This window comes from Plecotus auritus (assembly GCF_963455305.1).
Source record: "Plecotus auritus genome assembly, chromosome: 6".
Lineage (NCBI taxonomy): Eukaryota > Metazoa > Chordata > Mammalia > Chiroptera > Vespertilionidae > Plecotus > Plecotus auritus.
In genome coordinates, this window is record NC_137773.1 from 169097284 (window position 1) to 169332863 (window position 235580).

Sequence of the window (235580 nt, forward strand, 5' to 3'; positions counted from 1 at the left end):
CAGGAAGGGGGGAGGGGACAGGGGAGGGGACAGGTCGGGCCAGATCGAGCTCCCGCGGCGCAGGGCGGAACCCCGGCTAGCCCGCCTGCGCACAGGTGAGAGAGCCCAGGCGGGGCGGAGCGCAGCGCGGCCCGTGCCAGGCTCTTGCGCCCGCGGCACCGCCTCGAACCCCGAGCCACAGACGTTTTCCCCGCCGCAGCCGAGGCGCCCCGGAGCCATGGCCGGCCTGAGCTGCGGGGTCACACTCACACTGCTGGGGGTCCTGCTGCTGGGAGCGGCGCGCCCGCCGGGTGGAGCGGGTGAGTGCGGCGCACCCAGCGCCGAGGTGTCGGGCGAGCGGGCGCCAGGCGGGGAGGGAACGGAGGAGCGCCGAGGACCGAGGGTACAGAGTTGGGGCTGGGGCAGACCGTCGGTGTGTACGGACGGCGCGGACTCCCTGGGACCGCCCGACTCCGGGGCGCGCCGCGTCGGCCGCTAGGGCCGTGCCCTCCTGGGTTCGGGGCGATCTGACCCTGACGCCGGCCGCGGCACGTGGGAGTGTCCCCGAGCCGCGAGCCCGCGGTCAGGGGCGTGAGCTCGACGCCGATCGAGAAAGGAAAGATGAGTGCGTGGCAGCCGAGCCCGGGACCGCCGAGGTGGCGAGCCGCGCGCGCTCCGCTCGGGGTTCTACCTGGGTTATGGGGTGCGCCAGGGACGGCAGGGCGTGAGGGCAGGGAACTTCCTTCTCTGCCCCGTCTGCCCCCTCGCCCGGACCTGGGAGAGGTGCAAGGGAACAGGGTCTTGGTGCTCGGGTACCCACCGATCACCCTTTCCCCTGTTCGTAGGCTACATTCTCGCTTCCCTGAAGTTCAGGAACATTAAGAAAATGAGAGCGCTCGGTAGAAGGTGGAAGGCCGCGGAGGCTCCGGGTTCCCCGCCCCCCACACCCCCTCCCGTTCCCCCCGCTACCTCCCGGTTCCCTCTCCCCGTGCCCCCTCCTCCACATCCCCATCCCCGTCCCCGTCCCCCCAACCTCCGCTCCTGATGTGGTGGACTTTGGCCGCGGTAGGGGGTCCGCAGGGCCGGGCGTTCCCGCTGCGCGCGTGAGTTTCGTGCTGTTCGGGTTGGGGGAGGGACCGCCGCTTGCGAGCCGCTGGGCCTTGGACGAGGTGCCCCGCGGGCGCTGGACCTATTAAACCTGTAAAATAACCTGGTTTCTCGGAAGAACTTGCTTTGAGGCCTTTCCTGAGATTAGCACAGGTTTTGTGTTTTGTGAAGAGCTGTCCGGAAGCGATTGGGGTCTTTGATTACCCCCTTTGCTGCACCTAAGTGGGTGTCTGTATTTGCCCGTGGGTAAATGAGGGTAAATTAAATTCAGGAGTAAAACTGAACTTGGGCATTTCGGTAACTGCCGTCCTTGTCAGTCCGAGACAGGAAAGCTTCCTGGTTCCTTTCTGCCCAGTACATAGAGCATGTTAAGACCGCATTTAAAGTATTGTGGGCATAGTCACTGTAATTTAACACGGAGCTTTCAAGATTTCCTTTGAAGAAAAAAGTCAGTTTAAGAATAAAGAATAATATAAATGTATGAATGCTCCTGAATACACTGATTGCAAAGCAAAAGTCATCAACAAAACGATCAAGAGTCATTTAGCGAATGAAAACGTGTGTGAATGTGTGTGTGAGAAAAATGTGTGCCCACCACTTCCTACAAACTTAGGGCACACATTAGCCCGTCCTTCTCCTGGGCAGCTGGCAACAGACTATCAGGTAAGGAGAGCCAGGTCCCCCCTCCCCCCCTCCCCCTCCCCCTCCCCCCTTCCCCCTCCCCCCTCCCCCTCCCCCCTTCCCCCTCCCCCCTCCCCCCTCCCCCCTCCCGGTTGCTGCATGGAAACTGGGAATTGGTGGAGATATTTGCAGTTGGCTGTGCTAACCGTTGAGAACTACTCCAGCAAGACTATGGTGTTAATCAAGGCTTCACTAATGACATTGGCAGCCTGTCCTGAACCCACTTCTGTTCCCGTCTGATTTCCCCCTGTGGCCTGGGAGGCTGCCATTTGGGCTCCAATGGAGTCTTCCTTCGAGGAAGTTCTAGCCGGTGGCTTGGTGTGTAAACTTGAGGACGTGTAGGAACTTTCCCATTTTGCTTTCTCTTTTGTTTTTAAATAAATATTTTTTTTATTGATTTTTAGAGAGAGAGAAAAGGAGAGGGATAGAGAGATAGAAACTCAGTGAGAGAGAAACATCATTCATTGGCTCCCTCCTGCATGCCCCCCACTGGGGATGGAGCCAGAAACCTGGGCACATGCCCTAACTGGGAATTGAACCCATGACCTCTTGGTTCCTGGGTGGCTGCTCAACCATTGAGCCAGGATGGCCCGGGCCCATTTCACATTCTTAAATCCTCTCTGTGGTCTCAGGAGCTGGCCGGGTGAGGCCACATCACAGACTCAACCGAGGGCTCTGCCTCTGGTTGGAGCAGCCGCCTCGTACATCTGCTTTGCCTGAAAGTGAAGTTGTACTTGCGGTGGAGCTGAAGGGTGAAGGAAAGTTGGCTTCTTGGTGTGGTGTGTTTGCGCGAGTTTGGTATCCCACCAGCGCCCCCACTTCCAAGGGTGAAGGACTGGTTAAGTAGGAGTCGTGGCCTTGTTAAAACTCAACTTAGTGGCTTTCCAAGAACTACCCAGATACCAGAGTCCGGGTCCGTGGCTTCATTCCTGCCACCGTGGGCAGACATCAGATGAGGTGTTCCCCACCCTGGGAGTGTGCTCATCATTCTTCTGTTCAAATGCGGAGCTGCTGGCTGTGGTCTGTAACTGGCAGGCCTGATGAGTTGCTCCCCCACCCCCACAGGTTTGCGTGACTTGGAGGCAGATGCTGCCATTTCATCTGTGATGACTGTACCACGCCCCACCCCTCACTCTGCTAGGGGCTCTTTCAGGCTTCAGTGTGGAGGAAGGAAGTTGAAAACAATATTTAAAATGTTTATATAATAGTTATTGTAGCCCTGACTGGTGTGGCTCAGTGGATAGAGCGTCGGCCTGCAGACTGAGGGCTCCCGGGTTCGATTCCAGTCAAGGGCATGTGCCTTGGTTGCAGGCATATCCCCAGTGGGAGGCGTGCAGGATGCAGCTGATGGGTTTCTAACTCTCTATCCCTCTCTCTTCCTCTCTGTGAAAAGTCAATAAAATATATTTTAAAAAATAGTTATTGTAGAAAAATTGGCCATAAATATAACCAAAATGGGAAGAAAAAAGTCATCTGTGAGCAAACCACCGGCTCATATTGGTGCACAGTGTGTGTGTGTGTGTGTGTGTGTGTGTATGTGTGTGTAAAACCAAATATAGGACCATCCCATTATATGGCTTCAACCATCCCCCTACTGTTGGGCATTTAGGTTGCTTTTCGTTTTTCCTACTAAAAAATAGAACATGTCCAACAATAGGGAACTGCGTGTGTCAATTTTGATAGGTCCGTTCAGTGAAAACATAGCACAGATTCTGTAAAGACAGGAAATGTCATTTTTGTGTCAAGGTTATAATAGAGGCTAAGCCAGATCATCCCGTTTTGATATATCTGAAAATGTGTTTTTGTGGCTGTATTGTTCTGCACATTGTTGACGGTTTTGTCCGGCTGAAATTCTGGAAACAGAATTGCTGGGATGAAGAGTGGAGAGCACATTAGGGCTCTGGCTGCAGGTTTCCACCATGCTGCCATGGAGAGCTTATCTTGTTGTCCTGGTGCACATCCGGGCCAGCAGTGAGTGAATGGGCTTCCCACACTCACCCAGGCTGCCATCCTTGCCTCACTAGCATCTATGAAAGAAGCTTTTTCCTCCCTCTCAGTCCGTGAGCAGGGTCTGGACAGTGTTAGTGGACATTAGACATCTCAGGAGCATCCCAGTAGCAGGTACATGGTCCAGCCCCGCCTGCGATTTGGATGCGGGAAGGAGGAAGTGTGGAGAGTTTGCTGGTCAGAAGGATCCATGATTGAGGTCAAGGTGGATGGTGCAGTAAGGGATGACACAACACTCCTGGTATGGGAGACCCCTAGCTAAAGCTTTCCACTGGGTGATCAAGAAATGTTCACACCCTCTGATTCTCATTCTAAATTATAAAAATTATCCCACAATCAAATTATTTCAAACCACTTCCTACAACCTTGTAATTAGCCCATCATCTTCTCCTGGGCAGCTGGGGGCAGCATTCTGGACAACCAGGCAAGGAGAGCCAGGTTCCCTCCCTCACTGCTGTCCTGTAGCCTTGGGTTTGTATTCAGTACATCAGTTTTTTCAAATTACTATCTATTGCTTGTCAGCGCTAACACATGTGAGCATCCGCTCTGTGCCAGGCACTGCAGATGGTTCCGATGGCCAACCACTCACGGGCTTCTTCACCAACCGTGGCTTTGTGTGCAGTAACTTACTAAACCCCCTTTGTTGGCACTCGGGGCACCTCCACTTCATCCCAACGCTCTATCTGTTGTATTTGCAGTGTAAGTCGCAACTTCTTGGCGTTATTTTGTTTAAAATGTTGTGTTGTGTTTGGAGATGTAAACATATGTTTCCTAAACAGACATTGGCCAAAAATAACTTTGGAGGATGAATCATAAGGTCGACAGTGTTTGAGTAATAAAAACGAAGCTTTCTCCTGAGAAAAAGTAAATCGAGGACATGACCTTGGGTAGATCTGCTCATCATTTAGCAGTGCTCTCAGTAACCTCCCTGTGTGAAGAGGCACAGAGAGGTGAAGTAACTTGCCCGGGGTTACCCAGCTGGTATGTAGTGATGTTGAGGTGGCAGCCCAGGGAGACTGGCTCCAGTGCTGGTGGCCCTTCGCACAGTGGGACTCCTGAAGAAGCATTTGCTAGCTTGTGAGGCAGTGTCTACACTCCGGGCATTTGTTTTTTATTTAAAAGAAATATCAACATTTACTGAGTGCTGTGATCATATTTTTCCTAGGAATGTGTATGTGTGTGTTTTTTTAATATTCAGGTGATTTAAAAACTGTGTTTAGAAAAAGAATTACCTGTCCACGGTAACAAAAATTCAAATTGTACAAAACGGCGTGTGCGATAAAAGTATGTCCCCTTCCGCCTCTGACCCCAGGCCTCCTCCCAGAGGGAGCGAGCCATGGCTTCTTGGGCATTGTGTCGGAGCTGGTCTAGACATGTTATTGTTTATAAATACCTCTCTTCTTTATACAAACAATGGAAGCTTAATTATAGCGCACAGTATGCATCCCATACGCTTCTGGATTTTTTTTCACCCCACACCACGGTTCACTGCTTCCTTTCGCCTTTTTAGTTGGAACTCACCGTAAGCTTAAGGTGAGGGAAACATTTTGAGTTTCCTTTCAAATACTTACTTTGGTTAAGTGATCAGAAGGCCAGGAACACAATGTATTGAGAAGACTGAGGGCAGGCGTGGGCTCTGGTTGCTCCTCATGTTGTCATTGATGAGTGATTAGCTCTTGCTGACTTTGTACACTGATGAGTCTAATAGTTAAGGTGTAACCCACTTTAAGCTGCTGTGACACACAAACCCAGATGTGTATGGTGACTTAAACACAATAGATGTTTACTTCTTGCTCATGTAAGGTTGCAAACAGGAGATCTCCTCCAAGCAGAGATCTGGGCTCCTTCCACTTTCTGGTTTCACCGTCTTCAACATGTGGCTTCCATGTCCGTCAACATCTCATTCATTCTGTGTTCCCCTCTGCCTCACCCCAGAACCTGGGGCTTCACTGCATAGCGCATGCCTGTAACTTTCTACTGGTTCCTTTATTTTTACTTTTTAAACATGTTTTTATTGATTTTAGAGAGAGGAAATGAGAGGGAGAGAGCGATAGAAGCATCAACGATGAGAGAAAATCATCAATTGGCCGCCACCTGCACACCCCCTATTGGGGATCGAGCCCACAACCCGGGCTTGTGCCCTGACCGGGAATCACCTCCTGGTTCATCACTCGACACTCAACCACTGAGCCACACTAGCCAGGCTCTGCTGGTCCCTTTAAATGGGTGTCCAGGAGAGAGAGGAGTGGGGGGTGTGGATGAGTTTGCAGGAATGCAGCCCCACTCCCCGCAGTTTTTCAAGGGAATAACCAGAAAAGGGTGGAGAAGGGTTTGAGAGACAGTGAAAGCAGCAGGGAGTGGAGTGTGTGTGTGTGTGGCATGACTCTCGTCATGTTATCTTGCTGTCTTTCTGTCTAGATCTCACATGAGCTTAGGAAAAAGGCTGGAAGGACCAGGTTACACCGGGTGTCTGGCCTCACGGTGTGGCTCAGCAGAGGCCTCCTGTGTACGGGAAGTTTGTTAGTGGCACTAATGACAAGGACTCTGTGTTGTCCTGCATGTTCTCTCATTGTAACCACATCACTCCACACCTTCCCAACTCGGTTGGTTTGGTTTTCTCTAAACAGTAACACTGAATTGGTGATAGAATGCAGCGCAAAATCCCAATTTGCTTTTCTGCAAAAATTTTTCTCAGCCTAGAACAAGCTTTTAAACATTTGCAAGTCTACCCTGAAACTAATATAGTATTGTATGTCAACTGTAATAGAAAAAATAATAAATTGTTTTCCAATGAGCTTCTACACACACACACGCGCGCGCGCACACACACACACACACACACACACACACTTCCTGTTACCAAAGAACTGATCAGACCAGTTTTGTATAACTTACATGTCATAGCCAATTACATGTGAGAAATGAATGAAACGCCCCAGTGGGCTTCTGCGGATCACAGTTCCACTTGAGAGCAGGTGTCATGAACTGACACGGGGCTGGCGCTATGATAAGGGGCTGGCGAGCGCCAGGCCTGGAAACCTGAGCTGGCTCTTCTGTGGAGCCTGGCAGGGCTGGCCTTTAATCCCAGGCCTGCTGAGAGCTGAAGGATTGCCTAACCGGCCTGGAAGTTGCTGACAATCTTATCAGGCACTTCAACCCTGGGCTAAATCTGTAGGAGAAAGTTCATTTTTCAAATGGTAACTAGTGCTGGGATCTTCCATCACCCACCATCACCCACCTCGACCCAGTGAGCCCTGGGACTAACACTTCCAGCCTCTGTGGTCTCTGCCGCTGGGAATGCAGTCCCAGTTCCAGCCAGGGACCTGGGTGCTGGGGAAGGCATGTCCCACGGGCACTTTGAAGGCCGAGATAAGCATCTCCTGCTCTTGCCCTGGTAGCTGGAGAGCGGAAACAGCCCACATGCTGTTAGAGGCCTGGGTCATGGTAGCGCATCCAAACCCTGTATGCTATGCAGCCACTTGGAAGAATGGCAGATTCTCCGAGGACCGATGTGGTTGATCTTATTGATGTCACCCCTCCTGGGGGCTGTCCAGGTCCCACTGGGCGAGGGAAGCATGTGTCTGCCTGCCCCGGAGATTTCCTCAAGTGTGCAGCCCTCCTCTGCCGACCTGCTTCATTCAAAGACTTATTCTCCATGTCAGGTTGTGTGGCTGGACCTGCCCCACCCGCCTCTAAGATAGCTGGAAACAGTCCGATTGGGGTGGCTCAGGGGTTGAGTGTCGACCTCTGAACCAGGAGGTCACGGTTCAATTCCTGGTCGGGGCACATGCTTGGGTTGTGAGCTTGATCCCCAATAGCAGGCATGCAGGAGGCAGCGGATCAGTGATTCGCTCTCATCATTGATGTTTCTATCTCTCTCTCCCTCTTCCTTCCTCTCTGAAATCAATAAAAAATATATATATTTTTAAAAAGATAGATGCAAACAAAGTAACAACAAAAGGTCCTGATTCCTCTTGGGCTGCCCTGGCTCCTGGAATGGTGATACACCCACACTCCCCAGTGGCGCTCCCCTAAGTGACCAAGAGGCTGGGCCTTCACCGTGAAGAAACGGGTAGACCTAAGCACCCTCTCCCCAAAGACCAGTTTCACTCCTCTCAGCTGCCATGTGGTGAAGGCTGAGGTCACAGGCGGCCACTGCCTCTCGCACCCTGGCTGCAGGGGGTGGAGGCGGCAGTGCGTCCAGTTGTCCTTGTCCTGTTGCTCCAAGGACGGAGCTGGGGCTGGTTCAGCTCAGGGCCACCCTCCAGGCGAGGTCAAGGCAGCGTGCAGATTGCTACCGATGCAGCGGGAGTGAAGGTGGGGGAGGAGGTGGTGATGTCCGAGAGTTTGACCAGATGCCAACCCCGGTTGCCCAGGACCTGTCATTTATGAGGAAGAATTCAAGTGGGGGTTCTGAGGGGCAAGACTGCAGACCAAGGGAGGGGCCCGTGCTAGGTAGAGAGCCTTGTTTGGATGACTAGCCTTCATGCTACCTGCATTTTCACTGATCGCAGGAGCGTCTGTACTGGGGCGAAGGGCAGGGGGGAGGTACAGAGTGGGTGCTGGCAGTGGTGTGGGCTGAGTGCTGTGGGCTGAAACAAGTCTCTCTGGCACGTGCCCCTCCCTCGCCGGGGTAGGAGTGCATACTGTGGGCATGGTCACAGGTTGGCCGTCCCAGCCCATGCTCTCTGCTTTGCACATGTGGTCTCATTGCAGTACTTGTAGGAGCCCCCTGCACAGTTCATGTCTCTGACCAAATGTTATAGATGAGACACCTGTGGTTTAGAGCGGTCAGGTGCTTGTCCAAGGTGGCCCAGCGAACGACCCAAGTCACTGTTTAAGAGGCAGGGAGTGGCAGTCCCAGCAGATTGAGTGATGGAAGTCAATAATCAAATGGCCCCAGAACAGGTCTCTGTCTTCCGAGAACCTGCTCTCCTGTGCCACCTCCCCGCTCCCTTACGCATGGATTTTCAAAGCCAAAGCTGAACTTAAGTCCAAGGCGGAGGTCTTAATAGTGACCGTTTTCCTGCCCCCCTCCTGACCTTGGACTCTCACACTATCCTTTGAGGGACAATGAATAATAAGGAAGACACTGGCTGTCGTCCGCTTCTGGGAAAGCCCATTTTAGACTAAACGTACATTGAGTTTAGCCAGCTCACGGCTTCTGTGCAGACAAGTAAGAACGTTTTCTCTCCTCTTGCCCCTGATCGCCAAAGAATGCAGTTCTGTCCGAACGTTCCCCCGTAGCTGTGCGTGCCTGTCCCCAAGGCGGACCGTGCATCTGTAGCCAAGGGCCCAAAGGGAAGGTCCCGGGTGCCAGCAGCCAGCAAGCTGTGACACTCTTCATAATCTGCTAATTGTTTTTTTTTTTTTTTTTTATTGATATTTTACAGAGAGGAAGGGAGAGGGAGAGAGAGTTAGAAACATCGATGAGAGAGAGACATCGATCAGCTGCCTCCTGCACACCCCCCACTGGGGATGTGCCCGCAACCAAGGCACATGCCCTTGACCGGAATCGAACCCGGGACCCTTCAGTCCGCAGGCCGACGCTCTATCCACTGAGCCAAACCAGTTTCGGCATAATCTGCTAATTGTTCATAACCTTTTGCCATCTTTTGAGTTTTCGAGTTACTGTCATCATTTTGATTATGTTTAAGTGTAAATTTGAGTCTGTGTAGTTTTGCTCCATTTGGGGTTATTATTCAATGACTAGCCATTAATTCTCAGGTTTGAAAGCAGAGCACACCTACCTGTGCTACGTGAAATAAACAAGACACGAAAGGACAAATACGGAATGATTGCTCTTACGTGAGGCTCCTGGAGGCGTCAGATTCATGGCGGCCAGGGGCTGGGGTCGGGGAACGGGGAGCTACTGTTTCCTGGGGCAGAGCTTCCGTTTGGGAAGAGGAAAAATTTCTGGCGATGGATGGTGGTGATCGTTGTACAACAGTGTGAATGTACTCAGTGAACCTCTGTCGTCCTCTTGGAAGCCATCCCTCCAACCAGTGCAGTTCGGTGCAATATGGGGTGCGATATGGAGTTCAAGTCCGCGTCTTGGGTTGGCCCCAGTCCCAGAGAGATGTATTCATATGTCACCACGGTATACAAGTAGGTGTGTCCATTTGCCGCAGGCGGGCCCCCAGCCTAGTGGTGGGTCTCTGACCCGGTGTGTGTGGGTGATCGTAGCAGGGAAGTTACCCCCGGAGGGCGTGGGTGGTTCCCAGCAAACCCTTACTTTCGAAAATAAAGAACTTGCATCGTTGCCCATACATTTCATTTCTAAATAGTTTGGGGATTGACGGTAGGGAGTGAATGGGTGGACATAACAGTCGCCTGTTCCGACAAGTCAGGTCGACTAGGAGTCCCTTTTAATGTTGCTCTTTGAACTTTATTTTACTGCCCTCTGGGATCGCTCTAGAGCGGTGGGAGTAGTAGCAAACGGTTTTAAAGGAAACTGCAGGCCTCTCACCCCAACTCATGGAAGAGGAAATTCAGTAGATGGGGATTGGAGAGTTCTCCGAAACTTGGGTCAGATTTGGCCCGTGCGTTTCAGGGACGGGAGACGGGAGCCCCGCCTTCTGCAGGATGCTGTTCTGCCAAGCCGTGGCACTAGCCCTTACACCCAGCGCTTTGTGCCACCAACTTGGGCCACCTGCCTCCCGTGGCCACACCCGCAGCTAACGTGCCAGTTTCTCTTTCTCAGTTCCCTGCACTGAGTGAGACACAGCCAAAAATAGGCACAAAAGGAGAACCGCACCCCAAACAGTTCAAATTCCAGGGAGCTTTATGTTAAAATTCAAACTACACTTTCCAGTTATTTTGAAATGAAGGGTTTGTCTTAACGTAGTTTGCCCAGCTAACCATTTCAAACAAACATCTGTCCCTTTGGATCCTCTGGAGATCTCCCAGAGAGCCGGCTGCTGAGAAATGTTTTATTCTGGCTTGATTGACATTGTTGATGGGAACAACCCGTTCTCACCCCAAAATTCCTGGCTGTGTGTGGAGTTCCTTGGGCAGGGCCGGCCCTACCTTTATTAATCATTGAGGCCTGGACAAGTTACTTAGCCTCCGTGTCTTCATCTGTGAAATGGGGATTAATATTAGATGTTAATATTGATAACTGTGGGGATTTAGAAATACTCACCCAATGCCTGCACATATAAAGCACTCATTGCGTGTTCATAGTATGGAAGCAGGCCTGGTGTCTCGATTTCAAAGGCTCCTCACCCAAGAGAGACCCCCGAGTCCTTGAAACAGCGACTTGGTTGTGGTTCTCTTTTATGGATGCGGGAAATGAACTACTTCCAGGCGGGCAGATGGGCGGGCCTCCTCCCTTCCTGTCTGCTGGTTGATTGGAGCAGCCTCCGCAGCTGCCATGAGGGCAGCGCAGTGTGGTTCCCTGGGGAGTGGAGAGGGCAGGGCGCTGAAGTCAGACCAGAATATCCCAGCTGCCTCCTGAGCTCAACAAGTGGGAAGTGAGGTCACTTCTGTGAGCCTCCAAGAGGTGCTAATGTCACACAAGTCACCTAGTCACCGAGTCCCTGCATATGTGAGCAGGGTCGGGGCTGGGAAGGTGGAGAAAATTTAAGGAGGCACCCAAACTTGCACAACCCAGACCGTGAGTGCCTCCTTAAAGCTTGCCCCTGGGTGCCTTCCCTGCCTCACTGTCCTCCCCCCCAGCCAGCCAGGACTCTGGGCTTTAGACTGAGAGCCAAGCTGTGCTACAGTTGTTTCCCTGCTTCACACCCTGGAACGCTGCCCATCACTAGTGTCAGTGGTTGTAATAGGCTCTCATTCATAATATCAACAGCAATCACGCTGACCCACCCACCCCCACGCCCCCCCGCGGCGCGACCGCTCCCCCCCTCCCGCCCCCGCCCCCGCCCCCGCCCCCGCCCCCCGTGCGCCCCAGGCGAGTCCCGGCGTCAGGCCCCAGGGCGAGCGGAGCGAAGCGGGCCAACGGGCAGAGGCGATGTCAGCCGCGATTGGCCCCTGGTACTGCTCTAAGCACTCTATGTGTATTAATTCTAAGTCCTTACAACAATTCCTTTTTATTCCCAGTTGCTGATAAGGAAATTGAGGCTAGAGAAGCTAAGGAACTTGCCCTAGGGGACACAGCTGGTATGTGGTCCAGCCAGGAATTGACCCCAGGCAGTCAGATTCTGGAATCCAAACTCTTAACCACTCCCCCAGCTGCTGAGATATGCTGGTTCCACTGGGTGAAGCCCAACAACCACGCCCCTCCGCAGCCTGGCCCCTACCTCCTCCACCCACATTTTCCTTGACTTCCGGCCCCAACAAACTCCCTGAAGGGGCTCCCAGGAAGCCATGTTCTTCATACCCCTGTGCCTTTAAAAATTTTTTTTTTTTTTTTTTTATTTCAGAGTGGAAGGGAAAGGAAGAGAGATAGATACATCAATGATGAGAGAGAATCATCGATAGGCTGCCTCCTGCACGCCCCACAGTGGGCATCGAGCCTGCAAGCTGGGCATATGCCCTGACCGGGAATCGAACCATGACCTCCTCCTGGTTCAGAGGTCGATGCTCAGCCACTGAGCCACGCCTCCTTTGTGAAGCCTTCCTTGACCACCGTCCCCAGAGTGTTAATAGCTGACCCTCAGTGCCTTCAGAAAACCTTGATCTTCCTTGGTGCCTTCAAGTTGCTCTCAGGGTGGTCTGGTGGGGACAGACAGACAGGCAAATGAACGTTCAACTGACATGAAGTCGGCAGTTGCTCCTGCCAGGGATAAAGGCAGGAGAAATTATGTCAATGGCCTAAGGGTGGAAGGGTGAGTCACCATCCCTTCTGTTGGTCTGTTAGTGTCACTTCCTTGAAGGGAACATCCACAGTTTAGTCATTTTACCTGGTGCTCAATCCGAGAAGCAGAGGTCTGCTCCACGGATGGGCCAACCCAGCCGCAGCTGGTGAACTTGTAGAGGGGGGTGTTGGTCTGCAATGTGCCATCTTCCCAAGAGAGGTCAGGGCTGTGTTGGCCAAAATGAATTTCCCGGTAGGGGCTTGCTTTGGAATCTGACTCCCGTGCAGGCTGTGACTGATCAGCCGGCTGATTCATGATTATGCTGCGTCTACGTCCCGCACCTTCCTGGGCACGCCTGCAGGGCACCCAGCGCCTTAGTGTGCATCTGTCTCCTGCCGCCTGGGCTGGTGCCAGTCCCTGGTGGACAGCTGCACGGCTCACCTTCATTGGACAGGGGATGAGACCCGAGCCTCCCAGGAAAGCACACCCGGATCTGAAGCAGCTGGTTCCGCCCCATCGAAGAAACTTTAAACCACATTTGTTAGTTTTTCAAACTGCATTTAACAAGTGTGGGAGCAAGTAATGTCCCTGGTTGGTGTTTGTCTGGTGGGACCGATCCTCTTTCTTGTATTTGTTTCCCTTGCAAAGAAATAGTGGCCGGGGGAAGAAATAACGGGGCGTTTGTATACTGCCCTGTGATACAGGGATGAATGAATGGTGATGAATGAGTGGTGATCAAAGTGATTGGAAATTCCCCCGGAAAAGCTGCTGGGGAGGCAGACGCCAGCGAAGGTGTCCTAATAAGGGGAGGTCGGGAGGCAGGAGAGGGAAGAGCTGTGACTCAGGGGCCGAGTGAGGCGCCTGCTCATGTCCCGGATGCTCTGAGCGCGGCTGCCGTGAGGCTCCGCTGAGACCTCAGAACCACCCCGGAATGGAGCTTTGTCTGGGTTTCTGGGAACCTGGGAAATAGATCTTCTGAAATAGTATAGCAATGAAATGCCACGTTCCCGGGGACACCAAAGAAAGAGGTTGAAGAAGAGGATTCCCATCGGTTTTCTTTTCTTTTATTTTTCTTTTTTAACATTTTTTATTGATTTCAGAGAGGAAGGGAAAGGGAGAGAAATAGAAATATCATTGATGAGAAAGAATCATTGATGGGCTGCCTCCTGCATGCCCCGCACTGGGGATCGAGCCCGCAACCTGGGCATGTGCCCTTGATGGGAATCGAACCTCGACCTCCTGGTTCATAGGTCAACGCTCAACCACTGACAGCTACGTCAGCCGGGCGCCCATCTGTTTTCTTTAAGTGCCTGTGCACTCATCAAGCACTCAGATGTACTGCCCAACTGAGGGTGGTGGGGTTGGGGGTGCTGACCATCCCTTTGCCGCCGAACATGGTGGGACAGAGGCAGCGGCCGCAGCCCTGTGAGCCCCTGCATTCCCACCACGGGACCCACCTCTGGACAATCATCCCTTCATGTGCTGCTCCCAGGCCGTCGGGCTCATCGGCCACCCAGAACCCACACAGTCAGGACCTGTCAGGGAAGGGGTGGCGGCTACCAAGGAGAAAGTGGCTCTTCCCTGTTCGTCCGAGAAGACTTGGTCAACAGAGCAAAGGGAATGGGAAAGAGACTGTGCTTGGTCAGAATCAGGGCCCCATCCTAACCAGAGTGCGCACCTCTGTTTAATAACCAACGCCTCTCACTGGCCTGGTCTTTTTCGTTCAGATGATTGGCTGAACCCCAGCCTGAGGTATTATCATTATTTTGCTCTAATTTCCAAATTTGCTGACATAATATGTTTATATCTAATTTCTGTGAAAGTTTTCCTTCCCTCCAGTACTGCATGAATGTATGTATGTATGTATGTATGTACCTATGACTCTGTGTATATGTGTATATACTGGGCCTATGAAGCACCCAGGGCAGGAGACAGCAGCTCTTTGCAGATAAACATGTCCCTCTACAAACAGTTTCTGGGTGTGGACTTTACTCTGCGGTCATATTGAGAAGAAATGTGGCAGTTTCTCTGGTTAATGGCTATTGATACAGACGGGGTATCTGAAAACATACAGCCCAAGCCATGTAGAATGTGGTTTACTATTTTTGACTTTTAGAAAAATGAATAATTCAAACCAGAGACACATGTCAGTGTCCAGCCCACAAGGGCCCGATTCTTTCCCACTGGTAAGGAAAGCAGTCATTTTATATCATCCCCTCTAGGCCCTGAGTTGGGGGTAGAGGTGGGGGTTGAGGGGGGGGGTTGGGAAGGGACAAGGAACAAAGGTGTCAAAGAGGGCATCCTCCCTGGACCACCCGAGGGGAGACAGCAGGTCTGCAGACCTGAATTGTCCTGCTCACTCCCTTTCTCTTCCTTCAGAAGCTTACATGCTTGGTCTGTCCCATACAACCAACCTCACGATCCTTATAAAGCCGGGGCTCCTCCCTCTGGCAGCGAAGGCCTGTTACCTGCTCGTGTCTGGAAAACGCATGGACATGCTGCTCATCAAACCCGGAGACAGAAAGGAATTTCTCTTTTCCTGCCAGAATCCAGAGACTCGCTTTGTCATTGAAGTCCAGAGGAACATTAGTAAGTACACCCTTGGGGACTGCTGCCCGCCTAGCCAGCCCCTAGCGCTGGGGAGCTGAGGTCTATTTTGAAACTGCACTTCATTCCGTTCTATGCGTGCCGGTACGGGTTAAGTTGTTTAATCCTCCAGTTGGCCCTCAGAGAAGTTCTCAAAGGGACTTGCCTGAGAATGCACAGCCAGTGAGTGCGTAGCAGCAAGACCAGAGCCCAGGCTCTCGGGCTCCAGAGTCCTGGCTTGTGACCACTGAGCCACACTGTCTCTGAACAGAGCTGTGGGTCTTCGGGTCTGGGATGCTCAGTCGGATGTGCTGAGAACACCTGGCTGATGACGGGTGCGAGTCAAGGGATTGGAGGACAGAAGAGACGGAAGGTTGAGGAGGTGGGTGGAGAAATGGGTCCACAAGGCTCAAGGGAAAAGGTAGCAGCTGTGGAGGCTGAGGGGGCTGGGTTTCATGGGACTTCATCTAAGTTGCTTAACTCCTTTTTTACTTCGTTTTCTAGTCTTCTATAAATTAAGAGTCCTTTACCAACCAAGAGGGTTGTTATGAACATGAAATAAAACAATGGCTTGAGAGAGTGTGATACACAAGAATGCAACAAACTATAGGTATTTGGTATTGTTATTACTCAGAACTTGAGCTTGGGGGAGGAGATTGACCCAAAGAACAATCAGGCAGAAACAAAAACAAACAAGTGTGTAATTTCCCCATCGTTTTAAGGTGGGTATTCACAACACTGTTTGTGATCTGCTCAAAGCCTGCTCAGAACATTTCTTCGCCTTTCACGGAAAATAAGTGAATGGGGCAATAGATCATAAAGGGGGGAAAAGGATGAAATAAACCTTAGGAAGAAGGCATTCAGAAAAATAAAAGGAGAAATTAAAATCCTTAAAGTTACGTTTGATAACTCAAAACCAAGACCTGGTTTTCAATAAAGACCAATTACGTAGACAAATCTCTGCCTGGTCTCCTAAAAAGGAAAGAGAAAATACAAATATACGGCACGAAAGTGTGAATGTGGATTTAATGACATATACAAAGGCGATTTCTAAAATTGTAAGAGACAATGTGCAACATTGTGATATTCAGTGTGAAAATCCGAATGGACATGGTGATTTTCAGGAAAAACTTAATGGGCTCCTAAAAAGGTAGGAAACCGGAATAAATAAATAACAATGGAGGAGATGGGGTTTGGCTTAGTTAGAGGTGGTTTCAGCCCTAGCCGGTTTGGCTCAGTTAATAGAGCGTTCAGCCCACGGAATGAAGGGTCCACGGTTCGATTCTGGTCAAGGGCACGTACCTTGGTTGCAGGCTTGACCCTGGTTGGGGCACGTGCAGGAGGCAACCAATTGATGTGTCTTTCTTACATTGATGCTTCTCACTCTGTGTCTCTCCCCCTCCCTTCCACTATCTCTAAAAAATCAATGGAAAAGTAACCTTGGGTGAGGATTAACAACAACAAAAAAAAGCGATGGTTTCATTAAGGAGCTTATAACACTGTAAGGAGTAGGTAATTTCTGGTATTTAAGCCATTCTAGAGAAAGGTAGGCATGCTTGTTCTGTAAACATCCCAGGCCCCGTGGGCCAGATGGTCTCTGTCACATCACAGCTGCTCAGCTGTGCTATCTCAGCATAAAGTCACCCATAGAGCCCTAGCCGGTGTTGCTCAGTGAATAGAGCCTCGGCCTGTGGACTGAAGGGTCCGGGGTTCGATTCCCATCAAGGGCACATGCCCAGGTTGCAGGGCTCGATCCCCAGTAGGGGGCATGTAGGAGGCAGATGATCAATGATTCTCTCTCATCATTGATGTTTCTCTTTCTCCCTCCCTTTCCCTTCCTCTCTGAAATCAATAAAAAATATATATATTTTTTTAAAAAATCAGCCATAGATAATAGGTGAATTCTTAGGCATGGAACGTTCCAGTGAAACTTTATTTACAGTTCGGCTGGATTGACCTCATGGGCAATAGTTGGCCGACTTCCATTCTGAGCATAGAAAGAGAAGTTTCATACTCATTTCATAAGCCCTTACAACCCTGATGTCAACATCTACCAAAAGCATAAAAAGAGAAAACCATCGACCAGTCTGTTATGACTATACATGCAAAAAAAAAAAAAAAAAATCTTAGATAAAATATAAAACATGTAGTAAAAGAATAAAGCAACAAGAACAGGGAGGGTTCGCTGGAAGACTGTAGGGTAGTTCACCATTAGCAAGTCAGCTAATGGAATGCTTTGCTCTATCAGGTGAGAGAAAAAACTGTACGTGATCAGCTTAAGAGATTGTTTTTCATGTTTTTAATACAACATTCTCAGTAAACCAGACATAGAAGGGTGTTTGCTTAATGCAATGAAGTGTATCTATCAGAACCTGGTAGCAAATATCATATGCAACAGTTATTACCCGTAACCTGGGAAACAACATAAGAGTTTCCACAATGCATGCTGTTGGTCACCGTTATTCAGAAGTTCTAGTTAAATATTTAGGGATCGTCTTAATAAATACGTAGGATACCTATGAAGCAAAATATGTAAAGTTTTACTGAGAGACAAAAGAAGACACAAATAAATGGAGAGATGTACTGTATTCCTTGAAAATCCCAGTACTTTGTAAATGTCAATTCTCCTCCAAATTAATTGACCAGTTTAAGTCGATTACAATTAACATGTCAGTGCAGCTTTCATGGAGCTGAGGAGAATATTGATATGCTTAAGGGTTCCCTGGAGCCCTGGCCGGTGTGGCTCAGTTGGTTGGGGGTGGTCCCGTCTGGTCATTGTGACCACTCTTCCCTGTGTGGCCATCCTCAAAGCCACAGCTCTTAGCAACCAACTGACAAGTGCTTACACGACCTGACTCTCCCAGTGTCGCGTGGCTGGTACTGAGTTGTGGCTGAGAGATGGAGCTTTGTGGCTCCAGGTTCTTGGTATAGAATTAAATCACAATCTCTCAGGTGGCCCAGGCATGTGTATTTTTATATATATATATATATATATATATATATATATATATATATATATATATATATATATATATATATTTCTGAGAATAAGGGAGAGGGAGAGACAGAAACATCAATGATGAGAGAGAATCATTGGTTGGCTGCCTCCTGCATGCGCCCTGCTAGGGATTGAGCCCACAACCTGGGCATGTGTCCTGACCAGGAATCGAACTGGCAGTCTTTCAGTGCCCTAGCCAACACCCAGCCAACTGAACCACACCAGCCAGGGCATGTGTTTTTTTGTTTTGTTTTGTTTTTCGTTTTTTGTTTTTAATATATCTTCATTGATTTCAGAGAGGAAGGGAGAAGATGACAGGGATAGAAACATCAATGATGAGAGAGAATCACTGATGGGCTGCCTTCTGCACACCCCACACTGGGGATTGAGCCCGCAATCTGGGCACATGCCCCGACCGGGAATCGAACCGTGACCTCCTGACTCACAGGTTGATGCTCAACCACTGAGCCATGCCGGCTGGGCGGACATGTGTATTTTTTAAACTTCCTCCAAGTGCATCTGGGCTGAGAATCGCCCCTTCACAGGTTCAGTGATCCCACAAGAGCACGGAACCCAGCAGGAGCCGCTCCATGAGGCCCTGGGCACATTGGAGGTAGAGATGCGAAGTGACAAGGCCAGATGTTAAAGGAGAGAAGTGACTTGATATAAACAATGAAGTTTGCAATAGCTCCTAAAAATAGGTGCTGTCTTTACTGACACACAAGCTCTAATTTTAGCCACATTCGTCACCTTGATATCTAACCCTGTTTTGTGGGTTAGGTGGTGCCGTGTGTTGGCAGGGACCCAGGTTGAGCAAACACAGCCCAGGCTTCTGTCCTGGGATTGTGTGTGTACTGTAAGCGGCATGCCCATCCCCCGGGCTCAGGGCTGAAAAAGGAGAGGTTTGGCATGGATGACCTCAGAGGTCCAGCTCTAAAATTCTCCCATTATTTCATTTCGAGTGGGCAGTACTTTCAAATACCCAACCGGAACAGCAGTGAAGATGTACAGATCGTGCCCTGGCCGATTTGGCACAGTGGATAGAGCGTCGGCCTGCGGACTGAGGGGTCCTGGGTTCGATTCCGGTCAAGGGCATATACCTTGGTTACGGGCACATCCCCAGTGGGGAGTGTGCAGGAGGCAGCTGATCGATGTTTCTCTCTCATCGATGTTTCTAACTCTCTATCCCTCTCCTTTCCTCTCTGTAAAAAAATCAATAAAATATATTAAAAAAAAAAATGTACAGATCGTTAGCCAGAATTGCCCGGCCGGCGTGCCCCTCAGTGGTTAAGCGTGCAGGAGACAGCTGATCCATGATTCTCTCTCATCATGGATGTTTCTATCTCTCCCTCCCTCTTCCTTCCTCTCTGAAATCAATAACAGTATATTTAAGAACATAAACAATGAAGTGGCCAGAATCCATCTCCCCTCTCACATCCCCATGCCCAGGACAACAGCCTGTTGGGTTGCCTGCATGCTGTTACTTCTCCAACGTGCTTTCTCCATTCCTCCCCGACAGCAGCGTTTCTCCCTTTGTTTTAGAAGCTTAGGAAACAACGTATGTCAAAGGATGTCATTCGTTGTTAGCGTTAAGAAAATCCAACCGGGTAATAAAATGTGAGCATTAAAGCCACGAGGCAGAAAGAAACTGTGCTTCGGGTTCCAGCCATTAAGGGGCTTGTACGGTCTGAGTGTACTCAGTGAGTTGATGAGCCTGTGGATGGGAAAACCAGTTTTAGAAGGCAGAGCTTGACACTGTGCCCAAGGTTGGGAAACGGTGGCTCCGGGTCCAGGGCAAAGGGCCTCCCACCGACTGGACTCCACCAGCTTCATGTGAAAACACAAGAGTTAGGAAGTGTCTTGGGTGTGGTTCCCTGGAAAACAGCCTGAATGGGAACTTTCGCTTAAGACACTTGTCAAGCGAGTACCCATGGGAGCACCCTGTGAAGAAAAAGAAGGAGCGAGCAAGGGAAGGAGTAAGCAAAGATGTTCTTGTTTTGTTTTAAATATGTCTGTATTTTTAGAGAGAGTAGAAGGGCGAGGGAGAGAGAGAGAAACATTGATCGGCTGCCTCCTGCACAACCCTGACAGGGAATCGAACCGGTGACCTCTTGGTGCAACTGAGCCACACCGGCTGGGCAAGGATGTGGTTTTAGCTAAAGTGTAGCCTCAGGCTGATGCCAGCATAGGAGCAGCTTGACCAGGTTGAAGTCAGGCCTTTTCACTCCTGTGATGAGCGGTGGTTGGCTGTGGGCTGCTGCTCCCTGTTGGGGTAGGCAGCCAAACCCTCAGGTGTCTCTGGCCCCAGGAGGCACCCCCAGTGGAGGCACTTCAGCAAAGAAAGGGGGTTCTGTGAGCCATTGGCCATCAACACTATATAACCTGGAGATGGGCGTGTCCACCTCGGGGTGCTCCCAGTGGGTCTACTGAAGAGATAAGAAGGAGCAGGGAGTGGCCTGGCAGCATTTATGACCAATATTGTTTTGTGACTGTTTCAGACTGTACATCAGACCCATGTCCTTTCGGGGAGTTCGAGCTGTGGCCCCTAATATCGCTGTTGCCCCCCCTCAACCGAACTTTCATCTGGGACATCCAAGCTGGCAAGAGCACCAGTCTGGAGCTGGGGTTCTCCAGGCCTCGCCTCAGGCAGATCGGGCAAGGGGAGAGCTGCCCAGACGGAGTCACTTACTCCATCAGCGGCCACATCGGTGCCACCGAGGTCCGGATCGGAACCTTCTGCAGCAACGGCACCGTGTCCCGGATCAAGATGCAGGAGAGCATCAAAATAACCTTACACCTGCCATGGTTCCACAACAGAGACTACTCCCGCTTCAGCATGTCAAGCCAGCCATCCATAAAACGTGAGCATGCCATGCCCTCCCGCTATTTGCTGAGGATGAAACATACAAAATCTCGCCCTGGCCGATTTGGCTCAATGGATAGAGCATCGGCCTGAGGATTGAAGGGTCCCGGGTTCAATTCTGGTCAAGGGCATATATCTCGGTTGCAGACTCGATCCTTAGCCCTGGTGGGGGCATATGTAGGAGGCAACCAGTCAGTGTGTTTCATATCGATGTTTCTCTCTGTCTCTCCCCCTCCCTTCCACTCTAAAAATTAATGGAAAAATATCCTTGGGTCAGGATTAACAACAACAAAAACCATACAAAATCTCTATTGCTCTAGGTCAGAAAGGACCAGGTGTTGGGAATTTTGTATGCTTTGACCTGAATACCTTATAGGGACATCCCACTCTTCTGTAAGTGACACAGACCAGGCCACTCATGACTGGTGTGGATCCAACCCTTGTCTAGTATCCTCGGCAGTGACTCTCTTTTCTTTGCTCTTTGTACATGTTTGTTTTCAAGAAATGAAGTGGGATTGGTTCTTCAGACCTATCATGATCGCTCCATTTCTTTGTCCTGTCTTCTATCTATTTCACATTTTCTCTAACGGTGTCAGTGGTGTGCTAGGGCTGGCTCACAAGAGCTCATTGTTCAGTGTGCAGGAAGTTTGTGAGCTGGTGTTAAACAGAGCCATTCATTAAAACAGAATTATATAAACTTATTAAAATGATGAGTGTAGAAACAAAGGCCATAAACACTTCAAACTCATTGCCTCCTAGTGATTTCTCTGCATTTTCCTGTTGTCTGTGCTCTTGAGGTTATTTATGTTGATTCTCTCTGCAAGTGGAAATCCTTTATGATAATGAGCTGCTGTCCACCTCTTCCCAAGTCCACATTCGGTCATCTCACATTGGTAGCTTGAAATCAGCTATGGTGGGAATATTTACACCAAGGAAATTGGCAGGACCCACATATCAGAATTCCCCCACTGAGTCAGTTGTTAAACATTGACTTGCATACCACTGATGTCTCCTCCTCATACCGTATCCTGACCCATGGCTCAGGACCTGAGAACTTCCTTCCCCTGCCCTAAGCTGTGGGCAATCAGGGCAGGGTCTAATCACCTTGTTTGGGTTTTCCCTCCCAATAGGACTGTGCTTCATCGAATCTGTGTTTGAGGGTGAAGGCTCAGCAACCTTGATGTCTGCCAACTACCCGTTTAGCTTCCCTGAGGACGAGCTCATGACATGGCAGTTTGTCATCCCTGCGCACCTGCGGGCCAGCGTCTCCTTCCTCCAGTTCAATAACTCCAACTGTGCGAAGAAGGAGGAACGTGTTGAGTACTACATCCCAGGCTCCACCACCAACCCCGAGGTGTTCAAGCTGGCGGACAAGCAGCCCGGGAACATGGCTGGGAACTTCAACCTCTCTCTGCAAGGCTGTGACCAAGATGCCCAAAATCCAGGGACCCTCCGGCTGAAGTTTCAAGTTTTGGTCCAATGTCCACAAAATGAAAGCAGTGAGTGAGCCCACCTTCCTTTCCCCTCTTCCTCGAGCACCTTCTTTCCTTCGTGTTTCTCAGCTGTGGCTTCTGGACCATTTGGACCCTGGACCCTGGGAGAGTTGCAGGAAGTATGTTGCTAGGCAGCGAGGCAGGCTTATTGGTGAAGGCATGGCATGGCCAGCCATTGAAACACAATAAGAATCCAGAATGCAAACTTACATTCAGGGTGCTAGGTTGTTGTTTTTGTTTTGTTAATCCTTACTCAATATTTTTTTTATTGCTTTGTTTTTAGAAAGAGTGGGAGGGAGGGAGGAACGGTGCTTCGGGGGGAGAGAAACATTGATGTGAGATAGACACATTGAATGGTTGCCTCCTGCATGCACCCCAACTGGGGCTGGAAATCAAACCCCAGACCCCGCGGTACACGGGCCAGTGCTCTAACCAGTGAGCACACCAGCCAGGGCTGCTGAGTTGCTTTTAATGAAGGCATTGGAAGGTTACCCTCTAGACAGCATGTCTTGACCCTATACTGGGAAACTCGATGTCCCCACACCATCAGCAATAATAATGATCGCTAACACTGTTGAGCGCTCCACACTGCACTAAGCTGCATTAAGCATGCTGCTTATATGTCCCAGCTAATCCTTATTACAACCCAGTAGGGGTGGCAGGAATTATCTTCATTTACTGGTGAGGAACCAGAAGGTTCAGACAGGTTGTGGAATGAGGCTCACATCACACAGCTGGTCGGGAGCCGAGCGAGCTCAGCACCCAGAGCCTGTGCTGTGAGCCACACTGAGCCCCCGGTAAGTGCGGGAGCATGAGGTTATGCTTCATCCCACACATGATTACTCAGATGCCTTGAAACTAAAGAAGGGAAGTCGGGGCCAGAACGAGGGTGAGGCGAAGTGCTCAGGATGCAGCATTAAGGAGGCGCCCACTCCAAGGGGCTCCCTGTTATAGAGGCGTAAGTACAGGTCAGCCCCCAAGAGCGAGTGCCTCCTTAAATGGTGCATCCTGAGCCCTGGGCCCCTCGCCTGCCTTGCCTGAGTCCTGGTCCGGAGGGTTGTGGTGTGGACTTTGAGATAACGTACAAGATGAGGTCAGCGTGGTGGGGGCTCATCAGTGAACTAGAATCGGTGAAGGAGTGAGTTGTGGCAGGTGGACTGGGCTTTCCTACCTGCTGAGGAGAGGGCTGACTCACAGCTTTGTTTCTCTTATTTACTCTGGGAAGTAGGCAGAGCCAGGCAGAAAAATTAAGTGGGAGTGGGGCGTGGCATGCTGTTTCTGTTTGTGAGGGAGACACATCGATTGGTTGCCTCTCCAAACGGGCCGGGGATCCAGCCTGCAACCCAGGTGCATGTCCTTGAATGGAATCGAAACCATGACCCTTCAGTCCGTGGGCCGACACTCTAATCACTGAGACAAACTGGCTAGGGCGCTGTTTGTTTTCACAGGGCCGATAAACATCTGAAAAGTAACCCTGTAGGATCCACTCCTTAGGAATGCCCCCTTGGCACCCACTTGGGGCCTGACTCTGCCCATATCTTGACCCAAGATTCCTTCTAATTCATAACAATTATGTAGAAGACGTAACTTTATGTATTTGAGTGTGTGAGTGTGAGTGTGTGTGTGTGTGTGTGTGTGTGTGTGTTCATTGACACACTTTGGAGTTCCACTGTCACATTTAATGCTGGAACAGCCACGAAAGGATTTGGAATGGAGTGGGTTTGAGTTTCAGAAGACGGACAGATTTATCATCTTAGGGTGAAGTGCTGCTGATTAATTCCGTTTCCTGCAAAATCAGCTGGGCTGACTTCTAAAACTAACCAAACGGTAAACATGCTACAACCAGCATAAAGAGTGTTTAGCTGCCGTGTGGAGGTGTTTCGCCTTAAAGTGGGGTTTTCATTTTCCTAGAGGAGTGCGTGACCTTGACCAGCAGGAATATCTCTGGGGATAAAATTAGGCTGGGCTGGACTCATGAAGATCTCCAGTTTCTAGATGGTTCCATCTGGATCCTTTTCATCCTGATGTGGGCCCTACATTTTAAGAGGTTGCCTGCGGCAGCCAGTCCTGGGCACCCACACGTGTGTCTGATCCCTTCTTAATATGTGTGAGCAGCTGCTTGCAGGCAGCATAGCCCAGTGGTTAAGACTGACTGCCGCCTCCAAATCTGGCCTGTGTGGATTTGAACCTGGTTCCCCTACTTACTGTGTGACCGTGGATGGGCAAGTGTCTCTTTTTTAAAAATATATTTTTATTTATTTCAGAGAGGGAGGGAGGGAGGGAGGGAGAGAGAGAGAGAGAGAGAAAGAGAGAGAGAGAGAGAGAAAGAGAAATACCAGTGATGAGAGAGGACCATTGATCAGCCAGCTATCTCTTGCAAGTCCCGCACTGGGGATCAAGCCTGAAACCTGGGAATTGAACCGTGAACTCCTGGTTCATAGGTCAATGCTCAACCACTGAAGCCACGCCAGCTGGGCAAGTCTCTTAACCTCCGTGTGACTCCATCTCTCATTTTGAAATGCAGCTCAGAGGCCTCCCCCGCAGGGGTCTGAGGACGGAGGGAGGCGGCACGGCGCATCTTCAGCTTGTGCTCGGGGAGTCTGGATTGATCCTGGCAGAGCCGGCACATCCTGGGGCCTCAGGCTTGCTCCCATGGGGCCCATTTTCATTTTAAAGAAAGAAATCTTTGTAGATGCCACAGAAATGATGAGGGGCCTTTATGTAACTTCAGTCAATAACCCAACCCCCTCAGAGGTTCCCGGAGTCAATAAGTATCCAGTAGTGAGATGCTGTCTTTTTGTGTGTGGGGTTGTCTTTCAAACTGCGGGCTCTGATGTTTTTTTGCATGCGGGAAACACCCACAGTGTTGAAGAAAGATGACGAGAGTCTTCTGTGGTGGGAAAACGATTCTATGACTCCCTGGGGCCTCCCCTTTCGGCTGTCAGTTGACAGCCACACCTCCCCTCCCGGCCCTCCCTTTTGTGAGGGTGGGACAAGGCCACTTGTCAAAATACACAGAAGATACAGTCACAATACATCTTGTCTTTCCTTAGATTGGTGTTAAAATGTGACATTTCCATTTAAAACGCCCCGTCTCTGCACATTTCCATCCCGCTCTGCCTGCTGACGCCACGCGTGAGAACAGCAGCGTGGCAGTGTGCTGTGTCTGCCCCGCCCCTCCAGTTACCTGGAGATCCAACCAGAATCAGTGTGGAAAGAGGACACGTTAAGTGACTAATGAATGCGATGCATCTGCAAATGAGCAAGGGGGAAGCAGTGCATTACTGACACGCCTGCCGTGGAAGGCCTGTCTTGCCCCAGAATCAGGATGCTTTTTTCTCAACAAACCACTGTTTCAGCTCAACTGCTAGGAGTCTCATTGCTGCCCACCTGGTTATGATATAGTAATGTTCGAAGGAAGTGTAACTGTTAACACCACAGTACCGTTTCCCACCCACCACCCACCGGAATGGCTGAACTAACAAAGGCTGGGGCACCAACCGAGGGTAGGAGTGCTGTCGGGAGTGTCATACGGTGCAGCCACCTAGCCATCTGGTCGTTTCTTACAGAGTTAAGCCTGTGCCTTCCTACTTCTGACCCAGATATTTCGCTCCTCAATGTTCACCCAAGAAGTGGCACGATACATCCACTCCCAGACTTGCAGAGGCATAGGTCCAGTGGTCTCAGAAAAATCAAAAACGGGAAACAACCTACATCTCCATCAATAGGAGAATGGGTAAAGGAATGTGGTAAAATGCGGTCCACGCTCTTTCTTTTTAAATTTCTTTTCGACTTCTGGTGATGCTGCCTGACTAATAACGTTTCCCACATTCCCCAGGCATGAGAGGTTTTGTGCGAATCTTTGCCCATTTCAGGGGTGGCCGCTGACGGGTTTTTCACGCCTGTCTTGTGTGTGTGGTTCCAGATGTAACCTACGAGGTTGACTTGAGTAACGAGCGAGCCATGTCGATCACCATCGAGCCGAGGCCCGTGAAGCAGAGCCGCCGGTTTGTCCCCGGCTGCTTTGTGTGTCTGGAGTCTCGGACCTGCAGCACCAACCTCACCCTGGCACATGGCTCCAAGCACAGGATCTCCTTCCTCTGTGACGACCTGACGCGCCTGTGGATGAACGTCGAGAAAACCATAAGTACGCCCGTGGGTGGTCGGTGCGCTCCCCCCGGGCCGCGGGCACCTCTCCACTTCCTGCCCTGTCTTCTTGGCGGGGTCCACGGGGTAGGGTGTAAATAGTATGACCAGTAAATGTCCCCCACGGTGCCGGGCAAGCAAGGGCCACCGGGAAGCAAACCAGGAGGTGGAGACCTGCCTCCCCTGGGACCAGCCGCCTCCGCTGGAATGTGCATCCTTCAGAAGGGCCGTGAGTGACCCGTGTCCCTGCTCACGTCTCCTCAGACTCCCTCTGTGAAACCCCCTCCTCCTGGCCGTGGCCTTCCCCGTCCTCTCCCCCTGCACGCCCCCTGCTTCCATGCTCACTGCCCGCTTGTGGTCTCCCACATGAGACTCTGAGTCTTGAGGTCAAGAACTTGGGTTTGTCTCTTTTTTGTTGTTGTTATTAATCCTCACCCGAGGATATTTTTTCCGGGATTTTTAGAGAGAGTGGAAGGAAAGGGTAGAGACAAAGAGAAACATCCATGTGAGAGAGAGACACATCTGTTGGTTGCCTCCCACACGTGCCCCACAACTGAGGCTGGGGATGGAGCCTGCAACTGGACCGGAATCGAACCTGTGACCCTTCAGACGCTCTTCCTCTGAGCCAAACCGGCTAGGGCTATTGCATTTTATCCCTTTAGCCCCTAGCAGGGCTGGCCATGTGCTAGTCACGTAGTAAATGTGTGATGAAGGTGGGGCAGCCAGACCCATAGTCACCTCCCTGAGGGGCCCCCGTGATCTCTGGCGTGGATGCTCTCAGAGTCTCTGCAGGTGCAGGAGCCGGGGCCACCCCGTAGGAAGTGGCAGAGCTGGAATGTCAGCTGAGACCCCCAGCTCCACGCCCTGCTGTCACCACTGCACAGAGCTGCCTCCCATAGACGGGGACACTGGGCAACAGGCCTGGGCGAGGAGACCTGTGCCCCGCCCACCTGGCACTTAGCATCTGAGACACAGAGGTGACAACCTGACAAACAAGAAGAGAAAGTTCAACCCTAAAAACTCCCAGAGCCCTAACTGGTTTGGCTCAGTGGATAGAGCGTCGGCCTGGGGACCCAAGGGTCCCGGGTTCGATTCCGGCCAAGGGCATGTGCCTTGGTTGTGGGCACATCCCCAGTAGGGGGTGTGTAGGAGGCAGCTGATTGATGTTTCTCTCTCATCGATGTTTCTAACTCTCTTTCCCTCTCCCTTCCTCTCTGTAAAAAGTCAATATATTTAAAAAAAAAAAAAAAAAAAAAAAAACTCCCAGAAAGTTGGTCTGCCAGGTTAGGAAGAATGTGAGAGAGCAGGGCGGGGAGCTAGAAAGCGAGCATCAGGAGCCGGAGTGGGGGACAGCGCGGGAAGAAGGACCAAAGGGAAAAGCCAGGAAGCCTGGGGCTGACTTGAAAGCTGGGAGGATGCTCTTCCTGTCTCCTCCCGGCCTGGGTACCATGAGCCCCTCTTTTCCAGGCTGCATGGACCACCGGTACTGCCACAGGAGGTCCTACTCCCTCCAGGTGCCCAGGGACATCCTCCAGCTGCCCGTGCAGCTGCACGACTTCTCCTGGAAGCTGCTGGTGCCCAAGGACAGGCTCAGCCTGGCACTGGTGCCGGCCCAGAAGCTGCAGCAGCACACGCAGGAGCGGTTCTGCAACACCAGCTTCAGCTACCTGGTGGCTGGCGCTGACCCGGGCCAGGACCTCTACTTCGGCTCCTTCTGCGCCGGAGGCTCCATCGAGCAGATCCAGGTGAAGCAGAACGTCTTGGTGACCCTGCGCACCTTCGCCCCCAGCTTCCAGCAGGAGCTCTCCAGGCAGGCCCTGACCGTGACCTTCATACCCTACTTCAAAGGTGAGGGCGTCTTTCACCTTCTTCCGTCTCCAGGCCTTTCTCGTGCGGGCATTCCTCTTATTTTGCTTTTGTGATCGTCTTACTCCAGTTGTCAAATTGAAGAGGACAAATAGCTGAGTGGGCTGGTCCTCACACCAGACATTGGAGTCCTGATCCTGACTCCACCATTAACCTGGAGTGGAAAATTCCAAGGCCCTGTGACAGGGGAGGTGAGGGTTGATGGCAGCAAAACGTATAATCAGATCCCAATCTTTGTTGGAAGCGGGCAGAGCATAAGTTAGAACTAACCACATATTCCCGAGTCCTAGATTTTTAAGGTGGTAACCTAAAAATCCTTTTGCAGGCATTTTTATGATTCTAATTTGAGAATTTGGAATGCAGCATGGAGAGTGCTGAAAAGGAATGCTGGGAGAGAGAACGATCTAGAACTCCAGGATCCCGTTTTCCTGGAAGAGTACAGTGAGCTTCAGTGTCCCAGGCAGGAAATGAGGTCGAAATCCCTCATGAAGGTGACTCTAGGACTCTGCATGGATGATTTTAAAAGTCACAGTCACCATCACAAATTGCCCAACGTGAGAGGCAATTGAAATATTGACCACGGGCTTTCTCTGAGGTTTACTTCACACTTTTGTTCTCAGGCATGAGTGTGAGGAAGAGGAACCTGTGGCCATAAGATTAAGGTCAATCTAGGTTGCTGGAGATCTTTAAGATTATCAGAGAAACGCCTTCCGGGGAGTTTGTGAAAGTAACACACTCATCAGTGTGGAGCATGTGGGTTTGTCTCCCCTGGGGGTCAGGAGTAGATTAGTTGATGTATCAGAGGCACTTTCTGCTTTGCAATTCCAGAAATCTTCTGAGGACCTGATGGGTTTTTTGTTTTGTTTTGTTATTGATTTTTAGAGGGAGGGGAAGGGAGAGAGAAACATTGATTTGAGAGAGAAACATCGACCGGTTGCCTCCCACACAAGCCCCCATTGGGGATCGAACCCGCAACCTAGGCATGTGCCCTGACAGGGAATGGAACCCACAGCCTTTTTGGTATACGGGATGGCGCTCCAACCAACTGAGCCATCTAGCCAGGGCCCGGACTTGAGGTTTTAATCTCAGAAACAGAAATCGGTATATACCCATCCCACCGTGGGGCACAGGTGAATGTTAGCGATGTTGAGGGCATTCCTGAAAGGAAGCTGAGATAACCACCAGTTTGGCAAACTGGCCTGTTTCTTGCTTGTTGGTTTTGTTCTTTTTTTTCCCCAAAAAAAAACCTGAGCACCTGATTTGACTGAGACTCTAATCTTGTGCTGACCAATGGGTCACCTGTGGCAACTTAAATGTAAATTAATAGTAAAGGAAGTTTGAAATGTGGTTCCTCTGTCACACCGAGCACGTGTCAGGTCTTCAGCAGACACATGTGGCGTGACTACTCCATTGGATGGTGCAGATGAAGAACAGAAAGCTCTGTTGGACAGCTCTGGTCGTGACACTTGACCATCTTCTCCTCCGCCGCGACTTCTCTCCCTTCCGATGGAAATGTCTGTGTTCCTTCTCTTCCCTTTCCTGCAGAGGAAGGTATTTTCACGGTGACCCCGGATATGAAAAGCAAGGTCTACCTGATGACCCCTAACTGGGAGCGGGGCCTGCCGTCCCTGGCCTCGGTGTCCTGGAACATCAGCGTGCCCAGCGACCAGGTGGCCTACCTGACCTTCCTGAAGGAGCGGACTGGCCTGGTGTGCCAGACGGGGCGCGCGTTCATGATCATCCAAGAGCAGCGGACCAAGGCCGAGCAGATCTTCAGCCTGGAGGAGGTGCTCCCCAAGTCCAGCTCCCGCCATCACAACTTCTGGGTCAACATCTCCAACTGCAGCCCTGTGAGTGGCAAGCAGCTGGACCTGCTCTTCCAGGTGTCGCTTACCTGGAGAACGCTAGGTGAGGGCCTTTGAGGTTTTTCGGGGATGCTAATGGAAAGCAAATTGGTGGCTGAGGGGGAAGGAGCAAGCCTGGGAGGTGAGTCAGAAAACATAGCTTTGAGCCCTGGCTGTCCATGTATCCGTCAGCTATTGCGTCAGTAATGCTGCATAACAAAACACCCCGGGACTCAGTGGCTTAAAAACAGCCATTATTATTGCTCAGATGGTGGCTGGGCAATTCTGATCCGAGCTGGACTTATGCACCCGTGGGCAGCATGTGGGTACAGGGGGCGAAGGAATGGGTGGCGGTCATCTTTGGAGGCTATGTACTCAAGTCCTTCACAGACCTAACCCCACACGTCTCTCCTCTCTCCCCTGTGTCTCTGCTCACAGACATGACTGTCATCCTCATCGCCGTGGTAGGAGGGAGCGCCTTGCTGCTGTTTGCCCTCGGACTCATCATTTGCCTTGTGAAAAAGAAGTAGGTGGAATTTCTCCGTCTTCAGCTGATCTGACGGCCCCTTAGATCACAGTGACCTATCACTAATTATGGACCTTTTTGCTTGCTTCCCATTTCCTTCCCAAAGATCAATGTTAAATTACATTGCCAGATAGGAAGTATACTTAGAGGGGAAAAATATCGCATACCTAGTGGGGAGAGGGGGATAGGACAAAAAGCCAAAATACAGGTGTGATGACATATGAGCCTACAGTTTTTTGTTTGTTTGTTTGTTTGATTTGTTTTGTTTTTTAATATATTTTATTGATTTTTTACAGAGAGGAAGGGAGAGGGATAGAGAGTTAGAAACATCCATGAGAGAGAAACATCGATCAGCTGCCTCCTGCACACCCCCTACTGGGGATGTGCCCGCAACCAAGGTACATGCCCTTGACCGAAATCGAACCTGGGACCCTTCAGTCCGCAGGCCGATGCTCTATCCACTGAGCCAAACCAGTTAGGGCGAGCGTGCAGTTTTTATGCAGCCACCTTAGCACAAGTCCCCTGGGCTCATTAGACTGTGAGCATCGCAGGGGTTATCTCGGCGGGGTAATGGCCACGTGGGCCCCGCCAGTCTATCCCTGCAAACCCCCTCCCTCTATCACCTGAGCTAGAGACAGAAGCTGGTCCTTTTAAATATTCACTGAGAACAGTGTTCTTAGGTTCAAATACTAAGCAATTTGTAGGACGTGGGGGAGACACAGTCTCTTCTCCAGCAGCCCAGGGGGTGCAGGAATCTGAGTTCCAGCAGGGATGGGCAATGGTGCACATCTAAGACCGCTGTCTTCCTGACTTCTGTCTTGGTCCCTCTCTCAGTAGGAAAAAGAAGATGAAGGGCCCAGCCGTAGGTATTTACAATGGCAACATCAATACCCAGATACCGATGCAGCCAAAGAAGTTTCCGAACCTACAAAAGGACAATGATGCCCACGTGTACGCCGTCATCGACGACACCATGGTGTACGGGCATCTGCTGCAGGATTCCAATGGGTCCTTCATCCAGCCCGAGGTGGACACCTACCGGCCCTTCCAGGGCCCCACAGAGGACTGTCCTCCCTCCTTCCTCATCCCATATTCCAAGGTCCCAACTGTAAAGTTGACCACAAAGGAGTCATCCCCTGGCTTCAATCCTGAGTCTGACAGTGAACCGTACACCTTCTCCCATCCCAGCAAGCGGAACGGAAGTGACGGGAACACAGACATTCCCTTGCTGGATGCCCACGAGCCAGCGGAGACTGGGGAATAACTTGGACCCATCCCAAAGACTTTGCATAAAGCAGGGCACTGAGACACCCTGTAGGGTGCTCACCAAAAATCCTAAAGAAGAGGAATTGTATGAAAGGAACAGCAGGAGGTTTTCCTGGACACCACCAACTTCTGATTTCCAAGTGGACTCATTCCGATGATGAAGACGTTAAAAATGATGAATTCTGGTCTGGATACAGTCATCACGGCTCATGTCCTTCTAAACTCAGGTTGTGTTAGAAACCAGCCCGTAATGAGAGAGAAGTGTGAGCCACCCCGGTACAGGGTTGCAACTAGCCCCGGATTGGGGGTTGGACCTCTTTGTGAGGCGGGGGCCTTCTTCTGCCTACACACCATGTCAACGGCGGGAGAGACTACAAAACGATCCAGCTTTGTTTAGCCAACAGAGTCTTTTTTCAGAATTGATTATTAACATTTAAAATGATACAGTGTTTACATAACAATCCAGATCCTTAGACCTGGCCATGCTGGGGCTCACAGTCTCACCCAGCAATGGCTGCATTGAGAAACAGCTCCACTTTAGCTGGGGCATCTGGTCTACCAGCTCACCACGGTTCCCACCACTCCCTGTCGCCTCCCACACTGAGGCTCATTGTTTCCATCGATCCGCTTCCCCACAGAGTTGCTTCCCTCATAATGAAACGTTTGGGACCTGTATCTTGTATCAAATGAGAAGACAGGCCTCGAGGCTTGGCGTGTGTTTCAGGAACGTTTTCTTACTCACAGGCCACACCCCTCATTTACTGTAATTGCCAGCCCGGCTCCTGTGGGTGTCTGTCTTTGCGGGCCCCTGCCCTCTCCTGGGAGGACACAGAGTGTGCTACGGCTTGTCAGCACAGTCCCAGGTTCAGTACTCCTGGGGCAGAACCTCCTTTGAAAAGTGAGTGCACTTTGTCGAGTTCAGTGAATTCACCTTGGACTTGTTCAAGCGGCAGCTGGACTTGTTCATGTGCTACTTTGCCTCATGAAAAGGAGTTCTGCGATCTCCTCTGCGGTGTGTATTCTGCGGCCTCTTGAACTCTTTCCAAAAGGAAGAGTTTGGTGTGGTTGTGTGTGTGTGTGTGTGTGTGTGTGTGTGTGTGTGTGTGTGTGTGTTTCATTGTGCCCTCAGCGCTACTCAGCCTATGGCACCTTTCTCTTCTGAAAGGCTGGCTCCTGCGCAGTCCCCCGTCCCTCATGTCCTCCCGCCGAACCTCCCGGCCCAGGCCTCCCAACCTGAGATGCTGACAGAGCAAAGCTGTGGTGTCCTTCCCTCCATTGAAATCGCATCATTGTTTAAAATCACCGGTGGAGCCCTGGCCCTCCATTCCCTACCTTCCCTTCCCTCCTGGTTCGCTGGGTTGGTGCTCGGCCTTCTGTCCCAAAGTGTGGCTGTCTGTCTTTGGTGTGGCTGTCATCACACACATCACCTTGAATGACAAGGGTCCCACGTGGCCATTTTCTTCTCACGGAGAGCTCCACACTGCAGGCCGACTCGCTGTCTTCTGAGACCTCGGGTGGATCTCACGTGTTCTGAAGATACACCTCCTGGAAGGTGCCCGCCCGACGTACTCTTGGCTCCTTAAACCCCAATGCTTAACTGGGAATAATTTATTTGTTATGGATACTTTTTAAGTAGCATTTTATTTCCTATACTTTTTTAAATAAACAAATGAACAACGAAAAGGACGTCAGGTTGTTTAAATGCTTTGGCTCTTTGTCCCTGGTTCAGCGGAGGCCTTGAATTTCCCTGGTTCCCTGGGGCAGGCTCGCATGGGCTCAGCAGGTGCCGGTACAGGAAGCTGGGCTGTGGCTGCCTGTGGGTCACTCAGAGGCCAGAGCTTGTCCCGTCCTGTTCTTGTTGAGGCCACTGTGAGCCGCTCTGTGTGGCCACTCCCCATACCTGACCCCCCATAGAGGCCTGGGGCCACCCTCAGCACTGACTGCACTTGAGCTATAAGCCCAGTGCAGGTCACCAGCCACCAGAGCAGAAGTAAAGGGAGGGTGATGGGAGAGGGGGGCTCCAGCTGAGCCCCCACCACCCACCATGCCCTGGGAGAGGAGAATGGATGTTGCTGTATGACCACCCCAAACCTTAGCTCACAAATGGGATGTGAGCTAAGGTTCCTCATCCTTGGACCGCGTAAAGGGGCTTCACAGCGTGGTGGCTGGCTTCTAAGAGTGAGTGTTCCCAGCTTTAGGGAGTCGGAGCTGCAGGTATTTAGTCTATGGGGTCTTTAGTCTGTGGGCGCATCCATAGGCCCGCCCAGACTTAATGGAAGGAAGCAAAGCCACCACGTCTCGGTGAGAGAAGGGTGAAAGAATTTGCAGCTGCCTTTCTTTAAAATTTATTTTTAAGTATTTTTATTGATTTTGGAGAGGGAGAGAGAGAGAGAAACATCAACGATGAGAGAGAATCATTGATCGGCTGCCTCTGCACGCCCCACCCACACTGGGGATCGAGCCCACAACCCAGGCATGTGCCCTGACCAGGAATCAAACCATGACCTCCTGGTTCATAGATCGACCCTCAACCACTGGGCCACGCTGCTGGGCTGCAGCCACCTTTAATACACTATAGCGGGGCTGGGAAGATCAGAGCCCCGTGTCCAAGGCCTTGGGCAGCACTGACCGTGTTCACGTCTGGGCCACATCCCCCCCTCTTATTGTCCCCTTGTCCCGGATCCTGTACTTGATCCCCAAGCTTCAGTCTTTGGGCTTCTTGCCCCATGGGGTTCCACTAACGCTACACGTCCTGGCTGATAGCTACCTGGCGCCAGCCACACATTTTCACTGCCTAGAGGGTTTCCCACTCACATCCCCCATGTACCCCCACCTGTGCCACCTCTGTGCCCTCTCTGGGCTTTGTGGAGGCAGCTCCTCCCCAGCCTCTCCTGCCTTCAGACCATGCCTCTGAGGGACTCCTGCTCCCAAGAAGAGGGGGTCGTATTTTACACCTGCGAGGTTTCCTTTCTGTCCAAACGGGTCACATCAAAGTACACGCAGCCAAGCACACAGTTCCCCGCCCCAGGGCCAGCTGCTGTCTGTTTGGGGGTCCCCCGGGCTGTTTGGGGGCTTCAGAGGTACTGATGAAGAAATGAGAAGGTGTGAGGCTCCATCTCAGCCCTGCTGGCCCCCTCCTTGCCTCTGGCCGATCCCGTGAGTTACAAGGTGGAGCCCCTACAGCCTCTTCCCCAGCCTGGGAGTGTTCACCAAAACTGAGCAATAAGGAACCAAGTGCGTTTATTGGAGTCAAGGTCTGTGCTCTGAAGAGAACAAAAAGAGGTTTTATAAAGGCAAACCCCACGGTCTGGTTTCCAAGCTCGTGCCTTTCCCTCCCCCTCATCTTTCCCCACAGGCGGCCTCTCCTAAACGCTGAGGGTCCCCGGGAGACTGGCAACCAGGGAGCAGTGGGCAGCAGCAGCTCGTCCCAGGCTAAACCCATGAACCTGACCCCAAGGCCCCTTTTCTCTGGCTTCCCATGAGCCAAAGCAGCCTGGTCTCGCTCCTGTTGCTGCTTCTATTGTTGTGGAGCGAACGCGAGTAAAGACCACTGGAGTCCAGACCAAATTAAAATTTAGGGAGCCTTTATTGCCAGCCGGCGACTGTCCCCTCTCCACTCGGAGATCAGAGAGCAGCCCCGACCCTTTGTGTCCGACCGTATTTAAACCCATTCACTACATCTTGTTTTTGCAGAGTAAACAGTTAAAACAATTTAGAACAAAGTAGTTTTCCTTAATTAAAGAGCCAGCCCTGTGTGTGCTCAGTGGTTATCTCGCTGCTGGCCTTGAAAACAACACAGTTCTATCCAATTAAAAATATGCACCTGCCATGGCATTGAGAGTATGGGCATATCTAGTCTCTGGCCTACAAGGTCAGACAGCTAAGTTTATCTTCCTCATTATTCAAGCAGGCTGGAAAGCAAAGTTATTTTTTAGAATAAGAGTTCGTCTAAAAAGCAGCAGAGAATTCCAAACAGTGGTTTTATAAAATAGGGGTTAGCCTTCTCACTAGGAGGAAGCATGCTCAAAAATTCCCACTCTTTAACACTATCCTAAGCCCTTCCTTGCTTCACTGTCCCCAGCTTTAATGAACTTACTCTCACAGTCACCTGGATTTGAGTTGTGAGCCCTCTCCTGGGCAAGGTCAGGAACCCACACACCACCTGCCAGCCATAAGCAGGCCTGTTGCGCACGCACCGGTCCCCTTGCCAGTAATGAAGGGACCGGACTCTGCTCAGACCTTAATCCTAGGGACTAGGGTGGTGAGGGTCCAGCTGCTCCCTGGAGCTCAGGGAGAAATGCCCGCCAGTGGGAAGGGTTACTCAGAAAATCATTTTATGGTTGTTATGTAATTTGAGGGGGAAATATATTTTTAGCCGTAATCCCATGTCTACAGCCCCATGGGGGTGAGTGGAGGAGCCACTCTGCCTCGGACTTGGACTCAGCGGGGATTTTGGACCTAGGCTGGCTCCCTGGGTCTCAGGAGACCAGCAGGGGCCAATCCTATTAAATCCTTTCTTTTCACTCGGCACTAATTGCTTGGCTGCCAGCCACCCGCAGGGCCACCCGTAGCCGTTGGGAGCTGGCTTGCAGGCTGAGCACCGGAGGCGGAATCCTTTGTTATTTCTGGGTTAAGTCTCTTTCCCCACCTTCCACCTCAGGACAGGCCTTCAACCCTCTACCAGCGCTGCTCCCCCATCCCACCCACACCCCTGGGGGCTGCAGCCACCCAGGGCCAGCCTGCAGGCTAATTGCCATGAGTCTTTGATCTTAATAATTGTCACCTAATATACCTTCTTTATTTTATTTTTTAAATATATTTTTATTGATTTCAGAGAGGAAGGGAGAGGGAGAGACAGAAACATCAATGATGAGAATCATTGATCGGCTGCCTCCTGCACGCCTCACACTGGGGATCCAGCCTGCAACTTGGGCATGTGCTCTGACCTGGAATTGAACTGTGACCTCCTGGTTCATAGGTCGACACTCAACCCCTGAGCCACACCTGCCGGCTGGGCTATACCTTTTCCTTTGAGTTGCAAGACAAATATCTCGGTCCCACAGGGAGCATTGGCCTGGCATGTATCAACTCAACAAATTCTAAATTGAGCTGGTCCTTATAACCGCCCCCTAGAAATAGTACAGCAGGATGTATCTTTCTTCTTTTCATTTAAATCATGAAACACAAAGAATGTGTGACTTCTGCCTAAGGCCCTGCAGCAAGAACCCGGCAGGCTGATGGGGCCGACTCCAGCCTCCTGCTTCCCAAAGTGAGTTGATGAGACGTTGCTGTGGCTGCTGATCTTTCACTCGGGTGTTTCGTGCTTCCGATGGCACAGGCCCCCAGAGCTTTAGGGCACCCTTCTCTGGGACCTTTGTGTAGGGATTACTAGGACTCAGGATCAGGCCTGTTCCCGCTCTTTTGCTTAGAACAGGGGTGGGCAAACTTTTTGACTCGAGGGCCACAATGGGTTCTTAAACTGGACCGGAGGGCCGGAACAAAAGCATGGATGGAGTGTTTGTGTGAACTAATATAAATTCAAAGTAAACATCATTACATAAAAGGGTACGGTCTTTTTTTTTTTTATTTCAATAGTTTTATTCATTTCAAACATTTTAACAAGAAGAATGTAAACACTAATTATTATAATTTGAAACTTCAAAAAGTGGAGGAATCATAGCACAATAACATACCTTATATTGAAGATGGCAAAGGCAAAATAAAATTGCCTAACAAAGGAAAGGTACAAAAGCCTTTCAAATTAAACTTAAATAAAATAATTTAAAACTAAAACAAATAGAAAAGAACAAAATGTGTAAACAGTAAATTAAACATTTTCTTTAGTGCAACTTCCAAATTATGCCCGGGACATAGATGTAGATGGCAATGTAGACTAGGTTGAAAGGTTTTTGGTCTTTAAAACATCAACTTCAGTGGGAACAGTGTTGTTGGTCTCCTTTTTAGCTAATGCTCTGATCCTGTGCTCTCCAGGGGCGTGTCTCCCTACATCACCACTATAACGTGTCTACGCATTCCCAGGGTGATGTCGGGGGACGTCCGCGGGCATTACAAGGAGCCTCTGGAAGATTGAGAGGTTGTTCCTTCTACTGAATGGGGGGATATAAATCCGCCCACTCAGAAGAAGGAGCTGCGGCCGTGTTTCCCGACGTTGCCATGTTAACACTGCTGCTGGTGAAGGAGCGGAGGGGAGAGCAAGAGAACCCTCCGCTCTTTCGGCTCCGCGGGCCAGATAGAACAGCCGAACGGGCCGTAGTTTGCCCACAGCTGGCTTAGAAGCTTCTTCTATAAGAAAAATCACCAATGAGTCAAAAAAGCTCAATCTAAAGTTGCCAAAGGAGAATGAATCAGTCTTTTGATTCTGAGAGCCCCAATTTCCCGGAAAGCTGAACATTCTTGAGCAATGGGCCTTTCCTTTTCATAAGGACACTTATTGGGTCCCACAAAAGGGAGGCCCCCCTTGTGGCCCGGCCCACATCACAAATCTAAACCTAAGCCAGCCTGCACTTAGGAAACGCCTCATTGTTGAGGAAACCTTGTATACCCCTGTCATAATCCTCCAACTCAGCGTTAGCTAGCTCACCTTACCCCAGAAAACAGGACCTGCTGGCCCTATAAGGAAATCCCCACCTCCTAGCCAACATGCCGTTTCCACAGGGCCTCTCCAGCACACTGGAAAACTCGTTCCTGCCCGAATCCCTCGGGAAGAGTCCTCTACTGCTAGTGAGCCGCTATACTCCCCAGCCCATGGATTGTTTTCCCTTGAGTGAAGGACAGCAAACTCGATACTAAATTGTACTAATTTTGTCATTTGATAACACCAAAGAGGGAGCTGCAAGAAATAACTCGTCCATCAGACTGGACTGAGGAGAAACCTGGGGGGAGAGAGGATTCCTATGACAACAGTGCCATCAGCTGCAACAGCTCGACCGGCCCCTGTCCCTTTCGTCTGATCAGGCTTCGTTAGTATTTTGCAGGAGTACGATCAATCCCGTTAAGAGAAATGATCCAAAACCTCAAAGTTAGGCAAAAAGACAGACGATGTCCTTTCCGAGTCTCCCAGAGCATCGTCTAACAAGCTCCCTTCCAGCCGTGACAGAGCTGGAGGGAAATGGGACCTTTGGTGGACTTACCATTGATGGGGACCTAGACGCGGTCAGGGTAGATGTTCTTCTGTAGAAAATTGACAAGTTGCAAATGATTTTGTCAGGTAGAGATGCAAATGAGCTCTGTCCCACAGGAAAGAGAATATGGTTTTACTGCTCGGAGGACATGAGCCAGTTTTGTGTCTTAACTTTGCCCTCTTATTCTACCATCATTTTCCCCTCTGGGTATACTTTTACTATAGATTATGATCTTCAGAAAAATAAGTCTTGCGGGCTAAGTGTTTTTTTTCTAAAACAAGCTACCGCCTTCAAGAGAAAGAACAACATGATTCTGAAGCGCTCAGTAATTCTGCTCCCCACGGTCACCCACTCAGAGCTCCGGGGGAGCTCCCTGCATTGTTGCCAGGAAGCAGTGGAACAGAAGATGTCATCGGTGGTCGGCTGCAGGAGACACGGCAGGAACTTCCCCCTCCTGTTGGAAGGACAATCTGACCCAAAGAAAGGATTGGCCAAAACCAGTTTGGCTCAGTGGATAGAGCGTCAGCCTGCGGACTGAAAGGTCCCAGGTTCGATTCCGGTCAAGGGCATGTAACTTGGTTGCGGGCACATCCCCAGTGGGAGGTGTGCAGGAGGCAGCTGGTCGATGTTTCTCTCTCATCGATGTTTCTGACTATCTATCACTCTTCCTTCCTCTCTGTAAAAAATCAATAAAATATATATATATATAAAAAAATAGAAAGGATTGGAGGGGAGAAAACCAAGACCGGCTCAGGGAGGGACTGGGGACACCGAGGGACGAAGGACGCCCCCATGTGGGGCATCCCCCAAAGGTTTAAACAGGGTCTTGTCTCCTCATCCGGCAGCAGAGGCCGAGTTCGTTAAACTGGGGCGGTGCTAGCTGAAGACCTGCTTACCCTCCAGCACTAGCGTGTCAGCCCTCCGAATGCAGGGACCTGGCCTTTGTGTCCTCTGTGTCCCCAGCACAGTCAGACACTAGGATGCTAAGAGGAGATGCCTACACTGAACACCCAGTCTGTTGAGGACTGGCCACGTAAGGACGTGAGGGAACTTTCTGGGTGATGGAAATGTTCTGTGTCGTGATGGAGGTGGTAGGTTCTATTGGGGGGTAAACCTTTGTCAAAACTGATCAACTGTACACTGAGAATGGGTGCGTTTTCTTGTATGTAAATTACACCTCAATAAAACTGATAGAAGAAGAAAAAAACACTAATCAGGATTTCCTGTATTTTTTAAATAGTCTGATTCATTCTAAGCAGTGACTGGTTTGCAGAGACTAGACTTTGATCCCCTGCCATTTTCAGTTTCCATTTGAAATGCAAACACTGATAAAGCAAACACTCCAGGATACCGGTGGAGGCAGAAGCCATTCCTCACATAATCACCTTTAAGAACAAAAAGTAACATGGATTCATAATTTGGTATTAGCTGACCAACTGCCCCCTTCATTTCAACTGGCAAAAAGCAAAGGCTTTTGACAATTTAGATGTAGAAAGAATGTTAAAGGTTATCTAGTGACCATTTTACAGATGAGGAAACTGAGGCCCAGCTGAAGAAAGGATGGTGGGGAAATGTGTACGTCAGAGGTGATCCTTACGGTCAGGGGTTAGAACTTTCCAGAAATCTTCCTCGCCACCTCTTGAAAGGCAACCCAGTGAAATTTCTGCCAATAATCTCTTTGAGAATCACTGGCAACAGAGATAACTTCCAATAAGTGAAGATAAAAATGGCTCATACCTTTTAAATAATGTCTAGTGTCAAGTCACTCTGGTATGCCCGGGATGCAGTTGTGTTTTCAATTATGTTTCCTATAAATAACATGGATAACAAGCTCCTTTAATAAAGTCTTTGTCTTTGGTGTTTAAAAAACAGTCATTCTAATTTATTTCCTCCAGGCCGGGGACATTGATTTTTAAGACAAAAATTTACACTTGCTGCAGATGCTACAAGCACAGACTTCATGCACAGATAGATCAAGATGTTTGTCTTCAGCCCTAGCTGGTTTGGCTCAGTGGATAGAGCGTTGGCCTGTGGACTGAAGGGTCCCAGGTTCGATTCCGGTCAAGGGCATGTACCTTGGTTGCGGGCACATCCCCAGTGGGGAGTGTGCAGGAGGCAGCTGATCGATGTTTCTCTCTCATCGATGTTTCTAACTCTCTATCCCTTTCCCTTCCTCTCTGTAAAAAAATCAATAAAATATATTTAAAAAAAAAAGATGTTTGTCTTCAGATCCTTGCCAAGGGTTGAGCAATAATTGAACATGGCGTCACATCTGCTTTGGTCTGCGAGTGTGGGCAGCACTAAACAGTGTGGTCTTTGTTCTGCAGGATATCCAATTCATTTCCGTTATTTCAATTCACTGTTCTTGAATACCTACTGGGTGCAAGACATTGTGCTAAGGCTAATTGGAGAAGTTGCCATGGAAAGTGCTATGAGGGAGGGTTCATTCATGGGTGGGAGGGGAGGAGGGCAGAGATTGCAGACCTTAGGTGGTGGCAGCCACTCATTTATTCAGCGAGCCTGGCATGCTTTCTCGAGCTGCTAAACATGTAGAAGCATGAATGTGGGGCTGTGCCTGGAGGAACAGTAATAAAATGTGATGAAGGCTCTTTGCCAATTGGTATTCAGTTTTCCCAATTCTGAGCTTTTGTTCCTAGCCCTGTTACCTAGGAAACAGACTACATTGCAAGTTATTTAGCAAACAAGCTACATTAATCTCTAAACCAATTAAAACATATTGCAATGATTTATCACTATTATTCTTTAACTAATAACTTTCATTTTGGATACTGGGAAAGAAAGCCACCCACTCTATCACATCAGCAGCTAGAAGGTTAGAGATTGTGAGCTGGTAAGAGACAGGCTCACCTCAAGGTTTAATCTGGATTCCAAACCTCTGCAGAGAGAACTACTGTTTCTTTAAGAATAGCAACCTCATGTTCTCTCACCTGAAGGGGAGAGGGAACCATCCAGGAATACAAAGAAGCAAACAGGCTCAACTGGGTTGGGTGACACTCTGAGATATTCTTTTTTTTTCTTTTTGGTTAATCCTCACTGGAGATTTTTTTCCATTGCTTTTTTTTTTTTTTTTGTAAGATAGGGTGGAAGGGAGGGAAAGGAGGGGGACGAGAACGAAAGATGTCCGAGAGACACATCTATTGTTTGCCTCCTGCACATGCCCCAATCAGGTGCGTGCCCTTGACCAGGAATGGAACCCACGACCCCGCGGTGCGCAGGCTGGCACTCTAACCACTGAGCAACACCAGCCAGGGCCACTCTGGGACGTCCGTGATCCCTCTCCTCATACCCAGTGTTTGGGGCAGAGAGGGCAGGCACACCTAGGACGCTTTAGTTCATCTCACGTTTCTGAATCAACTTTTTCCAGGTCCCCTTCCCCAAGTTCTTTGAGGACCCACAGAACCAGGAAGAGGGTTTTAAAGATAATGGCTGTGCCAGGGATGAGCTTCTGCAGAACACACACTGTCCCTGACCCTGGAGTGAGCCACCCTAGGGTGTGGGGTTCGTGATAACAAGAGGAAAGGAAAAGGGGGTCAAATGAGCTGTACCCCCTTGGTCCGTCCAATTCTTCCAGCAAATTCCCATGAAAGGGCTCTTACCACAGGGACCATTAAATAAAGGACGTCTCCTTCCCAGACATCTCGGGGGGCTGCCCCCTGAAATGACAACAGCAGAAATCCCCACCTGAGGGTCCTGGGTTACCTCAACCCCAGTCCTTCCAGACCTTTCTCGTTTACAAGGTCCAGCTCTTATCCTGGCGCCTGTGAAGCAAGAGCCAGAGTCCCCCGGCCTCCCCTCCCGCTCAGCGCATGCTTTTAACCCACTGTCCCCGCTCCCCTGCCTGTCCCCCACTTCCAAGCCACAAGGTTTCAAATGGTCCAAGGGGAGGACGGCCGAGAAGACCAGAGGGTGAGAAAGCCTTGAGGCTTGGAGAAGGGGGAGCCCCGCCCCCCAGGGCCAAGGGCCAAGGGCCAGGGCGCGGGGGGAGGGGCCCACCGCAGAGGCAGGGATCTGGAGGGGCGGTTGGGGCGGTTGGGGCGGTTGGTCTCGCGCTGTGAGCCAGGACCCCTCCGCCGGGGCGGGCCCCACACCCTGCACAGGAGCGGAGAAACAGGGGCCAGTGCTGGGCTCAGGGTGCAGCCTGCAGAGGCGGCTGCGGGGCTCCGCTTCGCCCGCGCCCGGAGAAGCCTCCCACACAGGCCTGGGGGTAGAAGTGCAGAATCTCGGGCCCTCATCGGGGCGCAAAATAAACGCCATTAAAACCAGTTCGGAGGCCCCCAGCGTGAGAGAAAAGAATCTGCTGGGACCCGATGGAGCGCAGCCCGTTTACCCTGGGAGAGCCCGCCCAGGGCTGGTCAGGCGAGCGCCTGGCGGACACCGCACCGCTGAGGGCAGGAGGTTTGTTCTCAGACACCCCGAGTCCCGGCTTTGGCCTACGTTTTCCTTTGAAGCATCATTTCCCCTGCGGGGGCCCCCTGAGAGCAGACAGCTAAACATGTCAGCAGTGTGACCGGGCGACAGCATGGCTTAAAGGCCACCCAGCTAAGGGCATTCAACACGCCTCCCCGCTGCTCCAGCCCACCTGGCCCAGGTACGTATAGGAGCCCTTCCAGCCCGCTTTTTGCATCTTTGTGTTCCTGGGTGGCTTCGGTATGGGTTTCCTCTCCTCTTCAGGCGAGAAAATATTAGGTTGCTATTTTTTTCCTTTTTAAAAATATATATATTTTTTATTGATTTCAGAGAGGAAGGGAAAGGGAGAGATAGAAACATCAGTGATGAGAGAGAATCATTGATTGGCTGCCTCCTGCACCACCCCCCCTCCCACTGTGGATCAAACCGTGACCTCCTGGTTCATAGGTCCACACTCAACCACTGAGCCACCCCAGCGGGCTAGGTTGCTATTCTTCTTCTTTTTAATATATTTTTATTGATTTCGGAGAGGAAGGGAGAGGGGGGAGGAGAGAGAGAGAGAGAGAGAGAAAGAGAGAGAGAGAGAGAGAGAGAAACATCTTCGATTAGCAAATCCTGGATGGGCCGCCTCCTGCACGCCCCCTAGTGGGGATCGAGCTCAAGACCCAGGCATGTGCCCTTGACCAGAATGGAACCAGGGACCCTTCCGTCTGCAGGCCTAAGCTCTATCCACTGAGCCAAACCGGCCAGGGCTAGGTTGCTATTCTTAAAGCATCATAGAGGTGCCTGCCCTCTCTGTCTTTCCCTCCACCTGCCTGGTCCTCCCACCCCCAGCAAGTGCCTTTGCATGCCGGTTAGCACTTCGGTGGCAGCCCTGTGAAGGTTAAGTGTATTTCCCCTTTGCAAGCATGGTTCAAGGTCATAGAGCCACCAGAGTCAGCATTAGAGCTCGAGACTCAGCTGTGCATACTTGTCATCATCTCGCCTTTCCTTTCTTTTCTTTTGCTTCCATAGGTTATATCCAGCGCCTCAGAGACAGAGGGAGAAGCTGGACTCAGACAGCCCCTGTCTATGCCCTGTAGCCAGAGACCACCAGGGACCAAGCTGGAGTGGCCGCTTGTGGCGAGGAGGAAGCTGCTCTGCGTGCATGCATGAGGAGCCCTGAGCATCTCAGGGCAGCGTGTCCCGAGGACTCCTCACAGGACTCGACCTGTGTTAAGGGCCATGGGGGGACGTCACAGAAAGCAGGGCTTTGCTCTGGATTGGATGCTCTTAGGGTCGATTCCACGATTGGGTTTCTATATACAAGGGGGCCAGACGAAAGCAACAGAGCTAGAGCCGTGGTTGGTGGAGACAGCCGTCACTCACTCCGTAGCTGGGGGTGGGCGATGATGGATGTGGTGTGCGCAGTGGCCTCGTTTTGGTCTGTGCTCAGACGTGATTGCAGAACGGTCTCGTTTTGCCCGCCCTCGTCTGATGTTGGTGGATCGGGATCGGTGAGATGGGCTTCTGTTCAGCAGGAGAACGTAGCGACCAGCTGCGAGCACCTGGCCAGGGCTGCTTTTCTCGTTCTCACTACAAAGGCAAAGCCTCACCCTCACCCCGGCCTCTCTGCGTCCCAGTCTCATATCTTCGTGGTGGAGTGATGAGGGCTCTCACATCGGGAGAGGAAGAGGAGGAGGAGGGATGGACCAGAATGAGGGGGATTTGTTTTGGGGGTGCAATAGCATCTTAGCTCAGAGGATTCGTTTTTGTCACTGAGTGGATCCAGTGGAATCCCAAAGCCATACTGGGGTGGGGGTGGGGGGGTTTGGGGGAGAGGAGTTAGGATAACATTGGTGTGCAGGTCGCTTCTGAATTATTGGAGGAAGTTCCAGGGACTGGGGTGGGGAAAGCAATAGGTGGCCGTTCTTAATATAGCCACTCTCTTGGGAAACATAGGTAGTGTGAGCGTACATTGCAATTTTCTGGTACGCCCTGATTTTAAGTAATACGACTATCTTATTACCTTGGATGTAATGTTGCTATAGATAGTTTTATATAATTTTATTTTTTTGTGAAGGGAATCCATTTCTTCTCTGAGCCTCTGAGAAGCAGGCAGCAAAATGGGACTTAAAGTGCAAGAGATTTATTGGGGGAAGAATTGGGAGAAGAATCAATGGCAGGGAGCATCTGAGTGAAGAGACAGGGGGAGAGGGACTGGGCAGAAGGAACCAGAGGGCAGTGCGATTCTGAGAAAATCTTGTCCTGGCCACTGGGGAGGCACCTAGTCTGGGCGGGCGGGCGGGCGGGCATGGTGCAGCTCGGATGCCCCTGCCTTGCTCAGTCATTGCCCAGGCGCCAACAGGGAAAGGCTGGTCTTGTGTCCCCCGGGGTGGCCGCCGAGCTGTCAGTCAACTCTGCTCCTTGCAGCAGGTTTGCTCAGAGCATCTGAGCACCACCCTCCCAGCCCTGTTTCAACTGCTGGTACCACTTGCTGAGTCTTCGAACCAGCTCAAGATTTCCTAGAAGCAGAGCCAAGAGGGGATTAGACATGCAAGAATTTTATTAAGGGAAGTGCCTGTGGAGGATACAAGGAGGAAGAGAGCCCTGGCCGGGGGTGCTCATTGGTTAGAGCATCTCTCAGACCAAAGGGCCCGGTTCCTGAGTTGCAGGTTCGATCCCTGGCCTTGCTTGGGGTGCACGCGGGAGGCAACCAAACGATGTTTCTCTCTTATTGATGTTTCCCTCCCTCCTCCCCTCCCTCCCTTCCTCTCTCTCTAAAAATCATTGATGGTTCCCTCCCTCCTCCCAGTCTCCCTTAAAATCAATGAAAAATAATATCCTCAGGTGAGGATTAACCCCCAAAAAAGGGCGGGGGAAGGAAAACCCTATACAAATGTGATGGGAGATGTATACTGCTGAATAAATCAATTCATAGAGATTTAAAAAATCAAACTTTGTTAAGTCACGTGTCCTGAATGTTGGCTTGGGAAATATGGTTTCTTTGTAAGGCATGTGAAGTGGTGGATTTGGAATTTGAAACATCAAATAAAGTCTATGTGCCGAGCCGGCATGGCCATAGGTGAGCCTGAGAGGGGGTGGTGAAGGATTGAGAAAAGACAGACAAGAGAATAAAGCTGAGGCTGGGTGGGACGCTGCTCTCTGATGGAGACACAGGGCCCTGGCCTATAAGCCGAGTCTTTATTTTACAGCCAGATTCCACGAGGCAAAGTAAGGGCGTGGATACATTCTTGTGGGTTTCGAATCAATTACGTGCACCTGAACTCTTATCAAACCCACATCACTCAGCCACGTGGGACCACAGGTTCAAGCTTACAACTATAGCCTTTGGCTATCATTGTGCTGGGACTTGCACATGGCTTTGCCATGAGAGGGTTGTGCCCTCTCATTAGTCCCAGGCTTGAACCTGTCCAAACGCTGTAGCCACTCTCCATATGTCTCAGCTAATGCTTTTTGCCCTTCTTGTTCCGGCTTCACAGGCCCCTGGCCCTAGCTGTTCCTCACCTTCTCAACACGGGGGGTAGAGTGGGGGTCGGTTTTGCTTCACCAGGGAACGTTTGGTAATTTCTGCAGACATTTTTTTTAAAATGTTAAAAGTATTTTTTTTAATTGAGAGAAACATTGGTAGGTTGCCTCCATGTGTGCCCTGACCAGGGATCGAACCCGTCACCTTTTGGTGTACAGGACGATGCTCCACCAACTGAGCCACGTGGCCGGGGCTGTCTGCAGACATTTTAGCTGGCACAGCTGGCCCCTATGGGTAGAGGCCGAGGTGCTGCTAAACCTCTTACAAAGCACAGAAGAGCCCCCGGGGCAGAGAATGATCCTGCCCAGGTCGTAAGTAGTGCTGAGGGCGAGAAGCTGCCCGAATGATCCTCTTCATCCTCTTGCCAGGGATCAGGCAGCATGGCTGACTTAAATGGGCTTAGAGGGGAGACCCCAGGGACAGGAACCGTTACATGTACAAGGTTCGAGTGCCTAATGCTTCAAAAGAAAGGCCAATAATCAATACGTCAGAGTATAGAATTAGGAAAGGTTTATTGATTGGGAAGGCGCCAAATGAAAAGATGGGAGAACTAATCCTCAGATCCCTCTTAAGAAAGCCCCGAATTCAGGCGTCTTTTATGTCAAGGGAAGGGAGGAGGATGTAGTCGGCAGACAGTGAGACAGCTAGGCGCCGACAGGGATCCAAGACGGCAACGTCTGGACCTGCTGCGAGCTGCCTTCCAGCTGGGCTCACCCAGTGGGAGCACCTGCAGGCTCTGGAGGCTGGGCATAGACAGCTCTGGGCTCCAAGGCACACTCTCTGTGTGTGGCTGTGTCCTCCATGCAGAGATGGCTTTCCTGGCCCTTCTGCCCCTCGGTGCTCCTGGCTGGCCTTGGAATACCCTGACAGACCCTTGCTGGTTTGCTGATCATTCCCATATCTCTGTCAATACAGGAGTCACATGTGCCGAGCCGGCACAGCCAGGTTCGGTGAGCCTGAGAGGGGGTGGTAAAGGATTGAGAAAAGACAGGCCAGAGAAGAAAGCTGGATCTGGGTGGGACTCTGCCCTCTCTGATGGAGAGACAGCGCCACGGGCTACAAGCCAAGTCTTTATTTTATAGCCAGTTTGCATGAGGCAAAGTAAGGGCGTGGTCAAGATGTTTACAACATTCTCGTGGGTTTCGAACCTACTCAATTACATGCACCTGAACTCTATCAAGCCTTCATCACAGCCACGTGGGGATACAGGTTCGGACCATAAGGTCAAGCTTACAGCCATAGCCTTTGGCTATAATTGTGCTGGGAGGGCTTTGCCCTCCAAGCTAGGACTTGCCACGAGAGGACCGGCACCCTCTGATTAGTCCGAGGCTTGAACCTGTGCAAACACTGTAGCTGCTCTCCACAGTCACAGTCGTTTGGGGACTTTAAAAACAACTGTGCACGCTGAAACCTTGCAGGACAAACTTAATAATGGGGAAAGTTTGTTACATATGTATGTAGGTGAGTTCCCTAAGAATATGGGGCTCCAGGACAAATGGGGCAGTTGAGGCTTATATATAAAATTCTGGGCTAAGGAGAGGGAGGCCAGGGTCTGGGACTTCAGAGGGAAGGTAGGCAGTTCACAGGTAGATGAGCAAGAGCAAGCATCTGGTAAACAAGTGGGACACAGAGGGGAGCCCTTCTAGATTCTTCCCCATCTGCTACACTTAGGTCATATTTTGATGCTAAGGTGATGCTCCCTTTCTTTAAGCAGGTTTTTCTAGATGAATTCCCTTAAGCATGGGGAGAGTCTTAACAAGCAGCTTAAAATAATCCGTGTTCCCAAGAGGCATATTTTGGCAAACTCTGCTTCCCCTCACGGGCCACTCAACCTCCCTGGGTGCCTCAGTTCTTTCACCTGAAGAGGCATTGACCTTGGAGACGGTTCTCACTGTCTGAGTCCTCACATTGCACGACACACCAGTGCATTCTAGTGGGGAAAATGGTTAGTTGTTTTGTAGGCTGTGCCATGATATTAAACCATGCTCATAAATGAGTCACCCATGAAAAGCGGGCAACACAGAACCTAGCATCAGGCTTCAGAAATAGCCCTAGAAAACCTGGAAGGAAAAATGTGTTTTTACAGGAGCCCCTGCCACCAGTCACAAGTACACACCAATACGCACCACTGTCAACTCCCTTTTACAAACCTTTCACACATCAGGAAGCATCTGGAAACTTTCAAGCTTCAAGGATTTAATGTATATAACAGATGGGATATGGGCTTTGGAACTCAACAGACCTGTGATGGAATTCCAGCCCCATCGATGGGTGTTCTTTGAAAAATTAACCTCTCTCTACCTCATTGTCCTCAATTATAAACTCGGTTTAGTAATCCCTGTCTCCTAGGTCATTATGAGTATTACTGAGACAATTTCTGGGTTATTGCCAGGACCTGCCAAGGGGCTTCTGAGCCTGGCCCAGTACACATTAGGAGCATACACATTGCTCATTTTATTAATATCTCTATGTTCTCTTAGCAGAGCCAAAATCAAAGGAAGAAAGTGCCTAGAGGTTTAAGGCAGGGGTCCTCAAACTTTTTAAACAGGAGGCCAGTTCACTGTCCCTCAGACCGTTGGAAAGCCGGACTATAGTTTAAAAAAAAAAAACTATGAACAAATTCCTATGTGCACTGCGGGCCCGGGACGAGTCGGCTGCTAAGCAGGACAGGCAGCGGCACCCGGCGGGCCGGATAAATGTCCTCAGCGGGCCGCATGTGGCCCGCGGGCCGTAGTTTGAGGAACCCTGGTTTAAGGCATCAAGGACACATCAGTGGAGGGACATTTTCTTTCTTTGTGTGTGACTTTATTTTTATTGATGAGAGAGAGAGAGATCTGTTGCTCTACTTATTTTATGCATTCATTGGTTGATTCTTGTATGTGCCCTGATTGGAGATCGAACTCACAACTTTGGTGTATCAGGACGATGCTCCAATCAACTGAGCTACCAGGCCGGGCGAGAGTCACTCACCTTTCAAATACATTGTTCTCAGAGAAAGGATTTAGGTCAGTGTTCTTCATTTTTCTAACATCCTCTCAACCCATTTACTGTTAGCACACAATGCAGCAAAACATCACAGGTCTAGTGTATATTTTTATAAACATGGATTTTTCTTTTTTAATTGGTTCATACATCATAAAATGAAGCAGAGTTCTATATCAATAATTCAAGTATTCATTTTTAGAGCTGTAAATGTTGAGCAACATTGATCAGATAAGTTGGTGGGACTGAAGACATCTCTTAATACCTGACCTCCTCAGGTACAGGTCAAAGTGCTCTCTATTAGAATCCTTGCAAAAGGACTGTTCACCCAGTCTTTGCTTCTTGGACACCTACACCAATATTTCAAATGGTTGCAAAGGGCACACACCAAGGCAAAGCGGGATTGTGAAAGAGGCCTCAACCTAGTAGAGCAACACAGAAGTTGATGATCTAGAAACTGATTGTTTATCATGGTTCATATACACCTGGAAAATGCTCCTAATTTTGTACCTCTGAGCCAGGGCTGGGACTATACACCTGGGGTACAAAATAGAAGGAAACACCAAATAAAAAAAAAACTTCAGTAATCATGATACATAATGCTTGAATGAGATATTTTTTAAAATAAAAATTAATGCAAAAAAATCCGTGGTGAGCCCTGACCGGTTTGGCTCAGTGGATAGAGCATTGGCCTGCGGATTGAAGGGTCCCAGTTTCTATTCCAGTCAAGGTCATGTACCTTGGTTGCAGGCACATCCCCAGTAGGAGGTGTGCAAGAGGCAGCTGATCGATGTTTCTCTCCCATCGATGTTTCTAACTCTCTATCCCTCTCCCTTCCTCTCTGTAAAAAATCAATAAAATATTTTAAACAAATCCATGGTGAACAAAACATCGAAATTTAAAATAAAAATCCCAGGACAGTTGCACCCCAGCTCCAAGTCCACAGGTGTCCCAAATGTAAGAGCTGGCGGCTGATCCAACATGGGTAACAATTCTCTCGCCCATACTGCCACCTGCTGCTGGAAGTGAGTAATTCTCGCTGTCTGGCCAACCGGGTGTCCCAGGGCCGCTTCCCCAGGCGCTCTTGCCTGCAGCCACCCACGTCAGGAACCTTGGCAACCTCTGGCCACCTACTTCCTGCTAGATGGCTGAGTGGACTAAAAAGAGCCCAAGGCTCAGCTTTAAGACCTAGATCGGAGTGTCAGCGTTGCCTCTTCGCTGGGCCTTCTTGAACAAGTCACATCACCCTTCTGAGCCCGAGGTTCTGCACCTAAAATGGACCTCATTACCTCTTCCCATAATGGAGCAATTACGTGAGACTCTTTCTGTGACGATGCCAAGCAGACTGGCCAGAAGTATGCTGCCTCAGCCAGCCCATCCACGACCATAGATCAAATCAAACTGTCATCAATTTATTACCGAAGGCGAGACACTCCAAAAGACAACCATGCTGAACACGGTGCTAGAGAAGTCCAGACAGTGGCCAGTGCCATGGCCAGTGGGATAAGGAAGGTTTCCTGTAGGAGGTGTCATTCGAGCTGAGCCTACAGGACCAGAAGGGCCAGGTCAGGCCAAGAGCTGGCCAATAGCCTCTAGGGATCTCTAGGCCACTTCTGTTTTATCTCAGGAAAATTCCAGTACATGAAGCAAGCATTAGAGTGATGGTAGCAAGGCCAAGGCCCTTGTGATCAGCCCTGGGTTCAATTCTGGCTCTGCTACTTACGAGCTGTGTGACCAAAGGAAATCACTTAACTTCCTTGAGCCTCAACTTCCTTCTCTAGGGAATGGGGATAATAAGACAGCTTATCCTGGCGGGTAAGATTAAATAAGATGACATACTTACATCTCCTGCACTATGGTGGCTCAATGAGTGGCAGCTGCTTTTGTTAACATGGGGACTTCTGTGAGGAGTGGGAAGAACAGGGACACACCAGTCAGGCAACCCTGGCAATTGTCATATTTGGCTTCTGGAACCCTCCCCGCCCCAGTGTGTTGGGCAAGGAGGGGGGTGCTGATCCCACTGTGGGCAGCCTCTGCTCCCGCCCACCCCCAGCAGGACTCAGCATATAATTACACCCCAGAAAGGGAGTGGGGGGGGGGTCTCCCCGCCCTAAGGTTGGGGAGGGGATGCTGGAGTCCAGCAGCGGGAAGCAGAGTTTAGAGAGAGGCCTGGAGATGGGAACGCTGGCTGCGACTTAGATGACAACATGGAGCAGAGCTCATTCCCCACCTTGACAACAGATGCAAGAAAATGTCCTTGCTTTCAGGAAGCACACTCAAATATTTGGGGGTAGGGAGCATCATGCCTGCAATTTACTGCCCAATGGTTCAGAAAAAAATAAAAGGGCAAAGCAAATAAGGGGAAATGTTAATGTCCGGAGAGCCGAATTGAAGGGCACACAGGAATTGTTGCAACTTTTCTGTATGTAGGACATGATAAGAAAAATAAAAGTTATTTTTTTTAAAAGGCAGCAGCCGTCAGGGTTCTCTTCCTCCTCCTTCCCTGAAGCCCTCCGCTCCGGAATCCACTCGCAGTGTGAAACGCGCGTGTCCAGCCGCCTTCACACGCCCCAGCACCCCGCACCCCGCACCCCGCACGGAGGCAGCCACTCTCCAAAAGCTGCACCGACTTTATTTGCAAAAGGAGGCTCCAAGCACTGCAGGGCATCTACGAGCAGGGGTCCGAGGCTGGAAGGCCCCCACAGCCCCCTGTGGCCCCCACGACCCCGCCCCCCCCCTCGGGGTGCCCAGGCTACACGATGGCGAACTGGCAGATGTAGGGCAGCTTGTCGCGGCATCGCTTGTCGAACCACTTGCCGTTGGCCGCGCCGGCCAGGGTGGCGCAGTTCTCGGCCTTGCCGCCGTCCGGCTGCGCCGTGATCTCCGTCTCCCAGTTCTTGTAGGCGATGTGGCCGCCGGTCATGTCCACCCAGTCGCCCTCCGCTGCCATGTCGTTGAGGCCCAGCCAGATCTCGGCCTCGCTGCCCACGCTCTGCCGCAGGTACTCGAACATCGCGTCGTTCTCCGAGCCCGTCTGCGGGGTGCCCAGCGTGCCCCCGCGCGAGATGCAGTCCTCGCTCGCCTCGTGGAAGGTCTTGGCCTGGGCGAAGGCCAGAAAGCACTTCATGTGCACCTTGGTGCCCTTCAGGCAGACTGGGAGGGGAGAGAGGGCCGTCACCAAGGTCCGGGGTCCCGGAGCCAGAGCCCACTGACCGTCACTGCTAATGTTCTGTTTCTGGGCCCTGGTCATGACCCCCTGGATTCAGGCAGAAAACTAGACTCAGACAAAGGCTGAGAACGTGCTGGGCTTGCCCCTGCCGCGCCCTCTGCTGGCAGCCCCTGTGTCTCCCTCCTCCTCCTTTAAGGGATCCAGGGAGTACACTGCATGGATGTATGGAGGCTTCTGGGAGCAGGGCCCTGGCAAGGTCACCTCGGCCTCCCTGTGTCTGGCAGAGGCTCGCTGGATGGGGACCTCACATGTGGTTGCTGATTGGGAAAGAAAAGGGGCAGATGCCAGGAGGAGGGTTGCTCCCCTGACCCCTCAACTCTGGCTAGGTCAACAGAGCTCCGGTATGCTTTGGGTGGGCTACGGACAAGGTGATCTGCAGGTGGTGGTGATGGAAAGGAAGATGAGAGGGAGAAGGTCCCCAAGGAGGCCCAGAGACTGTGACCTCCTGGGACTCAGCTGAGAAGAGGGGCTCTTGGGATCTCCATATGCCATGGACTTTGTGCAGGGAGGTCCCCACCACATGCCCTCACCTCAGGGGAAGACGGCACCTGGGTTATCAGGACTTGGCACAAGCACAAAGCTTAGACATGAGAGAGACCTTCGAGCTTTCCTGCCCCTCTATCCCCACTCCGTCCACTTTACAGATCAGGAAACTGAGGCCGAGAGTGGCACTGTGCTCATTCAGACACTGTGGCTGATCCAGCCAGCACCCCTTCCCCCTCCCCCTCCTTGTCTGTCTCCAATGCAGGAACGAGCTACTTCCAGATTCTCTTGTTGTTTAAGCTACTCTTAGGTTTTCTATTACTTGAAGCCAAACATGGCAGACATTTCCTTCCTAGAGCCCCTTTCCCCCACCGGCCAGGTGAAGCACGTTAGCCAGAGTCCTGTGTGTGTCCTCCCTTAACAGAGATTTACAGAGTGTTGATATGTGGCAGGCGCTGTGCTGGGCAGGGTGGTGGGAGAGACAAGGGCAACCAGAAGCAAACTTGGCTGCTGTGTTCCTGGGGCTCATACTGTAGTGGGAGAGGCAGACATAAATCAACACATGAATATAGCATTGCAAATTGCCATAAATGAGATAAAAGAAAGAACGACATTCTGTGAGAGTTTTTAACTGAGGAGCCTGATTGAGGAGAGGGATTAGAGACTTTGAGATGGTGATGCTGGAGGTATTTATTACGTGGCTCTTGGTGGGGCAGTTCAGGCCACCAGAACAGCATGTGCAAAGGCCCTGTGGCAGAGGGACAGAAGGATGGCAGTGTGGATGCTGAAAGAAAAGATCTGAGAGCGGGAGGATGTGTGAAAACTGCCCAGTGAAAAGGATTTGGAGGTTTCTGCGGAGGCAGCAGGGGAGGGGACTCGGCTGCTGGGTAGAGAATGGAGGCGGGGTTATAACAATAGGCCCACTGCATGGGTTTTCTGTGAAGAATGAGTCTATGGCCCGGCCGGTGTGGTTCAGTGGTTGAGTGTCAACCTATGAACCAGGAGGTCACTGGTTCAATTCCCGGTCAGGGCACATGCCCGGGTTGCAGGCTCAATCTCCAGTGTGGGGCATGTAGGAGGCAACCAATCAATGATTCTGATCACTGATGTTTCTATCTTTCTCTTCCCTCTCCCTTCCTCTCCGAAATGAATAAAAACATAAAAAAAAAAAAAAAAAAGAGTGACAGTGTCAGCAAAGCTGCTGACACACAGGGGGTGAAGCCGACGCCCCCTACGGCTGCAGAGCCTGGCTGAGCAGAAGGTCTCCCGGAATAGTTAGGGTGGTGCCATTTCTGCTCCACAGAGCGCTTCAGGGGTCCCGCTTCCAGTGGGGGGTGATGGATTCTGTGGGAGAACTTTTGTCCTTTGGGACATTCCCACTCCCACATACCAGGGGGCCTCCGAGTACCGGATGCCCTGGCCTGTGGGGCTGGCCCAATGGAGCCAGCGGGGTGCTGGCCAAAGGCCTCGGGCACACTGCTGCCTGCCTGCCTGAGCCCTTCTCCCCGGCTCACTGCTGCCCAGGAAGGCCGCCACCACACTCACCCGTCTGCAGGGCCTGCTGCTCCTTCAGCAGGGCCACCTCCTGGGCCAGGCTCTCCACCTGGCTCTTGAGCTCCTCAAGCATCTTCGGGTTCACAACATCTAGGATGGAGTCAGGAGGACGTGGAGATGGTGGTGAACATGGGAGGAAGGCAGTAGGGATCGGCAGGGCAGGGGGAGGGGGAGACCCCGTCTATCAACCATCAGGAACAAGGGGAAAGGACTCCTCTCAACCTTGACCTCTTGGGGTATGCTTTGTCTCTCTGTCTGCTGGTGTCAGTGTAAGTATTCGCTCAGGATTTGCCTCTGCCAGGGGGACCTGTCACTTGCTCTTGCTGAGGTGAGACCTGTGGGGCATTGGCTCAGGGACATTGCTGGGGTTCCTGAGGTGTTGGGATTGGCAGGGGCTGGGCTGGGGATGCAGGCAGAGTCTTCCGTGGCCACCAACCATTCAGCCACCCTTCCAGCTCCGAAGAGATCGGAGCACAGGAAGCAGGGCCGGGGCCCTTGAGACCTCCCTGGTTCCCCTCTCCAGGTAAGAGGAATAAGACACAGATCCAGCCCGGCACCGAGTGTGGTGGCACAGGTAAGGGTGCGCGTGTCCTCGGAGGTCACACGGATGCCCGTGACCGTGAGCATGAATTCAGTGCTCGGCCTCTCTGAATTCAGTGTCCTCATCTGTAAAGTGGGAAGTAGCAGCCCCACCTGAGAGGACTCCGCAGAGAACTGGAGACTACGAGAAATAAAGCTGGTGAACAGTGCTGGGCTTGCAACCAGCCCTGTGAGCTGCAATGTTTCTACACCACCGCTTCACCGACAGAAACCGAGGCCAGACTGAAGCAGCTCGCCCAAGATCGCAGGGCCAGCAGCTGGCAGGGCTGGCCTGAACCCAGGCCACAGGGCTCCGAACTTGACCACCTCCGCCTCTGACAGCACAGACTCCTAATGTGAGCCCCAGGCCCTGCAGGGAGCTGGCGAGCGAGAGGTCTTTCTACGTGTGTGTAAGTTGAGAGCTCTGTGGGTGGACCCGTCTTCCTGAAATCCCAGGGACTTTAAGAAAGCTGCGCTCAGTTCGGGGCGGGGTGGTGGGGGGGGTGGTGGAGGGTGGCAAAGGTCTTCCATAGTCCATTTGGCTGGGCCTGCATGAAGTCCACAGTCATGAGAGGTGAGGTCAGAGCCTCTGTCCATCCATAGATGTCTTGGCAGGGGAATGGCAGGAAACAAATGCAAGCAAAACCACACTTGTGTGCACAGAAATTCGTGTTGCAACTTATCAGATATGAGGAAAATGACACCCAGATGGCAGGGCCAGAAAGGGCGGGGCTGGGGCTGGGAAAGTAGCCTGGCGGGGTATGTGCCTCACCCGGGCCGCGGCCTCAGCCAGTCCGCAGTCTGTCCCCACCACATGGCGCACCAGCACAGGGTGCCACGTGAGGTGGCACAAGTTGGGCACTACACAAGGGCACTCAGCTAAGGGGGCACCCAGGGCCGTGAATCCAGGCCTAAGCCTTGCCCTTGGCTGTGCTGGGTCAGACCACAGACGGGGTGGGTGCCTTTCTATAATGTGTGTGTGTGCAAGGCACCCTCCAGGGACTGGCCGAGGAGGAGGTGCTAACAGTGCTCCACCCGAGGAAGGTGTGGGAGGAGGGCGTCCCTACAGCTCGGGGTGAGGAGTCAGGAGGGCCTCGCCCCAACGCTCTCTGTCTCTGAGGCTCAGATTCCTGATGTGCGATTGAAATGAACGTCCTCCAGCTTCTGCGCTAAGGACCTGTGACCCCTGTGAGGCCATCCTGCGACCTGAGCTCCTGGCCCAGATGTGGCCACGTGGCCCCTGGAGTTCCCGCTGCCTGGGCCTCCCTGTGAGCCTCGCCTCTGGCTGACCGGCTTTTCTCCCCAGAGGTAATCACTGTTACTAACGCTAATAAAGGCTTCCAGAAAAATTCTACACATGCACAAGTAAATGGGATTTTTCCTATAAATTCCTTTTTCAAAACAAAGGCCAGCACACTATCCATTCCGTTTTGAACTTTTCTTTGCTCGCTTTGTAAACGGAACCTTGGAATTATTTTCCATCAGCTCGGCCTGTTCTTAGTCACCCCCCGCGGGTCTCTCTAATCCTGATGTACCTTTACGTACATACTCCACTATCCATGGCCATTGGCCACTGTCCACGGCCAGAGGCGGCTCCGAGGGGCCTGAGGGCGCCCACGCGCCCCTCCCTGCGCTCTCGTGTTTCTGCGCTCGGACTGGACCTGGCGCGCCTGGAACGCGCCCCGCCTGAGCCCTGTGGGGGTGACAGCCCCGTCCATTGCCATGGCGCTTCACTGGTGTTGTCTCAACACAGCTCGAGGTGACTTCACTGCAGGCAAGGCTCCCAGGGCAGGCCTTGCCGCAGCCAAGGTGACCCAAGGACACCCCAAACCCCAGGGGCGACAGAGGGAGAAAAAGCTGCTTCCGGTGTCCTAGTTTGAGTTTCAAGGCTGGGATACGCTGTGGAACCAAGAATTAACTTATTCCTGCCCCCGTTCTGCATCAAGTCTATCCTATGTGCCAGGTACTTTATAAGTTTTGTATCATCAGCTCCTCATGACAACCCTTGGGGCCAAGGCCAGGACTCCCACTTTACAGCTGAGAAACCTGAGGTTCGGACCTTGCAAAGCAGAGCCATTGGCTCTCTCCGGTGAGGGTTGAGCATCTCCAGACGGCTGAGCAAAAGGTTTGATTTCTTTAAAACATCGAGGGGGAGAGGAATGGATGTCAGTTCTGATGATCTGGAAGGTTCTTTCAGACTGTGAGAGTCAGTTCTTTCTGGCAGCTGCCCCTGCTACAGAGAACACTCCCAGGCCCCAGGGGGACTTTACTAATGCTCTCCGGACTCATCCAGACGGAAAATGAGCCCCAGGACCCAGCGAAGGAGAGCGCGACCAGCTCCCTGGAAGATGGAGAGGTGCCCTGTCCCCCTCCTTACCTTTCTTGGCATTTGCAGCCTTCTTGACCTTGGGGGACGGTGGCTCGGCGGTGACCTGGGGCAGGAGGGAGAAGAGGCAGAGGAGCAGGTAGGCCCCCCAAAGCTCCATGTTGCTGCCGCCTGCAGTGCGCCTGGGTCGGAGAGCAGTGGCGCTGTGACCAGGGCTGCACGGCTTCAGCAGCTGCCGCAAGGACCTCTGTCCAGGAAACCCTCCCAGACTTGGCTGTGGGCGCACCCAAGCAAAACAAAACAGAACGCCTGCAAAGGGGGAAGGCTGGGAGCTGCAGAGCCTCGCCTCCCAGGGAACAGCCCCCAGTGCCCTGGCCCTGCCTCTAAAATATTTTCTAGGATTCTGAAAAACACGACAGTGTTCACAGCTCACACCCAAGGCAGGTGTGGAGTCACGCCCTTCCCTGGAATTAGCTCAGAGAGGCTTCCCAACAGCAACATGAGGGAAGTCCTGTCATCTCCCCATTTTACAGCTGCAGAAACTGAGGATCAGTGATGTTAAAGGACTTCCCCAAGCTGCTCACATGTTGGGAGCAGCACCAGTATTTAAACTAAGCAGGGCGGTTCCAGAACAGTGACGCTGCATTAGGGATGTTTGTTAGGAAGAAGTGCTTAAGGAAGAGGGGGAACATGCCGGTATGACACAGAACCAGCTTGAATTTGGGTCCAAGAGCTAAAGGCAGGGGTTTGAGCATCAAAATGGCAGCTCGCAGTGGCCGCCTGCACTGGACTCACCAACAACCCCGGAGAGTCTGTGGATTTCATCCTCCCAGTGTGAAAGATCGCTTGTGCTGGCACCATCCCCCAGGCCTCTGCCAGCCGAGGGGCAGCAAGCAGGGGTAGCTTCAGCCAGAAGATGACCTGGGGCTAACGTTCATGAGGAACCCACCCTCAAGGAAATGTCCCTTCACTGGCGCAACCAATCTACGCAGCCTTTTTATACCCATTTCCCCGCCCTACCCCCCCCCCACCCGCAAAGAATGATCTTCCTAACAAAGCCCAGAGGCAGAAAAATCAGGAGAGAGCTCTAAAAGGCCCATTTTAGCTTTCCAGTTCCTGTTGTTTTTTTCCTCCAAACTGTTGGAAGTCTGAGTTATAGAAAACACCCTCTGGCCACCCTACCCATGTCAGCCCAAACAGCAGGAAAACTTCTGGCCCAACATCACCCCCACCCCCACCCCCACTCCTGCCTGCACAGATGTTTCCTCTCAGCTCCACTGGCCCGAGTCAGAGAGCTGCGGCCGCCTCCCGGGAGGCACAGAACTTCCCACGCTCTCCTCACAACTAAGTATCCAGGGTGCGAATCTCCAAGAGCATTGCAAGGGCGGACTCAGCCTGAGTCAGAACCACTGACAGGGCCTGCAGCTTTGGCCTCATGACCCTGCTGAGGGAAGTGCTCTGTGCCAGGCCTCATTGGCCTGGTGGTCAGCCCTTCACTCAACAAGGGTTGCCTCTGCTCTGTCCCTGGCCTTGCGATGAGGTCTTCTAGTGAGGCTGTGCCTCTGGCGGTGAACTTCACTGCTTCTCAGTCCAATCGCCCTGCTGCCCACCTCCAGCCCTTGGGTGGGACATTTCCTTTCCTCCAGGGCAGCCCGGTCCCGGACGAGGCTCCCGTTAGTGTCTCCTGAAGGGACCTTGTTAAAAACAACGGTGCTCTGATGTATTTCAAACTGGCCCCTTTGTCCCTCCTCTTGCACGAGGGGAGTATTTCTCCAAAATTCACTGTGGGAACCAGGTCAAACTCCTGGAGATAAAACACACTGAAGTGTGGGGCCCGATGCCCAGGTTCCCCTGGAGCTTTGAACTCCTGGAGCTGCGTGCTGAGCCTCCAGCAGCTCACAGGGGCGGCTCAGGTTTCCCTTCCTGGTTCTGGCCCCAGAGGTTTCAGTCCCAGTAAGTGTGAGTCTCTGATTTGCCTGTTGGTCTCTCCAATTTGGGGAGCAGAGGTTTGTCCTGTGACCCCACTTCTCTCACAGATTTAAGAAGAGTTGTTGCCTTTTCTGTGGCTCCGAGTGACTGCCAGGTCCACGTGTCAGCGGGCTACCAGCAGCGAATTAGGAACAACTTCAGATCTCTTTGTGGGGACACTGACCCCCTTTCCAGACATGGCGCTGGCCCAACACCCTCAGGACCCGCTCCCCCTCTAATCCCCTGGCACATGCCAAGCCAGGTCTTGCCATTGTTTTGATGAGTAACCTAGTTCTTCCCACAGCAGGAACCGTATCTCCTGGAGGCAGTGAGGGAAGGGGGGCGGGGGCAGAGGTTAACAGGTGTCATCTCGCGAGGCCTCTGACTCGGGTATGGCCTTTGCAAGGCAAGTGGCATAGTTTCTTTCAGGAGATGCTGCTCTCCTTTAGCTGGGGGTGGGGCTTAGGCCTGCAAGGGCCGGACATTTCTAATGAACACCTTGCCTGGAGAGACCTTGCCCATTGCTGTTTTGTTGCATTTGCAATGTACACTGCTTACCGTGGTCATATAAGTAAATAACAATTAGGAAGTAATAACACAAGAATAAACTGTTTCTCACACTCATACTGCAAACCTACTTTTGCTCACCCCGCATTTCTCTCCTTCCTTTATTCTCACTGTAACTGCTTAGCCAGGCAGCGCAGTGGGAAGCGGTTATATGAGTGGCCTGGCAAAGCCTCACCCGTCTGTCTCATCTGCCTGATGCCTTTAATCATCAAGACCAAAGGCTTCTACACTTGACTCGATTCTAGCTGGCCCCTGACCACTGCCATGCTCTGTCACAGTCCACCAGGAGCAGGGAGGAGGGACGGCTGGTCTCGCATCTTCGCGAGCACTGTCATGGCACCAGGAGGGACAATCCCTGGAAAAACGCTAAAAAATAATGACACCCAGGCTGCGTTCTCAACAGGGCAGCTGCTTCTCTCTGCAGGGACAGGCCTGGCCATGCAGAGGAGGTGCCCATGCCAGGCCCCCTGGAGCGGCCTGCATGGCTCCCACGTGCTCTTCCTGTTGGGCAATCCATGCCTAGCTCCTTACCCTACTTGTCTAATTGAAATGCAGAGCGAATGCCATGGCTGAACTTCCCTTCATGAAGCAGCGCCTTCTCCTGGTCCTTTAAGATTGACTGGGAGGATCTGACCCCCTGGAGAGAAACAGACTGCTCAGCCCAAGAACAGACTTGATTCCAACACGCGGGAGGTACTCGGAGCAGTGCCCGGCTTACGGGAGCCTGCTGGGGCTATGGAGAACGGCCTTCCCGTCCCAGAGTATGAAGGCAGGCTGAGTAATCAAATGACAACATCTCTGAAGCAGCCTCCTTGTTGCTGACAAAACAAGAAAATCTTACAAAACACCAGGGAGTGGTTATAAAACACTAAGCAATTTCACAACGAGGCTGATAAGAAAGGCTGGCTAAGGACCAAAGTGGCCACCAAGACCCTCGCTGGGGGGGGGGGGGGGGGGCGGGCGGGGCAGGAAGCAAGAACTGGGCTTCCCCAGGCCTCGGGAGGCTCACCAGCCAGGCGGAAGCCCTGGGTGGACACCTGGCCAGAGTGCCTCTCTCTTCTCCTCCCTGGAAGCACCAAATGCACAAGGCAAATTAACCTTTTTGTGTGATTCTTTTTTTTTAAGTATTTAATTTTATTTTTTTAATATATTTTATTGATTTTTTTTACAGAGAGGAAGGGAGAGGGATAGAGAGTTAGAAACATCGATCAGCTGCCTCCTGCACACCCCCTACTGAGGATGTTCCCACAACCAAGGTACATGCCCTTGACCGGAATCGAACCTGGGACCCTTCAGTCCGCAGGCCAAAGCTCTATCCACTGAGCCAAACCAGTTAGGGCTTGTGTGATTCTTATACTAAAGGCTCTTCAAGGGGGGGGGGGGGAATTTCACAAAATACACATCATATGCATTTCCTTTAAGCCATTTTTCTCAGGGGCCCTTATTCCAGTGTGTTCGTTGTTTTGAGCTCCTGCAGCAAGAGACGAATGAGCCCCCTTGGGGAGGCCATGACCAGAGCTCTCTCTCTTCCTGGGAGCACTTCTTGGGACCTGAGGAGACGACCCCAGACTCTTGCAGGCGTCACCAAAAGGCGTCTGGCTCAGCGCTAAAGAATCCCAGCCATAACAAACCAGACCAGAAAATAGACTTTAATTTTACACGTACAAATGTCGCTTTAAATTCATAATAGTTAAGAAAAGTATATACAAACTTGGGCTTAAACAAAAAGTGAAAACCAGCACCGGAGTTGGGGGCTGATGTGCAGCTCACCCCAGGAATCCAACCTTCTGTCTCTTGGGCCCCAGGCTCTCCTCCTTGTGCAGGATGCTGTGCAGCGAGGCGTGCAGCACCTTGCCCACGCGCTTGCTGGTCTGCAGGGCAAGGAGGGAAGAGAGCACCCGTGAGGCAGGCATGCTGACCCGGAGAAGCCCCCCTCTGCCAGCCTGCAGTTCCAGCCCCTAAACACTCCATCTGCCTCCCAGGCCTTTATGTAATTTAATAATTAAATCAATACAAAGCAAACTCCAAACCTCAACAATATAACAGTTCCTTCTGAGAAAACCTCCATCCTAATAATAAGAAAAAAAAAAGACACCAACCCCCAGGCACCAAGCAGCAAAGGCTGCCTTGGCCATTAGTTCACACTTAGCATTCCTGCTGCCGTCACAACAGCAGCAAAATTGTCAACCAAGTCTGGACGTGGTCACGGCCAAGTCCCACAGTCCTGTAGTAAGAAGGCACAGAGACCCCAGGACGTGCAGTGTGTCTGATGAAGAACAGATGGTGCTGAGGACTCGTCCTGACAAGCATTTCTTTTCTTTTTCTTTTTTTATTGTCTAAAGTTTTACATATGAAGCAGTTTCTAATGTACCTGCCAGCAGATCTCTAAGCAGAACCGCTCAGATGAGACCAAAGTCAATACCTGGATAGGGTCTTTGGTGTCTCTGACACTACATACACCACCCATTTGTGCTTTCAAATAAGAAAATAAAAGGAGAAAACAGACACCAAGGGCTCAGGGTCTCCCGTGAAAAGCCACTGTTTCTAGGAATGAAGGAAGCGTTATATGGCAACCTTGCCTTCTGGGAAGCAATGACCTATGGACACGTGTTGCGATGTGGCTGCTTAAAAACCACCTGCTCTGGCTAACTGCGTTCCTGCAGGTCAGTCAGTCAGTCAGTGTTCAAGTCCTCAAAGACTTGTACAAAGTCGAGGTGGACTGGGAGGGTGAGCAGGACCAGCAACCTACCCTGCAGGCTGCCAGGAGGACTTCCCCACTCCCACTCATCTCCCCTGAAACACTTCTAAACCAGGAAGAAAGGGGAGGCTGCCACCCTTCAGCCCCTGGTTCCACCTTTGCTGACTCCAACTCCCTCATCAAATCACAAAAGCTTGGGATTTTGGAATCATAAGTTCACATTATCAGTTCAACACTCTCCTTTAGAAACGTGAACTTGGTATCGGGGCGGGGAAGATAAGCAACTGTTACCAGCAGGTTCCTTACCTCCCCCCCTCTCCCACCCCCCCATTCTTGGCTAAGTCAGCAGACATCCAGCTCCCACCAGCGGTCCTCGAAGCTCCAAGTCTGGGTCCAGGGTGTAAACTGGAGAATCGATGGTGTTACTGAAGTGGCAGGAAGCAGCAGGCACTCCCAGCCAGGCCCAGCACCTGCCTCAGAACCAGAACCTCACCTCCATCATCTCGAAGATGCTCTCTGGGTCCAGGCTGCCCTTCCCCACTTTCCTCATACACGTCACGACTCCCTGGCTGGTCACGGACACCAGCACGCTGGCCAAGGAGCAGGCTTCCTCCTGAAGAGTAGCGTCCACCACGTGCCGACAGCCAATCTGCAGGCAGGCAGCAGAGCACACGTGGGTGACACAGCCCTGATCCCGGCCCGACCATTCCTGGAGGGTACACCCAGAGCAGCAAAGAGCCTGCACTGCCCATTCAGGATTGAGATGTTTAGATTCTGATCACGTGGAAAATATTTGAAGCAATGTTCACCAACGTACTGCCGGCCACAGTGTGAGCTGTGTAGCAGAAGCATGAAATGGAAATGTGGGGGGACGGGGCGGGGGAGGGATAGAACTATGATTCAGTGACCATCCAAGTCATAAGCCACCAACTGTTTCTGATAGCGGGGCACGGGGAGAAATTCACATGGGAGGCCACATGGATGTTTCACTGGTGACAAAGATGAGAGCAAGAGAGGACATGCTGAGGGACACGCTCAAGAATGAGTCAGGCCCTAGCCAGTTTGGCTCCGTAAATAGAGGGTTGGCCTGTGGACTGAAGGGTCCCGGATTCGACTATGGTAAGGGCACATGCCCGGGCTGCAGGAGGCAGCTGATCAATGATTCTCTCTCATCACTGATGTTTCTATCTCTCTCTCCCCCTTCCTCTGAAATCAATAAAAATATATTAAAAAATAAAATAACATATTTTAAAAAATGAGTCTGGTGCAGGTGGCTTGGGTCAATCCCAACACTTTACCATACTCCAGGTTTATGAAGTGATTTTCGTAGAATTAAACCCAACCCATTAGGTCTTAATTTGAAACAATGAATCCTGCGTGGAATCAGGGATAGTCTCAGCCAATACAGGCCTCTGTGCACATCAGCATCAGCCAGATGTTGGCTCCACAGGCCTCTGTGCTCATGTAGAAACCACACCAGGAGCTGCTGCAACCCACTCATTTGGCAGATGTGGACAGTATTTGCCTTTCAACCACCTTTTACTGTCACCCAGCCTGGACCCCACAGAGTTGAGAAAATAAAAGGAAACAGGCCTAAGGGTGTCTGGGTGAAATGCCTGGTATAGAAGGAGCTTAACAAACTGGCTGCTCTCACTCTGAACCCACTCGCGTGCTCCCAGCACTCTACCACCTCTTCTCATTAAGAAGAAAAGAAAGACGGCTCATGGCAGTGATCTCTACTATAACCTACTACTGGATTCGGGTCAAAGCTACCTCTATACAGTTTGTGAAACTATAACTTTTCAACTTATTAAGTAACCTTAATGGGTGGGGGTTGAAAAAGACCCTCAGGGAAGCTCATACTTTGCACAGGGTGACGATGCAGGGGACATTCTCCACACTTAGACGGATGCAGTCATAGGGGTCATCAGACAGTTCAATATCCTTCGACCCCTCTTCATCCTCCAGGACACTAACTCTTGGTATCCTGGAAGCAGAAGCACAATTAAAATCCCCACTTCCTGAAAGATCATTTCTTTTTCTTGAGATTTGAGAACAGGAGTTGGAATCCCGGCATCTCACAGGACAGTGTCATGCTAGGCCTGTACTCCCCATCGTTCCTGTCAAAAGCACACAGGCGACATGGCAGTGCAGAGAGAAAGGAGGTCTTTTTAAAAATAATGCTTGACCAATCCCATGCCCAGAATGAACTGTGATCCCTACCTCACACCAAAGGAACTGCAGATGTAAAGATGAAAGATAAGACAATAATGCTTTCAGAAGAAAAACTACGAACATTTGAATGACCTTGGAGTGGACAAAGATTTCATAAACAGGACACAAAGTGCCTATCATAAAGGGAAAATATGATAAATTCAACTATGTTATAATTAAAACACATACACATACATATATAATATATATTAAGATTATGAACTTTGTTCATCAATAGACATCATTTAAAAACTAAAAGCTAATGCAGAGTGGAAAAATATTTGCAAATGTGCATGTGTGTATGGATAAACTGACATATTACATAAAGAATTCCTTCTAAATATGAGACAACCCAATTGAAAAATGGGTAAAATACTTGATCAGAGACTTCATAAAAGAGGCTGTCAGTTTGAAGTTTTATATGTTAAAAAATAAACGTAAGTGTGTGGGCACACACACACCCCTGCCCAACGCTTTGGCCACATGTGGTTCAGTAGAAGAATACCATCGAGGGACTGGCCTCTACCCTTCTAAAGGCCCTGACTGTACAAAAGGTCTCTCCACATGCCAGGGGGTCCAGTGCTTGTAGGGTCCCCATTCCTTGCTGCCTGCAGGGCTGTTCTTGTTCTGAAGATGACTGTGGCTATGCCCACGACAGGTGGCCTCCCAACCTGAGCAGCTGGGTTTATCATCCTGCTCACAGTTTGCCTGACACCGCCCCCCTCGCCCAACAGCCTCGGCTGGTTCGACTCTCTTTTTGCCCTGGTGCCCATGGAAACCAGCTGGCTGATGGGGAGTAATTTTTTAGGCTTGAGGTGCAACAGATGGCAACTTCCTTTCTCCTCCAGTGGAGCCAAGCCCAGGCTGCTGCTGCTGGCAGCTGGTACTCGAGCCCCACAGTGGCCACCAGTGCCAGACCCTCGACTGTCTCAGCCAGGAAGAGTCAGCAGCACAGCACTGCATGAGGACCCCACAATTTCTGACCTAAATTTATTTAACTTTGTTTTTGTTTTGTTTTAAATTATGCAGGTGGTCTGAATTCATCAAAGAAAAACTCTAAAACAGACATAAATGTTAAATCATCCATAATATGAGCACTGGAAAACTGTCACAATGACAATTTTAGGACACATAGGTATTTCCAGACATACTAAATGTAAGAATTAGCCAAAGTAAAATAAAACAAGACAAAGCAAAAACAGGATTACAGGACTGCTTTTCCATATTAACAAACCTGTACATAGGTTTCTGTGCCGATCTTAATGCCCATGTTGAGACATTAGGTTGTTTTCAATTTCTCACCACTACAAAGCTGCAATGAACATTTCTCAGATAATATCTTTGCTCACTTATCCAATCACTTCCACAGGCTATTTCCCTACAAGCTTCCAATCCTCATTCCCTAATACCCCAGAATCCCATTACCAGAATATAAGCTCTCTGTGGAATGAACACCTCACCCACATGTCTATTTTCAAATGCTGCAAACTTTCCTCAAAGAACCTGGTGCATAGAGTGGGAGAAATGCTATATAATCAAACAGTCTATGGGAATGTCAACTCCAAAAGAGCTTAGTGCCTCGTCCCTTGCTATGCACGCAGCCTATCGGGGAAGCGGAACGTGCTTTTAATGAAAACCAAGGAACAGGTTGCTACCCTGCTTTTAGAACATGCGTGTGTCCAGTGAAGGGCTCCGTGAGCACCTGCTGTGTCAGGCACTGTTCATGGTGCTGGGGGGATAGCAGACCAAACGCACAAACTGCCCACATGGAGCTTTGTCCAGTAACAGTATTTGGACAGCTGACCTGGAGTTGGTTTCTTTCTTTTTAAAAAATATGTTCTTATTGATTTGAGAGAGGAAGAGAGGAGAGTGAGACAGAAACATCAGTGATCGGCTGCTTCCTGTACGCCCCCTACTGGGGATCGAGCCTGTAATCCAGGCATGTGTCTTGACTGGGAAGCGAACCGGCTTCCTCTTGGTTCATGGGTCAATGTTCAACCACTGAGCAACACCAGCTGGGCCAGTAGTTGGTTTCAACTTTTTTTGCTTCTCTGTAGTTTTCTAATATTTTTCTACATGGTACATGTTTACTTATGAAAATAAAAATACAAAAAATAAATACAGAGATAGATGCACAGGTTTAGTTTTAATTGCTGAAATCTCTGTTTTCTGGAGCTTGACATTAAATATCGTGGTTAATGCTAACACCCCTCGTTATCTTCACCTATGAGCTGCAGTAGAAATTTCCTCAGTGTCCGTCTGGGTTTTCCACTGGCCCCGGGGATGTTTCCCGGAAGACTCACCTTGTATTGAACAGAGCGGCCTTTACAGCAATGGAGATGGCATCAAACAAATTTCCACCACATTCCAGCAACTAGGGGAGACAAAGGTGAGCGGGGAAGAAAAGCAATTGTCACGTCTTACTTAAGTATTATCCCAATGAAAGGATACTGACTCCTAGGAGATGGTGACCACTGATGCCCCAAAGAGCTCCCAAATGCACCACACACGCTACTCTCATCGTTGCTAACGTATGTCGGCTTCCAAACAAGTTAAAAATGATGACCACTAATGCTTCACCTGCTACCAGGTTCACATTCATTAGTGTAGTTACCTACTGCCTGTCATTATCAACATACACCTGATGCTCAAACAGGTAACACTTCATGCTTTACATGTAACATAATAAAAACAAAGGTCCCCCATACCATTTTTTGCCCATGAGCAAAAGTGCCGATTGCACTTATGTAAGCTCATGCAGCAGGGAAGTTTATAGCACATTCTTTTATTTATTTATTTTTAATATATATTTTTTATTGATTTCAGAGAGGAAGGGAGAGGGAGAGAGAGATGGAAACATCAATGATGAGAGAGAGCCATTGATTGGCTGCTTCCTGTACGCCCCCTACTGGGGATCAAGCCTGCAACCCAGCCTGGGCATGTGCCCTTGAGCAGGATTGAACCTGGGACCTTTCAGTCCATAGGCCAACACTCTATCCACTGAGCCAAACCAGCTAGGGCTAGAGCACATCCTTAAGTGGAAGGTGAGACACCTTCTGCCCTCATTTAAAAGAAGCCTTTGCCCGAGTTTATGGAATAAACTGGGCTACAGCAAGGAAGAATGGAGAGGAAGTCCCGTGTAGGAAGGAAAGTCGTGTAGCCCCATGGTTTTATTCAGTCTGTCTCCTTTCCGTCTGAACTGTGAGCTCCCAAGGGCTGCACCCTGCGGGTGTGCTCATTCCTTTACTCTCAGAGTCCAGCAGAAGGGCTGCCATGCAAAAGGAGCCTGGAGATTACATGCGGGAGACAGGCAGGCCCTGAGCCTGGGCCTTCCACCATGCCCAGTGCAAGCCTCCGATTCCCACCTTAAGCTTTCTGAGCAAACTTCACCTGCAGACCCACCTTTCCTGTATCATTACTGCTTATTAAATATGGCCCCCTGGCCTATGTGACCACCTGGCTAGTGACTGCAGCTCATTGGTTTAGCAGCTGGACTAACTCTTCCCCACTCTGGCTCAGCATTAACTGCCGCTCAGCAAAGAGCTGTAGCAAGACTCCTGCGTCAGACTGCCTGCATCTGACTCCTTTCCTCCCCAGGAAGCCGCATGGCCATGGGCAACACTAAACCTCTCTGCCTCAGAGGGTAAAAATGCCAGCTACCTCACAGAGCTGTTATCAAGGTCGAATGAGTTAGCATTGGTAAAGCCCTTAGAAGTGTGCCTAGCGCACAGTAGGTGTTAGCTAAGTGCATTTAAATAAAGAGTGTTTGGGGGTGAGGGAGGAAGGGTTACATAGACACAGGGTGCAACTGCAGAGTTCACCTCCCTGGGCAGCTATGAAGCCTGCCTCTTATCCGTAAGGACAGCCAGTGGCCAGCGCCCGCCTCCTCAAAACCAGGACCTGCAAAAGTACCTGTCTGGTGGTAGGAATCACACTACAAGGCACATCTTATTGGAAACGAGTAAAAGCAAATGGGCTTGTAACTGTATCACTTTTACCCATTAGCACCAGCATTCAGAACAGCGCTAACCAGCTAGTCCACTATTAATTCTATTCCAGCCACGTTCCAGCCATTATCGAATTAAAAGTGTCCAGAAAGCCCTGCCCTGTTTCACGCAGGGCCAGCACTGGAGACAGCAGGCTGTTCCTCCTCAGAAGGTCGCCATCATCCACAAGATCTGCTGTGCCTCAGGTTCGCTCAAGTACGTGTTTGGCCAATGGCTTAGCCTTGTGTCCTTGAGCTGGTGGGAGATGTGGTCACTAATCTCAAGGTTCATGACATTTAATAAGAACAAAAGAGACCCATCAAGAGCCTGTACCTGAACAAGCAACTGGCAAAATTAAAAGAATTACAGCTCTAAGAGAAGTTACTGCCAACTGCCAAAAACTGGGCAGATGAGTATTTGGAGGGAGACACCAGGAAGGAAATGAGGGGTGGCTAGAAAGACTCCTGCAGGAGCTGACTATGGAGGAGGGAGGGGGCAGGGGGCAGGAGGCAGGAGGTAGGGGGCAAGGGGCAGGGCCTCAGGGGCTGCTCCTGGGAAGCAAGGGCCTCAAAGCAGGTGGGCTTCAGGATGTTTCCAAGGGAAGATGGCTCAGTGAGGTCAAGAGCAGACCCCAGCACCTTTGGGCCCGATCCCTGGCTTGGAGGCCTAGCCTAGTACCACTATCCTCAAGCTGAGACCTCCTGGGCGAGTTACTTTACCTCTCTGTGTCTTAGTCCCCGCACTTGTACATGGGGAAAAGAATCGTGCCCACTTGCAAAACATCTGCAAGGGTTAAATGAAAACGCATGTAGACAGCTCCTCAGTCCATGCAGAATGTGCCAGCTTGTCTAAATTCTGCCCATCGACTCTGTCTGGCACCATCTAGAGAGCATTTCTTATTTTTTTCTTCCCTGACAACCTCTGTGGATAATTTTAGATGCTACCATGATATGACTGCTTGTAACTTTATTGTAGGATGGCATTATATGTAGGCTACTTTACATATATTACTACACGTGTAATGTTTAATAATAATAATAATAAAAAACTATTACAGGAGACTAATCTTCCCCCAACTAATCTTACCTTGGAAGTTGAAAGTACCCACGTGGAGAGGGAAAAAGCACTAGGAGGAAAGTAGGCCAACTGGTCTCCAGCCGGCACAGCAATGTGATATTTACCAGCACGTCCACATAGAGAACCCAGCAGTGCTCCCGAGGACTAATGCAGAGGGACTTCAGGTCCACGCTGCTCTTGTTGTTGAATATCCGGTAGAGGGTGTTAGCAATCTCTGTGCCAAGGTCATCACCTCCTCGACCTTCAAATTCAGGGGTAGCATTGGCTGAACTGCGCAGAAGGGAACAGAAAAGCTGGTGAGTCTTTTCACATGTAAAGAGCAAAGGGACAAAGCTTTACTCTAGTTGCCCTACGGAATGATGGGAAGTCACTACGGAAATGAGGGAAGGATGGCACCTGCCACTTTTCCAGCCTCCGGACAGACACACACACTGAGCCAGACCAGCACCGGGCCCTGGATTTGTCAATGTGTGTGATGGGCGTTTCCCCTGACTTCTGACAGAAGACATCTTTATCCAAGGGAAACAAGAGAGCAATGGTAAAGTGAACCTCGGCCAGTAATAATTAACTCTCTTATCTTGAAAGTATAACAAATACCTTCTCTGGCAGGCCGAGGACGCCGGAAAGCCCAGAGAATCAAACAGTCTGGCTTACAGAAGGGTTATGTTATATACACCATCCCTCGTTTTCACAGCTTTAGCTGTGCGATGTACTCTCAAAACAAAAGCCACACAACGTTAAGTACAATAACCTTCCTGGATTTTTTTTTTCTGTTTTGTTTTGTGTTCTTTTGTTGTTAATCCCCACCCGAGAATATTTTTCCCATTGTTTTTTAGAAAGAGTGGAAAGGAGAGAGAGGGGAGAAGAGAGAGGGGGGGGGGGGAGAGAGAGAGAGAGAGAGAGAGAGAGAGAGAGAGAGAGAGAGAGAGAGAGAGATGTGAGAGAAACACAGTGATTGGTTGCCTCCCACATGCTTCCCAACCAGGCCAGGGATCAAACCTACAACCCAAGTATGTGCCCTTGACTGAGAAGCCAACCCTCAACCCTTCGGTGCGCAGGCTGACACTCTAACCATTGATTAACACCGGCTAGAGCTGGAATCTTTCAGAAGATACGTAAGATAGTATGCCAGAGCTATGTCATGAACTCTAGGTTATCACTGTACTGAACAGCAGGAGATGAAATAAGACAGACAGATTACTGGCAGATTAAATATTAGGTTATCTCTTTTACTTTATTTGCTATTTTTCAAAGAGAAAACATTTCCCATTCAGGCCTAGGCCTCTTGAATTTTGCGCCCAATTACCTCAACCCAGGTTGCTATAATTTTAGCCTCCAGTGTTTGAGAGTTAGATTAATAAAGTTTATCCCTTCAAAAAAAAATCAACAAAGAATGAAGACACATTAACATTTGCCACCCTAAGCACTACACAAGTGTTTAACAGGAAACTGTGGAGAGTTTTGGCTTAACGAAAACAAACCCTTAATACATCAGTGAGGTGAGTAAACGTTCCAGTGAACACTTCCCTTAATGAGCAGGACCCAGGGAGGGAGGAAACCAGTTGTTTCAGTGTGGTTTCCACAAAATCCTAGTGAGAGCTGTGTTCCCCAGCCCGTCTGTGCATCCACACCTCCACTGGAAGGCACCCAGCCAGACGCCAGGCACTGCAGACCCAGAGACCGTGCAAGGAGAAGGCCACCCTAAGTCGGAATTCCAATGAAGTCTGGGGGCAGTTTCATTGATAGGGGAGGGAGCAAGCAGCAGGAGTCGGGGTCAGGGAGAGCCTCAATCAGTGTTGAGGGTTATTGGAGACCTCAAACCTAAAGATGAGTAGAAGTTGGTCAGGCCACAGGCAGGGAGGGCGTGTGTGCGTGTCTGTGTGTGTGTGTAAAATGTCCCTTCTGTCTAGCCCATTCTAATATAGGCATAAAAATGAATCCTAAGATGACCAGAGTGTGCTGTTGTATAATAACTCCGCCTTTCTAATCAGACAGTCCTCCCTGACCACTACGAGCCAGCAGAACCCCAATTTAAAATCCCTGAGAAACTTCATTGCTGCCATAGCAACCTCGCTGGTCTCTCCCCGCCTCTGCTGGACTCAGGCACTGAGCCACGAAAAAAAGCTCATTTATGGCGAATAATCAAGTCACCAGGGACCAAGTTTATTTTGCACAGCCAGCAAAACACAACCTGTTCCTAATTCAAACACTAAGCAATCAATATTGAGTCCCATCTTTTAAGTATTTAAAACACACCTACATAGATTTCTGTGTAGACAAATCCAGTCCCAGATGCTTACACTTCAAATGTTTTCCTTTCCCTGATTATAGTGGGTCATATCCTCCTGGGTGTGACTGATTACCCAGAGAGGAGGCAGTGACTCCTCCACAGCCCCGAGGGGTGGTTTACAGAACTTCCAGGTCCAACTGGCTAAATTAATCGACCTACAAAATCACGCCCCATTGTTTTTTTAGCAATGGGCTAAATTAAAGTGGAAAATTTCCCATTTTTAAAGTGGTGTTTTTTTTTTCCTTTTTTTAAACATATCCTTTCAGCATAGCTGGTAAACAGGCAGGAAAGAAAGCTTCGAGGCGGATGAGACCTTAGAAAGCTCCTGCGTCTGGATGGTGCCCTGGCCATGGAGTTATTCTGGGGAAGAGGCTGGGAAGAAGGAAACTGTTCAGGGTGGGGATGGGGTGTAGTGCTTTGGGTACAATGAGAAAAGCCAGAGACCCTGTATTCTGACAAAGGATGAAGAGAAGAGGTGCAGCAGAAAAATTAGAATCCCTCCTCACCACTAGGGGCGCCCATAGCACAAGGACCCTTTCTGATAGAACAGTCAGAAACGCAGACCTGGCAAAGCCTTAGAGGCCATCTCCAGAAGACCACAAACCGAACGCCTGCAGGGCCAGCCTGGTCACTACAAGCATCTGAACAAAGAGAAGCCACATGTATAATTAACAGGGAGTGATGGAGACTGGCAAACTTTCAGGCCCCGTCATCTTTAATAAAAGCCTCCATTAGTGAGCCAAAAATCTTGCAGGTGGGTTGTGGGTGGCCTCAGATGGTCAGACTCTCTCGATTTACAAGGAAGGAAACTTAACTTTTTTGGAATGTTCACCACATGCTAGACACCATTCTGAGCACTTTAGATGTATTAACTCATTGAATTCTCACAACCCTAGAGGTTGGCACTGTTATTGCCCCATTTTAGAGACAATAAAACCGAGTCACAGAAAGGTTGTGTAACTTGCCCAAGGTCACACACCCAGTGACTGGGGATTCTAAACCCAGGCAGCCTGGCCTTGTCTGCTGGGCTTCACTGGACTTTCCCTGAATGTGCTACTTGGCACATCCGCCTTGTGGCCTAACATTAGTCAGGTTAGCCTCCCTCCGGCCTGCCTTAGGCCTCAAAGTAATGAATGGATACTCTGGTCTTGGGAATTACTACTAGAGCACAAATGTTGGGAGTCAAGGAATGTAGACCAAGGGAGTCCTAAATAAAAAGCTTCTCTATGGAGTATAAAATTTAAAGAGAGAGCAACACAGGCTGGCAATCCTAGCCCCCTGCTCATAGGCATCATAATACATTCTTTCAGTGGGGAGAGTATACACTAAGGTCTTTTTTAGCATAAAACCAAGTGCTTTTTATTTTTATAGTTACCCAGACCAATTCAGATCCTTCATAAAGAACCAGCCCTCCAGGGCTGTTGGGAAATCGCTTACTGAGCAGAATAAACTAATAAAAATCTTGGGAACGCTGCCCCTCCCAGTTCTCCACCCCTCCTGACTCATCACCTCTACCCTGCTCCTCTGCTCAGCACTTCTCTGCTGGTTTAACTGGGGTAGGCTGAGATCAAGGCCACGGCTACCTGCAATGGGACTCAGACACTAGGCCCATTGTTGCTTCCCTTACAACTGACCTAGCCTGCAAACATGGAGTCTGACAGCCAGGCCAGGCCCGGCCCATGGCAGCTGGGTGATTTAGTGGGTACCAGGCCAAGACTGACTCAGGACTCCTCCAGTCATCTAGCCCCAAGGCAGGTCCTGAGCCTCTGACTCATGTGCTCATTTCTGAGCCTACTGAAGCATCCCAGTAAATGGGCTGGGCAGAGCAGCGCATTCAGAGCTTGTCACCTAAGCCCTTGTTTAAAGTCCCTGGGAGACTTTCAAAGTATACAGCTAGCCTCGAATGGCTTCTGCAGGTTCCGCTCTGCCTGGCCTCACACCTGGCCTTCAGCCAACAGTGCCCCCTTCGGGCAGCACTAAGCAGGTAAGGAATAGATCAAGTGGGTCCACCCACCAATTCAGGCACAAAACTTGTGGTTCAACACTAGTGTAAAGCACAAGTGATCACACTGAAAAGTAGTTAAGTCCCAAAGGCAAGTGACAAGTGCTGGGCATACTGAAATGCCTATGAATGAAACGTGTGCTCCTCAATAATTAAACACTAAACCCTCTCTAAGAGGCTAACCACGGTCCCTAAACCCATCAACAGGGTGGTCGGACAGCTGAGAAGCGGCTTGACGGATTGCCACCTAGTGGTAACCCAGAGTGACAATTCATTCAATTCTTACCTTTCGCTAGGCTTTATTTTTTATTTTTATTTTTTAAAATATATTTTATTGATTTTTCACAGAGAGGAAGGGAGAGGGATAGAGAGTTAGAAACATCGATGAGAGAGAAACATGGATCAGCTGCCTCCTGCACACCTCCTACTGGGGATGTGCCTGCAACCAAGGTACATGCCCTTGACCAGAATTGAACCTGGGACCTTTCAGTCCGCAGGCCGACGCTCTATCCACTGAGCCAAACCGGTCAGGGCTCTTTCTCTAGGCTTTAGATGGAAACCATCTAAAGTCTCCAAGTTCTTATTTAAAATGGCCTATTTTCAGGCAATGTCTAACAAAGACCTGAGCAGGAAGTGAGAAGGCCTGGTCGGCTCCGGGTCCAGTGAGAGTGCTGCCAGGCTTCCCTGGCACAGAGCTCGTAACCCAGCTCTTGCTCCACTGGCACGTGGTCAGGGTCAGAGCAGCGGTGGGAGGCAGTGTCCTCTACCCCAGACTCCTGCATTCCAAGTACACCAACCGAAGTGGAATGAGTTAGCAGAAAAGCACTTCGTCTTCTGAGACCCCTCTAGCTCTGGGAATTAATAATTAAAACCTGGAAGTAGCTGATAAGTACTTGTCAAACCGGGCTCAGATGGGCAGGAAGGGACCCTCCCCGCTTCCGTACCAGATATTTCTTCACGCTGGGTAAGAATTCAGTTTCAGCCTTGAGCCTCCGGCAGAGGCCCCATCCCCGGGGCCTGGGGAAGAGGAGGACAGCACCCCTATTGCTGGGCACTATTCGCTGGCTCAGAATGAAGGGGTTTGTCTGTTATGTAATTTAGAGTTGCTCCCTGCAGACCCAAATGAGGTTCTGAGAGAGGTGGCAGCCAGTGGCGCTTGGTAATCTCTTCCCTTCTCTGGAAATGGGGTTTTATGAATCTCTCATGGTACTCCTACCTGCTGGGCTGATCGCACTAACTGAGCCACTTAAAGATCTACAGTGTGCCACCTGAGACTATCACTCTTGAGAAAGAGATTCAGAGATTGGGAACTGGAGCTTCTAGGCCTTTTGGGGTTCTTCTGAGATTTACAAAGGTGGAAAGAGACCAGCAGGCAGCCACTCAGCCAGGACAGAGGCTCAGTCCTAGAAGCCAGGTCTTGGGAAAGGCAGCTCAAAGGCTTCTGTCAACCTAGAGCCACCCTCCCTTTAAAGCTGGGACAAGAAAGGGACAAAAGCAGCAGGCTAATGTAAGTCACCTTCAGACACAGAGCCACAGTGGAAGTTCTGGGACTTCCAAGCACAATACCCCTCCAAAGCTGGGCTCCACAGGCTGCATGAAGTGGAAAGAGCAAAGACTCAGAGTCGGACAGACCTAGGTATGTGACCCACAGGAAGCTCACTCGCCCTCTCTGAACACGTCCCTCATGAACAGTTTGTGAGAGGTGGACTTCTGTTTGGAAATGAAGACTGGAAGTCTGTAACTTACTATACAAATGGGGTTAGCATCCGCGCAGCCAAGTGTTCTGGCTCTCAGAGTGTTCCCAGGAATCTGTGTCCACTGGTGTAGACTGTTTCTGCAAAAACATGGTTTATGCTGAACACTTGCTTGCTTCCTAGGAGCCTGGTATTGTGGTGTGTGTTAAGCAGAGGGTGCTTACATGACCAGCAGCCAAAACTATCTTGGGTGCTGAGTCTCTAATGGGTTTTCTTTCAGAATCATCTGGGGCACACATGTTGCTGCATTTTGTTGCTGTAATAAATCTTAGTCGTGAGTAAAATTATATGCTAGTCCAGTGGTCAGCAAACTGCGGCTCGCGAGCCACATGCGGCTCGTGAGCCGCGGTTTGCCACTCTGTTGACTGAGTTTGCCGACCACTGACCTAGACTCTCGATTCCAATAATTACAGGCTGTTGTTCCTTGTGATTAAGTCCCTATCCCAGTGGTCGGCAAACTCATTAATCAACAGAGCGGCAAACCGCGGCTCGCAAGCCACATGTGGCTCACGAGCCGCAGTTTGCCAACCACTGTGCTAGTCCTTCCAGCAAGTCTCTGAATGTGGGGTCGTCTTGGGGACCCAACACTGTGTCAGTAGTATATACCTGCACCTAACATGAGCCAATAGCCTTACTCATCCAAGAAGGCCTGCTGTCACCACCTGGCTAGAAGTGAAGTTACAGATAGAAGATGACACTGGGTCAGCAACCCGATAAAACGCCCCAACCTCTAGAAGAGGGAGGTCACCAGAGGGAGAGAAATGTCATTTATTGAAAGCCCACTGGGAGCCAGTCGTCATCCCAGGTGCTCTATCTTCATGATCTCATTTCCTTATCATCACAACAGTATTATTATCCCCATTTTTTATTTTTTATTTTTTATTTTTTTTTAATATATATTTTATTGATTTTTTTACAGAGAGGAAGGGAGAGGGATAGAGAGTTAGAAACATCGATGAGAGAGAAACATCGATCAGCTGCCTCCTGCACACCCCCTACTGGGGACGTGCCTGCAACCAAGGTACATGCCCTTGACTGGAATCGAACCCGGGACCCTTCAGTCCACAGGCCGACGCTCTAGCCACTGAGCCAAACCAGTTTCGGCTATTATCCCCATTTTTTAGATAAAGAAGCATAAGCACAGAGAGACTGAGTAACCAGCCTGAGGTCACACAGGTAAGAAGACTGCGGAGTCTGCCCTTCCCAGCACCCACACTGCCTGCCTCGCTGCCACAACCTCGGCCTGTCAGGCTGCTTGGCTGGCCCCAGTCCTTGCTCTGCCAAGCAAGTCATGAGAGGTTTCTGGAAAGCTAAAGCAGAGAGGGAAACAGGGCATTTTAGACCAAATGATTCTTATCATCTGCGTCTGATAATTTTCAAAACATCCATCATCTCATGTGACTCTCATAACCACCATGAGCTGGGCTGCCTGGCAGACACCCTCCTTTCAGACAGGGAAAATGAGGCCCAGCGAGGGCCAGGTGGCCAGGGCAAGGGCACAACTTGACCCAGCGTCTCCTTCCACTATCTCAGTGCCTGGCATGTAGGAGGAACTCAATAAATACCCGCTGGCTGGATGAATGACAAGTCAATACAAAACAAAAGTGGATTAACAGGAAAACAGAGGTCCATCCTCTGAATCCTCGTCTTTCAAACTGGTTTTCTTTAAAAAAATCTGCGTTATACTGACCAGTCAACAAAGAACTCCAAGTAACCTTCATTTGGCTTCTCCAGCTTCGGCGTCCCCATCTCTGCTTTCACTCCCACCAAGATGTCCGTGTGACCCTGCAGACACATGTAAGAAGGGTCCTCACTCCGGGCAGGCAGCCAGGCACCCAACCACCTCCCTCCTCTTCCAGACGTACACCCCTGGGGACTCTCTTAAGAGCAGTGCTGGGGCTTGGAAAGTGACCCTTTGAGAAGATGAGGAGTCCTTCAGATCTAGACAGACCCCACCGAGAGTTTGGCTTGGGTGTTGGATTTTCCCTGAACAATCTGTGTGGCAAAAGCCTGGAGGGGCCTGCTGCTGGCCCCCTAGGGCCTCCCCATTCCTCCAGCTAGGCATGGGTGGACCGTGGCCACAGCACTCACCAGCTTGACCCTGGCAGACCCACTGGTGTTGGACACCACGTCGGTTTCCACTTCGACACATCGGTAGTCCTCACATCCACGGCCATCCACGCGGAGGTCTTCCTACGTGCAACAACCACAATCCGCAGGCTGTGATCCCAAACCAACAACAGACCCCTGAGGCAATTCACCCGTTTTTATTCCCCTAGAGAAATGTGCAGTGCATCTTTCTTTCTTAGTGAATCAGCCGTTTGCCAGCCCCTGATGCCGAAGATGGGTTTCAGAGTGGACCAGGTGGCGCTTGACCCTTATGCTCTTTACTTCTTCAATCACTTACTAGGTCAGTGTTAGCTCACGGGTGTCTTCTATAGCTATATCCAATACTACCATTATTCAAATTGTAGCTCCAGATTTGGCCCCTGGGAGCTCCTTTGGGTGGGTTCCTGCGTTCTTTCAACATGCCTCCAATCGTTTCTGAGCACTTCTTTATTTTCCAACAACATAAGACGTCCCAGGCTCTTGTATTTTCCCTGCCCCTGCCCCTGTCTGGGAATCAGCCCTTTCTCCAAGGAGCCCTGTTACTTTTATTGGAGAAAAACCAGGACCTGAGTGCTAAGTCGGTTCATTGCTGCAGGGGTATCACTGCTTCTAGAGCTTCCCAGCAGACAGAGCTAGAAAACATGTATGTACACGAACTCATGCACACACAAACACACATACCTGTATTTATTTCGGTCTATCCACATATCTATTAAAAAGCCACGTTCTCACACTGATAATTGTTTCTAAACTTCCTCCTTGTCCTAGGTCAGTGGTCGGCAAACTCATTAATCAACGGAGCGGCAAACCGCGGCTCGCGAACCGCATGTGGCTCGCGAGCCGCAGTTTGCCGACCACTGTCCTAGGTGTAACTTCCCTCTCAGACAGGGAGAAACCTGGCTTTCACAATCTACAATGCATTTAGGTATTTGTTAAATCTTAGTATACACATAGTTTCAGAACTGCTAACCCATAACCCTGTGAGAAACAAATGTACTAATAGAGAACAGTATTGTACAGAGTTCTTTTTTGTCTTTAGCCCATGGTACCCACTCAAAACACTGTTTTCCAATTGTCTTCCCATCCTTCCTTCCATGCAGCCCTATTACTCATTTGTAGCAGTCTGTGTTCCAGCCTGGGTCCCCCAGATCCTGGTTACTTTTAATTACTTATTACTTTTTGGGTATGTGGACTATCGCCATGGCTCTGGGAGTCAAAGCTATCAGAAAAGGTGTGCTCAGAGAAATGTCACTCCCAACTCATCCCTTTCCCCTTTCCCACCACACCAGGCAGGTAACCAATCTCTTTACTTCCCTTCCTGAAGGCAATCCGTATCTGAGTCTGGGGATAAGTGGACTTAGAAAGTAACAGAATTTCAAGTCTGGGAAAATGAGCCTCTGGGGAGAACTCAAAACTATGTAACTTGCCGAAACCGGTTTGGCTCAGTGGATAGAGCGTCGGCCTGCGGACTCAAGGGTCCCGGGTTCGATTCCGGTCAAGGGCATGTACCTTGGTTGCGGGCACATCCCCAGTGGGAGGTGTGCAGGAGGCAGCTGATCGATGTTTCTCTCTCATCGATGTTTCTAGCTTCTCTATCCCTCTCCCTTCCTCTCTGTAAAATATCAATAAAATATATTTAAAAAAAAAAAAAAAAAAAAAAAAAAAACTATGTAACTTTCTCTTCACCACCCAGCCACAGAACACAAAGGCTTTCTAGGTCAATCTCTGACTCCCCTGTTTGCCACATCCCCCCGATGTGCCCAGCGAGGGAAGTGAAAACCTGGCCCAGAAACATCACTTACAAGGGAGGGATCCTTCCCAAGCTGCAGGCCTGGTTCAAGTGTGAGCAATCACTAGGAGCATTACTCCCGAGTTCCAGGCCTGGGCCTGCCACTAACTAGCTGCTTGACCTCTAGGTAGGACAAGTCCCTTCCCCCATAGACTAGTTTCCTCATTTACAAAAGAGGACATTGAAGTAAATGGCCTCAAAGGTGCTTCTCTAATTCTACAGATCTATAAATCAAAATAGCCACAATTATTTACAAAAACTAATAGTAACTATTTTTTTTATAATCCTCATCCGAGGCTATTTTCCCATTGATTTTTAGAGAGAGTGGAAGAGAGAGGGAAGGACAGAGAGAAGCATCGATGTGAAAGAAACACATCAATTGGTTGCCTCCTGTGGGAGCCCCGACCAGGGCCTGGGCCTGGGCTGGGGAGGAACCTGCAACCAAGGTACGTATTCTTGACCAGAATTGAACCCGGGACCCTTCGGTCCACAGGCTGATGCTCTGTCCACTAAGCCAAACCGGCTAGGGCAGTGGTCGGCAAACTGCGGCTCGCGAGCCACATGTGGCTCTTTGGCCCCGTGAGTGTGGCTCTTCCACAAGATACCACGGCCTGGGCGAGTCTATTTTGAAGAAGTGGCGTTAGAAGAAGTTTAAAAAATTTGGCTCTCAAAAGAAATTTCAATCGTTGTACTGTTGATATTTGGCTCTGTTGACTAATGAGTTTGCCGACCACTGGGCTAGGGCAATAGTAACTACTATTTAATGTGCACTTACTATATATGAGCTAATGCTCTAGAAACACTCCACAGTTAACACATTGAATCCATTATGCAAACAGAAAAATGGCTGAAAGATGCTAAATGGCTGGCCCGGGGTCTCACAGCCAGTAAGTAGCACTTTAATTCCGAGCCAGAGCTCTTCACCACAACTCCACACCACCGCCTGCATTCTAAAGGGTCTCTTCACGGTGCAACAGGACCCCACAGGCCTCCCTCACAGGATCAACTGGCTAGCTCTACCAGTTGGTCTCGATGACAGTGATAACAGCTCTGAAAGTAAGGAGACCTCAAGGCTACAGGGCTTCCAACTACTGCTTTAAAATACCACTCACTCAGGGAAGATCTAGCCACACCCCTTTGTAGTAACAACCCACACACTTGTTCCAGGATGGGGTGGGGAATGGGGTGGGGGGTGGTAAAACACTTGGGCCTGGCCAAATCTTGCCTTTGCAGCCTTCGAATCACATCTGCCCCAGGGAAATGCTCAGTGGTAAAGGTTCAAGTGACAAGAGGCAAACAAAAAGCTACAAATTTTCCTTTCAAAGGATACATCAACTACAATTTTTTTTTTTCATAGAAAAAAGCACTCAGAAGAATAGAACAAGATCAAACCCAAAACACCAAACAAACTAGTCCATGAATCACTGCATCCAGGGCAACTTTTTTAAAAAGTCCTTTTCCTCCTAAAAGACAGGAAATCACCCAAACCTGCACGGCCCGGCTCATGGCCTGACACCCTACCACGATTTTTATTCACCTGCAGTCCTCAGGAGCAAGGGAAGGCATCCATGCGTGAACACGTAAGAACAGGAGCTGCCCTGAAGTGAGGCTTCATGGAAAAACCAATAGAGATGTCAACAAATGATGGGCCGCACCTTGGGAAGCCCTGTCCTTCTCAGCAAGGGACAAAACACCTTTTCAGATAAAGGGCTTCTGGATGCTGGGATGGCTCCGGTGACTTTTAGATTGTTATCTATGTGATCACGACAAATCTGCTGGTTGGGTGTGGTGTGGGAGTCACCTCCAATCTGTATTTAATTCTCTGCTGTCACATACCAGCTTTGTGACCTTGAGCAAGTTCCTCAACAGCTCTGAGCCTGTCTCTTCACCTAGAAAGCAGGACTAACCCTGACCTTACAGAGTTATAGGAGAACCTGAAAACCCTAAATCATTTACGGGGACCTTTCGGCACAGGCCATCAGCAGTTCCCTTCTCCCGCTTCTGGGGGAAGGTATCAGCTCACCGAATCCTCAAAACCAGCCCTGAAGAGAGGTTACAGATAAGGATATTGAGTTGAGGCACCACAATCTCCTGTTTGTGACCAAGTGGAAGGACATGTGACTCAGCCCTGAGCTGCGTTACCCAGGTCACCCAGTCCTGTTTCTCCTTAATAGAAGCGGACAAGCCAGCTCTACTAATCCAGCACACTTGGGAAGGTTTCAGACTCCAGAGGTCCTCTGAGGTGATGGTGCCCCGAATGACCTTGCTTTGACTTGTCCAATACCTCGGAGCTTGCTAGAGAACTGAGACTAGAACGCTTCCCTTATTAGAACACAACGCACTTAGGAAAGGGACCGTGACTGGGCCTGCAACGCCCAAGACACAGTGGGCAAAACTAGATATTGATCTTCTTTTCACTTTCCAAGCCTGCTGAGTAGCCCCCCCCTCCATCCTTTGAAAGGACGTGATTCCCTTCACCTTGCAGAGTGCCTGGGTGCAGCCTTTTTGTGCCATGGGTCTGTAAATGGAAACGGCACAGGGCTCAAAATCAAGTGCCCTGCACGGCCGCCTGAGCAGCCGAGTTCCGACTGCTCAGTCTCACAGGTGAAGATCAGGCCCTGTTCTCCTTCTTCTGTGCTGCAACTCGCCCCCTCACACTCCCCCCAAAACCCACAATGCTTCCAGTTAAAGCTGGATCCACAGAAAAGAAACTGAAACTATCAGTTGAGCTACACTTACTTTCAACTGCCGAGAAAAATTGAAAGAAATGGCTTTGACGGGACCCCAAGAGGCATACTTCTTGGTGGGGCTAATCATTGGCCGTGGCCTGCTCTGAATCTCTGATATAATATGTACCTAACAAAAGTGGGACATCTCGGCCTTCAAAGGCTGAGAGGGGACTTAACAGAAATCAATCAAATCATATGTTAAAATATTGATATATCAACCTTTCCATTTGCCCTGCCTCACCTCCTCAGATCCATTCTCCATCCTTTCCTGCCCTAATCCGTGCTCCAGGTTGACTCCCTCAAAACTGCATCACCTGGACTCCCTTTGCTGATTTCTGGTTGAGTTTGGCCAATGGAAGCTACCAAAGGAAAACAGAGTCCCCCCCACCTCCACTCCTGGGGCCAGCCTTTTTGTGACAGTGCTTGCATCTGCCCAGAGCTGTTGGCAGCTCTTCCTGGTATCACTGGGATCTGATAACACTATTTCCTTCTTGGGCCCCTTTGACCTAGAGGTGGTCACTATGTCCCATGGTCACTGGTCTTTGGGCTCTTCAACATCTCTTGTTGGTTTCCTGAAATACACCCACATTGTCATAAAAGTCTCCTGAATTACCCGAATTAAACTCCATTTTCTGCCAGAGCCTAAAATGATTCATCTTCCTGTCCACAAATTGCTCTCTCCCTCCCCCCCCCCCCCTCTCTCTCTCTCTCTCTCTCTCTCTCTCTCTCTCTCTCTCTCGTGCCTCGTCCCGCAGTGGCCATGTCTGAGCCTAATGATTCTGTCCAGCAATGAGTCTGGAACTAAACTAGAAAGGCTTATTTCTTTTCTTTTTTTTTTTTTTAAATATATTTTATTGATTTTTTTACAGAGAGGAAGGGAGAGGGATAGAGAGCTAGAAACATCGATGAGAGAGAAACATCGATCAGCTGCCCCCTGCACGCCCCCCACTGGGGATGTGCCCGCAACCAAGGCACATGCCCTTGACCGGAATTGAACCTGGGACCTTTCAGTCTGCAGGCCGACGCTCTATCCACTGAGCCAAACCAGCCAGGGCGAAAGGCTTATTTCTTATAGAGGGAACTGTAACCCCAGGAGCTGGGAGGTAACCAATCTTTCTACCACAAGGCCTGAGAAACAGAATACAAAGACTGTAAGGGAACTCAGAGATGCAATATGGCTCTAGCAGCAAAGGCATCTGGGAAATGTTGGGCTCTTAACTCTGTAGCCTCAGGCTTGGCTGACTACCCAGAAAACTGGAATGCTGCCCAAAGGTAAAGGTCATGCCCCCAGGAAGGAGGTTAATGAATGTATACAGTGTGATAACTGCCTGATGTTATGTTACCTTTGCAATACATTGTTTTTTCTGGTGGTCTACATGACTAACCACAATATGGTTTTACTATTAACCCCCTATAAAAAACAAAACAAAAAACGAGACCCTGTCCTGGGAGGAGGTGGATTTATTCCTGGCCTGCCACCACTGCGAGCAGCTACTCTGCCGTATAAGTTTCTCCTATTAAAGCTCTTATGAATTTGAATAAAGCTACATGCCAGATCTTCAGAATCGATCCTGAATTTAGACTTTTGGGGCTTTCGTCAAACAGAGAGAAGAGAATACGGCAAAAGCATAAAAAAACAGCAGAAACAAACAAGGGAGAGCCTGAAGATCCAAATGCCCTTGCATTTTTGGAGAAACACAGCCTTCTCATAGACATCCTTTTCTTGCTTGAGCCAGTTTGTTGGTTAACATAATTATCAACTGAATCCTCAACACACACTGTGACGTTACTTTCAACTGCTTCTAACTACCATCAAACCAAGATGAAATCAAAGGCGGAGGGCAAGGGATGCCAGAAGCTGAAACTAACCAAATAGGACCAAAGGTGAAAAATAAAACACAGAATGATTAGGTCTTCAGAGGCAAGAACAGGATTCCTGCTAGGCATTGCTTAAGGCGCATTGCTGACACTCAGTAACCAACTACCAAACGTTTAGGTGATTTTAGAACTGAGTCACTGAGATCGGTGGTAGGCTCGCTCACCTACAGTACAAATGCACAACAAACAGTGTAAATTCTGTTTTGCTCCTCCATAAATACAGAATTCCATCTTGCTGCTTCATAAGCAGAGCAAATTTGTGGCCAATGTTAATAATCCTTACGAAGAGGTTTATTTGGTCAGTTCAGTCTGCATGGCTCTGTGATACAATCGCGGCCTTAATATGTCCATGGTACTGGTGAGAGAGAGGTTTAATTTAAAAATTGAAAACTCTATCTAACTCATCGCCCTTTAAGGACTACCTTACTCCATCAATGTTACCAAGTACCTGCCTACCCAGTGCTGGACACTGGCGAGGCCTTAAAGGTATCATGCATACAGCGAATTAGTAACTTCCAAGATGCATGATGAAGCAGTGGCGGAGCCTCTAAGACCCCTAGGACAGTGGTCGGCAAACTCATTAGTCAACAGAGCCAAATATCAACAGTACAACGACTGAAATTTCTTCTGAGAGCCACATTTTTAAAAAAAATATATTTTATTGATTTGTTACAGAGAGGAAGGAAGAGGGATAGAGTTAGAAACATCGATGGGAGAGAAACATCGATCAGCTGCCTCCTGCACACCTCCCACTGGGGATGTGCCCGCAACCAAGGTACATGCCCTTGACCAGAATCGAACCTGGGACCCGTCAGTCCGCGGGCCGATGCTCTATCCACTGAACCAAACCGGTTAGGGCAGCCACATTTTTTAAACTTAAACTTCTTCTAATGCCACTTCTTCAAAATAGACTCACCCAGGCCGTGATATTTTGGGGAAGAGCCACACTCAAGGGGCCAAAGAGCCGCATGTGGCTCGCGAGCCGCAGTTTGCCGACCACTGCCCTAGGATCAAGCTTCTGGCCACCTCTGCAACCTGATCTTCCACCAATACCCCAGTGAGCGGACTCACCATCCTTTCCTTTTGGAAGGCTGAAGTTTACTTAATTCTTGGTCGTGCTGAGAGCTCAGCTCAAATGCTATTTCCTAAGGGAAGCCTCCCCTGGCTTCCCAGATTAGGCAGGTCCTTTTTTTCCTTCACGGCACTTGGTACAATTTTACATGTAAATGCACAAATTGATCTGTAATTTCTGTTTTTTCCTTCTAGCATGGGTGTTACCTAAGGGCAGGCTATTTCCTATCCTCCACTCTAGCTCAGTTCTAGGTGGAATGAATGAAATATCGAGTCCAGGAGATACACAGAAGGGACACTCAACATGGATTTAGGAGAGCAATTCCCCCTCCTTGGGGAAGGCTTCAGAGCATTACAGCCCCCAATATCCCTTAGTTCTTTTGACTCCCACTAACTATAGCATCCCCTCGATATGTACCTTACATTCCACTGCCTTTATTTTATATTCATCTTTGAAATCATAAAGGAATCAAAAGGCTGAGGTTAAAGAAACGCCGGGAGAGCTGAAATTAACCACACTGAACCAAAAGTGAAAAAATACAAAATGATTAGGTCTAGAAGACAGGATTCTGGCTAGGGTTTGGGGAGACGTCTCTAACCTGGGGAGGTTACAGACAAGAAGGACACACTCGGCTTCCCCCGCTAGCTCATTACCAGGCCCAGCATCCTCCAGCTCTGGTTCTGGCGTGGTCAAAACCAGGGACTGAAGGGTGAGCCCAGAAGAGCTCAGTGTAGCTCTAGCTGCCTCTAGGGATCTTACTCCTCCAATGGCACATGGGAAACTGCCAATACTGTGCTACCGGCTGAGCAGCCGCTTTTTAAACACCTTCCCCTTTATTGGTAAGTCGATTTATATTTTCAAAGCGCTTTCACCTCGGTGCCTTCTTTCTCCCCGTGATTCCCAACCGCTAGGGGAGGAAAGCGGACCACAAGCCCACACCCGCAGGAGAGCGACCCGCGCAGGCTGACGAGGCGGCTCCCTCGCGAAAGCCTCAGGGGCTGGGCCTCCAGCTCCCCGCCCGGGTTTGGAACCTCGCAGACCCGAAGGCGGCAAGTATGCATTCAGCCCTAAATGGACGTTCGCCGCCCGCTTCTCAACACGCCCGCGTCGCCGGCTTAAGGCTGTTTCACCACAAGGGAAACCCAGACCCGCCGATCCAACCGGGAGAACCGAGGGCCGGCCCCACCCGCAGGGCCAGGGGCACCGGCGGCCGACACCCGCGCCGCTGTGGCAGCTACCTGGACGCCGTGCACGATGTACACCTTCTCCGCCTCGCTCAGCGACACGGACGCCATGCTGCCCAGCGCCCTTGCGTCATCAGCCCACGCCGACCGCGCCCCCGCTCTGCGTCATCAACCTGCGCGGCGGCCGCCCCTGTAGGCGCCACCGCCGGAGCCGGGAGCTCCATGGGCTTCTCCTGTGCGCCGCCGGGTGTCTGGCCGAGTCCAGGGAGCCGCGGCGCCTCGTGCCCGGGAGCCATCGCTGCGGCCCGAGGCCGGGTCCCAGGTCGGGGACTGCAGGGGGAGGCGACGGCGGCTGCGGCGGGAGCCTCACTAGGGGCCTGGGACTGGGGAACTGCCTCCGACTTCACGGTCAGTTGGGAGGCGGAACTGGGGTTGGGTGGAAACGCCGGGGTGAGGCGAGAGGCGCGGGCCGGGACGGAGCCGGTGGACTCCGTGGGGAGGCGCGCGGCGCAGTGTGCTCAGAGCTGGAGTTGAAGTAGCAGGTCGTGTGCGTGTGAAGTAGCCGGTCATGTGCTAGAGAGAGAGAGAGAGAGAGAGAGAGAGAGAGAGAGAGAGAGAGAGAGAGAGAGAGAGAGAGAGACCGACCCCGAGTGAGGGAGGGGACTTCGTGATCGGCCCGGGGGGGCTGGCTCCTCGCTCTCCCCTACCACCCTGTTCCTGCATTTCCCTGGTCCCTGGGATGGTTGAAAAGGGGAGGCGATGAAGCCCGCTTTAGGTTGTTCTTGGTGGGTAGGGTCCGGACCAGGTGTGAGTCCCGAGGCGTCCTCACTCCACCCCGGGGATTCTCCTCTCCCATCCTCCGCTCTCGCTCTCTCGGGCTTACCTAACGCTGACCCAGGACTTTGCAGGATCCCCTTGTCCCGGGTGGAGGAGAGTCTTGGTAACCGGCGCTGGCGAGCGGCGCAGTGCCCAGGCGTCCCCAGCGCTTCCCAGCGGTGGCTGGCTGGGAGCCCTGGCTTGATGGGGTGATTCTGGGAGCTGTAGACAGCTGCTTAGAGGTGTGTGGTGGGGGGAAACAGCCCAGGCGATGGCCGTATAGGATTATGGGCCTTGGATATCCAGAAAGGATACCTGCAAGGTGAATATGGGGTCACTGAAGGAGCCCATTAAGGCGGGGCAAACAGGGTATGGTACAGATTTTAAAGGAGCCATGTGGATAAATGCAGGAAAGTTAACCAAAAGAAGCAAAGAGGGTATCTGGTAACTTTTTCAAATGCTCCCCCTCTTTTTAAAAATCTTCACCAGAGGACATGCCTAGAAAGAGGAAGGGGGTTAGGGAGGGGAAGGGGGAGAGAGAAACATCCATGTGTGAGAGAAACATCCATCCCATGCCCTCCGCATGCTCCCTGAGCAGGGATCCCAGGCACTTGCCCTGACCAGTAATAGATGCAGGTGCATAGACGACGCCCAACCAACCCAACTGGGTCCAAATGTCCCATTTTTTGAAGAATCTTGTTTTCAAAATAAGATGGCTTGATCATCTAAAAAATGTTTGGTGCTTTGCAGACATTATCTTCACACAGATCTTAACTATTGGGAGCTTACTATGGATGGGCTTTGGGCCAGCTTTGGAACCCTAAGACAAGTGAAACACAACTTCTGCCCAGACACACGCCCCAGGCAGAAGGGAAGGCTCCAGGGCCAATGTAACCCCAGAACGTGGTGGTTAAGAGCTATGATGGTGGCGCTAATGAGCACGGTGGGATAGGGAGGTGGTCAGAGGAAGGTACAGAAAGAAAATACCCTCCCACATTGTTAAAGCACTAAACTGCCGAGTCCCCAAAATACATAGATGATCACTTCTTAGTAGACTAGACATTGGTCGTTTCTTATGTCTCTACATAGTTCTCTACAGGTGCATCTACAGGGAAGATAGCTTGCAGGGTAGGACTTTGCCCTCCAGGGAAATTGGAAAAGGTGAAGTTGGAAGGGTTTCCTTACTAATGAAAGCAGAGGCACCCCCCCCACACCTGTTGTGGCACATAGATGCCTTTGTGTGTGGTGGGACCCTGGATTCCATGCGAGGAACTCTGGGATGAGATAACAAGGGACTGCTGGTATTAAGAGGGGTGTTTTGTGCTAGAGATTGCTCAGGAAGGAGAGACCCTGGATGTGGACTCTTAGTAGCTAGGATATCTAAGAGCACTGAAGATTTAAAAAGTGGAAGCAAATGGCAGAAAGGAAAGTCTGAGTTTGGATCCCATGGCATCATCTCTATATAAAAATCTTTAAAAATATAGAACATCTCTGAACTGTTACCCTGACAACTGACTAAAAGTTCCTTGATGGAGAAGAGTTGGCAGTATTTGCTAAATAATATTATGAATGATGTCAGACATGTTAGGCTAAGTAGGTGAGAGGTGGAAACAGTAGAATGTTCATTCTAAATTCTCTACTAAAACAATGACACCTTCCCTCATTGTTCTACTTCAATGCCACCAGGACATTTTCATCCCATTTGTTGTGAAAAAGTATTAGACATTTTAAAAAATACGTTTTTTATTGATTTCAGAGAGGAAGGGAGAGGGAGAGAGAGAGATAGAAATATCAATGATGAGAGAGAATTATTGATCAGCTGCCTCCTGCACGCCCCCTACTGGGGATCGAGCCTGTAACCCAGACATGTGCCCTTGATTGGAATCAAACCTGGGACCCTTCAGTCTGCAGGCCAATGCTCTATCCACTGAGCCAATCCAGCTAGGGCAAGCATTAGATATTTTAAAAACCCATAAATTCAGAGTTCTTTTTTGGTTTATTGAAGCAATTTAAAGAATTTATGTTAGCCAGAAAATCAAGAAGCCAGAGATAGCACATTGTATTAAACCAGCTAATTTTTCCATCACTGTCAGATTCTTTGGGGAGCACACTGTTTTGTAGGTCTGTCTATTCTAAATCTCTGTGCTCTATTAATTCTGTTTAACACAAACTTACCTAGTGATTATTATGTGCCAAGAACTGTTTTAAAACACTTTATAAAGATTATCTGATTCCGTTCTCACAATAGTTCTATGAGACAGCTACTGTTATCTCTGTTTTACAGATTGGGAAACTGAGGTGCAGAGAGGTTAATTGTCTAGCCAGTGGTCGGCAAACTCATTAGTCAACAGAGCCAAATATCAGCAGTACAACGATTGAAATTTCTTTTGAGAGCCGAAAACGACTTCTGCGCATGGGCCACAAAGTTTCAATCGCACTGTATGTGCGCGCCCACACGTGATATTTTGTGGAAGAGCCACACTCAAGGGGCCAAAGAGCCGCAGTTTGCCGACCACTGGTCTAGACCAGCAGTCGCCAACCTTTCGGACCTCACGGACCACCAATGGTCCCGCGGACCACTGGTTGGCGACCACTGGTCTAGATCAAGGTAGTAAGTGGCAGAGCCAGGATTTGAGACCAGGTAATCTGGCTCCCATACTTGTACACCTAACCTTCCCTTTGTGCAATCTGCCCCCGGCCCCATTACATTCACTCGAGTATTTGCTGAAGGAGGCCTATGTTGGTGGAATTGGTAACTGCCCTGTAAGCTATAATTTGTTTTAATGTTAAAAGCAAGGAGTCTGTTCAAACATAAGCTCCCATCTCTTAAATCTTTTTTTTTTTTTTTTTTTAGGGGAACATAGAATGTGGTGCTAATGAGAAATTCCTATGCCTAACACCTTTTAGATAAGGTTACACACCTTTTCCCTTATCTAAAAGAGCTTAACCCAAAGGAGCTGAGGAGAGCCCTCAACAGCAGAGCAGGCCAATGGATGTGGTACGGAGGACTGAGATAGGCATGGAGACCCAATTCAAACCATGTGCTTTACACCCAGAATAGACTTCTAGGAGCTCTTCAGACAAACAGGAAGTAGTTGTTTGCATGCTCATGGGTAGTGTGCTCAGGGCCTGAAGAGGTAAACTGAAAACACATGCCTACCTAAAAGAAGTTCAGGACTTATAGCTGGAGAGCCCAGGCACTTGAACTAGTGCATGAATAAGACAATAAAGTAAAATGCTCAGTTGAGACTCGTGGTAATTAGACAAGAGGCCAGCCTATAATAAGGTGCTAATTGTGCTGGCCAGGTATCAAGGGCAAGAGGTAAAGAACTGCTGCTAGCCACCAGCCGGCAACAAAAACCTAGCCGTGGTTCATTAAAGCAGTAAAAGCCGATCACAGGAGCTTCCGGGCAGAGTCCGTGGTGCTGAAGTTGCGGAAAGCTCCTAAAAGCCCAGCAGAGGAACAAACATTTTATTCCCAGTCTTAAAAGAGGTAGCCAAATTTTAGGTCTTTTTCCTTTGCATTTTCACAATTAGCCTAGCACCCTAGAAAAGCATAAGTGTGAGCTACTGTTTTCTCTGTAGATCTGTTTCCTTTAAGTGCTTTGCATTTGTTATGCCTGTACTTTGTCTTAAAGAATATTCAATACTAGAGGCCCGGTGCGTGAATTCGTGCACCAGTGGGGTCCCTTGGCCCGGTCCCCTGTGGGATCGGGCCAAAACCGGCCCTCCGACATCCCCTGAGGGGTCCCGGATTGCGAGAGGGCACAGGCCAGGCCGAGGGACCCCACCGGTGCAAGATCGGGGGCCAGGGAGGGACGCGGGAGGTTGGCCAGCCAGGAAAGGACCGCAGGAGAGCTCCAGGGTGTGTCTGGCCCATCTTGCTCAGTCCGGATCGGTCAGACCCTAGCAGCAAGCTAACCTACCAGTTGGAGTGTCTGCCCCCTGGTGGTCAGTGCATGTCATAGTGAGTGGTTGAGCAGCCTTAGCATATCTTTAACATATTACGATTTGATTGGTTGAATGGCCGACCAGACACTTAGCATATTAGGCTTTTATTATATAGAATAACCTGTCATAATATAGCCAGCAGGCCTGTGTCTGTCTTGCTGTTCTAGAAATGATAACTTATGATTATATTGATAGAAAAATTGATAGGCATACATGGATAAAACTTATTCTCATTTAGAGGAAGGGTCTTCACAAGTGTGTTTCATTTTGAGAGGGTGGCAGGGTGCTTCCTTTGTCTTGCATTAGGGCATATGTGAGAAAAGGGGGTCACATATTGTGATTAGCAAATCTGGAAATATCTAAACACATACACACCCTGATAGCCATAGAAAGTAACAGAATCTGAAGTAGAAATAGGGGAGTGATGTCAGGATATAGACCTGTTGGGAGAGAAAAAAGAATCTTACATACTTCCTCTAGTTACTTCCTGTTTTTACGTTTTTAATCCTTTGCCTTCCTCTTTGGAAGCAGATTTCCAGAGATACTGGCCAGGTCATTTCTGGCTGTGAAGGTGCAGTGAGCTGTGAAGGTGAGAAGACTCCATTTGCATGCCCCACCTAATAGTCATTCATCCAGGAAAACCACATCTTTTCATAGTCTTCTCCAAACTGTAAACTTCCTGGTATGTAGAGACTTGGCGATTGACCTCTGGACTTTCTTGGTACCTGAGACATGAATGTCTCCTCTTGCAGGGTCTATGGGGATGGAATGCCTTTGGATGGAATCGATTTTTCACCTTGGTAAAATGAACCTAGTGGGACAAGTCCAGTCCCGTTGCAATAAGTTTTAACTTTGCTATGTACAAAGTATACATTTCTAAGCCAAGAAATAGTAGCAGGGAATCTAGAAAGGCAGGTTGGTTGGGAAGATAAGGATCTGTGGTGGCAAGACAATTGGGCATCCACTCCAATGATCTGTACTTTGCCACTAACTAGTTTTGTGACATAGAGCAAGTCAGTTAACCTCTCTAAGCCTCATATTACCCTAAAATGCATATCTTACCAGGTTGTAAAACATAGAACAGAGCCTAGATATGCAAATATTTAAACATTGAAAAATGGTCATGTTTAACTTTGGATTTTAAGGCTTCTCTTTTACCACTTTGTAAATGTGATGTATATTGATAGTGCTTTTCTACTCTGGCAAAAAATAAATGAATGTACAAAAGGAAATGGTATGTTTGATTGAAAAAACTGAACATGTTCAGAAAAATTGCTAACACAGATGGTTTTTTAAAAAAAATATTGAAGAATGGGGAAAGGAATTTAAGGGATGCTTTTTTTAAAAAAATATATTTTATTGCTGTTTTACAGAGAGGAAGGGAGAGGGATAAAGAGTTAGAAACATCGATGAGAGACAAACATCGATCAGCTGCCTCCTGCACACCTCCTACTGGGGATGTGCCCGCAACCAAGGTACATGCCCTTGACCGGAATCGAACCTGGGACCTTTAAGTCTGCAAGCTGATGCTCTATCCACTGAGCCAAACCGGTTAGGGCTAAGGGATGCTTTTGATAAAAATATAAAAATCCAAGAAATTAACAAAGGAAACATTGAATTTGTTCCAGAGAAGAGAAGAATCAGAATCTCAGCCCTGAAGAAGGAACCCAAGCAGTTAGCTCAATCTTCCCGCTTGTTTTATAGATGAGGAAGCTGAGGCCCAGGGAGGGTAACTTTCTTGCCCAAAATCATAAGGTAAATGACTGGCAGGACTGGGAGTAGAATTTTGGTCTCTTGACTCCACTCCATCTTCATTCTGTTTGGCATAGCCTCCCAGAAGAACTCACAGAATTTTCTCTGGGTCCTTTGCCCATTTTTTAATTGGGTTATTTGTTTTTTTGCAGCTGAGTTATATGCATTCTTTATATATTTTGGATATTAACCCCTTATTAGATACTAGAGGCCCGGTGCACGAAATTCGTGCACGGGGTGTGTGTCCCTCAGCCCAGTCTGCACCCTCTCCAATCTGGGACCCCTCAGGGGATGTCAGACTGCTGGTTTATGCCGGATCCCTGTGGTAGGGCAGTTGGGGGCGACCAGACTGGCAGGGGAGGGCAGTTGGGAGTGACCTGTGGGATTGGGCCTAAACAGGGAGTCACACATCTCTCTCACAATCCAGGACTGCTGGCTCCCAATCACTTGCCTGGCTGCCTGCCTGATTGCCCCTAACCACTTCTGCCTGCCAGCCTGATCACCCCCTAACCACTCCCCTGCCAGCCTGATTGATGCCTAACTGCTCCCCTGCTGACCTGATTGCCCTGAACTGCCCTCCCCTGCCAGTCTGGTCACCCCTAACTGCCCTCCCCTGCCAGCCTGGTTGCCCCTAACTGTCCTCCCCTGCAGGCCTGGTCACCCCCAACTTCCCTCCCCTACAGGCCTGGTCCCCCCCAACTATCCTCCCCTGAAGGCCTGGTCACCCCTATCTGTCCTCCCCTGCTGGCCTGGTTTCCCCCAACTGCCCTCCCCTGCAGGCCTGGTCACCCCCAACTGCCCTCCCCTGCTGGCCGGGTCACCCCTAACTGCCCTCTCCTGCCGGCCGTCTTGTGGTGGCCATCTTGTGTCCACATGGGGGTGGCCATCTTGTGTGTGGGAGTGATGGTCAATCTGCATATTACTCTTTTATTAGATAGGATGGTTTACAAATAATTTTTCCCATTCCATAGGTTGTGTTTCTCTTTGTTGATGGTTTCTTTTACTGTGCAGATTCTTTTTAGTTTGATGTAGTCCTACTTATTTTTTGTTTCTTGTGGTTTAGGTGTCATATCCAAAAAATCATTACTAAGATTCATGTCAAGGTGCTTTATTCCTATGTTTTCTTTTAGCACTTCTCATGGTTTTAGGTCTTACATTTAAGTCTTTAATCCATTTTGAGTTAATTCTTATGAGTGCTGTAAGATATGGGTCCAGTTTCTTCCTTTTACATGTGAATATCCAATTGGCCCAGCACTATTTATTGAAAAGACAGTCTTTTTTCCATTGAGTATTATTGACTACCTTGTCCAATAATAGTTGACCAAATATGCTTGGGTTTATTTCTGGGCTTTTGATTTTGTTCCATTGATCTATTTGTCTGTTTTTATGCCAGTACCATACTGTATTGATGACCACAGCTTTATAGTATAGTTTGAAATCAGAAGTGTGATGCCTCCTACTTTATTCTTCTTTCTCAGGATTTCTTTGGCTATTTGGGGTCTTTTGTGGTTTTATGTAAATATTAGGAGTGTCTTTTTTTTTTTTTTACTCCTGTAAAAAATGCCATTGAAATCTTGATGGGGATTGCATTGAATCTATTGAAGGTTTTTAGTAGTGTTGACATTGTAACAATATTAATTCTTCCAATCTATGAACATGGGATACCTTCCCATATTTCTGTCTTCTTCTAATTCTTTCATCAGTGTCTTGTAGTTTTCAGAGTAGAGGTCTTTCAACTCCTTAGTTAAATTTATTCCTAAGTATTTTATTGTTTTTTACACTATTGTAAGTTGTGTCAATTTCTTAATATCTTTTTCAGAAAATTTGTTATTGTATAAAAATGCTACTGATTTTTATGTGTATACTGCAACTTTATTGATTTTGTTGAATAGATCTAACTTTTTTTTTTTGGTTGAGTCTTTGGGATTTTCGATATAGGAAATTATGTCATTTGTGAAGAGACAATTTTACTTTTTCCTTTCCAGTTCAGATACATTTTTTTTTTTTTTTTACTTGATTGCTCTAGCTAGGACTTCTAGTACTATGTTGAATAGGAATAATGAGAGTGGTCACCCTTGTCTTTGGTCCTGATCTTAGAGGAAAAGCCTTCAACCTTTTGCTATTGAGTATAATATTAGCTCTAGACTTGTAATATATAGTTTTCATTATGTTGTGACCTGTTCCTTCTGTGCCTAATTTGTTAATTTTTTAAAAATCGTGAATGGATGTTGAATTTTGTCAAATACTTTTTTTGCATCTATTGAGGTGGTCATGTGATTCTTTTCTTGTTCACATTGATTGGTTTGTGTATGTTGAACCATCCTTGCATCCCAAGGATAAATCCCACTTGGTCATGGAGTAAGATCCTTTTAATATGTTCTGAATTCGATTTGCTAGTCTTTATTGATAATTTTGCTCTATTATTTATCAGGGATATTGGTCTGTAGTTTTCTTTTCTAGTAGTGTTCTTTTCTGGTTTTGGTATCAAGATAATGTAGGGTTTGTAAATTGAGTTTGGGAATGTTCCCTCCTCTTTAATGTTTTGGAAGAGTTTGAGAAGGATTGGTTTTAATTCTTTAAATGTTTGGTAAAATTCACCAGTGAAGCTGGCCTTGGGCTTTTTGGGACAGGTTTTTTATCACTGACTCAGTCTTCTTACTTGTAATTGGTCTATTCAGATTTTCTATTTCTTCTAGATTGTCCAATTTGTTGGCATATAGTTTGTTCATACCAGCCTCTTATGACCTTTTGAATTTCTGTTGTATTCATTGTAATGTCTCCTTTTTCCTTTATAATTTTGTTGCTCTGGGTCCTTTCTCTTTTTTTTTTCTTTGATAATCTAGCTAAGGGTTTGTCATTTTGTTTATCTATTATTTTTGTTCTCTATTTCTGCTCTAATCTTTATTCTTTCCTAGTTCCTTAAGGCATAGAGTTAGGTTGTTTATTTGTGATCGTTCTTTCTCTCCTCTTCCTCCTCCTCCTCTTCTTCATCCCACAATTTCTAGTATATTGTGTTTCCATTTTAGTTTGTCTCAAGAAACTCTTTTATTTCCTCTTTAATTTCTTCTTTGATCCATTGGTTGTTTAAATACAATCCCTTTGCGAAACCTGGTCTAGTTACAGTAACTGTTCTCACTCTCTTTTCTAGGTCTTTTTTCAGATCCCTCCAAGCCCTTTTGCTTTTTGTCCCTAAAAAAAAAGACCAAGCTTTTCCTGGGTGATGTCACAGTGGCTGCATATCTGCACACGGTACCATGTGGTGTCGGGTGCTATTTTTGACATCCTTAGGTGGGAACCTTTGCTGGTTGGCCTCTGTGCTTTCTCTGAGAAAAAGCAGTGTGCTAGAACTTGGCCCCACAGGAAGTGTTCCTCAGCAGAAGCAGATTTTAGGGACTCAATCTTAGGGTGACCCTGGCTAAAGCATTACAGCCCTCCTACTTCCCAAGTTAAATCAGGATCAGTCTTCTAAATGTTTGGCTGGTGTTCAGCCAGGCCCCCAACCTTAGAGCACAAAATATGTGACGTACAAAGGGTTCCTATACTGAGAGTATCACACTCATTGACAAATATTAATTGGGTAGCTAAGTCAGTAATATATTATTGCCTTTATAAAAATTTTCCTGCTGGGTTGCAGACTCCCTGGAAGGAGGAGGTAATGCAGACAATGGCAGTAGAAGCAACTAGTAGATACCATTCATTAGAACGAGAGGAAGTTAGCAACCTTCCTAACATTTTATAACATCAATTAACTCCTTGAGCTTCTTTTATTTTTTGAGAGAGAGAGGAAGGGCCGGGGGGCCGGGGGGCGTGGAGAGAAAAATTGATTGGTTGCCTTCCATTCCCGCCCCAACCGGGGATCGAACCCACAACCTTTTGGTGTACGAGACATCCAACCAACTGAGCCTCCCAGCCAGTGCTTGAGTTTCCTTTTTTTCCCATCTGTAGAACAGGCTGGACCAGCGTTTGGAAGAGGTCAGCTAGCCTATTGGAAATACGATTCATGAAAGAGACAGCTGACAGTAAAATGACTCACGTAGGAAGAGTGCTCTTTATTTTTTTAAGAATGGGCATTATAGGTTCCCAGTAGCTAGTGGGAGGAAAGTCTGCTTAGAGTCCATTTCTTGGGCTTTTTTTAAAAAAAAATCACAGCTTGGAGATCTAGGCCTTCCCGCTCACTTTAGAGATGAAGACAAAGCTAAGTTGAAGTGACTTGTCCTCAGGTCCATCAAATGTGTGAGGGATAGGAAGTAGAACTCCTGTTTCCTCTTCTCTTCTTCGTTGGGGGGTGGGGGGTGAGCAGCCTTGAGCTATGCTCAAAATGTGGTCTATGGTGACAAGCAGAGCTGGTTTTGAATTCTGGCTTTACCATTCCCTCGCTTTGTAGGACCTTGAGAACATTAACCAAAACCACTGCACCTCACTCTGTATCTATACAGTCAATAATAAAAGCTACTGTGCTATTGTAAGAATTAAAACGAGCTGCTCTATGTGTCTGCAGTCATAATAGCCATTCAGTTAATGTTGGGGTCCATCTCCACTCCTGCAGACAGCACTGCATGTTTTGTCTAAATTGATGCTTTAGACAAAAATCTCAAATGGACTTTGATTTTCTCTTACGTAAAACAAGAGTTTGACTGAAATGCAGTAGACGGTCTTTGAGGCTCCTTCCCACTCTCAAGGTCTGACTCAGATAGTGATTGTTTTCCAACAGTTAATCTTATGTGTGGTCTTGTTTTAAAGTTGTCTCATTAATCTTTCTCGTTGTTGCAACATATGATAGAGCACATTTATAAAAAGGGAAAGTAGAATGTGTTACCCAAATGAGCCGTAGTTTCTGCAGATCCCCAATGTTTGTGTCACATTGTTATCATCCTGTATGTGGGTGTGTATATTTTTTAATAGTTCTAGAAAGCTGGGAGGTGGTAAAGGAGCCAGTTGTAGTAAGTATAGGAACTGTTAGCCTGGCCAAAACCAGACTTGGTTCTGAAATGAAGACCCATTGTTAGGAGTGCCAGTGGGTACAGGCATGGGTTTTATAAGAAGGTGACCAGTTATGAGTCAAAAAGGCAAATTTAACTTCCCACTTCCTGGTTCCCTCAATGAACTTTAATGTGTATAGAGTTTGGTTTGGGGGTGCAAGAGTTTACTTTTTACAATTTTTGGTGGAGGTTAAGTATGACAGACAGGAGGCAGGAGGGAGAAACAATGTAAGCTCATGGTAAAGCCAGAGCACTCTGCCTGCCTGGGCACCTTCCTTGCCTGGCAGATTGTAATGCAGAAGATAAGGCACCTTTCCTTTGGACCACACCCTTTGAAAAACGTTTAGTGACTCATTCTGTATTTTTTTATGAGGCATTTCAAACAGTGAATTCGTGGTTCATTCTTTGTTTTTCTGAGAATCACCTAAAATGGGTATAAAATTTATAGTTCTTTTGGGTTCTTACAACAAATTAAGATAATTTTAGCCCAAATAAATTAATTTCCTACTTGATCCAATTTGTTTTTAAAGCCCATCTGTTCTTCTTTAAAGTTGTGTGGCTGGCCTGTGAACACTGATACTTTAGTCGATTCCTTGGATATGGGAGAAGATTTTAAAGAGGCAAATACCATATTCCTAAGACCACAGGATTTAAACCATAGGTTATGGATGTACTCCTTAGGATGAATTTCAAGGGAGAATTACCGTAGAAATAGCAGAAAAGATGCTGCCTTCTTTCAGTGGGCCTGTTAAATTAAGTGATTGTTTACTAAGTTAACTAGTAAAAATTAGTTTAGGTGCGAAGCCCATGTTTGGGGCAAGTTCAAGAGGATAGGAGACTAGCCCCCCTGACAGCAATCCAACATGATACTAGATGTATTAAAATGTTAAATATTTATTCACTTTTTTGAGTATTTGGATTATCCTATTCTCTAAGCCAAAGGAAAATAATTACACCCGATTGTGAGTTTATTAAACCAATCTGTGTGTAAATATTTCATTTAGCTGCCCACCAGCACCTCCACGCTGCCTCCCAGGCCCACTTACTCCACGGCCTTTGTCTAGGGCGGTACTCTTCCCCGGCTCCATGCCCGTGAGATCCCGCCCCCTCAGAAGCCCTGGCCTTGAAAGTCTGTGTATCTCACTCTGGGTTTGGGGGTATGTGTTTGTTTTGGGAGGTACTGTTTGCTCTCTGTTGTGCTACTGTGGGGTGTGTCTGATTTACATATCCATTTATTCAAATACTGATTTGAGCATACACTCATGCCAGATACCAGGCTACAAAGCTAAACAAATGGGACTTTCAAGTCAGCAGGGGAAAGCAAGTAAGACTGGTCTTACCAGATTGGGATCTGGGAGAGGACTGAGCAGGGCAGCACACACACTTTATTGTCCTCCTCATCCCCTGGGTGTGAGCCCCCTGCACAATTCCTTGCATTTAGTGGCTGCTTCATGAATGTCTTTTTGAGTCAGATGGAATTGAATGAAAGGCATGTTAGAGAGCCAACAGGGCAAGGGAATGGGACGAAGGTGCTGGGAGGGGACTGGCGAGGGCTGCCCCCCTGAGGGTAGGGGAGGCTGGCAGGAGTGGTATTGTGGGTTCTGGGGTGCGTCAGCCTCCTTGTGTGCCTGCCCCAGAGGCCTGAGCAACCAGTTCTGAGCAAGGACTTGTGGGGAATGGTCCTTGGCAAAGAACCATCCCTCAACCCCAAGGATTGGAGGACAAGAGGTGAAGCTTTGCCTTTTCTGTTGTTGGGGGCAGAGTGAAGGGAGTGTGTACAATTTGTTTCAAGGTGGGCTCTCCCCTCCCCACACCCCATATTTCTCAGATTTTCATTTGGCCAATTTAAGAAACAAATCGTTATTAAAGAGCTACTTCCATTGCCTTTGGAGGCCTGGGGGTTAAGAAAGCCTTTTCACAGCAGTGTGCCTTGACTGGTTTTGATTGGGATGTTTTGAAACTAAAGTGTGGGTTGGAATCTGTCCTTCAGTTCAACACTCAGTGAGCTCTGCCAGGTGGGCCCTTGGCTGGGCGCTTTCCCGGATCACAGGTTCTCACTCACCAATGAGGGGTGATGCAAAACAGAGCTCCTCGTGCACTCTGGTCCCACATTGTTCAAAGGCGGAACATTCTGGTTACCTACTTCATGGTCCTACTTGGTGCACCTCCACCATCCAGAATATGGTCCAGCCCTAGAGTTAGCAGACGAGGCCTCCACGAGGTGGGCCTGGGCTCACAGAGCTCATGCATCTTACTCATGCACGTGTGTGATGGACACGTAGTGAGAGGCTGCTGTGTGCAGGCACCGGGCTAATGGAAGGACGGGGCTTCTAGCCCACAACCACTAAACAGTGGGAGAGCAGAGCGGGTGTGCCCTAAAGGCCTACTGCCCAACATGAGTCCCCTTCTTGCACAAATGAATCTAACAAGGCCTCACTTTACTTGCTTTCCAGCCCACAGCCAGTTAGCAGCAGTAAGTAGAGGGTATGTTGGGAGGATTGGTAACTCTAGGCACATCGTGACAGCAGCCAGGAATGGAGGAGGAAGACAAAGAACCCTACGGAGGAGAGGCCGCAGTGATAATGGTCTGAACAGGCCACTTGGTGTGCAGTGGCAAGTCCAGTGAATCCCGTTCCCCCCCCCCCCCCCCCAGGACATGGTTACCTAACGTACTCCAGTAACTAATGTTCCTGGTAATGACTCAAAATCCTTCCAAATAAGTGGATGGCTATTGTGCTTAAGACAGGAAGTAGCCAGTTACCTGGGAGATTTACTCATGTGGAAGGGCCTGCAGCTCTAGTTTAGTCGAGCCGATGCCTTATCTGCAGTCAAGAATGAGCAACTGTCAGGGTAGACTACAGGCATCTGCTCTGGATATTCAGTGGGCATGATTCAATCACTGGAAGCATCTAAACATGAGCATTGCTCTAAAATTCATTTCCAGTGGTCCTCCATTTCTGAAAACCATACCATTTATGATCACTGAGGGGCAGTTTGACGGTGCACACAGGGTATGGCGAGACGACCCTCAGGCGGCAGATGACTGCGGGTTATGCTGCCACAGGCGTGGGTGGGGCAGTGTGGTTGTAACTGATCATCTCCGTTACACCCTGCTCTTCTGCAGGGAAGCAGGGGGTGGGGTGGATCAGTTATTTACAGGGTGGGGTAAAAATAGGTTTACAGTTGTGAGGACGAGAAACACAGAGTTTATTCTTGTGTTATTAGTTATTGTACTATTCTCTGTATGAACAACTGTAAGCCTACTTTTGCCCCACCCTGTGTTCGGTGGGTGACACATAGACACTCCGGGCTCACTTGGAAAGGTCATTTGGTCCAATCAGCTTGATAACAAGATGACACCAAATGTCTGGGTCTTCTCTCTTCCAGATGCCAGTATGGACAGAATAGCTTATGATGCTTATCCCCACACACCACTTCCGAGACATTGAGCGGAAGCCAGAATACCTCCAGCCGGAGAAGTGCGCCCCACCTCCCTACCCTGGTCCTGCGGGAACCATGTGGTTTATCCGCGATGGCTGCGGCATCGCCTGTGCCGTTGTCACCTGGTTTCTGGTCCTCTATGCGGAGTTTGTGGTCCTCTTTGTCATGCTGATTCCATCCCGAGACTACGTGTACAGCATCATTAATGGAATTCTGTTCAACCTGCTGGCCTTCTTGGCCCTGGCCTCCCACTGCCGGGCCATGCTGACGGACCCCGTGAGTATGTCTGGGCTTGTTTTGACCAGCCCACACTCTCCTCCTCTGGCCCTGGTGTGGCCACAGCTTGCATGCTGCCTGACCTCAGGAATGTGGAGAGCAGGAGGGCCAGGGCTGGGCTGGGGGGGTGGACACAGGTCCCACTGAAGAAACACGGTCTGCCACAGCCTGCCTGCCTGGGTGAATGATACTCTCTCTACACTGGTGTGTATGTTGCTAGGGCCTGCTGGGGCAGGGTTTGTTCTGGGGGAAGTCTAGCCTCTAGTGAGAAAGATGAGTCACATAGCCATCAAACCTGGGGCCAGGTGAGGAGCAGAAAGCATGCTGGGAGCTGGGTCAGGACAGGTCTTTGCAGCAAAGACAGGACGGGAGCTTGAAATTAAAGCCATATCCCGTTGCAGGAATGTGCACGGGAATGGCCTTCACTTGGGGTGAGGCTCATCTTTTCCTGGAAAGCTTGGCAGGCCCGTTTCAGGCCACAGCAAGTGCCTCCTGGTGAACGTCCGTGAGCAAAGCAGTGGTGTTCTCCCCAGCGACTTAACTAAATATACCAAGCTGTGCAAGTGGCTGCTGAATGCCAAGTACCCTGGTATTAAATCCTCCCTTCCTGTTAATTATCGTGTGGGGAAAGCTGGAGTGCGTTATTGGATAAAGACCTCCCGTGGCTTCATTGTTTCAATACTTGGGACGAGTGTGTTTAAATTAAGAAAGGGAAAGCACTCCTTGTGACGGTGGCGGTGGTCACACAGATTTCCGTTCTGCGCGCTCCAGGGAAAGCTCAGTACAGATGCTGGTTCCCTTCTCCAAGGGCTCCAGTTCTTGCTGGTTCCAGTGGTGGATTGTTAATCTGCCCCAAGGGAAAGCGCTCTCCCAGCTCAATTACCTGTCAGCAGCCGGTGCAGACGGTGCCTCGTCTTATACACATGTCTGGGGAGATGGCACACCAGCAGGCCGGGGCCTGGTGGAGAGTGGGTCTGGGTTGGCAGTGTGGGTGGAGTGCCTAAGATATAGGGCAGGTGTGGGATGTGAGGGGCAGCCTAGAGCCCCTGACGATGTTAAACAAAAGAGTGACAAGATCAGATTGTCATTTTACAAGGATCACTCTGGCAGCAGTGAGGGAGGAGACCAGGGCGCCCCGAGGATGGAATAAAATGAACGGCATGTTTATCGAGTGAGAGGGTTACTATGTTAGAGGTTCCATTCTGAGCAATGGATACAGCTGTGAGCAAGACAGACGAAAATCCCTGCTCTCTTGACGCTCACATCCTCACAGAGGGGTCAGGCATTAGCAACGTGATTGCCGAGGTAATTTCAGAAAGTGACAAGTGCTGTAAAGACAGTGAAACAGCCAAAACCGGTTTGGCTCAGTGGATAGAGCGTTGGCCTGCGGACTGAAAGGTCCAGGTTCGATTCCGGTCAAGGGCACGTAACTTGGTTGTGGGCACATCCCCAGTGGGAGGTGTGCAGGAGGCAGCTGATCGATGTTTCTCTCTCATCGATGTTTCTAACTCTCTATCCCTCTTCCTTCCTCTCTGTAAAAAATCAATAAAATATATAAAAAAAAGATTGTTTAAAAAAAAAAAAAAAGACAATGAAACAATGACGGGTGATGTAGTGGTGACTTTTAGGAGGAGAAGGAGGACTACTTTAGATCCAGGTGGTCTGAATGCCTCTCTGAGGCAGGGCCATTTGAGCTGAGAACTGGGTGACGTGAAGTCGCAAGTCAGGCAAATGAAGATCTTAGGGCAGAGCCTTCAGGAAGAGGAGAAACTGGAGTAAGACCCGGGTGACTGAAGCAGATCCTGCAGGCCTGTGGGCCTCCTGAGGACTCTGGTCTGTGTTCTGCATGCCGTGGGAGCCATCAGAAAGGCATGGTGTGAGCAGGTGTTGTGCTTGGGATGGGGGCTTGGGTGGGGATACGTAAAAGCAGGAAGAGAAGAGGTATTGCTGTGGTCCATACAAGACATGTGGCTCAGACCAAGGTGGGAACGGTGAAGCTGGAGAGAAGCTGTTGGATTTGGAGTATATTTTAAGCCACTAATTCTCAAGCCTGGCCGTACATTAGAATCCCTTGGGGAGCTTTTAAAAGTACTGATGCCTGGGCCCCGCCCCCAGAGAGTCCCCTCTAATTGGTCTGGGGCGGGGCCCTGGCTATTGGGATGCTTTAAAGCTCCCAGGAGTCCCTTGGATTCAGCCACGTCTGAGAACCACCATTCAGAAGAGCTGACAGAATGGAAAGAGATCAAAGAGTGTGCCTTCCAGAGTCTTCTTGGCTTGAGCAGCCAGGGGATTGATTGCTGGTGCCATTTATTGAACGGGGAGAGTCTGGGGAGAATAGATTTGGGAAGAGAAAGCAAGGCTTTTGTTCTGGCCAAACTGTGTCTATATTACATGTAAGCAGAGATGCCAGATAGGCAGCAGATAGCCAGGTCTGGGGCTGATGGAGGGGCAGGACCAGAGTGGAGTGTAAAGCTCATTGGTTTCTAGAAGGTGTATGAATCAGGGAACTGGATGTTGGGGGCTGGGGGGAGGCTTCGGCCCTGGCATTCCTGCTGCCCTCACGTGTGTGTGTTCTTTTACCCCCACATTGTCTCCAGGGGCCTCCTCAGTCCGGCCCCTTGCAATTGGAGGCAGGAGAGAATGATCCTCACTATGGTATGTTGCTGGGCTTCCAATCCCAAATGAATGGGAACCATAGCCTGTATCCCAAACTCCAGCCAGCTTCTCGTGGGAGTGTTTTGCTGGTGGCCCCAAAGAAAACGGCAAAAATATGAAGCATCTGTCAAGTATCTACCATTGTAAAGGGAGCAACTCAAAGCATGTCCGACAGACAGGCCGCGTCTCTGGCTCATCTTGGGTTTTCATGCTGCCACCTGCCTAGCCCCATCCCAGCACATGACATCTTATGCAAAACTCAGTATGGAAACAGAGAGGGGAGCTGCAGCAGTGGGGGCCCCTGGGGCACCCTGGGCTTCCCAGGAGCAGAGTTGGGGGCCCAGATCACACACACAGAGCAGATCAATTCCAGCTTCCTCATCAATGCCTGCAGCCTCATTAACACCAAAGGGGGAGTCTGTTTCTAGAAAGGAGCTTCTGTAGCTAAGTTCCCTAAAAAGATTATAATGTTTGTATCTCAAGGATTCATACTGCCTGTAACTTTCAGAAAGTTACACCCTAAGGTTATAAACAATGTGTGACAATGTATACATTGTATATGATTTTGGCTTATTACTATTATTAGGTGTTTTGTTTTTTTTTTTTTTAAAAAAAAGATCTTATAGTCTTCCCAATATGGTTACTGTACCACTTTCAGCTTTGAGATTCTTATTCCAAATGTAACATCAAAACAATTGCAGGCACCACATTTTCTGGACCATTTAGTGAGCATTTAGTAAATGAGGCCACGTAGAGCTTGAGCAGAAAAGGGAAGTGACTCAGAAGAAATTTATCCATTTGAGGAATGGGATAAGAGGGATAGGCCTGTAAGGAGAGGGAAGGGGACAGACACACAGTGGGGCAGGTGCCTCGCTGGGCAGGGGGCTGGTCTAGCGGTGGCATGAGCGTGGGCAGGAACGAGTCAGACTGGCGTGTGATGTCAGGTGCCTCCTCCTTGCCCGCTCAGGTTGTGTAATGTCATCAAAGGCGCTCTCTGTGTTCCTGAAACACTTAAGTCTAGAGTGGCTCCACCTGCCCAGACAGCCTGGCCTCAGAAACCCTTGTCTTGGTACCTCTCTCTCCTTTCCTCCCTCCCAATTCCACCACTTTTTCTTTCTCAGTTACAAGCACACTTTAATTCCTCATCCTGTGAATTCCTGAGGGATTGATTCCCTTTAAAATTGAGATCTGGGAAAGTATCTGTCTCCAGCCTAAAGCTGAGAGCCATAGCTTGTTGCTTTTTGCCCTGACTGCCAGGAAGCTCAAAGCCAAGCGCTAGACAACCCCGGCACTTGTGTACCTCCTTACAATCAGCACTTTTTGGTGCTCTTCCATTCTTTGGACCTGATAATTTATTAACCTCATTGTAAATCATCTCAAATCTTAGACTGCAGTCAGGGAGGACTATAACGCAATTCATTGCTAAGGAAAAGGGAATCCATCTGCCTGCCTGCCGCTGCCCCTCCTCCTCCTCCTTCAGTCCCCCTCGTGAATTCCTTGCTGTAAACAGACTTCACTTGACAATCTCTGAGCACTGCAGGTCACTGATTCTCATTTCTGCTGCCAAAAGTCATCTGTGGAACTGTCAGGGCTCATATCAACGTGCAGTTAGTATTACTTTCTGGGGTCCCTCTCGGGAAGAATCAGGTAGCAGGTATTTACTGGGGCCAGGAGCAGGGCAGCCTGATGTCCGGCCCTGGGAACACAGAAGAGGGACGGGCACTGGGTCCTCCCAACCAGGTTCTGCTATAGAAGGGCCGTGCCCATCTTGCCCAAAGGTATTGCCACATTCCCTGTGTAGGGTCAGGGGACTTACCTCGGGGTTCATTTGAGTGGGGTGCTTTGTTCTCCCTCGTGCTCCGCAATTTCTCAGACCTGCCACTGAGCAACTTATCAATGCCAACCGAAAATCTTCTGGCTCCAGAGAGAGGAGAGTGTCCAGTTGAGGATTACCTACTTCCTACCTATCTGTGGAGGAGCCAGGCGGCCCTGGGACACAGCCTGTCAGAGCTATGAGAGCGTTTCTGCTTAGACCAGCAGGTGTGTGCATGCCTCGATCCCATGGCTCCTGAGACAGTGTGTGCAGGCTCCGTCCTTGTTGCTTGAAATGAATGGGACGGTTGAGTCCTTGGAACCATTGGTGTTTCTTCAGAGCCCGTCTCCATGGCTTTGCATTGTGTCCTTCTTACATTTTCCTGCTGTCCTAGCTGCGTCCTGAAGCAGGCCTTATTATCCTAGGCCAGTGGTCGGCAAACTCATTAGTCAACAGAGCCAAATATCAACAGTACAACGATTGAAATTTCTTTTGTTGTTTTTTTTTACATATATTTTATTGATTTTTTTACAGAGAGGAAGGGAGGGGGATAGAGAGTTAGAAACATTGATGAGATGAGAGAGAAACATCTATCAGCTGCCTCCTGCACACTCCCCACTGGGGATGTGCCCACAACCAAGGTACACGCCCTTGACCGGAATCGAACCTGGGACCCTTCAGTCCGCAGGCTGAGGCTCTATCCACTGAGCCAAACCGGTTAGGGCGAAATTTCTTTTGAGAGCCAAATTTTTAAAACTTCTTCTAACGCCACTTCTTCAAAATAGACTCGCCCAGGCCGTGGTATTTTGTGGGCTCTTTGGCCTACACTCAAGGGGCCAAAGAGCCGCATGTGGCTTGTGAGCCTCGGTTTGCCAACCACTGTCCTAGGCTGTTTCAATCACAGTGAGTATGTTGATACAGTTGTTGGCAGGAGAATGATAGGATGGCATCAGGGCAATAAAAAAAAAAAGCCTCTTCAAATCACTTAATAAAAATATCTGACAGATACCTGTTGCCTTCTAATGGAGGCATAGGTTCTAGACTTGGATGGCCTGGGTCTGATCTTCTGCCACTTATTAGCCATCTGATCTTGGGAACTTGCTTAACTTCTCTGCTTTAGTTACCTCATCTCTCCAGTGAGGAATAGCATAGTCTCTACCTCATAGGTGTATCGTCAGAATTAACTGGCAAAATACAGCAAAGCACTCGGAACTGTGCCTAGCATATAAGCACTCAATAAATGTCTGTTGTATCATCATTATTGTTCAGCTTGGGTTTATTAATACCTGCTCCTGGGCTGCAAGTTGAAAGACATTGTCCTCCAGGAATTAGGGTGTAATTAAATGGTAGTTGTTACAAGAAAAATACAAGTGAGCACAAAGGCCCTGAGATGGGTTCTGGCTGGGTGTGGCCTGGGGCCACTGGTAAGGAGGCTGGGTTGTGGTGGCTGCCCAGGGACTCTGGGCCAGGAAATGGCTCTAGAGATTTCCACATACGTCTCCATTTTGTGTAATGAGCAGATTGTACCTTCACAGAACATTTCAGAGTTCTTTGTTTTGTTTTGATCTTCACTTTCAATATTATTTTGTGGTTTCAGGTGTATAGCCCAGAGTTGTTAGTTGGTTTATGGCTTTTGTAGGACCCTCTCCTCTGCCTGGCCCATGTCCTCCACAGGCCCCTTTAAAGTCTGCTCGTCTAGGTGGTTGGGCCCTGCCTCCCCTGTGAGCCAGACTTCCAGACCCCGACCCTCCGCTGATGCCTCAAGGACCCTCAGCGGTCTCAACATTGTGGTTACAAACCTCAGGAAAGTTGGTCATAGTCCTACTCCAGGTAGCTCCTTCCTGAGGTGTATTTTTTTGCTTGTATATTTAATGAGCTTTTTTAATTGCAAAAGGCACATGCTTATAATAGAACATTTAAGAAAGATATTCAAGAAAATAAGATGTTCTTGTGATTCTACTATGTTGGATAACCATTAATACTTTTGCGTGTATCTTTGTCTTTTTATGTATGTGTATAGATAATTGCCAAAACGGGCTTACAGTCTATTTACTGTTTGGAAGTCTGCTTTCCCTTTAACAATCTATCATGGGTGTTTCCCGTGTCAGCAGCTGTGTGCTTTATGGCATATTTAATGTGAAACTATATCCTGACTAGCGTTGTACATACCCTACAGTCCTTGCCTACCACAGTTTGTTTGCTTCTTAAAATTTGTTATAGGCTTTTCTGGCATCTGACTGCATTTTGCAGTCCAGATTTTTTTTCTACTACTTTTTTAACTTTTAGAAAAATTGTTAATGAGAAATACTTCAGTTGAAAGGGTATGAAACGGTGAGATGAGTGTTCACTTTTTGGCAATTCCTGGGGAAAATTGTCCATATATAGTCATTGGTGTTGGCATAATTCTGACCACAGAGTCCACACGTTGGGGTGCATCTGCCTCATTCCTGGGTAATTCTTAACAGAGTCCATGTGTCAGGATGAAAATGCCCCGTCCCTGTGTGTGTGTGTAATTGCTCCTTTGAAATGATTGTGCCGACTCTGGGGTGCCGGAACCCCTAGCCAACCCTGAGGCTAGCCAACCCTGAGGCCTTTCCTCTTTCTCACAGGGGGCAGTGCCCAAAGGAAATGCCACTAAAGAATTCATCGAGAGTTTACAACTGAAGCCCGGCCAGGTGGTGTACAAGTGTCCCAAGTGCTGCAGCATCAAGCCCGACCGAGCGCACCACTGCAGGTATGCGCGTGCCACACAGACACACTCATATGCACACACTCCCCCCCCACCCCCCGCCCCCGGGGGCCATCAGCAACGGGTCTGCTGAACATGCCCACTCTGGGCGCCGAGTGGCCCTGAGTCTCCCTCTGGAGCCTCGGGAGCTCACTAGAAGGGAAAGGGCATGTGGTTTTGGCTCAGGACACCTGTCTCAAGACTCAGCTCTGCCACACCTGGGCAGGCCCTTGACTCCGCCTTTGTTTCCGAGTCTGTAAAATCCAGGAGATTCCTGCTCTTTCTCCTCACAGCCTTGCTGCTTAGTAAAGGCACCTGAGAAAGGCTGTAGAAAGACGTTCTGTGCATGTCTAGTCCTTGACCCACTGAAGAGGTTTGCCCTGCAGTTTACAGAGAAATGAAGGGTCATCCTGATGGAAGGCTTTTCTTTAAAACGAAACTTCAAGAGGCCACGACATTGTGGGATTCAGCCCATAAGCCATTGCCCTTCTCACCTGTGATGAGTTTGCCCTTTTGGTTTTCAGATTTCTTTGATGACATCCAGCTAAAAAGTGCACTTCATCATTACAGGGAACTTTAAATGCTAAATTACAGCAATGCAGACATGGCACGTGGTCCCTTTTTCAGACTGGTGTGGTCGGGGGGAGCTTTCAGGGAGTGAACCTGCTGTTGGCGGGAGGTCATCCTTGCCAGTCGGGGGATGCGAGCGACTGCGAGGGGGCATTTCTGTGGGGTCTCACTGCCCCCCTCTCGGGAGAGCACAGCCTCCAGCGTTCCAGGTCCCTGGGCAGCTGCTGAGCACTGGCTGTGTCCCGGCGCCTCAGCCCACGTCTCCTGTCAGTCACCTGACTTCCGCCTTCACACTGACTCTCAGAGAAATGACTCCCTGAGTGAGGTGAAGTGGTTTTCTCGTTCTTCCCTGAGCCTGGCATTCCCCTGCCGCCTCCTCCCTCTCTCCCAGGACCGAGGGAGGTATTCCTGAAAGCTAGTAAACACGTCTGCCAGCAAAACGGGCTGCTGGCTCAGATGAACTCGGGGGAGGGTGCCCGTGTGCCGCCTGCTCCTGACTCAGGAAATGTGTCCTAACAACTGCTCCTTTGTGGTGGCCCACGCCGTCGGGGACCAGTTTTGAATAAGCAGAATCCACAGCACACGGGTGGGTTGGGCTGTGACTGGTCGAGCTAGAGGCCTGCTGCCTCGTTAGAGAAGCTGGTGTCGGCCTTGCCCACTCAGGCAAGGTGCTTGTGCCCAGCTCTTCGGTTCTTCTCCTCCCAGTAGATCCCGTGGAACTGGAAACTCCATTCTCTAGCTCTGTGGCCGCCACCGATACTCCCTGAACTTGGGCCTGTAGGTGTTCCCTCCAGCCCGGTGTAGCGGTGGTCTTCCCTCTGAGGAGAGGCAGGCGGAACCCCAGGCTGCTTGTCCTGGTTGGGAACCTGGAGGCAGGAGGGAATTCTGCGGAGGGAGCTGTCCATGGTAAAGGGGATGGCCCAGGTGTTAGTGTGATGCGTTAGGTCAGTGGTCGGCAAACTCATTAGTCAACAGAGCGGCAAACTGCGGCTCGCAAGTCCTGAGACACGAGGGCTGGCTGCAGGCGGATTGGAGAAGCCAGGTTTCCTTGCCCGGAGCCCAGAGCGGAGCCTGAGAGCAGTGTTCTCCCCACCGCCTTACCCAGAACTTCCTGAGCAGGACAGGGCGTGGGAGGTGCCTTTGTGCTTATACTTCTCATTGTAGCGAATGAGGGTGAGGTAAAAACACACCTGACCCACTTGGTGCCTCTGGCTGTGTCCTTTTCTCTTTCCTGGGGCAGCCAGTCTGTGCTGAAGCCGTTTCCAGCCTCACTCTTTCCCCATCCACAGTCAGAGCCTTCACTCGGCCGGCCTGGGTTGGGCTCTGGGCTGTGATGGTGGATTAGACATGGCCCTGACCCAGGGCCTCCCCCCAGGCTGGCAGGTGCACCTGTCCACTGTGGTGCCGTCTGGTGAGTGCCGCTGTGGGGAGACACGGGCCCTCATGGACACGCTGTCTCCACGGTGGGCCAGCACCAGGGAGGGCAGGAGGGCCTCAGCCAGCTCCGGGGCTGAGTGCCAAGGAAGCCCCGCAGAATGTGGGCAGTCACCACCCGGGCCTTGGGGTTCTTTCACCCACCCACTCAAGGACCCACCTCTAGGCCTTGCCCTCGGGACTCTGTCCCCAGTCCAGACCCATTCAGGCTGGGCATTTTGTGAGGTGTGGGGGGGTCAGCCTCTGCACAGTGCCTCCAGCCACCAGCCTAGATGGACCCCCCACCCCACCCCTGGCACACACACTCACACACACACACTCACACACACACACACACGCCACCACCTGGCCCAGAGCCTGCTTCTGAACAGCCCCCTCCGTGAGCTCAGGGAGAGGTGCCATCTTGGCAAACAGCAAACACAGACCCGCCCTCTGGACCAAGTTGTGCAGCTCTCAGGGGGCGGACTCCCTGCTCCTGAAGGGTGAGGAGCTTTCTAATGTGGCTGCCTGGTGAGACATGGGCCTGTGAAGCTGGCTTCCCAGTGCGCACCGGCCTCTGCAGAGGCGAGAACAAAGCCCGTGTCAGCTCTTGGGCAGCTTCCAGAGGCTGTCGGGCAGTGGTACTTCTGCTGCTGAACAAACACTGCTCAGAGCCCACTCAAAACCCTCTCAGAAATAAGGGCGACGGAAGAGAAACTGCTCAGGAGCCTAGAGCTGGGGTGGGGGGGTGGGGCAGCACCCTCAGGAGTTTCTTCCCAGGCAGGAGGGGCTAAGAACCCCTAGAGCTGGTTGTCCCAGAAAGACATACAAGAAATGGGCTGCAAGTGGTGGCTCCGTGGGGGAGGGGTGTGCGGCCTGGTGGCTCCATGGGGGAGGGGTGTGGGGCCTGGTGGAGAAGGGGTGAGGCCTGGTGGCTCCATGGGGGGGGTGTGGGACCTGTGGCTGAGGCCCAGGATGCAGAGGGCATCACTCCTCACTGTCTGCTTGCCTGTACTTTTAAAATTTGTATCAGGAACAAGTGCTACCCATTAAAATACAGGGTGGATGGACAGTGTTTATAGGTGTAATACAGATGAACAATATATTCATTAGTAAATAATACAAGAATGAACTCTGTTTCATATACTCACAACTGTAAGCCTGCCTTTGCCCACCCCGTATGTATTGTTCCTGTGTTTTTTTATTCCTCACCCGAGGATGTGCTTTATTTATTTATTTATTTTTTTAAGAGAAAGAGAGCCCTAGCCAGTTTGGCTCAGTGGATAGAGCGTCGGCCTGCGGACTCAAGGGTCCCAGGTTTGATTCCGGTCAAGGGCATGTACCTTGGTTGCGGGCACGTCCCCATTAGGGGGTGTGCAGGAGGCAGCTGATGGATTTTCTCTCTCATCGATGTTTCTGGCTCTCTCTCTCCCTTCCTCTCTGTAAAAAATCAATTAAAAAAATATTTTTAAAAAAAGAAACATCGCTGTGAGAGAGCAACATTGATCGGCTGCCTCGTGTTCGTGCCCTGACTGGGAACTGAACCCCAGCCTTTTGGTGTGCAGGATGACACTCCAACCAGCTGAGCCACCTGGCCAGGGCTCTTACCTTTTTTAATTGGTAACACACATGCAGAGAGAACAGGTAGTGGGGGTGCTGGTACCCGACTTTCTCTTCACTTCCTCCACGCCCTCGTGCCTGCCTTCTCGCCCTGCCCTCCTGGCCCAGGGGGATTCTGGAGCTGGGCCAGCATCTCTGAGGTGCGCCCCTTTCTGATGTGCTGGCAGGACCCTTTGCAGTTGTAGAGAACAGGGTGGAGACCAGAATGATGGCGGCGCTCGGCTGAGCCAGCCCAGTGTCTGTCCCTGCTTCTTCCTTTCGTCAGTGCTTCCTGTGGATGGGGAGCCGGAGGCCCAGAGGTTCGCCCAGGTCTGCCTTGCCCCAGAGCTCACGCACGCTTAGAAAAGGCCACATCGCCTCCTTGGGGTGGGGCTTGCAGCTCAGCTTGCGTGGCCTCAGAGGGGGCTGGGCTCCTGGCCAGGAGGCTCAGAAGGCTCACCTCCACATCCAGTCCCTCTGCACCTTCGTGCCCTCCGCCAGACCTGTGCAAACAGCACCCCCGTGTGAGCCGATGTAGCCCTTCTCCTCCGAGCAGCACCCCGAGGCCAGCCCTTCCTGCAGAGTCCACCCACCATAGCCCACTGTGCACTGTAAGAGCCTGAGGTAAAGTTAGTTATGGAAACTGGTGGGAAGGAAAGCTGGTGTGAACTAAGGGACTTTAAAAAAAAGGAATCATATTATTTCTGAGGTTGTATTTATAGTCATTCCAACTGTATTTTTAAAATATGCTCTCATTGATTTTTTTCTTTTTTTTAGAGAGAGGGATATAGAGAGAAACATCAATGAGAGAGAACGTCTTCTTTCGGCTGCCTCCTGCACGGCCTCTACCGGAGATCGAGCCCACAACCTGGGCATGTGCCCTGACTGGGAATCGAACCAGTGACCTCTTGGTTCATGGATTGACGCTCAAGAACTGAGCCACTCCAACCGGGCTCAACTGTTTTAAACAAATAATACCCCGAGATAAATGTTAAGGAGCCTGTTTTAATGATTTGAAAGGGGAACAATCTTGATGAACCCATCTATTGTCAAGTGGGTCTTTCTAAACTTGAGCTTTGGAAAGTACTTGCTTTCAAGCCCCCATTAGCCTTGTTTTCTTGTTTCCTGTTATTACTTTGTATTGTCCAAATAGGGTAGGGAGGGCGTTTGCTATCAAATAAGCTTGAAACCTTCCGAAAGTGATCCCAATAACAAGGTAGCAATTTGAAAATTTATTAGATCATCCGATCAACAGTTGAGCTTAAGTGACTTTTGTGCTTTTTTTGGCCAAGTGGATGTTATCTGGGAGCTGAATGGTTCTTGGAGGGGGCTTCCTGCTGCCCTGAGAGGTTCTGCACTTGACCCAGCTCTGAACTCTTCCAGCTTTCCCTTCCCGCAGCCACACCCTCCCTGGAAGCTCCGCCCACCTGGGAAGCTCCACCCCACCCTCTGGATTTGGGTTGTTCTGGGGAATTGGGAGCCCTGTTTTCCGTATCCCATCTCCTCAAGTTTTTGAAACTGCTGCTTCATTTGTCCTCTGAATAATCCACATTCTCAGCTCAATGTCGTGTCGAGAGCAGCCACGCCACGTCAGTTCCACCCACTGTATGTCAAACAAGAGACCTTGGTGGGCGACTAGGATCGGCAGCCCCTGCAGCCCACACCTAGCAGGAGGCTAGGCTCCTGCCATGCCAGGCCCCTCCTAACGCTCCGCCTGTGGGCTGTTTCAGTGTGTGTAAGCGATGCATTCGGAAGATGGACCACCACTGTCCCTGGGTCAATAACTGTGTGGGCGAGAACAACCAGAAGTACTTCGTCCTGTTTACAGTAAGTCCCCTTCCTACTCTGCCCCACCCTCCCGAAACCAGCGGAGCACTTCCTTCCCCAAGTTCCCAGCATTCGCGAGCACCCTCAGCGTGTGGACTTGCCTCTGCCAGCCTCGGCTCAGCGAGGGCTACCTGCTCCTGAGCACTCGCTCGAGCTCCTAAAAAACGGACTCAAGCTGATTAGCTATAAGCGAGGGCCAGCGCCCAATCTGAGTAGCTAAAGGAGGCCGTTTTGGTGGTGACTGCAGGTAGGTGGGGGGTGTTTAGTATGAGGGCTGGAAGGGCCATTGGCGGTCAGCACCCTCACTGCTCAGTGAGAAGAGTGACCCCGAGGAGCCCCGCCCAGCCGGAGCCCAGGTCACGCCTGGTGATGGGCACTGTTCTCATCCCCACACTCAGACCCGGGACTGGGGGCGGGGACAGTGGGGGGGTGGCCAGGTGCCTCTGGCCCTGCTCCTGGTCCTCCCTCACCCTGAGCGCTCCTGAGTGTGGGGTTTGCACGCTGACGCCTGCCCCGCTTTCATTGCAGATGTACATAGCTCTCATCTCCCTGCACGCCCTCATCATGGTGGGGTTCCACTTCCTACATTGCTTCGAAGAAGACTGGACAAGTGAGTGTGGTCAGGGCTCTCCTCCGGGGGTGGGGGACACGAGCAGGCGGGCTCTTTATTTCCATCGTGGCGCCAGGGGCCACCCTCAATTTATTAGATCTCTTACAAGCCCACGGACTGACCAGGGAAGGAACAGCAGAGGCCCGAATCTCTCAGGAGAAAGCGCAGCCCCTTAAAGTCAGTTCCGCAGGTAAAGTAGAGAGCTGGGCAGACCCTCGCCCGCCCGAGCGCGCCCTGGGAGAGTGCAGGCCCCGCCAGGAGGCGAGGCCGGGAGTGGGTTTTCGTGCCCTTAGCCAAAGCCCTTCATTCAAGGGTCACCCATTCCAGTCTTGCAGAAACTCATTTTTAACTTCTTGCCTGGCATGTGGAGATGTTTTGTTAGTTTTTTTGTGGTGGTTGCTTTTTAACTGTTTGATCACCAATTTACATTAAGATTGTAGACAAATTCTTGCTGCTTTAGAAGTATTCCATTTAAATGTAAATGCCAACGAAGGAACTCCAACCAGAAAATTATATAAATTATGAGGGAAAATATGGATGCTGAAAAGATAAGTGAAATTTAAAAGGAGAATAAAAATAAGTGATTAGATGCTAACGGATTTAAGAGGCCACCTGCTGAGCTAGATCTTTCACACACACAACCTGTGAGACAAACGCCTTGAGCAGAAACATCGTATTTCTGCTGTTTTCCCCTCGATGGGCCCTTTTCATTTCACCGTCCTTTAGAAGTTTTGCTCTTCCTGCACATGCTGACTTCTTGGGCATTTTCTTGCCGTTATTGTTTCTCAGGACTCTGAGGTCCTGGCGTGGCTCAGGAGGTCACAGTTCAATTCCGGTCAGGGCACACGCCCAGGTTGTGGGATCGATCCCCAGTAGGGGGCGTGCAGGAGGCAGCCAATTGATGTTTGTCATCCATGTTTCTGTCTATCCCTCTCCCTTCCTCTAAATCTAAAATTAATAAAAACATATTTAAAATAAAAAGAACTCATGAGGCTATGAAAAGGACAGTATCCGTAGCTCCAACCAGATACTAAGAGGTTCCCCTGTGTCACAGTTTGCACCCGCCCCCTCTGCTCTCCCTGGCCCTGCCCAGCTGTCTGGCTGGGCCTCACCTAGGGGAAGAGAACCCTGTGAGCTGCCGTAGACTGGGCGGCTCACACATTTACTGCTCACAGCTCTGGCACTGCGGAGTCCAGGGCGAGGTGCCCACCAGTTGGGCTCCTGAGGCAGGGACTCCTGATTTGCAGGTGGCCACCTCCTCCTGAGTCCTCACAGGGCAGGGAGGGAACAGCAAGTGCCCTGGTGTCTCTTCTGAACGGGCACTAATCTCATCACGACCTCGTCTACCCTCGTCTTCCAAAGGCCCGTCTCTGAACCCACTACACTGGGGGCTGGGGCTCAACACAGGAACTGAGGGGACACAGTTCCGCCCATAGCACCCTGTCTCCCTGCTTTCCTGACTAGCGCAGTTCTAGCACAAGCCAGACAGGAGGTCAGTGGGGTCAGTGGGGCGGGGGGGGGGGGCGGACGAGCGGGTTTCTGCAGGTCATGGTCCTGCACAGCTGGGGGCCACTAGCAGGTTCCTTGGTGAACATTCTGAAAGGACCACATTCAGCTAGGCCCCCGGGATCCAGGTCAACTCCAGGTGTGGCCTTTGGCTCGCTGGTGCGGTCTGACAAGGACATTTTATCATCACAGACACCATCCCGTCGTCAGGCTAACGGACCTGGGCAGTAATGAGAGTCGCCGTCAGGGAGGCTGTGTCTCTGTCTTCGGAACGGAGCTGACGGGCCGTTTTCTTTTTTTTTTTTTTTTTTTTTTTTTTTTTAAACATATTTTATTAATTTTTTACAGAGAGGAAGAGAGAGGAGAGGGATAGAGAGCTAGAAACATCGATGAGAGAGAAACATCGATCAGCTGCCTCCTGCACACCTCCCACTGGGGATGTGCCCGCAACCAAGGTACGTGCCCTTGACCAGAATCGAACCTGGGACCCCTCAGTCCGCAGGCCGATGCTCTATCCACTGAGCCAAACCGGTTTCGGCTGACGGGCCGTTTTCTTAATGCCCCTGGGAGCCAGGCAGCCTGCAGGGTGTTCTCAGCAGGGCCTTGTTCCGACCTGAGCCAGGCCTGCAGGGCGGAGCTGCTCGGCAGGTGCAGAGCAAGAGCAGAGGCTCGGAGCCCGAGCGCCGTTGAGCTCACAGTGCAGAGGGCTTGCGCGCCAGGCCTGGGCTGGTGCAGGTAGCCTGCTGGCGGGAAGCGGCAGTGAGCGAGAGCTAGTGTGTGTTAGGGAGGCCCTGGCAGGGCCCAGCCAGTCAAGGAGGGCTCCCATAGGGAGTGTAGGTGCAAACAGGTGAGGTGGGGAGGGCCTCACTGAGGCCTGGAGGCCAGAGACATGGCACCCAGGAGGACCCACCGGGGACTTGGGGCAGAGGGGGCCTGGGGGCAGTGGGCATCGGGCCGCAGCCCTGAGCCTGTGCCCCTTGTTCGCAGAGTGCAGCTACTTCTCGCCGCCCACCACGGTGATCCTCCTCATCCTGCTGTGCTTCGAGGGGCTGCTCTTCCTCATTTTCACGTCGGTGATGTTCGGAACCCAGGTGCACTCCATCTGCACGGACGAGACGGTGAGCAGGAGGGCGGCCTGCACAGACCCCGGGTGCGGGGCACACCCCCCATTTGCAGGGACACTGATCTTCATGCACACTGATCTTCATGCACACGTGCGTCCTCCCCCTGGGGGCTGGCATGCTGTCACACCAGCAATGGGCCCAGCAGCCTTGGTGAGAGGTCCCCTTGGTCACAGGTCCTTCCATGCTCCCGTGAGGGTTCTGTCTGTGCGCCGCTCTGCTGGGCGCTCTGCTGGGCACTGGGACACCTCCCATCTGGGACCACAGGCTGGAGACGGGGTGGTGGACAGAGAGTGCTGGGACGCACCCAGGTGGCCCAGGCACAGCTACTCCCAGAGGAGGTGACTTCATGTCTGGTCCTGAGGACAGAACAGGAGACAGCCCTGCCTTGAGCCCCAAATCAATGGTAGCACGTTCTCGCCGGGCCCCGGTCACCTCTGCCGGGCCTGCTCGGGTCCTCGTCCGCTGCTTCTCCCTGGTCCTGCCTTCCCCTACTTGCAGCTCCGCCTCTGGGAGCCTCGAAGCTGCTGGGCCAGAGCCCACTCCCCTGGTGCCACCTCCTCCCAACCGTCCTAAGGTGTCCAAAAGCCTCAAGGTGCTAACCTGTGGCTATGATGGGGGCATTGCTTCCCTTTTTGGGTTTGGGGCCCCCTGTAAGGGGCCCAGGAGGGAGCGGTGGAGTCCTGAGGTTGAGAGTCCATCCTGGCTTCCCAGGGTCCCCTCGGGGGGCAGCTGTCAGCAGCGTCTGGGGCCCCTGTGGGAAGTACAGGTAGTCAGCCTTGGAGGGAGGCTCTCGTGAGGGGAGAGCTTGCCTCAGCTGCCGAGGGCCCTCCCACGGGCGGGGAAGGTCAGTGCAGGGAAGGGCTCCCTGCCCCGCTGCCCAGGCACCACCGTTTGCACCTGTGGGAGTTCCCCACGGTTTAGAGAAGGTTGGGGGCTCTCAGTAACTTTTATAAGAAATAACATCATTGCAAAGGAGTTTCTATAAAAATAGTAGCCAGTGGCGGATCCAGCTAGGAACCCAGGCAGTAAACACGACCAGCTTCTCTGTGGAAGGCCTGCAGGAACCGGGGTGATCCAGCCCTGCCTCCTGCCTGATGTTGGGGTGCAGCCAGGCCACACAGGCCGTAACCTGGGGGAACCCGAGGAGAGCTGTCAGGGCCCTGGCCCATCTTCCCCTCAAGGAGTCATGTTGGAAAGGAAGGACAGGCCCCACAGCTCATGGGAAATGGGTCCTCCCCCCCCGTCCCTTCACCTCTACCTTCCCCGGCATGGGTGGGGGTGCTCCCTTAGGCGCACCCCTGCTCTCCCCTCACCAGAGACCAGGCACAAACCCCTGCCCACCCCCCCCACACACACACTGACCAGCTCTATCCGTTGGGGGGGGGAGGGGACCAGCTTTCTCCGCTGCCCCCATTTTTCCTCTGAGACTTGGGAGTGCAGGCTCTGTGACAGCTGCTGAGGTGGCCCAGGGTCACACGTCTCCCCACAGGAGCCCTGGGAAGGCCTTCGCTGTGACTGAGGCTGACTGGTCTGTCCGTGTGGCCCCTGACCTGTACTAACACATCTCCTTCCTCCTCTGGTGACTTCTCCCGACCCATCTGTCCCTCCTCTCCACCTTCTCAGCTGTGCTCCTGACCTCCCGGCAGAGTCTGACCCTCCAGAGCCACCCTTTGACTCGTGTTTTTTTTTTGTTGTGTTTTTTTGTCTACAAAGTGGTTGTGGTAATGCAGCCTTCCTGTGAACCAGTCCCAGCTGAGCAGTCACCCTTGGCCGTCAGATCGCCAGCTCTGAGGCTCCTGCTCCAAAGCCTGCCGGCCCTGGCCCACCCGCCCTGGGCCCTGACCCGCCCGCCCTGGGCCCTGGCCCGCTCATCCCCAAGAAAGTCTGGGGTTTTTTCACACTTTTTGTGAGAGAAAGGGAAGGCAGATGTGTTATGTAGTTGCTCTATGGCTTTATAAAGGAGACATTTACTCCGCTCACCTCAGGCTAATGGACGTCCCTCCCCTGAACCCACAGCGATAAGGCATGTGACTGAAGTGTGGTTGTTCTTGTTTTCAGGGAATAGAGCAATTGAAAAAGGAAGAGAGAAGATGGGCTAAAAAAACAAAATGGATGAACCTGAAAGCCGTTTTTGGCCACCCCTTCTCTCTAGGTTGGGCCAGCCCCTTTGCCACGCCAGACCAAGGGAAGGCAGACCCGTCCCAGTACGTGGTCTGAAGGACCCCTGGCAGCAGTGCCACTCAGACACACACATCCCAGCACCGCAGCCCGTTCTCACGAACATTCAAACGAGAAAGCAAAACAACTACTCCAAAACTTTTTTATGACTCAAGTAAAATGGCCGAGCATTGCAGAGAAAAAATGTCCCCATGTTTTATTTTTCAAAGATCATCCTTTCTATTTTTTGGCAACTGAAGCTGCTCTTTTCTCCTTTCAAAAACCACCTCTCTGGCCTCTGGTTTCCTCTCTGCTATCTGTCTGGCATGACTAACGTGGACGGTGCTGTCACGGGGCCGTGCCCGCTCCTACTAACTGAGACGTGACGCTGGTGCGTGGAAGGTGCGTGGAAGGACCGTTCCGATGCCTGGCTGGGGAGGCAGAGGCGGGGCGTGGCCTCGTCCAACAGGCAGAGTGGCGGGGGCCCCATGCAGCTGAAACACAGAAGATGGATGCTTACCTTGTGGCCTAGAGGGGCAGGATCAGGGCTGGAGCCCTAAGAAGGGCCCTGGCACAGCGGCCTCACCCCCTTGTGGACTCGGTTTGCCTCCTAACCCACAAAATCAATTGCCTGATTTGTACTTGATGGACTCGGGGTGTGGAACGATGGGGGCGGGGCGGGGCGGGGACGTAAGGGGTCTTATATGTATGCTGAATCACCAGTTCTATTCCCTCTGATTATTTGAAAGAGTGTGAAGGAAAGAGGTCTTTCCAGTTCAAAATGCCTTACACAATCAAAGGAAAAACGTGACAGTTCCGAGCGAGCTCCATGTTCCTGTTAGCTTACTCTCCCTCCCCCCGAACGAGGCAGCTGCAGCTCTGCCATCAACCCTTTCTTCCTCGTGTTGTAAGTCGCCAAAGGGGTTTACTTCCTGGTGTTTAGACCCATCAATGTGCACGGACCCACATCTGGTCTGTATTCTAACCTGGGAGACTGTCGCCCCGGCCTGGGGCTAACCGTGATTCAAGGGGGACGTTCCAGTCCTGACTTCAAGGTTGGTAGGTGGCCATGCAATCACTGGAGTCGGCAGGCACACCTGAGCCAGGTGCTGGGCGGGGCAGCCTGCCCTGGGAGCCCCTCCTGTTCCATCTTCAAGAGAACGGCCTGACGAGGGCTGGTGAGGAGACCGCACTGGCCAACCGAAAACTCGCAGGAATCTGAATACTGATCATCTGGATTCTCACACATGGATTTGTTTTTTAAGCAATTGCCACAAGCCTCCTTTTTAGCTCCTGCTTGGGTGGGGGTGGGGGAGAAGGGTTATTAAGTCCAGTCGTGGGTAGGGAGGCTGGATCTGGCCAGGTGGTTTCTCAGAGAAGTGGAACAAGCCTCCTCTTTCAATCCTGTCAGTGCTTCCACCTGGAAACCAAATGCAATAAACATTTTCCAAAAGCTGTTGTGGTTGATTTGAGCTCTGCTCTCGCCCAGTGTCACCGCGGCCAGCCCCAGTGACTGGTCCGGCTAGTCGGAGTTTGTTTTCATTGCTTTTAAGGACATTATTTATGCTGCCCCTTGGATGAGGTTTTGCATGTTTTTAAAGGGCACTAGGACCTCTCTTGAGCAAGCTTGTCCACAGCCTCTCCTGGCTTTCTGCAGCCAAAGCCCTTGCCTGCCCTTTGGCGCTCAGTTGCGATGGAAAAGGTCAGGTGTGCTGACTGCTTCTAGGGTGGGGCCTGGGGAGAAACCCTGACCTTGCCCACCCAGCCAAAGCCAGAGGAAGTCGCTGACAGCGTCCACAAACAGTCCTGGTGCGTTGCTTTCAGGAGCTCCCATCATCCCTTCGATGTTTAACCAAAAGTCTGTGCCCCTAAGTCGGTGAACTCGGACTGGCCGCTGTGCTGCCTGAGCTGCAGTCACGGCTGAGGTCTGTTTTAAATCTAGTTTATAGCCCTCGTTCCCCACACACTTAGGCGTGGAAGAAGTGTGACTGTTAAATGGCCCTAGCTTTTGGCTTCAGCAGAGGAGTTGGGACAGCACTGAAGGGGGCGTGCATAGAAAATGGGCCAGTTGTAGCCACAGTCTTTCCAAACACGGCCTCCGGAGAGTGGAGTCAAAAAGAAAGGAAGGCGACATGGCGAGTTGAGTTGGGTGACTCCGTGCATAGCAAACAGACTGAATGCAAACAGACGTGCAGATTTGCATGGTGACTCGTGCACGCAAGGCGAGTCCGGGCAGTGCACGTGCCAAGTCTCCTGTCAGTCGTAAGCATTGCATCTCCGTCGTACTTTCTTAGAAGAACCCAAAACGAGACACCTTGTTACCAGCCTTTGCTCGTTCCGGTGAGGCTGCTTAGAAAGTTAAGGTCACCTTCCTGATGCAGAATCTTCCAGATGAGGCCCATTAAGAAACACTTATGGCCACCTACGTGAGGTGGGCATCACAGAAACCCCAGGCCTCGGGGGGGTGGGGGTGGGCTGGTTGGGCAAATGGGTTTTAAGTTGCTCTCATTTCAATGCATCAACCTAAAGAGGAGCCAGCCAGTAAAGGGGTGAGGGGTCCCAACCTCGAAAGGGCCTTTAAATGCCAAAGAAATGTGGCGAGGCTTTTGCTAGGATGCCTCCTGGGTCTCCTGGTGAGGCACCCAGACCAGCAGCAGCAGCATCCCCTGGGCACGTTAGACGTGCCTGTTCTCAGGCCCCACTTTGGACCTCGCAATCTCATTTCAACAGCCCTGCGGCGATTCTGACACACACTCGGGTCTGAGAACCCACTCGAGGTTCCCGGGTCTCTGCAGGTGGCCTGATGCGCCAAGGCCCTGATCCCGAGTGCTGCGGGCTCCTCCGTGCTGAGCTGTGTGCCCCGGAGCCCCTCCCCTCAGCCTGCGGCCTCCCCGCAAATGGAGGCTGAGGGACAGTGCGAGGGTTGGAAGGCAGTCACGTAATCAGTGTGGCCCGAAGTTGCAAACCACACTGGGCCCAAGGTCCTTTGGGTGGAGAACCATCTAGAAGAGCGAGGGGAAAGAATGGAGCCAGCGTTCTCCAAGTCAGAGTGGTGGCTCGAAGTGTGGGTACTTAAGCCTGGGCAGGCACAGGTCCTGGCCTCTGGTTTCTACCTGGGACCTCACACCCACGGGCTCTTTTCTCGCATCTTAAATACATGTCTGAGCTGATCATCACCTCATAGAAGAAGGAATTCCGTAAAAGACAAGCCACTGGCCAGCCTACTCCCCGAGTAAAGGCTTCACTTCCCCACCCGCAGCAAGAAAGTCACGATCCGGACGTGTGGTTCCCAAGCAAGCAGAGTGGCGCCCGCCGGGTGCCTCCACCTGCGAAACGGATGCAGGGATTATGCAAAGCTTTGCAGAGGAGAGCTCGCAGAGAGCCGGCAGGCAGGTGCTCTGACGTGGACAGAGGGAGCCTGCATCCCTGCATCGGGGCCGGGAGTTTGGTGAGGTCTCGGGACCCTGGCTCTGTCTGCATCAAATCCCTGCTCCCGTACATCCTGTGGGACTATGGGCAGTGACTTACTTCCACCTCACTTTTCTGTAAAATCAGGATTCTCCACATCTCAAGGCTGATGTGAGGACTAGATGAGGGTAATGAATGTGAATGTTAGTGCCGTGTCTGACGCATCGATGGCTCTAGTAAACGTCAAGGGTTAGAGCAGCGCCTTTTGAACCAGGTCACAACTCCTCACTTGTGAATCAGTTTATCGTTTTGCAACAGCATTTTTGTAAAGAAATTTTAAAAAATGTATTGCTCATTATAAGACAAGTATTGCTCTGTGAAACGGGGTGTTTGCTGGGTTGCAACAGACAAGTATTTCCTGCATGAAAGCCCCGGGGAAGGGAGCTCTCTGGCCTCCGTGAGGCACGTGTGCGGGCTGCGGTGGCTGACTTTCTACACCTGGTGACGTGGGAGCAGAAGACATCCCGCTCTCCACAAGTCTCAGCTGAGTCCTAAGAGCATGTGCTGGAGGGCGGCTCCCTTGGAGCCTTGGTCCCGGGGCGTTCACTGTGGGAGCCTGAGTGGTATGGCTGCTTCCTCAGCACACCTCCAGCTGAAGAACTGTGCCTTCAGGACCCTTTAAATCCATACAAAACTCCCAACTGAGTCCTTCCAGGAAGAAGGAACCCCAGGGGCCCCTCCCGAATCTGAAGGTCCAGGCCCTCGGGCCTTTTCGGCATCGGATTTGTTGGAATTTCTTCTCTCCAGACGCAGCAGTGGTGGCACACTCCTTGCAGGCTTGTCTGCTTAACTGTTGAGACACTTCACCTGGCGGCCAGGCAGGTTGTGTGTGGAATATTCTCCAGGCTCATGGAATGGAAGCCAGTAGCCTGGGGGCTTATGCTTCGTGCCTTCCCGGCTTTCCTCTGCCTGAGATCAGCACCGGCAGAGCGAGTGTTTGCAGGAGAATGAAACCCATTTGGGCAGAGAGAAGGAAGACTCCGGTTCTGGTGGGAGACCAGCAGACGAGCTTTGCCCACCTGCCAAGGGCAGTACGGAGCCTGCCTCCTCGCTGGGTGGCATGAGGACCGAGTTGTGGCTCTGGGTAAGCCCAGCGAGGCAGTCATTTCCAGGTGTCCCCTCTGCAGCCTGGTCAGCCACGTGCTGACATCCCAGCACCCTGCAGTCGTGGTTTAAACCCCTTAACACGCTGCAGACGATCACCCAGGAAAGGAATGCAGGGTCCCGAAGCAGGTCGCCTCAGGTGGCCATTGCCGGGGCTGCTGAACAGGGGGCACTGGCCCGGGGGGAGGGGAGAGTAGCCATTCCATGGGCCGGCAGCACCCTATGCTCCTGTCCCACGTGAGGACCTTGAGACTCAGTAAGGTCCATTTTCTGAAACAGCTGATTTTGTTCTGGTTAAAAGAGTAACACCTGTGCATTGGTGGAAAACAGGAGTGTGGGAAGCCCCCAGAAATAAATACATCTAAATAAAGTCATCTGAGCCCCCCAAGGGAACCTCAGGCTCCGTGGTGATGTCCTGTGCCCCTCTGCTTTCTTCCCTGGTCACCATGGCACAGGCCCTTCCAGTGCCACGTGAATATGTGTGGCGAGCCGGTACGGCCATGGCATACTCAGCCCCAGGGCGCCTTATGTGCCATGCCAGCTCTGCCAGGTTCAGTGACCCTGAGGGGGGCGGTGAAGGACTGAGAAAAGACAGACGAGAGAATGAAAGCTGGGTCTGGGTGGGACACTGTACTCTGACGGAGAGCCTTTCTGATGGAGAGCTAGCGACTACAAGCCATGTCTTTATTTTATAGCCAGGTGCCACGAGGCAAAGTAAGGGCATGGTCAAGATGTTTACAACATTCTCGTGGGTTTCGAATCTACTCAATTACATGCACCTGATCAAGCTATGTTTATGTGCAGCCTATATCACTTAGGCACGTGGGGCCACGTGTTCGGACCATAGGTTCACGCTTACAACTACAGCTGTTGGCTATCATTGTGCTGGGGGGCTCTGCCCTCCAAGCTGGGACTTGCACGTGGCCAGGAGAGGACTGTGCCCTCTCAGTCCGAGGCTTGAACCTGTCCAAACACTGTAGCCGCTCTCCACAAACACGTATGAACTCCGTGTTTAATAACCGCATAGCTTCATAAAGTTAACGTAACCGCCTCAATTAGACATTTCGATTGTTTCCAACTTGCATTATTATGTCAGCGTCCAAGATCGCGTTGCATAAATCTTGGTCTCAGATTATTTTAACTTTGTGAAATAATTTCAGGCTTACAAAAAAAGTGGTTAATAAAGTACAACGAGCTCTTATGTACCCTCCACTCAGTCTTTCCAGTGTAAACATTTTATGTAACTAAAAAAATTAAAAATTTGCAGATACAATACTAATCTACATACTTTGTTCAGATTTCTCCAGTTGTCCCACTAAGACCCTTTCTGTCCCGGGTGCCACACGGCATCGTCTGTCATGTCTCGTCTCCCTCAGTTCACGAGAGGTCCCGTCTTTGCCTTTCCTGAGCTCGATGGGTTTTGGTTGTCAGATTTGTTGTTGTTGAAGGTTGTTGGGTTTTTCTGGAGTGAAATTCGTACAACAACTTTAGCCATTTTAAAGTGCGACCCTGCCATTGAGTACTTTCATAATGTACAGCCACTACTTCTACCTGGTTCTAAAACGTTTTCGTGAGACTTGGACCTTTTGGAGTTCATGAGCCCTGTGTCCTGAGAACAGCCTCCCTCCGCGTCTGTTTCCCGTGATTAGACCGGCTGCGCTGGCGGGAGCACCACGGCCGGGTGGGCCTACCCACAGGCACAGGCACAGGCACAGACGTGGGGGTCCCGTGGGTGATGTTAACTTCCACTTGGTTAGGGTGGAATCTGTGTTCCCACTGTCAAGTTCTGCTTTGCCCTTTGTAATTAATAAGTATCTTATGAGGAGATACTTTTTTAAAAAAGACTTTTAAGTGGATTTTTAGAGAGATAGGGAGAGGGAGAGAGAGAAACATCGACCAGCTGCTTCCTGCCCACCCCCCACTGGGGATCCAGGCCACAAGCCGGGCCTGAGCCGGGCCCACACCTGCCAAACCGCAGCAAATCCCCTGGCTTCCAGAAGGGATGGGAAGGCAGAGGCCCACAGGCGGACGCTGGGAGGGTGTGGGCCCGCGGGGCTGGCCAGGCGGCGCCTTTAGCTCTGCGGGCTCCTGCCTTTGCCAACACCCTCTGTCCGAGGCCTGCTGGCTGCTCGCAGCCAACACCAGAGGCAGGTGAGTGGGCAGCTTGGGAGAGGCCGTGGGGTGTGCGAGCAGGTGGCCACCAGCCTCTGCCTCCCACAGTGACCGTGCACCCTGCTGCCCGCTGCATGTTCCCTGGCGCGCACACCTCGGCTTCCTCGGCTCATGCTGTTTGTCCCCTACGTCCCCCTTCACCCCGCCATCTTCATGCAAAGTTTGCTGTGCCTTCCGCCTGCCGTGGGGTGTGGGGAGTGGCCCCTTTATAGTGGGCTCAGGACAGGTGGCCGAGCTCACATGCTTGCGGAGCCCGTGTATTCCTCCCCGGCCAATCTGGGCCTGGTCCTGCCACAGCTGGCCCTACTTAGCGAGGTCCCAGGCTTGGGGGCTGGGCAACCCTCACCTGTGGGGGGAGGCGGGGAGGCGGAGGCGGGGGCGGGGGGAAGCAAAGCCCTGGTGCCCTGAAAATCCTGCTTGCTGTGACCCGCACCCCGCTGCACCCCGTAAGCCTTGAGGAGCCTCGTGCTCAGCCTGTGCCCTGCTGACCCTCCTGACCCCATTGTCTCCCCAGGGCATTGAGCGCCTCAAACGAAAGCAGCAGCCCAGGGAGCGCCGGGGCAGCTGGAAGGCCGTCAAAGAGACCTTTGGGGGGAACTTCTCCCCGAACTGGTTCAACCCCTTCTCCGGACCCTATCGCCCCGCGCTCAGGGACGAGGGCTGGGTGCGGCAGCTGGCGTCTTCAGACAACATGGAAACCACGACGACGGAGGAGGAGCCGTCGGAGGAGAGGAAGGACGACGAGGACTCTGTGGAGGTGACGGACGAGTGATGCTGCTGTGGGGGGCTGTCACCCGCCGTCGTGGCTCGGGGCTCCTGGGCACGGCGCACCCCTGTACCCCGCTCCCTGGGCACTGCCATCCTCGCACCCTCCTTCCTTCCCCATGTGGGGCCAGGTCTGGGGGTCGGGGGACCAGGGACAACAGAGAACAAGAGACTTTCTCTGAGTTCGTCTAAGAGTATCCAGGGAGGGATGCCAGGAGCCATTCTCCACAACTGGGCATCCTTCAGCCTCGCCCGGCAAAGGGGGCTCTGGACGGGCGGCCCAGGGCAGCAAAGAACTTGCCTTCGGCTTTTCGTGGGACGTGTGTCTTCTCTCGGGAAGGGGCCTGCCGCCTGGCCATGAGGCTGCAGTGGAGGAGGGGCCTAGGGCCCTGGGACGGGACACTGGCATCAGGACCCAGCCCTGGAGGGGTGCCCCGCTGCCTAAATCAGGAGAAACGCACGCAGCCACAGCTTCCTTGGGGTCAGGCGGGGCCCCACAGGGTGACACACATCCGCGTGGGATGTGCCCGGGATGGACACAGCCCATACGACAGCAGCACCCAACTCAGCTCCTGCCCCATAGAGACTGCATCCTCCCTGTCCCGGCTGTGCTGCGGGGTCCATCCCAGGTGGGGGAGGGACCTCCCAGGGGAACTTGCTTTCCTCTCCCTCCTGGAGGGTGTCTGACCAACATGCGCAGAACTGACCGAATTTGGCCTGTGTGCTCTAGGCCATTTCTCCCGAGATCGCGCCCCTCTTGCCCCTGAGGGGTGGGGGGTAGCCCAGGCCTGCACGGTGATGACCCAGGAAGACAGACACCCACCACCACCACCACCACCATCACCACTACCACCACCACCACTACCACTACCACCATCACCACCACCACTGCCACCGCCACCGCCACCGCCACCACCGCCACTACCATCACCCCCACCCCCACCCCCACCCCTACCACCACCATCACCACCGCCACCACCGCACCAGGAGGCTGGGACCTGGTTGCCCCATTTGAAGGCTGAAGCCTGAGCAGGGGACCCCATCTCAGAGGTTGTTGGAGAAGTACCTTCTGGACAGAGGGGTTCGGGTCCCTGTTTGGTACAAGAGTGGGATCCCCACGCCCAGGCTAGGCTCTGTTCTGAGGTGCACTGCCCGTGATGCCAGCACTTGGATCGCAGGAGGGCCCGGCACAGCCTGCCCAAGCTGGTGCTTGTTGTCCTAACCCAGAGGGCAGCCCTGGGGGCCCAGGGTTGTGGACCAGAGACCCCACCAGGGAGGACGCAGTGCTGCCCGCTGGTGTCCCCGAGGAGGCAGGGCTCGAGGTCAGAGTAAGGGAAGGGGCTTGCTGGTCTCTGCTGAGCTCAGGCGGGAGGTCAGAGGTATGTGCTAACCCTGGGCCCGAGACACAACCCACTCAGTGGGCTGGACATGCTCTTCCTCAGCAGGCTTGGCCCGAGAGCAGAGGGACCCCGCGGCCCAGAGCCACCCTGTCAGAGCCGCCCGCCCTCCTCACTGGGCCCCTCTCCACACCAGGCCTCACCCCCAGCACCCTGCTCACCCCCAGCCTCATGTCCTCACAGTGACCCCGCGGCCTCTGTGGTGGCTGCCAGCAGCGGAACCTCCTGCTTGGCCTCACAGGAAGCATTGCAGCTGATGTCAAAACAAGTCAAGGGCCTACGGGGAGGGAGGCGCATGGGCCGCAGCCTTTCTCTTAAATAAAAAGCTCCGTGTGACCTCGGTGGCTGGTCTCCCACCTTCAGGAGGTCCCAGCCGGGGCCCCTGGGTGGCGTCCTTCCTCACGGTCACCTCGAAGCCTCTTTTCTCCCATTTCCCAAGTGGGAGCAAGAACACAGGCGTGGCTGCATGTGGGGAGATACCACACCCTTCCCTCGGGGTCCTCCCGGGTGGTCTCTGCAGAGCGCTTCCTGAGTGCCCACTGCCTACTGTGCCTTAGGGAGGGGCATCTGGGGCAAGCGAGCACAGGATGGAAGGGTTTTGTTGTTAACCCCCACCCAAGGATACTTTTTCCATCGATTTTTAGAGAGAGTGGGAGGGGGAGGAACACAGAGAGAAATATTGATGTTGAGAGAGACACACTGATTGGTTGCCTCCCGCAAGCGTTCCGACCAGGGCTGAGGATGGAGCTTCAACTGAGGCACATGCCCTTGACCTGAATCAAACTCACAACCATTCAGTCTGCAGGGCCGATGCTCCAACCCCTGAGCCAAACCAAACTGGCCAGGTTTTTAAATTTAGAACCCAGCCCACCACCCCTGAATGTCATGTAAATTACACACAGAATAACCTTCAACCCACACACATGCCTCTGCCAGGTGCATACCACCAGGAGGGGCTGGTGTCCTGAAAAGGCCCCGAATAAAGCCCAACCCCTCGGAGAGGGAGTCCTGGACCTGGGAAGTGGGGGGGATTGGATGGCTCCCCGTGCCCACCTGACCCGGCATATGATGCTATGAAGCGTGTTCCCTGAAAGAACACAGACCCAGGGGACCGTCCTTGAAGCATCCGTTTAATTAAAGCACATGGACCATCTGAGCAAGTCTGAGGACAGGAACAGCTTGCGGCTGGCACAGGGAGGCACCTCCTGCCAGGACGACTCGGGGTCTCCCTCCCCGGGGCCCCCCCGAGGCTTCTGAGGAATGGGGCAGCCCGCTCCTTCAGCACACGCTGCCTGAAAGATCACGTCATCTCTGAGCAGATAACGTGCTTCGTCCTTTCTCTTTCCTAAGTGCTCTGGTGAGAACTTGCAGTCACACGCGGGGGGAGTGGTGAAAGCGGGCGTCTGTCTGTTCCTGACCTTAGGGATGACATTCACTGTGGCGCGAGTTTGTTGAGTGTTTTTTACCCCGAAAGGGGCTGAATTTTTCCGGCATCAGTGGAGGATCCACCATTCCCTCGTGAACCTGATCTGCTCAGGCTGTGGCCCCACCCTCTTCCAAGCTGCTCCTGTCAACGCGCTCTCTCCGAGTCCAATGGCCTCTTCTCCGTCTTCCCCTCCCTTGACCCTCAGCATCAGCCTGGGCGATCGCTGCCTTTCTCTGGAGTGACGCCACACTTGCCTGGTTATCCTGCCTGGTTATCCTACCTCACCGCTGTCTGCTCACTCGTCTCCCTAACTTCTCAACATAGGAGTGCCAGGTCAAGCCGGGGTATTAAGGAGGCAGCAAGAGAGGAGCTGGGGAGAGGCGGGCGAGGGCCAGATCCCAGTCAGCAGGTAGCCATGGAAGTATAGAAAGCCCCCGTCGGCAGTGAGAACTGGAGGGCAGTGAAGGCGCTACGTGCACGGAGTGGGGGACCGCCTGGACATGGCCCTTCTCCTCCCCAGCCTTCTGGTCCCGAGTCCCTTTCCACCGCAGGGAATGCTGGAGGAAGCTGGGGCCAGTGGTCAGCTTCAGGCAAGCTGAGGGCTCAGGCCTCCAGGGCTCCCGAGGAACAGGAGCAGGTGAGCGTCACATCGGCCATGCACGGGAGTGTGTGGGCAGCAACTAGAGTCACAGTCACCGGGGTAAGATACGGAAGTCACAGGAGCCTGGGAAACATAACCAAAGGACAGAGGGGCCTAAAGGTGAAGTGGGGGTGAGAGAACCTCTGGGCCAGTTTTGTACCCTAATAAGTAAAATGAAACTGGGTCCCCAAAGCGAGCTCCAGCTTTTCTCTGTGAGGACCAAGGGAATGGCCAGGCCTTCCTGCCCTGAAGGGCGCCGGCCTGGGGACGTCGGAAGGAGCTGTGCGCCCCGCAGCTGGGCCAGGCCGGGGAAGGTGCGGGCTATAACCACTCCAGGAGCTGCAGCTCGCCCTGGCTGCTCCCTCCGACTCCAAAAACTTAGGGAAGAAAAGTGAATGTGGGAAGGAATTAGGGTTCCACACCTGGTAGTTTTAACTTAGAAGAAAGCATTAATCCAGTCTTCCTCCTCCTATAATATGGCACAGCCAGCCCGACACATCGGCACGAAGTTGTCCAAGTCCCACCAGTCACCGGCGTGTCACCTGGCTTAGGCCACCAGGCTACAATTGCAGCTGGTTCAGGTCCAGCTCCTGCATGGCCCCGGGTGGGCCCCGAGGCGAGAATCGGAGCACCACAGCCAGCCAGGTGCTGGGGCAGAGCCTGCTGCTCCGTGGTTCCCCTTCCAGGAGCCGGAGCTGCCACCCCAAGGCTGCTCGGTCCCAGGCCTGCTGCCTTCTGCAGCAGCTCCCTCTGGCTGATGGTCAGGAGGCTGCACCCCCGCTCGCCCTGGGAAGCGGTCCCCACACGCCAGCCCCAGCCTGAGCTGCCATCGCTGTCTCTCCAGCTGGCCCACCGGCCAACGCCTCTACTGCTGCTTGTGCGGAAGGGCCTTCCTGTGGACGAGGATGAGTCCGCAGAGGATGAGGAACACGCCTCCCCACCACAGCACCTCCTGGCTCTCTCCGTACAGCACAAAGCCCAGGGCGGCCTGTGGGACAGACAGCTGTGAGGCCCGGACACATGCCCAGGGGACCCAGCCACGGTGGCTGGGCACAACCTCGCCCCGGGGAGCTGACTGCCCTCCCACGGTGGGAGGAAAGGTCTAGAGCCCCAAGTCGTGGGCTCGAACCACTGCTGTTGAGTCACTTGACTCATTTTGGTTTCACCTACAGAGGTGAGGAGGGTACCTTGCTCACCGCACTGGACCCGGCAAAGTGCACAGAATCAGCCGAGACCACAGCGAGGCCGGTGTGCAGCTGGTACCTGAGCTGGCCTACTGCCTCCCGCCTCCCCACACCTGGCTGACCTCAGGCCACCAGAGAGAGGAACCTAGACCCTGGCATCCCATGCTGGAGAGTGCAGACTCCTGCGACAGTGGGCAGAGCAGAATGAGGGCTGCAGCCTGGTCGAGCAGCAGGCAGGCTGGCTGTACCGCTGGACTTCGTCCCCACTGAACGGGAGAATTCCTTAGTTTGAGAGTTGAGAGGAACAGCCACAGCCCAACCTCTGCTTTGGTTCCTGACCTTTCTTCTATGTGGGGAAGCAGGGTTGCCCAAGGATAACCCACCCAGTACCCAAGTTTGGACTGGACCCTCAGGCTACTCACCGAGCTGAGGATGTTTGAAAAAGTCACCGTGACAGATGCAATGGCTGAAGACATGGAGAAACTGAGGCCGCGGCTGAAGAATGTCCACATCAGAGAGTTGGCGGTCGCCATCACGATGATGCCTAAGATACAGGAGGCCACGTGCACCTGCAGGAGGAGGGGTCACTGCAGCCAGGCCCAGCCCGCCCTGCACCCAGCAGCGCCCCTCATAACACACCCAGGGCCGTGGTGACCACAGCAGGGCCCCCTCCTGAGACCCCACCACAACCTAGGGGAACCCTCAACTTTCCTGCTGGGACTTAGCCCTCCGCGGGCAGCACATCCACTTTACAGCGGACACAAATTCAGAGATGACACTTTTTGGCCATCTTATTGGCCACGTGACCTTGGGCAGAAGTAAAATGCTAATCCATGACCAGTATTTTCTAGAGCGCCAGTTCTTTAGTCGGCCTGCAGTGACCAATGCTGGAAGTCCAGGCCCCGAGGGCCAATCGTTATTATGTGGTCTGTAGTAGGGGTACCCCAGGGGCAGAGCCCTCACTTCCCGGGGTCAGGTAAAGCATGAACTAGACATGTCTCTCCCTTTCTGTGCCCACTACATCCCACTCAGGCTGGTCCCACTGGGCATTCTGGAGCTTTTACTCTGTGCCTGGCCCTGCGGTAAGTACTTTAAGTGCATTCTCATTTATTAACTTCATTTTACAGATAAAGAATCTGAGGCATTAAGTAACTTGCCTCAGTGCCACAGCTGAGAGGAGCTGCCAGGATTCAAACCCAGCTGTGTGGCTCCACCATCTTAACCAGGACACAGCCCTGCCCACAGAAAACCCCCTGAGGCATTTGACTGGTGATCCCAGGCATCACTTGGAGAACTGGCCGCCGTTTTGTCTCTTTTTCTAAAAGGTGACAGCCTTGAGAGAATACATACCTTCTACACTAAGGATATGCAGACCCCCTTGCTTAGTTTCAAGGTAGCAACTTGCCTGCTTCCTGGGGAGGGGGGGGAGGGGGCGGGGAGTTGTGACCATCTAAGCCTAAGCCCCACACTCATTTCTCATAACAGTTTCCCAGCAGCTGAATATATAGTGTCTTGAGGAAAGGGTTTCTTTGTATAATGTACACAAAGCGCTGTATGTGCCAGTGGCAGCCTGCTTACCTAAAAGGTTATGAAGGCTGAGGGCACAATTGGAAAGAGCAGAAAACCTGCTGCCTCCTAGAGGCACTCATCTTACTTTGGACCACTGACTCCAAGAATTAAATCCCTTAAGCCTGGCAGCTCCCCCTGGATTAGCCCTAAATAGTCTGAAACCTTCAGAATCAACCTGCCCCCGGTCCAGGTCAGGGTCTAACTCAGGGTTGCAGATTCGGGATGGGCGAAGCAAAGAGGTTCACGTTAGCAGACATGGGAAGACAGTTAAAAGATCTCAACATGGGGAAAGTCCAGAACGTTTCCCAAACCCCCAAATTTCCTGGCAGCAGGGTAGAGCGGTCAAAACACCGGTTAATCACGGAGTAAAGAGATGGGCAACAGGCTTCTCACCTTGAGTCACGTGGAGAGAAATGTTCAGGCACAAGGGGCTTAAAATGAGAGGTAGAGAGTAGGTGGAGGAGGTGTGCGTCTTCCCCGAGAGCCAACTAGCCCAATGGGAGGACCGATTTTAGGTTCCTGGCGTGTCTTACCGCCTACACGCGCTGGGGCGCAGGGATGCTCGCCCGCCCCAGGTGGCTGCAGTGCCCGGCTGTGGCCCGGGCCGGGCAGATCCGTGGGGGTGAGGCGGCGCCCTGCGCCCCCGCCCTACCCGGAGCCCCGCGGGCCCGCAGAGCCCCTCCGCCGCCCGGACCACCCGCCCGCCCGGCCGCGCCCCGGGCTCGACCTTGCTGCCGAAGGCCAGCTTGGCGGAGGCGGCGGCCAGGGACCCGAACGCGCCGGCACACAGGCAGTTGAAGACGCCCCAGAAACGGCGCCGCATCGCCCCGGCCTGGAGGTGCCGGGGCAACCCCGCGGGGGTGTCGGGGTAGGTGACCAAAGTGCCCCGTGCCATGGTGTCCGCCGCCGCCTCTGCCGGTGCCCGCGGTGTCAGCCAGTGGCAGGGCCGAGCGCGCACCGTGATTGGACGGTGGCCTCACGTGACGCAGCGCTCACGTAAGCGAGGAGTCCAATTCGAGTCCTTCAAGAACCTCGCAGGGGCGGGGCCTGAGGGGGCGGGGCCACCAGGCCCGAGCCACAGCGGCCCCCTCGGGCGGAGGGCGCCCTCCAGTGGTAGCTTTAGGTTTATCCGAGCGCGCCCAACAGATGCCTAAGGCCGACTCAGGGTTGTAGAATTCACAGCTAGCCCTGCCACTTGGTGTGTGCGGCATCGACTTCCCATGGGCATGTTAAAAATGTCGAATCCCAGGCCCGGCCCCACCTCCACTGAATCAAAATCAGATTCACCTGCTCTCCAAATTGATAAACGCAAAATGGAGAGATGTTTCTGCAGAGGGCGCTAGAGACCTCCAGACTCAGCAAGAAGGCAGCTCAGGTGAGGGTTTGGGGCAAGACCCAGATGGATATACACTGCTCATTGCAGGAAATTTAGAAAAGATGTCATTCACAATCACCCCACTCAGATAATCAAGATAATCAGGATTAACATTCCTTTTAATTTCCTGTGCACTGAAAAATGTTTAAAACATTTTCTTTTAAGAAGTCTTATTTCTTTGAAAATAAAGTGTTGAAATGTATGAAGGACTCTCCAGGAAAATCATGTTATAGAGTACCTTTTCTCTATGCATATTTAGTTTTATATATAGCACACGTTTTAAAAGTTTACATGTAAGTATGGGACTTTTAAAAAACATGATTCAGCCCTAGCCAGTTTGTCTCAGTGGATTGAGCGTTGGCCTGCGGACTGAAGGGTCCCAGGTTTGATTCTGGTCAAGAGCACATGCCCAGGTTGCAGGCTCGATCCCCAGTGGGGGGCATGCAGGAGACAGCCAATCAATGGTTCTCTGTCATCATTGATGTTTCTCTCTCTCAAATCAATAAAAATATTAAAACAAAAAATATAACCATGATTCAGCCCAGCCGGTGTGGCTGTGGTTGAGCGTCGACCAATGTATGAACCAGGAGGTCATGGGTTTGACACCTGGGTTTTGAGCTCAATCTCCAGTAGGGGATGTGCAAGAGGCAATCAATGATGTTTGCCAGGATGACTATAATCCCAGCACTCATTGGGTTTTGCAGAAATCTCAGTTCTAACTCCCTGTCCTGAGCTAGCCTAAGGCTTTATCTCTCTTTCTTTGCTATGAGTAATGTTATGGGCTGAATTGTGTTCCCCCAAAAGGTATGTTGAAGTCTTGACCCCTTAACCTGTGAATGTGACCTTATTCACTACAGATGTAATCAAATCAAGATGAGGTCATTAGGGTGGGCCTTAATCGAAATAATGTCCTTATTAGAAGAACCAGAGACATAGGAGAGAATGCCATGTGACCATGGTGGCTGAGATTGGAGTGATGGAATATACAAGCCAAGACCACGCACTGCTGGCAACACCACACACTGAGAGGCAGCGAACACACTCCCTGGAGCCCTCAGAGGCCAGCTTTAGCAACACCTTGATTTTGGACTTCTAGCCTCCAGAGCGGTGGGAGAATACGTTTCTGTTGTTTGAAGCCACCCAGTTTGTGATCATGTGTTGCAGCAGCCTTAGGAAACTCACAGGTGACAAGACCCAATCCTCCTTATTACCAGCTTCAATCCTCCACCTTCTCCCACCTCCCAGGCAGTCCCAGGTCCACTTTCCACCTTCCCCTGAGCTCCTTTCCTGCCTCTGGCTCTAAGGATTTACTACTATTCCTTGATAGTTCAACTATGAACTAGTTTTGTTTTTCTTTAGCTTTACTGAAGTATGATTTACAAACCATTAAATCAACCCAGTTTTAAAACATTTCCACCATATCAAAAAGTTCCCTTGTGCCCATCCCGTCATTTCCACCCCGAGGCAACCAATCATTTGCTTTTTACCACTAAAATGTTGCCTTTTCTGGATATTTCACTTATATGGAATCATACACACTGTGGTCTTTTAAGTCTGGCTTTCCACTTAGCATTTTTTTAAGGTTTATCCATGTGTCTACCTTTTTTATTGCCGAGTCATATTTCCATACTATGTAAAGTGTTCAATGTCATTAGTCACTAGGAAACTGGAAGTGTATCCCAGTACACACCTATCAGGGTGGTTACAGTGTAAACCCTGAGTGACCAGTGTTGGCGTCGATGTGGAGAAACTGGAGCACACTGCTGGGGGAACAGAAAACGGGGCAGCCAAACAGTGCATTTGGAAAGCAGGCAATGTCTTACGAAGTTAAACACACACTTACCACGGACCTAGCAATCCTACTCCTGGGTGTCTACTCAAGAGGTAAGAAACAGAGATCCACACCAAGACTTGTGCTTGGATTTATAGCAGCATTATTCATCATAGTCCCAAACTGCAAACAGTTCAAATGCCCATCAAATGGCGAATGAATAAAATGTGGCACGTCCATGCGATGGAATATTATTTGCTATCAAAAGGCGCCAAGTGCTGATAAACAGAAGTCCCGAGAGGGCAGGGGTTTTGTTTGCCTTGTTCAAAAATGACCAGTGCCTGGCATATAGTAGGTGCGCATTAAGTTTATGTTGCATGACCAAGAGAATGAACCACATGAGCTTTTTCATTGGACTGTTTATTTGAAAAAGATTACATTTTGAAAAATGGCCATGTTTGCAGTCATAAAAATGTGCATGAGAATTCTTCAAGTAGGAGTATAAAAATAATCTCTATTAACACGTTTGCTTTGTACACACACTGCACAATCAGCCATGACCCCCACTGCAAGTTTTGGGGACACTGACTATTGTGGGAGCTTCTGACGCAAGACTCAGGGAAATCAGGTTAGGAGCTCAGGGACGTGGCCTGACCACATCCACTGTAAACATCAGCGACAGACTTTATTTTAAGAGGAAAAGGGTCTCCCCGAAGTTCACAGCTGGTTTGAGCCTGCAGCGGTGCTGCCCTCCACACAGCAGGTGGCCAGCTGCCACAGACGTGGACGGGTGCAGATGTTCCTCAGAAACTCTTTTTCATTTCTTTTAAAAATACATTTTCAGCACGCAATTTTTCTGTCTCCTGGTAATTTTTTAAAAAAGGAGAAGAAAAAAATTAAGGCTCTGATTCTTACAAGAAGAGTTATTCTTGGCATTCATTAAATTTATATTTCAAATGAAAACTACAATTTTTAAATTTATAAACTTCCAACATTAAACAGAAATGTGATGTGTATGAAAACTGACTGAATTATCCTTAGAATAGCAATGACTGAATTGTTTTGAATTCAGGAAGTTCCCTAAAGAAAGCAGGTAAGTGATTTGATCATTAAATTAAATTTTAATTAAGCAACCATTTAAACACAAGCAGGTCATTCAGAAGTCACCTCAGCGAGCCGGACGTTCTCCCTCTTCAGTCGCACCACGTAGTGGATCTTCTGGTTTGGGTTCTGGTGACCGAGCAACTTGCCATTTTCCTCAGCGAGACACTCCACCTGCTTCCTTAACATTTCCATCTCCTGCAGGTAGTCAACCCAGGGAGGAGACAATGAGCTCTGTTCGTTTTTTAAAAAGTAACATTACTCCATGCCTCTGAGAGCACAGGGAGACAGACACACAGACAGCTGCATGTGCTACAGCAGGTCTGACCCACAGGCACCCTCAGACCAGTCTTACTCTGGTTGCTCCTGTGGATTCACGCGGCCCCAGCACAGGACAACACACACACAAACACACCTGGAGTGTTCTCTCCCTTTCTTCATAGAATTCTTCCAGCTTTGACCTCAGTTGTTCCTTTTCTTGGAACGCTTTAGACTCCAACGTTCTGGTTCGTTCCACTTCCTCAGTCATTCTGAGGTAGTCTGTCTCTTTGCTCTGCAGGGCGCTCTGGACTTCTTCTAGACTGTAACAATGAATAGCCCTTTTAGATATTCCAAAGAAACGCAATTACAACAGTACTGGAGGAGATGTGGAAATGTGTGTCGTCCCCCCCCCCCCCCCCCCGCCACATCCCACCCGGAGCCCAGGGTGCTGATTTGAAAGTAATGCTAATTGCTGACCTCCCTCCCCCCGACAGCACAGGAAGATCTGCAGGTACGCTTTTGTTGTTGTTTTAACCAAGGCTTTAATTTTGGGAAAATCCTCAAACTATTTTTTAAATAATGAAAATTTAGAATGGAAACTCAGATTCAGCCTACTTGGAGCAAACACAGCAGGAATTATTACAGCAGCGGGGTTTATTCAGTGCCCCACACTTCAGTGTAATAGTGTCTGGTTTCAAACACTGGTTCTCAGACACTGGGACACAATCATTTCTTTAAAGATGTGCTATTTAGAATTTACATAACTACCAATTGAAAAGAAACATAAGGAAAAAGGCTACTATAGAATTATATAGAATTTCATCAATTTTATAAAATCATCTGAATCCTATCAGCTTCCCCAAAGAAACAAATGCTTTTTATTTCACAATGCATCTGGAACAGAATTCTGGTTAATTTAATGATGTGATACAGGGAATTTAATACAGCACTTCCAGGCAACTAATTTCTAGGGCAGTGTTTTCAGACCACCATCCATGGGTGCTCAGGGCCGTGTGGGGAGGAGGCACGGAGTGCTCAGCTCACCTGAAGCTGTGCTACATCTGTCTGGCGTATTTTGCTTTAGTTTGATGAAGAGGCCCTGAGGCATGGCAGACACTGCAGTTGCCTAGCCAACAGCCAATCCCCTGCTTCTGTCTCGCTTATAAGCACTCATTTTATCTGGGGGAGAAGCATGCTGTCTCTAAGGTTACTAGGTAAGACCTGGGCTAAGCTGAGCATGGCTCCACCGACCTCACTGCCAGCTACACCCAGCCCAGGATTCGCACACCGATCCTCGGGGCTCACATACACCCATGGATAACACAATGTGTAAAGTCGCGGCAGGAGGCTGGAGCTGATAAAATGGTGCCATTTTGTGGAGTGTGCTTTGCTTGCCCACAATGTGGGTGGGCTCCTGTACGATCCAGGGGTAACGTATCACGAAGACCCTTAATTACTAAATTATGAAATAGATTACAGGCATACTTAGCTTTTATTAATTTATTTTTTTGCTAGAAGGTCTCAAATGAACAATACTTCTAAAATAGCTGCAAATCTACAGTCATACAGCTGGATTCTCATAGATCTTGTACGGGATGCAGACTCCTGTCCTGGCCCTACAACTACCTGGCTGGAAGCAGTCCCTGGACAGCTCCCGTATGATGAGACTGTTGAACAAGCTGCTCCACATCCGTCCTCTTGATTCTATGAAGCAAACGACTCAATGACCGGGTAACAAATCTTTCACAGGTGGTTGGTCTTTGTCATCCAATCATTAAAAAGAATTTTTGGCATATTAACTTGATGGAGCTCAAAGAACTGAATGCAAGTACTCAAACAAAACTCCTTCAATTGCCATTACTTACTATGTAATTAAGATTCCTCCGCATTTATATCAATAAAAACAGAAAATGGAATAGAATTTATACTAAATATTATCTCATCCCAGAATTAAAAAACAGAATGAGCTAATTAAAGAAAAAGCATTAAGATAAAGTGCATTAAGAGATGCATTTCTGCCCTAGCCGGCTTGGCTCAGTGGATAGAGCGTCAGCCTGTGGACTGAAGGGTCCCAGGTTCGATTCCGGGTTGCGGGCTCGGTCCCCAGTAGGGGGTGTGCAGGAGGCAGCCGATCAATGATTCTCTCTCATCATTGATGTTTCTATCTCTCTCTCCCTCTTCCTTCCTCTCTAAAATCAATAAAGAAATATATATATATATATATATATATATATATATATATATGTATATATATATATATATATATATATATATATATATAAAAGAGAGATAGATGCATTTCCACTAAAATTTTACTAGGTATAGTGATTATTTATAAAATCTTACAATAAATTTAGGATACTGTGTTAATAGTAATTGTAATGAAAATTCAACCCAGAAGAAATATAACTCTTAGAGACATAAGAATACAAGAAACTTCTACAAATTATTTTCTATTTGTATACGTTTTCATTGCTAACTTAAATGATAGAGTAATCAGCAAAACCAGTTCCAAACAATATATTAAATTAGCATGGGTATAGAATAGAAACTCAAATTCAAAAAAGGAATGTAAAATTTTAGATTTAGGAATTTGTTTATATATTTTTAAATGATGGAGAGTAGCAAATAAGTTGAATACTGTTAAAAGAACACCACAAGTTTTATTTCTAAAGGTCACTATTTTTAGTTCAGGCATATCTCTGCTTTCCTGCACTTCACAGATGCTACGATTTTTACAAATTGAAGGCAAGACCCTCCACCAGCAAAAAGACTACAACTCACTTTATTGCAATTGTCTGGAACCAACTATCCCCGACGTATGCCTGTATCCCCGGCGTATGCCTGTATGTTGGAACTTCTATTTTTTGCAACAATTTAAACTTGCAATTTTAACATTAAGTCAACTCCAAAAATGAGCAAGAGGGTACATGGTATTTCAGATTCTTTTTCGAGGTATAACAAGTGAAATGTTTGAGGGCCTCGGTTTCTGATGACGAGTCTCTATTCAGAGAATACAATATCTTTCTAATGTTTTATTATTTGTTAATACCACCCAGCTTACTTATTTTGAACGCAATAATACAGTATATCTTGTTCATCAAAGAATAAGTTAGTATTAAAAGTATATGAATAAAAATTTTTAATTTTTATTTATTTTTAGAAAGAGAGAGGGAAGAGAGAAGGAGGGGAAGAAACATCCATGTGAGAGCAAAGTATCGATTGGCTGCCTCCTGCACGCTCCCAACGGGGGGATCGAGCCTGCAATCCAGGCATGTACCCTGACTGGGAATCAAACCAGCAACCTTTCGGTGCATGGGACAATGCCCAGCCACCTGAGCCACAATGACCAGGGCAATACATTATTTTTTCACTTCATTTCATTTTACTTACGAATAGATAGGCCTAGATCAGAAGAAATCAGAGCACTGATCGAGGTTCTCAAAGGGCCTTGATGTTTTAAATCAGAGGAAACCAGAAACAAAAAGGGAAACCTGATTGGTTATGTTGTTCTCAGTGAGTCCATGAGGAGAAAACCAATCAGTTCCTTCAGGAAAGCCAAGCTCTTCCTGGCACTTACTTTTTTAAGGTAATTTTTGGAATGGCTTCCTGTGAAAAACCTCTTTAGCAAGAGTTATTTAGGAAAACAGTTTTGTAAACATCTCTGACGTTCACTTCAGAAGGAAAGGAGTTACTTACCTTGTGGCTGAGTATTTCTTCCCTTAGAGAAGAGCAAAGAAAAGGCTAACAAGAACTTGAGTTACAAAACAGTGTACTTACTCTGCTTTCATTCTCAGCATTTCTTCAACTAACTTATTCTATAGAATTAAAAAAAAGAAAGAAAAAGATGGCTTAAGTTCTTAACACTGCTAAAAAAGATAGATTTAAAGTAACCAACCCACTCCCCCACTCATGGTAATAAAATCAATTAAACTAACATTCTTTTCTATAATCCAAGCTACACACACATAAAGGGGGCATCTATTTATAAGACGTCATGCACTGTCCTGTAAGGCCTCAATCCTTGCTTCCAAATGGTTAACTGTATGAGTATGCTGAGCAGTAGGTTTATTACCATCTAGACATAAAAACAAAACCATCTCTTAATTTTCAGTTATGTCTAAATACTGATGGTGAATGTCAAACTTAACAGTGGGAATAGGGAAAAGACAGAAATTTCAATAGTAAATGGCATCTACAATATATAACCATAAATACTAACAATAAAAGCACCTCTCAGACAATAACATCTATTATGTAAAGGAAAAAAAATCCTACAAGTTAACACTGGACAGACCATCCGACCTCAGAGAGAAGGCAGGGGAGAGGGGGGCGTTTAGAGATCAACCAAAGGACTTGTATGCATGCATATTAGCATGACCAATGGACACAGACACTGGGGCGGTGGGGGCTTGTCCTGGGGGTGTGAGATTGGTGGCGGGGGGGGTGGTCAATCGGGGAAAAAGGAGACATGTAATATTTAAACGATTAAAAAAATACCATAAAAATCCTACTTTAGCAAGTCTTTCTTTGACAAGTTCCTCTTGTTCGTTCTTCAGCTGCTGGTTGTCTGGATGATTCTGTTCGCTGCACAAATTAGGAAGGAGGACAGGGAAACAATGTCAAGTATAGCCAAGGATCACCTCATGTCCATTAGATGCAACAATGCCAAGCTGTGCAAGAAAAGCCAGCTCAGTGGTGAAGTCAAATGAGCACACTTGACAAATGTGACCGGCATGAGGACAACACAGGCACCTTCCCCAGAATTCAGGGTTCCTCCCACACAAAAGTGAGGTGAGCTGAGCGGAGAAATCTAATCAAGGCTTGGTTGAAAGTAAAATGAAGTAGGAACTTGGTCAAGAGCAGTATCATCTGAAGATCACATGGGAGCAAAAGGGGGCTGAGGAGAAGGGCAGGCCAGGAGTCCGTACGACTGTGATCAGCTGGGAGGGGCCTCTCAGGGGTGGGAAGGGTTCCTCAGGCTGGCCTGGCCCCCAGAGCCCTGCTGCCCCTTTGTCAGGTTTCCCAGCCGGCTGCCCATGCATGCCAACACCAGGAAGCGGATTCCCTGAGTACCGGACATGAACTTCTTCGTGAAAAACTCCTCTGTGCCCTAGCCGGCTTGGCTCAGTGGATAGAGCATCAGCCTGCGGACTGAAGGGTCCCAGGTTCGATTCCGGCCAAGGGCACATGCCTGGGTTGCAGGCTTGATCCCCTGTAGGGGGCATGCAAGAGGCAGCTGATCAATGATTATCTCTCATCATTGATGTTTCTATCTCTCTCTCCTTCTCCCTTCCTCTCTGAAATCAATAAAGAAATATATTTAAAAAGAAAAAACTCCTCTGTATGAAGAAAATTACATTCTGGGTGTGACATTAGTTCCAGGTGAATCTGATCCATCTCTGAGCCTGACCAGGTCAGGATAATAAGCCCACAGCGCCCCCAGGAAAAATGCCACAGGCTTCTCTGGGAGTATCTCTCCGAGGAGTAAACAACAAAGACAGTTTCTTACAGAAAAACAGAAGATACAGTTGTTTCTTTCACTTAATGATCTGGCAGCCTAGACAAAAATGGTGATGAGACCACAAGAGGAAAACCCCGAAATCGCAGGGGAAACGTGTGTTCTTTGCTCCAATCCAGGGATGGGTAAACTCTGTCGAGAACCTGACAGAAAAGGTTCTAGGCTTTGCAAGCCATGTGGTCTCTGCATAGCTGTCAGGCTGGCCATCGCCATGCAAAAGCAGGCACAGCGCTATTTAAATGGAAGGCCACGACTGCCTCAGTGAAACTTTCTGTACCACACAGGCTATGGGCTACATTTGACCCCTCACTTCCACCTTCTTTTCCTTTTCCCTTATTAGCACAGTATTGATATGGCTTCCCTCTGGCAAACCTGAGCCCCCCACTTGCCCCAGGCTGCCTGGGGAGGTAAAGGAAAAGAACATACAGGGCAAATAACACACGGGAGAAAGAGCGGTGGGAGGAGGAGACAGCTCCTTCCCATGCAGAGGGTGAGAAAGGCCTCCAGCCGGCAGGAGAGCCCCATGGCTTCCGAGAGGGCAAAGCCCAGAGGGCGCAGAACAAGAGCTGTTGCTTCGGAGAAGGGTTCCTGGCAGAACCACCACCGAGGCTCCCAAACAGTCCTAATTCCAGCCTCACAGCCTGCCGCCCCCACTGCGCAGCCCCAGCCCCAGCCCCAGCCCCACCGGACTAGGCTGCTGTGTCCATGGCCTTGGAATGGCTGCAAGTGCAGCGAGATGTGAGGTCAGGGGACGCAGGCTGCCGAGCTGCTCAGGCTCTCCTGTCAGTGTCTTGGGCCCTCTCAGCACCACTGCAGACAGAGGCTGGCTCAGCAGCTGAGAAGCGCTGCTGACCAAGGAGGTGGAGATACACTTGGTGAGGGCGTACATTTTCAGGGGGTAAGAGGCTGTGGCGGGAGAGCTGCTGCCGGTGCAGAGAAGACAGAGAGGGGTGGGGGCTACAGTTTCCTTCCTTCCATGAAGACATTTCTGTATGGCTCCTCAAAAAAGGAACAGGAGGCTATAAAATACAGTATTTCTAATGGTGGTTTTATAAATGACCTAGAAACATTGTTTTCCATGCTCAAACCAACTCTTGAAAAAAGACCGTATACCAAGTACAACGCTTTTCTTTTATCCACCTGGACATGCAGGCGGAGCACATGGAAACTAGGGAGCACACTGTGGATATCTGCATCAGAATCACCAAGAAAGGGAAGTGAACCCAGAGAGGATGCTATGACACCTGAACCATTTAGGACTAGTCACGTGCTGCTTACCAATGGGAATACATTCTGAGCAACGCGGCAACAGGTGATTTTGGCGACAGGTGATTTCGTCGCGATGGGAACATCATACTCACACACACAAACCTCGATGGTGCAGCCTACTCCACACCTAGCTTAGGCCTATTGCTACCAGCCTGTATAGTATGTCACTGCACAAAACACGAGATTAAATGCAATTTAGAGACACAGTAAACACGAGTTGTATGAAGATGCTGCCAGTGTAACACGGCACTGTTCCTTTTTAAGTAAAAAAGTAGTCTAAAATACGCCCCCCCCCCCAAAAAAAAACTCGCCAGTGGCAGTCATTTATTATCATTATCAAGTATGAACTATAATTGTATGTGCTCTATTCTTATACAACAGGCAGTGTAGCAGGCTTGTCTACACCAGCATCACCACCAACACATGAGTAATTCAATGCACTATGACGTTATGCCAGCTATGTCACTAGTTAACAGGAATTTTTCAGCTCCATTACAATCTTATGGAACCACCTTTGTATATGCGGTCCATCGTTGACTGAAACGTAGTTATGACTGTAGGCGGTCAGCACAGCCACCGTAACCATCTCAAATATCTGTTGTCTCATTTAGGTTTTGGACAGTGCAGCTCAGGATGCCTCTGGTCAGGGCTGGGGAGCTGCAGGAGCGGGAAGGCATCTGTGAAAGACCTTCTGAAAACAGCAGAAACAGCAGATACCCCTGATCTGGGAAGGCGGATTCAGTAAGGGCCTCCATTCCCTTTGATTGAATTCAACTTGCTGCATACTTTTACAGGCCACCCCCATCTCCAATCTTTCACTCAGAGTTGACAACAGGCAGGATCACAATGCTACCTTGTGTACTTAATTACTACCACTGACGGAGAGACTGCCCTCTGCCAAGTTCTTTATGCACATTATTTTTGGTCTTTAAAACCCTGTGAGAGCTAACATTTCCTTCATTTTATTGCTAAAGAAACTGAGGCACTAACAGGCTCAAAAATGTGTCCAAAGTCATAGGGCTTTCAAGTGTCAGGGACAGGATACAGCCGGGTGTGGTTGCCCGTGACACTGTGCCATCAGCAAATAAAATTAGAAACCTGCCTAAGCGGAAGCCAAAACACCCAAACCTAGAGATACCCAAACCCAAGGAAAGGCTTTTCTGGAGAGCTGCTACTCAGGAACTTCCCGGGAACTCTGAGTCATGCAGCAAAAGATCGCGAATAGGAACATAAAATGTCAATAAATACCAACAAGCAGAACAGAAACAGACTCACAGATACAGAGAACATTTCGACAATTGTCAGATGGGAGGGAGGTTGGGAAGATGGGTGAAAAAGGTGATGGGATTAAGAAGTACCAATTGGCAGTTACAGAATAGTCATTGGGATATAAAGTACAACATAGGCAATATAGCCAATAATATTGTAATAAGTATGCATGGTGACGCTTGGGTACGAGATTCATTGGGATGAGGGCTTAATAATTATATAATGTCTAATCACTGAAACTAATATAATACTGAATGTTAACGAATTGAAAAAGAAAAAAAGGATTTAAAATTAAAAAAATAAACAAAAAGGAACTGATGGGAAACCAGTGTGTATTCCAACGTCCTTTATTTAACTATACCCAGGCAGGCCATGACTGAGCCCAGAGTTCTGGTGGCCCTTTCTCACCTGTTGTCCTTTTGTCTTTTAATATCATCCAGCTGACCTTGCAGGAGCCAGTTTTTCTCTCTCAACTGCTCACCTTCCAACCGTAGGTTTTCCATTTCACTCAACTGCTCCTAATAACACAAGAAATTCTTTTTCAGAAAATGCATGATCATAAGCATTATTTTGCTCCCCCAGGCCATGACTGAGTCAGGCACTTCTCTTTTAAACTTCTCCTACGCACATAACACTTCCTTGGATGACAGTGGACGAGAAGTTGACTGTGACAAGCTCTTGGGGGCCTGAACTGTGATTCAGGCTCATACCAAGTATCTTAAACATAGTCTCTGATCAGTATCACTGACTCATTAAAATTCCTTAAGAAAAGACAAATTCTCTACTTTGACCAATGTTCTATTTGATTCTATTTCCTACATAGACTCTAATTTAAATACTTAATTGGATTCTAATTGAAGATCATGAATATAATCATCTAGAGGAAATAAATACTTGTCTGCAAGGAGTATCCTTTTTGATGTACTTCTCCCTGTCTATTGTTTGACTTTTATTAACCTGACCCAATTTCTTCAGAGTACCAAGGTCATGCCAATCTGGGTAACAGTCACATTCCTGAGATCCAGCATACTGAGGCCAGGAATGACCCCTCCACGAGAAACAAAGCTTCAGAGCCATACCGTCTCCATATACTTTACTTTGTCCCCAAACAAAACCTTCCTGTAGAGCAATGACCTTCCAGGCTAAGTGCTGGAGTGCAGCATCCTCCTTTCCCCTCCTCCTCCTCCATATCATCTCCCCAGGCACTCATTCCTTCACACCTCCCACCCCTCAATGCAACAGAAAACACTCTCACCTCACACAAACACTGTACCCCCGAGTGCCCGGGGGAAACACGCTGGAAGGAAATTTGAAAGAATGGCACTCTCCGTCTGTCCGAGGAGCACGCCCATGCCTTCCCCCCACGGGGATGCATCTCCTAACTCTAAGGGACCAGACTTGAAACCAGGGGAGCAATGGGACAGGGACACTCATCCCCAACTAACGCCCTGAACCTGTCCCTAGGCCCCCTTTCCTCTGATCTCCAGTGAGCTACAGCAGCCCCACCTAGGCTCTCTCCTGTTGCTTCTTCTATCTGAAGCCCTTCCTGTTTCACTGTCCCAGCTTTAATAAATGTACTGAAGAAAAAAAAAAAAAGGAGAAAAGGCTTTTCAACTATCACAGACAAAAGCTATCTCTATAATACATAAAGAATGCCGCCAAATCAATAAGAAAAAGCTCAACAATAGAAAAATGGTAGGACAGAAATAACAGAAACAGAAAAACACAAGGTGCCCTGGCCATTTTGGCTCAGTGGATAGAGCGTCAGCTGCGGACTGAAAGGTCCCAGGTTCGATTCCAGTCAAGGGCATGTACCTTGGTTGCGGGCACATCCCCAGTGGGAGGTGTGCAGGAGGCAGCTGATCAATGTTTCTCTCTCATCGATGTTTCTAACTCTCTATCCCTCTCCCTTCCTCTCTGTAAAAAATCAATAAAATACATTTTAAAAAAAAGAAAAAGAAAAAGAAAAACACAAGGTGCTCAATCTTACTAATAAGAAAAATACAAACTTAAAACTACGAGATAACATGGCAAATCAAAATGGCAAAATCTGAAGTCAGACAGCACTGTGATGAGTAGTTGGTGCACCCTGTGCGATGACACCATCGTATCAAAACCAAAGGGCAGGGAGACAATGCTCAGACATGGTCACAGCTGCACAAAAAGCTCCAGAAAATCAGTAAGGAACCAGCTACATGGGAGCCTCCAGACAGCAGACGAGTAGCTTGGAGTCGGGTGAGAGGAAGACTATTCTGCTGACCCTAAGTTCTGTGCCTTTGAATTTTGTATTTCCAGGAACCATGAAAGATACTATTTATTTAAAAACATCAAAGCTAACAGAAACAATTACCCAGCTACCTTCATTCTGAGGATTTCAGCATTTTTGATTTCTCTGTCTTCATTGAGCTTTGTTACCAGGTGCTGCAAAGAAATCTTAGAGGCTCGTCCATCTTCTATCTCTTGTTCTTGTGTTTCCAGGAGTTTTGCCAATTGTGTTTGAAAATGAGGGGGTGTTTTAGGACTCTAAAACAAAATAAAATTTCATCCAAACACCTGATTAAGTAGTGTTATAAAGATTTCATATTAAATGTACATGCCAGGCATGTAAAAAATAGGCTAATTAGCTTGTTATTCTAAATCTTGTCTAACTAAAACATGTAAAACAGGGGTACCCTTTTATCAAGTAAAAAGCAGAAAAGGTGTTAGTGAACTTCTTCTATAAAGACAAAGCTGTGGTCTCAGTAACTTCCAAACTTGAATCACTCACAAAACTTTGTTTTTCCTGAAATGTACTTTCTCTGACAAGTACCTGGGGATACTCGGCAGCAGAATCCATCACATGTTCTAGTTGCCTCATTTTGAAGTTATATTCATTCTTCTTCTGTTCTACTTCCTCTTTCTTTAGGTTTAACTGGGAAAATCAACAGGTATAAGGTTACAAGTTAGAAAATAATGGGACCCAAGGTCCAATTAGAACAGCCAATCTCCCCAAGGTATGTGGGAAATAGGCCTTTTACATTTTTTTTTGGGGGGGGGCATTGATTAATAATTTGAAAAGCAGTAATATATTTTTAAAAAACACACACAACACAGCAATTTTTAAAATGATAAGTTGTAAAATCTGGGGCTGCCATTTGTGTATCTGTATACCTTAGTTACTACTATAATGCTCTCATCTCCCTTTCTCTCATAAAGTTTAGTTACACTTAAAAAAACAACAACACTACGATTTTAAGCTTCAAAAATGATCAAAGAATCATTTGAGGAAAAATACAAAATATAAAACAGCAGCAGCCCAAAAGAGGATGACAATCAGCCATAACCTTACACAGCGGCTAGAACTTGCTGGCACGTGTCAAAGGTTGAGGGGAGGCAGGAAGACAGCCAAGCAAGTCTGAACCCACAGAGCAGCCGCCAACCACCTCAGCGCCCCGTTAGCCAAGGCAGGGACCTCAACAACAGGCAGCCTCTCCCCCAGGCCCCATCTGGAGCGGCACCTTCCCCTGCAGTCACCTCGTGCTGAAGCTCCTGGATCCGGGCCTCCTTCCTGGTCAGCTCCTCCTGGGCGGACTGCAGGAGCGCCGAGTGCTTCTTCGAGGCCTCGGTGAGCATGTTCAGCTGCTCAGTAGCATGAGCCAGGTCTTCGCAGAGCATATCCCTCTATTCGGAGAAAATCCCCACAAAAGCAGAATTTCTTAATTGTGGTTCTCCAATAAGGATTTGCAAATCATTACTATGTGCGAATTTTAAAAGGTTAAGAGAGTTTTAAGTGAGAACTTTTCTTTTTTTGCTTGTGTGGTAATCCATTCCAAGACAAACCAAGCAGTGACTATTAGTGAACAGGCCTAGAGATCAATATTACAGTAAATTTACATAGGTGCCCAACTGAAATTTAACTGTACTCTCCTCCCCTTACCCTCACCCCCAGGGCCAGTTAGAGGAACTTACTATGGTGTTAGCACAAATGAATGAAAATAAATCAACTAGATAAAATATAAAAATGTTACTCTTATCTCTTAATGCCTAACTACCCTGAGGAAAATGACTCTATGTCTTACTCATTTTTAAAAAATCCCCTATTTATTCTACTAATAACCTCCATATACACATATACATATGGACAAATAATAAACAAAAAAAGGTCATGATGTGTTAACTTTACCTCTATATCTTCAGAGATTATTCTCAGCCTCAGCGTTTCTTTCAGATCCAGAATCTCCCCTTCCTGTCTCTTAATCAACACTGTGCTATCTTCTTTGTCAACCAAAGCAGAGTTGTATTTACACTGCAGAAAAGAAGGTTATGATACAAGAGCTGTCTGCTTTATGATTTGTATTTTTAGATTAAAATAATTTCAGAATGAGTCCGAGTTCGAAGGTGATGATCAGATTAACACAATTAATTCAACTAATACTTGCTGAATTAAGGAATGAAGAATAAACGCATGGATGGCAAAAAGGAGTGGAAAAGTCCCACAGGGATCAGTGAAAAAACATCTGGTTTTGTCATTATTATCAGGAGTCTGCGTCAGAAATAAAGGTGGAGGGCAGCAAGCTCCATGTGGGGCAGAGGAGGGGGAAATACTGACCAAAACCCTCACCTTGACCTAAGGGAAGGAGCAAGCACCACTGTTTAAGTTAGATACACTCACACTGCACATGAGCATTTAAAGGCTCTGCCGGTTCTGCAAAAGCAGCTCCTGTTGAGCTGTAACCAGTGTTTCCAAATCTATGTGACCACAGAATCTCTTTCCTGGTGGAGCGAGCATCTGTTAACCTCCTGAGGAATCTATGGAGTGAGTCTCACGCCCAAATTAATCCATTGCTGGCAACAGAACTTACATTGATGTCCTTCAGCTCTTGCTTCAGGCTGTCTATGGTTTCTGTTTTCTCACGAACTGACGTCCTCAGCTCCTGGATCTGGCTCATGAGGTCAGTGACAACTTCCTGATGAGGACAGAAACACTATCTTCACACCCAGTGACATTAAGGAGGTCATTTTTTTAATGACAGGTTGTTTATCTTTCCTAATGACAACAGAATTCAGTTTTATTTGAGAATATATGTCACATGACATTACTAATGTTCTCAATTTATACTATAATGGGTTTCATATCATTTTATTTAATTGCTTGTTTTGGTTTTATGAATGAGTAACAGTAGACATATAAGGAATTTACAACTTATTTTATACTTGGACATACATATTATGTTTACTTAGGGGATTTCAGAATTTGTATTATGGACTCACAGTCAAAAAGAAAGGGCCATGCTAACAGTTAAAAGGGACAGGATGTGTTTTAGAAACTGCCATCAAGAGAAATAGAACAGTTTGCACTTGAAGTTATGTGGAAAATTAACTTAAAGATCTCATTCTCTAGTAACCATGGAAGATGCACAAGGCACAGGTGCATACAGAAATGCTAGCTACCAGTCACCTTGACAGCAGGAGACTGGAAGGTTAAAGCAACATTTATGAAGAAAATACAGAGGGATGTAGCTTCAACCGCCTCCCACCTTGTCAGCATCTCTAGACTTCTCCAGAGAACTGATGATTTTCTCAGTAGCACATAAACTCTCTTCCAGTTTCTGTACTTTTGCCATCTATGGGGGAAAAAATAAATCTTTTTAGAAAAAGAATTAAATCACACAGTTAACTACACATATATTTTTTAAAAGTTGAAGCCCTGGCCAGGTAACTCAGTTGGTTAGAGCACTGTCCCAATACGCCAAGGTTACGGGTTCAATCCTCAGTCAGGGCACATGAAAGAATCAACTAATGTATGCATAAATAAGTGGACAACAAATCAATGTTTCTCTCTTCCTCTCTCTATAAAATCAGTGATAAAACAAACAAACAAAAAATTTAAACTTAAAACCTGCTTTTTGTATTATATAGTGTACAGGAGTATTACTTGAAACACAATAACTTGGGTTAAAAGACAATGATTTTGTGGTCTCTATCAGGAGGCCACTGAAAAATTATAATGGTCATCTGGAAGTTAGAAAAATAGAGTTGAGGAATAATACAAGCAATCAAACACTCCATCTTTTTATTACCAATTTTCAACATAGGAAAGCCAAGAGACTTGTTATAATAAACCTCTTTCGACATCAGGAAAAATGACAAAACTCCAATTTTAGAGTGAGAGTCAAGATACTTACCTGCTGCTCACACTTGACCATCTCTTTCTGTTTCTCCTGACGCACAGCCTCAAGAACATCTAAGATTTCTCTGGAAGAGAAGAGTTCTTTTACTAATGACTTCACTCAACGAACACAGGAACTGAGTCTATTTGTACAGGAGATTCACTGCAATGCAACTAAACATTATTAGGCATAAACTTGGTGTTAGGCGTTATATTCCAGTACAAATCAGAAATTTGAACCCATCTCTTCAACAATTATTGAATGAAAACCCATTTTTATACCACAACAGTTTATTTTTCTTTGAAGTCCTTTGAGCCCCCCAAACATAACATATAACATCTAGCATCTGTTTATTACCCAACTCTCTGCACTAGAATATAAAATTCATGAGGATGGGGACATTTTGTTCTGTCTTATCTTGGCATGTCCTGGCGTTTGCCAGAATAGAGCCTGGCTTGTGGATATCACTAAATGTGTGAATGAATGACTAAATGTTAACTGTCTGTCTCCCAACCAGATGTGCGGATCCACTAGATGTTTTCATCACTGTATAGCAGGGCCTAGAAGAGACTCTGTCTCATAGTAAGAACTCTGTAAGCAGCTGCTGAATAAACAAATACAGATTCTTCTCATTAGAGTAATAATCGGGTTGGCTGAGGCCAAGAGACTAACAGAGATTATCAAAGAAAAGAACTTGGAGAGAAAGGGAAGAAAGACAGTAGCATTCATATTAAAGTACCAGGAGAAAAAAAGAGCAACGAGAAAAGTAGTAGTACAGAGAGAAATAAAAATCAATCCCCACCTTCCAATAATAAATACTGTGATTTATTTACTGAAAGCCCCAAGTTCTGATCACTACTATTCATTTAAAAGTATTGAATGTTTTAAAAATTAAGTTTCTCTACATAGCCATTTATACAAAAACATGATATTCATTTTGGAGTGCTTTAGAAAAAATACAGGGCATTTGCAATTAAGAAAAACAAGATAAAGAATGTGGTAGTAAATGACATTCTAGTTAAACAATGGAAAATATAAATAGCACTTACTTAGAACTGTTTTCTTTATCTTCTTCAAATTGTAATAATAATTTGTTATTGCGTTCTTTTTCTGTCTCAAAAAGCTCCATCAAATTCTAAAAGACAATGTGACATTAGATTTAAGTAACTGTTACTAGCCATGTGTTGTCAACAAACACATCAAGTACCTTCTGTGTGGCAGGCACCACGGGCCAGGCTGCACAGGAGTTAGGAAGAGGTGCTTGCCCTGAGCTCCAGTGAGCAGTCACATGTCCAGGACAAAGTCAGGAATCATCAATACCCTTCACTTACATTCAGATCAGATTTCAGAGTCTCATTTTCTTTTTTGCAGTTTTGGAGGTTTTTTGAAAGTTGGTCAATTTCAAACTTCATTACTTCTTGTAAGTTTTCATAGGAATCCTGCAGGCAGACTTTGCTCTCAAGAAGCTTTTCATTCTCCAATCTTTATCAGGAAAACATTTTTACAATGGTAAATACAAATTAATCGTTCAGTCAGAGTATCTGCAGTTCAACTTATCCCAGCTGCAGACCCTTCCCAATTTACAGAAGCCTCGACTGGTGTGAAGCTCAAAGATGTATGTAAAATATCCATGATGCACAAACGCCAGACAGACTCAACCACAGCACAGTGATGGAAAAGAGAGTGTGTGTGTTAGCCTGGAGCCACCTTCTTCCTCATTTAGGATGTCCAGACCTAACCCTCACAGAACCTAGGGACTGGCCATTAATTTAATTTTGTTGATAGTTCCGCTCTATCCATTCATCACACAGTCTCCAAACTCTGCAAAGATTTTTCAAGATGGCAAACGTGGCTTCAATCTGAGCAAGAGTGTAAACTCCTTGGGAGAGAACTATCTTTTCATTCACATGACTATTATTTACTAGAGGCCCAGGGCACAAATTCGAGCACGGGTGGGGTCCGGCCAGCCCACCCTGATTGGGGCCCATCAGGCTGGGCTGGCCTGGGGGAGAGGCCGCAGGTGGTTGGCCAGCCGGCCCCAGCCCCTGGTCAAACTCTGGGTCGAGGGGACAATTTGCATATTAGCCTTTTATTATATAGGATTGCTTTTTAGGTTTTCATCCTCTGGTTCTGTTCCCCAACATACTGAGAACACACCCAAACATCCAGAGCTCAGCCAAGTAGAGGTAAACAATGAACCTGACCCATGGGCCACCCAAAACAGATGTCCCTGCTTTTACATACAGGTTATTAGACAAGGATCTATCTGCTTTACTAACTGAAAGCAGAGCAGAAGCAGCAGACTGCAAAGTGGTAAAAATCAGTTGCTAAAGATAGGTGTAGAGACAATAGATGGTAGGGAGAGGGAACATATGTATTTACAATACAAACTGTATAAATAAAGCAGGCAAAATAATTCAAGAAACACATAGTGGTGTTGTGCTGTTTCATGCAGGGAGGGTGCGATGAGAAGTATAAGTAGCCCAGTGAGTGATGTACTCAATGTTAAACCTGAGGCATTGGGAACACTAATTTATGTCCAGTTAAAAAAGCAAGGAAGAACTTGGTATTTTTAATACAGAATCTATAATAATAAAAGTGTAATATGCTAATTAGACCAGATGTCATTCCAGATGAAGCCAGGGCTGCAAAGGAAGCCTGGGTCCCAGGTGCCTGCCGGCGGCCAGAGGGAAGCCTGGGTCCCGCGTGCCAGAGGGAAACCGGTGCAGGCAGCTGGGGGAAGGAAGGCCTACTCTTGCATGAATTTCGTGCATCGGGCCTCTAGTTTAAAGACACACACACACACACACACACACACACACACACACACACACACACACAGCCTAATATAGTGGATTCTTAACATTGTAGATCTAGTTCAACTCTGACATGTAAACATGAGGAGATTAAGATCCAATAAGATTAGTGGAGTGATTAGTTTATGAGACAGCCAAGATTAGACAGTGGTTCGGGTGTTAAAAACAAATGCCAGGTGTAAGAAGAAATAACGGTGCACCAGATGATAAATGGCCTCCACTGGCAGCCCTGGCGTTGGGGAAACAGCGCAGGGTGGTAGAGGTTGTGCTGACTCCGTAGTGCCCTCTAGAGGGCAGCTGCTAGTCACCATGCAGTATGTGGGCCCCAGGCCACCAAAACTGTCTGATTTTTAAGAGGATGCTGAAATATGGATTTTCATAAGAAATCTCTCATTTTAAAAAACACTCTGCTAATATTTTTAAAAACCTAATTGGCTAGGCCCAATGAAAACATGTCTAGAGTTGAATTTGGCCTACAGATCTCGTTTTCTTCCTCTATTTTAATTCCTTATTGTATATTCAGAAAAAACTCAAGAGCTACAAATTTTAACTTTTGCAACTTCTGTGAAAATTAAATTCAAGGTTGTCTATTAGAAGGTTTCTAGATTGAGTGGTCACACTCATATCACACTCACAGCATCACATTCAAAATGTCCATTATTAAATTACTGCCATAGACCCAGGAGACATGTTTTAGAAAAGACTAAAATTAGCAAGGAAAAAAACACACCAATGAAAACAAACAATTCACATCTTAGATTACTTTGTTTCTAGGTTCCCAGCACTTGACTAACCAGCCAGCCCCTGGGAGTTAATGTGGACAGTGGTGACAACCGATTTGATCTCCCTTGTCCTGCCCCTTCTTCTCACAAGAGCACACCTTTCCCTCTGGAATAGGCACATTACCTTGTTGGGCCAATACGAGCTCACACCCTCGGCTAAGTGACTGGTCCAAAGGTAAGCAGATGACTCAAGCAAGACCAATTCTAATTCTCCCTGGGATTGACACACGGTGGCTGGGACAGAGGATTCCCCACAGTTGTTAATGTAGGAGACAGAATGTGGAGCAGTGAGGCCATCTGTTCCCGGTCACACAGAGGAAGGCCCTCAAAAGGACAGAATGAGAGCAACACAGAGGGAAGCAGAGCAGGGACTGGAGAGGGAGAGACGGAGAGCAGGAGAGACGGAGAGCTGAAGAGACAGAGAGAAAGATGCAACCTGACAGCACGGTGTGAGACACGTTCTAGTGTGTCCCTGAAGTCACAATCACTTCTGAACCTTCCCAATACTCTGAGCCAATAAATTAACTTTTAGTTTGTTCAACTAGTTTGAGTTGGATTTACAGCATGTGCACTTCAAGGATCCCTGGGTTCCAGGCCAATCATAACAAAACAACTCTACCTGACATTGTCTAGTTGAAGCTGGATATGCACGTGTTTTTCAGAAAGGCTACTGAGTTCTTGCTCCTGACTCTCCTTGAATGAACTGTACTCCAACTTCACCGAAGACAGCTCCTTGTCTGCAGAATGAAGCACTACTCGCAGGTCATGGACCTCACTTTTCAAAACTAAAAGACAAACAAAATAAATCCTCAATAGGCTTCTTTACACATAATTTTTTACAAAGTAGGCAAATGTAATAGTTAGCTTCACACAATCAGTAAAAAAGTTGATGTTGAACAGCTACTAATAAGTGGTAGATACCTAGAAAAAGTTTGTTTATGGTTTTTAGTATATTTCTACCAAAAAAGGAATTAACATCTATGTCTGTCCCTGACTTATAAATCACTTATTTTTGACATTTAAAATGTGCATCAAAATTCTTTATAAGAAAAAAAAAATCAAGATATTTAACATATTTTAAAAAAAAAAACATATTTTATTGATTTTTTTACAGAGAGTAAAGGAGAGGGATAGAGAGTTAGAAACATCGATGAGAGAGAAACAGCAATCAGCTGCCTCCTGCACGCCCCCTACTGGGGATGTGCCCACAACCAAGGTACATGCCCTTGACCAGAATCGAACCTGGGACCCTTCAGTCTGCAGGCCGACGCTCTATCCACTGAGCCAAACCGACTAGGGCAAGATATTTAACATATTTTAAGTGACCTAATCCTACTTATTGAAAACCTCTTGGAAATGTGCCAGAATTTTCTCAAATGAGTAAGACATGTCTAGTCTTCTAAGGGAACTGCAATTGGAAGCAAAATTAGGTAACTTCTTAGATAAAAAAAACTGAATGGCTGTTTTTATTTGAGCATTATTACAAAATACTGCAAATACTTTAATGAAAGGAGACGTAAACTGGAAACAACAATCAAATGATACTCCCACATCTGTGAATATATGTCAACATATAATTTACGCTTTATTTCATCACTATTAAAACATTGTTCACATCCGTAAGTGAAAAAATAAGTAAATGGTTAATAAAAAACATTATTCATCTTATAAATTCTAGACAATTCATTTTCAAATCAGCATTAAAACTTTAAACAGCCCATCCGGCCAGCATGGCTCAGAGATTATCAACACGGGAACAAGGATATCAGGGTTCGATTCAGGTCAGGGCACATGCCAGAGTTGCGGGCTTGATCCCTAGTGTGGGGCATGCAGGAGGCAGCCGATCAATAACTCTCTCTCATCATTAATGTTTCTATCTCTCTCTGAAATCAATAAAAATATATTTTAAAAAAGATTTACATATGAGTAGAAAGATACTGAGTTCCAGTATTCAGATTAGAAAGCTCCCAGCTGTTCACTTACAGTCATTCTTAGTCTGAGTGTCCCGAAGCTGCTTTTCAAGGACACTCAATTGTGAGAGATGCTCTTGCTGCTGTTTGGTCCAATCCGTTCTCTCTGATGAGAAAAGCTGAGGGAAAGAGATCAATTTACTGGGGAAGGCATACTGGCATGATGAGACATACTCCAAACCATTACCTTGTTTTTGTGTTTAAATTGTTTTAAAGTCTCTGACCGGAAGAAAATTGGCTTATTCCCTCCAACTACAGTGAGGATGCCCAACAAAGGAAAGGATCCCTGCAGGCACCTGAACCGTCATCCCACTGGGCAAACAGAAAGGGATCCAGGTGCACTGCAGACGAAGAGGGCCAGAGCTGGATGTGAGTGTGTGCACTCGAGTGTCTCCTCATCAGAGCAGTATGCGAAGTAACAAAGTAGAGAAAACAACTCAAATCAGCCTTGACTGGGGCTTTGCGAAGTCCTATTCTTCCTGTGAGACTCTGGTTCCCACATTTCTGAGGCCGTGCTCTCAGTCTCACCTCCTGCATTTGTGTAGAATGATGCTCCAGTTTGTCAATGCGCTGCTGAAGCTTCAGGTTTTTATGCTCTTCTTCATCCAACTTGACCTGTAGAGTACTCATCTGTTCCTGCAACACAGAAACTTCAGTTGTCAAAGAGTCTTTTAATGAAAATCTTAGACATTCCACCATTTCTTCTGTATTAAAAAACAAAATTCAAAACCTTATATGGACAAAGGTATCAAAGGCCAGTTTGGAACCAGAAAACAATTTCAGAAGACTACGGTAATGATTTCTCATACTCATATTTCTCATACTCAAACTTCATAATGAAAGCCATCAAAAGAGACAAGTTCAAAATTACACTTGTGGTCCATCAAAGTAGATAATTTGAAACACATAGAAAAAGAAGTGGTTAAATTAAAATTGTGGATTAAGCCACAGAGCCAGCTTAAGATTTCTGAGATTTCTTGGGGCTACGTATAGTGACTTCACCAGAAAGGCCTCCATGCCAGGAAAGGGCAAAATTTTGAAATTTGGGGTGGTCTGGCTCACTCCAAGTTTTACTAGACAGTAGAAAAACTTAAAAACATAATGAAATCACCAGAATTCTGAGATAAACGAATTTTATGTTATTTCAAATATACCAAAAGTGGTCTAAAATGTCATCTAAAATATGATTCTTTCAACTATTTTACCTTTCTTTAGCAGATACAGCACTGTGCCATATAAACAAACCAGTCTGGAATCTGAATCTAGTGGCAAACTGGTCTCTTTACATATAAGAGAACCAAAGCCACAAGACATTGGAAAATGACTTGCTAAACATTGCAGTGAATTGAAAGAATAAGAACAGTCTGGTTTCTAAGCCAGGAGTCTTTACACACCCATACTTAAGAAGGTAGTAAACAGTTTTGAACATTGAAAATTATAATTAAAATGATAAAGGAAATTGTTTAAATGAATGTCTCATTATTTTTTCTGAAACTAAACATTACCTGCACCATCCTAAGCTCTTCAGAAATGGCTTCAAAAGCTTGTTCATTCATCTCAGGTGGAACTGGCTCATTTAAGATATCATTATCTAATTTGCTAGAATTCTGAGTGTACGGAGACCCAAAGCTCCCTGTTTCAGGGCTTAATTTTGATGCTGGTCGAGGCCAAATTTGATAAACTTTGGTTGGTGTAGTTATAATCTGCAGCAAAAAGTGATTATGGAAAAGAACATTAGCACACATGAAAAAAATAATTGTGTAAACAGAGAAGATAAAATTGAAATTCTATTCATGAAAGGAAAAAAAAAAGGATCCCCTAGAGCAGTGGTTCTCAACCTTTTTAATGCTGCGATGGTCTTAGGCAACCCTGCTAGCGGTTCTCAACCTGTGGGTCGTTGAGAACTGCTGCTGTAGAGCCTATGACCATCGGAAAACACAGATATTTACATTACGATTCATAACAGTAGCAAAATTACAGTTATGAAGTAGCAACGAAAGTAATTTTATGGTTGGGGGTCACCACAACATGAGAAACTGTATTAAAGGGTCGCAGCATTAAAATGGTTGAGAACCACTGCCTTAGAGGTAGCACAGAAATGCCCAAGTAGACACAAATAATCTATCAATTTAATGCAGACTTAAGCAAAATTCTAATAAGATTTAGAAAAATGAAACTTGATAGGCGGATTCCAAACTTTATACAAAGAATAAATGTGTAAGAAGACAAAAAGATAACAAATTGGGAAGACTTACCTGGCCAATATAAAAATACATCATAAGGGTATGGTTGTTTAAAAAGTGTATTATTAGCATACGAAGTCAAATAGAACATTTGAAGAAAACACAAAGTTAGGAAATAGAATGATTTATATGTGTAAAGTTCAAATTAGTGAAAAAATATAGACTATTTAAAAAGTTAAATCCCTATGCCATACCACTCAAAAATAAAATAGCAGCCCTAGCCGGTTTGACTCAGTGGATAGAGCATTGGCCTGCAGACTGAAAGGTCCCAGGTTCAATTCCGGTCAAGGGCACATGCCCAGGTTGCAGGCTCAATACCCAGTACGGGTCGTGCAAGAGGCAGCCAATCAATGATTCTCTCTCATCATTGATGTTTCTATCTCTCTCTCCCACTCCTTTCCTCTATATGAATAAAAATATATTTAAAAAAACAAAACTAAAATAGCAGATGCATTAAATAGCTCAACATAAAAACAAAATTATTAAAGTAGTAAAAGAAAGTAGAATATACTCATGGAACTTCTGTATGACAAAAGCATCACATATGAAGATGAAAGGCAGGGAACATGATGGCAGAATATATTGGCACTAGGTATAAGAAACAAGATTAACAGGTAAAAACTCCTACAAATCAAGTAGTAGGAAAATGGGCTCTTTTTTTCACAGAAAAGGGCAGACAAACGGACAATGAACACAGGCAGATGTGTGACCCCACCAGAAATGAGGGCAATGAAAATTTAAAACCTTAACTAGATACCATTTTTCCCCACCAGACTGTCAACCATTAAAGAGCTGACAGTGCCCGTTCCAGGGTCCTGTGCAGGGCAATGCGAGCTCCCCAACTTCCTGGGAAGGCACAGGGCGCAGTGCTGGAGGGGGCACTTCAGCAGGACTGACTCCAGGGCTGGGACTTCTCCCTCACAGCCCCCGCCCAGAGAATACTTGCACTAAAAACCACCTAAATAAGCCAGGGGTCACCCAAAACATGGAAGCCTAGGTTTAAAATAAGGTGAAGTCCTAGGTACTAGTTAACATGGAAAGTCCCAAGTCATATCCCTGAGGAAAAAAAAAAGCCCACTGCAGAAGAACATATGTAGAATAATCCATTTACTTTTAAATGCAAAGCACAACAACAAAAATCTATGACATAACTCTACATAGCTTTCTCAGAGCATGTATATTTACTACACAAAACTGTTAAGAAAAAGGATTCCCAAACTGATTAACAAATTACCCCTGGGGATGGGGAGTGAAGGACTAGATTAGACCCAAATTGGTGGTGGTGCTCAGTAGGAATTTTAACATAAATTTGCACAGATATATATTTACTTTAAGCAAGAACAACCTATTCATAAAGTAACGCTATAATTTAAAATGAACTAAAAACAAACAACAAAAGATCTGAATTGCTATGCTACTCTTGGCAAAGCTTTTAATCCCCTCTTCCCTATCTGCTCAGCTATAAATGGAAGAAGCCAGACTGGAGTGTCAATGCTTCGCGCTCTGTAAGTGCACTGTGCTAAGGGGCTACTTGACACAAATTATAAAACATCTGGCAATATTCTGCAAGTATTTTAAAATAATTTCCTACACAGATTTTAAAGACCACCATTTTTAAAAAGCAAAGAAAAAAATTCTTTTTCTTTTATAAGAAAAAATAGCATTTTCCAGATTAAATAAATCATAATATATCAATACATAAATGCTTGTTGCAGCTGCCAAGACAAACACCAAAACAAACAAAAACAAAAAGGAAAATTATTTTGTCCCCTTCAGATATGGGACAAACCCTAAAATATTATGTTAAAAAAAATCAAAGTAGCCCTAACCGGTTTGGCTCAGTGGATAGAGCGTCGGCCTGTGGACTGAAGGGTCCCAGGTTCGATTCCAGTCAAGGGCATGTACCTTGATTGCGGGCACATCCCCAGTAGGGGGTGTACAGGAGGCAGCTGATCGATGTTACTCTTTCACCGATGTTTCTAACTCTCTATCCCTCTCCCTTCCTCTCTGTAAAAAATCAGTAAAATATATTTTAAAAAAAAAATCAAAGTAGAATGATGTATATTATCTGCTGCTTGTATAAAATATGAAAAAGAAAGAAAACAAAAAGCAAAAACTTGGTGACACTGATTGCCTCCAAAGAGGGTCTTAGGTAATAAGTAATGTCATACATTTGTAGAGGAAGGACAGCAGACGGAAAGAGACTCATCACTGTATACCCTTTGTACCTTTAAAAATTCCAGTCATGTGAATTACCTATTCAAACAAATAAATAAAATAACTTTTAAAAGCAGTTTCTTATGAAATGACACAAAAAGCATCACTGCTAAAGACAGCATTAGATACACATCTATTTATTATCAAGTGTAGGATGTATAAGGAACATCGTTTTTGTTTTAATCTTAAGAGAATTCGGTACAAAAAGCTAAAATCAAGAGTAGCAGCACCTTCTTAACCTTTTGCTTCCCTCAAGTTTTCTTCTTGCTCCTCCATCTCAGTTTTTTTTTTTTTTTTTTTTTTTAATGAAGGCTATGGTTATTAAGGGAAAACCACTTCTGCTTTTCTGGTTTTCCACATTGTTACCCTGATCCTTTGAGGTCTTTGTCTTTAGGATTTCTATTCTTCCACAGCAAGCCTTGAGCACGTGTTACATTATAGCAACAGCTGCCATTTACTAAGATCTACCAGACTGACACTTTATTATCTCATTTAATGCTCTAAAAAACCTAAAAAGTGCCCTAGCTGTCTTGGCTCAGTGTATAGAGCATGAGCCTGCGGACTGAAGGGTTCCAGGTTCGATTCTGGTCAAGGGCACGTGCCTGGGTTGTGGGCTCGGTCCCCAGCAGGGGATATGCAGAAGGCAGCCAATCAATGGTTCTCTCTTATCATTGATGTTTCTTTCTCTCTCTCCCTCCCTTCCTCTCTGAAATCGATGAAAATATATTTAAAAACAAACAAAAAAAACCCTAAAAAGCAATTACGTTAGGAAACCCAAAAAAAGAACTTTCCTTTTTCGTTTGTTTGTTTGTTTGTTTTGGGGTTTCTTGGGAGGGAGGCGTCACTCCACGGTGCATTCTTTCCTCACCACCCTACCTCAGAACACTGGGTTACCTGCCTGCAAGGAGATAATCTGTGCCGACGCCATTACTAACACAGTGAGACAGCAGGATTGCAGGCTGAAGCACTGCTTCAGAATACCTACCTTCAGTGTTTCAGCATGAATTTTATTCAGCTGAGAAACTTCTTGCCGCTTGCAGGCTTTTGTTGCTTCCAAAAGGTTTTCGAGATTAAGGTTCGCTTTTTGCAAAGACTGAAGCTCTGATTCTAATTCTAGCTGCCTTCTCCTAATAGATATTATGAAATTGAGTATTTTAGGTAATAAGTAATGTCATACATTTGTAGAGTACTTTATAGTTTATACTCTCACATAACTTTATTGTTCTCTCTTTAAATCAGAGATATTCTTAGATTATTACCCTCATTTTCCAATCAGTTGAAATACAGCTCAGAGATTAATTACTGTTTAAGGTGTTCAACTAGTAAATGGCAGAGCTCCAATTCAAAAGCCCAAACAGCCCTGGCCGGAGTGGCTCAGTTGATTGGGTGTCATTATCCTGTGCAATGCAAAGTTCTTAGTTCAATGGCCGGTTTTTCAGGTTGTGGGCTCGATCCCCAATAGGTAGGGGGCATGCAGGAGGCAGCCAATCAATATTGTTTCACATCAATGTTTCTCTCTCCCTCTTTCTTCCATTCTCTCTAAAAATCAATAAAAACATCTTTTAAAAAATAAATAAAAGAGCAAAATCCATTTAAAAAAATCCTAAACAGTCCATGATGGTTCTATATGGGATATTTTTAAAAAATTTATTTATATTTTATAACAAGGTTAATCTCAGTTATAATATGAATTTTTTTATGCAAAGAGCATCTAGAACAGCTGTGGGCAAACTACGGCCCGCGGGCCGGATCCGGCCTGTTCGGCTGTTCTATCCGGCCCGCGGAGCCAAAAAAGCGGAGGGTTCTCTTGCTCTCCCCTCCGCTCCTTTACTTTGAATTTATATTAGTTCACACAAACACTCCATCCATGCTTTTGTTCCGGCCCTCCGGTCCAGTTTAAGAACCCATTGTGGCTCTCGAGTCAAAAAGTTTGCCCACCCCTGATCTAGAAAGAATATTAACACATCTGAAATTTAAAAATCCAGATTTCAGCCCTGGCCAGTTTGGCTCAGTGGATAGAGCGTCGGCCTGGGGACTGAAGGGTCCCAGGTTTGATTTTAGTCAAGGGCATGTTACCCTGGTTGCGGGCACATCCCCAGTAGGGGGTGTGCAGGAGGCAGCTGGTCGATGTTTCTCTCTCATCAATGTTTCTGGCTCTCTATCCCTCTCCCTTCCTCTCTGTAAAAAATCAATAAAATATATTTTTTTAAAAAATAAAAAATAAAAATCCAGATTTTATTCAAAACAACAGTGATTTAAATGTGGTGGCACAATAAACATTTTACTATGTAAGTTCAATAGGCACTCATCTCAACATTAAAACATTCATATTATCTAGTCCATTAAATATATTATTAAAGAGCTAGAGGTTTATGTCAATTATACCTCAATTTAAAAAACAAGTAAAAACAAAACTAGAAACAAGCCCTTTTCCCTCATGTCAAAACAAGTTAGTTGCTATATGAGAATTGTTAAAGTAAAATGCTCAATTAAATAAATGGTCAATGTCAAACCCTAAAACAAGTCAACACTAAAAGGCAGGAAAATAGGTAAGCATGACGTGCGTCTGCACTTTACCTCGTTAGTTCTTTGAATTCTTCATGCTCTTGCTTTGAGTTATTCAGTTCTGTCTGCATTTGCAGGAGTTGCGCTTTTAGCTTCTCAGAGTTTGCTAACGAACATGGCTCTTTTGCAACTTTAGGAGAGAACCCTTGCTGACCTGATAATAAGGAAACAACTTGGTTTTTGGAAGACAAAAATAGTAGAATACATTTCCTAAGTTCTCTGCCATGTATCCATTTTGAAGCACAAGGAGGAAAAAATGAGAAATGGGTTGGAAGGTGGACCCTAAAATACAAGAGCCTATAACTCAACAGGAAACATAAGATCCAACACAGTGTGGCAAAGAGTATTAGTTTTTTTGAGAATTTGAGAAGCCACAGGATGGGACGGGGCAGCTTTAAGACAACACCTTAGGAGCCGAGCCAGCAAGGACTGAAGCACAACACGCACAGTGCTGGAGGGAGAAGCATCGCTGGTGAGTCTGGCAGGAATTAGTACCAGCAGCTAATGTTAACAGTCAATGAATTTTAGGAAAGGAAACAAATAGCAAAGGCAGCAAGTTGAAAGAACTTGGCATCACCAACCAGAAAGAAAAGGTTAATTTTCAGGGATTCTTAGAAGAATGGATATGTTGACTGAGTTTCAGTGGGGAAATATGTAACAGTTCTCTAGACAGTGGTGTCTGTTTTGAAGATGGTGGGGTCCAGAAATTACCATTATTATCTTCCAAGGGTACTAAGTCACAGTATGGACTGAGGTCAAAATGACCAACAAAATGAGAGCGTTATAGGGAGAAGTAGTTGAAATAATACAGAAAAGCTGATTTTTATTGCATCTAAAATCTTAGTCTCTCCATAACCCAAATACCGAGAATTTTATTCTTTTATGAAGTCATAAACAGAACGGAGGAAGACTTGGAAAAGGACATTTTGGAAAAAAAGCAAACACGCTTCTTTATGAGTGCAGAATGATACAATCAAAACATTCTCAATTTCAACCTAAACAGAAACAAAGACTGAGACAGGGTATAATAAAAGACCATAAAAATATTCACTTTAAAAATGGAGCAACCACAGACCTTCCTACCAAATTCCAGAGTACGAGTACCAATAGCTGCCAAGCCTGTAAGTTAGAGTTAGTGCTAAGTCATTCACCTTCACAAAAAGTAAATGTGTGGAAATAGCCCAGCAGGATGGCCCAGCAGTTGAGTGTTGACCCATGAACCAAGAGTTTACTGGTTCAATTCCTGGTCAGGACACATGCCTAGGCAGCGGGCTTGATCCCCAGTGGGCGGTGTGCGGGAGGCAGCTGATCAATGTTTCTCTCGCATCATCGATGCTTCTCTCTCTCTATCCCTTCCTTCCCCTCTCTCTAAAATAAAATTTTAAAAAAGCAGACATATTTTTTTAAAAACTTGTGGCTGCCCGGCCAGTATGGCTCAGTGGTTAAGCATTGACCTATGAACCAGGAAGTCATGGTTCAATTCCCCATCAGAGCACATGCCTGGGTCTTAGGCTCAATCCTCAGTGTGGGGTATGCAGGAGGCAGCTGATCAATTATTCTCTCATCATTGATGTTTCTCTCTCTCCCTTTCACTTCCTCTCTGAAATAAAAAATATTTAATTAAAAAAAAATAGCCCTGGCCGGTTTTGCTCAGTGGATAGAGCAGGTTCGATTCCAGTTAAGGGCACATGCCTCGATTGTGGGCTCCATCCCTAACAGGGGGCATGCAGGAGACAGCTGATCAATGATTCTCTATCATCATTGACTAGAGGCCTGGTGGACGAAAACTCATGCACTTGGGTGGGGGGGTGGGGTGGGGAGAGGGGGGTTCCCTCAGCCCAGCCTGCGCCCTCTCGCAGTCCATGACCCCTCGGGGGATGTTCAACTCACGTCTTAGGCCTGCTTCCTGGGGGATTTGGCCTAAGCTGGCGGTCAGACATCCCTCTGGCAGCCTGGGAGCCCTCGGAAGATGTCCACCTGCTGCCTTAGGCCCGCTCCCCAGGGGGATCAGGCATAAGCTGGCAGCCAGACACCCCTCTGGCAGCACAAGAGCCCTAAGTCGTTAGTCAGACATCCTTAGCGCTGCCGCAGAGGCGGAAGAGGCTCCCACCACCACCGCTGGACTGGCCAGCCATGAGCTGGCTTCTGGCTGTGCAGCACTCCCCCTGTGGAAGCGCACTGACCGCCAGGGAGCAGATCTTGTGTTGAGTGTCTGCCCCCTAGTGGTCAGTGCGTGTCATAGCGACCGGTCATTCTGCCATTAGGGTCAATTTGCATATTACCCTTTTATTATATAAGATGTTTCTATCTCTTCCTCTGCCTTCCTCTCTGAAATAAATAAAATTATATTTAAAAATAAAAACAAGGTGGGGTGGGAAATGGGTCGAGGGGAGCTATGGGGAGAAAAAGGAGAAATAATTGTAATAATCTGAATAAAGATTTATTTAAAAAAAAAAAAAGAAAGAAAAAAAAAATAGCCTAGCTGGTTTGGCTCAGTGGATAGAGTGTTGGACTGTGAACTGAAGGGTCCTGAGTTCGATTCCAGTCAAGGGCATGTACCTTGGTTGCAAGCTCCTTCCTGGCCAGAGCCCTGGTCAGGGTACGTGCAGGAAGCAACCCATCAATGTGTTTCTCTCACATCAATATTTCTCTGTCTTTCCCTCTCACCTCCACTCTCTCTAAAATCAATGGAAAAATATCCTCGGGTGAGGATTTAAAAAAATAAAAGTAAACTTGTGGGAATAACATATAACTAACAGAGTGCACACTAGCAGGCATGACCAGCAACCATGACACCAGGACCAAAACTCTGTGCTGAGTCTGATCACGCAACATCTCTCACCATACAGACCGTAATCAGGCAGGTAAACATTTCAATTCTATACTAATTCATATTGTGCTTAAACATTTGTCATTTCAAATACTTAAAACAGGAAAGTTCTATTTCATAAAAATTAAATGTAATATCCAATCAATCTTTTATAGACAAAACAAAGATATCTCTTGCCCTGGCTGGGTAGCTCAGTTGGTTTGAGCATTGCCCCCATATGCCAAAGTTGTGGGTTTGATCCCTGGTCAGGGCACATCCAAGAATCGACCAATCAATGCATAAAAAAGTGGAACAACAAATTGATGTTTATCTCCCCCTCTCTCTCCCTAATCAATCAATAAATTAAAAACAAAAACAAAGATATATAATAGGTAGTTTCTTGCTACATCTACCAGCCTACATAATTTACTGCTCTGTGATTTTTGAGAAAAAGGTATAGAAAATGACTTTTGATTAACATAAAAGAAAAAGTATGTACATAAGAAATTAGCACACCAGGTTTAAAGGCAATATAAAAGCCCTTTAAAACAGCCCCCGCCCCAACAAGGCATGTATACAACAAGCACTTCTTACTTTTGTCATTTTTCTCTGTGCCAGATAGTTGGAGGAAAGCTTTCTCTAGCTTTGCAATGGTCTGCGCATCCACCTCTTGGGCTCTTTTCACAGACTCTAATAATCTCAGTCTTCTGTTCTCCTCCCTGAGGGAGTGATTTTCCATAGCATATTTGGCAACTCTGGGGTGGTGCTCTATCTGTATGACACAGAAGGATTACAGACTTAGCCCTAGCTGGTTTGGCTCAGTGGATAGAGCGTCGGCCTGCGAACTGAGGGGTCCCGGGTTCCATTCCAGTCAAGGGCCAGGTTGCGGGCTTGGTCCCCAGTGGGGGGCATGCAGGAGGCAGCCAATCAATGATTCTCTCACCATTGATGTTTCTCTCTCTCCCTCCCTCTCCCCTCCTCTCGGAAATCAATAAAAATATATTTTTTAAAAAAAGAATTAGACAAAAAGGATTACAGACTTATATTTGTACAAACATGTCCTTAATGAACAAGTCTTTCTGAAAAGCTGTTAGAAAACATTATGAACTGCTGGTGGTAGCCTGCTGCGACCACCATGGAAAGCAACGCGGCACTTGTGATCACAGAGTGAATATGTGCATGTCCTACAACTGTGTTCTAGGTTTAGGTCTGCACCCTTGAAACGTTCACCCAGGCCCCTAGGGAATAAGCATAGGGTGTACATCATGGCAAACTTTTCATGCAAAGGAGCCTACTTATATTCATTACACAAAGCAAAGAATAACAAAACTAATGACCAGGACTGAGCGACCTCCAAGATACACTATGTGAAAAAGGCAAGGTGCACAACAGTGTGCATGGTGAGCTGCATTTTGCACAAAAAAGAAGAAAAGTAAAAATATCTGTATTAGTTTGAATATGCATAAAACCTCTGGAAAGATACACAAAGCTGAAAACCAATTCTCTTTGATTTTTAAAGATGTGCCTGTATTAACTACCCATGCTTCCCAGGCAAAAGGAAAAGCAAAAACAAAAGAAACTTTAAAGGCTGAACTGTAGAGCCTACTGCTTCAGATAACCCCCAGTGCACACTGGGGCGAATCTGACTTGGCCTGCTGGGTCAAGAGCTTTTCCCTTCAGGTTTTACTATTTTAGAAAATGGGGGATAAAGGGGCCTGGGATTGTGCAATCATCCTGTCAGGTTAAGTCATTTAAAACAACTTCCACTGTATTTATTACAAGAATGTGGTGACAAATTTTTATTTGCCTTGGACTTCCTTTACATTCAGAAATACTGCAAATGGCATGACTCACTTGTTCTCGCAGAGTGTCAATCTCATCCCTTAATTCCGACAGCAAACGGTCCTGCTCCTCGGGCAGAAAACTTCCCCGCCCTTCCTTGTGGAGCTTCTCCAGGCGCATTATTTGATCCTCTCGGAATTTCACAATCATTTTATTAGACTGAATAAATTTCTCTTTTTTGAGGGTGAGGTCTTCTAACTGGGTAACTTTTTCTACCAGAAACTTAAGAAATTCATAATTTGGTTAAACATGAAAAATAATTCACCTTCCCTACATTTTCACAAACTAAGTCAACAAACACTGAGTTCCCATTTAATCTCAAAGGCAAGATTACATTTTTCACAGCCTTCCTTTTTTCATTTGCTGTCGGCATTTACTCCACTCAGAAAGGCACCAACCACATAGTAAAGCCACCCCCCCTTTATATGAATTCAGTTTCCTACCTTCTTCTCCTGTTCAGACTTCTTAAAGAACAACATTGCCTCTTTGAAATACTTCATGTAATCAGTCTCATCTTTCTCTGTAGTTGATCCAGTGAGAAAGGGAAAGGGGAAAAATGTTTATCTCTCACATTTTAAGACCAAGAAATGAGCTAAAACAGTCTTTGACTGCCTGCTCTCAATTAATCTAAAAGATTCAAAATATTATCAACAGATCACGGATTTTAAATTAACCCAGTCCACATATTAGCTATTCTTTGAAGAAAAACCTCTCTCTAATCCAATTTAGTAAACATATATAGATAACATATGATATAACCGAATCTTAGAAGTGGATCAAAATGAAATTTATTAGTGTCTTTTTAGCAGTTTTAATATTCAAAATTACTTCCACTCCCCCTTCCCACATATCTCACAGAACCCAGGACCCATGGAATCGGTCTCTGGTTACAGACGAAGTACCATGTTCCTATGTAGGTGAAGTAAACAGACACTTGTGGGAAAGTTTGGGAAGCCTTATTGTGTTGTGCCTGTCACTGGGGGTTCCAGCACTAATGTCCACACGTGGTCTTCCTTCCTCAGGATAAGGAACACTGTGCCCATCTTACCTCTGGTCAGAAAGCTTTCCGGTAGTATCTGCCCTACAGTGAGCTGGGCCAGCTGTTCTTTGAGCCTCTTCACTTCAGCTTGGAGCTGGCTCACATTGCCTTGGGTGTCCTCATTTACCACTGCCTGTTCAAGAATTTTTTGAAAGCATTAAAAGAACATTTTGTGGCCCTGGTCAGGTAGCTCAGTTGATTAGAGTATTTTCCCGATACACCAAGGTTGTGGGTTTGATGCTCCATCAGGGCACATATAAGAATCAACCAATGAAAGCATAAATAAGAAACAAAGCAATGTTTCTCTCTCCCCCTCTAAAATCAATAAATAAAAGAACGATTTGGGTGTTGTATAGTCTTGTGTTTATATTTGTATGATTTGGAGTGATTCTGCCTCACACACAGTTGAAAGGCCACCGGGACCGGTGTGCTGTACTGAGAAGAAGCGTCCTCTCCCTGTGTTCGGACCTACAGCAGAGCCTCTTCCCTCCTCCCCACTCCTTCCTTCTGCTCAGTTCTGCTGACTAGCCCTAGGCCCTATTGGGCTGGGTCAACCCTAGAATCTGGGTATGTTCACCTCACACTGCCTTCATTCTGAGACCTGGGACGGACTGCCCCGCCCCACGGAGAAGAGCAAACTCCGCAATGGCTGTCACTGTCCCTCTGTCATGGCCCGCTATAGGGGGTGATGACTGCAAGGCTGGCCTGAGCACCATCAGCTTGGCAGAAACCACCCTCGCCAAAGGAATCCAACCCTGTATTTCCTAACAGCTCCTCCTAAAAAGGATTAGTGTTACAGCTCCATTTCTGGTTTACTGCCATACTTAATGCTCTTTTAAAGAAGTAAATCTTTAAGAAATTTTCTTAAAGAAAATGTCTTAGAGACGACATCTAAGAAGTTGAAAACGCCTACAGAGTGATGAGATGAACCAACAGTTGAGTACCAACCAGATAAAAGGGATCCAATTGTGAAATACCCAATTCTCCAGTGAGGGAAAAGCCCCAGGGAAAAGATCTGACTAGCTCACCCTTAAACCAGTCCCAAATATCCCAGCCACTGCTCTGCAGCGACTTACCATTGAGAGTGACTACTGTTAGGCTCCTGGCTTTGTTGTTTCATGTGTTAAGAAGCCATTCTTAGTTGCTTCTGATTCTTAAGGATAGCTCATTATAAGGCACTCCTGTATATTCTGACATCACTGTTACATCAGTGACCTCATAATTCTAATTACTCCTGAGGTTCTCCACTCTCTTAAAACGTCTAGTAAGTCCCAAGAGCTTCTAGGATCAGGAAGTTCTAATGACTTTTTCTCCTTATATTACAGATACCTCACAAGGGGGTCATAATCCAATAAAATGAATGAATGACTAAGACTGCACTCCTGATTTACCCAGGGAAAGAGGCAACATTCTTACCATGATAAGATACGCAAGGAGTCTTCTTTGGGGATAAGAACGATCAACGTCTCCTTTGAAAGACAGAAGAAATTAATCTGCCAATTTCAGGCACTATGATTCCTTCCTTTGGAACCAAAGAGGCCTCCCACCTCTCCAAACAAGTGGGGAATCCTTGGTCTTTTGACAGTCTGCACCAGGAGTTGGGGCCACATACAGTCTGCTGCCTGTTGTGGAAAGTTGTACTGGAGCACAGCCAGGCCCATGTGCTGACATACTATCTATGGCTGCTTTCTCTCTACCAAGGCAGAGGTCAGTAATCCGGACAGAGACCACACAGTCCAGGAAGACTAAATGTTTACCACCTGATCCTTTACAGGAGTTTCTGGCCAGTGGTGTACATGAATATGAAGAGAGCTTCTTGTATAAAAGAAAAAATGGAGAATCTTTGCAGTTATAGGCAAAGTGAAAGACAAGGTTTGTCAACATCATCAAATTATTTTCAGGGTGAATCCCTATCACCACCCACCAACACACACAGGTCTGCTAGCATGGTTTAGGTACATAAATTCAGTCTCCAATCCTAATTACAAAGGTAAAACATTGCCTTCCCTTAAGAAAAAACTCGGCAAACAATAACAACCATAAGACCCAATCTAGGTCTCAAATTACATGAGCAGTACAGAAGGCTAGGAAAGATGAAGTAGAAATCTTGCTTAGAGTTAAACTTTCACAGCGACATAAAAAGCTACAAAAGTGAGATACTGCAAGCATAAGTATTTTTCTAATTTACCTTATTTTTAGTTGTACTCAGCATTTTACCTTATTTTTAATCAGCTTGGCCCTTTGAGCAAAATTCAGTGTTGATAGGGTTTCCCCAAAACACCTGGATCCAGGATGAACGTTTGCGACTATGGCTGTCCTGGCATTACCTCCAAGGGAATCCTGTTTAATGATATGAATGTACACATTTTCAGGGGAGAAACAATAAGACCTTTTTTAAACAACGAAAATGTACACTCTTACCACCAAGGCTGAGAAAATATCCAACTATCAGCCATAGTGCGCATAACCAAAAGAAGCGCCCAGGAGCCCAATGATGTACTTTACCCGGAGCAAGAAGGTGAGCTTGGAGTCTCTGTAGCAAATATGTCTCTGTTTTCCATTTCCCACATCCACAAGGGCTGTAATCACTTGGCCCAGGCAGCTCAGTGATCGGTTTATGTTACCTGCTTCCTAAGGCACCAGGGAAAAGGACAAAAGTGTAGGTGCACTGGTTTCTTTTTAGTATTGAATTAAAATATACCCAGCAGGGTGACAATTTTGAATGGAAAGGCAAGTCAGGAACATTAAGGATAACTTAACTTTTAAGCAAAAAGATGTCCTCAACTATCCGCTAATCTTTTCCTATTTGACACACACAGCGATTTTAGTATTCAAACCCAAAAATCATGTGAAGGAAAAACAATCAGTGGCACCTTATCACTGTAATGGTTTTACATTAATTGATAGGGAAGGCTGAAAACTTGGCCTAGGCCTAGGTCCTGAACCCCCTGAAGTATGAAACAGCACAGTTGCCCTTTCTCCTTATGAACTTGGCAGTTCCGGAACACTTTTATAGAACAGGCTTTCTGCATGAAATCACTCAAAATTTTTCTCAGTGTTTGGAGAGCTGAGAGCAAACTTGGTCAGGTACTCATCCTCAATGATCTATGCCACCTTAAACCACCAACCCAACCCATCCACTGACCTATGCTGAAATGCCCAATCACTTTTTTTTTTTTTTTAAATAAATCTTTATTCAGATTATTACAATTATTTCTCCTTTTTCCCCCCATAACTCCCCTCCACCCATTTCCCACCCCACCTTCTGCCCTTACCTCCCCCCCACTGTCCTCATCCATAGGTGTATGATTTTTGTCTATTCTCTTCATGAACCCCCCATACCCCTTTCCCCCTGAGAATTATCAGTCCACTCCCTTTCTATGCCCCTGATTCTATTATATTCACCAGATTATTCTGTTCCTCAGGTTTTTAATTCACTTGATTTTTAGGTTCGCTTGTTGATAGATATGTATTTGTTGTTCATAATTTTTCTCTTTACTTTTTTCTTCTTCCTCTTCTTTAAGAATACCTTTCAGCATTTCATATAATACTGGTTTGGTGGTGATGAACTCCTTTAGCTTTTTCTTATCTGTGAAGCTCTTTATCTGCCCTTCAATTCTGAATGATAGCTTTGCTGGGTAGAGTAATCTTGGTTGTAGGTTCTTGCTATTCATCACATTGAAAATTTCTTGCCACTCCCGTCTGGCCTGCATAGTTTCTGTTGAGAAGTCAGCTGACAGTCGTATGGGTGCTCCCTTGTAGGTAATTAACTGTTTTTCTCTTGCTGCTTTTAATATTCTCTCTTTGTCTTTTGCTCTTGGCATTTTAATTATGATGTGTCTTGGTGTGGTCCTCTTTGGATTCCTTTTGTTTGGGGTTCTGTGGGCTTCCTGGACTTGTAAGTCTATTTCTTTCACCAGGTAGGGGAAGTTTTCGGTCATTATTTCTTCAAATAGGTTTTCAGTATCTTGCTCTCTCTCTTCTTCTGGCACCCCCATAATTCTGATGTTGGTACGCTTGAAGTTGTCCCAGAGTCTTCTTACACTATCTTCAACTTTTTGGATTTTTTTTTTTGCTTTTTGCTTTTTCGGTTGAGTGTTTTTTGCTTCTTTGTATTTCAATTCTTTGACTTGATTCTTGTGTTCCTCTATTCTGTTTCTGGGTCTCTGTATAATATTTTTTATTTCAGTCAGTGTATGTTTAATTTCTAGTTGGTCCTTTTTCATATCTTCGAGGGTCTCGTTATATTTATCGGCCTTTTCTAGGATATTCTTGAAAAGCCTTATAACCGTGGTTTTGAATTCTATATCCAGTCGTTTGTTTTCCTCCATTTCTTTCGTTTGTGATCTGATTCTTTGACCCCGCATTTTCACTGATTCCCTGAGTTGGTAAGGTAGATATTTGTGATAGGTTTCCAATATGGCCCAGTGGGTCTGCTTCCCCAGTTAACCTGAGGTGGACACTCTTGGTGCACCCCTTTGTGGACTGTGTGTACAGCCTTGTTGTAATTAAGTCTTTATTGTTGTTGGTATCACTGGGAAGAATTGACCTCCGGGCCAGTTGGCTGTAAGGATCAGCTGTGTCTATGCTGGGAGAAGTTCGGTGCTGGAGACAGCCTTATAGGATTAGACTTGCCAAATTGCAATAGCCTCTGTGCTCAGCTTGGATGGGGTGGACTCTCAGTCTTGGCTTCCTGTCAGCCTTGCCCTTGCGCGCATGTGCGCTTTCAGTCCTCCGCCTTCCCCAGCTCGAGTCTCCGCCTGAGAGTCCAGACTCCCCCCACAAGAGCGTGGGTCCCCAGGGGCTCGCCTGGAACTGGGGTTCAGTGCAGTCAGAACGGGGGCTCAGTGCAGTCAGGATCCTCTGACTCCCTTCCACTAGGGAAAGCCTGTGGCAACCTCCGCAGCCTTTGTGTGCACTGGCCCGCGTGCTCCTTCAGACTTCTGCCTTTCCCAGCTCGAGTCTCCGCCTGAGAGTCCAGACTCCCCCCGTAAGAGCGTGGGTCCCCAAGGGTTCGCCCGGAACTGGGGTTCAGTGCGGTCGGAGGCTTCCTTCCCCCTTCCGCCAGAGAAAGTCAGCCAGGCTCTCAGCCGCCCTTCCTCTCTGCGCGCACAAAGCCCCTTTGCCGTACCTCCAATTCTCTGTGAGCTTTTCTCTTTCCTTCTAGTTGTAGAATTTTCACTCAGCCAGCTTTCCTGTGGTTCTGGATGGTGTCCGTTCTGTCTTTTAGTTGTAGTTTTGAAATTGTTGTGCGAGGCAGCAGTTTAGGTGTTTACCTATGCCGCCATCTTGGTTTCTCTGCCCAATCACTTTTTGTCCACAATAACCCTTAAGATGTCCCCCAGTGTGGCATGTATCCCTGTTCCTTTCTCCCTGTCCAGATCCTGACCCCTCTGAGAACACAACTCATGAGCTACTTCTTTCCCATGCTTCCTCTAAGCCAGGGGTGGGCAAACTTTTTGACTCGAAGGCCACAATGGGTTCTTAAACTGGACCGGAGGGCCGGAACAAAAGCATGGATGGAGTGTTTGTGTGAACTAATATAAATTCAAAGTAAAGGAGCGGAGGGGAGAGCAAGAGAACCCTGTGCTCTTTCGGCTCCACGGGCCGCATAGAACAGCCAAACAGGCCGGATCCAGCCCGCAGGCCGTAGTTTGCCCACGGCTGCTCTAAGCAGTCCATGCCACACCCTGCTTCCTCTGACCCCTGTGACCACTTATACTGTATAATCCCTCCTGGAATGAATTCAAATACCCTTGCTGCTGACAAACTCGTCCTATGTATGTTTACTGTCCTACAACAAAAATGTCTATATCTTTTACAACTTCTTATTCCTTTGTAGCCCTCACAACACTTAGCTGGGTATTGATTTCTATGAGAATTCACACACAAGTTCAACTGAAGACCATAATTCCATTCTTACCTTCAACCTCACCCCTTCTGCATGGGTGTCTCTTTGCCTTTCAGATCCTGCTAAATCCACCATATTGAGTAGGGAGGTTCGTATATTTACAGTCTCACTGCTTTTCTCCATTGACTCTACTGTAATCGTGAAGACTGCATGAGACCTCGAGGATTCTCTATTCATTGATGTCGAGGCCACACGCCTGTTTCTCCATCCTCCAGACAACACCTGGGCAAAAAGAAACAGATCATCACAACTTCCAAGTGGTCACAACAGTCACAAACATCAATAGAAAAACAATAAAAAGTAGTGAGAAAAAATACTGGTCCATCAAGGAATATATGCAAGGTATTTTCCTTTTTGTCCCCTCAGTGTTATGGAAAGAGAACAAATGGAATCAGAGGCAAAGGATCTAGAACTGGTTTTGCCATTCTCTATTTGCGTTAACTGAATGCAAATCACAAAATCCCTCTGAACCCTTCCTTTCCCTAGACCAGTGGTCAGCAAACTGCGGCTCGCGAGCCACATGTGGCTTGCGAGCCACATGCGGCTTGCGAGCCACGGTTTTCCACTCTTTTGACTAATGAGTTTGCCGACCACTGTCATATACTACCCTTTACCTCTTTGCACACAATATGCCACAACTGCCTAATCCTCACAGCTTCCAGCTACACGGTAACATTTAGTCTAGTCCAGTGGTCGACAAACTCATTAGTCAACAGAGCGGCAAACCATGGCTCACGAGCCGCATGTGGCTCGCGAGCCGTGGTTTGCCGACCACTGCAGTAGGAAATAATATGTATCTTTAGCCCTTGCTGAAGGCTCAAGGTCTACCAACCTTTTGATGAACTCTTGCATTTATGACCTGCTAGAATTAGCCTCCAGCATGGGGGCATGAAGATCACATTGAGGTTCATCTTGTCTAGCTTTCTCATAGTCTAGGGCAGTGGTTAGCAAACCGTGGCTCACGAGCCACATGCGGTTCATGAGCTGCGAGCCGCAGTTTGCCGCTCTGTTGACTAATGAGTTTGCCGACCACTGGACTAGACTAAATGTTACCGTGTAGTTGGAAGCTGTATGGATTAGGCAATTGTAGCATATTGTGTGCAAAGAGGTAAAGGGTAGTATATGACAGTGGTTGGCAAACTCATTAGTCAAAAGAGCGGCAAACCTCGCGAGCCGCGGTTCGCCGACCACTGGCCTACTGGAATGGCCGAAAGCATTTCCCCAAACCTAAAGATCTGCATATATTATTGCCTGTTACCAAACAGCTGAGGGCATTTCAATTTACGTTATTGCCTCCTGCTGGCCAAACAGCTGTACAGCCGAGGGCATTTCCCCCAACCTGACAATGCCTACTGTATACTAAACCTTACCTTTGATATGTATATCTACTTTGCTATAGGGCAAAATGTGGGAATAAAAAGAGCCCTGGGGCCGAAACCGGTTTGGCTCAGTGGATAGAGCGTCGGCCTGCGGACTGAAGGGTCCCGGGTTTGATTCCGGTCAAGGGCATGTACCTTGGTTGCGGGCACATCCCCAGTGGGAGGTGTGCAGGAGGCAGCTGATTGATGTTTCTCTCTCATCGATGTTTCTAACTCTCTATCCCTCTCCCTTCCTCTCTGTGAAATATCAATAAAATATATTAAAAAAAAAAAAAAAAAAAAGAGCCCTGGGTACAGAGATAGAGAGAACTTAGCTACAGCTAAGCTTCCTCTGGCTCCCCCATAGATTACAAATTTATATTATACTAGAGGCCCGTTGCGTGAAGATTCGTGCAAGAATAGGCCTTCCTTCCCCTGGCTTCACTCCCAGATGCCTGGGAGCCCACAAGTCCTCGCTCCCCGCCAGAGCACCACTCCTGTAGCTCCCTCCACCCCCCGCCCTCTCCCTCATAGCAGGCGTCCCCGCCGCTCTGTGCCTGTGTATGCAAATTAACCTGGCATCTTTGTTGGGTTAATTTGCATACTCACTCCTGACTGGCTGGTGGGTTGGCAGAAGTATGGTCAATTTGCATATTTCTCTTTTATTAGTGTTGATTTCTAGTCTCTTTATATGCAGCATCTTCTCCAGATTCCTGAACCCTTCTAGATGCTGGATATCACCCCGGCATTACCCCCACTTTTGTCACCGTGTTGGGTCCACCAAGTATTTGTTCTCTCTTCCTATTCCCTATGGCAAGGAGGACACATGAAGGTTCAGTCTGAGACTCTGGAATCAGATGAACATGAGGTCAATCCTTGGTTCTATTACTCACTAGTTGTTTGGCGTGGGGCCAGTCCAACCTTTTCACAGCTCAATCACCTATTTGTAAAATGGGATTTTGGGTCTTACCCCATAAGGCAGAACACCTCAACCTGTAATACGCATACTAATCACTTGGGGATCTTGTTAAGACTCAGCTTCTGATTTCATAGGTGTGAAGTAGGGCCTTAGATTCTTATAACAAGCTCCCAGGTGATACTCACAGTCTGAGAACTATATTTTGAGTAGTACGGTCATAATATGTACAGCTGGTTTGGAGAGCAGAGATCCCAGTAGCTCCTCAACGGAGCAACTCCCAGGAGGAACCACTAAAGAAATACAGACTCTACGAAATGTCCCGTGTGATCCAGTATGGTTTTAGGAGTGCCTGGTTGGAATGAATAGCACCAAAATAGTGCAAAATCAGAAGTCACAAAGTTCTATTTTAACTAAGGGGAGTATGAAACACTGTCATATTCTGTTTTCTTTTCCTCTCATGAACATTCTGTTATGCCTCTTCAAAATATTTTTAGTAGCTCAATTCTTGCTTTTGTTGCGATCAAGGTGCATTTCATGGCATGCTACGGTGTCTAAGGATCACAAAGCTCAAGGCCAGATACCTGATAGGCTCCAGCCGCTGAGGTCACCACCTGCTCCACCGCACCAACAACAAAAACGCCCTTCTTGATGTGCTCCCTTAAGTATAGTCCAGCCGATGCAGAGTCTAGTAGGTCATAGATCTGCTCATTGTAGATTTCAATAAAGGAACACTTACAAAGGAAACTCTTCCCAGCTCCAGCCTGTAAAAGAGAAGCCTGGTTTAGATATATTACTTTTATGCATTCATCCCTATCTTTCATGAGCATTAATCTTTCACTTGCTTCACAAGTGTAAAATTTCTACAATCTTATCCTTTACACCACAAAAGATACCTAAGAGTCAGCTAATAAACCTAGGTAACTAGTTTCAACATATCACTATATTTTATAGCAGCATCACTGTGTCCCAGGAGCCCTTCCAGAGGTGCTGAAAAAATCAGGACCGGGAGATGGGAATTCAGCAGTCCAGTTGGTCAATTTCATTTTTTAAAAAATATATATATATATATATTTTAAAATATATTTTATTGATCTTTTACAGAGAGGAAGGGAGAGGGATAGAGAGTTAGAAACATCAATGAGAGAGAAACATCGATCAGCTGCCTCCTGCACACCTCCCACTGGGGATGTGCCCGCAACCAAGGTACATGCCCTTGACCGGAATCGAACCTGGGACCTTTCAGTCCGCAGGCTGACGCTCTATCCACTGAGCCAAACCGGTTTCGGCTTAAATATATTTTTATTGATTTCAGAGAGGAAGGGAGAGTGAGAGATAGAAACATCAATGATGAGAGAATCATTCACTGGCTGCCTCCTGCACGCCCCACAATGGAGATCGAGCCCACAACCCAGGCATGTGCCCTTGGCCGTAATTGAATCCGGGACCCTTCAGTCCACAGTCTGACGCTCTACTAACTGAGCCAAACTGGTAGGGAGGCAATTTTATTTTTATCTGTCTTATATATTGGACTTCCTCACAAAGTTTTACTTGAAGCAAGTGTTATATACTTTAAAAGACAACAAATATTTTAAAAGCCTCTCTACAGAATTTTCAACCACAGAAATGCATAGCACTAAACATTTTGCTGACATGCAATGTGTGTGTCTAACTGTAGTGGCTAGGGACAGTTTCCGAAAAGGAATAAATGGCAAACCAATGTTACATGTCAGACTCCTTAAAACACAGAACACTAATGGCTGTTAAGCCTGAAAATCACCAAGCTAAAGAACACATCATGAGAATGGCCCAACCTGGCAGCCAATGGAGGAGGGAAGCCCACATCCCAGGAGGATGGAGCCAAACCACATGTGAGCAAGGAGATCACATGTGCTGCAATGGAAGTAACGAAGGGCCTCTCACTATGGGATGTCATGAGGATCTAGGAACACCTGCAAGCAACTGTGAGCCTAGGAACAGGTAAGAGACAGAGCTTAGTGAACCTCTGTTTCCTCAGTTCAGATTTTCTTCACACTTCCTCTTTCAAAATCTAAAAGCCTAAGAAGCACTACATTCTTCCTTCTTTCAAACCAGCAATCTGGGTCCATGGATGATGCATATTTTATAAACTAAAAACTTTTGAAAATAAAACTCAGAATCCTTAATTTTATCTTAAGAATCAACAGTTTTCTAATACCACACTACCTGTACAAACTGTGAAATACAACCATCTCTATGTATCATGACTAGTAGCTAACTTCTCAAAATAGAATTGCTTTATTGTTACAGTGTTTTACCTTATCTTTTTCACGATCAATTAGGGAAAACAAATATTCGAAACTTCGTGGGATTACTCCTCTCAGGTTGTGAGAAAAATTATCAGATTCAGATGGTCCTAAAAAGTGGAAAAATACAGAGCTGTTCATTTTTGTTCCTATTATAAGAGTTCTTCAAAATGACAACACAAAGGCAATTTACACAGAAATAAGTTGACACATTATATAATCAATTTCCAAACAATTAAAATTTGTGTCTATGAGAGATCCAGCAATAAAACCTATCAATGGCACTGTAAGAAATGCCCACAATAACTACTAACCAAGTTTAAAAAAATAGTTGTCTAGTAAATTTAAAAAACCATCTAAATACCAAGCTTGTAATTTTCACTCCTGCCAGGTACCAAAATTAGCAGAAATACCAAACAAATGTACTTTACATGTTACAAATAACTTTGGGTCTCATGAGCTGACCTATATACACTAGCCATAGGCTTATAGACTAATTATTCCTTCTCTCAGAGTTTTTAACTATAAAATGGGGATATTAATGGTATTAACTATCTCAAAGGCTATTACTAAAAATTAGCATTAGCTGGTAATTTTAAAAATATATTTTTATTGACTTCAAAGAGGAAGAGAGAGGGAGAGGTAAAACATCAGTGATGAGAGAGACTCATCTAGTCTGCCTCCTGCATGCCCCCCTACTGGGGATTGTGCCCTGACCTGGAATTGAACCATGACTTCCTGGTTCATATGTCGACACTCAATCATTAAGCCATGCCAACTGAGCTAGCTGGTATTTTTTAAATTGGGCAGTAAAAGCCCAGCTGGTAAGAAAGATACTGTAGAAATATTTCAAAAGATTTCTATTAAGTCAGAAAAATGCAGAATACTCCTCTCTATGCTGTTAACATTGGGGAAAGAGGAAGATGTGAGCGGATATGTAAATAGCAGGACTTTGCAGAATACTAATTCAAGCTATAGCTATATATATACCGAGGGAAATAAGTAGCTAGAAAAGATCTTGAAGTTTTGATAAATATTAGTTTAATATGCCTTAGAGACCAAAAGAACTAACAAAAGGCTGTTATATAGAAGAATGACACAGAAAAATTTTTTAATAGTATCATTATCTTGGTGTGCTACAACTGGAATATTTGAAACAGTCCTTGTAAAGTGTACCTTAAAAATATATATCATAGAGGCAGAAAAATGCAAGTAAATGAACAAAGATCACAAATAATATTAGAGTGTGCAGGTAATTTTATAACATTTTCCTGTGAAATAACACAAAGATATTAAGCATACTTTTAATATATAAGTATATATGTGTGTGTGTATATATATATATATATATATGTATATATATATATATATTGATTGATTGATTTTAGAGAGGAAGGGAGAGGGAAAGAGAGATAGAAACACCAATGATGAGAATCATTGATCGGCTGCCTTCTGCACGCCCCACCCACACTGGGGATTTGCTTGAAACGATGCTGAAAGAAGCCAGACATAAAAGAGTGCATACAGTAAAGTTTCACTTGTAAACGTTCCAAAACAAGCAAAACTAATGATGACAGAAGTCTGAGTAATAGAGTACAGACTTCAGGGGAAGGGGTGGAGATAGTTGCTGACTAGGAATCTGGATCTCGGTAGTGGTTAGACAGGCATATAAATATGGAAAGTCAGTAAACCCAATTTAAAGGTGGTTTATAAGCACCTACTTGTGCTAGGCATTGAGCTGGGAACAGAGCTACAAACATTGACTTTGCTTTCATGGGAACGGCAATCTGACAGAAGCCTGGGAAATAACCCTAATTTTATGAGGTCAACATGATGTATGTATAGAAATTATGCTTTCCCAAAAATGTGCTAGGTGCTTTCATCACAGAAAGAGTAGACTAAGCCAGCAAATGTTAATCGTTAATTTACTTACCCATCATAGTAAACGTTTTCCCCGAGCCAGTCTGTCCACTGTAAAAGGAATATTAGATATTATTTTACACATGAAATTTAGAAGACCACCCTCCTACTTTTTTTTTTTTTTAATATATATTTTATTGATTTTTTACAGAGAGGAAGGGAGAGGGATAGAGAGTCAGAAACATCGATGAGAAAGAACATCGATCAGCTGCCTCCTGCACACCTCCCACTGGGGATGTGCCCGCAACCAAGGTACATGCCCTTGACCAGAATCGAACCCGGGACCCTTGAGTCCGCAGGCCGACGCTCTATCCACTGAGCCAAACCGGTTCCGGCCACCCTCCTACTTTAATATGGTGTACTCGTGTATGAATTTTTCCCACAAAGAGCTGACTTTCTTTCTTATTTTGAATTACATTAGGTAAATGTGAATGACCCATTTTATTCCTCTTCTATTTTACCACTAAGAGCTAAGCACTGTTGTCTGGTAAATGCTTCTGACTTATACAAATACAGCCATCAGAGCTTTCATGTAGTTTTTATTTACAACATTGGAATGAAGTTCTAAAGGCTGCTCTGCAATCTGTTCCCCCCGCCCCCTAAATTTTACCTCAGATATTTTCCTGAGTCAGTAGAGATCTACGTCATGTTTTTTAGCTGTATAATATTAGTATTCTTCAATGTATCACAACTTATTTAACCAGAACAAACTGGACTTGTGTTTCCAATTTTTGCTACTTTAAATAATGCAGTAATTCCTTTCCTAAATTCTTCCTTTAAGATACTGAAATGTTTTATTTAAAAATAAAGTAATTTTGCCCGGCTGGCATGGCTCGGTGGGTGAGCGTCAACCTTTGAACCAGCAGGCCATGGTTCAATTTTCGGTTGAGGCCTGGGTTGCAGGCTCAATCTCCAGTGTGAGGCGTGTAGGAGGCAGCCAATCAAAGATTCTCTCCCATCATTGATGTTTCTGTCTCTCTCTCCCTCTCCCTTCCTCTCTGAGATAAAAAAATAAATATTTTTTAAAAAACCACACACACAATTTTAGCCCTGGCTGGTATGGCTCAGTTGGCTGTAGTGTAGTCCCATGCACCGGAAGGTTGAGGGTTCAATTCCCGAAAAAGGCACATGCCAGGATTTCAGGTTCAGTCCCTAATTGGGGTGGGTGCAGGAGGCGGATCAATGTGTCTCCCTCACATCAATGCTTCTCTCTCTTTCCCTTCCCCCCCTTCCCTTCCACTCTCTCTCTAAAAATCAATTGGGTAAAAAACCCTTGGGTGAGAATTAAAAAAAAAAATAGTTACACTATAAATTATATTTCTATTTAAGAAATGAATCTGAAATAACACTAAAATTCATCTTGTATAACTGCCAAGGTGTCTTAATGCTTTCTGGACCTCCAGCTTATGTTCCAACATTAAATCTCTAGCAATATTTTAAGGCTTGCCAACATTTAGAAATTCAGGATCATCACTTCAATATTCAAATATTTTTAGTTATTTTATTTATAATCACTAAAAACTGGAAGCAACCAATACATCCTTTAGCGGGGAAATAGATAAACAAACTGGTACATCCATACAATAAAATTCTTTTCAGAAAAAAAACCCTATAGGAATATATGATTGATGCATGTAACAACATAGATGAAACCTAAATGCATTCTAATAAAAAGAAAAAGCCAGGAGCACCCATACGACTGTCAGCTGATTTCTCAACAGAAACTATGCAGGCCAGATGGGAGTGGCAAGAAATATTCAAAGTGATGAATAGCAAGAACCTACAACCAAGACTACTCTACCCAGCAAAGCTATTATTCAGAATGGAAGGTCAGATAAAGAGCTTTACAGATAAGAAAAAGCTAAAGGAGTTCATCACCACCAAACCAGTATTATATGAAATGCTGAAAGGTATTCTTTAAGAAGAGGAAGAAGAAAAAAGTAAAGAGAAAAATTATGAACAAATACATATCTAGCAAGTGAACCTAAAAATCAAGTGAATTAAAAAATCTGAGGAACAGAATAAACTGGTGAATATAATAGAATCAGGGGCATAGAAAGGGAGTGGACTGATAATTCTCAGGGGGAAAGAGGTATGGGGTGTGCAGGAAGAGACTGGACAAAAATCGTACACCTATAGATGAGGACAGTGTGGGGGGCGATAAGGGCAAAGGGTGGGTGGGAACCGGGTGGAGGGGAGCTAAGGGGGGATAAAGGAGAAACAATTGTAATAATCTAAACAATAAAGATTTATTAAATAAAAAAAAAAAAGAAAAAGCCAAATCCAGAAGGTTACATATTGTATAATTCCATTTATATGACACTCTACAAAGCCAAAACTATAGGAATAGCAAAAAATATTAGTACACCCTGGATGTGAGAAGGGAGAATGGCTGACTACAGAAGGGACAAAGAATGAGAACTGTTCTCTTCAGTACTGGGTGTAATTATATGACTGTCTGCATATGTCAAAACACATTCAACTAACTGTACACTACAAAGGGTGAACTTGAAAGTATGCAAACTCAATGAAGAAGCAAAACACATCAACCAGATAGATGTCTCTTCCCCACTCCCTTCTCTCTGAAGTCAATAAAATTAAAAAAAAAAATACAAGGATCTATACATAACCATTGTACTCAGTGAATTTTTCACAGGGATACAGGCTAACAATTCTGAAGCTGCTTTCCATGTGTACTGGGGTTGAACAAATCGATAAATGGATAAGAGAAGGTGGGAGCCAGGTTTCTCACCGTCAGCAAGGACAGTTACAGATAAACAAGAATAGAATGAGCCCTGTGGATTCACTGGATTCTAGAATGAACCCACGTGAATTCTAAACCCTGGGATTAGAGTCAGAGACATCAGTATGAACTATTGTTTAGCTTAATATAGATGCAAATGGATATGTAAAACAACAACTATAGATATATCTGTATATACATGACTTAGTATATATATTACCTAGTTCTGTCTGAGAAGGCCTAGAGGCAATGATATTCCAGTAGCAACAAACACACCTAGTGCCAGATCTTAGTTCCTAAATACCACTCTCCAGGAAAAGGAATCAGGGCACGTTGGCAAAATGGCTGATTCTAGGCCTAGGACAGGAAAAATACAAGATGAGCCAGGAGCCTCTTGTAGCACCAGAAAGTAGGCAAGTGCTAAAAAACCCAAAAGGTTGTGACATCTCAATGAGACGTAGAAACCAACCTCAAATAGCTCCCATGGCCAACTAGAACAGTATGAGCTGTAGAGAGCGCCTGGGAAGGCACATGAGCATTTCTTTAATTACTGTCAGCTGAATCCAGTGGCGTTGGCAGAGCCAAGTCCTGGAAACACATCTTGTCAGAGGCAGGTGTGCTGTCAGCCTGACCTTCAGCTCAGGCGCCAGGGGGTGGGTTTCATTATCTAAATCCAGCCAAGCCCCAGGAACAAACATGATTATCTGGGCCCACCCAGAAGTGACGATTACGAAGAACCCACAAGAATGCACATAATCTCCTTTGTCTTGGGCTTTAGTAAAACTTCCTGGTGTTTGCTGTATAAAATAAATGTGCTGTATTGGCTCTGGGTCCCTGTCTCTCCATCAAAGGGCAGTGGTCCCACCCAGTCCCAGCTTTCCCTACTGTATTTGTGTCTGTCTCTTTCATTTTCTCAATCCCCCGTCACCCCTACTCAGGAACCGGACCACTCTCTAGCCGTGCTGGATTCGGAAAAGAGAAAAATATTTATAATAAGCAAAAAGATAAATAAAATATAGTGCTGAATTATAACTCAAACTATAAACATACATACCTCCATACCATATATATAAATAAATGGGGGAGAAAAGACGAATCTTCCTTACATTAATTCCAAATACAGTAAGTCTTCACCTAATGTTGTCAATAGATTCGATGACTTTAAGTGAAAATGACTTATAACGAAACCAATTTTACCCTAAGCTAATCAATATAAACAAGAGTTAAGTTCCTACAGTATCTTATCAAAGTTATAACTAAATGATGTTATTTGAGAACCCGCTATAATCTAAGTAGATACTCTCCCTTCCAGGAGGTAGAGTTTAATCCCCTCTACCTTGATTATCCAGGTGGAGCAATCTAATCACATGAGTCCTTAAAATTAGAGAAGTGTCTCATCTTTAGTTAGACGGTGATGTGACTAAGAAGAAACGAAGTTTCATGTTGTTGGTTTTGAAGATAAAAAAGGGAGCTGTAAGCCAAGTAATGTGAGCGGCCTGTAAAGTGAAGAATATGGATTCTCCCCTGGAGCTTCCAGAAAGGAACACAGTCCTGCTGACACCTCTATTTTAGCTCAGTAAAGCTGAGTTAGACTCATGACATACAGAACTGTGAGATAATCAGTTTGTGCTCTTTCACCACTAAGTTGGTGGTAATTTGTTACATCAGCCATAGGAAAATAGGAAATGAACAGAAGCACTTGTTATTGTACCCTTGTATCCTTATACACAACAGTCAGCAACTTACTATGCAAAGATGGTGCCATTATACCCGCTCATGCAAGATTCCACAATGCCTTTGGCCACAGTTGAGAACACAGACTCCTACAAATGTAAGCACCAAATATGTTAACATTTCATAAAAATAAAAAATTTTTCTTAAGCTGCATTCTAAAATATAACAACAAAGGTTGTGTGCTTAGTCCTGGCTGGTGTTGCTCAGTCAGTTGGAGCATCATCCTATACACTGAAAGGTTTCAGATTCAAGTCCTGGTCAGGGCACATAGGTGGCAGGTTCAATCCTGGGTCGGGTGCGTCCAGGAGGCAAACTGATGGGTATTTCTTTCTCCCATCAATGTTCTCCCCGCTGCCCACCCCCCCACCCCCACCGCATCCCTCTCTAAAATCAATTTAAATATGCTTATGTTGAAACCCTAATCCCCAATGTGATGGAGATGGGCCTTTGAGAGGTAATTAGGTCTCTCTCTCCTTTACTCTGCCCTGCCCCTCCATCTCTCCACCAGTGAGGACAGTGAGAAGGCAGGTATCTACAAGCCAGGAAGTGAGTCCTCACCAGACACTGGCTGGATCTCTTGGCCTTGATATCTTGGACTCCCCAACTTCCAGGAACTATTAAAAATCAATATTTTTTGTTTAGGCCACCTAGTCTATGATATGTTTGTTAAAGCTGCCAGGGCTGGCTAAGACCTCTTCTTAGATTAGGCAGATCAACAGTACTTTGATCAATCACCCAAGTGGCTCTGAAAAGTACACCTTCACTGGATGGAGAGAAACAGTGAAGCAGGCTTGCCATTCTGATACGAAGTTTAATAAAGGAAGAAAAAGTATTTAATAAAATTAAATTTAAAATATTTATGGACTGTCTGAGCTTCCTCATCTGAGACCTATCAAACTAAATAGACCAGAAACAAAATCCTCACAAATAACAGAACCTTATATTTTCCAAAAGGAAAGTTACAATTCCAAAATGATCATTACCTGAGTGGTGTCCATGCCGGCAACATGATCAAAAGTGAAGGTCTTGGGCTCTGGGTTGGAGTGCAGCCGGAGAGTCGTAGAGGAGAGCACACTTAAGCATAAATTTTGCTCTCCATCAGCTGATCCAGAACCCTCTGTAGGTGGACGAATTCGCACAAAAACTTTGATGGCATCACCTTCATTACTAAAGACAAAACATGTAGCAGCTGAGTTTACTGAAGAAAACTGAAAATGGATCTGAGGCTCACACTGCCTCTAATGTTTCTATACTGAGAGGTTCCCAACCAAGATTTACCCCGTTTACATTGACCTCTTTTAAGAGCCCCACATGACCCACTCCCTTTACTGGTTTGCTTCAGGACAGTCATCTTCACAAGCCTTTACTTGAAATCAACTCAAAGCGAGTTGATTCCAAGGAGCTCTGTGCACTGCTTGTCTCTAGTTTCCCTCTGAGAAGCTATAACAAAATGGGAGATACTGATTCCAACTTTTAGCCTGGAAGGTGAGAGGGCAGTGGGTGGGGAGATGTGATTTCTTCCAGATTTCCAGGTAGCCAAGACCAAGCCTAATTCTCAAACAAGCACCCTTTGTTTCAAGTATCCTTTACTATGCTACATTATTATTTTAAGAACCCTCCCCAATCTCATTAGCAAGATTTTTCCTTACCTTGGCTGGTTAGACTGACAATTTGTCATACTGCGCAACTCAGCTAGAAAAAAAGATAAAAAGTCATTAAAGGTATTTAAAAGTGCAATATATGTATACAAATACAACTCCTAGAGCAAAGGAAACTAAGCAGAAAATAAACAGATGGGACTACATCAAAATAAAAAGCTTCTGCACAGCAAAAGAAACCATCAACAAAATGAAAAGAAAGCCCACTGTATGGGAGAACATATTTGGCAATGATATATCTGATAAAGAGTTAATATCCAAAATATAATTTAAAATAATTTTCTTGAGATATTAATGTTTATTGCATGTAACATTATTAAATTTAAGATCATTTTTCTTGAAATATTAAGGTTTATTAAAAGTTTTTTTCTTGAAATAAAAAACTGAAAAAAATACATATAAGGAACTCATACAACTTAACAAAAGGAAGACAAATAATCCAATTTAAAAATGGGCAAAGGACCTAAATAGACACTTCTCCAAAGCAGACATACAGATGGCCAAGAGACATATGAAAAAATGCGCAGTCACTGATCATCAGAGAGATGCAAATTAAAACGACATTGAGGTATCACCTCACACTTGTCAGAATGGTTACCATCAACAAATCAACAAATGACAAATGCTGGAAAAGATGTGGAGAAAAGGGAACCCTAGTACACTGCTGGTGGGAATGCAGACTGCTGCAGCCATTATGGAAAACAGTAAGGAGTTTCCTCAAAAAATTAAATATGGAACTGCCATTTGACCTAGTGATCCCACTTCTAGGAATATATCCTAAGAAACCTGAAACACCAATCAGAATGTATGCACCCCTATGTTCATAGCAGCACAATTTACAATATCTAAGATCTGGAAACAGCCCAAGTGCCCATCAGTAGATGAGTGGATAAAAAAGTTATATTACACTTACACCATGGAATACTATGCAGCAGTAAAAAAGAAAGCTGTTACCTTTTAAGACAGCATGGAGGGACCTGTAGAGTATCATGCTAAGTGAAATAAGGCAGTCAGAGAAAGACAAGTATCACATGACCTCATTCATATTGGAATCTAATGAACAAAATAAACTGTTGAACAAAAATAGATCCAGAGATACAGAAGCATGTCAGATCTCAGAGGGATGGCGGGCGAGGGTAAGGGGGTTGGGGGAAGTGGGAAGAGATCAACCAAAGAACTTGTATGCATAACCCAAGGACACAGACAACAGGGTGGTGGAGGCCTGGGGCAGGAGGCAGGGGTGTCAATGGGGGGAAAAAAAGGGGGACATATGTAATACTTTCACCATAAAGGTGTGAAGACATAGCTCTGCCACTAATATTTCCATCTCAAACACATGACTTGCCTCTCCGTTTGTTTTCCCACCTTTTCTTTCCTTATCACAGCCACTGGCTGACTTTTCCTTGAGGACCACGAGGTTAGGCACTAGGGGAGGTCCTTCTGGGCAACCAAGAGTGCGCATTGCATTTCTTTTTGAGGTGTCCCAGGAAAAACCTCCATAGTACAAAGGTAAGAGCTGCAGAGAGCACTGCATGGGCTCTCTCCGCCCCTACGTTCCCACTTCATGCTCCAGGTCTCTGGGCTGCTGGGAATGCGAGAGGTGCTTAGATGGGAAGTCATCAACCTCAACTTTGCTAACAAACTTAAAGGAGGGGGAGAATTCCCCATGGACATCACCAGCATCACAAAGGGGCACTGTGAATACCCTTGCTCCCATCACTTCTAGAAAGTGATGTGCATAGACAAGGCAGGGTCCTTTAATAGTCCTTTACACCACTTTGCACTAATATACCACAGGCATCAATTCTCTTGCTTGAGTCCAGAGGTGCTGCACAAATACTGTGGTTGTGCAGAAAGCATCATAAAACATTGTGGTCCAATAATGTACCAATTTGTATGCTAATATCCCCTGAATACTAAACGTAGTGGAGGAGCCCTGCCGGTGTGGCTCAGTGGTTAAGCATGAACTGTGAATCAGGAGGTCATGGTTCCATTCCTGGTCAGGGCACATGCTGGGGTTGCCGGCTCCATCCCCAGTGGGGGGCATGCAGGAAGCAGCCGTTCAATGATTCTCTCCCATCATTGATATTTTTGTCTCTCGCTCCCTCTCCCTTCCTCTCTGAATTCAATAAAAATATGTTATAAAAATGTTTTAAAAATAGTGGAGGAAAAGGAACATTTTTAGGTGAACAAGAGAGCATAAGGAGGTTTTCAGGTAGTGTTATAACTGACATAAAAGGTTAATGAAACAACAAACACATCAGAAGAGAATTATTATTGACAGCTACAAGCGTTGTTGTTGGAAGGCTCAAACACCAAAAGTTCACAATTTCTTCAATCTTCATAGGCTTCTCCTCATTACTATGCATACCACTCACTGAGATGCATCAGATCAGCTCAAAATTAGCTTCAAAAACCAACACTTAAAATGATTAGGCAACGTAAGCGGTGGGGCATGTAGTGCACAAGAACAGTTAAAGGACCAAGAAACTAGCGAAAATTAAAGGGTTTATCACAAGTACAAATGACAGCGCTCCTCTCCATGAAAAATGGGAGAAATTGGAGGGATCTCCATGGGGAGAAAATAGGGACTGTGGGAATACAGACACTGCTGAGTTGTGCTTTAATAGTCCCTTGTCTAAGAGAGTCTACAGCGGGCCCTCGGAAGAGAACGACGTGCTTGAGGTACCTGCAACTTGGATAAGTCCTCCCCTTCAGGAAGGTGAGCAATGTGCAAATATGCAGGAAGGTGGTGACAGCAGGACCGACCCTCGGGCCAGGGTCCCGAGAGAGGCAGCCGGGTGAGACACAGGAAGGGCCCAGCTACGAATCGGGAGGAGTGAGAATGGCAGAGCGAGCCACGCTCGCAGGGGACCCCGTCCCTGGTCCACGGCTCAGCCCCAGGGCCCAGAACCGTCCCGGCTCGCAGCGTGCACCGCGTCCGTCCCATGCATAGACGAAAGGGAAAAAAGCTGTTCCTTCAGTGTCTCTAAGGGACAAAGATTCCTCCAGCCGTTCAGTGCGCTCCCGTTTTCAAACGTTGCGGGGACCCCAGGGGAGGCGTCCTTTCACTGCTGTATTTGGGGGCGGGGACGGGGCAACGGAGCCGGGTGCCATACTTACTTTTGGAGCCGGGCGCCATGGCGCCCTCTCCTCTGAATCCCGAGAACAATGCAGGGATCCCCCAGCTCCAGGCGCGCTGCGAACCCGGATTCCGCTCGTTCAAGATGTCCGCGGATTTGAATTTGGCGCCCAGAGAAGACGTTGACGTAAGCACCTAGGCCGCCATGTTGCCGGCCTCACGCTGGAGGCGGGGGCCACGTGACGTCACAAGTAGGCGCCGTCGCCTTTGCGCAATCTCCAGACTGTCCGGAGAGCCGCAGTTTCCCCTGAGCGGCCATGAGTAAGCGGAACCAGGTGTCTTATGTGCGGCCCGCCGAGCCAGCCTTCCTGGCCCGCTTCAAGGAACGGGTCGGCTACAGGGAAGGGCCCACCGTAGAGACCAAGGTGAGCCCGAGCCAGTCGCGGCGCGGAAACGCGGCCCGCCCCGCCACTTCCCGCTTCTGCTTAGTCTTAGAGTCCAGGTACTGACCGGTCGGTCACTCCTCGCACTCGCGCCCGGCCCTCAATCTGAGTGGGCCCCGGACCCCACGCTGGTCAAACGACTGCAGCCCCCTATGCCCAGGAACCTCTTTGTCGTTTTCAGAGTGCCTGCTCCGTTCTCGAAAATGACTTGACGCAGGTAAAGCCCCTCGTCCTTGGTAGATGGTTAAGAAAGATCACTTTCCTGTCGCTCCTGTCTCACTCGTTTATTCCAAAACTCAAAAGTTAGCACGGTGGATGGTAGTGTCGTCCTGTTTTCCACATAAACTGAGGCCACTCGGTCAGAAGGCCTGATGTCTTAGGCCGGGAGTCTGGAACACCTCTGAAGGAATGCCTTGGGTATATTCCTATGCTTTGTTGTTATATATATAGAGCAAAAGCAACATCTGAATAGTTTAGGATCTGGACAGTTTAGGGATGAAATCAGTGGGAATCAACTTTTGAGCCCTCCCAGGCTTCAACCCTACCTGGTTCACACCCAAACCTGCCCTATCTAACGGGAAGAGACCATTATGCTTAGGGGATATGTGGAGAAATAACTTGGCACTTTGTGTCTAGCACTTGCACTAAAACCACCCCTCAAGTCACTTAGAGCTTAGTAAAAGACAGACGGATTCATGTGAAATTACTCAATCCAGTGAGTATGTGCTAAACGCAGGCATTATGCCAGGCTCTGAAAGGACAAAGAGATGGGATCTCCAGATGCCATATTCTTTAACGCCTTCTGCCTGCCTCATCTCTGCTTTCAGAGGTCACTGCCTCTGTGAAGCTTTTTGAAGCTCCCCAGATACTCCTCCTCTGTTCTTCACTGTGTCCATTACATCTGTAATAACATATCATTTTGCATTTAACTTACTTGATCTCCTGTGTATTTTCACTATCAAATCAGACTCTCGAAGTTAATATCTCAATCACTCTGTTTTTTCCTACCACCTAGCACAGTGCCTCGAATAACATAGTGGGTGACAAGTTACATTGGTTAAATGACTATGCTTGTCATCAGGCAAAGTTTCTTGGAGGAGGGGATATTTAGATTAAATCTTGAGTATGATAGGTCAGGAGGTAGGGATGGAAGGTACAGCATGGGCAAAAGTGTAGAGATGGTGAGTTATGGAATGTATGTAGAGGTGATTCAGGGGCTGATTGAGGTGAGGCCATATGGACTATTCAATATGCAACAAGGACCCATTTTTGGTTAGAGATAACATTATCAGGAAATGACTGATCCCTAGGACCAAAAATAGTGATGACAACAAGGAGGATGAGGTTTGGACACGGATTCAGCAATGCAAAAAATGAGACCTAATTTTATTGTTTGCTTGAGATCATCACTAGGACCTCCCACAGATATTCCTCCCCTGTTCTTCACTGTGTCCATTTCATCTGTAATAACTCATATCATTTTGCACTTCGATTTTAAGTTAACACCTTTATGATTACAGTTTGGAATGATATCTTAGAACTCTGGAGGGAAAAGCTTTCCAAGTAATACCAGTGATTTGGGCTTATTTATGTAATCAGCAGACTTTTCCTTAAAGAGATACCCCATGTTCCTGTGTTTTTGAAACCAAATTCATTCTTTATTTGTTTGGCAATATAATCATCATTCTAGTGATCTGTTAACAAAAACAAGAAAAGAGTTCATTTTATAATTGAGTTCTAAATCATCTTATTCGACTTCTTGAGAGTTAGTTCAGGAATGACTTTGAACAGTCTTAAGGGTGCTGCCACTGTTCCTTAGACAGTTTCTCTTGTTTCCCAGCCATTTGCATAAACAAAACATCAGAATTAATGATTCTCAATCTAATGAACACCAGGAATGATTTAATTTCACTTTCCCATTTTCTTGGCTAACAGTACTTAACTGCCTACTTGTTTGTAGTCACTTTTTGGAACCTTTCAGAGAAAAATAGGTAAAACTAATGAATCATTAGTGAATGGATATCATTAAAGAGAATGCACTTACAAGTAATTTCATAATTTAAAAAGAAAAGCACAAAATATTTCATATGCCTCCATAATTTGACACACTTAGAAAACAGCTGATAGGAGACCTCCTGAACAAGCTGTTGGGAGGAAAGATGAGCAAAGCTGGGAGAAAGAGCACCTTTTACTTGCTGCTTTCTGTGCTTGGAAGTGTTTGCTTATTTTTTGTCACAGTTTGAGAAGAGATGGGAATGAACAGGGTTGATGAAGAGCAGGAGAAGTGGTTTAGCACTGTCCTGAGTAGGCTGCGAACCCTGGCAGTATGTGAAGCAGAGGCCCTGGCACTGGAAACTGCAAGCTGGGGTCCTGCTGACATGGCAGCTAATCCCATTGGATAGTCACCCAGGGTTGCTGGCAGCCAGACCTCTTCCCTACCTGTGAGGTTAGGTTCTTGAGTTGAAAATTTATTGCCAAACACATTTAGTCAATAAAGTTACCCTTCTCATTTTAGCAGTTACAGTTTCTCGTAGAGACAGTGGTTGTATTTGATTTGGGGTCAGGGACCTACAAGTCATGTTTGTTTTTTCCCCTAGAGAATCCAGCCTCAGCTCCCAGATGAAGATGGTGATCACAGTGACAAAGAAGATGAACAGCCCCAAGTGGTGGTTTTAAAAAAGGGAGACCTGTCAGCTGAAGATGTCATGAAAATTAAAGCAGAAATAAAGGCTGCCAAAGCAGGTAAGTCTGAAAGGATTCTGGTTTTTCTAACAATTTAAGGAGCCTGGAGTATGAAGTTATTTTATATAATAGTATGGTATGTTTGAAGGAGATAGTCCTACTTTCAAACTTTAGCTTTAACACTTACAGACATGTAACCTTGAAGACGTTATTTCACCTCAACCTCAGTTATCTCATCAGTGAAATGGGACAATAACTGCCTACCTTATTGGGTTATTATAAGGATTAAGTATAAATTTAAGTAAAAACATTCTGCTTTTTAAAAAAATAGGTGGTTAGGTTCACAAACTAGTCAACAGAGATTTAATTAATACCTGAAGTGTAGTATGCTATGTAGTAAATCTTTCATTATTCATAACTATTTATTACATTGCTTTAGGAGAAAATGATGGAATTCCAAACAGTCACTTTTGAAAATTATTAAAAATACAGCCTGATTGTAATTAATTAAGGACTGGCAATATTATAGACTACTTCAGGGAGCGTTCAGTAAGGGACTGCAGGTCTTGTCTCATAGAGCCGAGAGGCAGTGGGGATGACCAGGCTAACTGATTATAGGATTTCCTTAAATACAGCACAGGATTTTCTTGCCATTTGACTCTCCAATAAAGGCAATATAATAAGAGGAAAAGAAACTTCAACTTTGTTTTTACTGCAGATGAAGAGCCAGCTTCAGCTGATGGAAGAATCATGTATCGAAAACCAGTGAAGCGTTCCCCAGATGAAAAATATTCAGGTTTAACAGCAAGCTCAAAAAAGAAAAAGACAAGTGAAGATGAAATAAATCAGCAGGACTCAGTTAAAAAGAACACACAAAAGCAAGTAAAAAATAGTAGCCTCCTTTCTTTTGACAGTGAAGATGAAAATTAATGATTATAAACGTTTTGGACTTAGTTTTTAAAGCATATGGGATTTTTAAAAATAATCTTTTTTTCCTATTATAAAGATAATACAAGTGCATTCTAGAAAATTTAGAAAATACCAAAAGAAATTTTAGTAAGGTAAAAAACTATGTCCATCCATTAATACCCCTTTTGACTTGAAATGCAAACTCTGTAGATGTTAACTAGTATTATGAACACTTTGTTTATTCCCTTGTGGGGTGTATATATATGTAAATTATATTTTTTAACAAAAATTATATTGTGATTGTATTGTGTCTGTTCTCTAGTTTCTCAGTTGACATTATATTGTATTTTCTAGGTTAGTAATAACTACAGAGGATTTTGTATTAAACAGATCCCTTACTGCCTCTTCGTCTAGCAAAACCCCACTTTGGGTGGGGGAAATGATAACGTGTATAGTCAAGAATACTTCCCAGCTCCTGCTAAGGGTTGCTCTGTGACAGTTCTGGCAAGTTACGAGATACAAGTGGGTCTTGTACAAGTAAGGATATAATACAAATGATCTTGATACAAATTAGGATCTGATGTATAACATGGTGGTGACTAGTTGGTAAAACTAAAGAAAGAGAGACACAAATGGAAGTCTGCTTATTAAAGCTACTAGGTTTTTTGATACAAAAGGACAGATTTGGCAAGCATGAACCTTTGTCCGGTTTTATTGAGAAATAATTGACATATTACTATATAAGTTTAAGGCATACTACATAATGGTTTGATTTACATCTATTATGAAAAGTATTTGAATATGTTTAAAGCTTTTGAAGCTTACTATCAAATTGCTTTCTAGAGAGGTTTTTACCATTTTATTCATTTAACATCTACAGGAGCCCACTTTCCTCATCCATAACAGTGCACCTGCATGGGCTAGAACCAGCCTTTTTATTTTTGTCAATTTGATGTATTGAAAATGGTGTTTAATAGTTAAATTTGATTGACACTTTCTTTGATTAACAAGGGAGGCTAAAGTGTTTTTCATATTTAACAAACCATTTTCTATTTCTTTGTTCAGTTAACTTTTTGTTCATTTCCCATTAGTACAGTCATGTTTTTCTTACTAATTTGTAAATTATGTAATCTATCAATCCTTTCTGTTATTCTTTGTTTCTCAGCCTCTGTATCAGATAAAGAATCACTTGTATTCTCTCGTTTTTATTTTTTACATTTTAAACTTTGTTCCCTCTGGAAGTTATTTTGGTATACTTTTTTTCTTGAATAATTAAACTGTCCTAGAACCACATGTGTTTCTCTCTTACTTGAAAGACCATCTGAACAAGAGATTTCTCATTTGGGGGAGTAGGGAAAGAAGCACAGTAAAGTGAGAGCCTTTCCAGGTCATGCCTAATAGCCTAACAATTTTCCTCGTTACTGCACGTCAGCCCCAAACTGGGGACTTGTCCAGATCCCATCCTTCACAAGCCACAACCATCACAAATTATGAATTTCAGACCATCCATATCATGAATTTGGTGCCATATCTATCTTTTCCCCATTTTAAGATCTAGTGTAAAGAAGATTCAAGTGATTCTTGTGAGTGGGCTAGGGCCGTGGTCAGCAAACTGCGGCTCGCGAGCCATATGCGGCTCTTTGGCCCCTTGAGTGTGGCTCTTTCACAAAATATCACGGCCTGGGCGAGTCTATTTTGAAGAAGTGGCGTTAGAAGTTTAAGTTTAAAAAATTTGGCTCTCAAAAGAAATTTCAATCGTTGTACTGTTGATATTTGGCTCTGCTGACTAATGAGTTTGCCAACCACTGGGCTAGGGAACCCAATTGTCTCTAAATTGGACAACCTAGGCCTGAAGCCATTCTGTAATACTTTTAACATAGACTCACTTTTTATAAAGCCAAGTATTTTTCTAATCCATATCATTGCTATATCTACTCTTGTAGCAACATCACACTGTTTTAATTACTGTAAATTTTAATGTCTTAGTTAGAGGTTGGCGGCCAGGACTTTACTCATCACTCTATCCTCCGTACCCAGAACAATACCTAGCATATTAAGAGGATTACAAATATAGTTTGAATGAGAGTGTTTCCTTAATGTGTTGTTTTGTTTTGTTTTAAAAACATTTTATTGATTTTTTACAGAGAGGAAAGGAGAGGGATAGAGAGTCAGAAACATCGATGAGAGAGGGATAGAGAGTCAGAAACATCGATCAGCTGCCTCCTGCACACCCCTTACTGGGGATGTGCCCGCAACCAAGGTACATGCCCTTGACCAGAATCGAACCTGGGACCTTTCAGTCCGCAGGCCGACGCTCTATCCACTGAGCAAAACCGGTTTCGGCTGTTTTGTTTTTTAATACACCAGTGGTTCCTAAAGTGTGGATCCTGGACTGTTGGCATCAGCACACCTTGGGAACTTAAAAATGCAAATTCTCAGGCATCGCCTAGTGCAGTGGTCGGCAAACTGTGGCTCGCAAGCCACATGCAGCTCGCGAGCCACGGTTTGCCGCTCTGTTGACTAATGAGTTTGCCGACCACTGAGTGCCTAGTGAATCTGAAACTTTAGGGGTACAACCCAGAATTCTCTGTAACAAGCCTGCCAGGTGTTTCTGATGCTCAGTCAAATTTGAGAAATACTGATAAAGCCTATTATATTGGAACTACAATAAGTGAAATTAAAAGTTTAAACAAATAGTATGAGAGACTGTTAAAAAGGTCTTAAATCTTGAAATTTATCCTTTTGGTGAAGTCTTTACCATAGATGATATTTCTAACAATATAGTGGTAAGCGTTAACAGCCAGGAAGCACATCTTGCGATGAAAGGCCAACATACAGTGGCCTGTGAGATCTGCTGAGCAGCCTTAAGAAAATTGCTTCACCTTCTGTAAACTGCTTTCTAAGAACAGTGGGTTCTGTTAGCTGCAGGATCTCTTTTGCTGAGAAAAAGGTGTTTGAGGCCAGAGAAGAGAGCCTAATCTTCCTTGTGACCTGTCCCCATTGCTCCTCATGAATGGGTCTTATGACTAGGGCTAGACAAGTAGGCCAATAATGTGATTCCAGAGTGGAGACAGAGATAGAAGAGAAGCCTAGAATTATCTTGTGCCCAAAAGAAAGATGGTGCCCTAGCCGGTTTGGCTCAGTGGATAGAGCGTCTGCCTGTGGACTGAAGTGTCCGGGTTGGATTCCAACCAAGGGCACATGCCCGGGTTGTGGGCTCGATTCCCAGTAGGGGGCGTGCAGGAGGCAACTGATCAATGATTCTCTCATTGTTGTTTCTCTCTCTCATTCTCCCTTCCTCTCTGAAATCAATAAATATATATATTTTTAAAAGATGGTGCTCAGAGAATAATGGGCACATGTCAGAAGGACATAAGTGGAGGAGAAGGGATAGGTCTTTCTGGTAGGACATTAATCACCAATGGCCAGATCTGGAACTATCTAAAAGAGAAAATAAATTATAGTAGATTGCAACTCAGAATAAAAATTCTTATGGCTATAAATAAACTTAAATAAGTGAAGAAAAGAAGGAATGATGGAAATAAAAAAATCACCATTTGGCCAATCCACAGTAATAGTTGCAGTGGGCTGGATGGCAGCCTCTAGAGATAGGTCCTACTCCCTGGAACCTGTAGATGTTATCTTCTATGCGATTAAGTCTCTCAAGATTGGATTATCTAAAAGCCATCAGGTAGAGGGAGATTAGCTAAGGCAATGTGAAGACAGAGGCAGAGACTGGAATGATGTAGCTACAAGCCAAAGAATGCCAGCAATCACAGGAAGCTGGAAGAAGGGACAGCTTCTCCTAAAGTCTTCAGAGGGAGTACAACCCTGCCAACACCTTGATTTCACCTAAAGGAGCTGATTTCAAATTTCCGGCTTCTAAGACCTCAAAATGCATTTCTGTTCTTTTTAATTGATTTTTTACAGAGAAGAAGGGAGAGGGATAGAGTTAGAAACATCAATGAGAAACATTGATCAGCTGTCTCCTGCACTCCTCCCACTGGGGATGTGCCCGCAACCAAGGCACACTCCCTTGACCGAAATCGAACCTGGGACCCCTCAGTTCCCAGGCCGATGCTCTATCCACTGAGCCAAACCAGTCAGGGCTGCATTTCTGTTCAAAGCCACCAAGCTTGTGATAATTTTTACAACAGCCATAGAAAACTAATACATAAGAGATTGGATAGATTGATCAAATGTCAAAATTAGTGGCCAAAAATATTGAAAAGCAGAATATTTACAATCTCAAAGTATCTTTCCTCAATATGCTTATTAATTACAAAAGGAAACTTAGGAGAAACCAGAGAGCTCCCACCTTATCTGAATGATCAAAGGTGCCATTACCAGTAATCAGTCATACTGGCATCATGACCTGATCTAATGCACTGAGAAGGGCACATCACTTCCAAAGGCCAAGATCTTTCCAGGACCTTCAAGGATGGGGCTCATCAAGGGCCACCCGTGTTCACTACTGAAGAGGCCAAAATCCTAGGATGTGGCAACGGCGCAGGAATGTCAGGAATGTTCATAAGAAAAAATACACTATGAGAACTACAAAAAAACTAATAATGCTGAACTTTGCTTGTTTTTAATAGCCACATTTATAAACTTTTGGAACATCTATGACTAAAAACCAATTAATGGCAGTTTCTTATTATATACAGCCCATTTTATTCTCAAGACAACCCTAGCAAGTATCTTCATTATTCTTTGAGTAGACGGGTGGGGAAAACTGAGGCTCAGAGAGGATAAGGTCATACTGGTACAAGCAGAAAGTGGCAGAGAAGGCATCAAACTGAAGGCTATCTGGTAGAGTCTATTTTCGTAACTTTTAAGACACTGCCTCTTGCTCAACATAAAAAACATTCATCCCAGCTCCTAAGAATTTAGGGAAAAATGGAGTTTTCACCCAAGTCTTCCCACACTGGTTATATCCAAGTTTTATTCTCCAGTATGAAGCTTCTGATGTCGAACAAGTACTGAACTGTGTCTAAAGGATTTCCCACCTTCAATGCATTCATAAGGCCTTGTTCCAGTATGAATTCTGTAATGTTCACTAAGGTGTGCTTACTGGCAGAAAGGTTTTTCCCACTAAGTTTCTTTCATGTTGAACAAGGGAAGAGTTCTGAGTAAAGGCTTTACACATTTATTACAAGTGTAGGGCTTCTCTCCTGAACGAATTATCTGATGTTGCTTAAGGCATGCATTTTGATTAAAGGTTTCCCCACATTCATTACACTTACAAGGTTTATTTCCAGAATGACTTCACTGATGACGAGTAAGGTATATGCTCCGACTGAAGGCTTTACCACATTCCTTACATTTATATGGTTTCTCTACGGTATGAACCCGCATGTGTTTAATAAGGGATGGGCTCTGACAAAAGGCTTGGCCACATTCATTGCATTTATAGACTTCCAGATTTAGGAGATAATGTCAACAGGATACAGTGGTTGATTGAATCTGAAGAATCGGGGAGAGGAAAGATTGAGGAAGACAGCAATTCCTAGGTTTGGGGCCAATCTGGAGTGACTGTGAACATAGTGGGCTGGCAACTGAGAGAAAATTAGGAACAAATATTTGTAAGTATAAGAATATGGAATATGGGTAGTAAAAGGCTGGTGAGTTTCTTTCCTTCCTTTTCCCCCAGGGAGTGAAAATGGAATCCTCTCAAATCCTGAGGATTAAAAAACAAGAGTTGTGCCCATTCCATTTTAGAAAGTGTTTCTAAAAGAATTTAAGACATCTTTCACCTTTGTTTTACCATTTCTTCCTCAAGAAAACTCTCCTTATCCTAATCTCCACTCAGGACTCCAAAAATAGGACTGTATAAATATTATGCTAAATACTTATATAATCAATTTCCTAAAGTTTCTGATGGGCAAAGATTGATTAAAATACATTAAACTGCCCTAGCTGGTTTGGCTCAGCGGATAGAGTGTTGGCCTGCGGTGTGAGGGGTCCCGGGTTTGATTCCAGTCAAGGGCATATGCTGGGGTTGCAGGCTCAATCCCCAATAGGGGGCATGCAGGAGGCAGCCGATCAATGATTCTCTCATCACTGATGTTTCTTTCTCCCTCCCTCTCCCTTCCTCTCTGAAATCAACAGAAATATTTAAAAAAAACAAAAACATTAATCTAACAAAATACTAGTACTTATTGAACATTTACTATGTGCCAGCAATGAATTCTACAGTGTTAGTTTTCATTTGCAAAGTATAAATATGACATTTGCTTTCTGTCAACTATACGTATTTTTATGAGCATAGGGTTATTTTGCCTATAAGGTATTAATTTACTCAATTATAAAAAATTGCCCTGTGCCAGGTTTTGAGAACATATCTTCACAGCTGGAGAGAGAAGTGTATGTCATATCTCTTCAACATTCCCATTAATGGTAATTAATGGCTCAAACCAATGCTTACAAGGCAGTTGTTCCTGAAAAAAGTCAATGCTGAGTTCCAGATAATCAACCATTCCAGAATCAACTTACTTTCATTGTTTTTAATAGCCATATTTTAGAAACGGCATTAAGCTATAGGTTATAGAAATGATTTCCTGTCAAAGGTCATCCTCCATCTTCCAGAGCTGAATTTCTGGGTAGCAGTTAAGAACATGAAAAGGGGGTTAGGGGGAAAGCGATCCTAATATGTGGTGACAAGAGATTTGACTTTGGGTAGTGAATACAAGGTGCAATATACAGATCTTGTAACACAGAAACCCAAACCTGAAACCTGTATGCTCATGTTGACCAATGTCACCCCAATAAATTTAATTAATAAACAAAGAACCTGAAAGGGACTGAGGAATGAGAGAAAAACATGCTCTGTCTCTCAGAATAAAATACTATCAGTCAGTGGTAACCTGTGATATTTTTATTTTCAGGAATTTGAAAAAGAGGTCGTCATCCTCTCTAAACTTTCCCAATGTAGCTCATGAAAAATACTTCCCTAGATACTCCTATCCAGGACAAGATATGCCCAATAAAATTAGAAACACCTGAGATCTAATAAATCTGTATTATACCACCAGTGGCATAATTACATGAAACCTAGCCCTCTCAACTAGTGACCAACACTCTCATTAGGTCTGGTGCAGCATCCCACAAGTCCAAACAATCTAAAAAGCTGTCTTCCTTCTTCATTGATGCTTTCTCCTTCTTAAAGGCAAACAAACCGAGTCCCACTTGGTTTGGACACTGTTAATCTTAGTGGGTTCCTCTCCCCGATTCCCTGTGAACCAGTAAACCAGCCAAATTTATAAGCTCAAGAGAAAGGTGTACACCTCTGTCTAGGGCAGTGGTATACTGATGGCTTGCTCAAGCACAGGCAGGTTTCCTGCTCTGTGGCTTCTTATGATCACCAGCCAAGCACAGCCATTTCCATCCTGGATAAGCCACTGTTCCTCTGGAACAGAGGTTGGGCCTTCCTCCCCATGGCCTTCTCAGCAAATATGACTCCCTTCCCAGGAACTGGCATCATTCAAGAAAAGTTTCTCTTGACCTATTTCAGGAAAGATCTCCCTCATTCTGATAAAAGCCTTCTTTACCAACGTATATGTTGAGATCACCCCAGTTCTTGGGGCGTATCTCCTTATTGGTAAATGAATATGGATCATCTTTCACTTGTTTCTGTCTCCCCTTTATGGGACCATTTCCAAAGGTTGAGCAGCTTCCCCCACAGTAACATGGTTACAGCTGCCTCAGAAATCTGGAGGCTAATTAGCACTACAACAAAATGCTGCCACTTTCAAATTGACAGTGTTTGGAAAAGCATCTAAGCCAACTGGTGAGTGAACATACATGACCATTTGGGAAGGTGAGTGTAGTAAGGGAAAGACAAACACTAACTTAACAAATGGCACCTCAAGGTATGAGAGTCACATGAGAAGAGAGGAATGGCAAGCAGCAAGGATTTATCTCGAAAGCAGGAACTTCCTTTCTACCCTGTATTCCCAGATGCCCACCTGGAGTAGGTCTGCATTCTCCAAGCCTCCACATATATTTCTGGAAATACTCTTATGAGGGCAGTATTTAAGACTATTTCATCCTTCCTTCCAGGAACTATACCTGCCCCCAATCCTCAGCCAGATTCCTAGCCACTATTTCTTGAGAAACTGCCGTTACCTAATGCGAGGTTCATTCACCACTGTGAAGTTTCTGATGTCTGAAAAGCACTGAACTATGTCTGAAGAATTTTCCACATTTAATGCATTCATAAGGCTTCTCACCAGTGTGAATCCTGTAATGTTCACTAAGGTGTGCATACTTGCGGAAGGTTTTCTCACACTCACTACATTTAAAGAGCTTCTCACCAGTGTGAGTTCTATGATGTTCAGTAAGAGATGAGCTATGAGCAAAGGCTTTCCCACATTCTTTACATTTATAGGGCTTCTCTCCAGTGTGAATTCTCATATGCTGTGTGAGGCAGGTATTCTGATTGAACCCTTTCCCACATTCATTGCATTTATATGGTTTTTCTCCAGTGTGACTTCTCTGATGCCGAATAAGACAAATGCTCTGAATGAAAGCTTTACCACATTCACTGCATTTGTAGGGTCTCTCCCCAGTGTGAATTCTCTGATGTTTAGTGAGTGGGGTACTCTGAGTAAAAGCTTTACCACATTCTTTACATTTATAAGGTTTCTCTCCAGTATGAATTCGCAGGTGTTTAATAAGGGATGGACTCTGACAAAAAGCTTTTCCACATTCCTTACATTTATAAGGTTTCTCTCCAGTATGAATTCTCTGATGCTGAGAAAGGTTTGCCTTTGTTTGAAAAGTTTTCCCACATTCATCACATTTGTGGGGTTTTTCCCCCGTGTGAATTCTCCGATGTTGTGTAAGATTTGAGTGTTTACGAAAAGAAGAGCCACATTCATTGCATGAGTAAGGTTTCTCACCAGTGTGGATTCTCTGATGATGAATGAGGTGTGTGTTCTGATTGAATGCCTTCCCACACCTATTACATTTATAAGGTTTCTCTCCAGTGTGAATTCTCTGATGTTCAGTGAGATGTGAATGATTGCGGAAGGAATTCCCACATTCATTACATTTATAAGGTTTCTCTCCAGTGTGGATTCTTTGATGCTGAGTAAGAAATGATCGACAACGAAATGTTTTCCCACATTGCTCACATCTGTATGGTTTCACTCCAGTGTGAATTCTTTGATGCTGGACAAGGAATGAACTACAACTAAAGGCTTTCCCACATTCCTCACATACATAGGGTCTCTCTCCAGTATGCGTTCTCTGATGTTGAGTAAGGGATGAGCTCTGAGTAAATGTTTTTCCACACTCATTACATTTCCAAGACTTTTTCCGAGTGGGGAGGGTTGAGCATTTACTTTGGTTTGAAATCTCATTGGAATGTATGCTACTTGTCTCCCACTGATGTAGACTTTCTTCTGTAGAAACCCTGAGATGAGTAACAAGGCTTGAGGTCAAAAGCAACCTCTTCTCAAAATTATATTCTTGGCTCATCATTTTAGGAAGTACTTCCTTTCGGATGCAAGTTATTCTCCCAAAACCTCCTTCTTGGAAAAAGCATGATCTGGGCACCTCTTCAGGAGAGTTTTCCTTCATGCTCTCACATGCATATTTTTCTTCAAATGTAGAATCACGGGATTCATCCTCTTGGAGTCTGTTTCCTACTGTCCCTGGTGACTCAATTTCAGAGACTTCCTGCTCGGGAGCATACTTGTTCACCCAACCTGAAAGAAACCATCAGAATCAATCTCTCTTATATATGGCTAAGTGAAGGCCCTTGAAGTTCTGGGACCTAACTTTGCAGGTCTCAGTAAAAAGCAAGTGGGACAAGTAATTCAAAGTTGCAAGTGGTAGAAGAGATTTATATCAGGATAAAGTGATCACCATTAATTAGGAATTCCATGGAAAGGGCAGCTACAGACACCCAGAGAGTGAGAGAAGCAGAGACAATGGAGATAAGGGGAAAACAACAATAAGCTAATGATTAGGGCAAGACAGGAAAGATGGATGTTTTATATTTAAAGAATGGAGGATAGCGGGAGAATGTAAAATGGCAAATCCTAGAAATGAGATAAAATTAGTACAGGGGAAAAGTTGTCCCCACTTCTACCCCCAACAACCATAAAGAGATGGTAGTTTTATCGCCTGAGCTTCATTCAGTTTCTCTTGTAAAATTTCCAAAGCCCTGCTGCTTCTCCCACTGGTTGTACCTTGCTAACTCACCTGGACAAATCTCTCTTCCAATCTCTCTCTCTTCAGCTCCTTGCATATTCAACATCCACAAATCTTTTCCTTGCTTTAATTTTAAGACACTTCAAGGTTGGAAAACTGGCAGCCCTGCTCACAGGGGATATAGGTGGAGATGGGGTATCACTGTCCCAGTAAACAAAAATGAGAACGAGATGTTGCTTAGGGAGACTATCTAATGACTCACACAAAACTTGTCAGGTAAGCAATGTGACTGCATCAGCAAAAATCAGGATTGGCTTATAGCATTCTAGGTTCACAAACTCCATTTGTCAATTCTCCAAGAAGTGAAAGTTAGACATAATAATATTATAACAAACACTCAAGTGATTGATGAATAATTAAGAATATTACTTATACAAATAAATAAGAAGTGGATAGGAATATTCAAGTTAATATGTATCTGCTGCCCATTACACAATAATTTATATGAAAAGTCAATAAAATAAGAAGTTGTAAGGGAGTTACAACAAGGCTAATGCATTAGTCTGATGCAGCCCTGCCAGGGTAGCTCAGCGATTGAGCATTGACCTCTGAACCAGGAGGTCATAGTTTGATTCTTGGTCAGGGCAATCTCTCCCTTTCCCTTCCTTTCTGAAATGAATAAAAAATATATTTTTTAAAAGTCTTCAGTTTAAATAAAACACTTTGTAAAGTAATTTTTTACTTATAAAAGAGTTGGGGGAAAAATAGTAGTTTCTGGTGTTTGGAATGTCAAAATTCCAAAAGCTTATCCAAAAATGTCTCTTCATATAACCTTGACATGAGAAGTAGAATTGGCAGTATTTCAAGGAAAACAGAGACTTTTTTTTTTTTTTTAACCATAATTGAGAGCTCAGAGGCATGAAAAAATAGACTGTGCCTGGTTAAGTACGTAATCAGGTTGGTCCTGCGGACTTCTCAGTCCGCAAGATACATGTCCTTGACCAGAATCGAACCTGAGACTCTTCAGTCTATGGGCTAACGCTCTATCCACTGAGCCAAACCAGCAATGTTAAAGAATCAATTTTTATTTTAAAATGAAATTTTTTAAAATACATTTTTATAAATTTCAGAGAGGAAGGGAGAGGAGAGGGAGAGGGAGAGAGAGAGAAAAACATCAACGACGAGAGAGAATCATTGATTGGCTGCCTCCTGCTCGCCCCTGCACTGGGGATGGAGCCTATAGCCCAGGCATGTGCCCTTGACCAAAATCTAACCTGGGAACGTTGAGTCTGCAGGCCGACACTCTATCCACTGAGCAAGACCGGCCAGGGCTAAATTGAAATGTTTTTAATGCTAAAACTTAAGTCTAGTAAAGGTGCAGGGGAAGGAAGTTTCTCACACATCACCAGTGGGAATGTAAACTGGTACCATCTTCCTAGAGGTAATTTGGCAATATGTATCAGATCTTAAAAGTTGTAGATTCATTTGCAGTTGTGACACAGTGATCACCATTTTGTGGGTATATGAACTAAGATGAGAATACTCATTATGTGTATACAACCCCTGCCGTGTATCTCAGAAGATGCTCAAAGTCATGGGTATATGTAATAAAAATGCCTATATTGTTTGACCCACTAATTCCACTATTAGAACATTCTCATAGAGAAGTAACTTTCCAGAGAGGAAAATAACCGAATCCTTTCATTAACTGCTAAAAAGAAGAAAAGAAAAGAAAAAGCCCTGCAATGCTGTAGGAGACACAATTTTCTATTGATGAGACACTGAGGCTTAGCAAATTATAGTACTTCCACTTGGAAGAAAACATATAGACATTAAGATTAAAATAAAAATACGTGACCAATTGGAAAAATACTTATGGAAAAATGCAGGATATTAAAATTTCAAGTACAACATAACATCCTATATGTTAAAATATACATATGACTAAGACCAAGAAGGAAAATTAATCTTCAATCACTATAGTGATATAGTGAATTATGAATGATTTCTCCCTCTATTTCCCAAATTCCTTCTATTATCTACATTTTGCCTTATTTTTTTAAAAATTAACTTAAGTCTCTAACAATATGTATCACTGTTAACCATGATCATCTCTGAGGAATAAGATTATGGTAAAATTTTGCTTTAAGGCCTATCTTTTTGCAATACTTGAAAGTTTTCCTACAAAAATAAACAACTCTTCTAATGAGAAGAAAAGTGAAAAATAGAGAGGACCACAAAGATTTATGTACAACGATCATCCTCTTACTATAATTGTAAAAAAAAAAAAAAACAGGCAAAAAACACAAGTCATATAAATATGACATATATTCAAACTATTAAAAATCATGTTTTCAAAGGCTATTCATGAGAAAATACAATATATTAGACTAGGATACAAACAGTAAAACAAAAAATATGCACACATATACCAACATTAGTAAGCATTCAATAAACAGAAACTATTATTAATACACAGACATTTACAAAACACACACACAAAGGACAGAAGAAAACCCATCAAATGATCACACACTGATCTCTAGGACATTTAATAGGTTACTTTACTTTGTCCTTTAAACTCTCTTACATATTTCACTTTCCCTAAAATAAACATGCATTACTTTTATAGTCAGAGAAATCATTCTTTTGAAAATGACAGATCTCACCAAAAAACAAAAACAAAAGGTAGATCCAATGGATATGGTATTGGCCTCCCTAAATTTAGAGTAAGATGAAAGTGGATTGGATTAGGAGTCAGGAAACTTTGCTCTGTCATAGCCCATGTAACTGGGCCTACACGATAGGCTATTTAACTGAAAAAAGTGACATTAGATAATATACATGAGTCCTTCTAGGTCTAACATTCTGTAAATCCTAGACTAAATGACTTAATGGAAAACATTTATGGCGATCTGCCACAATGTAAGCACTCAACAGGAGTTAAGAGTTATTATTATGTTTGATCCTAAGGCCTAAGGAGAAGACAGCTTGGAGACAATACTCCCTTCCAACTGTGAATCATCATAGCTGTCAGCAGTTTGTTTCTGTCAAACTGCCAACTTTTTCTGTAGAGGGCTATAAAGTACATATTTTAGTCTTCCTGGGCTAAACAGGTTATATGGCCTCTCTCTCTGTCACCATTCAACTTTGCCTTTACAGTCTGAAAAATGAACTAGAAATATGTAAACAAATGAACTTAGCTGTTTTAATAAATCATTTTTAGTCCTGGCTGGTGTGACTCAGTGGCTAGAGCGCTGGCCTTTGCACCATCAAGGGTATGTATCTTGGTTGCAGGTTTGATCCTCAGGCCCAGTTACGGGAGGCAACCAATCAATGTCTCTCTCTCGTGAGGATTTAAAATTTTTTTTTAATTTTATTTATTTATTTTTTTTACATAAACATGGACCACAGATTACTTACTCCCTGGTGGGTAAATTCCCCAGAAAGGAATGTTCAGGTGTTTCCACAAATGCCTAGTGTGGAATAATCTGAGTGTTGGTGATTTTAAGATGCTAAATGGCTCTGTTTGAATCCAGACTTGGGGTAAGATGGGTATTATACTAAAAGGTAAAAGGAAAGAAGCTTTAAATAGTTTCATCCTGGTAAAGGTAATTGGGAATCTACATGACTATAGAAACACAGCAGGACTCTTAGAGGTAATACTGGAGAGGACTCTGCTGGCGTTCATGGAGTGATATCTTGACTTCACGACTTTTGAAGACTTTGTCGGGTGTGCTCTGCTTTTACTGCTGCAGGCACAGAGAATCCAAGTCAGATATCATGTCACTGAGTCTAAGACACCTCTGTTACTAAGAAAATGAAAAATCACTACCAATTAAACTATGGTATAAGTACAGATGGTAAAAAAAAAAAAAAAAATACAGATGGTGAGGCTCATTCTGATATTAGAAATATTAAAATGTGGGGGAATAAAGTAATTGGGAGTGGGCTTCACCCTCTACCTTGTAAGCTTTCTCCCCACTGCCACCTCTCATCCCCTCAATAATTAGCTGAAGTGTTCTGGGCAAGCCAGGTGGCTTTTATCAAGAATTTGAAACCACAATTCGTTCAATAAGATCACACTTACATGTACTCTTCTCTGAAGCCCTTCTTGAATTTGTCAGTTGGCCAAAGTAACATTCACCAAGGCTGCGGTTGCACAATGGATCTATCTCTGCTGCAGCTTTCGGTCACTTACTAGCAAGTTATCTATTCTCTGTAACTCAATCTCCTCTTTCAAAACTACAGATAATAAGTTGTTGAGAAGGTTAAATAAATTAGCACAAGTGTCACAAAAATCTGCGCTCTCTCTCTCTCTCTCTCTCTCACACACACACACACACACACACACACACACACCCATCTTCCAGCACTAGACTGCAAGTATCTTCTCTCTCATTTGGCAGGCTCCAACGTCACTCATTCCGTGACCCCGCCCCTGAATTCTGCGTAATATTTGGCAACAAACAGTAAAGTTTTGATGGAAGACACTGACGTCTGCATACGTGCTGTAACATACAATCTGTCAACTGAGCCTTGCAAAGAAAGGAAGGCAAGGATTACCAGACAGTCTAACTTCAGAGATCAACGAACAGCCTCTGTATCCCCGTGAATTACATAACCAAGGTCTCGGCACTCTCCACCGCGTGGGCTTTAGCAATATTTGCCGTCTCCTATTCGACGGTCCCTACAAAGTTTCTGAGCTGCAGGACTGACTGGGGGGAGTAGGTGGTATCCAGACCCAGACCCGGGGTTTCGTTTCCGATCATTTATCTATCACTCAATCGTGCGTTCATTCACTCCATCTTCTCAAGCGTCTCCTCTGGGCTGGGGCTGGGGCTGGGGCCGGGGCCGGGGCCGGGGCCGGGGCCGGGGCCGGGGCCGGGGCCCCATGAGAACAGCGCTGAGGCCGCCGGGAGTTGGGGCCGCACGCGCAGGCAGCAATCCCTGGAGAACGAGGCTGGCGCAGGCTTCCGCTATTACCCTCCGGCCCACCGCCCCGCTGTCCCCCATCCCTGGGGCCTCGCCCGCTCACCGTGATCTCGGAGAGCCCCTCGGGGCGATTACTGCGGTCCCGGCGCTGCCAGCAATCCCGGACGCAGAGAAAAGTGCCTCGGCCGGAGGAGCAGCGGCGCTGCAGGAAGTGCGTCACCAGCGGCCCCGCGACACGCCTCCCCCTCGCGCATCTCTAGGCTGCTTCTCTAGGAAGCAGAAGCATCTTGACAGGAGCCTTAAAGACGGGAATTCGGACCTGGTTTCCCTTCAAACCCATCCGCGTCCCGATATCCCATTAAATACTACGTCATCCTGGAACACAGTGACCACCTCGTCCCTCAGAAAACTGTAGCTGGGGGCGTTAGGGCTGGAAAGGGTGCTGGGTAGGAGTCAGCATGGACCGTCTCTGTAAGGGACTAGATCCCACCTGCTAAAGCCCCTGACGAAGAACCTCGAACGATCCACTTTTTAGTTAGAATAATGGACAAGTTTCCCAATCTAGGCCCCCACACACCGAAGTGTTTCCTGAAGGGACAGTAAACACTGTTCACCATCCCACCCCAGCCTCTGGCAGCCACTCCAGCCCCCACCGCTGTTGGGTTAAGGGACCATCCAACTGCTCCTGCCTCAAGTCCAGACCCTGCCACTCTTACCTCCTGAGACATCCCCTCACAGCTGCTTCTGGCCTCAGGGTAACAGAACCATCTGGCTCCTCCCTCAGCACAGTGGCTCCTCGGACTCTATTAAAAACAGATTCTACCTTGGTTGACCCAAGTTATGGCTTCACATCTTCCCTCGCTGACGGTTCCTATCCCACCAGCCAAGGCCTCTGCTTATTACTCTCGAAGTTTTGGGTGAATATGTAACTCTCCCAGCAGTGGTGACAGGGATTCGGCCCAGCTCCAGGGGAAGGACTGTGCTAGACTGAGGCCTTTGCTGGCTCCAGTCTGCCCAGTTCAGGGCCCGCCACCACCAGGGGACAAAAAGGAATGGCTGCTCACAGATTCTTCCATCCACATCTATGACAGAAACTGTACCTCCTAATCAACTGTGAAAGTAAAAATGTTTTTCCAATCAACTAAGGCTTCGTTTTCTTTTACCCATTCCGACCCCGTCCTCCAGCAGAAATATGGTAGCCTTTTAATGGTTACAAAGACATTTCAAATCCACTTCATCCCAACCTTAAACCCGAGTGGAAGTCGGAAGGGAGAACTGATGTTCAAAAGGGTCAGGGATTTGTCCTGGGCTGTTGGTGAGTGAGGGGCAGGGCCAGCCTAGAATGCTTCTTCCCCACCACGAGGTCTGAGAGACTAATCTTGTCCCGAAACTTGGCCTGGTTTATGTCCCACCCACCCAATGCCAGATAAATCAGCTGGGCAGAACCAGAGGGTCTCAGGGTCTTAGAAGCCACCCCTCCTTTTCAACCCCTTCTGCTCCATACACACACACACCCTGATTCCTTTCCCTGCCTGCCACCCCCTGCCATGTCTCCACTCTTCCCCTTCCCCATTGCCTATATTTCCCTTGCAGACCCTGGCCTCAGCCGGAACACTCCCATCACTCCCCATCCTTGTTGCACCCTCCTGCTTCCCCTCACTGATCTCAGGCTACAGCCTCTCCTTTGTTTTCCGTCCCAAAGCTTGACTACAGCATCATCCTCCCTACCCATCTCCATCCCCTTGCCCCTCAGGATCTTTCCTCTTCCTCCACCAGCTGCCCTCTCCCCTGCCATCCCAATCCCCACCCCGTCCCTAGCTCACCAAATGAGGAGATGGACTTAGTGAATCTGCCAGGGCCCTGGCTGCAGGCGGTTGCTGGGCAGCTCTAAGGAGGTGTCTTCATCTGGGTGATCCTCCACCTGAGTTCCTCCCACTGAACCAAGGAGAAAAGAGGTGGAGGCGGGGCCAAGACCAAATAGGTCCTTACTCCAAAATGAATTTCAAATGGACCTGTCTCAAAGCAGACTAGTCAAAGGGTTATGCCATGGGAGCTTGTATAGTCTTGAAGAGAGGAAGTCTATGACACTAAACTGTAAATATCATTTGGATATTTATAGCTTATTAAGGTAAAAGGACTAACTATAAACTGGGGAAAATATTTGCAACACATATGGCAGATAAAAAGAGTAATTTCTTTACTATAGTTTGTACAAATCAATTCTTAAACAGAACAACCCAACAGAAACTGTTAAAGAACACGAACAAGCAATTCAAATTTAAAAAAAAGAAAATATACATGGCTTTTAAGCATGAGACACGATAGCCAGTTTCACTCATAAATGAACATAAAGCATGAGAGCATTTTCCATTTATCAGATCAGAAGACAAAACAATAGTTTTACAGAGGATTCAGGGAAATGGGCATTTTCATACACATACTGGGAACCACAGTTGCAATTTCTATTAGAATATCAAATGCCCTTACCCTTTATCAATTTATCCTGCAAAGTGGCACACATACCAAAGGAGAGTGTGCCGGGGTATTCAGCATAGTGTTGTTATAATAGGAAAAGACAGGAAAAAAACATGTCCACCAACAGGGCGCTCGCTACATGAATCACAGCACATCCACACAATGGAAGGTCACACAGCAGTGAAAAAAAGAATGAGGTAGATCTTATAGGCCAGTAGTCGGCAAACTCATTAGTCAACAGAGCCAAATATCAACAGTACAACGACTGAAATTTCTTTTGAGAGCCAAAAACCGACTTCTGCGCATGGGCCACCAAGTTTCAATCGCACTGTACGTGCGCACCCTCACGTGGAGTTTTGTGGAAGAGCCACACTCAAGGGGCCAAAGAGCCACATGTGGCTCACAAGCCGCAGTTTGCCGACCACTGTTATAGGCTAATATAGAACCATCTCCAAGACATGTGAAAAAGCAAGGTATAGATAATGTGCATCATAAACTCCTGTGTGTGTGTCAGGGGTGGGGGGGGGGTGTTATACAGAATATTGCAAATGCATGATCTCTGGAAGGATCATCAATTTTTTTTTTACTCAAGTTATCTCTGGGTACTCTGGGCTGGGAGACTTACTCTTCACTGTTTGCTTTTGCACCACAACTTTAGATAAGGAGATGGGTCCCTGCAGATACTGAGGAAGTAACTTGGGAGAAAGGGGCTTTGGCTTCAGAGTTGTTCTAATCCTGACTGTGACTCCTGGCTTTGTAAGTGGGATAAGAGAACTTCCCTCCTGAGATGAGGGTTGAATGAGATAAAAGTCATATGGCATTTAGCATGGTGCCTAGCACACAGGAACCCCTCAACTAATGGGGTGGTTACAACCTTCCTATTTATTGGCTTGCTAGGGTTGGGTTGCCTCCCTCCAGTCTCCTCCCAACATCGTGGTTCTGTTGGCCACTGTGAACACACAGGGTGGCCTCACTGAGGCCCAAGGAAGCCAGGGACGGTCAGGTCTGGGCAAGGCCCCATTTGTCACAGGTCACGTCTCACCAGGATGTGGAGGCCTGGATTTCTGGCTTGGGAATTTTGCTTCTTGCCCCTAAGGCCTACTCATTCCATCTGTCCTTACTCTGACCCCCTGCCACTGACTGAGTCAGAATCCCATGGTCTCTTTTCGACTCTGACAAAAGCTGTCTGTGTGGTCTCCAGGATTTCCTTCACCAGCCTAGCCTCCACACTCCGCTGCTCCCAACATATTCCACACTCCACAAGAACATCTCACCACTCTGCACAAGCCATGATCTTTCCCTTTTATTAATTCCCCCTCTCCTGATCATAAAAGATTCAGGCTCATTGTAAAAAATGTAGACAATACAGGAAAACTTAAACACTGTTAATACCCAATGTACTTATTTCCTTCAGATCTTTTCTATGCATGTGCAATTAAGAAAACTGGGTTCTCAGCCCTGGCCAAGTAGCTCAGTTGGGTGGAGCATTGTCCCAATACACCAAGGCTACGGGTTCAATCCCGTTAGGGCAAATACAAGAAACAGCCAATGAATACATAAATAAGTGGAACAACAAATTGATGTTTTGCTCTCTCTCCCTCTCTAAATTCAATAAATAAAAATTTTAAGAAACTGGGCTCTCTTCTGATTTAATTTTGTACTTTTGCATAATTTAAATATTCTTTAAATTATTATTTTTAGTGGTTGCATAATATTCCATCATACAATAATTTAACCACTCTTCTCTTATTGGTCACTTTGGTTGTTTTCAATGTAAAATAATAATTGACAAATATATAAATCATTGTCAAAATATTCACTTTCAGGATGGCTTTCTGAAAGTGGTACTACTGTATCAAAGCATAGCAACATTCTTTTTAAAATGGTTGAGCTCCCCCTAAAATGATAATGGGTTAAAATGGTTCAAAATGTATGAATAACGATGATGGGATAAGATAAGCAAATTTCTAGAAGATAGAAAATGGGTAGGTGATCACTGAGAAAGCTGCGTGGAGGGAATACCAGCTTGGAACACTTGCTGAGGGCAATACAACTGAAGGAGGTAAATGATCCACACCACCAACCCCCAGAGAGACTTAGGACTTGGAAACCCCAAGTACAATGAAGGGTGGGAGGGACAGTGGCGCTACAAGTAAGTTTGTAACTAAGCCTAGATTCCCTTCCCTCCCACTCCTAGAGAAGCACTGACAGCATCCAATCTCCAGACAAAAACATCAGAGGATTTTTTGCTAAAGAAATGTAAGAGGCCCAGACAAAAGACCTCTTCACTCTGGCATTTAGAGGTTTCAGGAAACAACTTGCTCCCTACCAGTCATTTTAAAGGGAAGCCTCTTACTGAGCCAATCCCACTCCCACTCAGAGGTCTCAACTGGGCTTCCCGTACGTACACACAGGTGCATCATTAAGAATCACAATGTATTTGAGGAAAGTCTCCATGAGAGTCAATAAGATAAAGAGAGAAAAAAGGATTCAGGCAGGGCATGAAGGGGGTGAGATAATTCAGGTGATAGAAGAGACTTTTAAGAAAACTCTTAATTAGAATACTCAGATTTGAGAGGCATCTCTAAAATGAGGATAGTATGCTACAAAAAGGAACAAAAAAGAGAGACTTAAAAACTAAACTAATTACTGCCAAAATAAAAATAAAAAAATTCACTAGAAAGGTTGAAAAATAATTAAGATACTCTACCAGAGAATGGCAAAAGACAAAGAAATAGAAATAATAGAGGAAGTAGTTAAGGTTCAATCCAGAAGGTCCAACATTTGATTGACAGGAATTCAGGATTTACAGAAAGAGCAAAAATAGGAAAAAATACATGGAAAGGAGGAATTGCCACATAACACAAGAAGAAAATTTCCAAGAGTACAAGTACCTGAGTCACTAAAATGAGAAATTCCAGCAAGAACATTAGGGAATTGAGTACACCAAGGATAACGTGGAGACTTTAAAAGCTTCCAGCCTTGGAGCAAGGGAACAGATCACAATGATGCAAATACTACTTATTATCAAGGAAGTAAGACTCAGACTGGAATCAGACATCCACAAACTCCTGAGGAAAAATTTCAATCTAGAATTCCAGAGCCCATCAAACTACCCAATCAAGGTGAGGGCAGAGTTTGAGATATACAAGCATTCCACAATTTTGCCTCATACTCTTTCTTGACAAGCGACTTGAGGTGCGCTGCAGTAAAGTGAGAGAGTAAGGGAAGAAAGAAGAAGAGATGGAATTCAGGACACAACAGAGCCCAGTGTATCAACAGAAGTGAAGGCAGAAAGACTATCAAGGACAGACAAGAGTAGGAGGCTACAGGTATCAGAAGGCAAATACACAGGAAAAAAGGGGACTTAACAGAGATGGAGAAGTTGAAAAAACACTGATGTGCTAAAAGCAACCAATACAAGTGGGAAAGAAGGCAACTAGAAACTTCAGTAAAAACAAAATGCTGTTCCAAAATGGAAATGTAACCAGAGTAAGCTACTCTATCTGCAGTGAACAACATGTACACAGTCATAATATAATTCATATTGCTTATTTTCAACTTTTAAAACAAATCAATAAAGCATAAAAAAAAGACTATGGTTCCAGAACAGAATTCAAGAGCTTTCAGACTTGACATTGTCAGAGGCAGAGACGTAGAAAAGGGAAGGAGAAAGGGACAGGGTGCATCCCACATCTTACAAAGTGGGAACTGAGATAATGTTTACAGTTATTACAATAAAAACAAAGTATGCAAATATAATAAATAACTCATTTTTTCCTTATTATAAAATTCTTCCTCCTTATAGGAAATATGGAAATTACTTTTTAAAAAACTTTTAATCACCCATAATTCAATTCTTCACAGGACCTGGGTTTGAACCTAAACTGCAATTTACTATCTGTATGGCTGTGAACAAGTCACGTAACCACTTAAAAACTTTTCTTCTACTTCTTCCAGGTAATTTATCTATATGCTTTTTACTAGTATATGTATCATTATATAAGAATTGTACTATATACACAATTTTGAATACAGATTTTTTTTATTTCAAAGCATGAAGTAAAACTCTGGATACATATCATGTCATGCTCTTCTATATTTCTAAATATATTTCTAAACATGCCCTTCACCATAGGACAATGAGAGGTTTCCCAGAGATGGGACTTGAACCAAATCTTAAAAGAAACCTAAGTCTGCTAAGTAGGCAGGGCTGGGCGGAGTGGTGGTGAGGTACTACAGGCACCAAGGACGGGGAGCAAAGGCACACAGCACAGCAAGCACAAGCCTCCAGGCTGCAGTAATGGGAAGCAGAGAGGAGGTCAGAAAGAGACTATGAAGAGCTTAGTAAATCATGTTAAGGGATCAAGACAGTTTCGCACAAAAGATGTGAGAAGAGGGTTTGATAGAACTTGTCTGCTCTGGCACCCAAGGTCGAGGACCACGTTTGCTACAAAGCGAGTGCATGATATACAGTATAATTTTTTTTTAAATATATTTTATTGATATTTTACAGAGAGGAAGGGAGAGGGATAGAGAGTTAGAAACATCGATGAGAGAGAAACATCGATCAGCTGCCTCCTGCACACCTCCTACTGGGGATGTGCCCGCAACTAAGGTACGTGCCCTTGACCAGAATCGAACCTGGGACCTTTCAGTCCGCAGGCTGATGCTCTATCCATTGAGCCAAACCGGTTTCGGCTACAGTATAATTTTGTCCGACACACGGGAATGCCGCCTGGAGTTCTAGTCTGGGTGCTGGACCATGCCGCGATTTGCTAAGGGAGGGAAGCCAGAAGCAAAATTCGTCTCCCTTCATTTTTTAAAATGTCACTGGTGATGAATGTGCATCCCCAGGTGAGACTTTAGGCCCTAGAGGATCCATGGATTGGCCTTGGGGAGCCTAAATGTCCCTGAAATGAGCACAAAACTGAATGTGCCATCTCCATGTCTCCAGAAGAGGATCCACAACCTCCATCAGAGTCCCAAATGGGCTGTGACCCCAGAAAGGTTACGCACACTGGATGGAGCAAGTGGAGAAGCAACGGACGTGGGAGGACACCTGCCTAGGCAAGGAAGAGATGGGCTCCAGAGCACAGAGGAAGAATTAGCTTTGCCCAAGCACACTTCTTCCTGAGCCTGGAGAAATTCACAGCCAACTGTGTTTGCGTAAGCATGTGCTGATGAAGTCTCTCCCCTACACTCCCAAAGTACATCCAATCGCATTATCACTTTCGCATCACCTCGCTCCACTTAATACATATCTGTTGGTCTTATTTAAGAATGAGGACAGGTTTCCCTGCTCCACCCTCAATGCCCATCACTAAGCCTGGCTCTTCGACACCTACAAGTCTGACAGCTCTTAACACAAAGAAAATGAGGCTTCAAAGCTCTCGTCCACTTCTAGCAAGACCAGCCAAAGGAAAAGGGAGAAAACCCCAAACGGAAGCCAGCTCAGTCAACGAGGATAGTCACTCCTCCCCCATCAAACTACAGAAAAAAAGTGGGAGGTGATTTATTTTAGGGTTGGAATTGAATTGGGAGGAAGAGTTATTAGTTGGGGAAGGATTTGATCTGTCTAGTATTCAATCCACTAGGTTCACATGATTTGTGCAGGATTGGGGGTCCTGAACCTGGGTGCAGGTCTGTGAAATCTCAGATCTGGAGATGAAATACAAGCAGAAATATAAAAAGTCATCTTGATAAATGAGGAACAGAAACACATGTAAAACCTAGTCTGCTCATATAAATATTTGATACATTCACTTAAATTACAAGCTAAGTTAAGTTAGGTCACAGAATCTTAACAAGGGTTAACAGAAGGACCCCAGGGCAGCCAATGGTTTTGCTGAAACCACTTAGAACACTGCATCTCCGGATCCTCCACCCCCGCCTCCCACCGTATTGGATTACACACACCTGGCCTGCAGGCTTCACCTGACTGCAGTGGCTTATTACCTTGGTTGCACAAAGGATCCCCTCCAGAGATTTCAAAATACGAGGCCTGGGAAACAGAAAAATTTGTAAAGAGCTCTAAGTGATTCTGACATGTAGCCAAGGCTGAAAACTACTGCTTTACTGCAAGGTTTGGTCACTGATTCCCAAACCTAGCTTTATATCCCAACCACTTGGGTGGCCTTTCTGAAATACCTATGAATGGAAATCTTAAGCCAGGAAATTATAATCATCCATAACTGAGTATTCAATTATGAGGATGAATATACAATTTGAAGCTAAAACAGTTTACCGGTTTTAATGCTTATAAATTCTAGGTGTTACCTTCCAGGAAAGTACACCATTGGCCTCTTATGCTATCTTCAAGGTCAGAGATTTATCCAAAAACTTCACACTTGCTCTCCTCATTTTGAGCTTCCTGATCATGCTTGGATGGTCAGCAGAGACATGTGGTGTTAACGATGGGTCTCTCCACCCCCAGACAGGGGAACACAAAAGTCACGTTCAGGGTCAGAGAGCATTTTTTATTCTTACTTTTGAATCCTATTGATTTCTTGTGTTTGTGTCCATACGACTTAAGAGTGGCACTGGGAAAGGAAGTTGCATGTGCTTTGATGAGACTATGGTTGAAGGAAGAAAGAGAGATGAATAAGCTTTCTTGCATATGCCTTCTGTATAAGAAAGTGCCCTATAAACAACAAAGCCTCACGTTGATTAACATTGTCTTGCAGAAATGAGACAATAAATGTATGCACCAAACTGCTTACTACTAGGTGCAGCATTTATGATAAATGCTCTTGCATGCTGAGAGGGGTGGTGGTGGACAGACCCAGAAATCAGGAGACTTAAATTCCAGTCTTAGATTTGCTGCTAGCTGGTCACAATGCCTAAGGCACACGCTGGAATCTGTCACCTTTCCTACCTAAAAATCAGACTACACACCCCTTTCTCAGGTTCTCCACAGATCTGGGTGGGGATTACAGGTGGTTGGACAAACACCATGGCAGAACGAAGAGAATCTGGATTTAGGTCTTAGATTTGAACATTCGTCACTTGTTACGTGGCCTTGCTTTAAATGACCACTCACAAGTAAATGGGTCAAACCCCTCTTTCAGTGTTTTAAGGATTAAGGTAATGATCTATGTAAAAACATGAGAGAAGTGCTGGGTTCATGTTATACATGAAGGTACACAAAGAATAAAATTCTATATAAATACAAGGCAGTATTACACAACTCTAGTTATTGCATAGATTTATAAATAATTTTCCAGGAGTAAAGGCTCAGTGGTAACAAAGGTATCTTACCTTAGCCAGTTTCTTCATCCTTCTAAAGTTTCCATATTCCAATACCTTTGAACTTCTCCCAAAAAAATTAAGACCTTAGGAATCCCACTCTGCCCCTCCCTCTCCTCTCCTTTCCCTCTTTGGCCCTCTCAGAATTAGAAGGGCTCCATTTTTTCTTCTAAAGACCACAGAGAAAGTGAGAATGACACTGACCGAGCCGGATGGCTGGGCCTGAGCAGCGAGCGGAGGAAACGTGGGCAGGCTCTAGGCCAGCTTGTTCTTTGACTTCCCTACCTGGGATGGGTTATCAAGAGCAGCTCACTGAAATGGAATGCAGTGGGAGCTGGGGCTTCTTTGGAGAGCTGTTCATCTTAGCAAATGAGTACAGCCCAGCAGCATTTGTGGCCCCAGTGTGTAATCTCCATCAAACCTCAGGTGCTTGGCCATGCAGACTGGGAAAGGGTCAGAAGAGACTCACCAGAGCTTTCTCATCCAAGGTTCATGAGGTATAGAATGAGGGACACAGCCATTGTCCTACTTCTGTCCATTTGAGGAGCAGTAGACAGTTAATAGGTTTAAAAAATATATTTTTAATTAACTAGTGAATGGAAAGCTTATAAATATTCATAGGTGAGTTGTTGGTGAATTGATACCCAAAGTGGTTTCCTTAACTAGTCGCTGCAAATGCCAGAATTCCACCAGGCAGACCTGTATCAGTAACCTGCCTGATGCTCAAGAAATTACCAGTTTAAAAAAAAAAACAACACAAAATTTAGTTTAAAAATACCTTTCCCCAAGTGGGATCTTCATCATTTAGCTTTGTATGACCCATTTCTAAGAAAGCCACATGGTATTTCAGACACTACCACCACTTAGGGGACAGTTAAAAACAAAGTCCTTGCCTTTAGGGGGCTTAGCTTTCATTCTCTTTAAGTTAGCCTCTGAAATGCTTGTGTTTTGTGCTGCTCTCCTGACAACTATTATCTTTAAGATCGTAGCAGGCCTCATTTTCACCAAGGAGGAAGAACAAAGCAGTGGTGTCTAATCAGGGGGGTAGCAGGTATGACCACTGGAGATCTTCTTCCTTTACGTTACTCAACGAGGTGGGTTCTGTGGTGTCGCATGAGGTGGGAGTTGGAAATGAAGGCTGAACCACACTTCTCACACTCGTAGGGCTTCTCCCCCGTGTGGGTTCTCTGGTGCACAGTGAGGCTCGACCGCTGCCTGAAGGCCTTGCCACACTCATTGCATGTGTAAGGTTTTTCCCCATTATGGATTCTCTGATGAATAAGCAGGTAGGAGCTGCAGGTGAAGGCCTTCCCGCACTCATTACACACGTAAGGAAGATCTCCACTGTGAATCCTCTGGTGCACAATAAGGCAAGAGAGCTGACTGAAGGCTTTTCCACACTCGCTGCAGTCATAAGGTTTCTCTGCGGTGTGGATTCTCTGGTGCACAATCAGGTGTGAAAAACAACTGAAGGCCTTTCCACACTCTTTACACTCATATGGCTTCTCACCAGTATGGCTTCGCTGATGCACAATAAGATTGGCACTCTGGGTGAAGGCTTTGCCACAGTCATTACAGGCAAAGGGCTTCTCCCCGGTGTGGATCCTCTGGTGGACAATGAGGTTGGAGCTCCGAGTAAATGTTTTCCCACACTCATTACATTCATAGCATTTTTCTGTAATGTGGACTTTCTGGTGCCGAGCAAGTTGTGAGCTGTAACTGAAGGCTTTCTCACATTCACTGCACTTGAAGGTTTTTTCTAAGGAGTGGATTTTTTGATGGACAGTCAGGTTTGAACTCTGAGTGAAGGCTTTCCCACATTTGGAACAAACATAGGGTTTCTGTCCAGTGTGGATTCGCTGATGCACAACAAGGTTTGCACTCTGAATGAAAGCCTTCCCACACTCGTGACACTCAAAGGGTTTCTCCCCAGTGTGGATCCGCTGATGCACCACAAGGTTAGCACTCTGACTAAAGCCTTTCCCGCACACACTACAAGTAAAAGGTTTCTGCCCAGGCTGGCTTTTCTGGTTTTTAACAGGGCCAGAACTACGGTTGTATCTTTCCCCAGATTTCTGACATTTCTGGTCTTCTTCTTCTTTGAAGCTTCCAGGTACATGGCAGTCCTTCACTGTCACTTGCCTAAAGTCTTTCTTTTCCCTCTTTATTCTGTGCCCCTTTAACATGTTCCCTTTTTCGAAGGCTTCTTTGAACTCAGGTCCTTGAGAGTCAACTTTCTGGATCCTTCCTGATATCATGAAGGGTTTTTCTGCTTCATCACATATTTCAGTTTTTGGAACCAATAATTGTGGGTTCTTGGTCTCAGCACCTGAAACAACAAACAACAAATACAAGTGTCAGCTTTTGCTAACCTAGAAAAAGAATAAGATCATAAAGTCATAAAGGTGAGGAGGTCTGTGACTTCAGTGTCTATAGACGGGCTTCATTCAAAGAAAGAATCACCTCTGGCCCTGGCTGGTAGCTTAGTTAGAACGCTGTCTCAATATGCCAAGGTTGTGGGTTTGATCCCTGGTAAGAAGCAACCAATGAATGCATAAATAAATGGAAAAAATCAGTTTCTCTATCTTTCTTACTTTCTCTCTCTCCCTCTATAGTAATAATAAAAATTAAAAAAAGAATCCCCTCACATGCCACCTCTCCTCTGTAGGTTCTTCTGCCTGGCCTATGATTCCCCCCCCACCCCACCCCCACACACACCTAGAGCAGAATCCACTGATTCATGGTCTTTCCAGCATTTCCATTTCCCTCCACTAGACATTTAACACACGGCCTTATGTCAGGGAAGCCATCTCCAGACAGGTCTCCTCTGGCTGTCTGATAACTGATCTCACAATTAAGACCAGTTCTGCAGGACACCAGTCTTTCCCCAGGCTTGCCTTCTTACCTTGGCCACTTAGTGTGAACCTGCTTACAACCCAGCAGTTAATTAGGGAGATGCCCTACCTGTGAATGAAGAACTGGGCAACTTAGGCTTTTGTATACGAGGATGCTGCATATCAAAGAGAGGATAAGATGGACAGAAAGGGCCACACTGGATGCCAAGGATGCCAAGAGGACTACAGTGGCCAAACGCCTCCAAAACACTAAGAGGCTGTGCAGCAGAGCACTTAAGAACATGAATTCTGGAGCCAGACTGCATGGTTTCAAATACTTGCTCTGCCACTCAACCAGCTGCATGACTTTGGGCTAGTAACTTACCTTCTCTGTGCCTCAGTTCCTTACCTCTAAAATAGAGACTATAACAAGATCTACCTCATAAGACCAAGAGAGGAGGAATTTAGTTTCTATGTCAATTGCTGAGAACAGCCATAGAGCGTAGATATTGCGGAACGTCTGCAGTGACTTTCGGCCTGACGAATGGTACTATGGGTCACAGTGCTGGGACCAGGAGGAAAGATGAAACTTAGGGGATGGCAGTTGCTATGGTAATAGATGGCAATATTCGAAGGGACTAAAGACGACTGTGAAGAGAGTAAATACCTTACCCCCGGTGTCGAAGAAACAGCCTCGCCTCATGTCAGGGAAAGATGACCTTTTTGGGTTAAGTGTAAGACATGGGGTAACCTGCTCCACAGTGCCAAAAAATACCATAAGAACATCAAAGCTTCCTGAAGCTTTAAAACTCTGCTTGCTCTACATCAAGCATATCAAACTCATGGCCTGCCATATAATGGTATGTAAGAAACGTTTTAATAAAAATTTTGTAACTTAATTTTTACAATATCCTGTTGTACATAATTATTAATAACAAACTACAACATTCTAATGACTAATTACTGATTAGTAACATTCTAATCAGCTAATGACTGATTACTATAATCGTGTTGCATTCATTTCCCTTACGCGCCTTACGCGCAGGCGCACCATTTCTCTCCACTTATACTAGCAGCAAATATTTTAGCAGCCGATTGCCACGTCATTAGTCTTGTACTGACTTGTTTGGTGTGCGCAACAGGAAATTCTTCGCTTTCTGAGAACAAGAAAAATAGGTTTATTTGCGTTACACTTACTAATTTGTGCAGTTATTCAGTGTCTGGTAAGTTAACGTTCAAGAAAAAACATTAATTTTTATTAAACTGTTCTATTATTATTTTATATTAACGATAACTCATTTATTTCAGTCCTTTGTATTCAGCATGTCTCTATCGAAATAAACTTAGTTTCTATGAAAATGGACGCTTTTGTTTTTTTGCAGCCCACATAAACTTAAACCTTGTTTGGCCCGTGTTAGCCTTTGAGTTTGACATGCTTGCTCTACATTGCGGCAGAACCCTAATGGTGTCAACACGGGGTCCTGCAGTCAGTGACATCATAGCTCTTTGTCTCCTCTCCAGCCTCACTGCCCTTGACCCTGCAATGTGCACCCATGCAGCCAAGGCCCCCCTTTACCAGAGCTGGCAGACTGAACCCTTATTAAGTGTTTGGGAATTAAACCAAGCTCAGGAAAATACTCAAATAATAAGCCAAGTGGGATGAGGGTCAGCAGGGGTGGGAGGCAGGCCTCCGCATTGGTGGTGTCAACTTAGAAGTGAGCAGTGAAGCTGTGAACTGCATCACGCAGCAACTGCCAGGGGAACCCAGCACCCACAAAACATCCTACCTGCTCAGGCCAGGGTGACTCTCCAACCAGAGATGAGGGGGTGGGACAGGGATGTCAAGGTGAGACAAAGCAATATGGGGGCAGGGAAACAGCCCAGCTTGGTTGCCTGGTTAAGACCATGGTTATATGAAATTCCATCACAAGCATTAAGATAATAAGAAGGGCAGTGTCGCAGAAAAGAAAGTCCTGAGTAAGATACAGAAGAGCCCCGAATGTGACAATAAGTAAAAGTCTGGAATGTTAACCTTTTTCTGATTATTTCTACTCCTACTGTTCTGATATCTTTTTTTTTTTTTTTTTTTTTTTTGTAAATCTACTCCAATTTTCTTTTTTTTTTTTAAATATATTTTATTGATTTTTCACAGAGAGGAAGGGAGAGGGAGAGAGAGTCAGAGACATTGATGAGAGAGAAACATCGATCAGCTGCCTCCTGCACACCTCCTACTGGGGATGTGTCCGCAACCAAAGTACATGCCCTTGACCGGAATCGAACCCGGGACCCTTCAGTCCGCAGGCCAACACTCTATCCACTGAGCCAAACTGGTCAGGGCTCTACTCCAATTTTCTGCCTGAGGTTTAACTACTCTTATATCTTCTTAGTTTTTCCCTCTACCTCTTTCCCTTACTGCCTCTGTTATCACTCTCTTCTCCTAGTGTTTATTTTCTAATTTTTATGTGAAATATTCTGATTTTTCCCTTGTATAGCGGTCTTTTCTGCTTTTCTCTTGCTCATTACATTCTTCTCATTTATGTTCTCTACTATTATTTTTTTTCCTACTATTTTTCATCTCCTACATCTCACTTTACTTTTCTTCCTTCTACTGCTCCATCCCAATTTTTTCCATCTTCTTCTTCTTACTTTTAGGTTCTCACCACTAACACTAGGGGGCCCCAATCCCAGCAGCTCTGCAACAGATCAAAGCCCAGGAACACTTTAGCTCATAGCCTCACTCCCTCCCCTGACCTCACTCCTACCCTCCTCACTGTGAGATTTAGACAAGAAAGACATGAAAGATGAAGACCAGTGGGAACTATTGAATAGATTAGATCTAATAACAGAAACAATTCCTTATATTTGCATAACACTTTATGTTAAAACTAGAGGCCCGATGCACAAAGATTCGTGCAAGAATGGGCCTTCCTTCCCCTGGGTGCCAGCACCACCTTCGGTCCAGACCAAAGCCACCTTTCCACCTTCCCACGCTGCCCAGAGGCCCAGAATGGCTGCAGTGGTGCAGAAGGCCTACATCATTGATGACGCAGGTATCCCACCCCACCTCCGGCAGCTTAGCGCCTCCGTATGCAAATTAACCCGACATCTTTGTTGGGTTAATTTGCATATCCACTCCTGATTGGCTGGTGGGTGTCGCGAAGGTACCGTCAATTTGCATCTTTCTCTTTTATTAGTGTAGATTATTACAGAACTGGGTACAACTGTAGCCCAAAAGGTCTTGATATAAGTGCTTATTTAACAGATTCAACACAGAGATAAAGTAAGAGCTAGGGTCTTGGCAAGTGCCCAGGGAAATCAAGGCCAATCTTGTCTGCTCAAGCTCAAATCAAAATTAAAAGAAAAATACTCTTTCATCTAATAAATAAATAAATAAATAAATAAATAAATAAATAAATAAATAAATAAAAGAGAGAGAGAGAGATATGAAATGCTATGAGTCTGCCATCTTAGCTGCTGATGTGAAGGGTAATTTGATTTACTAAATTTGTAAGTCCAACTCATTAGATTTACAAAAGCTGTGTGTGTTTAAGATTTGTAAGTTTGTCTACTTAGGTATTTGAAATGTTTCAAAGAACTAAAGATATTAAACTTGCATTTCATTTATTTTTATTTAAGAAAATAAAAATAAAGAAAATTGTTATGTAGGTGGAAAAATTCAATTTGCAAAACTTGGAGCTTACATAACCATGAATCACAGACAAACCGCAAGTGTTCTCATGTTTATAAAAATATTTCAAGATGTGTGAATGAACTAACAATAAGTTATGCTTAAAGGCTTAAAAATTGGTTTTTATTGTAAAACTTTAATAAATTCAACATTAATATATAGAAAACTCTCTCAAACTTTGAAAACCCAGTAACATCTCAAAATTTCCAAAGCACTTTCATGTATATGATTTTATCATCAAAATGAAGCTTCTCCTTCACTTGAGTGGGTGCCACAAAAGGGCAGTCTGTGTCTTATTCACCACTGTAGCCCCAGCACTGACTGTCCTGGCTAGCACATAGGAAACTGGCCCCCAACTAACCCTGTATGTATCGAATGAATGCACCCCATTTACAGAACAGGAAATGGGGGTCCAGGAGCAAACAGATTTGCTCAAGGCCATAAAATTATCAGAGGCAGGGCACCAACTACACTCAGATCTCTTTTACTACTCAGAGCTCAGTGTTCCTGCTATGACCTGCTGCTGTGGAAGTGGCTGGCAGCACAGAAAAGTAAATCTTAGCTGGGAACAGTCTTGAGGTAAGAGAAGAAAAATAAAGGCCACTTCAGGTGCAGTTGTGAGAGTTAAGACTCTGAATGGCCAAAACTGGTTTGGCTCAGTGGATAGAGCGTCAGCCTGCGGACTGAAAGTCCCAGGTTCGATTCCAGTCAAGGGCACGTAACTTGGTTGTGGGCACATCCCCAATAGGAGGTGTGCAAGAGGCAGCTGATCGATGTTTCTCTCTCATCGATGTTTCTAACTCTCTATCCCTCTTCCTTCCTCTCTGTAAAAAATCAATAAAAATATTTTTTAAAAAGACTCTGAATGACTGATAAAGCAAGGACACAGAGAAAAAATGTTACACAGGGGAATACACAGAGAGAATGGAACAGAAAGCAGAAAGTGAGGAACAGAAGCTGTGGAGAGTTTGGGGAATAAGTAAAAAACAGGCAAGAAGATGAAAGGTGGAGATCCCAACCTTCCTCCCAACACTGGTGTAAGAAAGTGACTTGGACCACAAATGCCTGAGGAACTGGCTAGTGAGGAGAATGGGTTCAAAATATTCAGACTCAGCCCTGTACCAGACAGAGTCATAAATTGAGTGCCCAAAGGGGCCTTGGCAGATATCCAGGGATTGCTTCCATAACACAGGACTCATGGCTACCATTCTTCAGCCAGTTACACATCACTCCATTGGCAAGCCTCTGCCACTGCTAGTTAAGATATATAACACTAGAGGCCCAATGCATGAAATTCGTGCAAGGGGCTCGGCCCTCGTGGCCCCAGCTGCCTCATGGCCCCACCCACTGGTCATTCTGGAAGGTCGTTCCAGAAGGTCATCCTGCCATCTGGTCTAATTAGCATATTAGCTCTTTATTATATAGGATACATTCCTTTCCTAAGTCCCAGCTTAGAGAACCAGATGATAAACCACCATATCCTTCATGAGAACCTAGTTTTCAGCTGACACCACTGCTCAAAATCCTCTAGAATTTGCAAAAAGTTCTAGGAAAACAGAACATCTCTACGGCATTTTCTCAAAATGCTATGCTAAACACAAAGTACATGAAGAGGATATGTACCCACATGTGTGAATAGATAAAAACCTGCTCAACAATAAATGTGATTAAAAGGTGAATCTGAAGTTCACCTGTGTTTGTCTGGTGTCTTGAGACTCTATGCAAAATAAGCCATTTCCTGGGACAAATGCATAGGCATCTTTCAGCATTCTGAATCAGGGGCTAAACTTACCTAGAGAGGTCATGTTCCCATGAGTCTCTAGTATCTCGCTCTTGGCCAGACTCCCTGGTAAGGAGTAGCTGCCGAGGGTTGAAGCAGCAGGCACCTCCTGCGCTGCTTTCAGGACTACCGCCATGTCCCAGAACATGTTCTGACCCTAGAGGCAGGCAGGCACAGGTCGGTTTATGAGAGGACGGTCACTGGGATCAGCGGGTGGGGGTGGTCAGGTATGATGACAGCTTTTGAGGATGAGAATGTTACGTACCTATTTCTGGAAATGATAAAACAAACAAACAAACTACCTCCCCCCTACCAATCCCAAACTTTTTTAAAAAAAAATTTTAGAGAGGGAGGGAGGGAGAAGGGGAGAGGGGAGAGAGAGAGAAAAGCATCCATCATTTGTCTCCTGTATGTACTCTGACTGGGTACTATATACCAACCTATATACAACATTCCAACTGAGGGAACCGGCCAGGGCTCCAAACATTTTTTTTTTTAAAGGAACAGGAAGTCAAGGAAGCCAGTCTTTCCTAATCCCCATGACGAGTTAGGCAGAGAAGCATGCCTGCACCTTCTTCCCTATCACTCTGATTTCACCTCAATGCTCACTCTAGCATTCAAACTGAACTTGCCAGTGAGTGCATGACAAGACAAGAGCGCACATGGGGAGATTTTGCAGAGTAGAATTTTCTGAGGTCTAAGGATCAAAGATCATACTATTACAGAGGCTTTGGGGAACCTCATCTAGCTAATGATGGTAAGGGGTGTGTTTAAAAACATAAGGACCACAGTGTAGTACAAAACCTCACTACCCAAAGTGTCCTTTGCAGTTCAAATGAATCACCATCACCAGAGAACTTGTGAGAAATGCAGAATCTCAGGTCACACCCCAGACCTTCTGAATCAGAATCTGCATTTCAACAACACCCTGCCACAGTGATTCCTGTGCATATTAAAGTTTGAGAAACAAAGGTCAGAAAGATCAAATCCTGACTGGAATCAGCTAAAAAGCTTTTAAAACTGGACAAGTCTGAATCCCGCCCCCAGATGCTGATTTAACTGGAATGCAGTATGGCATGGGCATCAGAGTTTTTTGTTTTGTTTTGTTTTGTTTTGTTTAATATATTTTATTGATTTAATTACAGAGAGGAAGAGAGAGGGATAGAGAGTTAGAAACATCGATGAGAGAGAAACATCGATCAGCTGCCTCCTGCACACCTCCTACTGGGGATGTGCCCGCAACCAAGGTACATGCCCTTGACCGGAATCGAACCTGGGACCCTTCAGTCCGCAGGCCGACGCTCTATCCACTGAGCCAAACCGGTTTTGGCGGCATCAGAGTTTTGTAAGAAGCTCCCCAGGTAATGCTGTGTAGCAAAGTTTGAGAACCACCAGTTTATAAATTACTAGATGCCAGCCCTGGCCAGTTTGGCTCAGTGGATATAATGCCAGCCTGTTTCCAGTCAAGGGCACATGCCCAGGTTGCATGCTCAATCCCCAGTGGGGGTGGAGGCTGCCAATCGATTTTCTCTCATCATTGATGTTTCTATTTCTCTCTCCCTCTCCCTTCCTCTCTGAAATCAATAAAAATATATATATTTTTTAAATACCAGATGCCACATCAATCAGAAGAGAATGCTCCTTTCTTTATATTCCAAAGGACTAAAGGCCAGAGCTCCAGCTGAGAAACAAGGCTCCAGGTGTGGCAGCAGAGGGACAGCGGCCCTCTCTGAAACCCCTGGAGATCTTTCGGTTTCTCCTCCCTCATTCCTCCCAGACCATTATTTACCTTTTCCTCCTGCTCTGCCCCATCAAGGCCTTCCCGAGGATCCTCCCCAGGAGCCCCGGCTTTGATGTCCTCAGAATGCACTTGTTGGCTGGATGCCTGACCTAGGAAGCTTTCCTCTTCTTCCTCCTCCTTTTTCACTGTCACTGGGCCCCAAGGGGCCAGGGCCATGGCCTCTCTCAAATCTGCAGTCATCTTCTCTGCTCAGCAGAACTCCTGCAGCTGAGGGCTGCCCAGCAGAGGTCAAGCCCCATCTAATCTTTAATTTCAACAGTATCTTCTTGAGTTTCCTCCCAGTGCCAGGATGAGTACTGTCTACTGAGAAAGCAGAAAACATTGTTAGCATCAGGCAGACGTTTGCTTGGCTGATTTAACTGGAAAGCAGACGTTTGCCTGGCTGATTTAACTGGGGTCCCCAAGGCGAGGACGCACCGGCCCACCACAGGGATGGCCCCTGCTACCAAGCCCACTGGCCAATTTCACCAGTGCCTAGCCAGCCGTGGGCAAACTACGGCCCGCGGGCCGGATACGGCCCGTTTGGCTGTTCTATCCGGCCCGCAGAGCCGAAAGAACGGAGGGTTCTCTTGCTCTCCCCTCCGCTCCTTTACTTTGAATTTATATTAGTTCACACAAACACTCCATCCATGCTTTTGTTCCGGCCCTCCGGTCCAGTTTAAGAACCCATTGTGGCCCTCGAGTCAAAAAGTTTGCCCACCCCTGCCCTAGACAGTGGCCACTGCAGCACAGGGTCTGCTCTACTCCTCATGCATAGGATGGAAGGGGTTGGATTGTAAACTTGTAATCTGTCCCCATAATAATTACACTGCAAACAGCTTTATATAATGTCTATTGATTTTTTCCTGATTATAAAATTGATACATTTTTATTGTAAAGACTTGAAAAATACAAAAAATGATTAAGAAAAATCACCACTGGTCCACCTCCAAAGAGATAACCACTGTGTATGATAGAATATATTTAAGAGAAAACTTCCACCACAATTGTGCAACCACTGTTATAACAAGTTAAACTTTTTGTTTTTAACTACAGGGATTCATATTTTCACAATTATCACCATGGGGTTTTTCTGTGAGTTTTTTTTTAGCGTTGGCCTGCGGACGCAAGGGTCCCAGGTTCGATTCCGGTCAAGGGCATGTACCTTGGTTGCGGGCACATACCCAGTAGGGAGTGTGCAGGAGGCAGCTGATCGATGTTTCTCTCTCATCGATGTTTCTAACTCTTTATCCCTTTCCCTTTCTCTCTGTAAAAAATCAATAAAGTAGCTGACCGGTTTGGCTCAGTGGAAAGAGCATCAGCCTGCGGACTCAAAGGTCCCGGGTTCAATTCCGGTCAAGGGCATGTACCTTGGTTGCGGGCACATCCCCAAGAGGGGGTATGCAGGAGGCAGCTGATTGATGTTTCTCTCTCATCAATGTTTCTAACTCTCCCTCTTCCTTCCTCTCTGTAAAAAGTCAATAAAATTTTTTAAAAATCAATAAAATGCTTTTTTAAAAAAGAAGGGACATTACAACACAAAAATTTTAGTGCCAAAGGTAAATAATCCTATCTAATAAAGAGGGAATATGCTAATTAACCATCACTCCATCACAAACATGGCTGCACCCACAGCTGAGGCCAAGTTCCCATAAGGAGCCTTAACAAGCAATCAGCAGGGACCTGAGGCTACGCCCTCCCCGCCCCCGTGGGGCTTGAAAGGGGATCTCAAGGTGCGCTTCCTGTCCTGGTGCTGGGCTAGGGGACCTCAGGCTGCTACCCCCGCCCCAGTGCCAGGCCAGGGGACCTCAGGCCACACCCCCCACCAGGTGGGGCTTGACAGGGGACTTCAGGCGGTACCCCCCCACCCCAGCAGCAAGCCAGGGGACCTGAGGCTGCGCCCCCCTGCCTGGCGGGGCTTGACAGGGGACCTCAAGGTGCACCCCCCAGTGCTGGGTTGGGGGAACTCAGGCCGTGACCCCCGCCCAGGGGGGACCTGAGGCTGCACCCCTCTGCCGATGGGGCTTGACAGGGGACCTGAGGCTGTTCCCCCCTCCCGGTGCCAGGCTGGGGCACCTGAGTCTACGCCCCCTCTCCCCGCCTGGCAGGGCTTGACGGGGGACCTCAGGCCATGCCCCCCACCCAGCGGGGCTTGACAGGGGATCTCAGACCATGTCTCATACCTGGCGGGGCTTGACAGGGGACCTCAAGGCACGCCCCCCACCCCGGTCTGGGCTGGGGGACCTCAGGCCACACCCCCCATCCTGGCACAGGGCCAGGGGACCTGAGGATACATTCCCTGCCCAGCAGGGCTTGACAAGGGTGATACTAGCCAGGTCTGGATCTATCCCAATGAGGGGCGGGGGGTCTGGGTCTCACGCGATTTTGAGGCGCATGTAGGTGGGCGGGGACTTGACTCTGGGTCCCGTGGTGTGCCCCAGACTCTGACAGGAGGAAGGTTTTCATATACATTTTACTAATTTTCTTTCATCTCTAACACTTTTATTACAGAGAAAGGGCAAATAGCAATATTAAATTATTTCCTCTAATTAATCCCCTTTTAATGTGCACGAATTTCGTGCACTGGGCTACTAGTAGAATGATAATAGAATAATAATATCAAGAAAAACGTGGGAGCCTAGACACCAACATGTTAGGAGTGGTTATCGCTGGGTGATGTGATTACAGGTTGTTTTGGGGTTCTTTTTGATTGTTATATTTTCCATTTCTTCCAAATGTCCTGTGAGACTAAGGCTTAGTCTTAAGATAAAGATTTTTTTCATGATGCCATTCTTCACACTTATCATTTTTAGTAGCTATACAATGTGTTATCATTCCCATTGAAAAAGCATCAAGTAATACAGAAATACACAGAATTAAATATATGTCCTACACACACACACACACACACACACACACACACACACACACACAAATTAGTGATCAGTCTACTTAATCTTTTCTCTGCATTGCCATACATGTATATACACCTTCACACTTACTGTTTATTTTTCCACAATACGTAAGATCATATATGTATACTGTTCAGCAATCTGCATTTTTTTAACTCAATTTCTATATTTCACAATAGTCTAGTAGTCTTAGATAGATGTTTCAATGTAAGTACATTCAGAGCTATCTCATTCTGGCATAGTATTCTATTATAGCTATAATTTACTTATCCATCCCTAATTTATGAACCATTGCTTCAGTAAAAGGAGTTTTGATTGTTTCCACTTATTTCCTTAATAATTAATGCTAAGATTTTTCTGTGCAAATAGAATAGAGGGATTACTGGTTGAAGGAATTTATGATTGACATGTACTGCCAAATTGCTTCCTAAAAGGACCACACCAAATCACACCACCAACTTAACAGTACCCTTTTCTCACAATCAAACCAACAGG

The 235580-nt window shown here is 47.2% G+C and overlaps 8 protein-coding genes across 12 annotated transcripts; 3 read left to right on the plus strand and 5 right to left on the minus strand.

The window, feature by feature from the left end:
• Window positions 1–217: 217 nt before the first annotated feature.
• On the plus strand, window positions 218–32119 carry CDCP1 (CUB domain containing protein 1; the record flags this gene model as incomplete). The annotated part of the gene is made up of 9 exons (XM_080672243.1): window positions 218–299; window positions 14913–15122; window positions 20616–20978; window positions 22111–22479; window positions 26399–26620; window positions 28087–28467; window positions 30031–30393; window positions 30768–30855; window positions 31690–32119. The coding sequence occupies 9 exons, from the start codon at window positions 218–220 to the stop codon at window positions 32117–32119; spliced, it is 2508 nt and encodes an 835-aa protein (XP_080528369.1).
• A 19481-nt stretch (window positions 32120–51600) lies between these two features.
• CLEC3B (C-type lectin domain family 3 member B) lies at window positions 51601–59374 on the minus strand. The gene is made up of 4 exons (XM_080674318.1): window positions 59169–59374; window positions 58425–58647; window positions 55460–55558; window positions 51601–53355 (listed from the first exon to the last, which is right to left on the minus strand). Exons 1-4 carry the CDS (start codon window positions 59232–59234, stop codon window positions 52955–52957), a joined length of 789 nt encoding a protein of 262 aa, XP_080530444.1. The 5' UTR covers window positions 59235–59374; the 3' UTR covers window positions 51601–52954.
• A 3168-nt stretch (window positions 59375–62542) lies between these two features.
• Window positions 62543–87851, minus strand: EXOSC7 (exosome component 7). Its single transcript, XM_080675746.1, has 8 exons — window positions 87745–87851; window positions 79021–79122; window positions 78620–78714; window positions 70988–71153; window positions 68124–68194; window positions 65470–65593; window positions 64100–64255; window positions 62543–62779 (listed from the first exon to the last, which is right to left on the minus strand). The coding sequence occupies exons 1-8, from the start codon at window positions 87799–87801 to the stop codon at window positions 62675–62677; spliced, it is 876 nt and encodes a 291-aa protein (XP_080531872.1). The 5' UTR covers window positions 87802–87851; the 3' UTR covers window positions 62543–62674.
• Window positions 87850–129125, plus strand: ZDHHC3 (zDHHC palmitoyltransferase 3). 4 transcript variants are annotated; one of them, XM_080675743.1, is made up of 7 exons: window positions 87850–88098; window positions 102576–102905; window positions 109983–110107; window positions 115414–115510; window positions 116039–116120; window positions 118614–118744; window positions 120809–122357. In XM_080675743.1, exons 2-7 carry the CDS (start codon window positions 102600–102602, stop codon window positions 120965–120967), a joined length of 900 nt encoding a protein of 299 aa, XP_080531869.1. In that variant the 5' UTR covers window positions 87850–88098; window positions 102576–102599; the 3' UTR covers window positions 120968–122357. The 4 variants fall into 4 exon arrangements, with proteins under 4 accessions (XP_080531869.1, XP_080531868.1, XP_080531871.1 ...); XM_080675742.1 differs by lacking the exon at window positions 120809–122357 and adding an exon at window positions 128166–129125 and having other exon boundaries at window positions 87877–88098; XM_080675745.1 differs by lacking the exon at window positions 102576–102905 and having other exon boundaries at window positions 87883–88098.
• TMEM42 (transmembrane protein 42) lies at window positions 121101–135580 on the minus strand. Of its 2 annotated transcripts, none has more exons than XM_080675748.1 (3): window positions 135360–135580; window positions 133486–133632; window positions 121101–121401 (listed from the first exon to the last, which is right to left on the minus strand). In XM_080675748.1, the coding sequence occupies exons 1-3, from the start codon at window positions 135525–135527 to the stop codon at window positions 121279–121281; spliced, it is 438 nt and encodes a 145-aa protein (XP_080531874.1). In that variant the 5' UTR covers window positions 135528–135580; the 3' UTR covers window positions 121101–121278. The 2 variants fall into 2 exon arrangements, with proteins under 2 accessions (XP_080531874.1, XP_080531873.1); XM_080675747.1 differs by lacking the exon at window positions 121101–121401 and adding an exon at window positions 132333–132867 and having other exon boundaries at window positions 135360–135579.
• A 2600-nt stretch (window positions 135581–138180) lies between these two features.
• Window positions 138181–193379, minus strand: KIF15 (kinesin family member 15). Its single transcript, XM_080673202.1, has 35 exons — window positions 193280–193379; window positions 190148–190190; window positions 189482–189665; window positions 188511–188587; window positions 184035–184072; window positions 182114–182211; window positions 180401–180580; window positions 177555–177764; window positions 174137–174262; window positions 173849–173971; window positions 171641–171764; window positions 171036–171112; window positions 170605–170814; window positions 169345–169522; window positions 165954–166095; window positions 164362–164503; window positions 160422–160619; window positions 159445–159552; window positions 158930–159035; window positions 157566–157731; window positions 154680–154830; window positions 154398–154483; window positions 153364–153433; window positions 152716–152802; window positions 152041–152145; window positions 151362–151484; window positions 150713–150859; window positions 150009–150110; window positions 149558–149722; window positions 147608–147717; window positions 143655–143727; window positions 142921–142958; window positions 139295–139460; window positions 138946–139077; window positions 138181–138641 (listed from the first exon to the last, which is right to left on the minus strand). Exons 1-35 carry the CDS (start codon window positions 193296–193298, stop codon window positions 138582–138584), a joined length of 4164 nt encoding a protein of 1387 aa, XP_080529328.1. The 5' UTR covers window positions 193299–193379; the 3' UTR covers window positions 138181–138581.
• Window positions 193380–193491: 112 nt separating this feature from the next.
• Window positions 193492–198565, plus strand: KIAA1143. Its single transcript, XM_080674774.1, has 3 exons — window positions 193492–193663; window positions 196279–196423; window positions 197082–198565. Exons 1-3 carry the CDS (start codon window positions 193556–193558, stop codon window positions 197291–197293), a joined length of 465 nt encoding a protein of 154 aa, XP_080530900.1. The 5' UTR covers window positions 193492–193555; the 3' UTR covers window positions 197294–198565.
• A 5230-nt stretch (window positions 198566–203795) lies between these two features.
• Window positions 203796–232488, minus strand: LOC308251879 (uncharacterized protein). The gene is made up of 4 exons (XM_080675540.1): window positions 232183–232488; window positions 230406–230550; window positions 223176–224420; window positions 203796–206985 (listed from the first exon to the last, which is right to left on the minus strand). Exons 1-4 carry the CDS (start codon window positions 232372–232374, stop codon window positions 205412–205414), a joined length of 3156 nt encoding a protein of 1051 aa, XP_080531666.1. The 5' UTR covers window positions 232375–232488; the 3' UTR covers window positions 203796–205411.
• Window positions 232489–235580: the final 3092 nt, after the last annotated feature.

Bases quoted from the DNA above. Each gene is read 5' to 3' on its own strand.
- CLEC3B (XM_080674318.1), bottom strand. From the start codon at position 59,234: ATGGTGCCAGCACAAGCGATCTTTCACACTGGGAGGATGAAATCCACA. The intron at 55,559-58,424 runs GTAAGGAGGGGG...ACTCCATCCTAG, and splicing joins GGCTGCAAATGCCAAGAAAG to ATGTTGTGAACCCGAAGATG. The intron at 53,356-55,459 runs GTGAGTGTGGTG...CTCCCCTCCCAG, and splicing joins GCAGCAGGCCCTGCAGACGG to TCTGCCTGAAGGGCACCAAG.
- EXOSC7 (XM_080675746.1), bottom strand. From the start codon at position 87,801: ATGGCGTCCGTGTCGCTGAGCGAGGCGGAGAAGGTGTACATCGTGCAC. The intron at 71,154-78,619 runs GTCAGTATAACG...CCTTCTGCGCAG, and splicing joins TTGGAGTTCTTTGTTGACTG to TTCAGCCAATGCTACCCCTG. The intron at 64,256-65,469 runs GTATGAGCTTCC...GCCTGCCTGCAG, and splicing joins GCATCGTCACCCTGTGCAAA to ATTGGCTGTCGGCACGTGGT.
- ZDHHC3 (XM_080675742.1), top strand. From the start codon at position 102,600: ATGATGCTTATCCCCACACACCACTTCCGAGACATTGAGCGGAAGCCA. The intron at 102,906-109,982 runs GTGAGTATGTCT...TCTTTCTCACAG, and splicing joins GGGCCATGCTGACGGACCCC to GGGGCAGTGCCCAAAGGAAA. The intron at 115,511-116,038 runs GTAAGTCCCCTT...CTTTCATTGCAG, and splicing joins AGTACTTCGTCCTGTTTACA to ATGTACATAGCTCTCATCTC.
- TMEM42 (XM_080675748.1), bottom strand. From the start codon at position 135,527: ATGGCACGGGGCACTTTGGTCACCTACCCCGACACCCCCGCGGGGTTG. The intron at 133,633-135,359 runs GTCGAGCCCGGG...CTCCTCCTGCAG, and splicing joins AGCTGGCCTTCGGCAGCAAG to GTGCACGTGGCCTCCTGTAT. The intron at 121,402-133,485 runs GTGAGTAGCCTG...TCTGTGTTTCAG, and splicing joins TTTCAAACATCCTCAGCTCG to CTGCATGGGGCCCCCGCCAC.
- KIF15 (XM_080673202.1), bottom strand. The intron at 188,588-189,481 runs GTAATGATCATT...TTACATTTGTAG, and splicing joins CCGGCATGGACACCACTCAG to GAGTCTGTGTTCTCAACTGT. The intron at 171,113-171,640 runs GTAAGATGGGCA...GATCAACTACAG, and splicing joins GGAAAGCTTTCTGACCAGAG to AGAAAGATGAGACTGATTAC.
- KIAA1143 (XM_080674774.1), top strand. From the start codon at position 193,556: ATGAGTAAGCGGAACCAGGTGTCTTATGTGCGGCCCGCCGAGCCAGCC. The intron at 193,664-196,278 runs GTGAGCCCGAGC...TTTTTCCCCTAG, and splicing joins GGCCCACCGTAGAGACCAAG to AGAATCCAGCCTCAGCTCCC. The intron at 196,424-197,081 runs GTAAGTCTGAAA...TTTTTACTGCAG, and splicing joins AATAAAGGCTGCCAAAGCAG to ATGAAGAGCCAGCTTCAGCT.
- LOC308251879 (XM_080675540.1), bottom strand. From the start codon at position 232,374: ATGACTGCAGATTTGAGAGAGGCCATGGCCCTGGCCCCTTGGGGCCCA. The intron at 230,551-232,182 runs GTAAATAATGGT...GCCTGCCTCTAG, and splicing joins GGGCAGAGCAGGAGGAAAAG to GGTCAGAACATGTTCTGGGA. The intron at 206,986-223,175 runs AACGTAAAGGAA...GGTTTCTTTCAG, and splicing joins CAGAACCCACCTCGTTGAGT to GTTGGGTGAACAAGTATGCT.